The sequence below is a fragment of the Peromyscus leucopus genome, chromosome 10 (genome assembly GCF_004664715.2).
Source record: "Peromyscus leucopus breed LL Stock chromosome 10, UCI_PerLeu_2.1, whole genome shotgun sequence".
In the NCBI taxonomy this organism is placed as follows: domain Eukaryota; kingdom Metazoa; phylum Chordata; class Mammalia; order Rodentia; family Cricetidae; genus Peromyscus; species Peromyscus leucopus.
Window position 1 is genome coordinate 12,126,311 of NC_051071.1, and position 288,358 is coordinate 12,414,668.

Sequence of the window (288,358 nt, forward strand, 5' to 3'; positions counted from 1 at the left end):
GAAGACTTCAGAAGAATCGTTCAATTGAGTTGAGCCTAAATTCCTTTCTGAGTTCCAGGACAGCCTGGGCTATAGCGTCAATTTCTGTCTCAAAAAACAAAAACAAGCTTGAGTAGTGACTAAGAGTATGTGCTGGCCAGGCTGTGGTACCCTTTAATCCCAACACTCAGGAAGCAGATATGGTGATATTTTATTTGTGTATGTTAATAAATAAAGTTGCCTGGGGGTCAGAGCTAAAAGCAAGCCATTTAGCAGAAGTCCTGGTGGTGGTGGCACATGCCCTTAATCTGATCACATGGCAGGCAGAGTCTCTGTGTGTTCAAGGACACAGCCAAGCCATGACTGGAACCTTTAATCTCAGTACAAACCATAGAGACCTGGAGGTCTGTATAGACAGGCAGTAACGAGGAAGTCATGTGGTTGGGTTTAGAGCCAATGAGAAGGCAGAACAGAAAGGCAATAAAAAGACAGGACACAGGAAGAAGGTCTCTCTCTCAGGGGAAGTATGGCAGCGAGGGGTAAGATAAGGTGGTCTTAGCTTTTGGCTCCTGCTTGACCTCTGGGCTTTTAACTCTTTATTTGGCTCTGTGTTTCTTATTTAATAAGACCGTTTAGAATTACATCTACAAGCAGAGGCAGGCAGATCTCTGAGTTTGAGGCCAGCCTGGTGTACAGAGTGAGTTCCAGGACAGCCAGGGCTACACAGAGAAACCCTGTCTCAAAAAAACCAAAACAAACAAACAATCTAGCTTCCCTGGGAGGTTATCATATCTTCACTCACTTGTGAAGAAATAAAGGGAATAAAATGCAAAGGAAGAAAAGGCGTTTTAGAAAGTAGGTCAGCACCGGGGAACATTGCAGCTAAGTCTGGTGGTATCCTCTGAGGAATCCTGTAAGCCTCTCAGAATCGCCCATAAAAGGGCAGCTGGGCTACTTACCCAGGAGCTCCCATGCCATCCCTCACTGGGGGAGGGCTCCTGGGGAAGGGGAGGAGCCAGATCCCAGTACCACCCTGCTGACTGAGTCCCTGGGCCATAGAGAAATCCCCAGGCAGGGTTTTAGAGGAAGCAAGCAGGCTTGAGATAGAGCCGTCGGTGTCTGGGAACTGTTCACTTCGGCTGCAAGTCAACTCAGGAGCCAAGGCCAGCAATAGCCCGTTATTAATTTCCCCAGATCCATCACTTTCCATATCTTCCCCCAGTCAATAATTGACACTCCATCCTCCAGTTTGCTTATACCAGAAACTTGGATTGTGTTCATCTATCCTTCGATGCATTCATTTCTCTGACAAGGCTCATTCAGAGCCTTTAATGTTACCTTTAAAAGGTACCTAGAATCCAAGGATGTCTTGCTGTCTCCCCATTACAGCCCCCACCACCATCACCTCTCACTTGGATAATTCTGTCTGTCTCTTTAATGGTCTCCTAGGTAATAGCCAAGAGTGATCATTCAAAATCCATGGGTCTCCAGGTTTCTCCTTCTCCAGGGCTGCCTATATCACTCAGTCACTCAGAATAGTATAGAAGAAGCTGAGAACATGGCTCACCAGGTCAGCCTTTGCTACACAACTCTAATGCCCTAAGTTCAAAACCTAAACTCACATGAAAAAGTCAGATGTGGCTCATGTCTGTAATCCTGGCCGTGGCACTAGCACAGGAGCTGGAAGGCCTTGAGCTGCTTGGGAGAGTGTTGTGGGATATTCCTTTACACTGTGTGAAGATATGTCACTGTGATTGGTTTAATTAAAAGCTGAATGGCCAATAGCCAGGCAGGAAGAGAGGAAGAAAGGTGGAGTCGCCCGCCAGACACAGAGGAAGCAGGATGGGAGTCAGAGTAAAGGTGACGGAGCCATGCGACAGAACACAGACATAAAAATACGCGTTAAAGTTACGAGAACTAGTTAGGAACAAGCCTAAGCTAGGGTCGAGCTTTTATAATTAATACATCTCTGTTTTGATTTTTTTGTGTGAGCTGGTGGCCCAAAGGAAAGTCTGACTACAGGAGAGAGCAGCGTCACTTAGGAAGCAGGAAGAATGAAGATGTTTGGGACGCATTGCATGTGAGATGTGTTTGTGCTTAAGAGGTAAAGACTTGGAAGTCAGACTGAGCGTTTTCAGTGGTAGATGCTCTGAGTGAAGAGTGGCATCTCCTACAGATGTAGAGCAGGCTGGCACTCTAGAAGCACTTGGGGGGCAAAAGCAGAAAACCAGGAAGATACCCAGAAAAGGAGAAAACACCATGGGAAGAAGGTTGCTCTGACTGTATGAAGATCTACCAAAACAGCAATAAATCCAGAGTGAGCAAGAAGAGAAACAAAGCTTTCTGGAAACAAGTCTAGAGTCTCCCAGAATTAGATGTAAGTGGGAATCAGTAGCAGCTGGAACCAGGAGCAGGTGCAGTCAGGGTTCAAGTGAGCGATACAGGGGCCAGTGAGATGACTCGGAGCAAAGATGCTTGCCGCCAAGTCTAATAACCTGAGTTTGATCCCTGAAATCCACATCGTGGAAGGAGAAAACCAACCCTCTTGAGTTTTCCTCCGACCTCCTTTAGCACCATGGCATAGGTGTGTCCTCATAATGCACATACACAAATAAGCAAGCAAGTATAATTTTTTAATGTGTGAGGGGCTGGAGAGATGACCCAGGGGTTCAGAGCACTGGATGCTCTTGCAGACAACCAGGGTTTGGTTCCCAGCACCCATGTAGGGTGGCTCATAACCACCTGTAACTCCAGCTCCAAGGGATCCGACGCCTCTTCTGGACTCCATGGGTACCAGCATGCACATGAACAGGCACAGAGACACCCATACACACACATAAACATGTGTTAAAAAGTGAGTTGGGAACTCTCCAGCTGAGGCAGAAGGAAGTGTTTGAGGGCCCAAAGTCTAGAAGTCAAAGGATGGGAGGTGGCCTGCTAACGGGTAACAACTCAGAACAAAGGAGACGGCGGCAGGAACATGAACTGATGGTGTAATTTATAGGACATAAGCATAGACCTGTAGATTACATAAGTATGGATTTTACACACTTTGTAATATTACGAGTATTACCCACATAAACTTGCTTTTCATTCCTCCTGCAGTGCTGGGATTGAACCCAGGGACTTGTGTCTATGGGCAAATGCTTTACACCTGGGCTACATCTTGATATATCTCCCATTCGAGGAAGAATACACACTTAGATCTTTAAAAATTCTGGAGCTGGTGAAATGGATCAGGGGTTAAGAGCACTGGCTGCTCTTCCAGAAGACCTGGGTCCCCTTCCCAGTACCCACACAGTGACTCCCAACCACCTGTAACTCCAGTTCCAGATGATCTGATGCCCTCTTCTGGCCTCCATAGGCAGCAGGCATGCAAGCACAGGCAAAACACCCAACACCCACACATATAAAATAAGACAGTATTCAGGTCTTCCTATATTATCTAGATTCCAAACGTGAGCATAGAGGATGCTTGTAAAATGAGAACTTTTTATTAGTTTCTCCTGGTGACTTTCACATCAGGACTGTAGCATTTTTCTCAACTATACACTGCATCTGAGGTCTTTGTTTTTATTTCAAGACAGGGTCTGACATAGTCAAGTCTGGCCTTGAACACCCAGTAAAGCTGGTGACCTTGACCGTCTACCTCCCAGTGTTGGTATTACAGGTCTGCATCATAGTGCCCGGTCTCACGCAGGGCTACAGATCAAACCCGAGCATCATGCATGCTGGGCATGTCTATCACCAGAGCCACATCCCTGGGCCATACTTAGTCAAGAGATTAGTAACCCAGGCTGGCCTCAGACTTGCTATGTGCCAAAGCTAGTCTGAGCTCCCATCCTTCTGTGTCCCCACCCCCCATGTACTGAGATTGGCCACCATATCCAGTGGCGGCCTGGGACTTGTGTTGTTTATTTTTTAAGCATATAGATGTCAAAGGTTTTAAATATAAGAGTTACTATACACATTCAACAGGATTTACTCTAAAGTCTCAAAAATCTGTGTCGTACTTGAACTTTTTAGGTCTGTTGATCACATTATTATCAGAAAGCCAGGCACAGTAGTAGTCTCATTACATTATGGAGAAACGCAATTGTCCATAAAAGGACTTCGTAAAGAAATGAGTGATTCCAGATCTGGGCAGGGAAATACAGGTCGGTCCTCGAAGCTGCTGTTGTGCCTGAAGGAAATCAAGTGGGCCATTTGATGGGGAGCCAGCTTATGGGGCCTCACACTGGCCAAGTTCAGGACAGTTTGAGCATAATGCTAAAAATTTAATGATGGTAATAATTATAACACACTGCATAAATGAATTCATCAGTCATGGTGACATTTCACATAAAAGGAGCAGGGAGCCCTTCAGAGACTGCCTTCCAATACGGAACAGATAAACAATTAGAAAATGGCCATTTTACAGGCCCAGTGTCCCAACACATCCAGGGAATATTCTCAGGTATATTAAAATTACGGGGTGAAAAATCTGTTGGAGGGCAGATATTTATAGTATTAAAGCATTTCTCACACCTCTCCCACCGTGTTGTGTTATCATAAAGAGATAGGGAAGGCTTTTCAGCACAAATGTGACAGTAACAGTGATCAAATTTAGTATCGATAAAAATGGTAGAAACAGACCATCTGTGCCTCCTCACGAAATGTCATCACAAGTGCACACATTATCAGTACATTATTGTCCCAAGATGAGTCCAGAACTGGGAGAAAATTAAGTAAGATATTATTTGGGACAACGGGGTAAACTGAAGATGGACTGTATTTGAGAGAAGTATTGAATCAATATTAGATTTTTTTTAGGCTGTAGATGTAGCTGATAGGGGTCCACTCTTCAGTACCAACAAAAAAAGAGTATATATATTCTTGGTATGTTAGTTTTTTTTAGGCAATATAATGGCAATGTAATTATATAGAAGACAACAGAAGTATTTAGGGATAAAAATGTTATGATTAAGCAAATTACTGTCAAATGATTCAGGAGAAGAAAGGATGGGTGTGGGGGCCGGGGATGTACATCTGAGAGGTATAGCAACTTTTCCCTAGCATAAATAAAGCTCTCACTCAAGCTGAGAAGTGTGTGTGTGTGTGTGTGTGTGTGTGTGTGTGTGTGTGTGTGTGTGTACAGAGTGCAAACTTGGCAAAATGCTGAACAGGCCAATAACTAACAACTCAGGGTGAAGCACATGAATGTGCTCTTTCAAATGTGTAGGTTTGAAATTTCTCAAAATAAAAAGTGAAAGATAAAGCAGTTTTATGTCATTTATGGGAGTTAGCTGTTATTGTGGGGATGCTGAATCCTGTTTACACATTATTTTCCAGAACATGGCATAAACCATATGCATAGTGCATTCCTGCCTGCCTATTATTTATAACTATTAGACTCTATAAACCTTTGGATTTTTATTTCATTCTGTTTGATGATGGAGATCAAACCCAGGGCCTTGGGCATGTCAGGCAAGTGTTCAGCCCCTGAGCTATGCCCTAACACTGAAAATTTTAATAGAGTACTTCTACTCAAGATTATAAATAAACTTCCACGCTGCAGTAACAGAGTGATGCCATGGCGTCTCCCTGGCCTTTGTCCTTCCTGCCTTGCAACATCTGATGTGGGGGCCCAAATTACTCAGGGTCAGAGAGTCTGAGCTTGCTTTACCCAGCAGGGCTGCATAAGGGGTGATTTGACCATGGGCATGGTTACCAGGTGTTTGGAAGGGTCTACACTTGGCTGTGTGGTGTGCTTTGATCTAGCAGGGGGAGGTCTTTTGCCCTGCCCTTGGCATTGTTATAAAAAGACCTTTTGAATAAACGGCCGTTGGGTCTTGACTCAGGTCCTCCTGACGCTATCCTACGTTTCTGTCTTTCATCTCTTCACTGTCTTTCTATCCAATATTCTTATTCCTCTCTCCTCCTCATCCGAGCCCTGGAAAAGGTGGGAGCTGGCTGGATGAGACTCCAGTGACAAAATGGGAGGCCCTGTAAGCACTGAACAATGGGTGAGACAAGCTGCTCCTCTTCTGTGCACTGAAACTCTCTACAATCCTCTTTCCTTAGAAGTCACTCCTTGATGACTCTGAAAGTAAAACAGTCTCAACTGCCCTCCTAGTCAATCCCACTCTCCCAGCTGGACTGAGATAAGAAACCCGAGGGCATCATGACAGGAAAAACTAGACCCAGCAGCAACAGGAAACACTAGTCCACAGCATCCTTGTGAGAAAGGGAAACTGAGGCAGAACACAGTTGATCTCCACAGCCCTGACAGTAAGACAGTTATAAAATATGTCTAAACTGTGGAGGAACAAAGTTCTGAGAATTTGTTATGTGAATAACAAGAAAAATGAATTTCACAGTATTGTATGTGACTGATATCATAAATAAACTGTTTTATCTTGAACTTTTTTGAGATCAGATATAGACAGACAAACCCAGACTGGCCAGAAACTCTGTATGTAGCCTAGAGTGCCTTGAACTCACAGCAATTCTCCTGCCTCTGCCTCTTGAGTGCTGGGATTACAAGATGGAGCTGAGCCATTATGTCTGGAGTGTTGACTTCACTGGGTTCTCTCCTGCCTGCCTCCTGTGAGCTGCCACCATTCCTTGGCCACACATCTCTCAGCACGACTTTCAGAACACAGCTTCTAGGGGTGGCAAATGGAAGCTGTAGTTTCTTCCATCCTATGGCACAATGAGATAGCTTATTTTTGTAGCAAACTATACATGTTCTTTTCCTTTACCTGTTGGGCTGTGCACACATATACGATGTCTATATTCACCAGAGTTACTTCTGAGAGCCTTCCTTTTCCTCCTGACCCCTTCTTTCCAGCCGACCCCCAGTGACAATGGTACCCCCTCCCACAGTGACTTAACAGTCAATAGTCCCCAGGAAGAGGTGGTCATGTGCTCTATTAATAATCAAAAGAGAAGAGAAATATTACTCAAGCAAGGCTCTGGTGTTGTTTTCCAATGTTGACACCCTATTTTCTGGTTCCATCCTCATAAGTGAATGCAGATATTTTTCTTCTTGGAAAAGTAAGCAGTCTTCAAACAGAGTAAATGATGGCCCTGGCTGCATGTTTACATCACAGACAGTGGGAGACAGGAGCTGGCTACATCTCTTGAATCAAGAACACTATTCTGCTGCTTAGAGAAAACTCAATGACTCAAGACGAGAAAAAGAGAAATGGCCAAGGGGCCAAGCTGCTGTCTTTCCTTCAGAGGGCTTCCCAAACCCACTTCTTTCTGTCTAATATGTTATGATATGCCCACCTAGCTGCAAGGAAAGTTCAGACTAGAGGGTTTTCTCTTCCATCTTCACTGAACACAGTGCCAGCCTCAGCAACGTAAAAACACAGTGAGAGGCTCAGCCTTTGAGAACACTAGCTGCTTCAGAGGACCCAGGTTCAATTCCAAACAGCCTCACGGAGGCTCACAACTAACTGTAATTCTAGTTCTAGGAAATCTGACACCCTCATCTGAGAGCACTGTATTGCACATGGTACACAGACAAGATGTACATGCAGGCAGAAACCAACACATAAAATAAAAACAAAATTAAAAAAAAATTGTAAGTAAAAGGAAAATCATTACCAACCAAACCATGGGCCATATTCTTTCCTTGATCTTTTTTGAAGATCATTCCTGAGACCTAATGATGATTTTCCAATTATAGTATCAAGCTGGTGGGATTTGCAGAGCTGGCTCAGTGGTTAAGAGCATTTACTGCTCCTGCAAAGGACACAAGTTTGGTTTCCAGCACCCAACATCAGTTGGCTCAAAACATTTGGAACTCCAGCTCCAAGGAAGCTGACACATTCTTCTGGCCTCCATAGGCACCTGAATTCACATTCACATACCCACATATACATATACACACAGACATGTAATTAAGAATAAAATTTTGGGCTGGAGAGATGGCTCAGAGCTGGCTGCTTTTCTAGGTAGTCCCGAATTCAATTCCCAGCAACCACATGGTGGCTCACAACCATCTGTAATGAGGTCTGTGCCCTCTTCTGGCCTGTATGCATACATCATACATGCAGGCAGGACACTGTACACAAAATAAATAAATCAATCTTAAAAAAAGAATTAAATTACCCGATGGGATGCCACAGGCCTTTAATCCCAGCACTTGGGAGGCAGAGGCAGGTGGATTTCTGAGTTTGAGGTCAGCCTGGTCTACAGAATTAGATTCAAGACAGCCAAGCTCAGCGGGGGGGGCGCACGCTTTAATCCAGCACTCGGAGCAGAGCCAGGTGGATCTCTGTGAGTTCGAGCAGCCTGGACTACAAGTGAGTCCAGAAAGCGCAAAACTACACAGAGAAACCCTGTCTCGAAAAAAAAAAAAAAAGAAAAAGAAAAGAAAAAAAAGAAAAGAAAAAGAAGACAGCCAAGCTCAACCCTGTCTCAAAAAAGAAAAAAAAAAAAACTAGAGAAGGAAGGAAGGAAGGAAGGAAGGGAGGAAGGAGGAAGGAAGGAAGGAAGGAAGGGGAAAAATAATAAAGTCTTTTTTTAAAAGTACAGATCAACCTGGGACAGTGGTGTGCATCTGCAATCCCGCACTCTGGAGCTAAAACAGGATTGCGAATTTGAGGCCAATCTGGGCTGCAAAGCCGGCTCTCAACAAACAAGCCAATGGAGACAGAGGCTGGGGCGGGGCTCCGCGGTAAAGCACACACTTCAGCCGCTGTTGCCCTGGTTTCATCCCCAGCAACAGGAAGGCTGTAACCGATTTCCACAACAAAGAGGTCCTATCCCCATTTCAACAGATAAGAAAACTGCAGACTGGTTCTGATGTCTTTAATGTCCTCAAACCACACTCTCTCTGTGAAATTGAGGGGAGGAGAGCAGAAGTAACATTCTAGATATGACAGTTTGTGGATTGTTGTACAAGTCCTCGGTAAGTCGGAAATGTTTCCAGATCCATTCGTACGCTCTGAAGTAACTGTGACTGGAATTGAGAGCCATCCATCCTCTCATTCAAATCTGCATTAAGCTGTCTACCTTACGCACAACCCTGCATTAACAGCTCATGGGATACAACGTGACTTTTCAAATAGTGCCACCTCTAAAGGACTTAGCAATCTAATCAGAGCAGCAGGAATGTCACATGAGCCCCAGCTGAGAACACATCTTCCTAAGCAAAAGAAGCAGCTGGGAGATGTTGTCGCCCACCTTTATTATGAGTCCTTTGTAGAGCTAATTGTCAGAATGGCAATGTCTTACTTTGTAGCATTTTAAAGATTAGTTTGAATTTTCAAAACAAAAATGTGCTTAAAGAGGGAAAAATGACTCAAGATCAAATTAAGTCTTGAACAGAGACAGTAAGTTTGTAACAGTGTATACAAAGTTAATCACAGTAAGTTAGCAATACAAAAATTAAACTTGAGTTACTTTTAGGATTTTCCTTTGGCAAGTTAGGATCACAATTTCAGCATATTTAGAACAGGGACTTATATATCTCAGTTATGATTACCTCACACGCTGAACAGTGGTGGCACACGCCTTTAATCCCAGCACTCGGGAGGCAGAGGCAGGCGGATCTCTGTGAGTTTGAGGCCAGGCTGGTCTACAGAGTGAGTTCCAGGAAAGCCGGGGCTGTTACATAGAGAAATCGTGTCTCGAAAAACCAAAAACCAAAACAAAGAAACAAAAAGATTACCACACGGAAATGCCATAATTATTCCATGTGCAGTAATACATACATACAGAGTAAGATAAATTATTTTAATACTTTACCTATCAAAAAGGATTTGGGGGGATTAGGGGTACAGCTCAATGGTAGAATTCATGCTAAGTATATGTGAACCCTGGATTTAATCTCCACAAAAAAAAGGGCAAAAAAAGAAAAAGTAGCCATGGTATGGATAATTTAGCAGTAAATTTCTAAGTACTTATTTTTTCTGTATATTATTTGAAAAAATTGAAAAGACTTAGTAAATTTAAAAATAGATCTTCAAAAGCTAATAGTTCTCTCAACACCAAACTCCTTTCCCCACCAAATGTAAATGTCCATTTCCATAACTGACCCATTTGTGACAGCTGCGGTTCTCCAACCCTCAAACACTTTGAAAATAAAATACAATCATAATCACAAACAGCGTACATAGCAATTTCAGAACTGCAGACAGCAGAGCTGTAATCTAGCAATCAAACCGGCCGTTGTGTGGACACAGCCTTTTCCAGACAGGACGCCTTGGTTCAGCGGCTCTGCATGCGTGGGCGCTGTCCGCGCGTGTTCAGGGCAGCCCAGTGCGGGGCTGCGGTCCTGAGGCCGCGTGTGGAAGGAAGGGCCCCGTGAGCGGAAGCCTCGTGACTCAGCTTCACTCTGCAGAATTTTCTTCTCTGCTTTCTTTGACATCTCCCGTGCTGTCCTTGTGAGAATCCTGGCTGTTGGCATCAAGAAAAGAGCTTTCTTCCTCATTCTCTCTTTCTTCTTCATACGAGCTAAAGAAAGAAACGTTATCAATCTATCAAAGGAAAAACGCGCTGTTTCAGAGGCACACAGCCCTGTGTGGCCATGCCTTCATGTAGGTGGTACTCCTGCAGTCTACAGGCTCCGGCAGCTACCAGGAGAACCACGGAAGCACCAACGGGGAAATCAGTATCCCTGACAACCAACGTATCTTGAAACTGGACTCCTTATATGTCTTTCTTTCTTTTACGGTTTCTTGAGATAGGATTTCTCTGTGTAGCCCTGGCTGTCCTGGAACTCGCTCTGTAGACCAGGCTGGCTACAAACTCACAGAGATCCACCTGCCTCTACCTCCCCAGTGCTGAGATTAAAGATGTGCGCCACTAACTGGTGACTCCTTATATTTCAATGGAAAGCAGGCTGTATATGTATATGTACATGCATATGTATATGTCAGAAACATAAGCTTACTGTAAGAACAAAATGCTTTACCACTGTGTAACATTTATATTGTGTCAAACATGGTAAAATATTAGTGTATTTTACAATGGTTCACAGCACTCCCGTAAGGAAAAGGTTTGAAAACAACAGGAAAGGGCAGAGCATGCTTCTTCCCTGTACACGCTACCTTTCTTTATCCGATGTGTGGCTTCTCGGCTCTGGCCTGGTGATGTTCTCAGACACTTTTCCACCTTGGCCTTTCTCTGTAACAAACTCCTCAGACAGGCCTAGTGCTTTTAGGGTGTCAGAATAATGCTTTTCTGCTGCCAATCTTGCATTTCTCTACAGGAGAGACAAACCTTTTTAGATAGGAGCAAAAGCTAGAAATTTCTACTAAGATGTATGGATTTAAAGGCACCAGTGAAAACTAAGATCTACAGTCTCAGTGACTGAAATATGCTTCTTCTATGACTGACATGTTTAGGCAGGGACCAAGAGAGACTCACATACGTGCCCAGAGGACAGGTACAAGATTGCTCAAGGCAGTATTGTCTGTAATAACCGAACACTGCGAGCAGCCCAAAGTCTGTCAACATCTGGATGGGTAAACTATACTACAGTCACAAGTAGAAAAATGAACCAATAACAAGGAATAAAGTAGTTAACAGCCACAACACCGCATGGCAGATAACTTACTAATGTAACACTGAGCAAAAGGAACGCTCAGAAGAACACAAAAGAGTATATCTAGTAGACTCAGTTACCGTAAGTCCAGAAACAGGAAAAACTGAAAACAAGGCAATGCTGATCCCAAGTTAGAGGCGGTGACCTCTAGAAGAGGTGGCTGAGCGTTGACCTGTAATGACTTGTCACACTGTGGTCAACTTTTAAGATTGCATAAAGATACCCCTCAGAAAAGATCAATAAGGAAAGAGAATAATGAGCCACATGCATACAACCCCACTACTCAGGAGGCAAAGGCTGGAAGAGGATTTACACAATTTCAGGCTAGCCTGGGCTACATAATGAGTTCCAGACCAGCCAGCAGGGGTATACAGCAAGACCTGTCTAAACACAAACAAAGTCTTGTGTCTGCCTCAGATCGGAATGCAGGAGCACACGGGAGGGCTGGACAGCTAGTCTGCACCTCGGGTAGTCCTTAGTCTTTATATACCATGACATCAGACCATCCAAGATGAAGTCAACAATACTGTTATCTCTACTTTATGGAAGAAAAAGGAATATTTAGAACTGAGGTCAAGTCTCTTGAATGACACTTCTTGGAGGTTCACAGGAGTTGTAGGGACCCTTTCATAGTTGCAGCTAATTGAGGGATAGGGGGCGCAGCTCAATGGTGGAGCGGTTATAGAGGCATGCTTGGAGCTCCGGCTTAAATCTCTAGTGCCCAGAAAAACCAAACCAGTGAACAAAATACCCAAACCTAAAAAGAAAAGCCTTCAGTCCCAGCACATGGCAGGTGAAGCCACGGCCTGGCCACCAGAGAGGCCTACACAACAAGAGCCTGTCTGGAAAAACCAAGGCTTGGTCTTCACAAGCTGAAAATCAGCCCTGAGCCCACAGGCTTCAAGCAGCTACACGGTGACTAGGTGCTCGGGATGTTGGCTTCAGTCCAATCCTAGTTCCTCCGAGTGGATCTCACAGGAGACAGGGGCCAAGGATTCCCTCTGAACCTCCACCTAAAACGAGGGTCACGAGGAACAGCCCAGTTCCAGTGGACCAATAGCACCCCATATGCAGAGTGTGAGACAGAGCCCATCAACGAACGCCCAAGGAAACAGGACACCACAGCTGCTCAGATAACAGTATTGATGACCTGGTCTCTGATGGTCTGACACAGGACACCACAGCTGCTCAGATAACAGTATTGATGACCTGGTCTCTGATGGTCTGACGTCATAGCACATGAAGACTGAGAACTATGGTTGCTGGGCGGTGGCGACACACACCTTTAACTCCAGCACTTGGGAGACAGAGCCAGGCAGATCTCTGTGAGTGTGAGGCCAGCCTGGGCTACAGAGTGAGTTCTAGGACAGCCAGGACCACACAGAGAAAAAGCAGGTGGTCTCCACTGGTCTGGCAGAGCCACAGGTAAAGGGGACAAAGGGGAAGTGAGAGCTTAGGAGAGTCAGTGGGAAACAGGCTAAAGAGGCTAATGGGGTCTGGGGGCGTAGCTGAGGTGGACTGTTTGCCTTGCCAGCCCCAGGCTCTGATCCCTGGCACCACGTCAGATCAGCTGTGGTGGCACACACCTGTAATTCCAGCACTCAGGAGGCAGAGGCGGGAGTTAGGAGTTCAAGTTCACCTTGGCTTTGCAGGAGTTTGAGGCCTGAGATACGTGGGATCAGTAAAGGCGAGCGAGAAGTGCAGGGGACTTTACCATTGCACTGTGACCTGGAAGTTCATCCTTTGGGAGGAGGGGTTAACGGAAGCAGATCAACTAGGTTCTGACCCTAGTTTACCATTTGCTAACTATAAACCCGATTAGTTACCTTCTTTGGACTTGAGTTACATGATTCCCCCACTTCCAGAGGTAATCTTGGGGAAGTTAATGACAAGACCCCTGAGACCTTCACTGAAAACGGGAATAAACGGGAATGAACGGAATTCACAGGAACAGACAACTGCACTGTTGTCAAGGTGTACTAACTCACACCCATTTTGACAGCGCGGGAAACAGAAAGATCTGTTCTTTGGTTTTTAATGCTTTTAGGCCTGGAGGGATGGCTTAGTGGTAAGAGCACTTATTCTTACAGAGGCCCTGGGTTCAGTTCCCAGCAGTCATATGGTGGCTCACAACTCCAGTTCCAGGGATCTAATGCCCTTTGATCTCTGCAGGCAATGCATGCACATGGTGCACAGACATGCATGCAGGCAAAACACTCACACCCATAAAATGAAATAATTTAAATAAATAAACATCAAATTTAAAATGCCTCTAAGAGACAGGGTCTCACTATATTGCATACACTGGTCTCAAACCAAATGGTTTAATTCATCAAAAATCTCCCACCAATATCTCGAAGCCTCACCAGAAGAGCAGAACCATGCTGATTAAAAAGAACAGGCACTAGCTGGGCACCGTGGCACTCACCTTTAACCCCAGTGGGAGGCGGAGGCAGGAGGATCTCTGTGAGTTTGAGGCCAGCCTGACCTACAGCGTGAGATCCAAGACAGCAAGGGCTACACAGAGAAACCCTGTCTCAAAAAAAAAAAAAAAAAAAAAAAAAAAAAAAAAAAAAAACAAAAGCAAAACAAAACAAAAAAGGCCAGGCACTAGAAGCAGACCGTGGCAGGAATGTCTTGAGGCACACTGGGTCAATGGAATGTTCTTTATTGAGCTATGAGCCTCATCAGATCTTAAGCATAATTACCTCCGTGGTGAACTGGATGAAGCTGCCCCAGAAACAGCATGTCTCAGCGCTAACAGGACACATCAGAAAGACAAGGACAAGCTTGGAAGCCAGAGGCACTGAGAAACAAGGGAAAATGGTTCTAGATGCCAACAAACACAACCTGGGCAACTCTTTCAAACAGCATCGGCCTCTTCTGAAGCTTCTCATCTCGTTCTTCCAGTTCTTTCCGATACTCTTTCATCCTTGCCTTTTCACACTCTCTAGAATCAGATCAAGGGAATGGCATTTTAAAAGGGCAGCTACGGAAGCTGCATTAGGACATTTACTTCAGAAGACAAATCAGAAATTCAGAGCACACAGTTCAGCTTGGTTCCTTTCCTAGACTGGTAAGATTCTCATAAATCCAGGATAAAAATCCTAACTTATGAGAGCACATATTGTACTGCCCCGGGGACAGTCTGGGCATTTCAAAAGTCTTCAAGTCATAAGGTATTAAAAAAACTGGCCCGAAAAGTGTCTTATTTATAAGTATGTAAAACTAAGAATATCTGGTCCAATCAGGCATCTTTAAAAAAAAAAATTCTTTCAAATCAAGACCCTGCTTTTCTTGCCCCTCTAAGTGAGACCACCTAAAGATCAGCAGTGACACTCCACGAATATCACTGTACTTACTTATCCTTTGGACTAGATCCCACAGTGAATTCAACTGCACTGTTTTTCTCTATGTAAGAAGCAACCAAGACAAGAAAGTCTCATGGTACAGAAAATAATTATACTTTACAATAGTTATGTTTACTCATACTTAGCAAATTATTAACTTTTATAGGTAAACACTGTATTCCTACCTAAGGAAATTTTTGCTCAAGTTCATCAAACTAGGATCTATCAGTGGACTAACACTATACTGTAAAGGAATACTCACTGTAACTAAAAGCAAATTATGTATTTGGTTCTTATAAGTCAGATGAAAGGTTAGTAAATCATATTACTTACCCAACTTTGGAGGAGAGATTTTCTTGCTTACACATGACTATTCATATGTGCAGTGATTACAATCTTGGTTTTCAACTCTGCCTAGAGAATTCTAGTATTCTGCAGCTGCTGTTACTTGTCACAGGGAGCAGTGTGTACCTACAATGCACTCACTCTAGCCATTGGATTTTGAACAGACTTAAAACAGAACTCCTTGACTTATTTAATTGAAAAAATACTGTCGGCTGGGATGCAGTTTAGTGCTAGAGATTTTTTCAGTGATGCATTGTACAATCACAGGTAATACAAATAAGGCTAGCTCAGTTGTATAGTCTGTGCTTCGCTGGCATGTATGAGGTCCTGGGTTTGATCCACATACCCCCAGCACCATAGACATATGTATATACATATGTATACCAAATATTTGTGTAATATATAAATAACACACACACACATAAAGAAGAAGGTTTTATGCTGGTATTTAAAGCATAGCTATTAACTATGGCCATAGCAGAAATTATTTGTTCCACACAGTCTCATGGTTCTTGCTACAAAGGTGAGTGTATACCCTGATTCTCATCATGTGTATGTGTGTATATATGTATATAGAAGTTGAGTACAAACAGCCAAAGATTATTTACATCCATAAATTTAAATAATCTTTGATTACTCAAGATGCCACACCATTTTCATATCTAGGCATTTGCTGGTTTAAAAAAAAAAGAAAAGAAAGGAAAGAAAGGAAAAGAACCGAGTTTGGATACCAACATTCGAGTTTCGGGACTCTCCCGTGATACCTGAGATGGTTTACTCTGGATTTAGACATCTGGGCTAAGCCCTGATGTGAGTCATAAGCTTTAACTCGGGTTGCCAAGAGCTTCTGCAATTCTTTCATTCTTTTCTTCTGTTTAGTTAGGATCCGATTTCTCTCTTCTTCCAACATTTTCTTTTCCTCAAGTGATTTCCTGAGGGCAACAAACTAAGGCTTAATTCACTTAAGCCAAGAAGAAAGTTGTCCAGCAAAGATTTAACATGGAAATTCAAAAGCTGAAAAAAAAGGCCATCTTTTGACCAAAATCTGACTTGTGAAACAGGAAATCCAAGTAACGCTGATGGTGTAAGCTCGTCTATTCCAGGGAAAGAGAAATCACATTCCTTTCTGCGAAGAGCATTCCTACCAAACGATTCTCTGCCACATAGTACAATACCTTACCGAGAAGTTAGTAATTTCAGATTTACCAAGCTAAAACCCACAGGGCTGCATGTGCCAGTACAGCGATCACATGTCAGGCAGCGCCCATCCCAGGGCCTTACCTGATGGCTTGTTCCCGCCCTCGGGAAGACACGGTGGGCATCGGAGGGCTCCACAGACAAGGCCTGGGCTTTGCACATGGACTCCTGACCGGGGACATCCGCTTTGGAGACAGATAAGGCCAGCATGTTTCTTTCAGATTTTCTTCGACTGCTCTCATGTCTGCCAAGACTTTCTTCTGTCTTTTAGCAGAGTCACACGGGGATTCCTGAAGACCACACTGTTTATAAAGAGCGGAGGGGTTCAGGAAGCAGTGTTCTGAGGAGGGCTCCTTCCGTCGGTTCTCAGCAAAGTCTCCATCATCAGGGCTCAGGCACCTACACCTGTGTTTACCCCCTGGCTTTCCAGGACTTCTGGGGTCCCTGAGAGGTCTGCCAGCTGGCCTATAGGGCCAGGATGGATTCTGCAGCAGTTCTTGGGCCCTTAGCTGCATCCTGATGTTCCTAAAGAGCTCTTCTTCCTTCGCCTTGTCATTGGAAGCCGACCTGTAAATAGAATGAGGCATGGGTCTGGCTTTAAAGCGCTTCGTTTTCCTCTTAGACTTAAAAAGGTCTCTCAGCTGCTTCTCACGGACCGCCTGCTTCTGCTCCTCCCTGGCAATAAACTTGAACGGCCTCTGGGAGGCTAGGAGTGCGGCTTTGTTCTTCTCCCTGGCCGTCCTCCTTCGCTCTTCTTTCTGCCTGATCAGATCCTCATACAGGGGGAGGAACAGGCAGGGGGGGACAGGATTGGCTCGGAATTTCCTCTTGCACTCCACATCGTCGTCGTCATCGTTGTCCCTTTCCAGATCCGCTCGGGCCCTCAGCGCCTCCTCTCTCCTCTTCTGCTCCCTGAGTGTCATTTGAAAGGGCACAGGCACTGTAACTGTAGGCACCCAGGTTTTGGGTTTCTTCCTTGTTTTCTTAGCTGTTTGGAAGTCAGAGTCGTGCTGAATATAGTCTTCTACAGAAAAGCCAGTCCACATGTTGTTGATGAGCTCCTTGGCATACGCTGTCATCCTGCTGCCCCGGGGAGCCTCTCTCTCCAGGTTGGGCAGCTCCTCCTCAGAAGTGGTGGACAAGGAGGGTGACCGGCCTACCTCAGGCTCTGAGAGCGATGTCACTAGAAGGGCAGGGTGAGGGCAGTCCTTTTCCGATGCAGAACTAAGGAAGAATAATAAGTAGGGCACACTTTCAATTTTATAGGCCAAATTTTAGGATTTAGGTAATCACAGATTTTCTAAGATGAAGAGAGAAGAGAGCGGCTGTACAGGGACAGTGAGAAGTATCCTTTTTATTCAGAGCAGAGCTGAGACTTTGCGGAGAAGGAACCTGGGACGTCGGCTGCTCCTCACGTCTCGTGTTTCTTCCCTCTACCCTCTCAGAGTCACCATCCTGAATACATCTGAGCACGCACGTCCCTCCTACCTGGAACGCTCCTCTTTGCTCTAAAGTCTGGACTAGCAATCAGTCAGGACTCACCTGCGGTCACACACACACACACACACACACACACACACACACACACACACACACACCCGTCACCATCCTTAGAGCCCTCTCACACGGATTTTCCCACACGCCTGTGGACACACGTCTACTGCTGCCCTGAAGCCTACTCCTTGCTTCCTGTCCTGCTATTCCTGTCCCTCCTCCAAGTCTGAACTTATTTGGACATGCTAGTGCACGCTAGTGGAGGCCAAGACCAGAAGGACAAGGAGTTCAAGACCAGCCTCAGCAGCATAGCGAGAGCCTGTCTAACGAGCATTAACAGTTTGATCCCCAGAATTGTCTGGGGGAAAAATTGAACTTAAGTGTGACACTTTTGTTGAAAATACTTTCCTGCCTCCCACCAGCAGCTGAGCATGACCAGCTGCTCCTGTTTCTGAGACACTGGAGTGTCATGTCCTACTGCGACCTCTTTGGGGGTGTCCAGACCCCAGACAGGCCTGGCACACGGGAGATGCACAGACTAGGTCCTTCCTAGTATTAATGATATAAAGAGGTGGGATTTTATTCAAAATGTCTAATGGTTTATCAGTTTACTAAGTTACCTCTTGTTCTGAGGGTCATTTGGTGGCATATGTTTGTTTGTTTGTTTGTATTGTAATTTAACGTGTTTGCCTGCATGCATGTCTAAACCACATGTGTGCTTGGTGCCCATGGAGACTTGTGCGCTGTCATGTGGGTGCCGGGAATTGAACCTGGGTCCTCTGGAAGAGCAGCCGGTGCTCTTAACCGCTGAGCCATCTCTCCTGCTCCTCCATCGTTGTTTTCCTGCTTTACTTACACTTACGGATATGTATCAAAATATTTAGGCTGGGCCATTTTGCTTATACATTCTTTCTTTAATTTTTGAAACATGACCTTATACTATGTAGTTCAGGATGGCTTAGAACTTACCATGTTCCAGGATGACCGCAAACTCTCAGCAGTCCTCCTGCCTCAGCGCTGAGAATCACAAGCCATCGTGCTCCTCTCTCTCCCTCCCTCTCCCTCCCTCCCTCTCTCTCTCCTCCCTCTCCCTCTCTCCCTCTCCCTCTCTCCTCTCCCTCCTCTCTCTCTCTCTCTCCCTCTCTCTCTCCCTCCTTCCCTCTCTCTCTCTCTCCTCCTTCTCTCTCTCTCTCTGAAACAGGGTCTCATATAGCCCAGGCTGGTCTCACACTTGCAGTGTGGCCAAGGGTAACCTTGAACCCCTCCACCTCTCAGATGCTGGAATTACAGTCGTACGCAGTCATGCTTGCTTGAGCTTGGCCGTTTGTTGTTGTTTGAGATACAGGCTCTCCACGTAGCCCTGGCTGTCCTGGAACTCACTCTGTAGACCAGGCTGGCCTCGAACTCTCAGAGATCCACCTGTCTCTGGCCCCCAAGTGCTGGGATTAAAGGCATATTTAAAATCATGAAAATTAAGTTTAATTTAAAAATGGGTTAATATGGGGTCATTAAAGATACAAGTTTTTGGTTCCTGTTTTTTTGTTTGTTTGTTTGTTTTGTTTTTTTAATCAGTCTAGTTCCAAGGCTCATTTCTACTGCGAACTTCCTTTTTTTGAAACTATAAGCTGACCTTTACCTAACTAATCCAGTTGATCAGTTATCTGTGCATCTCCCGTGTGCCAGGCCTGTCTGGGGTCTGGCACCCCCAAAGAGGTCTCAGTTGGACATGACACTCCAGTGTCTCAGAAACAGGAGCAGCTGGTCATGCTCAGCTGCTGGTGGGAGGCAGGAAAGTATTTTCAACAAAAGTGTCACACTTAAGTTCAATTTTTTCCCCCAGACAATTCTGGGGATCAAACCGTTAATACTCGTTAGACAGGCTCTCACTATGCTGCTGAGGACCTGACATTAGGAGCAAATACTCTGTGGTATTTTGTTCCACACTTAGTCTAAGGATTTCTCTTAGGTCAGTCCAAAGATGACACCGGACACAAACTTACCCAGAGGAGACACTAGAAGAATCTTCCCTGATGATCACTGGCCGGATGTCTTTTATGTTTAGCTTGTCCCGGTACATTTTCTCTAATTTTGCCATGGTTTCTGCATGGGCAGCTTTCAGCTCTCTTAGTTTCCTGAAATATTCTTCATTAGAGTGGTAAATATCAGAAAAGTCTATGACGTCCTGGAGTGTCACGCCTTCATCCTCCCTAGGAAAGCTGCCACCACCACCAGCCTGACGGGAGGAGAAGCCCATTATGTGCTATTTGAAATGAAGAAACAAACTGATGCTGATCCAAATGCTGGTTCTTACAGAGGTCCCACTATGTAGCCTACACTGGCCTCACACTCCCTGTGTACACAAGTTAGCTGTGAAATAGTGACCTGACAGCCTGGCCCCTGGGATTAAAGGCATGTTCCACCATGCCCGGCTTCAATCCATTTTATAACGGTTAGATTCCTAGACAACCAACACGTCAGGACACTTAGCAGTGCAGAAGACAGATGTGAACACGGCTACAAGGATTTCCACAAGGAGCTTCTTCTGAGTTGTGCATTTTTGCTGAGAAGAGAGAAGCCGCTGCTTGGACCCAGCCCAGCTCTGGAGGGGCCCGCCTCGTGGCTCCGGGGGCTTGCAGTGGAGAGAGGGCAGGGTGGGCCCAGGGACAGAGTTCTCAGTGCTCACCAAGGACCCAGGGCAAAGCGAATCTCAGAGTCACTGCTGTGGGCAGCAAGAAGAGGATGCCCACGGGTGACAGACACTTTGGGCGCGAGAAGAGAGCGTGGAGGAACGCTGCGTGCGCACCTGTCTGTTGAAGACACTCCACATACAAGTCAGGACTGCAGCTTTCCACCAGACTTCCTCTCACTCCTTTGCCCACCTTTCAGTTCTTTTGAGCCGATTCAATAAGGAGATAAAAGCCACACTTCCTAGAGCTGGAGAAACAGCTCGGGTGGTCAAGTACTTGCCACGAAGGCGTAAGAAGCTGAGTTCAATTCCCCAGGCTTGGTGACATGTGTTTGGAACCCCAGCACTGGGAGGTGGAAACAGGAGGATCCCTCAAGCCTCTTCAGCCCTTCGTTCCAGTGAGAGACCCTGTCTCAAACACCACTGAAGACCACCACTAGAGGCTGGCCCCTGCCTCTGTGCACACACACATCATGTGCACCCGAACACACACACATATAACACAGCCCCAAGCCCCCCACTTCTTCATAAATACAATTTTTAATATTCTCAGTTGAGAAAATTGAGATTATATATGATACTATGCAAAATGGGCTGCTAACCATGGTTTTAAACTTAGCCTACCACCTAGAAAAGGCTCAGAATGAAACAAAATATGTTCCCAAATTAGACTCATAATGATACGATCTCACAAAATAAGTCTGTTTAGTCTTTCCGATGGGAAAATTCAGCAGAGTCTACTATAAATAAGAAGTTTCTCAGCTGGAAAGTATCTACCGAGCATGTACCAGGCTGTGAGTTCGTTCCCAACACAACGGGAACGGAGGCGATGGATGGATAGATGGATGGACAGAGAGATGTACATACTTTTTAAATTATGTGCATAAATGCGTGTATGGGTGAGGGCAGGTGCCCATGGAGTCCAGAAGTGGGTGTTCAATCCCCTGGAGCGGGAGTCACAGGTGGTTGTGAGTTGCCAGGTGTGGGTGGGTGCTGGCAACCCAGTCCCCTGCGAGGGCACCAAGCGCTCTAACCACTGAGCAGCCATCTGTCTAGGCCAGGTTTGTTGCCCCCCCCACCCTTTTTTTTAAGTGTTTGAGAGGCTGGTGTTGTTCCACTTGAGATAACTTCAAGAAAACAAATGAAAGAAAACAATTTTTTTTTCTCAAAAGAACTAATATGTAGAGACTTGTTATCAACTCATAGGACCTATCAACAAAATAGGACTATTAATGTATGTCATACAAGTCACTTGGAGAATTGGTTTGCTGCTTTTGCAGAGGACCCAGGTTCAGTTCCCAGCATATACATGACGGCCCATAACAATTCATAACTCCAGTTCTAGTGGATCAAGCGCCCTCCTCTGGCCTCCCTGGGCACTACACACACGGCATACATTCACATAGACCCACATAGACAACCACCTCACATAAATAAAAATAGACCTAAGGGAGTGGGGATGAGGAGTTGCATTTGCTTCCTCTCTCAAAAATGCTCATGCTCCGGAAGTCTTCACAGCATACACACTCCCTCTCCACTTAACCACCACCTCAGAAGAGTCTTCACTGACTCTCCTCTTTGAAATGACAACTCTCCCGACTCACTGGGAGTCCTCCTTTCTGTTTTATTTTTCCAGAAGTATTTAACCGCCAACCATCTACCTCATCCTGGCTGATCTGTATATCCCTGCCTGCCCCGGCTCGAGAGTCAGCGTCCCAAAGGCAAGGGTTTGTTTGCATTGTTCTTCTGGGTCCCCAGCCTCTAGGAAGGTACCCGGCCAAGAAGAGATGTCCAGGAAATATTTGTGGAAAGAAAGAACATAGAGGTTAAAAACTGTGTAGGTCCCACCAAGGGAAAGCAGCAGGTGTCTCCTTTACGTAAGATGGACCCGTGCCCAGAAGCACAGGCTGCCGACGGACCACACTGATCTTACTTACATGTGTCCATGTTCCGAACACAAATGAAAATCTAAAAATCAGGCTGTGAAACTGCCAGTGTGTTCTATGTATATGTCCTCTAGGACACCAGGGAGCAGCTTTCAGGCAGGACATCCATGGCTCATTCATTCCTCCAGAAAATCTCTTAAAAAGTCCTGTGTCATCGACACTAAAATCAGCAAGGGACTGTGGCCTGGAAGAACTTCGTGAAAGAGAGAAGCAGCAGTGGGAAGCAGAGGCGGCAGGCCCGAGGAGGTGTGCTTGACACTGAGCTCTGCACATGCCCGGTCACTGTTAACACATGTGAAACTTTTCCAATCAACCCTCCTGCTGGTTTGTTTTTAACCCAGGACATGGATGGCTGGGAAGTGACTCCTGACTCGAGTCTCACCTCTCTCCTCTGCCCCAGGACTGTCTAGTGTGCCCAACACCGTACGCAACACTCGGTTCTCTTCCCCCTTCTTCATAGTTAAGCTTCTCGTGTGGTAAGTGCCACTAGGTCGGACGCTAATCCTGAGATTGGCTTGACCCACTTAGGGATGAGCCAACCAGGCGCGGTACCAGTGTCGGCACCATAAGGAGTTATTTGTGCTGTGGTCCAGCGTTTATCTGAAGTTCTGGAATTCTCACTAATTTTTCTTCTTTTCAAGGCTGAGTCTGGTGGTGCTCTGTCTATAATCCCAGCACTCAGAAGGCAGAAACAGAAGTACCCTGAGTGTAAGGTCAGCTTGAGCTACAGAGTGACTTTGAGGCCAGCCTGTTCTACATGGGCGCAAGCATGGTGGCACGTGCCTTTGATCTCAACATTTGGGAGGTAGAAATAGGTGGATCTCTGTGAAGCCCAGCCTGTCTCCATGAGTTCCAGGCCAGCCAGGGCTACACAGTGAGACCCTGACTCCAAAAAAGAAGGAAAGAAGGAAGAGGAAGAGGGAAAGAAGGAGGGAGAAGGAGTCTTACAACACTGAGTGAGATATGCACACCTCAGCCTCCCAAGCACTGAGATTCCAGCTGCCGGCCATTGTACCCAGCTAACGTTTGAGTTTGCTTGTTTGTTTGTTTGTTTGTTTGGGGAACAAGGTCTTGTAACATTGTCCAGGCTGGCCTGGAACTTTCCGTGTAGTCTAGGCTGGTCTCAAACTCACAACTCTGACTCAGTCTTCTAAATGCTCTAACATTAGGTATCTGAAAAGGAGACTGTTCAGTTGGTTATCACCATAAGTAACGTGCAGCTTTCCAAGCAGCAGACACCGTTTTGAAAATGCTAATACCAATTAGACACCGAGCAGTATGTAGCAGATGCCCAGCCTGCCCAACACCCAGGGTCCCTTTGGAAAATGGTTCCCACTAGCCCCACAACTGTGCTTGCCTTTCTCTTGTTACCCATGAATTGCTTTCGTAACCCTTTTATTTCTTTAGGAAAACAAAAACCACCAAAGGGACATTTGCTCTTCTCCCCACCTACAGAACTCCCCTCTGGGGAAACTATTCTCTAGTCTTCATTTTTAGGGATCTGATGCAGCAACTGACATGTCACCTCAACGTTTCTCAGTGAATGTGGATCTTCCCGACCCTTGTCCTAGTCCCCCTACCAGGGTGGTTGATCCTTAATCTTTCTTCTATTATGTCTACCAAATGTTGAGGTTCTCTCTCTCTCTGTGTGTATGTATGTTTCACTCTCCACTTCATTTTTTTAAAGATTTATTTATTTATTATGTATACAGTGTTCTGCCTGCATGTATCCCTTCAGGCCAGAAGAGGGCACCAGATCTCATTACAGATGGTTGTGAGCCACCATGTGGTTGCTGGGAATTGAACTCAGGACTTTTGGAAGAGCAGCCAGTGCTCTTAACCTCTAAGCCATCTCTCCAGCCCCCACTTCATTTTTTTGACAGAGGGCTCTCAGCAAGTCCCAGGGTATAACACAAACCTTAAAATGTCTTATTAATAAAAAAAAAAAAAAAAAACAAGCCGGGCAGTGGTGGTGGCGCAGACCTTTAATCCCAGCATTCGGGAGGCAGAGCCAGGCGGATCTCTGTGAGTTCGAGGCCAGCCTGGGCTACCAAGTGAGCTCCAGGAAAGGCGCAAAGCTACGCAGAGAAACCCTGTCTCGAAAAACCAAAAAAAAAAAAAAAAAAAAAAAAAAAAAAAAAAAAAAAAAAAAAAAAAAAACAAACAAACAAACAAACAAAACCCAGAGCCGGGTATAGGGGTGAAAGCTGAAAGATCAGAGAAACAGAACAAACCATAGCCAACTCCTCAGCTGATCCTCCACGGAATCCTCAGACTGAAGCCTCTGAGTCCTCACCTCTGAGGGTCTCAGTTGAACTGCTGCTCAGTTCCTGTTTCCTCACTCCTTATATATCGTTCTCCACCCAGCCATGTCACTTCTAGGATTAAATGTGTGTGTGTGTGTGTGTGTGTGTGTGTGTGTGTGTGTGTGTGTGTGTGTATGTGTGCTTCCCAAGCAAAGACATGAGATCTCAAGTGCTGGCATTAAAGGTGTGTGCCACCACTGCCTGGCTCTGTTCCCAGTGTGGCCTTGAACTCACAGAGATCCAGACAGATCTCCTTGCTACTCACAAGATCAGACGATCTGCTCAGTGATAGGATTAAAGGCGTGTGCTACCACTGCTGGCCTTATGTCTAATCTAGTGGCTGGCTCTGTCCTCTGATCCCCAGATAAGTTTTATTGGGGTGCACAATATATCACCACACCAGGGATCTGCCTGTCTCTTCCCCCTCCAACACTGGAATTACAGACAAATGCCAACACACCAGATTTTTACTTGGGTCCTGGAAACCCAAACTCAGTTTATAATATAAATCTTCAGTTAACAGGGCACTCTGGAATATAACTACAACTGTACAAAAGATGGATCTTTCTGCCACAGTAAGCCAAAGTATAAATTAATTTCCAAGTGAATTATTCAAACTGTCAGTGTTATAATTACTACTAATTTATGTAAATTACTCTTTAGAAATGACACTCATTCTCTCCTTTGGTTCTTATTAACAACTGAATGAGGTGAAAATAGAGACAAGTATGGTCCTTTTATAAATCAGGAAATAAAGTCACGTCCTAAAATCACCTAGCAAGCAGTAGAGAGTAAATTCCCATGCAGGATCCAAATACTTCCCTCCGACAAACTGTCTGTCTTCTGGAACCTGTCTCAGCTTATGTTGTAATACCTTATCAGGTATTAAACCAGTGCCAGGATTCTGAACCTCACTCACGTCCATCCTCTCCATCTGCACTGCTCTAGATAACCTCAAGCTGTTTGCTCCTGAAAGGTTTGCTACAGGCTAGGCATGGTGCCTCACACTTTTAATCCCAGTATTTGGAAGATGGAGGCAGGAGGATCAGGAGTTTAGGTCATCCTCAGCCATAAACAGCAAGTTTGAGGCCGTCCTAGACCAAATGAGACCCTGGTCTCCCACCCCCAAATCTAAGGATGTAGCTCAGTTGGTACTGCACTCACTCAGCAAGCCCAAAACAAAGCCTTCACCCAGTCCAGCACTGCTAGGAAACCAATGTGGGGCAGGCACAGGCCTGTGGACCTGGTACTTTGTATCAGAAGAGTGCTAGTTCTGGACTTTTAAAGAGAACAGAAGCTGGGCACGGCACACACCTTTAAACCCAGCACTCAAGAGGCAAAGGCAGGCAGAGTTGTGTGAGCTTGAGGCCAGCCTGGCCTACACAGTGAGTCCAGGTCAGCCAGGGTTACACAGAGAGACCCTGTCTCAAAAAACAAACAAAAATAAGGATGCTGAGATGGTTCCGCTGTTAAGAGCACCAACTACTCTTGCAGAGGACCTGGGCTTGAGTCCCAGCACACACGGTGGTTCACAACCATCTGTAACTCCCAGGAACGCACATGGTACACATTCAGACACATAAATTTAAAAGTGAACAAACAAATACAATGAATAGAATAGATGAAGGAAGGCAGTGATTCTGTTCAAAATACACTGTATGAAATTCTCAAAGAATAAAAAAGTGGAGAGAACAGAGGACAGACTGTGCTCTTCTGCTGGAAACAAATCCAGGACGTTATACTGAAAATGGTTTGTGAAAAGACTTCATTGCGCCCTTATGACCCCTTTAGGAAACAGTGGGATCTTGGCGATTTGTTTCTCTGGATCCTTCTCTATATCCGTGGAGCATCTATCCAACTTAACTTCAAGCACGCTCTCCAAAGGACTGTGCTAAAATCCAGTACTAACCAAAACCTTAAAGTAATAAAACACATTTTTTGAAAACTATGGGTACATCAGTTTTCCTCAAGGTAAAAAAATAAAATAAAATAAAAATCAAAGAACTTAAGAATTATTTATTCCTAAGATATGCTGTAGAATAGGAAGTTCTGCTCTTTGCACACTCTAGAAACAGCTACAAAAACGCTCTCCAAGAAAGTTTTGCAGCAACCTTTAGTTGGGGCAGAGAGTAGGGAGGGTCTGCAGGGCGCGCCCCGTTTCCACCGGTCCGCGCCGGTAAGGACCCAGACCCCCCCTCAGCCCCGGCCCGGCTCCCACATTACCGACGCCCGCGCCGGCCGCATCCCTTTCTGTTCCTCCTCCACGGCTGCCGCCAACGCCGCTGCTACCAGGGACTCGAAGGGGTCTTCGTGTTCGTACTGGGCGCCCCTTGCTCCGGTGGTGAGATTTACCGGCAGGTGGAGACTGGCGGCCGCCTGCCTGGCCGCCCGGTGCGGGGAAGCCATCGCCCCGCCTCGAGCCTCAGCGCCCGCGCCGCCCGGGGCGGGTGAGCTGGCGCCGCCCCCGACCTCGCAGATCCTGGCTTGGGGCGGGCGGTTACTAGGGGCTCGGTTACTAGGGACGCTACAGGAGGTGCGAGGGACCAAAAGACACGCAATGTCCTTTTTCTCACTGCCACAAACCGAGCCCTCCATCCTACTAAAGTCTAAGGATGGTTTCTGGTACAAGCCTGCGGTTAACGAACGGGGCATTCTGGACAAGTATCTGAAGCTACCCAGCAAGCCAAAATCAAACGTCTTCCTCAAGCGAGTTGCTCAACGATAGTCTCATCGGCGCCGAGATCATTACAGATTCACGTGAATGACGCCCAGCTCTTCGGCTAGGCACTGAGCCTTTCTCTATTTTATTCTTGCTTTATTTCGGTCTAAACCAGGACTTCTCGCAGCATACTAACTTTAAGCAGATAGAGCGCGTTTTTACTAAATTTTACACATTGGGGCACAGTGTAACAGGAAAGCACTGGGTGTCGTGTGACTGCCCCAGAAAAGGACAGGCTTTGCAGCGCGCTATCCAACATGGCAGAGAACGAGGTTCATCTCCAATTGACAAAAACCCAGCACGAGTTGACCAATCAGAAGGAGAAGACTTAGTTATCCCGCCCTCTTTCTCTCGGCTGACCAGTAAGAGGCCAGACATGGAAAGTGCCTGTAGCTCTAACCAGTGAGTGACAGGGTGGCTTGCCTTGGGTTCTGTAGCCAGCTAGCGGCAGCATTGAGGGGGGCGAGAGCCCACAGGGACCACACCCTCCTGCCTCACCCCCACCAACCTCCGGATCGGCTTTAGGCTTTAGGCCCCTTGGGATGGTCTCTCAGTGGGCACGGTGAAGTCTCAGGCACCTGCGATCTAACACTCTGCTTGCAGAAGCCCAGCTAAGGCCCTTGCCCCGCCATAAGGTTCCGGTAGGTTCCGCATCATGCACCACACCTACAGAACCTGTCCCTGACGCACATGCTACCATGCCTTCCTTGTGCTGGTGTATGCACCAGCACCTGTGAAGTCTCCATCCCCTCACGTTCCTCAGCTCCTCTGGGCTGAGCTTGCTTTCTCCCAACGGAACTGAAAAGCCAGCTGATTCTGAAAAGCCGAAGGTGGGTGGCACCCACAGTCCTCCAACAGACAGGATAGTGACTTCCTGTCAGCCACATGCAACTAGTTCTGGGATGGGATTTGGTGTAAGCCAATTCAAAACCAAGACAGTCCTACAGACTGAAGCCCTGTGAGTAGATGGTTTGAAATAGTAAATCATGGGTAAGAAGGACATTAGTGTGTACATAGAACAGGAAAGTTTCAGTATTCTAAATTTGCAGACATCTAATAACAACTAAAAAGAACATGGAGCTTGAAATGGATAGATCTGCAAGAAAATGGCATCATCGTAGAAGAACTGTTTTTGCACTTTTGTGTTGAAATGTAACTACACAGGACAGTGAAATAATTTTGAATGTATAGTTACATGAATTCTGCAAGAGTGTATACCCATGAAACCGCAGCCATATTAAGATACAAAACTTGCCGGGCGGTGGTGGTGCACGCCTTTAATCCCAGCACTCGGGAGGCAGAGCCAGGTGGATCTCTATGAGTTCGAGGCCAGCCTGGAACAAAAGTTTACAAAGTGGGTTCCAGGAAAGGTGCAAAGCTACACAGAGAAACCCTGTCTCGAAAAAAACAAAACAAAACAAAAAAAAAAAAACAAAAAAAAAAAAAAAAAAAACATACAAAACCTTAGCCAGACATTGGTAGTTGCACACCTTTAGTCCAGCACTTGGGAGGCAGAGGCAGGAAGATCTCTGTGGGTTGACGGCACATAGTATTTTCCAGGTTAGCCAGCGTTACATAGTGAGACCTTATCTCCAAACAAACCATCCCTTGTGCCCCACCCCCAGGTTATTAGCCTTCCATTCCCGGCCCAAATCCTCCCTTTTTTTAAAAGTCAGGATTATTTTCTTTTTCATTTTTTCTTTCTTCTTTGTTGTTGTGCTCCGAGCACACACAACATACACCACCCGCAAGTGCTCTGCCACTGAGGCACATCTGCAGCCACGCTCAGTTTCTTTTGTTCAGCATAACTTTTAAAAAAAAAAGATTCATGCTTGCATTGTGTTCCTTTTAAATTCCTAGATAGTATTTTTTTTTTTTTTTGCTAAAATGGCTTTCTAATATTGGATGACTTTCCCTGAAATTTGTGCTATTCACTACTATGCAAAGGTTTTAATTTTTTTGTTTTTTGTTTTTGAGAAAGGGTTTCTGTGTAGCCTTGGCTGTCCTGGAACTAACTCTGTAGACCAGACTGGCCTTGAACTCGAAGAAATCTATCTGCCTCTGCCCCCCAAGTACTGGAATTAAAGGTGTGTGCCACCCCTGCCCAGCCAATGGTTTTTTTTTTTTTGTGACTTTTTTTTAAAAAAACTATTTATTTCATATATATATATATATATATATAATATATTATATATATATATATTATATTTTACAATACCATTCAGTTCTACATATCAGTCATGGGTTCCTCTATTCTCCCCCCTCCCACCCCCTCCCCTTACCCCAGCCTACCCTCCATTCCCACCTCCTCCAGGACAAGTCTCCCCCGAGGACTGAGATCAACCTGGTAGACTCAGTCCAGGGAGGTCCAGTCCCTTCCTCCCAGACTAAGCCAAGTGTCCCTGCATAAGCTCCAGGTTTCAGACAGCCAACTCATGCAATGAGCACAGGACTTGGTCCCACTGCCTAATTGCCTCCCAAACTGATCAAGCCAATCAACTGTCTCACCTATTCAGAGGCCTGATCCAGCTGGGGGCCCCTCAGCCTTTGGTTCATAGTTCATGTGTTTCCATTCATTTGGCTATTTTTTTCAATAATTGAGTAAAACTGAAATTTATTATAAGCCACAGTCGTCCTAGGGATCTCCATGCTATCTATATATATATAGTCTCTATGGTTCTATGGGTTGTGGTCTGATTGTTCTTTATTTTATATCTAGAATCTACCTATGAGTGAGTACATACCATAACTGTCTTTCTGGGTTTGGGTTACCTCACTCAGGATGATTTTTTCTAGTTCCATCCATTTGCCTGCAAATTTCATGCTTTCATTGTTTTTCTCTGCTGAGTAGTACTCCATTGTGTATATGTACCACATTTTTTTCATCCATTCTTCCGTTGATGGGCATCTAGGTTGTTTCCAGGTTCTGGCTATTACAAATAGTGCTGCTATGAACATAGCTGAGCATATATCTTTATGGTATGAATCAGCATTCCTTGGGTATATGCCCAAGAGTGGCATGGCTGGGTCTTGAGGTAGTTCGATTCCTAATTTTCTGAGAAACCGCCATACTGATTTCCACAGTGGTTGTACAAGTTTACATTCCCACCAACAGTCCAGCCAATGGTTTTAAATTTAATCTGCATCATTAACATTTTATGTCACTTAAAATTTTGAATTTGTGTGTGTGTGTGTGTGTTGTGTGCAGGTGTAATGTGTGTGCAGGTGTAATGTTGTGTGCAGGTGTAATGGTGTATGTGTGTGTGCAGGTGTAATGGTGTATGTGTGTGTAGTGTCAGGTGTAATGTGTGTGCAGGTGGATGGTGTATGTGTGTGTGCAGGTGGTGTAATGTGTGTGCAGGTGTAATGTGTGTGCAGGTGATGGTGTATGTGTGTGTGCAGGTGTAATGTGTGTGCAGGTGTAATGTGTGTGCAGGTTGGTGTATGTGTGTGCAGGTGTAATGTGTGTGCAGGTGTAATGTGTGTGTGCAGGTGGATGGTTATGTGGTGTGTGCAGGTGTAATGTGTGTGCAGGTGGATGGTGTATGTGTGTGTGTGCAGGTGTGTAATGTGTGTGCAGGTGTGATGTGTGTGTAGTGTGTGGTGTGTGTGTGTGCAGGTGTAATGTGTGTGCAGGTGGTGGTGTATGTGTGTGTGCAGGTGTTAATGTGTGTGGCAGGTGTAATGTGTGTGCAGGTGTATGTGTGCAGGTGGATGGTGTATGTGTGTGTGCAGGTGTAATGTGTGTGCAGGTGTAATGTGTGTGCAGGTGTAATGTGTGTGCAGGTGTAATGTGTGTGCAGGTGGATGGTGTATGTGTGTGTGTGCAGGTGTGTAATGTGTGTGTGCAGGTGTAATGTGTGTGCAGGTGTAATGTGTGTGCAGGTGGATGGTGTATGTGTGTGTGCAGGTGTAATGTGTGTGCAGGTGTAATGTGTGTGCAGGTGTATGGTGTAAGTGTGTGTGCAGGTGTATGGTGTGTATGTGTGTGTGCAGGTGTGGTGTGTGTGCAGGTGTGGTGTGTATGTGTATGCAGGTGTGGTGTGTGTGCAGGTGTATAGTGTGTGTGTGTGTGTACTATGGTGGGAATGTGGAGGTCACAGAACAGCTTTCCAGGGGTTTGGTTGTCCTTCCGCATTGCCAAGGCAGGATCTCTATTATTTCTGCTTGCTGTGCCGTGCAATCCAGGCTGGCTTCTGGATTATTCTATTTCTGCCTCCCCTCTCTTTACAGGACTGCTGGTATTACAAGCCCATGACCACATCCAGCTTTTTACATGGGTTCTAGGATTGAACTCGGGTAGTCAGGCTTGTGTAGCTAGCTATTGGTTTACCTGCTGAGCTGTCTCCCTGGCCCATTTTCTTAAATGTATCTGTTTATTAATTTTTATTAGAAAATTGAGCCTTGGCCCAATTTTTTTCTATCAATTTACGTCTTCCAGAAAGCACCTATCTGAAAGTTAAAAGTATAAGAGATTTACTGTGGGAAAAGCTTGGAAAGGTAAAGTAGGACAACCTTCAGGAAAAGACACAATTGGATACTTTAGGAGGAAAAAGAAGAACTGGGTGGAAAGAGGTTCAAAGCACATGCAGCTTAGAGAAAACCTCAGCCAGCCCAGGAGTTCCCTAAGACTGCTACAAAACAGAAACGTACAGACGTACAGTACAGACCGTATTTGCACTGCTCTCCGTCACTGGGTGTGAGTCTCCAAGGACTGGCCTACTCTCAGATGGGGTGCTGTGGAGGATCCTATCGTGCTATGGCTGGAGGCTGTCAGCCAGTCACCTGCTGTGTGTGTTCCTTGTAAGTTTAAATTTTCTGACAAAAGGATTGTAGCACACACCTTATCAATAATGCATACAATCTTTACTGTAAATTCTTCACAATCATCCTTTGAGAATTTTCATTGAGTTTTGCTGATTTTATATTTATAGCCAATCTCTGGTTGCAGTTGATTAACAATGAACATGCAGCTGGGAATGGTGTCATGTCTTTAGTCCCAACACTCGGGAGGCGGAGTTTGAGGCCAGCCTGGTCTACACAGCAAGTTCTGGGACAGCCAGGGCTACACAGAGAACCCATGTCTCCAAAATAAAACAAAACAAAATGCACATGCTATTTGGGTTTATACTTGAATGAGAAAGAAACACCCAAGATGTCAGAATTTTATTTGCTTGTCAATATTGGGAGAGATTCTTGCTAATGCAGATACTATGATACTATGATACTTTGAGTCTCCTAATGAAAGCTTTAACTCCCCATTACATGTAAAGGACACAGAGGACACACATTCTCAAATTTACTGCTTCTCCATCAGTCTTGCATTTGCATTGGCTAACTTCAGTACTTCCCCAATTCAGCTGATTTCAAGGTTTGATCCCTAGTACTGAAAAATAAAGGAGAAAAAAAAAAAAAACTCGAGAAAAACTATCATCTTTGAAAAAGGAAAAGGAGGGCAGTTCTGCCACCCAAGAACTGGAATCTCATTAGATAGTCTGAATGCTGACGTTCCCATTACACCCATATGTTGGACCAAATACACCATATGATGGTGCTAGGAGGCAGGGCCTTCAGGAAGCAAAGTGAAGGGGCTCCACTCCCATACATTAGTGGCCTTGATTCCCTTTGGCAATGCAGAGTAGGTTTCTCTGAAGAGGCTTATAGACTTTACTGTGAGTATTTTGAAAGCGATTGAGACCCTGACATACATTGTTAAATTTATTTTTATATATATGGATGTTTTGGCTGCATGTATGTCTCTGTACCACATTTGTGCCTGGTACCTACGGAGGTCAGAAGAGGGCATTGGATTCCCTGGAACTGGAGTTACAGATGGTGTGAACCACTATCTGGGTCCTGGGAAACAAACCCAGGTCCTCTGCAAGAGCAACAAGTGTGTTCTTAACCACTGAGCCTTCTCTTCAGCCCCATGTTTTTGTTTTTTTATAAGCTGTGATTAACCTGTCTGGTGGATACAACAGGAAGCATCCCCAAAGAGAGCACACAATCAGAAGAGACCACTGACATTCATGGACTAGCCATGCAGATGTTCCACCACTGCAAGGGTGGCAGCTGTGGCCACGCTCTGCTCTTCTTTCCCTTCCATAGTACTTTCTTGCACTGAATAAACCTTCAGGACTCTTGGACAATTAGAGGGGTGAGTGGAGGGATGTGAAGCCTCAAAAGACAACTGACTTCCTCCTTGAAAAGGATTAAGCAATGCATTAATAAACTATGGTTATACTGGAGACTAATGAAAGTCATTTGAGAAGTGGAGCAGCCTAAAGACTGAGAGCTTGTATACTGTAACTTCACTCAGGTGACATCAGGAGCCATTAAAGACTGTGATGTAACCAGATTTAGATTTACTATGACAGCAGTCTGGCTGTGAACTGAAGGCCCATTAATGGTCATCCAGAAGAGGGCCTGAACTGAGCAGCTGCAGTGACGCGGTATGAGATGTTCAGGAAACCTTAGTGCGGCACCAGCATTATCAACATCATCTGGAATTTGTTGGCGTCTCTGGACCCACTGCAGACCAACTAACTCAGAATCTGCATTCTACAAGATCCCCCAGTGATCCGAATGCATGTAAGTATAACTGATTTAGGGCTGGCTAAAGAGGCACACACTTTTAATCCCAGCACTCAGGAGGCAAGACAGGCAGATCTCTGTGAATTTGAGGCCAGCTTGGTCTACACAATGAGTTCCAGAACAGCTAGGGCTATGTAGAGAGACCTTGTCTCAAAGAAGATTTAGAGAGGACTAATCTGTACTTGAGAGGACAATCCACATTTGATCTTCACAAATCCAGTGTGAGGATATAGTATCATCTTAGTTCCTTCTAAAGATACAAAAATAGAAATACCTCATCAAAAGAAATAACATTTCATTTTGAGAGGGTGAGGTGAGGGGCAGGCTTTCTCTTCATAGCCCTGGTGGTTCTGAAACTTATTGTGTAGGCCAGGCTGGCTTCTGCCTCCTGAGTTTTTGAATTAAAGGTCTTTGCACTACACCTGTGCAGAAAAATTATTTCTTATACACTTTGCATATGATTGTCTTTTATATGCTGTTCCAGAGAAATGGCATCTGTGACATGGAGCATCTTTGCTCCTGAGCGCTGTCTTCAGTGGTTATGGGATGCTGCAGTGAGTGTTCAACATGACGTCATACAATCCCCAGGACCCACACACACACTGAAAATATCTCTCGTAAAAAAAACCAAAAACAAACAAAAAAACAAAAAAACCATCTTGATAGCCTTGTGGTGGTTGAACACTCTAATCCCAGCACTGGGGATGCAGAGCAGGTGGATCTCTTGAGTTTGAGGGCAGCCTGGTCTACAGAGGAGCTCTAGGATAGCCAGGGATACAGAGAAACCCTGTCTCAAAAAACAAAACAAACAAACAAACAAAAACAAACAACAAAACCCTCGTTCTTAGAAAGCACTTAGGAAGTTTCAATCTGCAATTTGCTTTCAAATAATTCAGAATGGCTACCTTACACAGTATGTTCCAAACGAAATGATTTGACGTTTTAGTGAATGTGAAAAAAATGTTAATTTCTCCTTTGTCATTTTCTCAGAAGTGAACAGAACACTGCATGTAGTTCAATTAAGCTAAAATACAAAATGCATGTACAAAACGAAAAATATATCTTATAAATACATCAATGCATACCTGGTGTTGCAGAGGTTTCTGCAACTACCACGGTCAGCAGAGTAACATCCAAGGGAGGCAAAAAAGTAGTTTGGTTCAGTATCACTCAGTAGCTCGTGTTGGTTCAAACTTTGGGAGTCTTGACACCAAGTAGTTTATTTTAGGCATATTTAAGCACAGCACAATTTGATGAAAATTTCCTGGAGATAACTTAATCCCATGCACATAATAAAAAGACATGACTTCATAGAAACTGTGTAAAGTACATGTGACATTTTCCATAAAGATGGGCTAAAAAAAAGTAAGATTGACTACACAAGACATCTTGCATTAAGATGGGTTCTACAAATCGATACTCTAGGGGAGGACCCGATGTGGTCTTGGCCACACAGATAGTGCAAAGGTCACCAAGCTATGAAGTATGTCTGCTCCCAGTCTTCTGGGCATAAAACACATACATTGCTCCCTTAGAAGGAACAGGCCTGTGTGTTTCATTCTTAGCTTATCTGTGAGCACAAGAGCTTCCATACTTCCCATATGATTTACTGACACTGCCTAATAAAAACCCCTTTCAAAAATCTAAGCTCATCTCTTCCATAGCTTTAGGTGATTTTCAAGTTTAAGTGCCATATTTTATCTAGTATCTTAGCCATTGTAACATGTGCACAGCTTTTCCACTAGATTCCTTGTGTATTGCTTGCTGATTGTTTGCTAGGTTCTTAACCACATTATCCTTTTGCTGATGGGTTCCTTGCACAAGCTTGACACATGCTTTCCTACTGAGCATACCACCTGAGATCTCTTCTGCCCAATTTTGCATCCTGTGATCACTTCCAAACATGTTTCAGAATTGACTGAAAGGCAAAATGCTAAATCTGCATGGAGGATAGTCTTCACCCATTCCTTAAACTTTCCTCAGCACTTATAAACCTTGTAATGGAGTGAAAGGTGAGGAATAGCACTTAAATGTAAGGGCAAATCTTTGCTGCTTTAGAACTGTTCTAGCCCTCTGCGTTAGTAATTAAGAGCATCCTTTTAAATTTGCAGGCTATCTCTGGATGGGACTTCTGACTTGTTCTAATCCTTCTGATGGCTGGAGTAGAATGCATTGTCTGCTGCTGTGCTGTACACCCCACATCCAATTCTAAGGTTGTGGTTTTCTACCACAGCACACTTCACATAAGCAGTGGTTAGCAAGACTTTCTCTTAGAAGAGTCCTCTAGGAAAACTGTCAAATCAGTTGTTTAGATAAAGACATAAGTAATGGATAATATTCCAGTGTCTACAATATGGGTAAGGATAGTATTTTCCACTTATGCTGTGGTGAAGATGAGTTGCTCTCATTGTTAATAAAAAGCTGATTGGCTGCTAGGCAGGGTTTTCCAGGCAGAGAACACTGGGAGGAAGAAGGGTAGAGTTTAGAGATTCAGAGAGAAGCAAGATGAACATGCTGTGTTCAAAGTGCAGCCACAGCCATGTGGCAGAGGGTAGATAACTAGTCTGAGCTATCAGTCGAGCATTTATGATTAATAATGAATTATTTTATAGCTTGTTAACAATCACTTAAAATGAGAAACTAAATTCTGGGTGATTCAAAGATCCTTATCTCAAGATCATAGACTTTAATCATTTTCCTTAAGTAACTTCTTGGATTCTGTGTATACAGGTGACAGTGAAGCATCAGACTGCAGGGCAGATGTGCTTTACCTTAAAAATCAGGCCTTTATTCAAAGGTGTGAAAGTGTTTGAGAGAAGGAGCTTATCAAGTTTTAAAGGCTCACTCCCTAAAATGAGCACAGACTGGTTAAGTAGCTCAAAAGAAGGTAGATAAGATTCAAGGTGAATTTTACAACAATCATGGTGAGATATGATTGATTATACCTGAAATATAGTGGTGGCAAAGAAGAGTTAGGACCATTTGAATCTGCAAAATGTGCCATATTACACACACTTTTCTAGGAGACTAAACATGAAAACGAATTTCTAAAGATCTCTAGCACTGGGCCATCCCTTAGACAGAATACTCTATAGGAAACCCAATTAGCAATACCATGGAGAAAGACTGATGGTAATGGCAGGTTTCTGTATCTGCACTATTTAAAATCATACATTATGCTTTGATTTCTGTGAGAATGACTTGTGGATTCAATGAGATGTCTCCCACAGTCTCCAATATACAAATACTGAACCCCCAGTCAGTGGCACTGAGTAGGCTTGTAAGGTATGGCTTTCTAATGTTCCTCGGGGGTTGGGAAGGGCAAGCTTTCAGAGTTTAAAGACTGGCACCATTGGTGTTTAGTGTTTTGTACTTGTGGTTCAAATGTAAGCCCTCAGCTTCCACGTCTCCTGTTTTGCAACCATGGACTTACTTTTCCTAAAATTATTATTCATTTCACGTGTTTTGCCTGTATGTATGAATGTGCACCACATGCACACATGGTACCTATGGAGGTCAGAAAGGGAACAGATCTCCTGGAACTCGAACTAGGGATGGTTGTGAACCACCATGTGGTTGCTGGGAACTAAACCCAGGTCCTTTACAAGAGCAGCAGGTGATCTTAACTGTGACACTATCTCTCCAGCCTCACCACTGTGGACCTTTTTTTTTTTTTAAATTTTTCTGTAGATTGGTGTTTTGCCTGCATGTATGTTTGTGTAAGCATGTTGGATCCCCTGGAACTGGAGGTACAGTTGTGAACTGCCATATGAGTGCTGGGAATTGAACCAGGGTCCCCTGAAAAAGCAGCCAGTGCTATTAACTGACGAGGACTCTTTGGCCCTCTGGAATTGTAAACCCATAATAAATTCTTGCAATAAATTGCCTTGGTTATGGCATGTTATCACAGCAACAGAAAAGTAACTAATAGTGAAATTTACAAAAAAAACTTTCACCTAGGGGTCAAGATAGCCTGACAACTTTTGAGTTTGATCCCTGAAACCCACATGGTGAAAACTGATTTGTTCAAGTTGTCCTCCTATATGCACCAAATCATGTACGTTTCTCCTGAAAAGGCGCACAAAATAAATATGAAAAGGAAATTACAAAAACTTTCTACCTGGCTGAGAATAGAGGTTCCCATCTGTAATCAGAGGTTGAGGAGGGAGGATAAGAAGTTGAGATAATTCCCAGTGACACAGAGTTCCTGACCTAGCTACAAGAGACACTGTATCAAAAATAAAACAACAATCCAAAACAGGGTAGGGAAATAGCTCTGGCACCCAATGTGTTGGCAAGAGTTTCCACCTAAAACTTAAGAAAAAAGATTCTAAAATGGAGCTAAAAACAGTTCCTAGTTGTTTCTCTCAAGTTAGTGGCAGCCTGGGTGTTTGAGCTACTATGGTGGGTTTCTGGCGTGTGCGCTCGACCTGAAGTTTGGCGGGAATGAGGCCTCTGCAAGTGGCACATTAAGCTGTGTAGTGGATTTAGCCTTTGCTAGTACAAAACAAAAAGAGGTTTCTGGGCTACTCGCTGCTTGGATAAAAGCATAGACCCAGGATGGCTCCCAGAGCTGGTGGTAAACTTACAAACACCATGTTGGGAAGCTGAAGTGGGCGGAGCCAGCAGCCACAGCGCCAGCGCTGTTTCAGTCTTAGAATGCTGCAGTTTAAAGCAATAGGCTCAAGGTAATATAAAAAATAAGCCAAATAAAGATGGCTACCACACAGAGAATCTGGATTATGTTCTTTCTAATATTCGTAACTGAAGAAAAACATTTGATTGTAAAAGCTGTTGATTTAGGGCTGGAGAGATGGCTCAGAGGTTAAGAGCACTGCTTGTTCTTCCAAAGGTCTTGAGTTCAATTCCCAGCAAACACATGGTGGCTCACAACCATCTGTAGTGAGATCTGGTGCCCTCTTCTGGCCTGCAGGGATATGTGCAGACAGAACACTGTATACATAATAAATAAATAAATCTTAAAAAAAAAAAAAGCTGTTGATTTATGCCAAAATGTATATCTTAAAGGTACCTTGACTTCAAAATTTGGATGTAAGGATATGTTGCTTTGGAAAGGAGGCTCTGCTTTTGTTTCCACAGAAAGCCAGAGGATATGGATTTGTTCCAGATTAAGATACATCAGGTTTGACCAGCCAAGATACCCTGAAAGGTCTCCGATGACACCAAGGCCCAGATGATCCAACATCCAGGACCATTTCAAGGTAACTGGCTCAGACGATAGATACACCCTCACAGACTACTCCATAATCCTAAAATTTTCTTTGTCCCCATAAGATACAGCGCCCACTCCCCTCCAGCAGGAAGTAGTAAGAGAAGCTATGTCCAAATTCCCAAATATACCAAGCTGGCTTTGGAGATATGTAAAAGTTAAAACCTTCCTCTTTAAAAAAAAAAAAAAAAAAAGGAAGAAAAGGCGAAGTGCTGTGGGATGGTCTGTATGTCAAATTGCTCTGATTGGTCAATAAATAAAACACTGATTGGCCAGTGGCTAGGCAGGAAGTATAGGCAGGACTAACAGACAGGAGAAAAGAAAGAACAGGAAGGCAGAAGGAGACATTGCTGGACACCGCCATGACAAGCAGCATGTGAAGACGGCAGTAAGCCACGAGCCCACGTGGCAAAGCATAGATTTATAGAAATGGATTAATTTAAGATGTAAGAACTAGACAGCTAGAAGCCTGAGCCATTAGGCCAAACAGTTTAAATAATATAAGCGTCTGTGTGTTTATTTTATAAGTGGGCTGTCAGACTGCCGGGGCTTGGTGGTGTGTAGCTCTCCAGCTACACAGCTCAAGCTGGTAGAATTCTTCCCTAGTATGCACAAAGCCTTGGGTTTCATCCCAGCATTGCAAACAAAATGAGCATCATAGTACACACCTGTTAATTCTAGCACTTGGACGGTGGAGGCACAAGGTCAAATGTTCAAGGTCATACTGAATAGTAAGTTCTAGGCTGGCCTGGGATGCAACACAACCACAAATGAACAAAACAAGAAAGTTAATAGAATACATAGGATTAAGCCATAAGAAGATTAACATGTAAAGGTTAAAACTTGAGGGGTATAGTTTGGCTTTTCCCCAAGTATAAAAATATATATATATAAATAAATAAAATTTGGGAGTGACAAATTAATATGCAGTTTGAAACCAAATATTTAATATTTTCATTAAATTGTTTCAATATAATTTCAAAGAAATGCCAACTGGGAGACAATGTCCAAAAACTCTGATGAAGCAAGCTTTCAGACAAGGAACACCAAGAGGACCATCTCCATTCTAGCCACAGTACTCTGTCCATATGGTGCCAGTCGGTCAACTTCATCCAGATTATCGAGTATTTACCTGGTAAGAAAAACAAACAACAACAAAAAAAAAACAGGTTTCAAAACTTGTAATGACATAAAATATTAGATGTTTAAGGTAATTATCTAAATTTTGCCCAATTTTTACAGGTAAAACAATTAGTTATGAACTGTTATCATCTTGGTGGTAGCACACTTTTAAGCAGAAAGAAAAACCTCCCAGGGATTTTCAAGCTCTATTTGCTTACCACATCATCTATTTTCAGAATGCTCCGGACGGTTTCAGTTGCTAGGGTCAAAGCACTGACTGACACCAACAGAGGCTGGACAACCATTTCCTCCAAAATGTTGGAAATTCCACCCTGTAGCGGAGCAGACACTTTCAGTATTTGATCACACGAAACAAAACAGGAAGTGCCGTTCTATGGAGTCCTGTACACTCAGAACCAGGACCTAGGCTTATTATTTCCCCATCATGTACTGTCATTAGTAAGGGGACAGCTATCACTCTTCTCTGTTTACCTGACAGGCTAACAGGGGACACTTACAACAGAAGAACCAGTTCACACTCACATGTGTTTAACTAATGTCCTCACAAAAGACCTATCATGTGCTGTGTCTTTACAATTAAGGAAATTAAAGATCAGACTAACTTCCTACAAGTTAGTAAATGGCAGTTAATGAATGCTATTTCCCATGGCAACATATATAGTAACCTTTCCAGGTTTCAATTCAAAATTACACTACTTTTTTGTTTTGTTTTTGAGACAGGGTTTCTTTGCGTACTTGACTATCCTGAACATGCTCCGTAGACCGGGCTAGCCTGGCTCACAGAGATCTACCTGCCTTTGCCACCCGAGTGCTGGCAAAACCACACTACTTTTAACTACAAAACCTTTCAACCAATCAACGACAACTCTATAAACTGCTTCCTCTTACCACCCTCTTCTCCAACAATCCTAAGCAGTAGGCTCTCACCTTTCGGACATTAATGCCTGTAGTTTTTTCTCCTTGGGCATGCCTGTTTCTTAGTTCAGTTACAGTAGAAATGGGATTCAGGCCAGCATTTTCAGCTAGTGTAGATGGAATGACTTCCATGGCATCTGCGAAAGCACGAACACAGTAGGATTCCATACCACTCAGTGTTCGTGAGTACTCAGTCAGTCTCAGGGCCAACTCTATTTCTGGAGCACCACCTCCTGCAATAAGAGCTCTGAAATTCACAAATATTTTTAGCTTATTTTTACCCTGAAGGAAGAAGCTATTTTAAATATCAATTTACTACTTAACTTTAAAAAAGTCAAAATAGGGCAGTTTGGTTGTTTAAGGGTAGGTGGGGTACTGTGTATCTAGGACAGCCTGGAACTTGCATGAATTGGAGGAAGACCCCAAACTTCTGACCCTCCTTCCTTCACCTCCTATGTGGTAGGATTGTAGGTGTGCCCCACCACACCCGGTTTTAGCAGTGCTGGGTGGGGTTGAACCCAGGCCCTTGCACATACTAGGAAGTAGTGTATCAACTATATCCCAGCCCCTCAAACTAGTCTTCAGAATACCAGGGCCAGCAAGATGCTCAGCTGGTAAAATACCCAACAACCAACCCAAGTTTGGTCCCTGGGACTTCCATGATGGAAGAATAGATTTCTCCAACTTGTTCTCTGACCTCCACATGCATGCCATATTGTGCCCATGTCCAGATACATACACACCCAAAATAAGTGTAATAAAAATTTAAAAATCTATTACTTTAGTGATGTTTATATTACCTCTTTTTTACTAGGCAGCGAATAACACAGAGAGCATCATGAATGGAGCGCTCAGCTTCTTCAATCACCAGTTTGTTAGAACCACGCACGACAATTGTAACTGTTTTGCCTGGGCTTGCACAACCTGTTATCTTTAGTGAACAAATTACAAGTTAGGTAATGGGGGGGGGAGGAAGGAAAAATAATAAAGCTTAATTGTAATACTGTTACCTTGAACAGTTTTCCAGAACCATTTAAATTGACTTCCTCTGCTAACTCAGCAGAACCCAGCATGTCAGCAGTGAACTGGTCAATATGAGCAACTGGTTTGGTTCCAATTGTCTGGGAAAAGAAAACAAGACAAATCAAGACAACATTGCTGGAGACATAACTCAATGGTGGAACAAGCACTTGTCTGGTATATTATTCAAAGCATTGGACACAATACCCACCATGCACAAAAGCAAACAAAAACTACCGCTGGGGCTGGAGACCTGGCTCAGTAACCAACTGGCTGTCTTCCAGAGCAGCCACACGGCAGTTCATAGCCCCATGTTAACTTCAGTTCCAGGGGCCTCTGAGGGGACCATGTGGTGCAGACATACGTGCAGCACTCATATACATAAAACAAAAACCTTAAAAAATAAAACACTGCTGAGTGGTGGTGGCGCACAGCTTTAATCCCAGAGGCAGAGGCAGGTGGATCTCTTGAGTTCAAGCCAGCCTGGTCTGCAGATTGAGTTCCAAGACAGCCAGAGCTGTTATACAGAGAAATCTTGTCTCAAAAAGCCAAAACCAGGGCTGGAGAGATGGCTCAGTGGTTAAGAGCAAGTAAATAAGACTGCTCTTCCAGAGGTCCTGAGTTCAATTCCCAGCAACCACATGGTGGCTCACAACCACCTGTAATGAGATCTGGTGCCCTCTTCTGGCCTGCAGAGACACATGCAGACAGAACACTGTATACATAATAAATAAATAAATCTTAAAAAAAAAAAAAAAAAAAAAAAAAGCCAAAACCGACCAACCAACACCCCACAAAACACAATTAACCATAATGTAAAAACCACACACCTACAATACATGCTAACAAACATTTTTACATACATTACCATTTACCTTACAAATGAACTCAATGTCTTCTCTTTCAATGTCCTTAACCACCATAATCTTCATCTTATTCAGAAAATGTAATGCAAGATCACTAAGCGCATCTCTGAAATACAAAGTGTTTGTTATGCTAGATTAAAACATTTTTATTGTTCAGTAGTTAAGATTTTAATTTTACAGTTATTCAAATGGTCAATTATGAAGGAAAGGCTTTTAATATTCATTTAAAAGTTCAAACTTCTCTTTTTCTCTTTCTTTCTGAGACAAAGTCTCCCTATTCAGCCTTATCTGCCTGCCTCTGCCACCTAAGTGCTGGGATCAAAGGCTTGTGTCATTTCCTCAGCAGAGTTCAAAATTCTGAAGGTTTCTAATTTTACTAATATACAAATCTATACAACACAAGTAATCAAGTCATGATTCTTCTTAACAAATGAGCATTTTGCTAAGTGAACACTTAGTGATACTTCATGTATTTAGAAGCATGACTAGTTCCCACAAAATATCAGAAACAATCCTAGTATTAGTAGTCCTATGGTGCTAGCAAGACAGGTATTTCCATCCCTGGTGAAAGCTAAGCAAACATCGAGTTTTGGGAACAATTGACACAAGGTCAGAGCCACTAAATGACTGGGGATTAGAACTGCCTTTCACCTGTTCACGGAGGATCTATAATAAAGTATCCATAGTACCTTTTGGCACAGCTTATCAGGAGTAAATGGGAATGTACCTATTAATTTAAAAAAATGAAACAAAACCCAGAAGTGAAAAAGGGAGGAGCTCAAGTTTGAGAATTCTCTTATCTACGGACTGCTACTGCCAGGATTATAGGGATTTGAGAGCACGCCCAGTTTATGTCGTGCTAGGGATCAAACCCAGGGCTTTGTGCACACTGGCAAACACTAGTGATTAAACTATATCTCTAGCCTCAACCAGTTAGTTTTAGACAAACAGCTTTTAAAAACTGTGTCATGCTCTTTTTACTTTTGTTGTTTTTTTTTTTTTTTTTTTTTTTTTACATTTATGTGTATTGTAGTGGGTAGCCATTCCAGTGTATGGGTGCTCTGCCTATTGTCCATGGCTTTCAGAAGAGGGTGTCATTCCCTAGAACTGGAAGTTCTATGCGAGACCATGGGGATGCTGGGAACCAAACTCAGGTCCCAGAGCAACAAATGATCTAAAAAACTAAGCCACTCTCCAATCCCTTTTTTTTTTTTAAAGGCCTTACTTTATCCCAGACTAGCCTGATTCACAGCAATTCTTCAGCCTCAGCCTTCTGAGTACTGAGATTATAGGCATGAACAACTATGCTCAGCCTTCATTTTCTTAAAATCTAGAGAAAATAGTCCTGTCTTTATTAATGAAAATATGATGCACCAAAATGTTCCTCCAAGATTTGCCATGTATTAGATACTAAGCAACTGTTCATTAAAAAAAAAAGGGGGGGGGTAGGATGTAGGGCAGGGATGGCTCAGTGGTTAACAGTGCTTGTGGAGAACTTGGGCTCAGTTCCTATGTTCTTACACAGCAGCTCCAGCTGCCTTGTAAACCCCAGTTCCAGGTCATCCAATACCTTCTGACCTACAAGGCCTCTTCCTGTACACACATGGTGTACAGAGTCAGGCACACGCATACATCAACTAAACATTGTTTTAAAAAATTATTAGTGGGAATCACAAATCAATTATCAATTTAGGGATAGGAAAATATATAGTCCCAGACCTTAGGATAGACTTCTGTATGAGCAGGACATTGCATCCTGTTTTCTTAATTTGCTTCACCAAATTTAAAATATAAGCTCTCTCTTCTCGGAGCACTCGATCCATCTGGGCATAGTCAGACACTACTATCTGATTATCCATCTGATTGGAACAAGAATACAGTAATTATTTACAACAAGAGATTTTAATGGAATGTAAAAGACCAACCCATACCAAACAGTTAAATAGACAGGCACAGAAAAGGGTCTAAAGTGACACATATAAACAAAGCTGGTCCTATTTATTTATTTATTTTGAGACAGGCTTTCTCAGTGTAGTCCAAGCTGTCCTGGAAATCAAGAGATCCACCTGCCTTTGCTTCCCAAGTGCTGAAATTAAAGGCGTGTCCCACCCCTGCCTGGCTAAAGCTGGTTCTTTTTAAAAATTCAAGCACACCCATTACTGTGTTGTGTGTTTGAAAGACAAGGCCTCCCTATGTAGCTCAGGCTGGCCTTGAATTCACTACCCAGCCACCTCCGAGGGCTGGATTCGAGGTGTGCATGACCACAGCAAGCTCTTCTGCTGTCTGAAACGTTCTGCAAGTACACTTAGATAAATGACAAAGACAAAACGGTTACTGTGCCCCCAATGTGAAGTTTTTCCACCTATCATACGTATTACATTTCAAATGTATCCTTTTACTCTATGACTTGGGACAGAACTGAGCATGGTGGTGCACACCTTTAACACCAGCAGGCAGGAGAGGCAGAGGCAGGTAGATTTTTGTAGGTTTAAGGCCAGCATGGTCTATATAATGAGTTCCAGAAAGGACGGGAATGAGAGGAGAGAGGAAGGGAGAAGAGGAGGGAGGAGAAACAGAGACAGACCAACCCTGTCTCAAACCAACTAACCAATGAAAAACCAACATGACAAATCTTATGATGCCAAGACATTAACCATTAGCCGGGTGGTGGTGGCGCACGCCTTTAATCCCAGCACTATGGAGGCAGAGGCAGGTGGATCTCTGTGAGTTTGAGGCCAGCCTGGTCTACAGAGTTCCAAGACAGCCAGGGCTATTACATTGAGAAATCCTGTCTTGGAAAACAAAACAAAACAAAAAAAAAGGGGGGGGGGAATTAACCATTAATTTTTGTATGGCCTCAAATTTTTTTGAGAAACAAAATACTGAACACCACCATCTATGTATTAGTAAAACAAAACAAATCCGAGGTGGCAAGCACTTCTTTTAGAGAAATACAGGAATATTTTAAGAAACAAGTAACTTTTATAGTCTGACTATCAAGTTAGTCTAAGGCTTCACTTGCACAAATAATAAAACCCCTGTGGGTTCCAGTAAATGTCTCTGCTTTTAGAAAGCTGAACACAATCTGCAAACGCAGGAATGAATATAACACGCAGTTTTTATTTCATGCAAACTCCTATAACCACTGTCTTCACCTGTGATGTTACTTGTAGCTGAAACCATTTTTATTTTTGTCTCAATTTATTAATCCTTTCGAGATCTACATTTTAAAGACATCACTAGTACAGCATTCTCAACCTTTATCTTAAAGAATGGATCTTATTTAAAAGTTAATAAACAGGAACCAACTTGGATTTTACTTACATCTGTTTTAGGAGCAGATAAGCAAAACTGAATGAGCCCTATCTTGGCCTTCTCCACTCTTGAGATGCCAGAATTTGCAACTTTCTGGGTGAGAACGAGCCCTTCTACGAGCTCACAGTCATCTATTGTCCCACTAGAAAAAATAATCACAAGAATGAAAAGTGCTTGGGCCTCACATTCATTCTCAGAACCCATTCCCAGATCTCTTGGATACACTTCCACCCCGCCATAAGGAAACACAGGCAAACCCTCGAGATTGCCATACCAAGAAAGTTCGAGCCAGCAAAGGCCTTCTAACTTTCACTTTCTGGTTAGCCATGTTTCACTTATTATCCTTTAGGGGTTTTTCTGAGATAGACTCTCATTACAGCTCAGATTGACATGACACCCACTATGTAGTCCAGGCTGGCCTGGAACTCAGAGCTATCCCCGTCCTCAGCCTCCCAAGTGCCGGATTCTATGTATAAGCCACCACACTCAGCTTTTTCTTGAAAGTCATCTGGTTTGGATAATATGGAAATTGAAATTAGAGATGCTTACCCAAGCTTCTTCACTATTTTAATATCTCTAAGATCTACACTGGTAGCTGTGGCTGGGTCAATCACTTTCATCACCGCATTGACACTCATTGGAGAGAGTAAACTTGAATACTGAGAGACAACCTAGATTTAAAACAAAAAGTTAATTTCATAGAAACAGTAATTATAAAAAACAAAAACAAAACCCGACAATTCTGGATTTACAAGGGCTTATCACCTATTTAGATATGGCAGATAGAGGACACTCAAAGGAGACACTGCAGTTAAAGATGTTTTTCCCTAGGGCTAAAGAGATGGCTCAGCTGTTAGGAACACTAGCTGCTCTTCCAGAAGACCTGGGTTCAATTCCCAGCACCTACTCACAACTGTCTGTAACTCCTGTTCCAGGAGATCCGATGCCCTCACTTGCACATACAGGCAGGCAAAACACAAATACGAATAATTAAAAAAAAAAATAAAGATTTTTTTCCCACCCAGTTTGCCAGATATAACACGTATATCTCTCTTTTATTATATTACAACAACATTTGGCACTCTCTAGATTGCCAACAGTTTTATAAAAAACAGAAAAAGGCATCTAATTTTAGGTGGAGATTTCCTACCTAAATTGAGTGTGTAATCAAGCTATCAGATCAGGTTATTTATGTACCTAATACCAAGGGCCTGACAGAACAGCAAATGGTTAGTATTCAGATTTCTTCATGTCCTTGGTGGACTAAAACAGAAAGATTAGGTTATTTGCCTCAAGTAACACGCTTGACTAGTGGTAGAACATTAAAAAAAATGACTTGTTTCTAATTCCATCTAGGTTATTTTATTATTATCTTTTAATTTTTTTGAGACAGGGTCTTTCCCTGTAGTCCTTGCTGGTCTCAGAGATCTGCTTGCCTCTGCTGTGATCAAAGGTATATACTACAGCTGGGCGGTAGTGGTGCAAACCATTAATCCCAGCACTCAGGTGGCAGAGGCAGGCAGATCTCAGTGAGTCCGAGGCCAGCCTGGTCTACAATACCGAGTTCTAGGACAGTCAGGACTGTTGCACAGAGAAACCCTGTCTCAAAACAAAGAAAACCATAAAGGTGCTACTGTGCCTTACCCTTTATTACCTAGATTTGTAATTATAAGAAAAGAAAGCAAAGAAAAGGAGCTATACTTGGTGAAATCATAATAGAGCAGATGGTAACATGAAACTTTTCATTATTCTTGTTTTCAAACTTCAAAAAATGTACATGTATGGATATTTTTCTCTTCAGCTCCTACTTTTAAATTTTTATTATTTCACCTGAAATTTCCCAAAAAATTTGTTCCACTATTTTAAATTTTGTAGAAATTTTCTAAGAAAAGTAGTACATATATAAAGAGCTGGATAATACCAGTGTTATATCTTACAAGTATGCTACATAATTATTTACCTTTCAATGTTTATTTTCCCACCTGTAAAATGGGAATGATTACATAAAATCCTGGAAGACAGTAAATTTAAAACTTAGGACAACTCTTGTACAATATTAAATAAAAACTACCCACACTGACAGAAATTCTATAGTAGCCTTTGATTTTGGATATGGGAAAGTTCCCAATAGCCATTTTAAAGCCTTGGACTTAGCTTTACCAAAAAGTATTAAAATGCAGTAAATGAAAAAACTAGAAATGGATATGGCACCTGTAACAAACCCCTCCCTTTTTTTTTGGGGGGGGGGCAGGGTTTAGAGACAGGGTTTTTCTGTGTAGCACTCGCTGCCCTGGAACTCGCTCTGTATAACCTAGACCTCAAAATCACAGAGATCCGCCTGCCTCTGTCTCTGGAGTGCTGGGATCAAAGGCGTGTGCCACCACCACCTAGCAAATCTAGTTCTTTTGTTAGCCTCATTGTTTTTACCTCACTCTTAAAACCAATTCAATTATAGAAAGGATTCTATGACTTAGCTGTTCTTGAGGCAATGTTAGATACAGTATAGCAAACATGTCGACACTCTAATGAATACACCTTTAACTGTAATTTAATTGTCACCCAGTGATAATCTCACCTTTGAATTCAGCGAAGTGGTCGCGCTATTTAACAAGGTTTCTCTGTCGCTCAGTTGCACAGGTCGAGACATGTCATTAAGGATTTCAAGACCCCTTTCCAAAGCTTTTTGGAATGACTCAGAAATGATGGTTGGATGTATACCTGTCATTTATGAACCAAGTTAACTTGTTGTATTTTAAAATGTTTTACTCATGAAAATGTCAAAAGTAATCTAAAACATCCCCTCCCTCCCTCCTTTTCTGTTATGTTCCTGAGGCTGACCCCAGGGCCTCCAGCATGCCAAGCAAATTTAAAAAACTACTAAACTATACTACGAGGCTCCAAACACTTTTCAGACAAACTAATTTACAATTTAGTTGTAAACAGAATAGCTAAATAACTGCTGGTTATGGCTAACAGTTAACTTCTACTCAATTTGAAACAGATCAAAGACATTTTTGTGTAATACTGAAGCTAAAACAAATTTTATGTTTTCTAAAACATCACACGCACTTTTTCAAAGCAGATTGACTCGAGAGTTGCTACACACTACTTATCAAAGCAAGAGCTCTTCTTTTCTCATCTAAGACATCTCTCTAAGCCTTAGATAGTAACACTATTATCACTTACTTTTCAAAAGCAGAATTCTATTTCTACAAAAAGAAGCCTTGCATAACTCAGAAGCAAAATAGAAATTCTTGGTAAAAAAGTAATTACTTCAAATCCAATATTAAATCTCAGATTACTTAATAATAACTTGGCTTTTTATAAGTTTTGCCCTTAAAAAGGCTTCTGTCATTCTTCAGGAAAAGCGTATCACATACCTTTCTGCAGAAGCTTGGTACATGAGTCTAAGAGAGAGCCAGCAATGATGACAACCGACGTGGTCCCATCCCCTGCTTCTATGTCTTGAGCTTTAGACAGCTCCACCAGCTGTGTGAACAGAACATGCCAAGATGCTGGGAAATGGGAGGAACCCAGTAACATCTAACTCACACTACCATACCAATATCACCAACCCAGAATTAGAAAATGTAATGCATCCCTGACATCTGATTTTTTAGTTTAACTTGGGTTTCATTTAAAGATAAAAACCACTGTATTTGTGGTACACAAAATTATTCTTATAATGGATTCTAGTGTAGGTTGTTGATTACACAGAGAAGTTCTCAGAAAACTCTCTTTAAAGTCCTATCCAAAAGCATCAATCCTCAGGGCTGGGAACGTGGCTCAGTTGGGAGAGTGTTTGCCTAGCACCCATGAAGCCCTGGGTTTGAGCCCCAAAGCAGCATGAAGAAGCTGTGGTAGTGCACACTTAATTCCAGGGCCTAGAAGGTGGAGACAGGAGGATCAAGGTCAAGGTTTTCCTTTGCTACACAGCCAGGTCTAGGCTAGCCTAGGCCAAAAACGATACCTCACCTCAAAAAAAAAAAAAAAAAAAAAAAAAAAAAAAAAAAAAAAAACCACTAAGATCTTAGAGGTATCTTATATAGATGGAGAGCCTATGAAGTCATTCCACACGAGACGAGAAACACCTCTGTCCCGTTTTTTCTGAAGTGACCACATCTTACTCATTTATGAAGCTACCTTTAAGGACGGAAAGCAGGGTGGTGCTATGTTGTCTTTAAGAGGCTCCAATGATCTTCTTGTCTCACACCAGAGTACTTAAGATTACAGGAACTCACTGCTGTGCCCAACAGCACATTTTAATAGAAAGCAATTCCTAAAGCAGATCTTTGCCAATACAACTTCTCACTTGCCATAAGACTAATTGTGACTCTTGAATTATTTCTAATAAACATGCAAAAACTAGCACGATTTGATATATGATTAAAATGATTTTGTTTTCTAAGAACTGTGGGTGCTGAGCATGCACAATGTCATGGGTTCAATCCACAGCACAGAACAAGCAAATGAAATTAGTTCTCTTATAGAGAACTCACACTCAAAACACAGTGCATCTTAAATATAGCATAAAGATAACAAGTTCTCCACGCTTAAACAGTATCAAATTGCCAGGCAGTGGTGGTGGTGGTGGCAGCGAATCTCTGTGAGTTCGAGGTCAGCCTGGGCTACAGAGTGAACTCCAGGACAAGTGCAAAGCTACACAGAGAAACTCTGTCTCAAAAAAAAAGGATCAAATTTAACTCTATTAAATATCATACAAATATACTTAAAAACAAACCACTTATCAGTCAGAACATGCCCATGCCTGCAATTGCAGTACTCAGGATGAAGCTGGACTGCTGCCAAGTTCAAGGCTAGCCCGGGCTGTACAGTGAATACAAGGTCACTATGGCTACAGAACAAGATCCTGTCTTACAAAGCACACCACTATGCACACTCACCATTCTGGCTGCTGGGTGCAGTACTTGCATTTGTTTCAGAATGGTGGCACCGTCATTTGTAATGGTCACATCACCTTTTCCATCTTGAATCTAGAACATTTGATTTTAAAAATTTTACTGCAATTTTCTACAAGCTCTATTCCATTTACTATTACATAAAGTTAATTTATGTATGCATATAGCTTATTTTTAAATTCTTTCATTAGTATAACAATATAAGAACATTCAGTTTCAACTTTACAAAAGAATTAACTGGCTTTGTCGGGTTACTTAATTATTACATTTAATTGGGTGTGTGTGTATATGCGCGCGTGTGTGCAGGTGCATTCGTGTGTGTACACATTTGAGTGCAGTGCTCACAGAGACCAGAGGTAACGGATCAACCCAAAGTTATTAGACTGTATCTGTTTTATGCTGCCAGTCAATTAGGAAAACAACAGCTTGAAAAGTTAATGGGGCATGGCAGCTCACACTGGCAATCCTAGCACTCTGAGGCTAAGACAGAATGATTGCGTTCAGGCTTTAAAAGAAATGAATAAATGAACATCCAAACATGGTGACACAAGCCTGTGATCCTGGCACTTGAAGTAGAGGCAGAAGGATCAAGGGACAGCCTCGGCTAGCTGAGACTGACTCAAGTAACACAAGCAACTCAAAAGGCATTAAACTATTTAGTTAAATACTATCAAAGCAATCTCCCCGTTTGAAGAATTCTAACACTTCTGGAGGGATTGAGGAGGAAGACGGGGCAGTATATGTAGCGGCTCCAACTCGGGGCCTCATTCCGTATGGGCAAGCGTACAACAATAGAACTATCTGCCAGCCCCAAACAGCACAGACTTTCATCAGACCTCAGAATGTAAACAGGAGTTCTCAATAAATAATAACTTTTACCATTTTGTCCATTCCTTTGGGTCCAAGGCTTGTCCTAATGGCATCAGCAACCGCTGTTAAATAGAAGAAAAACAGAAACTAAGACTTTAAAAAAAGAGCAAAGTGTGGGAGCTGGAGAGATGGCTCAGTGGTAAAGAAGACCTGGGTTCAATTCCCAGCACCCACATGGCAGCTCACAGCTGTCTGTAACTCCAGTTCCAGGGGATCTGACACCTTCACACCAATGCACATAAAATAAATTAAAAAAGAAAAGAAAAGAACAAAGTGTTTTGTTTCAAATCTGCCCTTATTAGGATATGGTATAAACTAGAATACTTCACATGTACTATACCTATGCAGAACACATTCTGAGGATTCCTGTGAGAATAAAAATGGCACAATCTAGTCTTAAATTCTGAGTGTTTTATTTCCTTTATTCCTTAAAACAGGATAAGCAGCAATGGAACAGTTAGAGATCCTAATGGAGTACTCTACTCATTCACCTGCTTTTTCTCTCTCACAAGAATATAATCTGCTAAGAACACATATGTAGGACCCATAGTCTAATGTTCTATATTACTTAACTAGTATGCTTTTGCCCTTATCAGGTAAAGAGTAAAGAATTTAACAGAATATATCTTGTATGATATATATCGTAAGTATTTCATGACTCTGGTCTAGCTGTTAATATCAGTTTCAGGTGATTTTAGTGAACCTGCTTCAAGATATTCACCATCCAACAAAATACCGTATTTTAGACTCTTTACATCTCTAGAAACAAGCTAGGTACAAGACAGTGACAGTTTAATGATTCATGCTGAGTTACCAGTGTTTTCTGTCTGTGCAATTTTCCTTATCCTTGTCTTTATTTGGGAGAAGGGGATGGTTAACTGTATAATACCAAAATCAGCACCCAGAACTAAACTCAAGCTGTATCTGTCAGAACTCTTTCTCACTTCCTAGGGTTTTTTTTTTTAAAAAAAAAAAAAAAAACCAAAAAACTAGTTTGCCCTTTGCTCTTTTAGTAAGGTTTTAGTTAGGTTCACAGGCAATTTGGGTGACACACCTCCTTCCTGCCTAAGTGCACAGCTCTGTCTGTCCTGTTTTGATTTTTTGTGCCCCTTGCCTTTGAAAGTTAATTGTGCTGGATAGTTTATGTCAACTTGACACAAGCTAAAGTCATCTCAGAGGGAACCTCAATTAAGAAAATGCCAATTAAGACTGGGCTGCAGGCAAGCCCGGAGGAAATGTTCTTAGTGACAGGGGAGAGCCCAGTCCACTGCGGGTGGGGCCATCCCTGGGCTGGCGGTCCTGGGTTCTATAAAAAAAAACAGGCTGAGCAGACCATGAGAAGGCAAGCCAGTAAACAGCACTCTTCCATGGTCTGTCTCTGCATCAGCTCCAGCCTCCAGGTTCCTGCCGTTTGAATTCTAGTCCTGACTTCGTCCAGTGATAAGACTACTGTGGAAGTGTATGCCAAATAAACCTTTTCCTCACCAAGGTGTTGGTGAGGTTGGTGTTTCATCACAGCATTAACAACCTAACAGGACAGCTGCCTGAAGTAATTTCCCATTTTGTAATATAGTGTACACTCTCTTGGTCACTCAGATGGCCCTAGACTTTATTTTTCATCTCAATAATTCCACCACTTATGCAATTAATGAACTCAATTTCCAGGTATTAGGTATTCTCTCCAAACTTCCAATTGCCCATCTTATCAACTTGACTTCTCCAACTCCTTAAGCCCCAAATGGAAACGACTTCCTTCTATCGTCCTGCACTTCTTACAGCATCAACACGTTACCAGCCACTGGGCTGTGACTTCACCCCACTTAAGGCTGTACTGAAAGTGAAGCCAAATGTTTTCCAGGATCCCAGGTCCTTCAAGATATGGACAACCTACCTTTCCAATTTCACTTCTCACATCACACATCTTTTCCTCCAACCCAAATGAAGAACTATATTCCAGACACACCCAGGCAAGGATAGCTAAGGCTTTGTTCGTCATTTTCCTTCCATTTTTCCCCCCATTTCAGTTCAGTTTCTCTAAATCCTCACAATTACAGAAAGCAACTGTTTATCTCCCCCGAATTTACAGCAAGGGCACTTTGGTTCAGAAGTTAAAATACATAAAACAACGCATGCAGAGAATAAAACTCAGGTCTGATTTTCAGCATGTGCTACGCTGCAGTTCTCCACCTGCCAGGTCAGCGGAACGCACCCAATTTGTACTGATTGTCCCGTTAGTGCCACCGGGCCCAACCAAGTTCACGTAAACTGCACCTTTACAGAGTCAGGTTAAAAGGTAAAAACACCACGAGGCCGACCCCTAGGCCCAATCAACAGCCCAGCCTCCGTCCCGACGCGTCGGACCGCAAGGACCCCTGCTCTGGGCGCCGGCATTTCACGCCGCGCCGTCCGCACCGGACACGCTCAGGCCTGCAGGAGAGGGCTGCGGGGCGCCGAGCCCCACGACGGGGCGTGTCCCAAGGCCTCCCCGCTCGCGCCCTCCACGGGACGGGGCACCCGCGGAGGAACCCGGCGGGCCGGCCCGGGGCGGTACCTTTGGCGGCGGAAATGTTGCTGAAGCGGATCTGGGCCGGCTTGTCGCGGTCCTGGTAGGCGCCCTTCCCGCGGCTGCCCTGCCCCGCGGCGGGCGCCCCGCTTCTGGGAGCTACGTTCTCGGGCATGGCCACCTTGGCGACGTCTGCGCGGGCTCAGGAGGACCGATGGACACGGATGCCGGCCCGGTGCGGAGTAACGGTCTCTGGCCGCCGCCGCCGCCGCCTCCTCCTCCACGAACCTTCCAGAAAGCGACGCCGGCAGAGGAGGCGGAAGCCGAGCACGGGGCCTGCGGCAGGCCCGGCGCAGGCGTGACGTCAGAGGCTGTCCGCGGCGCGCCGGGCGCGGGGCTTGCGCGCGGAGATCCGGCCTGCGGACCGTCCGGCTGGCCTTGTGCCTGGCGCTGCCGTGGAGCGCGGGGTTTTATAGGCGTGGTTGGGGCCTTGCCGTCTCCTCGTTCCACCCTCCGGGGATGTGAGGGCCATCAGCTCACGCTAGCGGTGTTGACGAAGCCGTGACAGCCCTGCCTTTGTTCCCGAGTGGGTGTGGCGCCGCCTGCTTCTTCTGGGCGTCTAAATCTAAATTTTATTCCTAGTTGATTCGCTTTGTAAAGGTGTCGGAGGCGAGATTTGCCATGGATAGATTCTCCCCTTTGTATTCATTTTGGCTACCTAGGGGTTTACGTACACTTGTTAAATGGCCAGAATCTTATTAGTTGTGGAGTGGTGACTGGCTGCCAGACCCGATCCGCATTCTAGTTAAAACGACCTCTTCCGTCAACATAGCCACTGACTCTAACATAAACACCTAGTAACCGATTAGCAGTTAACTGCCAAACAAAGTGTGAAGTCTTTACAACCTTTACCTTAGCTAACCCTCATCATAACCTCATGAAATGGGTGCCATCGTCTTGACTGCCTGGATGATGAAGCTGAAACCCAAGTTCAACCAGTAAGACTATAGAAGCCAGTACGGAGCCAGGACTCTTGTCTTTAGGTAAGCTGTCAGGTTTCTATAACCACTGTCATTGACCAGGGCAGTAAGTGTAGGTGATACCCATTCACTATTAGCTCACAATTAATCATTAAGAGCCGGTAAGGTGCCAGATGCCTGCAGTAGGTTAAGGAACAATTGTTTCATGGACTTAGTCCTGCGTCCACGATACATGCATTCAGGCTATTAGGACTAAGAGATGAAGTTTTCAAGCTTGCCCCTGCGGGGGAGACATCGTTTCCAAAGACCAGTTTACTCCTTGCAGCACACAAATATTCTTTGGTTGTAGAAACAACTGCTGTAATACATGTAACACATGTACCGATTCTGTGGTGGTTTGCATGAGATGTCTCTCATAGTTTCAGACGTTTGAATGCTTGGTCCCCAGTTGGTAGCCCTGACTGGAGAAGCTTAGGAAGTGTAGCCTTGCTGGAGTAAGTATGTCACTAGGGGCTGAGTTTGTTTCAAAAGCTACCAACCATTCCGAGTTTGCTCTTTGCTTCCGGTTTTCAGTTTGAGATGTGAGCTCTCAGCTGTTCCTGCCTCCATGCCTGACTATTGCCAAGCTTCCCTGCTGTGCCAGTGATGGACTCTCATCCCTCTGGAACCATTACCCACCCCACCCCACCCCGGGTGGGGCAACCTTCCCTTGCCTTGGTCATGGTGTTTTATCACAGCAACACTAACTAACTAACTAACTAACACAAGCACTCTGATTTCTCCTGGCCGCACTATATGAAAGGGGCCTTCACTCTGCCTTCAGGAAGACATGTTTAGCACCAGAGACAGGGAAGCAGGGAAGCCCAGTGAGGTCTGCAAAGCAAACCTTGTTGAAGTGATCCTTGTCTTCTTCAGTGCTACACTAGCTCAAGCCCCTCTGTCATACCACGTTTCCAGAATTTACTACCTGCCTAATCAGCATATGATGGTCTAGCGCAAGTTTTATTTTTTGTTCTTCATTTCCTCCTGAAATCTTCTGTCATGTAAAACTTAAATTTATGTTTTTCTTTCATAAAGACTTATCTGTCTTTGTTACGAAGTTGTATCCAAAGCCGGGCTGTGGTGGCACACTCGGGAGGCAGAAGCAGGCGGATCTCTGAGTTTGAAGCTATCTTGGTCTATAGAGTGAGTTCCAGGCCAGCCAGGGATACACAGAGAAACCCTGTCTTAAAAAAACCAAATGAAAAAACAAACAAAAACAAAAAACCAAATTCTATCCAAGAACCCAAGATTACCAGTGTTGGTTAAGCCGCAGCGCTGCCCCTCGTGGCTGGTCGCTGCCCACAGCGGCCATGCCGGCGGGGAGCGTGCTGATTAAAAGAATCATAGCCATGGTTACCTTTTTAGAGCTTTATTGGGGGGGGAGAAAGAGAGAGACAGAAAAACAGAGACAGAGAGACCAAAAAGGGGGAGGGAGAGAGAGGGGCTGACAGGAGGAAGGAGCGGAGAGGAGAGGGACAGAGAGCCCACAGAGGGCCCACTCGAGTTTTAGGCTGGGACACCAGCGGAGGCTGATGATGTAATTAAGGACTGAATCCTTACAACCAGAGGAAAGATTTTTTTTCCTTCTCCTTATTGGCTAAGTTATAACAATTGCCATTACATAGAAATCTGAATGTAAACATAACCTGGTGCTTGTCCGTCTTTCAGATGATTCCCCTTGATTACTATTTCCTCTCATGCTATGCTCCTTACAAAAGCCTCAATGCTGCTCTGTCTCACAGCTCCATATGGAGACAGAGCATTTCACCAGAGTCCATAACCTACTCAAGCTACGTTCATAATCTCTTCTAGTGCCTAACTTGATGCTACTTCTAGGTACTAATTAGTAAAGAGCCTAAGCCAGTTGTAGTCTAATTATTTCTTTGCATGTAATTTTTTCTTATAAGAATATATGCTTTTAAGACAGAGACTGCCATTTATCTCTGTGTCCTCTGAAGTAGAATGGCTAGCACAAACTGTCACCTAACGTCTGTTGAGTGGCTGGCTGAGTGAAGAATAAATGGTAATAAAGAGAGAATTGGAAAGGTAGAGATGAGACCAGGCAGGGAGAGTTTATCGCAAAGCCACAGGGTCCTTGCACGTGCACTCTCTCAGCTCACATTAGAAGTGCTGGTATTTCGTGTGCATATGCACATGATGTGGAGGAGGGAGGCCTGCATCACCTCGTGTGTGCGTGCGGAGGTCAGAAAGCAGCGCTGTGAAGCCAGTGTTCTTCTTTCACCCTCAAGTGCTTCCCAGGGATTGAACTCGGATTGTACGGTTTGTCGGCAAACACCTCACCAGCCCCAATCAGTGTACATTAAAAACATATTTTATGTGTGAGCGTTTTTCCTTCCTGCATGTATGTGCGCCATGTCCATGCTCAGTGCCCATGGCGGTCAGAAGAGGGCATCGGGTTCCCTCTGGAACTGGAGTTACAGATGGCTGTGAACCACCATGAAGGTGCTGGGAATTGAACCTGGGTCTTCTGCAAGAACAGCAAATGCTCTAAACCACGGAGCCACGCCCCTCTCCCCCCGCCCAGTTTACATTTTAAAAGGATTTATTTTTATTTTATGTGTGTGAATGTTTTGCCTGCATGCATGCATACGCAACACATATGTGGAGGGCAGAAGAGGGCCTTGGGACCTGTGGAGCTGGGTTATAGGTGGTTGGGATCCATCTGCGTGGATGCTGGGAATCAAACCTGGGCTCTAAACTGCTGAGCCATCTCTCCAGCTCCAAGTTTACGTTTTCAATGTTTATAAAAACATGATTTGCCTGCCCGGAACCATTTGCTCGCTGGGTCTTTAATGGCATATTTGGCCCTGACAAAAGGGAAATGTTCGCAGGAGGGTTGTTTGTTAGGGTTGGAAGTTTCCCTTGGAGTTGGGCTTCTGAGTCTTTTCCTTGCTGTTGTTGCATTTGAAAAGTCCCTAAACAGCCTCGTGTCCAGATTTGCTATCTATAAAACCTGTGATTTGACATTTAATAAAAGATAACTGTAATTTGAGCCTTTTGTTTGAAAAGCATTCTAAAAACGCAGCTGGTGCCAACCTGCAGCAGCAGCTGTGACAATAGCAGCCCCTGGTGGCAGAAGAAGGAATGTCTTCTATCGATCATTTGTGGTTTGCAACTAGGGTAGGCCGGGCTGAAAAGGTTCTCTGTCCAGTGGTATGTGGCAGAATATGGACTTGGCATAAGGACTATTTTGTGTTTAAAGCAATTAAGAAAGAGTGGGTGCCAAAAGGCTATCAGATGGTACTATTTTACTTTATTAAAGCAGGAAATAAAACCTTCGGTTGGAAATGGTCTCTATACCGGAAAGGTTCTATTTATTTATTGATTGATTGAGTCATTCATTCATTATTTGTTTGTTTTTGAAACAGCATGTCTTTGTGTTGCCCTGGCCATATTGGAACTTACTCTATAGACCAGGCTGGTCTCGAACTCACAAAGATCTGCCTGTCTCTGCCTCCCGAGTGCTGGGATTAAAGGCATAGGCTACTACGCCTGACTAAGAAAGGTTCTTTTCAATGTCGAAAAGTTGAGACTGAGAAAATTCTGTACAAACAGACCTTGATAAAAAATGACCATTTTTTCCCTTAAGTTCCTCTGCCTGCCCCCCACAGAGAAAGAGAGAGAGAGGAAAAAAAGAGGGAAAGAGAGAGAGTTTGGTTTCTTTTTCATAATCTCTTTGTTCAATTTAATATGAAAGCATTTAGGGGTTACCAATTTGTGGGTCCTTATGAGGACTCCCACACCATTAAATAAATGTTTACATTTTCCCCTGTTGAATTGCATATCCTATACTAGCTGTGTGTGGTGGCTCATAGCTGTAATCCCAGTATTTAGGAGGCAGAGGCAGGAGAGTGTGAGGCCATCTTAGGCTACATGGTGAGTTTCATGCTATCCTGGGCTGCAGCCTAAGTACAGACCCAGTTTCAAAGAAACCAAAGCAAAGCAGACAAGGAGAAGTGGTGACTTGAAGTTCTCAGGGTTTGTGGAGAGGCTTCAGACGGGGGTAGACTCCACATGAAGGACGTTTACAGTTTGCAGAGAAGGTAATCTGAAGCTTTAGCAAAGGACGGAAGCATCCTATAACATAAAAATGTTCGAAATTAAAAACAAAAGTTTGCAATTATCATGTGCTTGTGCTGGTTGCTTTTTGCTGTGATAAAGTGACAAAAGTCACCTAAGGAAGGGAGGGTTTGTTTTGGCTCACAGGGGAGGGGGCAGCCGTCTTGGCTGGGAATTCTTGGGAACAGGAGCAAGAGGCAGCCAGCCGGTCACTGTGCAGCCACTGCCAGGAAGCAGAGTGGTGAGTGCTAGTATTCAGTTCATCTTCTCCTTTCTATTAGTTCAGAGTTCCAGCTCAATGACTGGTGCCGCTCACCTCAGTTAACCTCATCCACACAGCCTCTCACAGAGATGCCCATAGACTTGTCTCCTGGGTCCTTTCTACTTGATAATCAATGTTAAATTAACCACCATAGGAGGCCCACAGCTTTCCTCCATAATGTAGACTACATACTGAAAACCCTTGAGACACTTCCTCCTCCTCCTCTTCTTTCTTCTTTTCTTCATCTGCTCCTCCTCCCCTTCCTTCTCCTCCTCTTCCCCCTTCCTCTTCTTTCTTCTTTGTCTGCTCCTCCTCCCCTTCCTTTTCCTCCTCTTCCCCCTCCTCTTCTTTCTTCTTTTCTTCTTCTTTGCTCCTTCTCCTCCTTGTCTTTCACCTCCTCCTCCTCCTCCTCCTTGGTGGCAATGCTGGGGAACTGAACCCAGAGTCTCATGCATGCTAAACAAGACACTGGTTTACATCCTGAACCAAGTCTTCAGTGGAGCTGTCTTCAGGCTGAGTGTGAAGTTCCCAGGATGCTCTTTGGAGCTGTCTCTTCAGCCATGATGGGCTTTTCAATGATGCAGCTGCTCTGCCCTCTCATGTGGTGTATGCTCCTGTAGATAAGAGCCCTGCACCCATGCTTGGGCTTCATAAAGAGCCATGTAGCAAGTCTCTCAAAAATAGACAAAATAAAAACAAGCCAAGGGCTGGGATGTAGCCCAGCTGTAGATTATGTTAGCCTATGCAAAGCCTTGGGTTCAGTCCCAAGTACTCAAAAGGAAGAAAGAAAAATAATTTTGATTTTAGGAATACTACATTACAATAAAAAATATTTATTTGTATGTGTTCATATGTGTCTGTGTATGGGCATGTGTGTGTGGAAGCTGTGTGCACACTCTCAGGCCAGAAGAGGGCATCTGGTGTCCTCTTACATTTCTGCCCTTTCCTTTTGAGGCGGGTCTCTTCCTTAACCTGGAGTTTGCATCCCCCCACCCCCAGCCCGCTGGAAGCCAGCAAGCCCCGACTGTCGCCGGAAGAGCTGGGGTTACAGGCATGGGCAGGTTGCCTGGCTGGTTGCCTGGGCGTTGGGATGTGAACTCTTGTCCTTGAGCTTGTGCACAAGCGCTATTAACTGCAGAGCCATCATCTCTCCGGCTCCCCAAGTGACAGCATTATTTGTATACTGGACATTCTTCTGAAAGCAAAATGTAAAAATAATCTTCAGCTTCTGAGAAATATACACAATCATCATGTTGGTAAAACCTACCAGACTTTCTATGTAGGTTAATAGATTCAAATATAGAAACTTGAGGGATATATTTTAATATAGATGAGCAGCATTAATATTTTTAATATATGAAGAACTCTCGGACCCACTGGTGGTTCAGTAGGCAAGGGCATTTGCTGCTAGGCCTGATGACCTGAGTTTGATGGTGGACCCCACATAGTGGAAGGAGAGCACTAAATTCCCAGTCCTGTTGTCCTCTGACCTCTACACACATATGGTGGCAGCTGCTCATACACATATATACACACGTGCAGTAAATACATGCTAAAAACCAGCTCTTAGCAATCAGTGAAGTGACAGGAACCTTAGAGAAAACGGGCAAGTAGGAATGTAAGCAGTCAAAATGTGTCCGGTGGGTCACAGTCTCCTGTAACGTCATTTCCAGGAGACCCACAGCCCTCTTCTGACTTCCCTAGGCACCTGCCTGCAGGTGGGGCACATGCATACACTAGGGAACATGCACATAAAATGAATAAACAAATCTTCAATGAAAAGGAAAGAAATGGAGCCAGAGAGATGGCTCAGGGGTTAAAGGCACTTGCCACCAAGTTTGACCACCAGAGCTCAGTCTCTGGGGTCCACGTGGTAGAAGAGAACCCATTCTTGTAATTTGTTTTCAACCTCCACACGGATTCTGTGGCATGTGGGGACACACACACACACACACACACACACACACACACCACACGAAGTAGATGTAATGAAAACTTGAGAAAACAAAACACGGCAAGATAATCTTTTCTATGTGTCAGTGGCAAACACCACAGAGAATACTTTGGTCATGGCCTTTAGGTGAAGATTTGGAAGTTACGTGCTTAGGTGTGCTGTTCTGTCCAGCTCGCTACCTTTTTGCACCCTTTTCTATCCATTCTTTGCAACCTTTTTTGTTTGTTGTTTTGTTTAAGATAGTATTTCTCCATATAGCCCTGGCTTTCCCGGAACTCACTATGTAGAACAGGCTGGCCTTGCCTCTGCCTCCTGGGTGTGGGGACTAAGAGGTGTTCGCCACCACACTTGGCTTTTGCAATCTCTATAGGAACATTTAACACAAAAGTATAGTTTGTCTTTAGGATTGTTTTTCTTGGATCCACAAAAACATTTCTGAAGTTGCCTTTTAGGAAATCATGGATAATGTACACTTCGTTCAGGACTTAACAGTGCACAAACAATGGCAATAGGATTTCTTAGATTAGGTCTGAAATGTCGATATAAAAACCGATTTGAGCCAGACATGGTAGCACATGCCTTTATCCCAGCACTCAGGAGGTAGAGATAGGCAGATAGATATTTGTGAGTTGGAGGACAGGCTGGTCTACATAGTGAGTTCCAGGCCAGTCAGGGGTCTATAGTAAGTTTCTATTTCAAAAACAAAACAACAAATATACAACAAACAAACAACAACAACAACAAAAAACCACCTTTGTGTGAGGTCTCTGCAAACATCAAGGCAAGCTCTAGAATGAGATACAGCCACCCGAGTTACAGAGTTAGAGCTCATACATCTCATCAAGCGATCTTTGAACGCCTTTCGGGGTGAAAAAGGACACAGTGAAAGCCCGGTGACCCTAAGGGAAACTCAACGGATTGGCTGTGGTCGAAGCAGTGGACGCGTGTGGCAGAGCAAGAGCGAGGACTGCTTATGCTGGCTAGTGGAGGAACTCGGCTTCGCGCTCCGCGGGTGCCTTGGCCAGCTTTTCCGGCCCGTCTCGGCCGCCGTAGCGGAGGCGCGATCCGCCGCTGGGCGGAGGGCGCTCCCTGGCCATGGCGGGCGAGCTGGAGGGCTGCAAGCCCCTGAGCGGGCTGCTGAGCGGCCTGGCGCAGGGCGCCTTCCACGGACACGCGGGGGTCACCGAGGAGCTGCTGCACAGCCAGCTCTACCCGGAAGTGCCCCTGGAGGAGTTCCGCCCCTTCCTGGCGAAGATGAGGGGCATTCTTAAGGTACCGCTGTCGGACCGAGCCGCCCTGCCCTCCCTGCAGCCTCAGGCCCGCCCCCCGCCTCGGTGCCGCTGGGTAGCGGCTCTGCGGCTCCCCCAGAGCTGGCTTCGCTGTAGGGACACACACCGGTGAAGACCTTGCGTTTTTAAATCCCTCAAGACGCCTCCGTGTCTGTAGTTAGAGAAGTTTCGAGTTTCCTCCGTCCCTACTTTTCTAAGATTGGTTGCAGCAGGGCGTGGTAGTGCACGCCCTTAATCTCTGGTGGCAGAGAGCTGCGTGAGTTCGAGGCCAGCCTGGCCTACATAGCGAATTCCAGCACAGCCAAGCCAGGCAGGGCTACCACAGAGACCCTTGTTTGAAGAGAGTGAGAGCGCGCTTGACAGCTTTCCTGCGTTGTGGAAGTTGGGGAGCGTTAGAATGTTAGATAAAGGATAGATTAGCTGGAGTAAACGCCAATAAAGAATCGACTTTATGGTGAAGAGTATATTTACCAAATGGAACGAAGTTATACATCAGACTGTCTCATGAAAACTGTCAGGTGGAAACGTAACAGGTGAAAGTAATTTAAAAAGATTTATTTTTGTTTAATGTGTATGAGTGTGGTGCCTGGTGCTTGCGGAGGCCAGAATAGGGTGCCAGATCACTTGGAATGGTTGTAGGTCACCATGTGAGTACTGGGAACTCAGGACCTCTGAAAGAGCATTAAGTGCTCCTAACCGATGAGCCATCTCTCTAACCTCCACCCCGGTTTTGGTAGAGGATCTCTGGTAGTCCACACTGGCCTTGAACTCACTGTGTACCTGAGGATGATCTTGAGTTTCTGATCCTTCTGCTTCCACTTACCAAATGCTAGAATTACAATCATCTGCGACCACACCCTGCTGTGGTGTGTGTGTGTGTGTGATGCATATGAAGGCTAGGGGTCTATGCTGGTGCCTTGCACTATTACTCTCCACCTCTTTCCAGATAGGGGCTCTCACTGAACCTGGAGCTCACTGATTGGCTAGGAACTCCAGAGATGCTGGCCTTTGCCCTGCCAGTGCGGGGGCGGGGGGGGGGGCGGGGGGGGCGTGCCCAGCCTTTTCATGAGTGCTGGAGATCCGAACCAAGCTATCTGCCCAGCTGGTTTCTGCGATTTTTCTTTTTTCAGTAAGATGTTATAATTATCTAACTAGTATATTCAAAGTATTACCATCCATGTAACGACTGTACAGTGTATTTTCACAAAGTCTTTAAAATATGTGTATTTTACATTTAAAACATTTTTAGCTGCAGCTAGTCACATTTCAAATGATTAAAGTGGTCACATGTGGCTAATGACCATATTAATTTAGTCTGATTTAAACCCAGAATTAGTCATAGGAATGCTTCTAGTGCCAAAGTGTAAAGAAAAGAAAAACTAAAAATAATGTATTTTTTAAACCATAGTGAGCACCTACCTATTTTGAAGATTAGAGCATGGGGCTGAGGAGACGGCTCAGTTGGTCCAGTGCTTGCCATGCAGGCCTGAGGACCTGAGTCCATCCCCAGAACCCATGTAAACGCCGGGTGCCTGGAATCCAGACCTTGGGGAATCAGAGCCAGGAGCATCTCTGGGCCTTCCTGACTAGCCATTCGAACCCAGTCTGTTTACTGCAGGTTCACTGAGAGACCCTGCCTTAAAAAATAGAGTGGAGGGGTGTTGGGGAGACGGCTCAGTGGTTAAGAGCACTTGCTGCTCTTGTGGAGAAGCTGGGTTTGGTTCCTAGCACTCATGTGGCAGCTTACTACAGTCTGTCACTCCAGTTCTAGGAGATCCAGCATCCTCTTCTGGTTTTCACCAGCACCTGACACTCACACACTATACTTACATGCAGGCAAAGACACTCATACGCATAAAATAAAAATTATCTTAAACAAAATGAAGTGGTTGGACTGGGGAGATGGTTCATCATGGAAAACACTTGCTGTGCAAGTGGGAAGGCCTGAGTTTGGATCCTAGCACCCAGGAAAAGCCAGGCATGTTTGTAACCCAGCAGTTGTGAGGTGTAGAAAGGCGGAGGCCCAGGCCTCACTGACCAGCTGGCCAGCCCAGCCAATTAGTGAGCTCTGGGTTCAGTGAGAGACCTGGGGCTAGACTAGCAAATGAGGCCAGGGAGATAGCTTAGCAGGTGAAGGCCCTGGCTCTCAAGGCTGACAACCTACGTTCAATGCGTGGAATCCACATGGTAGAAAGAGAATTGTGACAAGTTGTTCCCTGGCCTGGGTATGCACGCTCGCACGCGAGCACACACACACACACACACACACACACACACACACACACACACACACACTTACCCCGCCACACACACACACTTACCCACAAAGTGGAGAGCCACTGAGGAAGAGAGCTGATGTGGGCCTCTTGCCCCCATATACACACAGATAAGGACATAAGGTGTCTTAACAGCCTAAAAACACACCATTTAAAATTATTGTTAAAATTTAATTTGCCGGATGGTGGTGGTGCACATCTTTAATCCCAGCACTCAGGAGGCAGAGGCAGACAGATCTCTGTGAGGTCAAGGCCAACCTGGGCTACAGAGTGAGTTCCAGGAAAGGCATAAAGCTACACAGAGAAACCCAGACTCAAAAAATTTTTTTTAACTTACTATTAAAAATATTTATGCTTTTATTTATTACATTCCTTTGTCTGTTTTTCAAGACAGGGTTTCTTTGTGTAGTCCTGGCTGTCTTGGAATTTACTCTGTAGACCAGGTAGACGAAGCTGGCCTTGAACTCAGAGATCCACCTGCCTGTGGCTCCTGAGTACTGGGATCAAAGGCGTGTGCCACCACCTAATAATTTTTCTTGAACTATTTGAATACAAGAACACATGCAGTTACTTCACAGGAATGGACTGGAACGGCTCACGCAACGGGAGGAGTGACGTCTCGGTCACTTGTGGTGGTAAAGTGTGTCAGAGTGGTGCAGGCCTGATATGCCAACACCCTGGGGGGACAGGACCTGGACTGAAGGCCAGCTTAGGTTTTGTGCATATGTAGCTCAACAAGCCAAAGGCTGGGGATGTAAAGCACTTGCCTAGCCTGTTTAATCAAGGCTCTAGTTTTGAGCCAGCACCATCAAAATATAATTTGAAAAGTCTCAGTATGATTGTGGTCATCTAAGCAATTTTATTGGTATCATATGCCATGACTAGATGCCTTCTATTTTATTAAATCTTCAAGTAATCTGGGAAGATTTTCTGGGGAATTTGGTATCTGGTTTGGTGTTTCCTTGGTCCACAAGGATGAGGATAAGGGATTGTAGGCCAGGAAGAAATGCACATATTACAGGCAGTATCTTAGGATCTAATGTCGACCCTACTGCTTATCTCTAGATGATTCTTTGATTTATTATATAGTGATAAAATTTGCCAAATAATGCAGAGAAGAGATTGTTTGCAAGCTGTCTCTTTTATTTCATTTGAAATATGTTGCTAAGTAAGATGCAGATACTCAGGTTTCCCGAGAGGGTCTGGGTTGTAAAGCCAGCGTGACTTTCGGCACCTCAGTGGGCAGTGCTTCCACGAGTGGCATAGGGCAGCACAGGCTCTGCAGTGATTGGTCGGAGTGCCAGGAGAGAAGCCTTGTCAGTGAGACTGGAACGTGTGCTCAGGGTGACTTCTGTTTCAAATCACTTTTTTATTGTATGTATTTATGTGCGCCTGTGCAGGTGAATGCAGGTGCCTGGAGAGGCTAGGGATGTTGGATCCCCTGGAACTGGAGCTACAGCTAGTTGTGAGCTGCCTGATGGGGGTTGCCAGGATCGGAACTCAGGTCCCCTGAAAGAGCAGTGCCACGCTCTTGACCACTGAGACAGCTCTCCAGCCCCAAATGTCTGATTCTTATGAAAACATAGAGTGCAAATATGATTTACTTATTTATTTTTGTTTTTTGTTTTTTTTTTTTTGAGACAGGGTTTGGTTTCTCTGTGTAGCTTTAGAGCCTGTCCTGGAACTTGCTCTGTAGATCAGGCTGGCCTCGAACTCACAAAGATCTACCTGCTTCTGCCTCCTGAGTGCTGGGATTAAAGGCGTGTGCCACCACCACCTGGGCAAATATGATTTTTAAGTAGAGAATGTCTACTCTTTAAATTTTATATTCATATATCTGTTTATTATGTGTGCATAGGTCAGAAGATCACTTATTGAATGAGTCGGCTCTCTTCTTCCACCATGTGGAGTTGCTTTTGTTTTTGAGATGGGTCTCATTATATAGTCTTGGCTGGCCTGGAACTCACAGGATCCATCTGCATCTGCCTCCTGAGTGCTGAGTAAAGGTGTGTGCCACCGGATGGGTTCTGGGGGTCTAATCCAGATGGTCAGGCTTGGCAGCAGGTGTCCCTACCTGCTGAGCCATCTCACCAGCCCATCCATCTTTAATAAAAGGGAACATATCATAGATATGTATGATGTAAGGACGTTATATTTACAAACAGAAGTGAGTAAGCCACTGTGGACAGAAAGGCGACATCCTTTCTGCCAGTTTTTTCTTTTTTTCTTTTTTTAACTAAAAGAGCTAACATTTTTATTCTCACAGTTCATGATACAAATGAAACTACTTGCCGGGCAGTGGTGGCGCACGCCTTTAATCCCAGCATTCGGGAGGCAGAGGCAGGTGGATCTCTGTGAGTTCGAGGCCAGCCTGGTCTACAGAGTGAGATCCAGGAAAGGTGCAAAGCTACACAGAGAAACCTTGTCTCGAAAAATCCCTCTTCTCCCCTCCAAAACTGTTCCCTATGCTAGACAGGGGGGAGAGGTTTTCCTTGTCATGCCACTATGAAACACCCAGGTGCACCCCATATCTCCTAGTGAAACAAACAGCCCTGATAACCCCCTGCCCTTATCTGAGTCATGCCATGCCAGGTGAGCACCATCTCATCATTGGAGGCCTGGGCGGCAGGGGCATGTGGTCTTCCAGGGTGGCCTCATTGTAGGAGCAGGTCCCACAGGCGTCATCCCAGGAGGAAGGGGGGCCATGTTGGGTGCTTGCATTATACCAGAGTAAGGAGGACCTGGGAGGCTGGGGGCAGGTAGGATCGTGGCTCCTTCAGGAGGAGGAACAGAGAATGGAGCGGGTGGGTCTCTTTCCTTGTTGAAATGCGGCCACTGTTTTATTACCAGGCTTTGGGCCTGCTCTTCCATCCATTGGGGATGGGATGTCTTTCACGTTCCTTTTGTTTCCTACTGCTGCAGTGTCTTCCTCACAGACTAAGAGTCATGGTGAGATATGTGTTGCAGTAATCATAATAAACCACTGCTACCCTGCCAGATTCCAGCCCCCCACCCCTTTTTTTAGACAGGGTCTCATTGTGTAGACCAGACTGGCCTTGAACTCACAGAGATCTGCTTGTTTCTGCCTCCTGAGTGCTGGGATTAAAAGCATGCACCACCACTCCCAGCCTCTGGCAGGCTTCTTAAGATGCTATTTTGCTGCTTTTGAACAAAGTGATTATTCTAGACTTAGATAAAGGGCAGCTTGATGGTATATTCAAAGTTAATAGCAGATGTGGGGTAGGAAAAATGTAGAGCATGTGCAAGGGATGATCAGTAGGCTGGGGATAGCGTGGTGGGTAAAAGTGACTGTTGCACAAGTGTGAGGAGCTGGGTTTGAATCCCGAAAACCCACATAAACACTGGCTGTGTGGGGGCTGGATAGGTAGTTCAGCAGTTAAGAGCACTTGTTCTTATAGGATCTGGGTTTGGCTCCCAGCATCCAAAGGAGGGCTCACAACCATCTGTAATTCGAGTTCCAGGGAATCTAATATCCTCTTCTGGCTTCCTTGGGCACCAGGCACACTTGAGGTGCACAGGCATACATGCAGGCAGAATACTCATACACATCAAATAAATCTTTTTAAAATAAATCTTTTTAAAAAGTCTTAAAATAAAAACTGGTCATGTAGTGTAGTGTCCGCAATTTGAGGAGATGGGAGGTGGAGACAGCAAAATCCTGGAAGCTTAGGGCCAGTTAGCCTGGTCCACACGGTGGAAAGACAACAAAGAAACTCATCTCAAACCAAGTAGAAGGTGGGGACAAACACCTGAGGTTGGCCTCTGACTTCTGTACGTACACTGTGGCACACATGCGCCTGCAGTCACGTATGTGAATGTGTATGCACACATACATCACACACACACACACATCCTACACACACTAACATGGTGAGCAGTTCAATCTGATCATAATATGAGGGTATGTAGTAAGGAATATTTGGTGGATTAGGCAAGAAAAAGTGAAGCACTTACTCCTTTAATCCTGCTGTCATTGCTGCTTTGAAGCAGGCTCCACACCTAACACAGACGGTAGTAGACCTGGTGTCTTACACACCTAACACAGACGGTAGTAGACCTCGTGCTTTCACCTAGAAAATCATGTTCTGCATAGAAACGGAGACCCAGAGGACAGAACAGAGGAAATGTGGAATTCCTAGAGAACAGTGGGCACTCGTTAGCTATCTCTTTTGATATGCTGAGGATCAAACCCAGGATCTTGTACTTGCTAGGTAAACTTGTAATGCTGAGCTAAACCCAAGCCTGACCCCAGGTAACAGTTTCCTTATTGCCAACTACCTGGCAATGTGTTGTGCACCATGTTTCTGATTCCTAATTTTCACATTGTTTCTAAATGTTATGTACTACTTTCCTGACATTTGTGCTGTAGAATGGAACAACAATTTCCTCGTTTGGAACATTAGCACTCTAGCTTTACCTGTTAATCACAAAGGGGCAAACATATGTGAAGCAGACCATTCATTCAGGCTATGGTGTGTGTGTGTGTGTGTGTGTGTGTGTGTGTGTGTGTGTGTACACTATGGTGCACATGTGGAGGCCAGAAGACAACTCTTAGGAGGAGGAGTCAGTTTTCTCCTTCCACCACATAGGTTCCAGGGATCAAATTTCCATCTTTAGGTTTGGCTGCACGCACATTTAACCAGTGAACTATCTTGCTGGCCCCACACTATATTTGATTTCTGGATAGCGCCCAAAGAATTGTGAAATTAATAAAGTAGTCATGGTATGTGGGTTAGTGCTCGTAACCAGTGAGCCATCTCTCCAGCCTGTATTTATTGGTTTTTTGAAACAGGGTGTCACTGTGTGCCTGGAACTCACTATGTAGATCAAACTGGCCTCGGATCTACAGAGAGTTCTGGGATTAAAGGTGTGTACCACCAGTCACAGCACATTGTCTAATTTTTTCCGCTCACATTTATAATTTGGTATGAAGAATTAATAATACTATCTGAGTTTTTATAATATCCTTACTAGTGTGTACATGTGTAAAGAAGGCAGAACTTTATTATCTTCCCTCTTTAATACTTATTTCTTCAGGCATGTGATAGGTACTTAGTAGACATTTGTAGAACATCTGAATGAATGGATAGTGCTTAAATGTGCCAGCTGCATTGAGAAGGTAACCAGAGTTGGGCACAGTGGCATATGCCTGTAGTCCTAACTCCTGAGAGGCTGAGACAGGAGACTCGTGAGTTTAGTTTAGAGCTAGCTTGGGCAATGTGAAAGTACAATTTCTGTGTGGGGAGAACAGAAAATATAACACTAAGTCAGGGGTGGCAGACTATGGCTGTAGGACTAATCTGGCCTGATGCCCCCATGCTCCTCACCACATGCCCATTCCTATTGTTCTTACTGCTTTGTTTGGTAGTACCATGAGTTATTAAACCCATGGTCATGGCCATGCTAGGCAAGTGTGCTGCAACTCAGTTACATTCTCCATTGTTCTTGTTTTGACAAATAAAGCTTTGCTATAACATGGCCACTGCTCATTCATTTGCTTATCTGTAGCAGCTGTTGCCAATATAATAACAGTGGCTGTGACAGATACTATTTGGCATTAAAAGCCTAAAGTATTTAACATCTGAACATTTACATAAAGATGCTAACCCTTACCTTAAATAATGCAAACAATAGGTCCAGCCTATATTGTTTGCTCCCAGAGTCCGTGGAAGAGTCTATCAACCAGCTGAGGATTCTAATCTGAGGGACATTCAGTGAATCTAAGAACATTGAGTTCTTTAGTCCATTCACTTTATTCTTCTCAGTCAATTCTATCTACACAGTTTCTTTTCTGCTCTCCTACTTAGCTCTCTCAGTCCCTCCTGCTCTCAGTCCCTCCTGCTGTTCTCTCATCTCTATCCAGTTCTTTCCATCTCTGTCCTCATCTTGTTCTTCTAAATTAATTCCCCAAGTGCTGTTGGGAAACCAGTATATACACACACATGCAGTAGTTCTTTGGCAATGCAATGTGAGGCTTGAAGTTTTCAGGGTCGCAGAGAGAGGTGATAAGGAGCCACACATAAAGCAAAAAATGTCAGCTTCCAATTACAACCCCAAAGGTGAGTGACTGAAGGGGAGTTCTCTGGTAGGGTCAACTGAAGGCTAAGATCAATTAGGGAATTTATGTGCTCAAACTATAATCTAGAAATGGCTAGATAGAATGTTAGTGGTCAGTAAGTCACAAGAAAGTAAACTGTCTTTGTGCACTGCTTTTCCGCTCATCCCGGCTGCAGCTGCTTTCTGATAGGGAGGGGACATACGCTAGGTGGCTAAGCAACCGATGTCAGAGCATGTAGTATTTGGTTAGTATAGGAATAGCACCTGGCTGAGGAGGAATAAGAACTTAATTTGCACAAGAAAGAAGCTTGGCACCTATCGCCTGCCTGGCCTTGTAGGCAGTCTCCTGGGGTCAGTGGGAAGCAACTGCCTTAACTCAGTAACTAGCAAGGGGCTAAAACATCATCCCAGGAATGTGAGCAGTAAATCTCTTAAGTTAGGGTCTTGTGTAAATAACCCAGGGTGAAGGTAAGGAGTTGAGGATTTAATTGTTAGTGGTTCTTTTCTCTATCTGTAGGTGAGATGAGCTAATGTTTACCTGTGTGCAGTTTTGTCCTTGGAAAAAGGTATCTTTGCTGAAATACTTTTGTCTGGAGAATGGCCCTGGCCAGATTTGTTAATGAAAAATAAACGCAGCTGGGGACAGTTGTCCAATTACCTAAATGTATAGGGAAAGTTGTGCCCAAGACTGAGATGCAATCGTGAGATTACATGTACATGCAACATGGAGATGCATGGTAAATGGGGAAACTCATAGCTGTTATTGCACAAGAAGTTTACAACAAGAGACAGCCAGTTCATTCAAAAGGCAGTAATTCCATAACACCTTGTGTGATGGTTTCCTCTAACAGAACCCTTAGTTCTGATAGGCTGACCTTCTGAACGCTAGTTGTCACTGCTGTATACTCTCATGGACTTTCGCTACCAGCAGCTCTCAATACTTAAACATCTGTTCTTAAATTTACCATGTTAGTATTTGGAAATAATATGTGTAAATTATGTTTAGAAGTTGGTTACTTGGTAGATACCTAAAAATTTCACTAACTTGTTCTCAAGACTTGAGATTGGATTAAAAAAGAAGATCATTATGAGCTGGAAAGATGGCTCACAGGTTAAAGCACTCAAACAAGCACACACAGACACACAGACATACACAGACACACACACACCCCTAAGCCTCCAAACAAAGAAAAATGAAGAAAAAAGACACATGCCTTTAATCCCAGCACTCTGGAGGCAGAGGGAGGTGGATCTCTGTGAGTTTGAGGCCAGCCTGGGCTACATTGTGAGTTCCAGGACATCTAAATCTACACAGAGAAACCTAGTTTCAAAAAAAAAAAAAAAAAAAAAATTACTATTAGATGAGGTGGTGGTACATTCCTGTGACCCCAGCAGCAGCTGACAGGCAGAGGCAGGCAGATCTTTGGTAGTTCAAAGCCAGTCTAGTTTACATAGCAAGTTCCAGGCCAGCCAGGGTTACATAGTGAGAACCTGTCTAAAAACAAGGGACGTTAGTGTTCTGTACTCCTATGTGCTCTTTCTTAGTACAACATATTCAAAGGCTATAAAAATAATGTGAATATACTAGTAAGTATAATAAAACACCACAGTTTAATGTAATCTTGATTATCACAAGAAAACTCAACATATGAATGCTAGTTTAAACTGTATGGGAAATAACATCAATAACATTAAACTAAGAATTATAACAGCAAAAGACTAAGGAACAATGAATACCTGGTTCTGTTAAAGCCACAAGATTGTCACTTGGTTGGGAATTAGATCGAGTCACCATGCCTTTCCTTTGTAATCAGTTTTGTTTTGAATATCTTGGGGTGTCTGAAAGAGACTGGGTTAGGTTTTTAATTCTGTAGTGGAGTTTTGTTGTTGCCTGGTCCCAGGTTCTTGGGCCCAAGTGATGTTGTCTCAGCCTGGCTCAGGATCTGTGGCTCTGGCTTTGTGGGCCTGGACTGTCGTCCTCTTCTCTTCCTCTTCTTGAACTGTGCCTCTCGTGACCCCTTGTTTCCTGTTTGTGAGATTTCTTCCTGTGAGTACTCTTCCTCTCTGACTCCCTGTTTCTCTTGGAGGAGTGGTGTGGACTAGAGTGGGCAGTCCTTGGCTTGCCATAGTATTCCTCATGGTGGTCCTTCCTCTCCCTCTTGTCTGAGTTTTTACCAGAGAAGCCAGTCCAAGCTGGAGACAGGTGGATGTCTCTGTTAGCTTCTCTAAATTCATTGTTGGGATTTCTGAACACATGAAGAAAGTTGCAGTGCTTTCCTTTTGGACACTTTTGCATTTCAAATAACCCACAAATTGCAATTTTCCACCGGGTCACTGGGCAGAATTCACACTGAAGCTGTCGTCCCGCGTACCATCTTCCATTAAAGAGAGAGAGGGCTGCCTGGCATTCTTCTTCCGACTGGTACTGAACATACACATTGCCCCGCAGATGAGGCTCCAAGTTGCAGCTCACCTTGAACTGAATCACCTTCCCCACGTTCTTGAACTCGGGCAGCACATCATGGTAGAAGTCCAGGAACTGCTGGTAGGTCTCCTCCTCGCTGTACTCCAGGCTGGCGTCGGAGTCATAGTCGTCCCTCCTGCACTGCTCCATCCCAAATGTTGTAAACATGCTCTTCACCAGAAGGGTGGGGCTGGATGTGGGGAAGTCATGTTTCCGTGAGCACCTGTTTCCAAAGCGGCACGCTCCCGTTTTACTGTAGAAGGGGCAGCTGGCTCGGGATTTCTCCAGTCGTAGTTCCCGGGGCGGCTCTGGGTTCTGCCAGGTGCCATCGTTTTCAGCCTGGTCCAGCATTTTCTGCACCGCTTCCTCTCGTTCCCTCTTCTCCTGGAGCTTCTGCTCCTCCTCCTCTCTCTGTTTTTTCTGTTGTTCTTCCCATTCCAACTTTATCCGTCTCTCCTGTTCTTCCCTCTGTTTTCTAGCGGCTTCCTCTTTTTTCTTCTTTATTCTGAATTCTTCTTGTGCCTTCTCCTCCCTCAGCAGCCACTCTTCGTGGAGTTTTTGTCGCTCCAGCTCCAATAATTTCTCTTTCAGTTGTTCGTCAGTAGAAACCTCCTCCTCCTCTTCCGGTGGGGCTGCGAGGTCTCTCAGCCGAGCCATATTCTGCCGACGTTTCTTGCGTTTCTCCTTCCTCAGGGCAGCCCTGTATTTTTTGTGGCTCAGTTTTTCAGGAATCACAGTCTCTGGTGTTGCCATCTTACCGCAGAGCGTGGATGCCTTCCCAGATATCGCGATAATTTTTCTTTGGCGCGCTGTGGATTGAAAAATCTCACCCACTGCTAAGTTGTTCTGCTTTTTAAAGTTGCCTCCCTGAACAGCGATTACAACCTGGCACCGACAGGCTCAGCTGTCTTTTTTTCTCACCACCCTAGAGGGTTGAACTGGCTGAGTCACGGTTGTGTGAGCGCAGTGCGCCAGTAGGAGTGTGTGCGCATGCGCACGCAGGGAGTCAAAGGCCGGCTTGGAAGTCGGCTTTGAAGTCCGCCAGCTGCTTGAGCCCGCACTTCCGGCTCCCTGTGCCGCACCCCCCCCCCCCCCCCGGACTGCGCCCCTACGGCCCTGAGCCTGGTGCTCTAGCACCCCTCGGCGCTGGGTACCGGTAGCCCCAATTCCAGGGCGCTTTTATGTGGGCGCTGGTGATAGAAATGAGGTTCTCACGCTCATTTGGCAAGGCTTTACCAACTTAGCCCTCTCTCTGGCCCTGGTTCCTCTCTAGAATGTGTTTTTTTTTTTTTTTTTTTTTTTTTTTTTTTTTTTTAACATTAAATGCGTTTTGTTATTTGCAAAAAGAGTTTGCATTTGATGTGTAATGCAGTGTTGTGAGGGTATTCACCGGAGAAGAATGGGTTTCCTGGGTAGCCTTATGGGTTTAAGCCAATAGAAAGTTATTTCGTTTTTAAGACAGGGTTTCTCTGTGTAGCCCTGGCTGTCTTGGAACTCATTCTGTAGACCAGACTGGCCTCAAACTCACAGAGATCTGCCTGCTTCTATGTTGCAAGCAAGAAGTTCTTGTAGTTAGTATAACAAAAGTTATATTTTATTATGCAGAGTCTCATTACATAAGGTTCACATTCTAAATTCCTAACTACATCCTAAGCTTATCTCCCCTAAAACACAAAAGCCATGTCCTGGATTAATATACTTCAGTTAACAAGAACACTTAGCCAGAACTACAGAAGCCAAAAAGCAAGGTTAGTACATTTAGATACTTGCCCAGAACTATGGACTGTGATGGATTAGGTCTATGTTTTCATTTTTTGGTGGGTGGTGCTGCTATGTGCTGAGTTTTACAGCCTGAATGACACTTCCATCATGGAGTCAGTTGTGCTAAGGTCTGGGGCCCTGTTACAGTAGAAAGATTTTTACTGTTACTGTATGGTTTGGATAATAAAACATCAATAAAAAAATGTGTGAGATGGCTCGGCAGTTAAGAGCACTGACTGTTCTTCCAGAGGATCTGGGTTCAGTTCTTAGCATCCACATGGCAGCTTACAACTTTCTGTAACTTCAGTTCTAGGGGACCTGACACCCTCACACAGACATACATGCAAACAAAACACCAATGCATATAAAATAAAAATAAATTTTAAAAATGTGTGAGTACATTATTTGAGATAGGGTCTCTGTTTTTTGTTTTGTTTTTGAGACAGAGTTTCTCTGTGTAATAGCTCTGGCTGTCCTGGAACTCTCTTTGTAGACGAGGCTGGCCTCAAACTTAGAGATTGGTCTGCTTCTGCCTCCCGAGTGCTGGGATTAAAGGTATGTGCCACCATCATCCAGTGGGTTTCATTCTTTTTAAAGCAAGCTATCCTGGGACTCACTGGGTAGCCCAGGCAGGCCTTGAACTTGCAGTGATTCTCTTGCGTCTGTCTCTTGAGGGTTGGCATAACACAACATCCTGAGCTAAATATGGGCTCATAAATAGAAGAGAGCATACTTTTAGGTTTTAGCTATAAGCTGTAGTTTTATTTTTCTACTGTAGGTGGCAGTGGAATGTTGGTTTGCTAATATGCTGCAGAAATCCACAATGTTTAAATGTTTTCTTTTTCTGGAATGTTCTAGTTGGAAAAATGCTTTTGCTGGCTATTCAACAGTAAGAATTTTGTGTACAAAAAGAAATATAAACATTTGGCTTGGTATTTTGAAATTAGAAATGATTTTTTTAATAAAAATGTTTCAGTGGGACTATAGAGATGACTCATTGATTAAGAGCTCTTATTGTGATCTGAGTGGTGGTAGTGCATGCCTTCACAAGTACATGGGTGGCAAGTACATGCCCACATACAGATGGATAAATTAATGTAGTAGAATTAATGTAGTAGAATTTAATTAAAATGGGGAGCTGGGTGGTGGTAGCACACGACTTTAATCCCAGCTTTCAGGAGGCTGAGGCAAATGCATCTCTGTGAGTTTGAGGCCAGCCTGGTCTACAGAGTGAGTTCTAGAACAGCTAGGGCTACCCAGGAAACCCTGTCTTGAAAAATAAAAAGAAACAAACAAACAAAGAGCTCTTGTTGCTCTTCAAGAAGATTCAAGTTTGATTCCCAGCACTCAAATGGTGACGCACAACCATCTGTAACTGAAGTTTTAGGGGTCAGAGGTTCTTCTGTCCTCCAGGACACCAAGTGGTACACATGCATACACCCAGGCAAAACATTCATACACATGAACTAGACAAATCCAAAAATTAAACAGCAATTGTTTCAACGAATTCCTTTATTTAACAAAAAGAATTACGGACAATTTTGTATAGCCAGGCATAGTGCTTGTACATGTCTGTAGTCCTAGAACTGGGGAGGTAGGAGGGGGATTGGGAGATGAAGGTTATCCTTGACTACAGCCTGGCTTCTATGATACTTGTTTCTGGAACAGGAAAAAAAAATACCACCACCAAAACAACAACAACAAAATCCAAGGAATTTTTGAGAAGTAGCTGAGAGTTCTGCATCAGGATCCATAGGCAGCAGGAAGATAGAGACTTTGGGCCCAGAATGGGCTTTCTTTTCTTTTCTTTTCTTTTTTTTTAAACCTCGAAGTCCACTCCAAGTGACACATCCCCTCTAACATGGTCATCCTTCCAGGTAGTGCCACTCCCTCATGACCAAGTATTTAAATTTGTGAGCCTGTGAAGGCCATTTCCATTCTAACCACCATATCCCCTAAGACCATGTTCTAAAGGCTTGCACCTTCGTCTGATGGCCTGCCCAGAGGCGGTGGGAACGCTTGATAATTTGGGGCCTAGTTGGAAGAAGTATGTTACCAGGGATGCTTTTGAAAGATATATTTTTTCAGTCTTTGTCATGCTCTCTCTTCCTCTCCCTCCCTCTTTCTCTCCCCCTCTCTCTCTTTCTTCCCATCCTCCCTTCCTTGCTTGGCTATCTTTCCTGATTTTCTATAGTTTTTTTCCCCTGGTGTTTTCAAGACAGGGATTCTCTGTGTAGGTCTGGCTGTGTAGGTCTGGCTGTGTAGGTCTGGCTTGTTCTGTAGACCAGGCTGCCCTCAAACTCACAAATCCTCCTGCCTCTGCCTCCTTAGTGCTGGGATTAAAGGCCTACGCCACCACACCTGGCAACATTTACTTACATGTTTGAATGTTTTGCCTGATTGTATGTATGTGTGCCACATGTGTGCCCTCAGAAGCCAGGAGATGGCGCCATATCCCCTAAAACTGGAGTTACAGATGGATGTGAGCCACCGGTGGGTACAGGAATCAAACTCATAACCTCTAGAAGAGCAAGTTCTCTTAACCACTGAGCCATCCTGCCAGATCTCTAATAATATTTTTAGGTCTCTTAAAGTCAGTAATAGGGTTAGAGAGATGATTTTCTATATTTTTAATGTTTACAAACTGTGACCCATAAAAAACAGTATGAACATCAGACGTCAGTGTGATAAATTGTCTCATTTTTGCCCTCCCAGGGCAGAATTGGGTACTTAGAACAGAGACTGGATGGCAAAGTCTAAAATATTCATGTCTGGCCTTTTGTGGAAAAAAAATGCCTAGAGCCTGCTGAGAATCTTAGTGTTTGAAAATGCCTCACCACGTTACCCGTTCTGCTGTTAATGGGAATCCTGCTTTGCCTGTTCCGAGTAGAAGACCCTGCTTTTTTCTTGAGGCAGGACTTCGTTGTGTCCCAGGCCGGCCCTGCACCTGCGGTCTCCTGGTGTGACCCACGGGGCACGCACCAGCTTGAGGGCCGGGTTCTCACCGTGCTGCCGCGCCTGCTGTTCTCTCCTGTTTCTCTTACTGAGCACAGACCCAGTTTGGTCTGCCCGTAGGATGGTTTTACACGTCTCTGTACAGTGGAATTTGGCTCTGTTCTGTCATTACATAGACTGTAAGGTAGTCCCTGTGCCTGCAGTTCTGTTTCTTTTAGATTTTTTTCACAATGAAGAAGCAGCTTTCTTAGCAGCTGCAAGGAAGAAAATTAGATACATGTATCTAATGCTCTAACCCCAGGGTCTCCTGCATGTGCGGTGGGCATGCTCCACTACTGAGCATACCCTCAGAACTCCCAGGTTGTATGTTTTCCTATCCTTGTCAAACTTTTGAGGCTTTTTAGTTTATTTTTTTGTAGTGTTGGAGGATGTACTCTGACCCAAGGCCTATAAACACCTCTAGTGCCTGCCCTGCTTGTCACTGAATTAGTAGTATAGAAATTAGTAATTCCTCTTAGTCCCATCCTGTGTCGTGCTCTTCCACCCTGTGCACACACAGGTTTCTCTGTAGCCCTGTCTGCCTGTCCTGGAACTCACTCTGTAGACCAGGCTGGCCTTGAACTCAGAATCTGCCTGCCTCTGCCTCCTGAGTGTTAGATTAAAGGTGTGTGCTACCACTGCCTGGTAGTTGTTATTATTATTATTATTACTATTATTTTATTATTGTTTTAAGATAAGACCTTAAAACTAGTCTCAAAATTGCAACCTTCCTGACCCAGGCCCTAGAAGGCACGAGCCACCAGGCCCAGCTCTTCCTAGTTCTTTAATGATCTTTTTAATTCAGCCAGTACACTCAGACACACACATACACATAAAATGAAATAAACATAAAAAGACACAAGTACTAACTTACGTTCTTGAGTTATACACAGCACAAATCAAGTATTCTCTCTCCCAAAGAAGCCCAGAGGCTGTTGACAGTACTGTAGTAGTTCTGAAAATGAAGGGGGAAGGAAGATTCTTTTATTTTGTAATTATTTTTGGAGACTTCTTACCCTTAAATGTCCTAGTTGGCAGAAATGTTCATTTGGAGCTTAGAGCTTGCTCAGTGGCTCACACTATAATTCCAGCATCATAGTACTTGGGAGGAGGTAGCAGGTGAAGTTCAAGGTCATCTTTGGCTACATAGTAAGTCCAAAGCCATCCTGGATACATGCAACCCTCTATCAAAGAACAATGTCAGGCAGGTCAAGTAAAGGCATTTGCTGCAAAGCCTGTTGACCAGAATTAATCTGTAGAACCCATTCCTGTAAATTGTCCTCTGGCTTCCACATGTGTGCACATGAATGTAGGTGGAAGTTTCTGTCCTGCCAGCAGCTCCCAAATAAACACACTGAAGCTTATATTAATTACAAATGCTTGGCTGATAGCTCAGGCTTATTACTAACTAGCTTTTACAACTTGTTAACCCATTTTTATCAGTCTGTGTATTGCCATGTGGTTCGTGGCTTTACCTGTCCTCCAGCATGTCTTGCTTTCTCTGTCTCTCCTGATGACTCCTCTGACTCTGCCCTTCTCCATCCCAGCATCCTTATTAGGTTGTCCTGCCTGTACTTCCTGCCTGGCTACTGCTTTTTTTTTTTTTTTTTTTTTGGTTTTTTCGAGACAGGGTTTCTCTGTGTAGCTTTGCGCCTTTCCTGGAACTCACTTGGTAGCCCAGGCTGGCCTCGAACTCACAGAGATCCGCCTGCCTCTGCCTCCCAAGTGCTGGGATTAAAGGCGTGCGCCACCACCGCCCAGCCTGGCTACTGCTTTCTATTAACAACACATATCCATAGTGTATTGTTCCATAGCACATGCACAAACAAAATTAAATGTGAGTGAAGAAGAAGAAAACTATCTTATAGTGAATATGGTTGCTTACAGCTATAATTCTAACAACTGGGAGATGGAGACACAGAGTTACCCTCAGCTACGTAGCTAATTCAGGGCTAGCTTGGGCTATATGAGACCTTGATTCAAGGAAGAAAACAAAAACAAATCACCTTAGCTGCTGGCCAGAGATATGATATCACCTTTAGGAGAGATCACCTGAGTACAGATACCTGTCTGGAGGAAAAAAGTTAGAATCAAATTCATAGAATTACAGTTGGCTTTATTTTTCATGATATCTAGGTTAACTGTGAATTAGTTTTAGAATGACTAAAATTATAAATCATTTTGTTGAATAACAGTGTAATTTAATATAATCCTAATGCAATGTTCCGTAATTAGACTTGGGTAATGTGGAAGACAGCAATTGCTTTCAAGATATCTAGCCTTGGGATTTTGCTGAAGCAGATATTAAGCTTTTTCTATTAAGCTGTTCTTTTTTTAAAGTTTTACTTTATGTCCATTAGTGTTTTGCCTGCGTGTTCGTCTGTGTGAGGGTTTCTGATCCTCTGGAACTGGAGTTACAGCAGGTGTGAGCTGCCATGTGGGTGCTAGGAATTGAACTGAGGACCTTTGGAAGAGCACTCAGTGGTCTTAACCTCTGAGCCACCTCTCCAACCCCTAAGCTGTTATTTTTGATATTCAGAGTAGTAAGATTAGAAAGCTGGTCTGACTAGTGGAATTGAAGACAGAAGATACCACTTTTTTTTCATTATTAAAGTGAAAATTCCTTCAACATTCTGTTTGATTAGATGTAGTTATTAATTTTCTTGGATGTGAGATTCATAAACTGAATGGTGTATGGTTCAGAATTGGAGTATTCCTTTTAATCATGTGACAGAACAAAATATGGGGTATCTCATTCATTCTTTTTGTAGGTTTTTCGAGACAGGGTTTCCCCGTGTAGCTTTGCACCTGTCCTGGATCTCACTCTGTAGACCAGGCTGGCCTCGAACTCACAGAGATCCACCTGGCTCTGCCTCCCGAGTGCTGGAAGTGTTCCACCACTGCCCAGGTTCATTCATTCTTGTATGCAAAATATTGTGCTAAGTGTGTTAGTAAATCTCTGTCACTGTGTGGAATAGTTTTTTTGTACACTCTGAAGAAGTGTCACTCTGTTTGGGTTAATAAAAAGCTGAACGGCCAATAGCTAGGCAGGATTTCTAGGCATAGAGGACTCTGAGAAGAAGGAGGATGGAGACGGGAGGAGACACAGAGGAAGCAGGAAGGCAGGGTGGACAACATATAGATGAGGTAAACAAGCCTCAGGGTTGTTTCTAATCTAAGCACATAGATTAATATAAATGGGTTAATTTAAGTTGTAAGAGCTGGTTAGGAACAAGCCTAAGCTGTCGGCCGAGCTTTCATACTCAATAATAAGTCTCCATGTGATTTGGGAACTGGCTGGTGGGACAGAGAAAGACTCACTACGTCACTGTGATGAAATACCTGAGACAAACAAGGAAAGACAGTTTGTTTGGGCAGAGAGTTTCAGAGTTTTCAGCTTGGTTGCTTTCAGGTTTGATACAAGACCGAATGTCACAGTGACGGGAACATATAGTATAGCATAATTGCTCATCGTGTATTGGACAGGAGGCTGAGAGTGAGGACAAGATACACTCTGCAGAGGCATGGCTCAAGTGACCTACTCCTTTAACCCTGTCTCACATCTTTTTTTTTTTTTTTAAATTTATTTTATGTGCATTCGTGTTTTGCCTGTATGTATGTGTGTATAAGGGGTCAGATCCCTTGGAACTGGAGATGCAGATAATTACATGTGGGTTTTGGGAATTGAACCCAGGTCTTCTGAAAGAACAGCCAGTTTTCTTAACAGCTGAGCCATCTCTCCAGTCCCCTGTCTCATGTCTTAATAGCCCATTTAGCTATGAACTCAGGAAATACTTGATGAGATTAGTGTCCTTAGGATTTACTCCCTTTTAAAATAATTTATTTTATATTTAATTATATGTATATGTGTGTCTATGTGTGTATGGGTATGTGCACATGTGTGCAGGTGCCCACAGATGCTAGATACATCGGGTCACCCTGGAGCTGGAGTTATAGTGGTTGTTAGCTGACTGACATGGATTGGGAACTGAACTCTGGTTCTCTGGAAGAGCAGTACATGTTCTTAATGATCTAACCATCTTTCTAGCACCCTTTCCCTTCTTAATAGTGCCCACAGTTGGGAAAAAAGCCTTTTGTTGGGACACTTCATATATAATCTATAATAGTGTATGTTGGGGGTATATAAAGACCAGTATAATACCATGTATTTAACAAAGAGTCCATAGTGTACTAGAAGACATGAAAGTGTATGCAAATGATAAGAATTGAAAGCAAAATAAAAAGCCTAATAAATTAGTTTTAGATTATAGCAACATTTAGGTTGGACTTTTGTGCTAGTGAGATGGTTCAGTAGGTAATGGTGCTTGTCACCAAGCCTGATAACCTGAGTTTGATCCTTGAGACCCACATAGTGTAAGGAGAGAACTAAATTCCTGCAAGTTACTCTCTGACCTCCACACATGCATGAGTGAGTGTACATACACTAAATATAAAACAATTCTTATAATTATCTTTTTGAGGCTGGGAGGTGGTGGCACACGCCTTTAATCCCAGCACTCAGGAGGCAGAGGCAGGTGGATCTCTGTGAGTTCGAGGCCAGCCTGGTCTACAAAGTGAATTCCAGGACAGCCAGGGCTACATAAAGAAACCTTGTCTCAAAAAAAAATTTTTTTGGGGGTGTACATGGTATGGGTTTTACCCACTGAACTATCTTGTTGGTTCTAAATTTTTAAATTTTATCTTCATTTGTGTTTAAATCGTGTGTGTGTGTGTGTGTGTGTGTGTGTGTGTGTGTGTGAGAGAGAGTGTGTGAATATCATGGCACATGTATGGAGGTTTGAGAACAATCTCTGGTGTTGGTCCTGGCCTTCTACCTTGTTTGAGACAGGGTCTCTCACTGCTGTGAGCTCCCAAGAATTCTCAGGCCTTTGCTCCTACTCACCACACTTTACTGGGTTCTGTTGATTTGAACCTGGTTTACACCTGTGTGGCAAGCACTTTGCCTACCATCTCTCTGTCCTTGAAGATGAAATTTGGGGACACTTGCCAGGTGTGGTGGTGCATGCCTTTAATCCCAGCACTCCGGAGGCAGAGGCAGGTGGATCTCTGTGAATTCGAGGCCAGCCTCGTCTACAGAGCAAATTCCAGGACAGCCAGGGCTATGACACAGAGAAACCTTGTCTTGAAAAACCAAAAGAAAAAAAATTGGGGGGATACTTGTATCAAATGGTGACTGAGTAGAGGTCCATTGTTTTTCACTAAGTTTTTAAAGTCATCTGGGAAGAGGATCTTCAGTTGAGAACGTGCCTCAATTACATTGGCCTACGGCAAGTCTGTGGGTATTTTCCTGATTAATGATTGATGTGGAAGGGCCCAGACCAGTGTGGGCAGTGCCGACCCTGGGCAGATGGGTCTGGGATATAAAAGGAAGTAGGCTGAGCAGGCCATGGGGGAGCAAGCGAGTAAGCAGTGTTCTTCCGTGGTCTCTGCTTCAGCTCCTGCCTCAGCTAACCTTAGTGAGGAAGAGCTGCAAGCTGAAGTCTCCTCCCAACACTGCTTTTGGTTGTGGTGTGTATCCCAGCGTAGATGCCATTCAGTCAGCAATATAAGAGGTCCTGCTACAAGATAAAGAGATCCCAGATTAGAATTTGAAATGGAAACTTTGGGTATCCAGAGGTGAGGTTTGCTACTCACTCTTCTGAGGGCATCAGAATCCTGCCGTTCAAAAGCCAGGTGTCACATGCCTGGAAGGGAGAGGTGGGAAGATCAGGAGGTGAAACTTACCCTCAACTAAATAACAAATTCAAGACCAGCTTGGGCTACGTGAAACGTTGTCTCAGAGAGAGAAAGAGATAGATAGATAGATAGATAGATAGATAGATAGATAGATAGATAGGTAGAGAGATAGATAGAGAGATAGAGAGATAGAGAGATAGAGAGATAGAGAGATAGAGAGATAGAGAGATAGATAGATAGAGATAGATAGAGAAGGATCTTTCCTTGTACAGGAGAACTTTCGTGTGGGTGATAGAAGAGGGGGTGGATTGTCTCATTATCAATAAAAAGTGTGGTTCTCCTTATTCTGGTAGCTCAGATAGTCACCTTTGGAGAAGGGGCAATGATGTCAGCAAACATCAAAAAGTATTTTTAGGATGCTTACAGCAAACTCTTCCTAGGGAACATTGTATTTATCCCAGTAAATCATGATGGATTTGTTTATTAAAAATTTTTCAGATTTATTTTACTATATATCTATGAGTATTTTTCCTGCATGCCTCTATGTGTACTATGCACCTGGTATCCTTGGAAGTCAAGGAAGTGTTGGAGCCCCTGGAACTGGAATTACAGATGGCTGTTGTTAGAATTCTGCCACTCCTCCAGCTGCATGACTGCACATGCGTGGTTCAGTAGCCAAGCAAGGGGGTCTTACATCTTATGTTATCCATGCGCAGTGCGGTCATGCAGTCTGTGCATGTGTGGCATATCTCCATAAGCCCACATGTGCATGTGTGGGGAAATCTTAAAAAGCTGGTCACAGACTCTTCCCTTCTCTGCTGCTGTCTCCTCCCCCCTCTCTCCCTTATCCTCCTCATGTGTCTCTCCAACAGGCCTGGCCATGCTCTCTTCTGTCCCCCGCTCCTCCCAGTAAAGCTCTGATGCTGGGTTTGGTCGTGCCTCGTGACCTTTATCACACGATAACAGCACTGCTTATTACTTAAACCAACAGCTGTGAGCTAACATGTGGGTGCTGGGCTCTTTGAAAGAGCAATATGTGCTCCTGACTGACGAGCTGTCTGTCCTCATTATGGGTTTTTTGTTTGTTTCTTGAGACAGCCTTGCTATATAAACTAGGCTGCCCTCACACTCTTGTTAGAGATCCACCTCTCTGCCTTTTGAGTTCTGGGACTAGAGGTGTGTGTGCACCACCATGCCTGGCTCATTATGGATTTTTAATGCTTTTTCTCACCACTGAACTGTTATGTCTTGCTAAGGATCTAATTACTTAGACACATCTATTGTTATTTTTTTAAATCTGTCTTATTGTTTTTAATTATACGTACTCGTGTACAGTTATGTACATGTGAGTGCAGGTGCCAGAGGACATCTGATGGGGGCATTTTCTCAACTGAGCTTTCTCTTATCAGGCCATTGTAGCTTGTATCAAGTTGACAAAACAAAACAAATCAACAACAACAATGACAACAACACCAAACAGACCTGTGACAGCTCTAGTGGGACAGATGACAAAAGAACCTGGCTTTGTGTGCGGATCCTGCTGGCTTCCTGTTCTCAGGGCCCTGTTGATATTGGCAGTGCATCTGAGGGGTACGAAAACAAGTGGGCAGTGACTTTTACAGCTAAGTACAGTAAAGCAGCGTCAACTAAACTGCGTGTGCATACAGAAGGAATTTGAGGGGGTGTGAGAACGACAGTGAGAAGTAGTGTATGCTGAGCAGTAGTCGCAGTCAATTGTAGGATATCCCCTGGGTAGCACAGGTGAGCTAGCTACCTTGGAGGGGCCCTGTAGGCGTACACTGTGCAGAAAGCCAGGGCTTCTGCGTCTGTTGTTGTTTGTTCTTTGGTTCTTTTGGGGGACCCGCCACCCAGCTCCCAAATAAATCTCACACAGAGGCTTATTGTTAATTATGAACGCCTGGCCTTAGCTTGGCTTAGTTTCTAGCCGGCTTCCCTTAACTTTAATTTATCCCTTCTACCTTTTGCCTCTGGGATTTTCCCATTCTCTTACTTCTGTAAATCTTACTCTTACTCTGTGACTTGCTGTGAGGCTGGGTGGGTGGCCCCTGGAGTCCTCCTCCTTCCCCTTTCATTCCTAGATCTCTCCTCCCAGATTTCTCCCTCTGTATATTCTCTCTGCCTGCCAGCTCCTCCTAACCTTTTTGTGTCTTGCTATTGACTGTTCAGCTTTTTATTAGACCATCAGGTGTTTTAGACAGGCACAGTAATACAGTTTCACAGAGTTAAACAAATGCAACATAAACAAAAATAACACACCTAAAAATAATATTCTACAACATGCATCCACACATTCTAAACCAGTTTTGTCTTAGGAAACAAAACTTACTTTCCTCTTTCATAACGCTTAACAAGTTTATGTTATAGATTGAGATTTTCAACTAAGTGAGGAGGCCATGGATATGAAATTGAGAAATAAACAGCAAAGAAAAAAAGTGCTATGTAGAATAGCAGTCATTGCTTTTCTGTGTTGGAGAGGAAATATCCATTTCTTGTGAGTTCTGTAGTAGGAATGGACCCCTATAACAAGATGGATTACCACAGGAAAAGCAAGCAGATGTTTATGCTTTGTGCATTCACATATATGTGAGAGAAACAAGTAGTTCTCAGAGAGGTCACTTTGAATTCCAGCAAAGAACTGTGCATGTTTGATTAGTGAGAAGATAAAGGACTCAATGGTTTTGAGTACTGGAGATGGCAATTTGTGGGAAGGCCAATAAATGAAAGGTGGAGGTTGGCAGTAAAGCCTGGTAGTACAGATTCCTCTGGTAGCATACTCAGACATGAGGGTCATCTTAAAGTTGTGTTGTGGTTAACCTTTGTTTTCCATGGTCAAAAAGTAGGTTAGGGGAGTCTCTTTTGTATTTGTAAATTTATGCCTTGCAAACAGAAGTAAAGAACTCTCTGCCTTTAGCTCATTTATCTTTATGCTAAAATGGTGTCTTCTGGGCTGGCGTATTCTAGTCTTCTCTATGTATTCTTTACAAATTTGTGCATCTGAATGGGTCTTACATTTCTTTCTTCTGAAACTTTCTTATTAGTTTTATAAACAATATTTTCAGATTTATCTCTAGGCTTATTTTTTAACCCATATGTAATTGTAAAATGTTTAATTTCCATATATTGAGGGAGAATTATTTTGGTATTTTGAATGTAATTGGCCCCCATAATCTCACAGGGAGTGGTACTATTAGGAGGTGTGGCTTTGTTGGAGTGGGTATGGCCTTGTTGGAGGAAGTGTGTCACTGTGGGGCAGGCTTTGAGGTTTCCTGTGCTCAGGATCCTGCCCAGCATCCTAACTGACTTCCTGTTGCCTGCAGGATGTAGGGCTCTCAGCTATTTCAGCACCACATCTGCCTGCATGCTACCATGCTCCCCATCACGATGATAATGGACTGAATCTCTAAAACTCTAAGTGAGACACTCCAATGAAATATTTATAAGAGTTGCTGTGGTCATGGTGTCCTTTCACAGCAATAAAAACCCTAACTAAGACAATTGTGCTAGCAATTTTTCTGTTACTGACTTCTAGTTTAATTTCACTGTGAACTGAAGGCATACTTTGTATGATTTTTTTTTTAAAGATTTATTTATTTATTATGTATCCAGAATGTATGACTGCAGGCCAGAAGAGGGCACCAGATCTCATTACAGATGGTTATGAGCCACCATGTGGTTGCTGGGAATTGAACTCAGGACCTTTGGAGGAGCAGTCAGTGCTCTTAACCTCTGAACCATCTCTCCAGCCCACTTTGTATGATTTTTATTCCTTCACATTCATTATGTTTTTGTCCCAGAATGTAACCTCTCTTGGTCAAATGTTCAGCGTGTACTTGAGTAGACTGTATTCTGCATTTAGATTAATATCCTGGAAGAGTCAGTTAGATCCAGTTGATTAACAGTGTTGTTCATTTCAGCTGTGTTCTTCCTACTGGATCTATCAATTACTGATAAGAGATGTTGAATTTTTCAGCTATAAAGTGTATAGTGTATTAATCTATTTCTCCTTGTAATTCTCAGAATTTGTGATGTGCATGTTTTACAACATTTAAAGGACAGACCACAAGAGTAGATCACAGTAGAAGACCCAACTAACTATACATTGTCTATAAGAAACTCACTTTAGGGCTGGAGAGTTGGCTCAGCAGTTAAAAGCACTGGCTGTTTTTTCAGAGGACCCAGGTTCAGTTCCCAGCACCCACATGGTGGCTCACAGCTGTCTGTAACTCTAGTTCCAGGGGACCTAGCACCCTCCTCTGGCCTCTGCAGGCACTGCATGCACATGGTACACTTAGAGACGTGCAGCCAAACATCCTTATTAGAGGAAATACAAATGAAATAAATGAACCTTTTAACAAGACCAGAGCAGTGGAAGTTGTCAGGTATCTAGAAAGACATTTCAGAATATAAGAGGGTAAGACAGGTAAAGTTTCCTCTGTTTTGTATTCTTGCTAAGGTCATTTCATATTTGACTAGAATTTGGTCTCCTTGATGGAGAATCCCATGGAAAATTACCCAACTCTGTTCTAAGAACCTAAGGTGCCCCAGCTAACTTATCTCAGCTTCTGTTAAACTGCTTGCTTCTGCTGAGCAAGATGCCAGGACGTGGTTTCTACCTTCAAAAACCCCAAGTTCTGGACACTTGGGGCTAAACCTAGGCCCCTAAATACTTAGGTGCAGTCCCAGCTGGTTGGAGTAAAGACTCTTATTCTGCTTTCAGTTGGCTATAAACTGTGTCTGAGTAGTGATCTCTGATGGGGTATCTGTAGCAAAACGATGATAAATGGAGTCATTTCTCTAGGAGAACACCACATCTCTTAATATTTGTGTGCTGAAAACAGAGCAGTAAAATAATACCTGAAAAAAATGCAAGTCATAGATGAATTCACTTTTTTCTTTCTTTCATCTATTTATTTAATTTATTTATTTATATTTGTGTGTGTGTGTGTGTGTGTGTGTGTGTGTGTGTGTGTGTGTGTGGTTTTTCAATACCTGGAACTTGCTTTGTAGACTGGGCTGGCCTTGAACTCAGAGATTCACCTGCTGCCTCTACCTCCCAAGTGCTAGGATTAAAGGCATGCGGCACCACATCTGGCAATGAATTCATTTTTTAAAATTGGAGATTCAGTACTTCTATTTGGAAGGAGCAGATCTATGAGACAGAAAATCAGTAAGGATATTTGTGGGAAGCCAGCTGGGAGACCGGCTCCCACGTTTTACCTCAGGGTACTCTTGAGGAGTGAGGGATAAGAGATTTAGATAGAAGGACAGAGGGGAGAGAGACAGATAGAAACACAGGATAGCCTCGGGAGGGCCTGGATCCTAATCCACCGGCCCTTCTGTCTCTTCTAAAGGGCTGTTTATAGGAATGCCAAGGGGTGGAGCAAAAGACCTCCCCTAGCTCAGCCGAGAGCAGACCCTTTCAAACACCTGGTAATCATGCACATGGTCAGTCCATCCTCTTACACAGCCCTGCTGGGTAAAGCAAGCTCAGATCTCACTAGGAAACCTTTGTGGGTCTCCACAGATATTGTTGAATCAAACAGTATGACTAATCAACCACAGCAAACTGATTATTAGAGAAACTTTGGAAGTGGGTGGAGAGACAAAGACATGAAACAGTGCGGTGAAACTTAATTGGTGCTGTAATGGAAGATACTGTACACCAAGAGTAACTCATGTGCAAACTAGAAACTCAGGTAATGATGGCAGTATTGGTTCCTACTCTGTAGTAAATGCAGTGCATGGTTTCAGATGTTGATGGGAAAGCTGTGTGCTAGAGCAGAAGGCAGTCTATTGGAACTTTAAACTCTTCTCATGAACCTCAAACTGCTTAAATTAACCTAATCAAAAATGCCTTTGGAACTCAGTGGTTTCTGAGGGTGTTCTATACAGTAAAAGCTTACTGCAAAGCTATGTTTTAGCCAGGCGGTGGTGGCGCACGCCTTTAATCCCAGCACTCGGGAGACAGAGCCAGGTGGATCTCTGTGAGTTCGAGGCCAGCCTGGTCTACAGAGTGAGATTCAGGAAAGGTACAAAGCTACACAGAGAAACCCTGTCTCGAAAAACCAAAAAAAAAAAAAAAGCTATGTTTTGTCCACTAGAGCGGTACAGGAGCTGAGTTTGGATTGCTTTTCAGCACTGACTTCAAGTACTATTCTCCTCAAGGAGCTAGAGGTTGTTACTTATTATATATAAGTGTGAATTGGTAGGAGACTGATTTGGTTACTTATGAAGACAGGTCATACACTTGCTACTTAAATAGTTTACTGAAAAAAAAAGGTATCATTACCTGAGTTTATGCTTATGTACTCATTTATTTAAAAAATGGACAGTCCTTTGTTTACCTCCTGAATTTGAATTTTAGCAGAACTCAGACAGGAAGGTTCTCTCTATAAGATGTCTGTTCATCTGGGGCCTGGGAGATCCTCTTCCAGAAACACCCCCTCCAGATGGCCAGCAGTTTGGTTCTGGTTGTTGACTGAGAGTGACCCTCCATTGAGCTGTGTATTGTCAGTGCCTCCATGAGCAAGCCTCTTGAGAAACGTTGAGTTTCCAAAAATGTGAGCCAGAAGTTGCTCAGAGCATCACTTCTGCTTTTTTTTTTTTTTTTTTTTTTTTTTTTTTTGCAGTGCTGTGGACTGAACTCAGTGTCTGTGTGTATGCCATGCATATGTTATATTACTGAGGCACAACTCCAGTTGCCAATTCACTTAAAAGTTTAAGACGTGTTTCTTTATTTTTATGTGTATGAGTATCTGCATGTATGTGTGTATATGTACATGTGCATGCCTTGTGCCCAAGGAAGTCGGAAAAGGGCGTTAGACCCCTGGAAATGGAGTTATGGATAACTGAGCTGCTATGTGGTTCTTTGTAGAGGAACCAAAGCCAAGTTGTCTTCAAAGAACCCCAGTGCTCTTAACGGCCGAGCCATCTCCAGTCCTCACTTTTGAAAATGGACTTTGTTAGAGCTGGTTTGGATTCACAGCAGAATTAAGAAGAAGATGAAAGTCCACAAATGCCTCCTGACCTCTACCCCCCCACCCCCCACCCCCACCGGGTTTCTGCTTTAACATCCTGAACCACAGTGCTGTTTCTAACAGTGGATGAACCAACAGTCACATGCCACTAAGTCTACAGCCTAGGGTCATTCTGTGGTTTTGTTTCTTTGTTTCTTCTTTAGTTTTGTTTTCTTTGAGACAATGTGGCCTTGACTTGCTTTGTAGAACAAGCTGCCTCAAACTCAGAGATCCACCTGCCTCTGCCTCCTAAGTGCTGGGTGGGATTAAAGGCGTGTGCCACCACTCTAGATTATTCTATGGGTTTTGGTAGGCATAACGATATGTAGCGTTAAAATTTTTCAAAACTAGTTTTATTGCCCTAAAAATCATCTGTTCATCACTCCTGACCTCTTTCATAGCTCACAGGCACCTACTGTGTGTGCATCAGCCATCGTACTGGACCACAGGGTTAAGTGGTAGAAATTGGAATATAAGAGTCCTTATACTCTTTTGTTTTGTCTTTTTCCAAATGGGGCTGCTCTGTGTAGCTCTGACTGTCCTGGAACTCACTCTGTAGACCTGGCTTCAAACTCAGAGATCTGCCAGCCTGTGCCTCCCTAGTGCTGGGATTAATTCAGGGCTTTCACACAGATCTTATTTTAGCTTAGTATAATGTACAGGCCTACAATTCCAGCACCTGGGATGTTAAGGCAGGGGGATTAGGAGTTCAAGGCCAGCCTGGGCTATATGAGACTCTGTCCTAATAAAACAAAACAAAACAAATATAGATCTTACTTTATATAGGATACCTTCTCTGAACCTTCAAACCTGGGACAGGGTTATCTTTCTAGACTTTACAATAAATTAGTGATATTTATCATTAGTATAGGATAACTGCCAGGCCTACCTACATCTTGCTGAAAATGTAAATGCCAAAGTGTAGGGAATCAGTCAGGCACAGTGGTGCACACCATTAATCCCAGCACTAGGGGTTGTGGGTTGTTTTTCTTTTCTAGACAAGGTTTCTCTGTGTAGCCCTGGCTGTCCTGGAGCTCACTCTGTAGACTAGGCTGGCCTTGAACTCAGAGATCCACTTGGCTCTGCCTCCTGAGTGCTGGGATTAAAGGTGTGTGCTGCCACTGCCCAGCTTTGATTATGTTTTTAATGTTGAGTTTGGAAAGCTTTTACATATTAGATACTAGTCCTTTGTTGTGTCTTCACAGTTCATCCTTTTTCCAAGTTTTGTATATGTACTGCATATATTATAGTACACATTAGATATTCTATACTATTGCATATTAGATACTAGTCCTTTGTTGTGTCTTCACAGTTCATCCTTTTTCCAAGTTTTGTATATGTACTGCATATATTATAGTACACATTAGATATTCTATACTATTGTATATTAGATACTAGTCCTTTGTTGTGTCTTCACAGTTCATCCTTTTTTCCAATGTTTGTATATGTGCTGCAGAAGCAAGCTTGCTTCTTCCTCCCTCCCTCCCTCCCTCCCTCCCTCCCTCCCTCCCTCCCTCCCTCCCTCCCTTCCTTCCTTTCTCCTTTCTCTCCTTTCTTCCTTCCTCAGAGAAAATGCTAATTTTGATAAGTACAAATATATCAGTTTTTCTTTTTGAATTGTGTCTTTTGGTTGTCCCGTCATGGGACACTTTGCATAGTCTTAGAGCCCAAAGGTTTTCTTTTCTAAGAATCACAGTCATACATTTGTATGAGTTTGTGTGCTTCGTTTTAAATTTAATAAAAGCTGTGAGATTTACAGTTTGAGAGGCTTTCTTGCTCTGGTACCTAGGCGCCTTTTAGAATTTGAATCCTTTGTCAGAGAACTGTAGTAGATGCTGTATGTGTAGACCATCTCAAAGGTTAGAATCAGTGGGTGAAAGAGACTTGGAGACAGCTCATTTCGTTCTACTGAGGTAAGGACAGTGATGGGGATAATAGGACATTTGGAGAGTTGCAAGGGGCAGTCACCGTGTTAGGGAAGAGAACAGTGGGGAAGACATGTTGGACAGAAAGAAGCTAATGCAGTGGGGTGGTGACAGAGGATGTTACAGGAGCCGCAGCATCACTGAGGCACCCAGAAGAAACTGTCTGGAGCATGCAGCTATGGGGATGGTGAACAGGTCTGCTATGTCAGCTGCAGTGTGGGAGGCAGGACATTGTCAAATCAGAACTGGAAGATAGGCCAGGACCTGGTTTGCTGAGCTTGGGTCTGATGCTTGGTAGTTCTCACATTCACACATGTACATCCACACATCCATTGTTAGTTTATTCATTCAAAAATGTATTGTCACTATTTCTTTTATGTATATGAGTGTTTTGTCTGCATGTCATGTCTGTGCACCATTTGCATGCCTGGTGCCCAGGGAGGCCAGCAGAGGGTGTTGGACCCCCGAGACTGGAGTTGCAGACAGATGTGAACTGCCGTGTGGGTGCTGGGAATTGAACCCCGGGTTCTCTGGAAGAGCAGCCAGTGCTCTTTACCTCTGAGTCATCTCTCTGGTCCTCTGTTTACTTTTTATAGTAAACATTTTCCTAAGACTCCTTTCATATCCTTACAGCAAGTTCCTATGTAAGTTTGTGGGGCTGGAAGATGGCTGGGTTGATAAAGTGCCTGATACTCAAACATGAAGAGCTAAGCTTGGTGTTCCAGCCCCCATGTGAACAGCCAGGCACAGCAGCGTGCGTCTGTGACGACAGTGTCTACGTGGTGGTCGTGCCGGCACCAAGGCTCCTGCAGCCCGTGGCCAGCCGAGCTCAGTCAGTGAGGCTGAGGGTTAGTGAGAGGCCTTGCCTCACAAAGTAAGGTGGAAACTTTACTTTAAACATCTGTCTATAAAGTGAAAACCTACAAGCTGTTTTTGTTATATCCCTGAAAAATTTAGTGTTTATTAAACTGCTCAGAAAGCACTTTCTCATATAAACAAAGTTAATTTTTAGGCTCTAGTGATTGTAAACAGGTTTCCTCAGTGTCATGTGGGGCGTTGCAATCATGTGACACGGGTCAGTTTGTTCTGTGGCATGTTCTTAAGCAGGGGTTGGCCCTACTTCCTGTCCTTGGATAGTCCATAAGCTGAGAGTGCTTTTTATATTTTCAGTTGTTCAAAAATGAGAAGAAAACTGAAACAAAGCTTACTAAGACTTTTCTTGAATTAAATGAAAACATATTAAATGAGAATTCATGACTTTGAATTCAGTTCAAAGTCAATTCCTTATTTTCCAATTGTGTTAAAATTTGGATGAATTGACTGTTTTTCAGGATGTTGATTGAAATCCAACCAAAATAACTTTTATGTCATAAGGCACAGTTATATCAGATAGGTTTTGTTTTTTAAAGACATGTTGTCCTGGAATTCACTATGTAGCTGCTAATCCATGGGACTGTTTTTACAGGTGTGCGTCACCACACGTATCTCAGAATAGATATCTCTTGGTATCATGAGGAAAATGATACAGACCATCTATGTTGTAAAGTAAGATGCCAATAGAAATATTTAACTTAATTGTAGTATATATACCAAGTAACTCCCCCCTCCACTGGGGGACTTGTCATGGTGTCCTAGAAGTTGTTGTACAAACAGGCCAGACTTACTTTTGACTATTTACCTGCCTCTACCTCCTGAGTGCTGGGATTATAGCCATGAGCCACCAAGGCTAGGCTTTAAAGTAATACTCCTGTTTCGAGTCACAGCTAGAGATTTTGGATCTGTTGTCTGGTAAATAGGTGGTAAATGGGTTGAATTGTAACGTGAAACATAACCTGTCAGAAAGTTTTGATGTTTGCCACACAGTTTTTATATTAATAGAGAAATGAAAAGCAGCACGCCTCTAGCTGTCCTGCCCGACAGCACCCTTTGCTCTTACTGCTGGTGTCCTATTTGGTGACAACTTGAGGGTCCAACTGGTAGGACTATGGTATAAATTATTTGAATAGTTGTGGTTTGGATAAGAAATGCCCTCCAAAGGCTCAGGTATTTGAACCCCAGTTGGTGGACTGTTTGGGGAGGCATAAGCTGTCACTGGAGGTAGGCTGGGAGAGTATACCGCTTTGCCTTACTTCCAGTTCACTCTCTCTGTCTTGTCCATGTAGATGAGAGGCTGTCTTTCAGCCTCCTGCTCCTGCTATATGTCTTCCTGGCATGACAGACTGCTCCTCCTCTAGATCTATAAGATGAAATAAATTCGCCCTTCTGTAAGTTGCTTTTGGTTCTGGTGTTTTATCAAAGCAACAGGAAAGTAATGGAATGTTTTGGCGTGTGCAGTTGGAAGGTTGCTGAGATAGCATGCACAACTGAAAGAAGACCTGCAAGAACCGGAATCCTGGGCGCCATCAGATACAGAGCCACAAGACAGAGTACCTTTCATCTCTGCTGAACCTACCTCACCATCTTTCCTACCCCTTCTCTTCTTTCCGTTCAGCTCCGCCCCTCCTCCTCTTCTTTTCAACTTTGTGCTAAAAAGTTCAAGAAACTGGATGTGCACAATCCCAGTCTCACATCCTTCTGGCACTAAATCCCCAGGGCAAGGCCATTTGTGTGTGTGTGTGTGTGTGTGTGTATGTGTGTGTGTGTGTGTGTCCCGTTGTGAGTGGGAAACTGACCTAGACTCCCGTGCACAGAGAAGAGGGCACTGATCTGGTCTGATGCCCCCGCCAGCAGCCTCGTGGCCAAGGGAGAATAGCAACATAGGAAAGGAAAGCGCTGTGATTTCCCGCTTCGCCTCAGCTGTGCGTGTCCTCAGACCTGGCTTCCTAGTGTTCAGATTCAGCCTTGCACCACAAATACCCATGCGCCCAGCCTTTGTGGCTCCTTATTGCATATGTATAACCATGTCTTGAGTTTTGGCACACTATCTACACTGTCTTCTCATTTTTTTCCTCCCAATTTTCCTGTATGTTGTTAAACTGAACTAGTTGGATAAATTCTAATAAAACACTTTTCTCACTTGAAACAGCTAAATCTTAAAAAGAAATGATCGTGATAATTAGTCTCTGAAGGATAGTGAACTAAGCATGTAGCTAATCCTTAGGTGGTGACATTTTTGTATCATTGTTGGTAGAATGTGCCGGTTTGACTTACTATTATTATTATTATTGATAGTGATGCCAGTATCTACCTGAGTAGTCTGTTATGACAGCTAACCAGGTGTCTTTGTTAGGGTTTCTGTTGCTGCAACGAAACACCATGACCAAAAAGCAGTTGGGGAGGAAAGGGTTTATTAGGCTTACACTTCCACATTGCAGTCCATCACTGAAGGAAGCTGGGACAGAAACTCGAACAGGGCAGGATCCTGGAGGCAGGAGCTGATGCAGAGGCCAGGGAGGATGCTACTTACTGGCTTGCTTCCCATGGCTTGCTCAGCCCACCTTCTTTTAGAACCCAGACCACCAGCCCAGGGATGGCACCATCCACCATGGGCCAAACACTCCCCCATCAATCACTAACTGAGAAAATGCCTAAGAGCTGGATCTCATTTAGGCATTTCCTCAGCTGAGGCTCCTTCCTCTGATGTCTCTAGCTTGTGTCAAGTTGACACACAAAACCAGCCAATACACCAGAGAACTATGGCTTAACAGTTAGGACTCTGGTTCATTGAACTTTATGGAAAGTCAGTGGCTTCTCTATGATCAATACTTCTCAGTGCTTCTGTCTACCATGTTGTCTTTGAAAATGGAATATGAGTTTCAATAGAATAGATGTGAAAACTCTTTGAAAGTAGAGTACCGTGCAAACTAAAGATACTTTATTTTACATTTAATATACATATATTTAGTGTCTTAGTTTGGCTTCTGTTGCTGTTATAAACACTATGACCAAAAGTAACTTAGGGAGGACAGGGTTTATTTGGCTTACAGGTTCCAGTCCATCGTCAATGGACTGAAGCCAAAGCAGGAACCTGGAGGCAGGAACTGAAAGCAGAGACATGGAGGAATGCCACTTCGGGCTTCTCCTCCTGACTTGTTCAATTTGCTTTCTTAAACAACCTGGGACCACCTGCCTACAGTAGGTTGAACTGCCCACAGTAGGCCAGGCACACTTCACCCCAATCTATCATCATTTAAGAAGCTAATCCATCATGGCTCATGCCTTTAATCTCAGCACTCAGGAGGCAGAGGCAGATAGATCTCTGTGAGTTCGAGGCCAGTCTGGTCTACAAAGAGAGTTACAGGGCTACACACAGAGAAACCCTGTCTCAGGAGGAAAAAGATAAAGAAAAAGGAAAAGAATTGGTCCCACAGGCTAATCTGATGGAGGCATTTTCTCAACTGAAGTTCCTTCTTCTCTAATGACTCTAGATTGTGTCAACATTGACAAAATATCCAACCACACATCTAGTTACTGTGTTTTCTTGAATGCTAGAGTGGAGAACCTAGCTTCAGTGGCAGTTAAGGTTTGAAAATATAAGTACAGCATAAGGTTGCATACTTTATGCATAAGTAGAGTTACTGAGCTTTTTGATTGAGATAGGCTGCAAAGTTCAATTAACATACTCATTTAATGACATTTAGTTGTCTAATGGACAACTCATGGTAGCACTGTAGCATGTCAAACCAGGTCTGTTGACAATAAATTATGTAAGATTTTATCAGAGAACCAGTTAGTTTGACTTTTTTGTTTCATATTTAGAATAATTTTTATTTCCCCACTATGAAGCTGGATATGAAAAAAATTACAATTATTTCTTTTATATGCATGAGTATTTTGCCTGAGTGCATGTATTTACATCATGTTCATGCTTGGTGCCTGTAGAGGTCAGAAGAGGGCATCAGATCCCGTGGAACTGGAGTTATGGACAGTTGTGAGCTGCCGTGTGTGTGTACTGGGAACTGAACCCGAGCCCTTGGCAAGAGCAGCAAGTGCTCTTAACCTACTGAGCCATCTCTCCAGCCCTCTGAAACCGGACATTTAAAGTTACATTCTTGTCTTGGTATTTGAAAAGGGAGTATTTTTGCATTTGTACTATAATTGTCACTCATTCTCAGTCTTGTCACTTGATGGCCTTTTTGAAACATAGTCAATGATTAAGATCAACCAGAACATGCTCTGTAGTTAGACAGCTGTGTCTAGTTATCTACCAAGTTCAAATGTATATTGCTTTTTCCGTTGTCTTTGTAGTCTATTGCATCTGCTGACATGGATTTCAACCAGTTAGAGGCCTTCTTGACTGCTCAGACCAAAAAGCAAGGTGGCATCACCTGTGAGCAAGCTGCAGTCATTTCCAAGTTTTGGAAGAGCCATAAGTCAAGAATCCGAGAGAGCCTCCTGAACCAGAGCCGCTGGGACAACGGACTGCGGGGCCTGAGCTGGAGAGTCGATGGCAAGTCGCAGTCAAGACACTCGGCTCAAATACACACCCCTGCTGCCATTGTAGAGCTGGAATTCGGGAAAAGTGGACAGGTGAGCTCAACTTCAGTTCCCTTTGTAAAGGTTGCATTTCCATTACTCAGTAGTCCATACATTTATTTTACTTTTGTTTACAGTGTTTGCACATACACTAATCCTAAGGTCATTTTCAGGGGTAGAATCATGTGAAAATTTGGATATTCTCAGTTACAGACAGTCTAAAAAGCGGCCCAGTGCTCTTGCAGCTGACTCAGAGAGCAGCACTGGGCGGGCACGGAGGCTGACAGTGCACAGACTCTCCTGTTAGCTGTGTGCTCATCTGCTATGGGGGTAGTGTCCTTCATACCTCAGCCATGGCAGTGTTTGTTCCTAAAGACTCAGCATGCCGTCTCTGACCTTAGCTCACAATAATTTTCAATGTGATCTTATTGTGACCAGTGCTGCTTTTCTTTGAATTTCTAGTCATTTCAACAGGTGACTTTAGTGTTCGTGGTTTTTCTTAAAGCTACTCAGTCTCTGCTCCAGATGCTGGATTAGACTCCCAGTGACCTGGCTCATACTTTCTGAGGGGGGAAGAGTGGAAAGAAACTGGTAATTAGAGACTGTCCAGACCACTGAGTTAATTATATTTATTTTCCGATAAATAATCCAATAAGTGCTTTCATTATATCCTCTACTAGAAATGTGTTTCTTTTCTTAATGATAAACATAGTCCCTTTAGCTGGCAGTTTTCTTTACATCACTGTTCGTTAGATTTTTTTCAATGTAATTCCATACTGACTTTAATTTTAAAACTTTTTGTTAATTAAAAAAATTAGAATGATGCTGAGTGGTAGTGGCATATGCCTTTAATCCCAGCACTTGGGAGGCAGAGGCAGAAGGATCTCTGTGAGTTTGAGGCCAGCCTGGTCTACAAAGTGAATTCTAGGAGAGCCGGAGCTACACAGAGAAACCCTGTTTCAAAAAACAAAAACAGAGCAAAACAAAAATTAAAATGTCTTTTATTCAGTTAGTATAAAATAGTACTAATTGCAGCAGTGGACTTGGTTTATTTCATTCTGAAGTCTATTCAGTTAATCATTACGCTATATAGTGCATATGCACACAGATCCAGACACACACACACACACACACACACACACACACACACACAATTATATGCTTCCTAAATCAAACATGTGACAGATTAGGAAGGTACGATAGGGTCTGGTGAAATAATTCAGTAGGTAAAGCTAAGGTGTTGGCTGCCACACCTGATAACCTGAATTTGATCTCTGGGACTCACCGATGGAGGAGAAAAGTTGACCTCTGACCTTCACACAGGTGCCAAGGATATGCATGCTCTGCCCCAATACAAAATAAGTAAAAATGTAATTAAAAAATTAAAGAGAGGTATAACAATTAGACTTGGATATCTGAGTCTTTCTGGTATCTGTATATACTGTTTACTTTTTTTTTTCTGAGACAGGGTTTCTCTGTGTGTGGCCATGGCTGTCCTGGAACTACCTTTGTAGATCAGGCTGGCCTAGAACTCAGAGATCCGCCTTAGGCTGTTTACTTTTTATTCTGACAATATACACATCCTTCAGTGTCACTAAGAGGATTAATTTTAGGATACCATGTCCCTGCACAGATACCAAATCCCATGCTCAGTTCCTTTATATAAAATTATAATATTTGCATATAACCTACATATATCCCCATTTATTTTTAAATAATTCTAGATTACTTATAATTCCTAAAACATGTAAATTCTATATAAATTATTGTTATACTGAATTGTTAGGGAATAATAATGAAATAAAGCCTGAACATGTTAAATATATTTTGTCTGAGTATTTTTAATTTGTGGTAGGTTTTAATCTTTAGATGTGGAACCTGCCAGTAGGAGAACTTGGTTGTATTTCATGTTGTCTTTAAGTACTTAATACGTGGTCAGAGATATGTGAATATACATTTCTATTTCAGGAATCTTAGGAAATTATTATGATATTTCTTTAACTTAGTGTTTTCCTAATACTTCTTGAGCTAAGATTATAATATGCATTTTTAATTTTAGTATAATAGTTTGCAAACCGTGCAGTAAAAAGAAAGAAGCTTTGATACACAGAACAAAATAGCTGAATCTGAAAATTATTTACTAGGTAGAAACACAAAAATGATATATGACTCTGTTTACATAAAATTCTAGAGAATGCCAGTGATATAAAATGATAGAAGCAAAGCAATGACTTTTTAAAAAGATTTATTTTTATAGTTTTTACTTGTGTCTTTGTGTATATAAGCCAGGTGTGTGTGGGTGCCTAAGGAGGCCAGAGAGGTTTTCAGATCCTCTGGACCTGGTGGTTCTGAGCTGCTGATGTGGTTGCTAGGAATCAAACTCAGGTCCTCTAGAAGAGTAGCCAGTGCTCTTAACCCCTGAGCCACCTCTCCAGCCCCAAAACAATGATTTTATATATATATATTTTATTTTACAATACTATTCAGTTCTACATATCAGCCATGGGTTCCCCTATTCTCCCCCCTCCCACCCTCTCCCCTTACCCCCAGCACACCCCCCATTCCCACCTCCTCCAGGACAAGTCCTCCCCCGAGGACTGCGATCAACCTGGTAGACTCAGTCCAGGCAGGTCCAGTCCCTTCCTCCCAGACTGAGCCAAGTGTCCCTGCATAAGTTCCAGGTTTCAAACAGCCAACTCATGCAATGAGCACAGGACTTGGTCCCACTGCCTAATTGTTTACCAAACTGATCAAGCCAATCAACTGTCTCACCTATTCAGAGGCCTGATCCAGCTGGGAGCCCCTCAACCTTTGGTTCATAGTTCATGTGTTTCCATTCATTTGGCTATTTTTTTTTTTCAATAATTGAGTAAAACTGAAACTTATTATAAGCCACAGTTGTCCTAGGGACCTCCATGCTATATATATAGCCTCTATGGTTCTATGGGTTGTGGTCTGATTGTTCTTATTTTATATCTAGAATCCACCTATGAGTGAGTACATACCATAACTGTCTTTCTGGGTTTGGGTTACCTCACTCAGGATGATTTTTTCTAGTTCCATCCATTTGCCTGCAAATTTCATGCTTTCATTGTTTTTCTCTGCTGAGTAGTACTCCATTGTGTATATGTACCACATTTTTTTCATCCATTCTTCCGTTGGTGGACATCTAGGTTGTTTCCAGGTTCTGGCTATTACAAATAGTGCTGCTATGAACATAGCTGAGCATGTATCTTTATGGTATGAATCAGCATTCTTGGGTATATGCCCAAGAGTGGGATGGCTGGGTCTTGAGGTATCGAATGAGGTTCGATTCCTAATTTTCTGAGAAGCCGCCATACTGATTTCCACAGTGGTTGTACAAGTTTACATTCCCACCAACAGTGGAGGAGTGTTCTCTTTGCTCCACATCCTCTCCAACACTGACTGTCATTGGTGTTTTTGATCGTAGCCATTCTGTCAGGTGTAAGGTGGTATTTCAGAGTCGCAAAACAATGATTTTTAAGATGTAGACTTAAAAGCAGTCCCTTAGGACTGCTTAGGTTCTGTGTTTTAGTATGTTGTATTTTCATTTGATTTTAGGAATTTTTTTAACATATTATAAAATATTTAATAAAAATTTTGTAGAACATTGTATACATAATATCATGTAGTTTAAAAAAGTAATTTTGTAATTTAACAGAACTTAATAAAAAGTACAACAAATTGTTTTCACTTCTTTGCAAACCTTTATACAGTACAACTAACATGCCGGGTCCAGAATTCTATAAATACGGCCATGTGGTGAGATGCAAACACATGGTTTTGTTTAAATAGGTAAATAAAAAGGATGAGACTGGGTGCTATGAACTTTGAATTCAATTCCAGGGAAATGTTGCTTTGGTAATGTGAACAATTTGATTGTACTGCAATGCATGCTATTTTAAAAAATAATAAATCCCTCAAATACAGCGCCTTCCTTGTTTCTGACTAACCAGTTCCCCGTAGAGCAACAGGGTGATGCTTTTGTTCTTGATGGCAACTGAGTAAAGAAAGCTCCCACCCAAATGGACCATGTAGATTTGGTCCAGGCTTGGGTTTGCCTTGTGTTTGCCACCCTTTCCCACAGTGTGGCACTGGGCACACTTGTGAGAAAAGTCTTCTTGCTTTTCTCAACAGCATCCATTTATTTTTTTATATTTTTTGGTTTTTTGAGGTAGGGTTTCATTGGGTAGCCTTGGTTGCCCTAGAACTCACTCTTGTAGACCAGGCTGGCCTTGAGCTCACAGAGATCCACCTGCCTCTGTCTCCTGAGTGCTGGGATTAAAGGTGTGCGGCACCACCGCCCGGCTTACCAGCCTCCGTTTTTAATTTGCTCTCCCAGCACTAACACAGTGTGTTACTGTCAGAAGCTGGCCATTCTGCTTGCTAGCCTAGAACTGCAATGTCCTTTTTTAAAAATTTATTTATTATGTTATATATGTATGCCTGTAGACCAGAAGAGGGCGCCAGATCTCATTGCAGATGGTTGTGAGCCACCATGTGGTTGCTGGGAATGGTTGTGGGTCCTGGGTTGAACTCAGGACCTTTGGAAGAGCAGCCAGGGCTCTTAACCTCTGAGCCATCTCTCCAGCCCCCATTTTGTTGTTTTTATAATGCTTGATATTTTCCTCCTATCTCCTTGCTTCCTTACTGTGTAGTGTAGTTCATTGGTCCCCATGTCTTGTGGATGTTTTTATTCTCTTCAGTGTGTAGGATTCCTTCCAGTAGCCTCTGTGGTTCTGGATTAGTTTGTGTTTATCACAGAGACTTTTTCTCTCTCCAGTTGTGAAGAGAAAGAGAGCCATCTGTCGGATGAAGTAGCTGGCAGTTGTTTTTCAGAGTTTGAAACACCGTTCCGCCCTCCCGACTTGTAGATTTCCTGTGGGGAAATGGGCTGCTATTCTGATGGCTTCGCCTTTGCAGGTGATTTGGTGCCTTTCTCTTACGATTTTCAATATTCTTTGTTCTATGTGATGTTTAACTGTAGTATGGCATGATATTGTTTGTTTGGCATTCTAAATGCCTCCTCTATCTGGGTGACCATCTCTTCCCCTATATTTGGGAAATGTCTGCTATAATTTTGTCAAATGTATTTTCTCTACCTTTGACTTAAATAACTTCTCCCTCTATCTTTTCGTCATGCTTCATAAATCTCATACATTCTCTGTCGTTTCTTGCTTTTGTGGTATAGGAATTTGAACCCAGGACATACATGCTCAGTAAGCACTCAACCACCCAGCCATATCCCAGCCTTCTCCTCTTTTGTATGTTCTGTTTTTGAGGTAGGATTTCAGAAAGTTGCCTTGGCTTGCCTTAAGTTTCTGTGAGCCCAGATAGGTTTTGAACTTGTGATCCCCTTCCTCTGCCTCCCGAATAGCCGATATTACAGCCAATCAGATATGCCACTATGAAGTGCAGTGTGAGCCAATTAAGAAGAACGGTCACCTCTTCAATTGCAGTGACTGTTGAAGGAGCAAAGAAACAAAGGTAGAATGGCGTGGGCACATCATCTCTCACTGTTTCTCTACAGGCCCTCCTGTGGGGTTGGAGTGCTGGGCATCTCTCTGCTTGGCCCGCTTCAGGCTACAGTTCAGGCGAGATTCAGACCTTCTGTAAGACTGCTTGGTTCTCATGAGATTTCGTCTCTAGTTAGAGGTATTCTGCAGGTTAGGACTCTGACACTTGCTATGGATTTCCAGAGTGAACTATGTAGGGAGGGATGTTTGCCTCTATATTTCACCACTGCTGACTTAGCAGGGGTCTTTTAAGAACGACTTTGTAGAGCTGGAGAGATGGGTCAGCGGTTAAGGGCACTCACTACCTGCTCTTCCAGAGCACCCAAGTTTGATTTCCAACACCTAGATGGTGGCTCACAACTATTGGTTAACTCCAGTTCGAGGGGATCCATTGCCCTCTTCTGGCCTCTGAGCACCAGGCCTGCACGTGGTGCACAGACATGCCTGAAGGCAAAACACCCATCACATAAAATCAAAAAGAAAGAAGGAATGGCTTCGTACCTGGACATGCCTATAATCCCAGCGTTTCAGTAGCCGAAGTTTGAGGTCAGGTTGAAGAAATGGCTCTTTACTCAGGACATTGAGGAAAGTGGTTATGAATAACACTGGGTAAAACCTTGAGGAGCTTTGTAGTTTCGGTTGGTTGTGGTCACTTTAAAAATCATTAATGTAGCTGGGCCGGGGGGTGGGGTGGGGTGCATGCCTACTATCCTAGTACTTGGAGGCAGGGACAGGCAGCTCTGAGTGATTTCCAGGTCAGAATGGTTTAGAGAATTCCAGAACAGCAAGAGTTATATAGAGAGACCCTGTCTAAAAAATACCTCCTGTCCCCAGTGCTCATCTGGAAGGCTGTACAAGTGAGCAGTGTAATGGCAGTCTCTATTAGCTGTGCTGTACCCTGTACTTCTGACATATGAGACAAGATGAGTGTGTTGCCTAGCTAATTTTTCAGTGACTGCTTTTGTCTAAACCAAAGCCTTTCTACTTGGGCCTGTGTGGGTTTTTTTTTTTAAAGTCAGAGGCCAAAATCTCCACCCTCAGCCCAAGCAAGCACTCTGTGTACTGAGCATCCATCTAAGGAGGAGCTAGGAACATTGACCACTGGTTGTTTCACTTCAGTCACCGTATCCACTTCCATACTCCACAGTCATTCCATCCTTGGAGAGGAAAAGTCGTAGGGCCCTGTCTCCTCCCACTTGGCTGCCTGCTGATTAAACTCTTCATTTGAGTGACTTGCACACTACACTGTGGGTAAAACCTGCTCCAAAACTCTGGGAGCTAACATTTGCATCTGATTTCTTCCTGAGAACTGCAGTTTTCTGATCCAGAGCTGAAACTTATGAAATTAAGAAGTTGCCACAGACAGAACCAGTTCTCTGAGTTTATAAATATACCCTGCACTTAACATGGTTGTCACCTTGGGCAGTGACTTAGTAAAGGTTTCTGGTGATTGTTGTTGTTTTCTACTCTTTCTCTTTTGGGGGCCCGCTACTCAGCTCCCAAATAAATATACACGAAGACTTATTCTTAATTATGAATGCCTGGCCTTAGCTTGGCTTGTTTCTTGCCAGCTTTCCTTAACTTAAATTAACCTGTCTACCTTTTGTCTCTGAGCTTTTCCTATTCTCTTACTTCTGTAAATCTTACTCTTACTCCGTGGCTTGCTGTGTAGCTGGGTGGCTGGCTCTGGGTCCTCCTCCTCTGGCTACTTCTTGATCCTCTCCTACCAGATTTCTCCTGTTATTTATCCTCTCTGCCTGCCAGCCCCACCTATTTCTCTCTCCTACCTCACTATTGGCCGTTCAGCTCTTTATTAGACCATCAGGTGTTTTAGACAGGCAAAGCAACACAGCTTCACAGAGTTAAACAAATGCAACCTAAACAAAAGTAACACACCTTAAAATAACATTCTACAACAGGTGATTGCCATTTTGTTTTCACCTATATGTTATTCTCCCATTTTTAACCCCCAGGCAGTAAGAAGTAGTTAAGTTGGTAGAAGAGCCAACACAAGCCAAAGCAAGATGCTGTGACTCTCATGGCCACTGAATCAGGCTCACTGAGGGCGCTAACGCTTACAGCTGCTGGACTCCATCCCAGATGAGGGCTGCTGCTGCAGGCTGAGTAGGAAAGGCTTCTCTGAGGAGGTAGCTGAATGTTGAATAGCAGGAAGGAGCCAATCTCAGGAAGATTTGGGGGGCAAAACTTACAGTCAGAGGTACAGCCAAGCTGAGAAGTCAACCTTGGTAAGAAATCTGAATTGTTTTCCGAGTGTGACTGGAAACCATCAGAGAGCTTCATACAGGGACTGGTGTGAGTGATGCTGTGGTAGGATCATTTTGTTCCTTTGTAGGAGTGGATTGAGTCAAGACTGAAGTCGGGGGCTGAGATTTGGAGGGCGGGGTGGGGGTGGGGCAAAGAGGTCTACTGATTTCAGTTGTTTCTTTGCATATTAAAAGCATTCTCATTTGCCTCCACACGGTCACATGAGGTCACATGATAGAATCTGTTTTAGTTGCTTTTCTGTTGCTGTGACAATACACCACAACCAAGGCAGCCTATAGAAAGAGTTTACTGGAGCTCACAGTTCCAGGGGTTTGAGTCCATAATCATGGTGGCTGTGGAGCAGGGCAGCAGGTCAGCAGGCATGGCTCCAGAGCAGTAGCTGAGAGCTACATCTTTATAGGAAACCTTCTGAATTCTCAAAACCCACCCCCAATGACACACCTCCTACAACAAGGCCACACCTCCTAATCTCTCCTAACAATTCCACCAACTAGGGAACTAAACATTCAAATATATGCCAGGTGGTGGTGGTGCACGCCTTTAATCCGAGCATTTGGGAGGCAGAGGCAGGCAGATGTCTGTGAGTTCAAGGCCAACCTGGTCTACAGAGTGAGTTCCAGGACAGTAAGGACTACACTGTTAACCCTGTCTCAAAAAAAACCCAGGGGACTGGACCTGCCTGGACTGAGTCTACCAGGTTGATCTCAGTCCTCGGGGAGGCTTTGCCCTGGAGGAGGTGGGAATGGGGGGTGGGCTGGAGGGGAGGGGGTGGGAGGGGGGAGAACAAGGGAATCCGTGGCTGATATGTAGAACTGAATTGTATTGTAAAATTAAATTAAATTAAATTAAAAAAAACCTGAAACAATCAAACAAACAACAGCAACAATAACAACAAAATATTCAACTATATGAGCCCTTGGGAGTCATTCTCATTCACACCACCACAGGTCCCCAACATCAAAAATAAAATACTGAAGAACTTCATCTTTCTGTTAACAAGATGTAGATGTTCAGAAACAGATGCATCCAGTATTCTACTTTAAAAAAAGAAAATGAATTGCATGTGAAAGGATGATAATCGGCGCTGGTTGCGGTGCTGGTTTTAGCGTGGAAAGGTCACGGTCGCGACAGAACCCAGTGTTAGTTTTTAGAGCTTTATTGGGAGGGGGAGAGGGGACCAGGCCTGGTGAGAGAGAAAGATGGTGGGGTGGGGGAAGAGGGGAAGCAGAGCAGAGAGAGAGGATGGGGGTCTGCGTCTGACTTTTTAAGGCGTAGTCACTAGCTCACACTGATGACACAAGATGCAAGACCCCCCACTCAACTCCTGAACTGCCCATGTGCGGCCACCCAGCTGGAGCAAGGGCAGAATCCCAACAGCATGGATTTCTGAAATTTCTGTCTTTGCTTAGGATAACCCCCTTTTAAAATTTTATTATTGTATCTTCCAAAATTTGTTTGGTAGGCCCAAGCCTAACCAATGAAAATTGATTGATACTGTGGGAGGAGTCGGGATAAAGCTGAGAGACCACTTACAAAGGCATCTGCAGGGCTGGAGAGATGGCTCAGAGGTCAGGACTTGCTGCTCTTCCAGAGGACCCAGTTTCAGGTTCTCAGTGGCTCACAACTGTTGGTAGCTTTGGTTCCCAGGGATCCGACATCCTCCTCTGCTTCCACAGACACACATGCAGGCAAAACTCCTTTATACATAACATAAAACCATTTTCTTTAAAAAGGCTTTCGCCGTGTACCAAGTTAGGCACTACTGTCTTGATAAAGCAGAGAAGAATTGGCTGTGTCTGCAGTGTTGAGGAGTTGCCTTGGATGTTGGCTGGCTGCTTGCTTTCTACTTTGTATGTTCCAGGAATTGCGCTCGCTCAGCTGCTGCAGCCTTCACCAGGACCTCACAGGCCCCTTCCCCATGTGTGTTACACTTAAGTAGGAAGATTTAAAAGGGAAAGGAAGGTAGGCGAGTGTCTGTGAACTTACTGACCCCGTGAGAACAGTTGGGCACTGCTGAAGTCCATGCCTCTGGCCTGTAGCACGTCAGTAGCCCCGGTATTGGGCTCTTTGAGATGGTTGGTTGCTAGGCTGATAAGGTGCATGAGAGGAAGCCGGAAGCCGGAAGCCCAGCCTGAAGGGTTCTTGGACACACCTTTTGGACTTAAGTCCTTTGCTAAGCTTGGGCGTCACTGAGCATCCCCAGTCCTGTGGAAACTGCTTGTGCTAATGTTTTTTGTACTGACTGGTTGCTGTGGGCTTCATTCCATTTGTACTACTGAACAGCTGCCAAGGCAGACACGGCCCTCAGGTCTGTGCTCACTCTGGAGCTACTTTAAAACCTATTTTAAAATGTAATTAGCCATACAATCTAGTGATGACAGATATATTCATAATGTCATGTGATCATCAACAGTATTTATACCTAGAAAATTTTCATGACCCCAAACACAAATTCAGAATTTATTAAACAGTAGTGCCGGATTCTCACTAACCCTGCTGACATCTATTACAGTTTCTGTCTGTATGCATTTGCCTATTCTAGGTGCCTCAGATAAATAGAATCATACAAGATTTATCTTTCTATGTGTATTAGAGTTCTCTAGAGTCATAGAACTTATGGAATGAATCTCTCTCTCATACACATACACACACACACACACACAAGCACACACACATACATACATATATACACACATACATATATACATACATACATATATGTGGAATTTATTGGAATGACTTACAGGCTACAGTCCAACTAATCCAGCAATGGCTAGCTGTGAATGGAAAGTCCAAGAATGCTGTCCTGTAGCCGAATTTCTATGTTTTTTATTTCTATTAAATAAAAAACATGGAGCCAAAGCAAAAGCCTTAGAGATCAGAGAAGTAGTGAGAGCCACCAACCAACCTTACCTCACCAGCTCTGCAGCTTCCAAAATGCCCCAACTTCCAGTCTACCCAGGCTTTTAATGCCTTGCTGTTCTGCCCTCTCATTGGCTCTTAGCCCAGCTACCTCACTTCCTTGTCACTGCCTATCTGTACAGACCTCCAGGTCTCTATGGTTGGTACTGGGATTAAAGGCGTGTGTCACCATGCTTGCCTCTGTTCCCTAGTGTGTCCTTGAACACACAGAGACCCTGCCTGCCTGGTGATCGGATTAAGGGCATGTGCTATCACTGCCTGACTTTTGTGTTAATGGTTTGCTATTTCCTCTGATATCCAGGCAAACTTTATTTATTGACATACAGATAAAATATCACCACATTTCAGCACAAATAAAGTATCACCACACTGTCCCATGAGGCTGAGTGTCTCAGCTGCTCTTCTGGAGTCCTGGAGAAGAAAGCTCCAGTGAGGGAATGGATGTCCGGCCAAGTCGAGGGCAAGCAGGCAAACCTTCCTCCATTATCCTTATATAGGCTTTCAGCAGAAGGTGTGGCCCAGATTAAAGGTGTGCTTTCCAACTCAAGATCTGGATTAAAGGCACATTGTCTCTCTGTCTCAAGATCTGGATCACAGGTGTGCTCTTCATTTCTGGATTGTAGTTCATTCTAGATGTAGTCACGTTGACAACCAAGAACAGCCATCACACCGTGTCTCATTTATTACTGAGGACAGTATTTTCTGGATTTAGCTATGTTGTAGCATGCATAGAATTTAATTCCTTTTTCATTAATAGGTTGATGCTCTATTGCTTGTGTATGCCATATTTTGTTTACTGTCTATTGAGGGACAATAAACAGCTTGGGTTGTTTCTACTTTTTGGCTACTCTGAATAATGAGCACAGTAATTCAGCACCCATTAAACATGCATCTAGCCACGCAGTGGTGATGCATGCCTTTAATCCCAGCGCTTGGGAGGCACCCTAGTCTAGAGTTCCAGTACAGCCAGGGCCTCATAGACAAACCTTGTCTCAAAAAACAAAACAAGGGGCTAGAGAGATGGCTCAGTGGTTAAGAGCACTGACTGGTCTTCCAGAGGTCCTGAGTTCGTTTCCCAGCAACCACATGGTGGCTCACAACTACTTGTAATGAGATCTGGTGCCCTCTTCTGGCCTGCAGGGACACATGCAGGCAGAACACTGTATACATAATAAATTAATCTTAAAAAACAAACAAACAAACACACACACACAAACAAACAAAACAAAAAGCCAAAACCAAAAAAAAAAAAAAAGAAGAAGAAGAAAAGAAAAGAAAACCATATCTGAGTCTCCACCTTTAATTTGCTTGGGTATATACTTAGGAGTAGACTTTGGGTCATGCAACAGTTCTGTTCTTAAGTTTTTGAGGAACTGCCAAACTATTTTCCACAGTCGACTGTACAATGTTATGTTTTCTTCCACAATGCATAAGGGTTCCAATTCCTGAATTTCTTCACAAATACTTATTGTCTGGCTAGTTGTGGTGGCTAACACCTATGTCAGCATTCAGAAGGCTGAGGCAAGAAAATCACCCAGGAGTTTGAAGCTAGCCTAGGTTACATAATGAATTCCAAGCAGCTTGGGCTACAAAGTGAGACCTTGTCTCAACAAAAACCAGAATCTCCCCAAACCACCCACAATTTACACACTTGGTCTGGAGAGAAGATTCAATGGTTAAGATCACTTGGTGTTCATGAGAACCAGAGTGCAGACTCCCAATACCCAAATATGGCAGTTCATAAATGTCTGTTACTCCAGTTCTTAAGGTATCCCATATCCTATGTGGGTCCATGGAGACACATACTCACTTGCTTTCTGTGGAACAAAGTATTAAACAGTCTTATTAATAAAAAAAACCAAAAAACAAAAACCCAGAGCCAGATATTGGGGTTAAAACATGAGAGATCAGAGGAATAGGAAAAGCCACAGGTAACCTCATCTCACTGATTAGAGTTTTTGCACCCTGATAGGCCTCTCCAAATCAGACCAAATTAGGAAAAGGCCTGATTTAATGGGTAAAGCGTTCCTGGGTGATTCCCCAGCCCTGCAGAGAGGAGACAGAGACGAGAGGGAGAGGAGGGGGGGAGTTGAGGTGGATCTTCCACCAGAACATTCCAGACTCTTTAGGTATGGGGCACCAGGGTGCCAGGGGCTGAGGTGGAGCTCCCACCCAAACATTCCAGACTCTTTGGGTATAGGGGCACCAGTTCAAGTCTGGCTACTTCCTGTGGGCATGGGGCGACATGGGGAAGAGGAGTTGGGAGTTCGTGGGTTCACATTCAGCTGGAGGTGTGAGGGGAGGAGCATCTGTTTAATTGTCATCCTGGAGACCTCAGGCATCTGTTTCTTGAGGAAGCAGAGAAGGCAAGTTTTAGGAAAAAACAGCGTATTAACATCTGTCCTAGCTGTACTGAAAAGATGAATCCATAGAGCAGAGGAGCAGATAGGTCTTTCATTGGGACATCTTGGAAAACCCAAGAGTGGAGGGTCCCAGCTGCTTGACAGAATGTCCACAGAATAGTGTTCAGTGTAGGCAAAGCAAAGATGTACAATTGCCTACAGATAATATAATCCAAATTAAAAATTTTTATGTTGACAAAAGACACATAACATGGGGCTGGAGAGATGGCTCAGTAGTTAAGAGCAGTGGCTTTCTTCCAGAGGACCTGGGTTTGATTTCTAGCACCGACACAGCCACTCACAACTGTCTGTAACTCTAACACCCGATTCTGGCCTCTTCAGGCATGCATGCACATGATGCATGGACATACAGTGAGGCAAACACCCATACACATAAAATAAAAATAAATAATAAGATCGCATAAGAAGACATATAACCTAAAACAACCAATGCCATTTTATCACATTCAAAACGATGCTCAAACATCATAATTCAAATTTTATAAATGGATGTGTGCTTGAATAGGAAGACAGCATCAACAACAAAGAAAATACATAAAAGAGGCACTTGAGAATTGGTAGCTTAGTTGGTAGGATGCTTGCCTAGCATGCATGAAGCCCTGGGTTTGGTTCTTAGCACCATATAAACTAGGCATGGTGACACGGGCCTGTGATCCCAGCACTTGAGAGGTGGAGGGAGGAGGGTGAGCAGCTCACCTTTGGCTACCTAGTAAGTTTAGGCCAGCCTGGGAGTGGGTGTGGGGCAGGGAAAGGAGGAGGCGGCAGCATGAACGACATTCATGTGGTCATCTCTGTGGAGTGGGGCTCTCGTTCCTCTCTCTGGACTTTTCAAAACCATTTCTGCAGTGAAAGTTTCTCATCTGTTTGCCTTAGTTACTAAAAAAGTAATTAAGACCTTAAAAACAGCAGTAGATGAGCCCAGGTGCCACAGAACAGGTGTCAGCCCCCGGAGCTGGAGCTGTGGCAACTGTGAGCTACCTCACGTGGGTTAGGGTTGAGCTCAGGCCTTCTGGAAGAGTAAGTAGTGCATGCTCTTGACCACTGAGCCCTTTCTCCCTCCCCTAGAGTGTTTGTTTATTGTGCATGTATGGTGGCGGGTGACAGGTGTGTGGAGGTCAGAGGGCAAATTTTAGGAGTCAGTGCTCTTTTTCTACCATGTGGTCCTGGCAATCAAGCTCAGGTCATCAGACTTGGCAGCAAGTCTGCTGAGCCATCTTGCTGGTCTGTGATAAACTTTATACTGTATTTGAACTTATATCTGTTGCGGCACTATTTTAATTTCCTTGTGTTCAACTAAAAGTGAAGCTAGACCCAAGATCTTTCTCAACTAAACAAAATGCCTACAAGATTGACAGAGTATTAATTATAACCCTAATGGGTTTTTATAACACATATGATTATAGTCTAGGGATAAATGTACTAGACACATGAACTTGGCTGTATTTGTTATGTTTCATTTGCAGTACTGGGGATTAAACGATTGATTGATAGCCCCAGCCCCTGGCTGTCGTCGTGTGTCCGTCCATCCGTGTGTGTCCGTCCCCCCCCCCCCCCCCCCCCCCCCCCCCCCCCCCCCCCCCCCCCCCCCCCCCCCCGTCATTCACACAGTCCTGCCCCAAGGAAGCTAAACAGGTATCTTGTATTGGTTCAGTCAGGAAGAACTTCTGGGCTTTTCATAAAATCTTCTGGAGATCTTGCTTCCCTGGAGCCCATGTGAATTCAAAGCTGAGACATTCCCCTTCCTGTCTTGGCTCCTTAAGAGAGCTCTTTGTTCACAAGCTCCTGTGAGCGTTAATGTTACCTTACATAATCGTTGCAAATAGACTGTGTGCCACAATAAGGTTCTTCCCCCCCCCCACATTATCCAAGGCCACCACACCAACATGTATTGCTTCTGTGAACCTCCTGCTGTGTTCTGAGTCTGACCAGCACATCCTAATGCTCTATAGCCCATTAGGATTTACATGTCCTTCCCCATAAAGCCTCTTATTTCTCTACTTAACATTTCTGAGTGCATTTTACACTGAGCATACAGAAAAGACTCAGAATATGCCTGTGATAGATAGATTGTTATGTAAGGATTGACAGCGTATATGGATCTTATTCATTTGTTCAGAGTAAAAGCATGTATCTGCTGTTCAAAGCCTCTGGTGTGTTCTTTGAAGTTGAGCACCCAAGGTGCTCATCTGTACTTCCCGAGCTGCTCTTTGAAACTTTTCTTAAATTTTAAAATTGTGTTTATGTATTCACTGGGGTAGGATGTGTGGCATGGCTCGAATGTGAAGGTCAGAGGACAGCTTGCTGAGAGTCACTTCTCTTTCCTCCCTGTGGGCCCCAGGGATGGAATTCAGGTCACCAGTCTTGGTGGCACTTGCCTTCTCTGGCTGAGTTATCTTGCCGCCATCTTGGCAGCTTTTCATATTGACTTAGCTTCTTTAAAACAGGATGTAAGTAAACACGTTACCTTAAGTCTTGTGTTTAGATTTCTGGCCATTTATGACTACTGTGTTTGTATATTTTATTAACTTAAAGAGTGAGTGAGTGTGTGTATGTGTGTGTGTGTGTGTGTGCGCGCGTGCGCGTGTGTGTGTGTGTGTGTGTGTGTGTGTGTGTGTGTGTATGTGTGTAAATCAAAGGCTAATGTATTATTGATGTATTTCTTTGGATTCTGTAAACTTGTTTTTTTTTTTTTTTCTAAATAGAAGCTCTTATTGGCCTGCATCTCACCAAGTAGGATAGGCTGCCTCTGCAGTGCTGAGATGGCGTGTGCTGCCCTGTGTCAGTCATCTTATGTGGGTTCTGGGGGATGAACTGAAGGTCTTACGCTTGCACAGCATCTGATCTGTCTTTTCAGTCACAGATAGGAGTTTTACAGGATCAGAGAGCCCTCCTCTTCTCTTTGAAAACAAGACTATCCAGTATAAGGGCTACTGTCCTACAGAGATGAACAAGGACACAAAGTTGTGGTTCCCACTGATAAGGTGTGTGGTCGTCATGCTTCCATCCCACTTTCCCTCAGTTCGTGGACAATGGCACACACTTTTGGAAATGCATTGAATTAATAAGCAAGCTTGGAGAAGGAAAACCAGGAGAGAGCTCCCTTAGAATTACTCCTAAGCACTGTCTCACGCAATGTAGGAATTGAAGTATTTATTCGAATTTCTGTGTCCATTGTTTACATGCTAGCTTTTCAGTTAGTGAATGTGTTAGCACGTTGTAGTGCATAAAACCCAAAAAGAATGCGATTGTCTGCTTTGTGCTCTATGTTTGTGATGAAAAGCGAGACTAGAAAATGTATCCAAGGGGCTGGAGAATGGCTCAGTGGTTAAGAGCATTGACTGCTCTTCCAGAGGACCCGGGTTCAATTCCCAGCACCCACACGACAGCTTATAGATGTCCGTAACTCCTGTTCCAGGGGATCCAGTGCCCTCATACAGACATACATGCAAAAAAAACGTCAATGTACATAAAATAAAAATAAAATAAATTAGCCGGGCGTTGGTGGCGCACGCCTAATCCAGCATCGGAGGCAGAGCCAGGGATCTCTGTGAGTTCGAGGCAGCCTGATACAAGTGATCCAGGAAAGGCAAAGCTACAAGAGAAACTGTCGAAAAAAAAAAAAAAAAAATAAATAAAAAAATAAAAAAATAAAATAAAATAAAATAAATTATTTAAAAAAAAGAAAAAGAAAAAGAAAAGTATCCAAAGCAGCTGAATTAGAGATTTAGCTTGTTGGGGTGGAAGTGACAGATTGGAGACTTTTCACTTCTGGTAAGACTCACATTCTGATTGTGTTGGGAATGGGGGACAGTAAAAGGATGTGGAACTGAGCCTCGGCCTTGCTTTGACCCTCAGCTTTCTGACTCTTGCTGTCCCCCCTTTCTGTGGTCCCTTTGAACGTCTCTGCACACTGCCTTCCCTGGGGACCGACTTTCCCACCTCTCTCTCCGTCACAGTGGTGTGCTTTAACTTCTCACCGACCACGAACAAACTCACCAGTGTTCGCCGAATGCTGCTCATCGTTCAGGGCTCAGCTCGTCACTTTATAACGGGTCCCTGTCTTTGACCAAGAAGTTAGTAGAATATCAGATATGTGGTGGTGGCCATGGACCAGTCTATGCCTGTGCCTCACAGGTGCTGCTGGCAAGGTGACACCGAGAGTCCCACCCTCAGCAGGTCAGCGCTTTGTTTACTCTCCCACTAGACGAGAAACCAGCGGGCCGTTGAGGCTGTTAGCAACCTGGGGCCCACGTCACAGGCACCGCCATCGCTCTTCCGTACGTCGCCCCAAACGATCCTGAGAACAGTTGGCCTTCTGGTTCTCCGGTTTCCTCCAGTCAGGCATGCAGAGTCTGGAGCGTGACTTCAGTGTTTGCCTGAAGTTAAACTGTTGTGCTGGATTGCTTCTAGGTGCAAACCAGCACAGCACAAACCTCTGCCCCTGGGGCACAGTGGGACAGCAGTTCACGTTTACTCTAGGTGTGCCATTTTGTATGTTGTTACATTTAAAAAAAGATGGCCTCTCTCATTAAAAACTCTGCCTTGTTTGCACAGTGTACCCCACTTCTCTCAGTACGTGTCCCCGACAGTGACCTGGGATGGATGAGGGTTCTCAGTTCTTGTTTGCACAGTGTACCCCACTTCTCTCAGTACGTGTCCCCGACAGTGACCTGGGATGGATGAGGGTTCTCAGTTCTTGTTTGCACAGTGTACCCCACTTCTCTCAGTACGTGTCCGACAGTGACCTGGGATGGATGAGGGTTATCAGTTCTTGTTTGCACAGTGTACCCCACTTCTCAGTTCTCCACCTCTGATGTTAAAAGAGCCAGAGTTCATGTACACTGTGTAACTATCCAGATAGGATGGTTTCTTAGCATAAAATGGTATAGGAATTTTTCTCTTGCATCAACATTGGTACGTATGGAATCTTTGAGTTCTGTTAGCTGCACCAATCAAACTTAATTACTATGATTAGTTGGTAGAATGGATCTTGGATAGTGTTGCATCATAAGTTGCATGATATTTAGTACTGTACTTAATCCTGCTTTATGTACATTATTTTATTGTGTCCCTACAACAGTGTTATGGAAAAGGTAGGCACTAGAATTTCTTTTTAATAAATGAGGATTAAAAAATTACTTGTTCTGTAGATCACATGAGTAATTTTTTTGCTCAAGCTAGAGGAAAATAAATGTTTCATTTCACTGTCTTTCTGTGAAGGTCACATTATCTTAAATTTGTGTATAACAACTTCAAGGCAAACTTTCGGGTACAAAAGCTAATTTAGTGGGTGGATTGTGTTTAGTAGTGAGAAGGGAGCAGAGGGAGATGGAGAGATGGCTGAGTAATCGAGAGCACTAGCTGCTCTTCCACTAAAGAACCCAGTTTAGTTCTAGCACCCAGGTGAACAGGTGGCTCACAGCCACCTGTAGCTCCAGCCTCAGGGGCTCCCGTGGGTACCTGTACACACCTGTGCATACTCAAGCATGGACACAGACACATAAATAACAATAAAAAGTAATCTTCCCTTTTAAGTGGAGCTGATGTTAGGTCTTTGTGGCAGATGCTTCCTTGTCCTATGTGAGTTAAACTTTGACATCAATTCTAATTTTTCCTGGTGCTCTTTGAAGATGTAGTGTAGTATCTCTCGTTGTATATGGTTTTATATGCAGATTGTCAATCATCTCCACTTACCTTTTGAATTTAAAGTTTATTTGCAAAATACTTTAAGTTTGAGATTTGCTTCTAATTGGCACCTGGGATTAATAAACTCAGTCTTCTGGTGGTTGATGTTTAAATTCTGGAGTTTTAGAATAATCCCTTATTTTTATGAGCTGTGTGTGAAATGGTGATGTATAACTCGTTGCTCTTGTGGTGTGGACAGGAAATTTACGTGTGCTTTGCATTTGAGCCCATTTGCTTGGCACATGGATCCACATTGCCTGTTTGTCTGCTTCTGACGCTAGCCTGTTAGCATCATGTGCTATTCGCCATTTGCATTTCAAGACTAAACTTACATTTGCCAGCTGTGTTCCCAGTCCAGTGTTTCAGAGTGTTGGGCTTCGGAAGGGTGTTTCAGTCACTGTTCTGTTGCTGTGAAGAGACACCATGACCATGGTGAAAGAAAGCATTTACTTGGGGCTGGTTTACAGTTCAGAGGTTTAGTCCATTGTCATCATGGCGGCATGCAGGCAGATGTGGTGCTGGAGAGGTAGCAGGGAGCATTACATCCGGAACCTCAGGCAGCAGAAGAGAGAACCACTGGACCTGGCTTGGGCCTTGAGGTTTCAAAGTCCACCCCCACTTCCTCTAACAAGGCTACACCTGCCTGTTGTTTGAATTTTAAAAGGTCTTGTAATAAAATCCTGGTACCAGATATTGGCGTAAAAGCTGAAAGATCAGAGAAGCAGAACAGCCACAGCCACCACCCATTACCTCACCAGCTCCACGAATCCTCTGACTGAAATCCTCCGAGTCCTCACCCAAAAGGGTCTCAGCTGAACTGCTTTCGTCTCAGTGTTTGGATTGGGATTTCATGGATTTCCTTTGGGAAATGAGCCAGGGGTAACCTTTGATGATGTTTCCCCAGCTTGGACCAGTGAGCTTCTGTAGGCAGCCATTCCTGTCTTGGGTATTTTTTTCAATCTCACAGCTTGTAAACTCACAACAAAGGTATTATTCAGAAAAATCTAAGTAACTCTTATGGCTTTCAAGAGCACAGGCCTGTGCTGTTCCTTTTTACCCGAGGGAGTATCAAAGTGGCCTTTCTTAGAGAAGTTGACTCTCTCAGTAGCTGCAGGGTCATTCGAAACTTTGCTCATTCTCCATGTCGGTACTTGCCGGGACATAGTAATTCATTTAACGTCAGTAAATGCCATTCCCTAACGTACTATAGGATTGACCTAAAAACTTCTTTTATTCATGATCACAGTCTATTTTAAATGAATCTGTTGATAATCTGTGGCCAAAATTCCAGGTCTTTTTAAAATTTAATTTAATTTTTAATTATATTTCATATATATGTTTGTGTGTGTGTGTGTGTGTGTGACTGATGTCTGCAGAGTCCAGATGAGGGTCTGGAGTCCCTGAGCTGAGTTAACAGGCATTGTGATTGCCTGCCTTGGGGATGGGAACCACGCTCTAGTGAGCTGTAAGAGCAGTAACACTCTTCACCAGTTTTCTTTGCTTGAAATGTTACATTTGTAGAGTTGTAGAGTTGACAGGTTCTATTTTGTCAGATTACATACTTACTGAGGTTTTTTTGTTTGTTTGTTTTTTTGTTTTTTGTTTTGTTTTTTTCAAGACAGGTTTTCCCTGGCTATTCTGGAACTTGTTTGTAGACCAGCCTGGCCTCAAACTCACAGAGATTCACCTGCCTCTGCCTCCCAAGTGCTAGGATTAAAGGCATGTGCTACCACACCTGACTCTAACTTCATTTTTAAAAAGATTTATTTATTATGTATTTCGTGTTCTGCCTATATGTATGCCTGCATGCCATAAGAGAGCACCAGATCTCATTCTAGATGGTTGTGAGCCACCATGTGGTTGCTGGGAATTGAACTCAGGACCTCTGGAAGAGCAGCCAGTGCTCTTACCCTCTGAGCCATCTCTCCAGCCCCTCTCTAACCCTCTTATTGAGTCTTTAAATGTGTGTTGTATGCTAGTACTGGGATGATGGTGACCCTGGTTGAAAATAGGCCTTTGACATAGGCTAACTAATAGGCTAATAGAAGCCCTGTCTCCAAAGGTATTCATAGGAAGTGGAAATAATTATTTCTAGGTCAAGCATTTTCCCAAACTTATTTTTTTGAGATGTCAAGGATCTTCCAGTTTTGGAGTAAGGAGTGAATATGCAGACTTCCATCTGCTTAATGTGCATTGTTCCTTTTCAATATGCCAAGCTTCGTCATCATGTTGCAATTGGCTGTGAGTCAGGCCTTTGGAAATGGCAGCTTAGCTGGTGACAGTGGAGGTAGCTTTGGACAAAGAGAATAGTTTCTATTTGGCCAGTTAAAGATTAAGAATCGCAGTTACAGCTGGGCGGTGGTGGCGCACGCCTTTAATCCCAGCACTCGGGAGGCAGAGGCAGGCAGATCTCTGCGAGTTCGAGGCCAGCCTGGGCTACCAAGTGAGTTCCAGGAAAGGCACAAAGCTACACAGAGAAACCCTGTCTCGGGGGGAAAAAAAAAGAATTGCAGTTGCTATTCACTGAAGAAGCCTTTCTACTTTCTTTTTTCTTTTTTTTTTTAAGATTGGTTTATTTATTAGTTTTGTCTGCATTACTGCAGAGAGGGCACAGATTCACTAAGATGGTTGTAGCACATGTGTTGCTAACTTTCTACTTTCTTATGGCAAGGTCTTGGAGTGTCTTTTTTTAAAAGGTTTGCCAGTTCATGTCTGTGGAGTGTTTACCCACCAACCCCACAGCTCCCCAGAGTTTTCTTGAGTACGAGCAACAGGAAATATTAGATAGAAGGATTTATTGCGGAGAATATTGTGGAGATAAACAGATAGAAAATAAAGGATAGCTTTGAGAGAACCTAGAACCTATTCCAACGGGCCCTGACTGTCTCTGCCCCAGGGTTTTTATAGAGATGCCAAGGGATGGAGCAAAAGACCTCCTCCCCCAGCACAGCCAAGTGCAGACCATCTCAGACACCTGCACTCAGGCCTGTGGTCCTGATCATCCTCTATGCCGACCTGCTGGGTAAAGCCACGAGGAACCCAAGAACGGGCTCCCACACATGTCCACACCTCATATTGTTTTATTAGCTGTCCCCCCCCCTTTAATTTTGAGATAGGGTCTCTCTATGTAGCCCTAGCTGTCCTGTCTCTATACAGACCAGGGTGGCCTCAAGCCCACAGAAAACTGCCTGCCTGTGCTTGCTGAATGCTGAGATTAAAGGCATGTGTCACCTACCTGGATTTCCCTTCATTTCTTTATATTTTTACTTTTTATAACCAAATATGTTTGGAATAATTTTTAATGTAATTAGAAAGAATTTTAAAATGTTTTGTGTTCACAGTAATACCCCATATGTTTGCTCTGTCCTCACTTCAAATTTGAATTAATTTGATTTTTCCTTTTGGAAGTTAAGTATAACTAAATTTACTGACAAAATGTTTGGCCCTGTGGCAGAAGATAGACCCTGCTGTCGTTTTCTCTTGCTTGCCCAGATGCAAGCTGTTAAAATTCAGAATATGCTAAGGTTTGAAGTGCAGCGAATTAAAGGTGGCAAACAGGTATAAGCGAATGTGAAGGAGTGCTAATATTCATTTTATCAATATTAGGCCCAGAACTCAAGCTCCTCTTGCCTTTGCCTCTTAAGTGTTGAGACAGAGGCATGAACCTTATCACAGCTTCCTGTCTCATACTCTATCAGAATGCCTCTTCATTGTGGTGGATGATAGAAACTAGAACCCTTCTCCTTCCAAGGAAGCCATAAAGTCTAGAAGGGGTTCTTCCTTTCCTTCTCTGCTTCATTCTAGAGGAATCCTGCCCTGTACCTCAAGAAAGAATGCCGTACAGAGAAGGGCCAGAGGCATCCAGCAGACAGGCAGTTCAGTCTCCCTTCTGTGTGTGACTGTCCATTCTTCATCAGAGAATGTTTAGTTGTACAAGTTTAGCCTGGGTCTTTGGTTCTTCATTTCTGAAGGACTGTGTGTCGTGTAAAATTTGATTTAATCGATGCTACAATTTTCCCTGTCTTTTGCATTGACTGTGACCCTTATGAAGGTGAGAAAAGTGTTTGACTCCTTTCTCTCCCTGTAGATCCTTTAAGTCATGATTTATAATCTGAAGTATTATTATAATGATGGTCCTGTATCACTGACTGTGACATTGAGAAATATTTGTTACATCTAATATATTTTTGTTTCTCAGTGAGCAATAGGGAAATTCCAAACATTTCAGAAAGAAAACCCTAAGCCGGGCAGTGGTGGCGCATGCCTTTAATCTCAGCACTCAGGGGCCAGTTGCAGGCGGATCTCTGAGTTGGAGGCCTGGTCTACAGAGTGAGTTTCAGGACAGCCAATGATACACAGAGAAAGCCTGCCTTGGGGGAAAGAAGAAAAAAAAAAAAGAAAGAAAAGAAAGAGACTCCTGTTTCGTTGCTGTTCTTACGGCTTTCCTGCTGCTAGTCTCCAGGTGTTACCTTTAGCCTATTGGCTTCTTATGTTAAATATATCAGTAATGAAATTCTAAAACCCTTGTAAATTTTGTCAGTGAATTTGAAGGCTTTTGTGTACTCTTTTCCATAATTTTGATTAACCAAAACCAGATTTTTATTTTGACTTGGTTCTTTGAAAGTGGGTCTCACCATTGTACCCAATTGGCCTCAAACTTGTGACCTTCCTGCCTCAGCCTCCTGGGTGCTAGAATTACAGGTGTATGCCACCACACCCAGCTCTAACTAGATTTTAATGTACAGATTTACATGAACCTCTAGTTCGAATGGCAGATGTTCCTTCTGTTCAGTAGCAGTTTCTTAGGATAGAGCTGCCGTTTTGAAGGAGAGGACTTTATGTCCGACGGCTTTCTCATCTGTTTCCTACTCATTCATTCACATTCTCCTCCCCCACACTCTGCAGTGAACTTGGGGCTGTGTGCCAGGCTAGTGCTCCAGGCAGAAGCCCTGGCTGACTTCTTACTTTTGCCTTATGTTAATTTTGGCTTTTAGCTTTAATTCTTTTCACTGCCTGGATCCTCCAAATATTGTTCATTTTCCCTCCACTGATTTTCTCTTCTTTATAATGAATTTTGACAACATAATCCAAGGAACCAGCAGATTCTCAACCTAATAAAACAGTGGCTTTCTTTTTCCTTCCTCCAATTCATGATTTACGAGCAATTGGCTTTAGCCGTTTATCCCTTTATAAGAGCTACAGTACTGGAGTAGCTGAGGGAGGGGATGACAGACTGTTAAAGTGGGGGCTAAGCAAGTGGGGTTCTGATGGGAGAAGAAACCCAACCTCTGCTGCCTTTGCACACAGTGAGAAGTGGCTACTACCCCACCACGACCTCAACTGCAGAAACAAGCTGCAGTCCCCTCTTTGAAATGGATAGTAGGAAATATCGGTTCAGCTTTGCTGGACACCAAAAATATTAGGAGAATTGTAATACAAGATTTCATATAACTTAAGTATATATTGGTTGTGCTTTATAGTTTACAAATGCTTATAAAATATTCTGTTTCAAGAGCATCTCAGAATCACCATGCAAATTGCCAGTTGACAGAATAAAACCACATGACTTTTAAGTTGATATGAGTGAGAAACTAAATTCTAAAAATTAATTACTGAATTTTATGTTATAGATAGTAAAATGTAAATTATTATGCAAAAATGAGCAAGACCACTATTATGATACAGCATGTGGGAGGCCCTAGTGTGTGGAGCCAAGGTGCCTCACGGCGGGTGAAAGACAGAGATGCTATGCAGACAGCGCTCAGTGAAGAGTTTTATTTGGTGAGGGAAAGAGAGAGGGGAGAGAGAAAGAAGGAAAGAGGGAAAGAGAGGGTGCACACCTCATGGGAATAGAGATGGGAGGAGGAGGAGTTTTCTCTTTTAAAGGGGACTTTATGTCAGGATGCTGGGTGGATCTCTAAGGGGTGGGTCAGAATACTAACATTCCTCTGTTTTGATTATTGTAAAAAGGTGAGTTATTGATAGCAATGGGAGAATGAGAACACTGAATCCCTGAGACTGCTTCACGCTGACAAGGGGCAGAGTGGGGAGTCGGGTCATGTGAGATCTCAGGCATCTATCTGTTCCTTGAGGAGCTGAGGAGGCGGTTGCAGCAGTGATGCTCCAGGAGCTTGGGGGAGATGGCACACCAAATCAGGAGTACAGAAGCCATGGCGTCTGCTGTCTCTCTGGAGGTCAGGCGGGAACAGTGAATCTGCAAAATATGCTTGAAAATGGTTGGGTTAAAAAAAAAAATGGGCTCTGGAGATTGTTAGTTTTCATCAGACCAGATTTCTTGATACAATAGCACAACTTTCCTAAGGAACCTGCAGGTATCTGTAAGACAGCTGGAATAGATTTAGCAAACGACTTATGGCTTTGGGTTAAAAGGTATGAACATTTTCTGGTTTCAGCCCAATGAACGTACCTTTAAATCTATAACCAGAGGAAATTCACTGAATGGAAGTGGTTGAGTAAGTGAAGGAGGAAGGAGGCTTCCCTAAACATCATCAGATCTGAGAAGGATATGTAAGTGAACAGAAGTGAGACAGCTTACCTATACTCTTATAAACCAACCTTAAAGTTTTTTTTTTTTTTTTTTAAATATAATTCTCCAGGAGACTACTAAGAGCAGTCAATAGTAAAAAGTTACATTGAAATCTGTTATGTGAGTTTATCTGATCTGGTAACAAGGTAAATTGTGTCTAGATCTATTGGTAGCCCTAGGAGAGGAAGACCTGTGTATTTTATATACAGAACTGAGAAGGCAGCTGAAGCAAAGCCTGGTCGTCAAATGGAATCAGAGATCCGAGAAGGATAAATCATATCTGAGTGCAGACCAAGCAGCTTTCGAATCTGTTAAAAATGGCAGGGACGAGCCCATACCCAGTTAGCCATACCCAGGTCTCCACATGGCTGTAGGCAGAAGTATCAGAACAATATCAATCTTTAGCCATCAGGCCCATAAGGGGGGAGTTTTTCCTGTGGAAGAGGGCCATAAGAAAGACCGACCTTACTTTGTCTAGGCAAAAGTGAATTCCCCAATGTCCTACTGTTTGCCCACAGGGCCAGGTCCTGGAGGCAGGTGTCACATTGGGGCATCTTGCCCAGAGGTCAGTGTTGCCACCGTCGAGATGGAGACATCATGGTGCCTTGTACTCTTCTTTGGAGACCTTGGGTCACTGTTAGGATCTGGGAGTCTCTGTCTGATATAATAAGCTTTTTGATCAACATTTTAAATGCCATATTCTACAGATTTCTGAGCATTTGAGGACTGCCTTTCTATTAGGTATGAATGGCTGACTATCAGCTAGTATTCCCTAAGTCTCCCATATGGTAGCAGCTTCCATAAGCTAGGACTTGTTTCCTGAGAAGGCAAAGAAGAGTGACAGGGAAAGATGCCCAGGCTGAGTGGGAACAGGAGAAAAAGGGCTTGTGAGTCAGGGTGCAGCCCAACTCTGAGAAAAGGAAAAGGACCTTCTTGGTGGACCAGAAACTCCTCCTGAATGATTTATATAGAAATAATAATTTCTGAAGGTTATAAAATATTTCTTTGGTTCTGCATAAATCAATGGGCATTAGGTAGACATATGGTCCCCTATGTCAGGGGTTTACCTTTAACTTAGCCTTTTAGCTGTTTGGGGAGCAGGGAGCAGAGGGCGATGCATCCTCCTCCGTAACTGCTTCAAGCTGAAATGGGGTGCAGGTGGTCAGGGCCCTGGCTAGTCAAAGGTAAGGAGGGAATTTGGGCAATGGGGCATTTATCAGAAGCATCTGGTCATCTGACCTAGCTGACAGGGAACAGTTATGTTTGGCTAGATTGGCCCACATCATATAGACAAGAGTCTCTGCTGGCATCCGTAGCTGGGGAACCCAGTGTCCCACGCTGCAGGTTGTGGTCCACAACTGCTCTTCGATGTGTCTGCCAGTTAAGTGGAAAACCTGTTGAAGCAGATAGACTAGAGACAAAAGTTAAATTTATGAACTTATTCAGAATCTTTAGGCCCACAGTCTTAGTAACTGGGAAGGGAAGGAGTTTAAAAACTCAAGCTGGCCGGGGCGGTGGTGGTGCATGCCTTTAATCCCAGCACTCCGGAGGCAGAGCCAGGCGGATCTCTGTGAGTTCGAGGCCAGCCTGGGCTACCAAGTGAGCTCCAGGAAAGGCGCAAAGCTACACAGAGAAACCCTGTCTCGGGAAAAAAACAAAACAAAACAAAACAAAAAAACTCAAGCTGTACTATTATACTTATCTGGAGTCCTTTAGACTTCTGTGAAGTGGATCCAATGGCTTCTTTTGGTCCTCTGAGGCATATATGAATTCTTATTTTATAAAAGGACATAAAAGTTTTAGATATACTCAGTATTATCGATCATTATTTAAATCTAAATTGTAGAAAAGCAGGTAATAAGTATCTAGGCTCTTACCTTTGAGTCCTAGCAAAAATTACAGATTTGGGTTAAAAAGTATGTATAGTTTTTATGTAGAGAGAGCCAGGTACAGATTGGACAGAGATGTCTTTGGCCTGATGAGAAGTTTAAGTTTATATTTAGAAGACAACCAAGGAAAATTTAAAATCCCGAGCTTGTAACCCAAACAGTATCAGAATTCTATTTAGTGTTAAAATTTGAAATTTTAAATCTTAAAGGGAGAACCAGTGTGTGCTGATAGGATGCAGCTGGCCTCCTCATCTCAGACTCGCATGTTGTAGCAAACTGAAAACCTGTTGGTGAGCAAGAAGGCAAATTTGTTGTAAGTGTAAGAGGTTGAATCTGAAAGCAGACTTGGTATGGGGGGGGCAGATCTGCTGCAGGTGAGTGAGACCCTGGTGTGAAGTGGGCAACCCCAACAGACTAGACAAACGTGCCACGGGCAACCGAGTTCACACAAGCAGTTTGACAGTGAATGAGTCAATGAGTGAAAGACCATATTAGGGCAGGGATTTGGGAGAGCCAGACCCCGACCACATCAAAGATGGTGATGAAGCCAAATGACCCACCTTTGACCTTAGTAAAGATGGCGTCTCACCACATGATTTATTTCCCTTATCAAATATGGTGATGGACCTGTCTGTTTTGACCTTAGTAAAGATGGTGTCTGCCTGACCATGTGATGGCCCTCTGGTGCTGACCACATGTTCACATGTTCTGTTTTGTTTTGTTTTTTTGTAAACATATGGAATAAATATGGGACACATAAACTCAAGCATTCAAAAGTCAGTCAGGTGACCATTTCAACCATACATTTCCATCTGCACATACAAAATAAATCCTCTTAGCAGAAGGACAGGCAAAACTCCAGGAAACTGTCAGCTGACCGACTTTTAAAAAGCCAGAGATAAGAACGTACAGTATAAGAACGAGCTGTAGGACTGCAGGCTGAGAGGCGGCAGGGTGGGAGAAAGCAGGAAGAAGCAGAAGTTAAGGGAGGCATCCTGGGTCCTCTGAGCTGCGGCAGTGGGGGCAGAGGCTCCGTCCCGCTGCCCGCCCCAAGACCACGAGTGGTGGCCCCCACGCATGGCGGCGGCTGCAGGCAGGAGGGAGGAAGGGATGGAAGTGTATAGCCCAGGAATCCTTGAATCTGGCTAATTCCCCGTAAGTGAGGCAGAGGATGCTGGCTGCTGAGCAATTCGTCAGTCACAGAGCAGGGGGGCAAAGGACACTGAGGTCTGAAGGAGAAGGCACAGACTGTTGCAGTGAAACAGAGAGCAGGGGCCCGAGGGCAGAAGCCCGAAGGACAGGTGATTGCTCAGTACTGAGACTTATGAACGGGGCCAAAAGGCGAGAGACCACGGTTGAGAAGATGAATCCTCAGTCATGGGAAATGGCCGGAAGGGGGCCTTACAGATTATGGCAGTGTTGGATAAAGTTGAGTGTTGAAGGTTCCCAGGCCCTAGTGTGTCTCAGACTGATGGCAGTCAGGAGAAATGCGCCAGGAGGGCCTCTGCTGAGTCACCAGCACCAGAGTTATGATTCAGCGCGGGAGGCCCTGGCGGGTGAGAGACAGAGATGCCATGCAGACAGCGCTCAGAGAGAGGGGAGAGAGAAAGAGGGAGAGAGGCAGGAAGAGAGAGAGAGAGAGAGAAGGAGAAAGGGCGTGCCTCATGGGAATAGAGAGAAAGAAGGGGGAGGAGTTTTCTCTACTAAAGGGGACTTTACATCAGGATGCTAGGCCCCTGTTCGCACACTCAGGAATCCCATAAAAACACTAAACTAGAAGCTATAATATATACTCAAAGGACCTGCTGCAGCCTGAGCAGGTCCTGTGCGGGCATCCTCAGTCCTGTGAGTTCACATGAGCTTTGTTCATGTTGATTTAGGGGCCTTGTTTTGTTGGTGTCCTCCATCCCTCTGGCTCTTAGACTTTTTCTGCCTCCTTTTCTGCTGGGTTCTCTCAGCCCTGAGGAGGGATTTGATGGAGACTTCCCATTCAGGGCTGAGTGTTCCAAGGTCTCTCACTCTCTGTGTTATGTCTGGCTGTGGGTCTCTGCGTCCCATAGCCCATTGATAGTGTGTTCTCCACTTATTGGGCACAGCTATTTCTGTGAATTAACAGAAGGATGACTTCTTATACTGTGTAATTTTGGTGAATAAAATAAGCCTTCATAGTTAAACCTTTATTCCACAAAATGGTGAGAAACTTAGAAGTTTGTTTTACATCATTAGCTAGCTGATAAGACAGTTACATACAATTAGCTGATTTAAAACTGCAGAACAAACTCAAACTAGACTGAATGTCTCTATGAATGGATCGTAAGTTAGACCTTCACAGATAATGCACAAGGACAGAGTTGCAAATGTCTGATCTATTGAACCAAGGTTTTTAGACAAAAAGTGACCTCAATTACTATACCTGTCTCTCTTGCCAGGTCTGGCTGATAACACAGACCAGTGGCTACTCCCTACATGAATTCCTTAGCAATTAACTTGCAGCACAAACTTCTAACCTCAGTTTATGATACAAGACTCAAGGCTCAGCTAACGAACTGTTTATTGTTTAGGTCCTGAAGTTTATATGGATGACAGGAAAAAGCAATTAACCAGTTAACCAAGTCCAGAGAGAAACAGCTTAGCATCCAGCTAACCATGGGAAAAGTTTCACAATCAGCTAGGACTGCAGAGGATGATCTAACTTTGAGGCCTTGAATAAAGAGTTACAAGTTTTGTTCCTTGTGACCTGGGGTTGCACAGAGGATAGAGAGTAGGATATTTTTAGGTTTGGGATGCTTCCAGTGCCAGTGCTTGTCAGGAAATGCCGAAGCACTCAGAGCCGTGCACCCCACCTCTGCTTTACAGCCCGGGCAGCCGCATGACGCATGGTTACTCATTCCCAGCTGCCTCCCGGCATGAGAGAAATGGACACTTTTACACTTTGTCCATGTTAGTTACACTTCAGAAATGCAGACTGGTACATGGCTTCCTTGCTTCTCAATAGTTTAACTTTTTCTTTGTAGCCCTTTGCAGGCTATCTCCTCAGGAGACAGCAGTCGAGGCTGCCGCTGTGCCACTGATCAAGAAGCTGAACAATTTATTTCATGTGTGTTATCATATCAGAACGCTCTGCTCCTTATTGTCTGCTCACATTTAACTGAGGTGTAAAAAATTACAGTTTCAGACTATTATCTTCATGGTGGGCAGCATGGCAGCTGGGAGTATGGCCATGTGCAGGCAGACGTGGTGCTGGAGAAGGAGCTGAGATCCTACATCTTGATCTCACAGGCAACAGGAAGTGGTCTGACTCACTGGGTCAGACCATATATGAGACCTCAAAGTCCACCTCCACAGTGACACACTTCTTCCAGCAAGGCCACACCTCCTAATAGTGACACTCCCTTTGGGGTTCATTTTCTTTCAAACTACCACAGACACATTCCCTGATAGGCTTTTAGACTGACAAGCAATTCACTTCAATTCTACAGGATTTTTTTGTTTAATCATTTTATTAATCTAAAATGACATAATAAACTTACTTGTCTTTGGCACATTTCAGAACTCTGGTATAGTGCATGTTTTGTATGCATGGGGTCCTGGATTTTCTTTTCAGCAACACATATGCACATGCATGCATACACATAAACACATGCATACACAGGCATGTACATACATACACATACATGCACACATACATACAAATTTTCTGAAAGTGATCATATCATGTGTTTAGTATTATTGCATATGGAAAGGATTTTTTTTAATTGTTTTGCCTAGGAGTGACTGCTCTATACTGTCCAGAGAATGATCTACAATAGTCATATTTTGGTTCTTGAATATGTGAATTTATTAAGTATGTAGCAAGCCCAAATAAAGGACTAAGTATCAGAGATGGAGGGAGGGAGGAATATGTAGATAACAGAACATCGTAAATTGGGTTCTCAGAGTCTGTAGCAGAAACCAATTGAGGAAACACAGTTGAGGCAGTCAGCTGGAGTTTCCAGTGGAGGTCCCGGGCCGGCCAGTGTGATCCGTGGGTCAGGCTTCCAAGTAGAAGAACAAATAGCAGGAGATAAAGATAACACCATCAAACCTGGCACTCATAGCACCCACAGAAAGTGACTGGGGAAGCTGAGGCAGTCAGCTGAGGTTCCTGACTGACTGTTCTCTCCATGGATGAACTTCCCATGGCTTCTCTTTCCCACCATAGGTACTTTTACATCATGGGATGAATAATTCATCATGGATGAATAGCAGCACCTGCTGGAAATGGCTTACCTTCTTGCTGTATTCAAAGACATTTTTTATTCTTGGACTGTTTTATCCCCCCATCATAGAGTTAGGGGGCCACCCATCTCTAAACAATGGGTCTTTAAGGACAGGAGACAGACTTACTTGGATTTGGGTTGGGAGTAGCACAGCCTCCCTCCCAGAACCAGCTTCTTTGTGAGTGCAGACAGTACTCAGTAACTTAACAGCCATTAATTAAGCTTTGTGTTGCTGGGGTTGAGCCCAGGGCTTTTTTACAGCCAGACTTTGGTTCCATTTAGCCTCCTGCAACTGACTGAAAGGAGTACTGTAAGGAGATCCAAGATTGAAGAGTGAGTGAGCGAGTGAGTGAGTGAGCGAGTGAGTGAGAGTGAGCGAGTGAGAGTGAGTGAGCAAGTGAGTGAGTGAGCGAGTGAGTGAGTGAGCGAGTGAGTGAGTGAGCAAGTGAGTGAGTGAGCGAGTGAGTGAGCGAGCGAGTGAGTGAGAGTGAGCGAGTGAGAGTGAGTGAGTGAGCGAGTGAGTGAGTGAGCAAGTGAGCGAGCGAGTAAGAGTGAGTGAGCGAGTGAGTGAGCGAGTGAGCGAGCGAGTAAGAGTGAGCGAGCGAGTAAGAGTGAGTGAGCGAGTGAGCGGCTGTCTGGGCTTTTGCCTGCACTGCTTGTGTGCCTGATGTCTGCAGAGGCCGAAGAGGGCATCAGGTCTCGTGGAGTTACAGACAGGTGTGAGCTGCCACGTGTGTGCTGGGAATGAACCCGGGTCCTCTGGAGAGCAGCCAGTGTTCTTAATCATTGAGCCATCTCTCCAACCCCTTGTCTTGAGTTTTTAAATAAAGGGAATTCCCACACCATATTTTCTTACGAAAAATTTCCAATACAAGGAAGTTCAAAGGATTCTGCTGTAACTAATGTATTCCTGGCATATAGAATGATAGTTGTTGAACTTTTTATCACTCTCTCCCCATCTGTCTGTTCACCTGCCAACACTTCTTACCGTTGTCTTATATTTCAAGAGTAATTTGCAGACACCGTTACACTTCTCCTCTGAAGTCTTCCTCCCCTCCTGGTCCTCCTCAATCTGTTTTGTTGTTTTCTCTACTGAATGAGTGATTGACTTTCTTCCTCCTTCTGTGGTGCTGCAGGTACAAGGCCTTTCTCGTGGTAGGCAAGCAAAACCAGATAGAGGAGGACTTGATAATCATCGTTTGTAAAGTTACTGTGTACCCCATTATAGGAATGCACTGCAGCTCAGTAGTCCATTCTCTGGACGACTAAATTAGTGCATAGGTCGCATACCCTGCTCTCACGTATACCAATCCTGGCATGTTGGTGTACACCCATAACCCCAGCACTTGGGAGCTAGAGATGGGGGGTCAAGAGCTTGAGACCAAGGGCTGGAGAGATGGTGTCTTAGTTAAGGCTTCTATTGCTGTGAAGAGACACCATGACCATGGCAACTCTTTAAGGAAAACGTTTGAGGTGGTGGCTTACATTGTCAGAGGTTCAGTCCCTTTTCATCATGGCAGTGAGCATGGTGGCATGCGGGCAGACATGGTGCTGGAGTCGCAGCTGAGAGTCCTACATCTTGCAGGCAACAGGAAGTGGACTAAGACACTGGGCAGTATCCTGAGCATAGGAAACCTCAAAGCCTGTCCCCATAGTGACACACTTCCTCCAAAAAGGCCATACCCAATCCAGCAAAGCCACACCTCTTAATAGTGCCACTCCCTACGAGATTATGGGGGCCAGTTACATTCAAACTACCACAGATGGCTCAAGCAGTTTAAAGAACTGTTCCTCTTGCTGAGGTTCTGAGTTTGAGTCCCAGCATGTTTGCCTAGTGACTGCAGAGGCCAGAAGAGGGCATCGGATCCCCTGGAACTGTATTTACAAATGGTTGTGAATTGCTACATGGGTGCAATAAAAATCCAAACTAAGACAGAAGTTGGTACCAGGAGTGGGGTAGATAGATTTTGTGGACTTGTGGGGCTAGTATTTTACAAATGTCAATTAGATTAAGTTGGTTAATAGATTCAGTCCATACTGAATCTGTAATTTTTATAGCTCTCCTTTGTGGAAGATAAGTTGAATATATATCATGCCACTGTTTCCTTTGGTTAAATCTAAACACAGATAATATTGTTATTTACGTCCATCTTTAAAAGTAGAGTTAGATGTCATCATAATCTAGAGAACCTGGACATAAGTCTGGAAAGATCTAAACTATTGTCATTTCTTACACCAACTAATTATTTTTCATAATTTCTAGGTTAAATTAACTTTTTATTTTCATCTAAAACCCCAGAAATGTGCCTTAACTGCAAGTTTTCACAGTATCATCATTTGGCCTTACCTCCATGCCTTCTAGTATTATGGTATTTCTTTGAAATGTGAGATTGCATTAATGTTAATTAGTTTTCACTTGTTGGTTTTGTGCTGCTGGGGACTGAATTGCTGAGCCTCTTGTGGCCTTTGTGTTAATGTTGAAACACCCTTGGATACCTTTATAGAATGTTAGTTAGAACGATAGAAAAAACAAATAGCTCAGTGAAAAATGAGAAGTAGGAACTACTTCCTGAAAGAAGAAACCACATAGCATTGTAGGTGCTTACAGTCTCACTGGTCCAGAGTGTGTGTACACCTAATCACTTGGACATTGCTAACATCAGTGAAGTTTGTTTCCGTATAGTCAAGTCAGTTTTTAGGCCTAACCAAAAAATTACAGCTTGTTCCAGAGTGAGGGTGGGGAGGGGCGATAGAGCCTATGAATTTATGAGATCTGGTAATGTTGTTTTGGCCAGTGTTGCTCCTAATACAGCTGCTTCTGGTACTGTTGTGCCACCGTTACCTACTAGTACGGTAAAGCATTGGCCACCACCTGCACTCACATTGCAAGGCAGCAATAGACCGTAAAACAGACACATCTGTTTAGCCAGCTGTTGAGTCAAGATGAAACACATCACAGCTGGACTGCCTGTCCCTGGATGATAGGCTTCCTCTAATTGAGAACTGCACTGAGTCATGTTTCCATCAGGGAAAGCACACCTGTCGATCTCTGGATTCTAGTTTATGGTCCTATGTGTTTGTGAGGATGAATCTACATACTCAGATGTTTCAGAACCTGGCAGGTTTTATTTGTACCATACTGTTGTTTTCTTCTCTGTTGTCACAACTCATTTTATAAACTTAAATCTGAGGTTTAATTTTTGTGGTTTTTTTTTTTTTTTTTTTTTTTTTTTTTTTTTTTTTTTTTTATGTTGGCTGCAGAGTTGAACTTGACTGGACTCTCAAGTAGATACATAGGAGAGTTGGGGCCCCAGTGGAGACCATCCAGAAGCAAAATAAAATGAGTGACTTTAGCCAGGTGTGGTGGTGCAGCCTTTAATCCCAGCACTTGGGAAGCAGAGGCAGGCGGATCTCAGTGAGTTCAAGGACAGCCTGGTCTACAGAGCAAGTTCCAGGACAGCCAGGACCACGCAGAGAAACCTGTCTCAAGAAAACAAAAAGTGAATTGATCAGTTGTAGCAGCAGCTATGGCATTGGCATCTGCATCTTTGGGCTGAGCCCCACTTGGGCTAGAGTGATACAGAGGTCTAGCGCCCAGTTGGTGTTACAGGAGAAGGAACCCTGAGCCCTGGCAGGGACAGCATTGTGGCCAACAGTAGGTAGATCTGACCTCTGCTCTGAAGGTTGGCACCTCTGTCCCCAAAGCTGTCCACTGTACTGATGTCTCAGAAAGTGGTTCACGCTTCTGCTCACAAGCACTGCAGAAACACAGCACACCTGTGCAAACTTAGCTCTCAGTGCTGGTGTGCAGTATGTCCTTTTAAACACAATTTTACATAGCCAGCAGGTCCAGCCCAGAGCACATGGACATGGTTTGCTTTGGTTTGGTTTATGTTTGTGTTCTGTTTTCTTTTAATAATGTTATTTGGACAATTCCTTATATCTCCCTAGCACATTTAAATTCATGTTTTGTTTTGGTGTTACTCTCATAATTCTTATGAAGTGAAGAGAGCCAGGGGTGTTACAATTTAACAAGTCAGAAATTGAGACATGGCTCCTTCGCTACATAAATTTCCACTTAGCTTTTTGTAGAACTAAGAAAGTTTTCATATTTTCTTATGTTTTGTGGTCATTTGATCTATTTTAAGCCTGACCCCCCCAAAACTGAACTATTATTTTCAACCAAGTATTACCAACTCAATTTAATATTGACAGATGATAAAAAGATACCTGCCTAGAGCATCGTAGGCAGAGAGTGGATTATTCCTAAACTATTGAAGCTGTGGACAAGATGGCTCTTCTTAGAGTCAGACCATCAAGTCCGGGAGCTCAGCCTGGGAGCAGGGTTGCTGCGCAGCGCCGTCTCGTGAAATATTCGAGCTGCATGCTGGTTTGGATTTTCTATCCACAGATTGAACGAAGAGTTTCTTTGGTATAAACTCCCACTTCAGTGGGGGCATTGTAGCGTTTTTCTTTGAGATTAGAACAGCCACTTGAATTTCCTGATTGTATTTTGTTTCTTAGAATTGTATTTGGATCTGTCAAAACCTATCTCAACTAGCTGGCTGTTCTTCCGTGTTTGCCTGAAGGTCCCTTTGGTGGAGCGTGGAGGTCTAGTTCCTCCTTGACCTCACTCATAGCGGCTCCTGTGCGTCTTCGCTTTTAATTTGGATTGAGTGCTGGTGCGATCTCTGTTACTTCTCTGTGGGCTGCAGGGGTCTCCACCCCATCCCGTGGGCCTCAGGCTTTGTCTTCTGCCGGCTGATCAGGAACTCTGTCGATTTCTCTCTCTCGTTTCTCTCAGCCCCTCCTTCTAGACTTGCTTTTTTGTGGCTTCTCCGTTTATTCAAAAGCACATGCGTTTTAATTATCCAACATTTCTAAGAGGTATGTTTCAGGAGATGTTGATAATTATGATTTCAGAAACTTACGACTGTAGTTACTTCAACAAAGATAATGTTATTAAAGCTGTTCTGCATGGGTGGCTACACGTATATGAAATGAAGACCATCCTTTTTTTGTATACTTTCATGCTAGGATTACAGGCCTGTGCCACCACACCTGGCTCCTTTATTGATTTTCTTATTTTTAAAGTACTCACCATTGCAAAAGTATTTACTGGTTTGTTTTTGTTGTTGTGTTTTGGTTTTTTGAGACAGAGTTTCTCTGTGTAACAGCCCTGGCTATCCTGGAACTCACTCTGTAGACCAGGCTGGCCTCGAACTCACAGAGATCCGACTGCCTCTGCCTCTTGAGTGCTGGGGTATTTACTGTTTACCTGGCAAGTGTATAATGAAACTCGATTTAATTAATAGAACGCCAAGATTTGAAATATATGAATCAAAACTAATTACCCTCCAGTCACTGTGCCCTATTCTGAATGTGTTGACGTAAAAGGGAACCTGGAACTTGTTACTTTTTATTCCAGATGTCTTTTGGGGAACAACATTTAAGTGACGGAATAATATTTGGTCTAATTGCTAATTTTTTTTTTTTAAATAAAAGTCTTCTGGGTAAAGCTTGTGATAGATTTTTGCTTTTAAATACATGGTGTTGTTACCGTGTGAGAAAGGTCACAAGGCACAACAAAACCCAGTATCAGAGCTTTATTGGGGCGGGGGGGGGGCGACGACGACAGAAGAAAGCATGGCCAGGTCCGTGGAAGAGGCCTGAGGAGGAAAGAGCAGAAGAGAGGGGAGGAGATTCCCCTGCACATACGCATGTGGGCTTACGGAGCTGTGCCACGCATGCGCAGATTGTGTAATCACGCAGTGCACAGATGACATATGACGTAAGGCCCCTTGCTTGGCTACTGAACTGCACATGCGCCGCCATGCAGCTGGAGGAGTGGCAGAATCCTAACATTAGAGAAGAACTCAAGGCAACCATTAACCTACTGTCCCAGAATAATTAGGAGAAGAGCAGCCATTTGACTAAACAACTCTGTGATGGTTTGGATTCTGCTATACACTTCAATTACTAAAGTAGAATATAAAAGCTGCAAAAGAAAATAAGAGAAAAAGAGAGAAATGAAACCAGGAACTAGCTGCAATATAAGGGGTCTCTGACATGCCCAGGTGTGTGCATTGGATCTTCCCACTGGCCACCCACAGAAGGACAGCAGACTGTCCCACTCAGTGTGGCTGATTACAGGCGACAGAACTGACGTTACTTAGGCTTAATTTGAATTGACTAAGGGTACTTGTCCTCATTTCTTTTGAAAGATAAAATTGGAGAGAAGACCGTAGATTCTTGAATTATTTATCATTTCTGATCTCAGTTATTTCCTAAAATGACTTACTTGTAAGAGCCCTCCCCAGGCTCTGCCCGGTGTTCTTTGCAGTGCTCTAACACTTAGTAAGAGCTTTGTTTAGCATTTCAATATCTATGCAGTAGGTTGAGGAAGAAGGAAAGGGCGATTATGAAAATGCCTGCGCCCCCGGGGACGGCAGGGAAATTTGACTACAGCTGCCTTACTTACGTAATGACTCATCAGGGATGCAAATCAAGATGAAATCTCTACAGATTTCATTGGGGGTTTGTTATTGCTGCAGTCCCAGGTTCAAGCTTCAACACTAGACGTGGAGAAGGAGGTTGAACTTAGTCATTTAAAATCAGCCTGCTGGGCAGGCGCCTCCTCTGTTCCTGCCATGCCACTGTTCTCTGAGCAATGAACTAAACAACAATACTAATTTTATCAGTTGGTTTCCTAAATATAAAGGTCAGCATGAATGAGTTAATTTCTGTAGCTCATTCAAAACCTGTTTTTTCTATTTCACCTTCGGCAGTCTTCATTAGGTTCCATCTCCCAAGGCCCTTGGGAAGGATGTGATTTCTGAGTAGAAAAAGTGGAAAGTTTTTCTCATCCACTGCAAGGTTCATTTCTGGTACTCCAGTGAAATAAAAGACAAATTAGCAACAGAAAACCCTAAGAATGTATTTCAGACCTAAAAGGGAGAGAAAACTGCATGTTTCTAGTTGTAACTGGTGAGGAGAGGGGATTCACAGCAGCACACTTAGACAGAGGTGGGGGTAAGAAGTTCTGTAACCAGCGAGGTCGACCCCTCTCCTCCCCGCAGGACACCTGCCGTCCTGCCGCCTGAGGGCTTCACCCAGAAAAGGTGAGAGAGGGCTCTGCTGGGGAGCTGTCCTCAACCTCCTCCAGCATAAAGTGCTGGATGTGCTAGGCTGATGCTGGGCTTGGAGAGACCCCATCTCAGAGAGAGACAGAGAGAGACATGGAATCAGATTGACTATCAGGGAAAAGGTTTATTAGAGTTGGCAGAACAAACAGCAGAGTCTCCAGGAAAGCTTAGCTTGCCCAGGGAGAGCAGAATTTGTTCTTTTAAGACCCCTTGTGAGGGAGCGAGGGAGAGGCCAGAAGGACATGGGTCCAAGGTCATCTGATCTCACCCATGTAGACTTAGAGACATGATGTTTTCTTATGTTTCTGACTAACATAGGTGTTTAAAGGCCCAAGAACATTCCTGGGTCAGGAGTGAGGTGGGGTTCGTGGGGAGAACATTCCTGGGTCAGGAGTGAGGTGGGGTTCATGGGGAGAACAGTTCCTGGGTCAGGGGTAAGGTAGGATTTATAGGGGAGACAGTGGTCACTGTAGCACTTTTTTGTTTGGAGCTCTGCTGCCTGTAAGGACCTGGTCATAGTGGCCGTCAGGAAGACTTGGCTCTTGGAGAGCTGTGAGAAGAGAAAAGCTGCATCTGGGTGTGGCCTATTTTCTCTTCCTTGGTACCTGGAGGAGAGAGGAACCAAGGGATAGTGTGGTCAAGTCTGTGGGGCCCTTTGGAGCAGTGTCTGGAAGATCTAGGATCTGATAGTAATATGTAATACATAACAGCACTTGATACACACACAGACTCTGTATCATGTGGGGAGAGAGAGAGAATAATAGATTGTTGATTCTTTCCTCAAATCCTAGTTAGTGAAGAAATAGATCAGCGTCATCATGATCAGTAATTGAGACAGGATAAACACATAGGTCAATAGACTAGGACATAACGCCAAACATGGTGTCCCAGACCTATACTCTCAGTACTTGAAGGCTGAGACACAGTTGTTGTGAGTGTCAGGCAAGCCTAGACTACATAGTAAACTCAAGGCCAGCCTGGAACCATGTTTCAAAACCAAAAGAGGGCCATCAAGATGTCTCAGCAGGTAAAGGCACCTGCTCCAAGGCTGAGGACCCGAGTTCCCAGGGCCCCACACACGGATAATAAATGTAAATTAAAAATTAAAAGGAAAAAGAAGGGAGGGAGGGAGGGAGGAAAGAAGAGGGAGGGAGGAAAGAAGAGGGAGGGAGGGAGGAAAGAAGAGGGAGGGAGGGAGGAAAGAAGAGGGAGGGAGGGAGGCAGAGAGAGTGAGTGTCCAAAATTGAACTCCACAGATGCGTGGTCAATTGATTTTCCACAAAGGTGATTCAATGGAAAAATGGTTTTTCTTTTTAAGAAATGAGGAGTGAGACAATTTGATATCCATTTGTGTGATGGCAAAAAAATGAACCTTTAACCACGTAAAACAACCAGTTCAAAAGGGTCATAAACTATGGAGCCTCTCCTAAATGTTTACCCCAGTTTCTGGCTTGTCCTTTCATTCTCTTAATGGTGTCTTTGGCAGAGTGAAAGAAGAAACAGGAGTGTGTGTGTGTGTGTGTGTGTGTGTGTGTGTGTGCGCGTGCGCGCTTTTACACAAAGAAAACTAAGATATCAAAAAAAACCAAAAACCCCATGAGCCATAAAAGAAGAAATGTAGAGTTTTTTTTTTTTTTTTTTTTTTTTTTTTTTTTTTTTTATGGTCATAAACATGGTGATTGTATTTTTTGCAGTGAAAAGATGTGCCTTCCTAGACCTTCCTAGATCAGTAACGTGGAAGGGGAGGGGGACCAGTCATGGGGCCATCAAAGTGAGACATCTATTAGAAAAAAAAATCAGGGATAGGGAGAAAGTATTTGAAGAGGACATATACAATAAATTACTTATATTTAGACTGCGTAAGGAGTTGTCAAAATTCAGTAGAGCAAGCAGAGGGAGAAATGGGTAAAGAAAATTACCAAAGAAGATGCATGAAAGACGAACCAACACACACAGAGATCCTCAGCATCGTCAGGCATGAGGAAGTGGCACCATCTGCCCTTTAGCATGGCTGAACCAGTAAAGTTGATTCTCCCAGTGTCGACCGTGTGCTGGACCGCGGGAGCTCTCCTACGTTCTTGGTCCAACTGGAAAATGCTATAGTAATGGTTTGAAAATGATTCGAAGCCTCCTCTTTGCTCTTCTTAGGCAGTCTTTTGTAGCCCAGGCTGGCCTTGAACTCATGATCCTCCTGCCTCCACCTCCCAAGTATCTCTAGTGAGAGAATTGTAGGTGTGGGCCACCAAGCCTGAAGGACAAACCCTCATTGGTTGAATTTCTTAGCCTACAGGCTGTGACGGTGAGCTTATGTAGCTGAATAGATACTTCATGACTCAACAGTTCTCTTCGATATTTATTTACTAATTGAAAATGAAGATTATTGTCACTTACAACCTGCTGTAGAAGTCAGAACCAATAGATGGATAGTTGCAAAAGGAGATCTGTTAGCTTGGGTTCCACATGCAGGGGCCAGATAATCCAACAGTGCACACCTACACATTAGAGAGCTGCAGGACCAATAGCTACTTAGAGGCTGAAAGTTCATAGTGCATCTCTCTTCTGAGGGTGAGGACTGGGCAGTGTCCTAGAGGGGTACCAGTGAGAGTCCACATCCAAAGGCTGAAGAAACCGGAGCTCAGAGTTCACAGATGATGGCAGCAACAGAGCATTCAAAAGGAACCAAGCCTGCATGGACTTAAAGCTGGGTGAGGGTAAATAGCAATACATCCTACAAGGGCCTGGAGGATGGAGCCTTACTGATTGTATTCCTTACCTACAGGCTAAGCTTTCGGGGGGCATAAGTGTTTTCTGTTCTACCTTAAAAGAGATAATTCTACATTCTAACATCAGCAATATAGAGCTGTTGAAATATGTTAATAGGGCTGTGTCTTAGTTAGGGTTTACTATTGCTGTGAAGAGACACTATGACCATGGTAACTCCTCTCTCTCTCTCTCTCTCTCTCTCTCTCTCTCTCTCTCTCTCTCTCTCTCTCTCTCTCTCTCACACACACACACACACACACACACACACACACTCACTCACTCACACACTCACTCACTCACTCACTCACTCACACACTCACTCACTCACTCACTCACTCACTCACTCACTCACTCACCTAAATAAAACCCAAACAAACAAGAACAATCCCCTCCAAAACAAAACAAAAACAGAACCAACATTTAGAGTCTGGGTGGGGGTGGGTAAGCCTTGGTCCATTCTTATGTAATCATATGAAGTAAGAGTACTCTTAACTACTCTTTCATTTTGAACTTGAAGAAAATGAAACCTTATAAATGAGTTTCCCAAGTGGATTTTCCAAAGCTTTGTAATATATGCAGGAACTATAATTACTGCCTCTTTATTGCTTTTAGTCAGCGTCTCCCTGTGTACGGTCTAGCCTGCTACTCACTCTCTGTGCACTCTGTATGGGAGCCCAGGGTGGCCTCAGACCCCCTGTCTTTTTGCTGTTGCTGCCCTGGCACACGGATTCTGGCATGCACCATCATGGTGGTGTCGCCTCCTTTTCCCTGGCTATAGCTCTGTTCACCTCTCCTGAACTTCGTCCAGGCCCAGTCTGCGAGCTGAATTCTCCCATACTGAGAATGCGTGTTTTGGTGTCTAGTGTAACTTCTTCCTCAGTGAGTGCATTAGCACAATTAAAGTCTGCTGAAATGAAAACTGAGTAGTGAGGTTATGGTTCTCTGAGTGACATGAACCATGCGCATCATGTGTGATGATTTGGAAGTTCTGAGCCCTAGATAGTCTCAGTCTGACAGTATTCTTGCTACAAATTCCTTTCCAGTTCTGCAAGGAAAAGCTATTATAAGGGGAGTGCAAAGGATCCTTGTGATGATCAGTATTGATTGTTGATTGGATTGGATTAAGAAACATCAGGGGAAAAAAAAAAAAAAGAAACATCAGGGGGTTAGAGGTATAACAGTTGGTAGAGGGTTTGCCCACCTAGCTTACACAAACCCTGGGTTGCTGTCTAGCATACCTGACTGGGGCTGTGAGGGAACAGAGAAAGACAGACAGATGGACACACAGACAAAAGGCTGTGTGTCTGTGCTGAAGAAGCCTCTGCACCTAGGAAGCTCACCATGTTTATTACATGTTGAACAGAGGGGCGAGGTTATTACATCTAGATAAACACAGAGGCAGGGTTTATGGCGCACAGCTGCATGAAGGAGACAGGTTTAGCTAATTAGCAGGAGCAGTCTCTGTAAAGGAGCGGTCTTCAGGCTACCAGTATCCTAGGGTGGGGGGAGGAAGGAAGCTATGGTGGACATTTTCTGCACACACTATCAACATCCACACATGGGCCAGAAGGAAAGGCTTTTCCACTTTCTTCCTGAACTTCGTGTGTGTGTGTGTGTGTGTGTGTGTGTGTGTGTGTGTGTGTGTGCGCGCGCGCGCCATTTTCCCATGGGTTGTGCCCATATCAACAGCACACATTTACTCAGGACTTCACTCAGTCAGGACTGCCTCCTCTCCCTACGCGGGCTTTAGTCTCCAGCACCACATACACTGCGTGATGATGAATACTTGTAATGCTAACACTCAAGAGGTGAAGACAGGAGGATCAGAAGTTCAAAGTCACCCTTGCCTACATGGTGAGTTCAAAGCCAGCTTGAGCTATATGTGATCCTGTCTTAAAAAAAAAAAAAAAGGAAAGAGAGAAGAAAGAAATGCCTTAGGGTGTTAGTGAACACACCTTCAGGTGAGAGTGTGAGGATGTTTCCAGAGAGAATGAATTATGGGGCGTAGGGTGGGAATTCCAGCCCTGGACAAAGGTCCCAGACTGAATCAATGGGAAAAGAGGAAACCAACTGAACACCGGCATTCCTCTGTCTCTGCTTCCTGACCTGGGAGAGCTGAGCAAGCAGAGCTGGCCCTGCTCCTGCTTCCTCCGCCTGTATCTCCTGCACTGTGCGCCAGAATCGACTTCTCGCAGTTGCTCTTTCAGACACCCAGTCCCAGCACTGAGACAAGTAACTGTCACAGTCCTGCAGTTGTCCAGCATCTGAGTTGCTGGGGCTACACTTCCACACTGTGTCGTGGATTCGACTCCACTCATTCTCTCTGACTCGCTTCGAACAGACATCTTTTTGTCTGGGTCAGTGCCTTGGGAAACCATTACTGCATTCACAATGATGCATCAGACACTTACGGAGCAGAGAGGTGTGATGCCCGTAAGTATGGCCTTTGTTAGGAAAGGACAGTTTCCACAAGGATGGGCAGATGGGACACTGGTGGAGACCAAGCTGAGGAGGAGAGGGTGGGTTGGCACCCGAGGGGATTGTATAATGAGGATGTCTTTGACTAAGCATTGCAGAATGCATGCGTGTGGGGTATGCGAGTCAGAAGTGGAAGTATTGAGAGAAAAAGAAAGGATCCAGAGAGCAGGGCACATACAAGAAAGTGAAGTTTTGTGTTGATAGATATTTGAAGGGAATGTGAGGTTCCTTAACAGTTAGATGGAAGTTAAAAAGTTGCTGGCTGAAATTAGATGAGGTAGTACATGCCTGTAATCCCAGCACTTCAAAAGAGGAGGCAGCAGATTAGGAAATCAAGACCAACCTGGGCCTGGCCTACATGGCAAGTGCCTGTCTCAAAACAAAACAAAAGTTGGTTAGACCTTATCTGAAAGGAAGTGAAATAATTATGGCCAGTATGTTCATAGCAGATAACTTGTACACATTTATATTTGAATGAAAAGAAATGAGTGGCAAGAGCCTCTAAAAGAAAATTAACATTTAGTCCAAGTGGTAAAAAGTGTAGACCTGACATCAGGCAGTGGCCATCACAGCAGAGAAAAATAGGTCGTAGGACGTTGGTGTTTGAAGATAAATACACTGACATTTTTTGGTTTTGTTTTGTTTTTTTCCAGTTCTGGGGATTGAACTCAGAAGCTTGGCTTGTAAGACAAGCATTCCACCACTGATGTTCATCCTTAGTCCTTATTCCTCACTATGTAGTTCAGGTTAGACTAAGTTTGCTTTATAATTGCAGACTAGTTTCAAACTCAAGAACTTTCTGCATTTGCCTCCCAAATGCTGGGATTACAGGTATGTGACAGGCCTGGCCAACTGTAACCTTGGAAGACAGAGTGTGTGTGTGTGTGTGTGTGTGTGTGTGTGTGTGTGTGTGTGTGTGTGTGTTAATTGTTCTTTCTATTCCATATGCTTGAGTGCAGTGCCTATGAACAGAGTGTGTGCTTCATAAGTGCTTGCAGTTGGACTTGGGAAAAGAGACTTGATATCTAACTGAACGTTAGCCACAGTGAAAAGGAAGGTGTCAAAGGAACCGTGAAGCTGAGATTGGTGACTGGAAAGATAGTAATTTCTTTGGAGAAATAAGGAATGAATCATGACCTAGATAGGGTTTCTGTTGCTGCATTGGAACACCATAACTAAAAAGCAAGTTGGGGGAGGAAAGGGTTTTTTCGGTTTATACTTCCATATTGTTGTTTATTATTGAAGGAAGTCAGGACAGGAACTCAAGCAGGGCAGGAACCTGGAGGCAGGAGCTGATGCAGAGGCCGTGGAGGTGAGCTGCTTACTGACTTGCTCCCCATGGCTTGCTCAACCTGCTTTCTTATAGAACCCAGGACCACCAGTCCAGGGATAGCCCCACCCGCCATGGGCTGGGCCCTCAATAATTAAGAAAATGCCTTACAGTTGGATCTTATGGAGGCATTTTCTTAATTGAGGCTCCCTCCTTCAGATAACTCTAGCTTGTGTCAAGTTGACATAAGACTAGCCAGCACAAATAATGAACAAGCTTAGCAGGAAGACAGCTGATATAGTGTGAATATTTCTTTTGTGCCAAGCATTGTGTTTACAGCTGTATGAATTATCTTATTTAGACATCTCAACAAGCCGTTGTTGAGGAAACTGCTCTTATCTACATCTTAACAGAGAGTGAAAGAGGTTCAGAGAGTTTAAGTCATTTCCTTGTTCCCATGGGTGACAGCAGTAGAACCGGGATTTCAGCCCAGGCTGCTGGTGTCACAGTTCATGTTTTTAGATAGGATGGGAGGATACTAGGACGTGCTTTACATCGATGCTGAGTGCAGCTACAATACGGGAACCATGGTTAGCAATCTGAAAGCAGTCTCCAGAGAATCATCAGAGCAGTGTGCTGGTTCACATTAGCGCAAGCTGGAGTGAGGAAGACGAGATCCAAGGCCAGAAAACTGAGGAGCTGAACGAAAGGAAGAAGTGAAGAGTCTTTGTACCTTTGAAAACTGAAGTAGTCTGGGGGAGCTGGTGAGGTCCCACCCTTCCCCAGAAGCTGTGGGCAGCTGAGGGTTGCTGGGGAGCAGAAATGTCATTTTCTTCAGTGGTGTGGTCACTGGTCAGTTGCCCATGCTCCAGTAAACGGCTCCACAGCTATGCTCATGCAGACAGCCCACCTCACACTCAGTGGAGTGGACACATAGTTCTGCATGCACGCACCCTCACCCAGAGATGTGAGCGTAGGGAAAGCTTGTTGGGAAGAAGACAGTGTTAAGAGGGAATGGGAGGGGATAAGGAGCAGGATGCAGTAAATAGACAAAATTCACTATGCACTTGAGTTAAATTGTCAGGATAAATTTAAATTTGTATTATTATTAAGAATTTTTTAGCCAACTTCAGTACCATGTTTAAATACTAACAGTACATACTTAATTTGGCTTAAGATAAGGAAGAGACATTCATCTGTAATAAGATTGTAAATTTTATTATGTATATTTGTTTGAATAAATAGTGAATTTTAAACAGAAAAATAATGGGTTAATCAAATCAGTCCCTCCTTCTTATCCCAGGAAGTGAATAGTTAAAGATAAAAACTACCCAGCTGAAGGCATGTTTATCTCTAAAGCAGGGATCTCCTAGAATCTGCCTGCCGGGAAAAGTTGACTGTGTTATGCAAGTCACAATTTGCATAGCCTCTGACACTAATTCCATTCTCCTAAGGCTTCATTTTATGAACAGAATCAATCTCTCGAGTCTCTGGCATCTAGAGTGTTGCAGATTCTAGGTCAGAAGCCTGGTCTGTCTTCTTTTGTGTTCCTGGCATGTTGAATGCACAGGTAGTCAGAAACAAGCCATTTCCTTTGAAATTTTATTCTTGGAGATACCATTTCAAAAGAGTCCTTCCCCTGAAAGCTTTAAAATGTTCAGACCATAGAGAGATACTTGTTTTAGTTTTGTGTGTCTGTATTATTTGCAGATGGTTTCAAATTTGTATTGGAAGAAAAAGTCGGAAGTTAGACCGAGCTGCATGTGGCTGGCTCCACGGTGGCATGTCTCCTTTCCTATCGTTGATCTGTTGTCTGGATACACTCAGGGTGGTGCTGCAGCCTTGTACAGCTCCCAGGATTGGACCTGACAAGATGGGGGCAAGGAAATAAAGAAAAGACAGACATGCAGACAAGCTTGGACGGGGTGAACTGAGCTCTCTGATGGCGAGAGAATCGGCAGTGTCTGAGCAGCTCCTTGTTATATAGAGTTGAAGAGGGAGGTGGGTCATTGCATCCAGATAAACAAGGAGACAGGTATGGCTGATCTTGGTAGGAGCAGTCTTTGTAGGAAAGGATTCTTCTGGCCATAAATATGGGGTTAGGGAACTATTGGTGGGCATTTTCTACAGAAATTATCAGTATCCATACTCAGACCCCTCCAGAAGGCTTTGCCATTTTTCTGAGCTGGGGCGAGGTAGGGCTTGTGGATCTGAGGCTAGGATCCTTGACATGACCTTGCCCATGTCAGCAGCACACATTCAGTCAATCAGGGCTTCCTACAGGGAACAAGGAGGCTCATGAGAAGAGGTGACCCAAAGGAGCCATATGCTTACAAATTGTGCTATTTCTCCAAAATCCAACTTTTTCAGTGCACTGCATGGTATTGTGTATCAGTTGAGAAAAATACTGCTTCCAGTATCAGGGGTAGACTGTCAAGTCAAGCTTCCATTTCTTAGCACTGAGTCTCCCCAGTGTGTCGTCACAGCCCTGTTGCTGTGACAGGATTCCTGATAGAAGGAACCGAAGGAAGGAAGGGTTTCTCGTGGCTCTCGGTCCACCACTGCAAGGCATCAGTTGTGCTGGGGTCTCATTGCATCCACACCCAGACGCCAAGGGCAGTAGGTTTCTGCTGGTGAGGTAAACATTATGGCCAAAAGAACCTGAGGAGCAGAGGGCTTATTTGATTTCTCACGTCCTGATCACAGTCCTGATCACAGTCCATCCTGAAAGAAGTCAGGGCAGGAACATGGAGCCAAGAGCTAACACAGAGGCCATGGAGGGGAGCTGCTTATTGGCTTCTCTCCCCATTGGCCTGCTCAGCCTGCTTCTGTATAGTACATAGGGCCACCAGCCCAGGCCTGGCCCCACCCACAATGCCCCCCCCAATCAGTAATTAAGAAAATGTCCTACAAGTCTTCCCCATAGGTCAATCTTATTTGATTGACATTTTTATTTTTCAACTGAGAGTTCCTCTCTCAAATGACTCTAGCTTGTGTAAAGTTGACATAAAACCAGCCGGCACGCATTGTTAGTTCACTTTTCAAAATTCAGCCTGTTCCTCCCACTCCTCTTGAAACAGTACTGGCCATGATTAGGGTGGCTCCTCCACCTTATAAACGTAATCTAGAAACTCCCTCAGTCATGCCCAGAGGTTGTTTCCATGGCGATTCTAAATCCAATCTAGTTGTCAGTCAAGGTACACCATCACATGACCCTGACAAGCTGCTGCTTTGTTGGTGTCTTAGTGGGTGTTTTCTGTGTCAAGGAGAACCTGCAACAGACTTCAGGGGTTTGGTTTTGAGGGGAAGCTGACATCCTTTGTACAACCCTTAAGTTGATGGTGCAAATGCTTGTTTGTTTTTTAAATTTTCCTCATCGGTGGTCAATCTATGTAGGAAGTTAGCTGAAGAGGACAAAGAGGAAGAGGGGCAGCTGCCTCCATGCAGCCAGGTTCATCACTGTGGGTTATAACTGGTTCCTGTTGCGCAGCCCCACATTTTTTTGTGTGTGTTCCAGGGTTGATTGCTGTTTTTCAAAGTTGAACAAAGCTCTATAAGCTCCAATCTTACTATACTAAAAGGTACAATCAGTAAGAACAAATTGACTTTAGAATCCCAAATGAAATTTCTTGCTTTGAGCAAGAATGATTCACTACTGTAAATGTTAAGGCATCAAAATTGCCTTACCAGTAATGGAGAACTTGTTCTAACATTTTGTTTTGTTTTTCTTCCCTCCTCTACTTTTTTTTTTTTTTTAGTGAAGGGAACAGGGTCTCATATGGCTCACACTGGTCTCAAACTCCCAGTGAGCCAAGAATGATGAACTTTTGATTTTCTTCTTTTCACCTCTGAAGTTTTGGGATTATAGGCATGAGCTGCACGCATGGTTTATGTGGTGCTGAAGCCCCGGGTAAGCACCCTACAAACTGCACCACATCCCCAGCCCTGTTTCAGCATTGTAAACAGTTGGTGTGACAAACTTTCCTGGGGGAGAATGTGAGCAAATGTCTGTTCACCCCAGATAGGGAGCTCCCCAACTAAGTGTGGAGCATGGATACCACCACAGTCCAACTTGGGGAACTAATGAGTTTTATTGGGGTCACATACAGAAACATAGGTGAGGAGTTGCTTATAAGAGCAGAAATGAATCAGAGACAGATGCTTCACCAAAGCCCACCCCTGTGAGTGACAGCTCATGACACAGTTAGAAACCAGGTGGCTCAGTCGGTACAAGTCTCTCCAGCCTGCCCTGCTGGTCTTTGTTTCTTGTAGACAGTTTGGCTAGTCTGCTTCTTCCAGGCTACTTGGCTGGTTTCTGCTTTGGCTGAATTTGACTGATTCTTCTGGACAGCTGGGCTCCTCTGAGAGTGTGCAGTCTTTACTATTTGTATACTCTTAGGGAGGGAGGGGCCTAGTGAAGCCAGTCAGTTTCAGGGACTTCCTGAAGCTATGACTTCTTCAGGAGCTTCCCTGAAGTATTTAACCTCAGCTTTCTGTTAGATCCAAAATGGGCCACCAAATGGCAGTGCTCGTGACAATGTCCTAACAGCAGTCTAAATTCGGCATTCCTCAGGAATCTCCAAAGGTGGGTTTCTGTTTACCAGGAACCACCTTTAACCCCTCCCCAATGGTCACTCCAAACAGCCTGTGTCTGCCCAGAGACCCCACCCTGCTGACTGTCATACCAAATCTACTTGCTTTCCACCATGTTGCTTCTCTCCGCCTCCCTAAAGACAGCCTGAGCAGTTTGATCTCCAATAAACCTTTCATTCTACCCACAGAGTGGTCCTGTTTGGTGATTTCACTGTGCCCTAGCTTACACTTAGAACATAGTGCTGTTTCACCTTCCTGAAAATATCCAATCTTCCACGATGGAAGGAAGCTGCTGCACAGTATACTGAAGCTCATGTGTATTTTCTCCCATCTTGGTCACTGCTCTGGAGTTCAGTTAAAGCATCATACATCTTACATGATACAGTCTTTCCAAAAGGCCTTGAGAAAGCACCCCAAAGAATTCTACTTCCCAGGGCAGAAGAGATGGCTCAGTGCTTAAGACCACTGACCTAAGTTTGGTTCTCAGTACCCACATTGTGGTTCACGTAGTCTGTACCTCCAGATCCAGGGGCTCCAAGGACCTCTTCTGACTTCTACAGGCACCAGCCACAAACATGGTGCACATATATACATGTAGGCAAAACACTGATACACATAAATAAAAAAGTCTTAAGAATTCTGTTTCCTGGGAAATGTAAATAGTTATGCCCATCAGATCTCCTTCTGTAGAAATGACTGGAATTCTGTGTGATTTGCTCTGCTAACTATCTGTGTCTGCCATATAACTCATATAAAGATAGGCACATAGCAAGACATGACTCAGATGTACCTTCTCCCCACAGCTCAGAGCAGCATAGCCAAGGACCCACAGAAGAAGAGTGAAAAATCAGGACATACAATACTCTCTCAATACTCCATTGAAACCTGAGATTCTTTTTCTCATTAAGGAACTGTAATTCTTTAGAATTAGTGTCATAACTGACACAATCTAATCAAAAGTCTTATTTTCTCTTGGTTAATGGCAATTCTTTATGACAGAATCAGAAATCATCTACGAAATAAGAGTGGTCAGGAGAAGCTCACAGCTTTGGTATTGGAGAGCACCCTCCGCTTCAGGAAGCCAGCCTGTGGGAGTGGCTAAGCAGTGAGAAGTAGCTGGAGCTGACCGGGAAAGAAGTAATACGGTTTCTCCCCCGTCTATGGGCGGAAGAATGCCGCCATGTTTTTACATTTATGGTTTTTTGTGTATGCACATGTTTCATGGGCATGAATGAGGAGTCCCTATAATGCTCTGCAAGGCCAATGAGTACTCTTACTCCATAGTAAATGTTTGTCTAAAAACCAAGGATGCCATTTCAGAAAAGAAAAGCAATACGGGAAATGAATTAAGGAAAGCATCCATTTGTCTTGTTTGTCTATCCTTCCTTCCTTCCTTTCTTTCTTTCCATCATTTTTCCAGACTGGGTTTCATTATGTAGCCCAGGCTAGTTTTGAACACTTGGTTTTGTCTTTCTGTTGTTATTTTGTCTATTTGTTTTGAAAAAGCATCTCCTTACCCAAACCACACAAAGATGCAACAAAGAAAGAGAATTACAGACCAATCTACCTCATGAACATTGATGCGAAAATACTCAACAAATATTGGCAAACCGAATCCAAGAACACATCAAAAAAATTATCCACCATGACCAAGTAGGATTCATCCCAGGGATGCAAGGATGGTTCAACATACGAAAATCAGTCAATGTAATACACCATATAAACAAACTGAAAGAAAAAAACCACATGATCATCTCATTAGATGCTGAAAAAGCCTTTGACAAAATCCAATATCCCTTCATGATAAAGGTCTTAGAGAGATCAGGAATACAAGGAACATTCCTAAACATAATAAAGGCAATTTACGGCAAGCCAATAGCCAACATCAAATTAAACGGAGAGAAACTCAAAGCGATACCACTAAAATCAGGAACAAGACAAGGCTGTCCACTCTCCCCATATTTATTCAATATAGTACTTGAAGTTCTAGCTAGAGCAATAAGACAACAAAAGGAGATCAAGGGGATACAAATTAGAAAGGAAGAAGTCAAACTTTCACTATTTGCAGATGATATGATAGTATACATAAGTGACCCCAAAAACTCTACCAGGGAACTCCTACAGCTGATAAACTCCTTCAGTAAAGTGGCAGGATACAAGATCAACTCAAAAAAATCAGTAGCCCTCCTATATGCAAATGATAAAAGGGATGAGAAAGAAGTCAGAGAAACATCACCCTTTATAATAGCCACAAATAATGTAAAATACCTTGGGATAACACTAACTAAACAAGTGAAGGACTTGTTTGATAAGAACTTTAAGTCTCTAAAGAAAGAAATTGAAGAAGAATATCAGAAAATGAAAGAATCTCCTATACTCATGGATAGGTAGGATTAACATAGTAAAAATGGCAATCTTACCAAAAGCAATCTACAGATTCAATGCAATCCTTGTCAAAATCCCAACACAATTCTTCACAGACTTGGAAAGAACAATACTCAACTTCATATGGAAAAACAGAAGACTCAGGATAGCTAAAAGCAACCTTTGGAGGCATCACCACCCCTGACCTTGAGCTTTACTATAGGGCTATAGTAATAAAAGCAGTTTGGTACTGGCATAAAAACTGACATACAGACCAATGGAATTGAATTGAAGACCCAGACATTAATCCATGCACATATGAACACCTGATTTTTGACAAAGAAGCCAAAACTATACAATGGAAAAAAAGAAAGTATCTTCAACAAATGGTGCTGGCATAACTGGATCTCAATATGTAAAAGATTACAAATAGATCCATATCTGTCACCATGCACAAAACTCAAGTCTAAGTGGATCAAAGACCTCAACATAAATCCAGTTTCACTGAACTTGATAGAAGAGAAAGTAGGAAGTACCCTTGAGCACATTGACACAGGAGATCACTTTCTAAATATAACACTAGTAGCACAGACACTGAGCACAACAATTAATAAATGGGACCTCTTGAGACTGAGAAGCTTTTGTAGGGCAAAAGACATGGTCAATAAGACAAAAAGACAGCCTACAGAATGGAGAAAGACCTTCACCAACCCCACATCGGACAGAGGACTGATCTCCAAAGTATATGAAGAACTCCAGAAACTAGACATCAAAATACTGAACAATCCAATTAAAAAATGGGCTAAAGAGCTAAACAGAGAATTCTCAAAAGAAGAATCTCAAATGGCTGAAAGACATTTAAAGAAATGCACAACATCCTTAATCATCAGAGAAATGCAAATCAAAACAACTCTGAGTTACTACCTTACACCTATCAGAATGGCTATGATCAAAAACACTAATGACAGTCTATGTTGGAGAGGATGTGGAGCAAAGGGAACACTCCTCCACTGTTGGTGGGAGTGCAAACTTGTACAACCACTGTGGAAATCAGTATGGCGGTTTCTCAGAAAATTGGGAATCGATCTACCTGAAAAAGCATCTCCTTTTGTAGCCCCTGTTAGTCAAGAACTTGCTATATACACAGACGAGCTTTGAACTCTCAGATGTCTGCCTGCCTCTGCCTTCTGAGTGCTGGGATTACAGGCGTGTGCCAGCAAACCCACCCCTAGTTTTGAACTCTTAGGTTAGTCGGTCCTGTTGTCTTAGCCTCTCCAGTAAGTAGTACAGGCACACGACTACACCTAGTTTTCCTTTTCTTTGTAAACTGTCAGGGAATAAGAAAATATTCAAATTAGCGAAAAGAATAACACATTTTAAGAATGTTTATACTTGCTGTTTGTTATCATGGCTTACTTGCTTTACCTGGAATTTTAGATTTGTAAGCAAGGACACTGTGAAACCACCAAACTAGACCACTCTGTGGGTAGAAAGGTCTTTTGGGGGATTCAAATTGTCAAGCTGTTTCTCGGGGAGCAGAGAAGAGCAAAAAAGCAGGAGAAACCTGGGCAGTGTTAAGGGGACAGGTAGCATTGTAGGGGGAAGGTAGGGCAGGGGGACATGTGACCCAGAACAGCCTGGGAACCAGCATGGGGACTTTGATCAGTTACAGGCTGTGTGCTGGAGGTAATTGCTGTGAGGGGCGGAGAAGGAAAGTAATGGCCTTTTCTGACAAGCAGAAACCTGCTTCACAAGATTTGTGAGGAATTCTGAGTTTAGGTTTTGTTTGTACACTAGCAGTCTTTACGTTTACCAGAGTCCAGCCCGAGCAGAGCCTAGACTGTCATTGAGGACATTGTCTGCAGCACTGCCATTTTGGGGCCCTCTGGACCTAACAGTATTCAAACTTAGATCTAGGACCAACTGAGATTAGATTTAATACATAAGCAATATCTTTTTCTCCTCAATGGATGTATTGTAGCAAAATAATGTATTTAATTGAAATGGCATTTGGAGGAATCATACTACAGATGCTCTTAATGTGTTAATTGAATAATGAATCTTTAAATAGTAGTAATATACTTCCAAAGACTGTCTAACAAGGATGCTAGGATAAGGTTCAGAAGGTAGCTGTGACTGTTAGTGTTAATTGTCAGCTTGGCAGAATCAAGACTCACTTGGGAGCTGGGCCTCTGGGATTAGCTTGATTTAGTTAATTGGGATGGGAGGCCCATCCATTATGGGTCCCACCATTCCCTGGCTGGAATATTGGACTGCACATGGAGAAAGAGCCAAGCAGCAGCACGCGTTACTCTCTTTCTTGGTTGCAGGTGTAATGGGACCTGCTGCTTTACTTCTGCCCCCTTGACTTGTGTGATGGCCACTCTTGGTTGCCAACTGGACATCCTAGGGACAGGGACCCTCCATTGAAGAATTGCATCTGTCAGATTGGCCTGTGAACATGTCTGCATTTTCTTAATTGCTAGTTGATGTTAGTAAATACCCAGTCCATGTGGGTAGCTCTACCCCTGGGCAGATAGTCTTGGGTTGTTTAAGAAAGCTGGTTGAGTATAAGCCAGAGGGAGCAAACCAGTGAGCAGTGTGTTCCTCTGTGGTTTGCACTTAAAGCTCCTGCTTTGAGTCCCTGCCCTGCCCTTCCCCCAGTGATGGATGGTGACCTGCAAGTATAAGTTGAAATAAACTACTTTGATCATGGCATTTATCACAACAGGAGGGTATACTGGGACAACTTCCCTGCTGTGATGGACTCTGTCTTAGTTAGGGTTTCTACTGCTGTGAAGAGACACCATGACCAACCACAGCAACTCTTTAAAGGAAAACATCTAATTGTGGCTAGATTACAGTTCAGAGTTTTAGTCCATTACCATCATGGCAGGAAGCATGGTGGCATGTAGGCAGATGTGGTGTGGAGAGGTAACTGAGAGCTCTACATCTGGGTCTGGAGGCACCCAGGACAGAGAGTGAGCTACTAGGTCTGTCTTGAGCTTCTGAATCTTCCCTCCTCTCAGTGACACACTTCCTCCCACAAGGCCATACCTCCAATAATGCCACTCCCTATGAGTCTAGGGAGGCCATTTTCATTCAGACCACCATAGCTCTGTACCCTTAAATTGTGAGCATAAATAAGCCCTTGTCCCTTAAGAGGTTAGTCAGGGTATTTTATCACTGCAGCAGGACGGTGGCTTAGTGGTGGTGTGTATTTATCAGGAACTAGGTCTTGGACTCACTCTAGCACCAAACAGATAAAAACACCAAGAATTCCAGGATGAAGAGTAGCATGGGACCTACTTTATGTCACTGTTCCGTCCCTAGTGATGAGCAGAGCTGGCTGGCAGTGCATGTGTTTGGAGTGCATAGATAACTTGAACACTTGATGTTTGTTCACTGGGGTCTGAGGCGTGTGTTCCTCTAGTTGTGGTGCCAGGAGAAATTGGTGAAAATGGGTATATGGAGCTGACTTCCGGCAGGAATAGTGGTTATTACCTTGGTTCTCTTTACACACCCATTAAGTGCGTTGAAGAACTCCCATCTCAAGTATATGTTATTTATTAAGCTCATTTTCAAAGATTACAAAAGAACTCATACTGTGTTTTTTAAAAGAAAGAATGAAAACTATAAAAAACATACAAAGTGTTAGTAAGATCTCTGAGTCCTACCACTGATAGTGATTTTTTTCAAATCATTTGCTTGCATATACAAACAGAACTCACAAGGTGTGGTATCTGGTTGGGTGTCTGCAGCAACATTTTGTGTGTCGCTTGTGTGTGCTGCTTTGCCACTGCACTAGACCCTGGGCAACTCCACAGCTCATTAGATACAGACGTGACTAATATTTCCAGCAGCCACATTACATATATTGTGTTCCTAGCCAGTTGTTCTTGCATTAATGACACTAACACGTCTCTTCTTTGTTTGCACCACTGCAAACATTCCAGAAAAACATTCTGTACTTATGTGTGTATTCTTATACGCTGATGCTTTTGTTCTTGTTAGCCCCCAAAGCAAAAGTTTATTGCAAAGAGTATGCATATTTTATCTGGGGGCTTTGGAGTAAATTCAGGACCTTGCTCACACAGAACATGAGCTCTACCCCAGGCTGCACTCCCAACCCTGTATTTTAATTTTTAATTAGCAATTGTTGAGTCACTTTTCAGAAGGTTGTAGTCATTCACTTTGACTAACAATGCATGATGCTTCTTTGCCTACATCCTTGCCATCCCTGGATATTAACAGTCTTTAATTTTCCTCAACCTGATTTTAAAAAGGATTTCTATTATTATTTTGCTCTGTGTTTTTTTGTCTGTAAGGTTGAGTGTAGCTGGAGTTTTCTCCAGTCCTGCCCAGCCCCACAGACCCCACAAAATAATCACTCAGAAGCTTATATTAATTAAACTGCTTGGCCATTAGCTCAGGCCTACCATTGACTAGCTCTTACACTTAAACTCAGCCCATTTCTGTTAATCTATATGTTGCCATGTGTTCCGTGGCTTTACCTGTTGCCATTACATGCTGCTCCCTAGACGGCAGGCTGGCATCTCCTCACTCAGCCTTCCTGTTTCCAGCATTCTCTTCTCTGCTTGTCCCATCTATCCTATACTTCCTGCCTGGCTACTGACCAATCAGCATTTTATTTATACAGAACAATATCCACAGCACTTCCCCTTTTCTTTCTTTTTTTTCAAAAAGAAAGGTTTTAACTTTAACATAGTAAAGTTACATAGAACAATTATCAAGTAAGAATTATAGTAACAATATCTAGTATATTTATAATATCTAGTCTATTTATATTTGGCAAAGTTAAAGAAGATATTCTATCCTATATTTGTGAGTCTAAGTTTTCATATCTAACTTATCTTTTATCAGGACTAAGGAAATTATAACTATCTAGTCCTCAACCACATCAAAGACCTCAGTAGGATATAATACTACCTGGGAAATGGGAGAAGGATGCAAGCAAGTTTCGGGAGTCTTGTGAGAGTAGACAGAGACAGCCGACAGCCTGGACAGTTATCCAAAGTTCTTCTGTAAAGTTGGGCATCTGTCTTCAGCCCACAGGCCTAGATTCTCTCAGTCATTTCTCCCTGTGTCCTGTAGAATGTCTGGCAGTTTCCTCTGTGAAGCAGGAACCTGAAAGACCATTTTGCCAAGCAAAGTTCAGTGGTCACCTTCCTATGGGTCCTGCATGTCCAGATGATACATTTTTTCAAGTAGTCCAGGCAAGAACAGTTTCTTGCCCAAATAACTATATTTGCTAAGAAGAAGATAAACTCCATACAAAGTGTCTTTGATGCCCATCCTCCTCTCTGAAGTAAGTCGGTGGTGCTGCCAGGAGCAGACATGTCTCACCGTCCAGAAAGTCTAAATTTTTAAAACATTTTAAATGCCATATTCTGTAGGTCTTTGAAATGTTTGAAGATTACCTATCTATCTGAAATATATCTGTATATACCTAGAAAACTTAACTAACATGGCTACAAGTTCGACTATCATAGAAGACTAATTATTAATCTGTATTTTTTAATTATCCATTACAATTTAAATGAGTTACATAAACATAATACATTAAACAAGAGTAGGAATATATAGTAGAACAAAATCAACTCTAAATTTATATCAATAAACTAAAATCTATACCAATGTAAAACATTTTAAACAAGTTGCTTTTTAAAAGTAGGTTCAATAATTTACTCTTTCATCCTATCATATCTAAACTATCCCCTTTTCTTCTTTAGAAAGAGAGTGCATTTATAATCAACCTGCTTTTAAATAAAAATATTGCTTTTGCTCTATCACCAGAGGGCTCTTCTGATACGGGACAGAAAAATCTCCTAACTTTTTGTTTTAGCAATATGTCTGGGTTTAGAGAAGGGGTGAACCAATTCCATCTCCAAAGCCAGCTTGGTATATTTGGGAATTTGGGTGTAGCTTCTCATACTACTTCCTGCTGGATGGGGCGCTGTATCTTATGGGGACACAAGAAAATTTTAGGCTTATGGGGTAGTCCATGAGGCTGTATTTTCTGAGCCAGTTGCCTTGAAACCATTCTGGGTATTGGATCATATGGGCCATGGTGTCATTGGAGACCTTTCAGGGGGTCTTGGCTGATCAAACCTGATGTATCTTAATCTGGAACAAATTCATAACCTCTTGCTTTCTGTGGAAACAAAAGCAGAGCCTCTTTTCCAAAGCAACATATCCTTAGATCCAAATTTTGAAGTCAAAATACCTTTAAAATATACATATTTGTTTACCTGAACAGTCTTTACAATCAAATGTCTTTCTGCAGTTAAAAATCCCAAAGACAACACAATCCAGATTCTCTGTGTGATAATCCATCTTTACATGGCTTATTTTTTATATTACTTTTACTTTCTCTTTAAAGACTTTATTTTTTAAAACTGTTTCTTTATATAACTGTATATATTACTTTTTTTCTCTCCCAAGCCTATGTACATTTTTACACACATTGTAAACCATTTAAAGTCTTATTCCATCTGAATCTGCCTTATTGTGAATCTATTGCTTTAAACTGAAGCATTACTAGGACTGAAATGGCAGCTTTGGCTGCTGGCTCCACCCACCTCAGTTTTCCAACATGGCGGTGGTCTGTTTATCACCAGCTCTGGCTCTGGGAAGTCATGTACACCACCAACTCTCGGAAGCAGTGGGTCTATGCCTCCATTAAAGCAGTGTGTAGCCCAGAAACCTCTCTTTTTTTTTTTTTTTTTTTTTTTTTTTTAAAGTAGCAAAAGCTATATCTACCATGCACCATGTTGTGCGGCTTGTAGAAACCTCTGTGTACTCGGCGGGAGTGTGCCATGCTGTAGCTCCAGCCTGCATGCTGCAAACCCACCATAGAATAGCTCAAGCCTGCATGTTAAGGTGTTGTCTCGCAGGCCCCTATGAGACATGAAGCAGGAACCTGGTTTTGGCTCCGTTTAGAATTGCTTATTAGCTGGGCGGTGGTGGCGCACGCCTTTAATCCCAGCACTGGGGAGGCAGAGCCAGGAGGATCTCTGTGAGTTCGAGGCCAGCCTGGGCTACCAAGTGAGTTCCAGGAAAGGCGCAAAGCTACATAGAGAAACCCTGTCTCGAAAAACCAAAAAAAAAAAAAAAAAAAAAAAAAAAAAAAAAAAAGAATTGCTTATTAAGTATTCTCAGGTGGAAACTTGGGCCATTGGGTGCCATTTGTAGCTGGAGTTTTCTCCAGTCCTGCCCAGCCCCACAGACCCCACAATCACTTATAAAATATTCACTCAGAAGCTTATATTAATTTAACTGCTTGGCCATTAGCTCAGGCCTACCATTGACTAGCTCTTACACTTAAGCTCAGCCCATTTTTGTTAATCTATATGTTGCCATGTTTTCCATGGCTTTACCTGTGTGCCATTACATGCTGCTCCCTGGACAGCAGGCTGGCGTCTCCTCACTCAGCCTTCCTGTTTCCAGAATTCTTTTCTCTGCTTGTCCCGCCTATACTTCCTGCCTGGCTACTGGCATGTCTGTGGGGCATTTCCTTGATTGCTAACTGAGGTAGGACAACCCGCTCCACTGTGAGAGGTTCCATCCCTGCAGGTGGGGCATATGCTGTAGAAAAGCCAGCTGAGGGGTCTGAGGGAGCAGGCCAGCAAGCATTGCTCCTCCTTGGTCTCTGCCCCAGTCATCTACCTGCAGGCTCCTGCCCGGGCTTCCCCATAGACTGAAATGATCCTCTCTGAAGTTGCTTTTGGTCAGTGCTTTATCACACCAACGTACAGCAAACCAGTACAGTCATTTAACTTGTTCTTTTTGTAATGGCCTGTGAAGTGAAGCAATCGTGAACATTTTGTTAATGAATGTTTTAAACAGAAGCTTTGCTCCAGGAGAGGAAAAGAAATGTCTAGTCTGTGATTACTACATGGGCTTTTAGAGAATGTAGCCCCTGAGAGGAGGGGACCAAGATCTGGGTATAACGAGAAATATTCCAAATTAGGGGATTAACACTTTAGTTTTTCACAGATCACATGGCACAGTCTGATTAGCTACTAAAGTATGTCAGTTTTAAAAATTTTTAGTTAGTGTCTTTCTATTTTCGTGTAAGTATAGCAAAATTTAAAACTTTGGCTTCTGGGCTGGAGAGATGGCTCAGAGGTTAAGAGCACTGGCTGTTCTTGCAGAGGACCCATGTTCGATTCCCAGCACCCAGTAGTGCCGTACAGCCGCCTGTAACTCCTGTTCCAGGTGATCTGATGCCCTCTTCTGACCTCCACAGGGACCATGCATACGTGGTGAACAGAGCATTCATACAATAAAAATAAATTAAGATACAAATTTTAAAGTAAATAAATAAATAAAACTTGGGCTTCTAGGTTATTTTGATAATTTTTTTCCTTGATAACCACATTTCCATTGTCATAAATCGGGAAAGTAGAAGGCTTGCACAATAATGTCTCAATTCATTTAAACTATTCGGGGGCTGGAGAGACAGCTCGACAGTGGAGAGCACTGCTGCTCTTCCAGAGGACCCGGGTTCGGTTCCCAGCACCCACATGCTGTCTCCTAATAAATAATCATCTATAATTTCAACTCCAGGGGGTGCAAAGCCCCCTTCTGGCCTCCATCTGTGGCCTAACCAGGCCACACAAGTGATACACTGATACATATTGAGGCAAAATACTCATATAACATAATATAAAATAAAAATAATTGAAAAAGAATCATTCATTTCTTTTTTTTTTTTGTTTTTGTTTTTGTTTTTCTTGGTTTTTCAGGACAAAGTTTCACTGTGTAGCTTTGCACCTGTCCTGGAACTCACTCTGTAGCCCAGGCCGGCCTTGAACTCACAGAGATCTGCCTGCCTCTGCCTCCTGAGTGCTGGGATTAAAGGTGTGCACACCACTACCACCCGGCTCATTCATTTCTTTTGACCTCTGAAAAGGCTCTTTTTTGGCTGGGAAAGGTGGTGAACACTTTTAATGTCAGCCCTTGGGAAGCAGATCTCTGAGTTCAAGGCCAGCCTGGGCTACAGAGTGAGTTTCAGGACAGCCAGTGCTACCTGGAGAAACCCTGTCTCAACCATCACCCTTTCTCTCCAAAAAGGCTCTTTCACCAGGCATGACGGCTCACACCAGCACCTGTGATCCCAGCACTTAGGAGGCTGAGGCAGAAGAATGACTGTAAGCTTGAGACTTTGCCTCAGAACAGAGCAGAAGGACTCATTGGCTTCTTGAAAAATAATTTGATGAGATTTTGCCATCTTCAGTGGTTTCCTATTGTTCACTGGTGTTTTCCAGTGCTCTGTAACTGTTGTAACTGGCCGATTTATATTTTAATTTTGTGTTTGTTTTGGTTGCCATTTCCAAGCATAGACTTTAGAAAGCTCTAAGTAGGAAAATGATGTCAGAGTAATTGCACTGATCAGTGATAATGAAGCCTTTCATCTGTACCTCTCAGAGAGCTGAGAACATTGTTTCATAATTCCCAGATTGCCTCTGAAGTGGCGAGGCAAGTGCCATTACCCCAATTACAGAGGTAGTTGTGGTCTCTGCGAGGAGCGTTGAGCTTCACACAGATAAAAGCAAAGGTGGGGACGGATTTAGGAAAAGCGTGTCTGTTGTCGTTCTGGATCTTTCCACATCTGTGGTGTTATTAATAGAACCATGAGGATTATTACACTGTAGTCAGACCTTTTCTCAAGTCAGAAGCTTAGAAACATGAAACTTTCTTTCCTGTTGGGAAGATTTTTTAATTAGCAATAGCTGTGTCTGGGTGAACTTCAGTGGCTATGATGCTGCCACTGCACAGAGCTTGAAAATTTCTAAGTGAAATTCTGTGCATTTCGTGCCAACTAAACATTTCTAGTAGGTTCAGTGACGGTGCTTAATCAAACCATTTAAGACTTCACAGGGACACTGGACACCTGCCGTGAGTTGTCACTCAGTGCCCTCCTGTGAGTGGCGCCTGCTTGGTAACATCTCCTCCCTGTTCTGGTGCACCTGGTCACCAAACCTCAGTGAGGTGCCGGTTATCTATGTTGTTAACTTGGATAGAGAGATTTCTGCATGTAAACCAACAATCTCATGTGTGTGTGTGTGTGGGGGGGTTCTTAAGTCACATTCTACAAATAGCAAAATGTATTGTCTGCCTCAATCTTACTGGAGAGTGCTGTTGTTGTGTTCCTGTCCCTCTGAAGGAATCTAGTCTTTCAGCAAGCTAGGCTCTACCCTGCTTCCTCCCCACAACTGCCAGGCATATTTCTACCCCAGGTCTTTGCTCATCGAGTTTATTCAACCTAATACATCCCGTTTCCCGTCTCTAGAGAGCAAGGCCCAGCTTAATGCTTCTGCATTATCAGACATGCGTCTATGTCAATAAGTTTTCTTTAAAATAAATGATTCAGCCTTTTAATTTTATGTGTATTAGGATTTTGCCTGCATGTGTGTGTGTATCAGGTGTGTGCAATGCCCATGGAGGCTGGAGGAGAGCACTGTATTCCCCCTGAAACTGGTGTTAACACACAATTGTTAGCTGCTGTGAGGGTTCTGAGGACCAACCCAGGTATTCTGCAAGAGTCCCAAGTGCTCTAACCACTGAGCTTTCTCTCTAGCCCCCTTCGGCAAATTTGTAATCTCATTAATAAAAGCTGTTTTGTTTTGTTTTGTTTTGTTTTGTTTTTTAAAGGAAACTCCAGGGCAGTTTTATTGGGTTTTGAGAAAACATAACAGGCCAGATAAACTGAGGTTCTTAGCAGCAGCCAGGAACAGTGAGAAAGAGCAAGTTCCCATTTCTGAGTTAGAGCTGGAAAAAGCAGGCAGGCTCAGCAGTGGCTGCCGGCAGCTGGATGGGGTGGAAGCATTTCAGTGAGACAGTCATGGGCCCGGGAGTGTCAGAGTGAACGACTTGGGACACTGGCGTGTTCTGCCCGGAAAAGGCAGATGGGAAGGACAGAAGAGGGAGAGGTGCTTTCTGACGGGTGAGAGCTCTCGGGAGCATCTAAGCTCATCTCGTTAAAGGGTGAGCTTTAAACTTCCCCCCATTCCTACCTGTCTTCGGGTGCAGGTGTGTGTCTTCCTTCCTTCCTTCTGGCTTCCGGCAAAGTTTGGTTTCAAAACCCAAGAAGGTTTGGGACTTGCTCGTGCAAGGTGTACTCCTTCTGCCTGCATCAAAGGTGTTGTCAGCTCCTGACCAAGCAGTTTGTGAGGGTCACAGACCATCAGCTGCACAGCTTATGTCCGAGAATGCATCCCAAAGGGGTCTGTGACATGAGAGCCGCCCACAGTCTGACTTGGAAGGGATGTATTCTTGTGTCCTAGGTGGTCATGGGAAAGAGCTAGCCACAAATAGCCCTATCTCCCTGCCTAGCATTTTTCAGGCTCGCTTTCCTGTAAACAGTAGGATAAAGTAGACGTAGCATCCCTTTAGACACGTCTGCTCACCACTTGCCTGACTCCTCCGACAGTGCTTCCTGCCTGCACTGCCTGACTGCAGCTTCCGGGCCTTCCTGCCCCCAGGTGCTGGAATTAAAGGTGATGGCCGGAGATACCAACACAACCCAAGGCAGACTGCCTAGAAGAGGCCGTCTAAGTGCTCAGTGGTCAGTGTCGCAATAGTTAAGAAAGGCGTCTTCAACTGACTTCTCCCTCCCAGTTATAATAATCAAGAGAAACTTGTAAATGAGGATATTTAATTATGGAGTGGAATGCCAAGAAATGAAATCATTTTATTTTTAAGATGAAAGATTTTTAAAACAAAACAAAGAGGCACAAAGTGGATAGGGACTTGGTGCGGGAGGGGCCAGAGTGGAGGGGATTATGGAGGCCAGGAGGGTGAGTGTGGCCAGTTTATCACACACGTGTACGAAACTGTCATAGGATATATTTTTAAACAAGAGAAAGGATTCTTACTTGTTTTTAAGTTATATGTATGTGTATACTTGTGTGTATAGAGGCAGACACCACACCTGGCTTTTACGTGGCTGCTGGGGACCAAAGGTCTTCACGTCTGAGCACTGAGCGCTTCTGCTGGCTGAGCAATCTTTCCAATCCCAATAACAAACGTGTCAGCAAGGAAGAGGGTAACCCCTGAAAGGGGCTCTTTGGAGGGTTCATTTCCTCCAAGAGGTAGGCTTTGGGAGATGGGGTATGTACGTGGTGACTTATTCTGGTCAAGAAAACATAGTTACTCTGTGACTTTGCTCATTTGAGTCTTCCCATCCACATTTGACTAGGGAATTATAGTTACCTTTGTTCAGTGTTTTAAATATTTTCATGTTCTTTTATGGTATCATTAAAACTGTCCAAAAATCTTTGAAACGTGATAGATGAAGAATGCCAGGCTCTGAACAGTGTAAGTGAGCCATTGCAGTTCCCAGGAATATTAAGTAACAGAACTGGATGCAGAGCCCAGGTCTTCTGTTTCTCTTCTTGTGTTCCGTAATTTTATACGGAGTCTTCATTATCTCCCAACAAATGATGTCATCTTGCTTTTGTTGATGCTGACTGCAGAAGAGAGACAATAATGTGAGAATTGAGTTTTGTGTCTGGGTCAGCTTCTGTTTATAATTCTATCTCTTTCACTCCCTGAATAAACTACTGGAGAGTAGTTTTCTAAGAGTAGTAGTAGCTAACAGTTTTCTCATGAGATAAAAGTGTTCTACTTGTCTACTGTAGATGAACAATTTTGAACATGATGCATTCAAATTGCTTTTTAAGTCATTTTAATTTGTTGTCTTTTCCCCATGAAATGGGAAAAGGATAGAGACATTGTGCTTAAAACTGACTCTCCAGTGTCTGGAACTGTACACGGTACATCATGCCTTCTTTACTGACTTGGGGTTTTGTGATCTTACATTAGAAATGACTGCCCTAGATTAAACATCAGTGGCCTTTCTGAGGTCTGCTTTCTCCTTTGGGTCTGTAGGAATAATTAGCCTTGAAGGGCCTAGGATAGTGACTCTGAGCTGCGTGGAGCTGGAACATTGACGTGACAGAAGCCCCTGTATTGTGTGGCTCATGGCTCGCCTTCTGAGGACCCGCCTGGACTTGTGTAGCAGCGCCTGCCCTTTTCAGGGAGATGCTTCCCTCGCTTGCCCTTCTGCAAAGCTGTTTTCCTTTCTGGTCTGTCCTATGACCTCCTCTTGGCCCCCTAGTCCTGTGTTCTCTGCCAGGTGAGTTCAGAGGAGACACAGTGTACAGTGTAGAAGACAGAATAAAACCTGAGACACTCTCAAGGGTGAGTGTGAGCAATGACCAAAGAGACCATTGGGCTGAGTTACATTTTTTTTTAAAGGCATGTTACTACTTCTTAAAGTTTCTAGGACAGCTTCCTGTGGATCAGTTTCCTGTCCAGGTAATTGACAGGCCCATTGGGTTAACTTAATGGGGAGGAGTAGTAATATGTCTTGGTGATCTCACAATTTGGGGGGCAGTTTGGAATACCTTGTCTCCACTGACATCCAGAAATATTTATAACCAAAAAAAAAAAAATTCATCTAACAGAACAGTTTAGAGATAAGTAAAAAGGGGCTAAGGAGATGGTTTAGGAGCTAAGTTCTGTTTCTGTTCTTGCGGAGGACCTGGGTTCAGTTGCCTGCACACATATGACAGCATACAACCCTCTGTAACTCCAGTTCCAGGGGATCTGACACCCTTTTCTGACTTCCATCAGCACCAAGCACACACACAGCACACACATGCAGAACACTTAAAATATTTTCAAAGAATTAAAGAAAAATATGAAAAGAAACAATATATAAAACATTCAAGCTTGGGCCAGGAATGTAGCTTAGCAGGTAGAGTGCTTGACCAGCATGTGCAAAACGGTTGCACAAATTCCTAAAGGTCTGATAGTAAAAACCAGGAGCCAGATATTGGGGTAAATGCTGGAAGGTCAGAGAGACAAAGGTACAAGCCACTGAAGAAACTTCCCACCACTACCGAATCCTCAGGCCGAATGGAAGGTGAGATCCTATCTCCACGAATCCTCAGACTGAAAGCCTCTGAGTCCTCAGCTGAAAGACCTCAGTTCCTGTCTCCTCACACCTCATATACCTTTCTCCACCCAGCCATATCACTTCCTTCCTAGTGCTGGGATTAAAGGTGTGTGTGCTTCCCAAATACTGGTAGCAAAGGCTTGAGATCTCAAGTGCTGGATTAAAGGCATGTGATTCCCAAGTACTGGGATTAAAGGTGTGTGCCACCACTGCCTGGGTCTGTTTCTCTCCTAGACTGAATCAGTCTCATGTAGTCCAGGGTGGCTTTGAACTCACAGAGATACAAATGGATCTCTGCTCCTGAGTGCTAGGATTAAAGGTGTGTGCCACCACTGCCTGACCTCTATGTTTAATCTAGTGTCTGGCTCTGTCTTCTGATCCTCAGGCAAGCTTTATTTGATACATAATGTATCACCACATTTCCCCTTTTTTGTCTAAAATAATAAAAGAAGTTATAACCAATATAAGAAAAACTATATACAATAAGTATATAAAATATATACAGTCAAGAATAACATTAACAATGTCTAGTCCATTAACATTTGGCATATTCAGAGAAAATACTTCCATTATTTATCCTATTTTGGTGAGTCCAAAGTGTTGTACCTAATTCACTTTCTATCCTCGTGGGAGCCCATTTTCAGGTTCCTCGTGGCTTACCCAGCAGGTCTGCATAGAGAGGATGATTAGGAAGGACCACAGGCCTGAGTGCAGGTATCTGAGATGGTCTGCACTTAGCTGTTCTGGGGGGAGGTCTTTTGCTCCACCCCTTGGCGTTTCTATAAAAGCCTTAGGGCAGAGACAGTCAGGGCTGGTTGGAATAGGTTCCAGGCCCTCTCGAGGATATCCTGTATTTTCTATTTGTTTATCTCCACAATCTAAATCTTTCTATCTCATATTTCCTGCTGCTCGCACTCAAGAAAACTCTGGGGAACTGTGAGGTTATCTAGTCTTCAACTCCCTCAGAGACCCAAGAAGGAAATAATATTACCTAAGTAAGCAGGAAATGCAAGCAACTGACTTCCAAAAAATGTGAGAAATGACAGAAACAGCTGGCTGCCTGGATAGTCACCCAAGGTTCCTCTGCAATGTTGGGGCATTCAATCTTCGGCCCACAGGGCTAGCATGTCTGACAGACTCAATTGTGAAGCAGGATTTTCTGAAGGGCTGTCATACCTTGTCTTGGCAAAGTTTGGCAGTCCTTTTTTTTGTGTCCTGCTTGTCCCATTTGGACAGCACACTGTCAGCAGTTGAGGCAAGGACACTTTCTTGCCAAGTGGCTAACTTTTGCCACAAAGAAAGTAAACTCTGTAAGGAGTTTCTTCAATGCCCATCATCTTCTCTGAAGTAGATTGGTGCTGCCAGGAGCAGACATGTCTCATAGTCATAAAAAAAGAATCTATGTTATTAAAACATCTTAAATGCCATAATTCTATAGGTCTCTGAAGTGTTTGAAGATGACCTGTCTATCTAAAATATATATCTCTGCTTGACCTTGAAAACATACCTAACATGACTACAAGTTTGATTGTAATGTCTAACTACCAACTTGTATTTCTTTATATCCTAATTAGTTGGTAATAATAACTTTCAAGGACTAGCAATTGGCATTACATTGTTAAATGTAATGAACTGTGTAGATACAATACCTTGAACAAGATTAGAAGTGTATGTACAATATTTTCTAACAAAATTAATCTCAAATTTGTATCAATATACACAATTTGTATACAATATATAAAAATCCAATCCAATGTAAAATATTTAAAACTAGTAGTTGCTTTTTAAAAGTAGATTCAATAATCTACCATTATCTTATCGTAGCTATATCCTCCCTTTTTTCTTTCTAGAGTATATTTAATAATCTACCATTTTATCCTATCATTTCTGTATCTTGTTTTTTCAGAGTATATTTAATAATCTACCTTTTATCTTATCATATCTATATCTTCTTTTTTCTTTTTCTTTTTTTCAAACAATAACCCTGAATCTAATCTCCTTTATTTAGCTTTTTTCCTGATCATTAACAATAACAACTTGTAAACAACCATCCTAAACAATGACAATTATCCATAACTCATTGAACAACCAAAAACCACCCACCCCTTGGGAATGTGGGTGTCATGTTCTTAAAATTATTTCCTGCTGTCTGGGGGCAAAGGCATCTTTAGGGCATCCTGAAAAGAAAAAAATTTTGGTTAATTTTTTGCTTGTAATAAGCAAAAAACTGCTTCATTTTAACAGAGACATAGGCTGGAACATTGTCAGTTTTGATTTGTGCAGGTATACCCATGATGCCCATAACTTCTAGCAAATGTGTGATTACAGAACTCAAAGCAGTTGACCATTGAAATCCTGAATAGGTATCAGTGGTGTGGTGTACATATTTCAGTATTCCAAATTCTACAAAATGAAACACGTCCATCTGCCAGATTTCATTCCTCTGAGTACCCTTTGGATTACTTCCTGCAGGTAGTGGAGTTTGATTGTGTAAAGAACAAGTAGCATATTTCCTTATAATTTCTTTGGCTTGTTGCCAGGTTATAGAAAACCCCCTACTATTGACATGAGGTTTTTTATGAAATTCTGAGGCCTCCAGCACATTTCTTATCAGTAGTCGATCAATCTTGTCATTACCTTGTGCTAGAGGGCCTGGCAGACCCATATGGGATCGGATGTGTGTTGTATATAAGGGATGATTCCTATTCCTGATTATTTCTTGTAACTGAATAAATAATGAAGTTAATTCTGACTTATCAGGGATAAATTCAGCAGTTTCAACGTGTAAGACAACTCTTTCTGCATATTGAAAGTCAGTAACTATGTTGAGAAGTTCTGTAAATTCCATTAATACCATCAGAATGGCATATAATTCCAATTTTTTGATGTGTCTGGAGTCTTGCAAGCTTGACTACCCTATGTGCTCCTTCAAATGGATCTTGAGAACTTGTTTGGAGGTTCTTTTATATTTTAGACAAAAAAGGGGAAATGTGGTGATACATTATGTATCAAATAAAGCTTGCCTGAGGATCAGAGGACAGAGCCAGACACTAGATTAAACATAGAGGTCAGGCAGTGGTGGCACACACCTTTAATCCTAGCACTCAGGAGCAGAGATCCATTTGTATCTCTGTGAGTTCAAAGCCACCCTGGACTACATGAGACTGATTCAGTCTAGGAGAGAAACAGACCCAGGCAGTGGTGGCACACACCTTTAATCCCAGTACTTGGGAATCACATGCCTTTAATCCAGCACTTGAAATCTCAAGCCTTTGCTACCAGTATTTGGGAAGCACACACACCTTTAATCCCAGCACTAGGAAGGAAGTGATATGGCTGGGTGGAGAAAGGTATATGAGGTGTGAGGAGACAGGAACTGAGGTCTTTCAGCTGAGGACTCAGAGGCTTTCAGTCTGGGGATTCATGGAGATAGGATCTCACCTTCCATTCAGCCTGAGGATTCAGTAGTGGTGGGAAGTTTCTCTAGTGCCTTGTTCCTTTGTCTCTCTGATCTTCCAGCATTTACCCCAATATCTGGCTCCTGGTTTTTACTATCAGACCTTTAGATTTCGCACAATACAAAACCATGGGCTTGCTCCTCAACACCACATAAAAACAGGCATAGTGTACATGCCTCTAATCGTAGCCCTTTGGAGTGCTAAGTGGAGGCAGAAGTTTATGAGTCCAAGGCCATCTTTGTCTATATAGTTAAAGCCAGCCTCTACAAATGAAACTCTGTCTCAAAAACAAAACACACACACACACACACACACACACACACACACACACACACACTACCACCACCAACACCAACACCAATAACAACAACAATAACACAGGAGGTAGAGTCTAAAGCTGGTGAAGAGAAATGGGGATGTCCATCCCCAGGGAGCTCCAAGCCTGCTTATGTTTGACTACCTTTTGGGAAGGGTTACATCCCATCTTGTGGGCATTCTGTATTCTAGGAAGCAAGCCCAGCCTGAACGGTTAAGGGACTAACTGTTAAGCCATCTGGAATGAAACATCTGGTTACCTTTCTAAACCCTCCCTGCTTAGTTACAAAGTTGTAACTTTCAAAATATCTCTTAAGAAAGCATAGGAAATAACCCCGAGTTTCTAACATTCTAATGATCCATCAGGGGAGAAACCATGCCTTGATTTCCTGCTCCCATGGACCCTTCCTGCCCATTGAACCTTTCCCCTCTCCTTATATAAAAGCCCTTGGCATCCAGAGCTCAGCCAGATGGAGTTTTTGAAAATGATAGTATCTGTTGTTGCTCTCCCAACGCTGCCCCCCCCCCGACGTACTCTTGAATAAACTGTGTGCCTTCCCACTACTCTCCTTGAGTATTAGTGAACTGCTGAGACTTTAATCCAGTAACACTTTAACCCTTTGTGTGCAAAGGAAGAAAAACAATTTTCTTTTTCTTTCTTTAAGGGTTCTTACCTTGTATGGGATGCCCCACTAAGAAAAAATAATTAACAGGAGATGAAGTTCAATAATTTCCTGCATGCATGGGAGATGACCAGAAAGATGAATAAATCTCTCGAGTGTCAAAGAGATAATTTAAACTTTAAGCTTGTTATGAACATGCTGTGTAATAAAGGTAGATGAACATATTTGTGTCTTTCTAGCATGTCTGTCTATTGCATAACAATAATTTCATGAGATACAGTGATTTTGGTGATAGCGGTTTGCCAAAGAGTCTGGCTTTCCTTGATAGTAGCCAAAACAAGCACACATTCTTTTATTCCTAATCACTGTTGAATTACTAATATTAACTCTCAAATCACGCTCCACACAGTGGATATGTATGTGTGTTGTGTACATAGATTGTGGAAGGTTGAAGAGGTCATGACAGAGTTCATGGGCTTGAAAGGGACCTGGCGGGGGGAAGTTGGGAAACAGTAGGGTTGTGAGAAGCACTTCTGCAGGAATAAGGAAACAAACCACTGCTGCTGTGGCCGCCACTGCTGTTACCACCTCAGAAACAGGGCAGGGCTGGCCGGATTCAAACAGGTCCCTGGAGGATGGACGGACAGCATTGAAGTAGGCCACATCATCAGTGAGGACCAAGCCACTGAAGCGGAGGTCACTGCCTGGCAGTCGTTTGATACGTGCACTGGGCAGTCACATGACAGGTCTGTGGGGACACTGCATTGCAGTATTTATTAGGTGTCCTTTTCTTTATGGGGTGCTAATGAGGGAGCTGCACTCTTTCCTCGCTCTGTTGTGTCCAGTACATTCTCAGGCCTAGCCTCTTCATGGGATTTCATAAGCCCTGTGCTCCCGTTGTCCCAATTTACATCAATAAATCTATACAGTAGCATCCTTTCTACTATTAAGAATGAGTTATTTGTCAGTCAGGCCTCTTGGGTGGTCCTGGACACCTGTTCATCAAGTTGCTTCTGCATCAGAATGGATTAAGATACTACTTGTAAAATGGAGTCTCTAGAGGCAAGGCACAACTTAAAAACAAAACAAAACAAAACGAAACAGTTTTATAGAATATGGGCAGTTTTATAGTAACTCAGGGCAGGGCACAGCCTGATGTCAGCAAAGCCAAAAAACCATTATTTTCTGAAACAAGAAGGAAGTAGGAAAAGGTCTGTCTAAAACAGCCAAGGAAAGTACATAAAACAAATGTAAGATTTATTATGCAGATTTAAATGTGAATCTGTAGTGATTTGATCGCCTTGCTCTTTATCCTTACAAAAAAAGATTTCCTTTGTAAATGTAAAGCAAGATAACTTAGCAGGTAAAGGCGCCAGCCACCAAGCCTGGCAGCCTGCATTTCAGTCCCAGGATCTGCACGGAGCTGACTACCACAGATTGTTCTCTGACTTCTGCACATGCCATGGTATAGATACATATGCAAATTAATTAATTAGGAGCCTCCTGTATGCTTTTCAGGGCTTCTGTGTTTAGAGTTTCTCCCAATAGTTCTTAGGTGAAAGAGGCATATTTTAAAATGGTATCCACTGGGTCTCGTCATTCATCCTGGGGTGGCATCGTCCATGCCCACCAATAGTGCCTTTGCTTTTGAGTCCCGTTAGCTTGGAGCTTTACAGAGGTGCCAGGGGTCTAACTACACGGAGCGATTGGGAGCACTACTTTAGTAGCTTGTAGTTATAGTCTGAGACTATAGACTTCTGTTATTGTCTTCTACATGGTAAGAATTCTTTTCTTAAGCAGGAAAATATGTTTTAAATAGAAACTCTGCTACTTTTGAAAATATAGGTTCTCAGGAGCAAGGAGATCTAACTGTTCAGTCCTGAGACCTTTTCCTTATGGTTGAACCTGGTCTGTTCTAGTTCTTCATATTTTAATCCAGTGAGTGGTCTTGTTAAGTAAAGACCTATTAAGAAGGGAAAAAGAGTAAACAGTATGTCTGATCCTTGCAAAGAGAGAAACTCCCAGAGGCTCACACAGCTCCTGGAAGTTAAGTCAGTAAAAACAAGCAAAGCGGGATTTACTGTTGGGGTTTGTTGTTGCCAGAAGCAGTTGGTGCCTTTCCCCAGTGTGAGAACAATCTTCTGTTTGTCTTTATCCCGCACAGCATTAGGCTCCAGGAGTCTTTCACGTGACCATTTTCCACTATTAGGAGCAAAGTGCCTGTGTTAGAGAAGAGAGCCTGGTGAAGTGTGTAGCGGGACCGAGGTAGAGGCAGAATAGAGAGGGAACTGAGACACTTGCACACAGAGGGCAGTACTGATGCTTGGGTATTTGCTAATTAGTGTTTGTAACAGGCACATAGAATAGACACTATTTTTCCATTCTTTTCATTTGGAAACCTTAAGCAGATTAATTTCTCCACCAGGATTGCACACCAGTAATGCTGAAGCTACATCTGAATTCAAGTAGTAGAACCGCAAAATAGCCACCCCCACCCCCATTTGGGTTCCATGGATACCTGAGTAGAAAATGATGGAGAAGGTCACTTCCTGACTTCTCTGTAGAGGGAAAGTGGGTATAAAACAGAATTTGGAGTTGGGGAGGTGGCTCAGTAGATAACGGGAGCCCGAGAGCTGCTTGGATCTCTGGACCCCGCAGGAAGGCTGGGCAGTCATGGCAGCAGCCTGTATCCCAGCATTTAAAAAGTCATAGACAATGGATTGCCCCTGTGGGGTGGGGATGGGGATGGGGTGTGTGACTAGACTAGGTCAAACCAGTGAGCTCCAGACTCATCTAGAAATGCTGCCTACGTGAATCAAGTGGCGAGAAATTGAGGAAGACACCCAACAGCAACTTCTGCTTCCCACACGTATGAACATACATACATTCATGCACGCAACACACATGCACACACACAAAAGTAGCATGTATAGATTCCTTTTTAACTCTACCTTTCAAAATGCTTCAACTGTGTTTTGACTTTATAGTTGTTGTAGGAGCTAAAGGAACTTCTCTGCCCTCGGAAGGTCTGACGCTGGATCTGCAAAACCAGCAAGATGGAAGGAAACCACAGAAGAAAGGGCCTGCACACTTCCTACCATGCAGGCCATGGCCTCAGAGAGGGTGAAACTCAGGGACGACCAGATGGCTGAGGCTCAAGACATTTTCACAAGGGCCAGGGAAGACAGAGGTGGAGGCAGCTGTAGAGGAAGAAGAAATTAGGAGGGCGTGTGGTAAATGAGCCAGGAGAACAGACAGTCTCCGGAGCCAGATTTCACCAAGACTTTGGGTGTGGTAGCAACTCTAGTTTTCTTCCCTGGGAGTTCATCTTCTGGAACATGGATCCTTGGGGTAGATAGAACTTCAGAGAAGTGTTTCTTCTTGTGCTCTGGGAAAACAGAAAGACGGGACTGCAGGGGCAGGTGTCAGCATGTCAAAATGTAGTATTTAAGTCCCAGCGTAGCACAGACGGCTGAGGAGAGTGTGTCTGCAAAAGTAGGTGTGTATTTCTCGTCACTTCCGGTGAGCCGTTATCGTCTAAGGAACAAGGCTAGTAATGCCGCTCGGTACCGCAGCGTCATGATCATATGTTTAGACTTAACCTCTGGTGGATGAGAAATTAAACACATCCCAGCTATTGTAATGTATCACTCAGAATCAGTCTCAGTCCTGGTCTCCTGCCCTGTAAGTGACATAATGATAGAAATTCTTGTTAAAATGTTTTGTTAAAGTTATTATTTTATTTTTTGTGTTTGAGTGTTTTGCCTGCTTGTGTGTCTGTATACCACGTGTGTGCCTGGTGTCCACAGTTTAAAAGAGGGTATTGGGTCCTCTGAAACTGGTGTTATGGATGCTTGTGAGCCACCACGTGGTGCTTGGAACAGACCCTGGGTCCTCTGCAAGAACAGCAAGTGCTGCTGTTAGCACCGAGTGTTCCTAACCACCGAGCCACCCTCCCACCCTACGGGTCCCCTTGTAATGTGCATACTTAGTATTTTTGTCTTCACTGATGAAGGTGAAAGAAAGACTTTGCCTTTGAATTTTTCTCTTTTCAGATTTACAGATATAAACCGGAAATAGCTTTGCTTGAGACCCTTCCTCACAGCTTGAAATAGGGATACAAGAGGTTTTTTGTTTCTTTTTATTTCTTAACCCCCCAGGGAATATTTGACTTTCATTTGAAGATGGGGGAAAAGACAAATGATGGACTATTTGAGTTAATAATATGAAAATAAATAAATCTGACCCCAAGCCTCCAGGGTGGTATCTCCACACTGAGGAATGCTGCAGCTGCCCATCCTGACTTTGTTCCCTCCAGTCTCTGACACAGGATCAATCCAACAGGAACTGAATAACTTCACTGGTGTTTTCTATGGAGTGGAGAGATGAGATTATCATATCAAAGCAATGGGTTGGAAATGCTCTGTATACCAGCTCAGGTGAAGAAGTTGATTGGCATCTAAACTGTCAGTTCCTGACTTTGCTGTGTGATTGTTGAATATTAGGATTATTTCTCAATTTGATTATAAGAAAAATGCTTGGATTGGGTATTCCTCTCTTTCTAAGGATTGACAGTGATGGCAGACGAGAAGACAGAGTTGGGACCTGAGCCCCATAAGCAGGTCATTGGCAGCTCTAGCCTGGAGCCTTGTTTGTGTTTCTGCCTTGTCAGACCGTCCCAGCCAGCTGCCACACCCTGTTGCAGCCATCATCACAGCCAGCTGCCGAACCTCTGCTGTTCTTCGCTAGCTGATGGCTGTGTGCTTCCTGGGTTGATGCTGGCAGCCCCAGAAGTACTGGAGACAGCCTTAGCCACATGCAGGCAGGCAAACAGGCTGACTTCAGGTGCACCAAAGTACCTTGGCTCGACTATATTGTAGAGGCCTAGTGTGTGTCAGAATGAAGTACTTACTTAGCTTTTTCCTTTGGAAAACAGAAGTAGTGTGTAATATTGTATAATTTTTATGTTGTTGAGTATGAGATACAAGTAAAATAAGATGGGGATGCGTAGGCTTACTTCTCAGAGAACTGCTGAGTTGCTTTAGATGCATTGTGAAATCCTCAGAGACCTCAGCAGTGAAAACTATTCAAGATCATGACTTTATGAATTCAGAAACTACAATCCAGTTACCCTTGAGTCAGCTGTAAAGTGGTGGAGTCTCGGTTTAGATTTAATGGAGATTTGTGTGGCTTCAAAGCCTGTGTTCACTAGTAAATAGACAGGAAAGCATAGAGTCGCACATTGTCAGGATCTGGTAGTTGCCTCCTTACAAGATCTCTAAGTTTTCTAGACATTCCAAGGAGGGACAGCTTGTTTGTGAGGTAGGACAGGAAATTTCTTAAAGCTACAAAAGTTGGGCTGGTGATAGAGCTCAGAACTAGAGTGCTAACCACAGGAATGAGGACCTGTTTGCTTCCTAGCATTCAAATAAGTAAACAAATCAATAAATGGAAGAGAACTGTTTATTTTTATTGATAATGGTATATGTGCTGCCTGTTCTGTGTTTCACATATCAGTCAAGCCTTGACACTGTGATCAAGACATTATCGAGTGTGCTCTTTGCCCCTTATCCCACCCAATCTTCTTATGCCTGGCTTAGCTGGAGGATGGATGTGGGTCAGAGATGAAGGCTACTAAAAGTTTAAGTTCAGAATTTAATGTATTTGTATTCTCACGTTCTAGAAGTACCTGATCTGGTTTTTATTGAATAATCTGATTTTCTTAGATGAAAGACAGACTAGGTGATTCCTTGTGACTACTGATGGAAAGAACCCCAGGGTCAAACAGTGTTCTGGTTCTGCTGACTTACAAGTAGGTGATGGAGAAGGAATCTCATTCTGAGAGTTTGAAACTTTGCTTCTAGCTCTCCTGCTGATGATAACAGGCATCTATCCGTGAATCCTCCCTACCCCTCCTACCTCCTTATACCTGTAGAAGGAGTCAGAATAAAAAGCTGTAGGAACTGAGTTTATGTATAACTTTGCAGCCTGGGTCCCATGCCCTCCTTAACTCTGCTGTGCCTTCTTGCCTCAAACAACTGCTCTCATGCCCAGTTCTCCAGACGCAGCCAGGACGTGCTCACTGCCCACCTACAGCCTCCTCCTCTTCTGTCTTTTTCTTTTTCTTTCTCTCCCCATATCCCTTTCTTCTCTCCTCTTCTATGCTAGGGACCAAACCCAGGGCCTTATACTTGCTAGGCATGTACTCTACCACTGAGCGGAATCCTCAGCTCCCTATAAAGTGATTGGTGGAAGGTGAGGACGACATTGTTGATGGACTTTAGGTATCATACTAACAACACTGAGCTTCCCTTTGAGTCGTTATTAAAGTTAACTGAATCTGAGACTAACATTCAGGTATGGATTCATTAGTAACTATCAATAGTGGAATTTATATTATATGTAAGTGTATAAATATAAGCTGAGATTGTGAAATGACAAGTGTCCCGGTTCTGAAGCCAGCCAGCCAGAATTGGGGCTGCTTGTTTGGTTGTTTGGTTTTGAGACCAGGTCTTTCTCAGTAGCCCAGGCTGGTCTTGAACTCATTATGCAGCAGAGGTTGGCCTCTAATACATGGTGACTCTCTCAGCCTCTTTATTGCTGGGATCAAAGGCATGAGCAACTATGCCTGGCCAGATATGTATTTTAAAATGGCTTTTAAAATTACTTCTATGGCTTTACACAAATTACTCATTATCTTTCTATAAAATGGGATAAAATTATCCTCATCAATGTGAAATAAAGTATGTACAAAGGCTTGGCATTTTGTTGCTTATTCTTATCATTTTGTGTTATTTTAAATATAAGCTTGTCTTCCTCTGAACTTCAAATTCACTAGCATTTTCCCACAAGCCTTCCTACTGCTATATCTTTTTTAGAGGGCAGTGGAAACACAGGATCTTGTGTAGCCCAGACTAGCCTTGAACTTACTGTGTAGTGGAGGATGACCTTGAACTCCCGATCTTCCGGCCCCCAGTCCTCAGTGCTGGGGTGTGGGCATGTGTTACCATGCCTAGTTCCTGTGTCACTAGCCGTGAAAACCAGGGCCCCATGCTCCCGGGCCAGCACTCTACAGCTGCCCAGCATCCTCAGCCATTGTCTTCTGTCGTAGTTTTTCCTTTTGCCAGCAGTGAATCCCCACGTCCCACCCCTCCTTCCAAAGCTTTCAAAGCCTACTACTGCATGAATGACGGTGACCAGAAAGGGTCTTAGTTCCTCCCTAGTTAGGAGCTGGCTACCTTTGTCCTTCACAAAGATTTGAATTTTGAAATTCTAGTTTGTGGAATTGTGGACAGTTTTAAGTAAATAAGATCTCAATTTTTCTATCAGTGGGATTAGAATATACCAAAGCCCATAAAATCCATTGTATTTTCTGTCAACACTTTCCAGATTTGGTTCAGACAGTCTGCTTTGGGTCAGCTGGGCAAATTCTGCCCATTCTACAATTGTTCAGAGTAGCTTTGTTTCTTGTGAGTTTATAGGGACTGTTAAGGGATCAAATGAGACCATGCATGTGAAAGGCTTTCCAGCCTATGAAACACCACATGAATGTGAGTGCTGATCTTTGTATTTGACCAAAGGCCCGGAACTCACTGATGTCAGAACATACACCCTCAAAATAGAGGTCGTTTCCTCTCCACCACCTTCTGCCCATTGCCTCCAAACGCTTGCAGCAAGCTGTCTGAGCGAGAGAGCCCAGGCCGACTTCAGCCGCGTGGCCACCCTGGCCTTCCCTCGGACTCACAGTTTCTTTCAGAGAATGGTATGCCAGAACAAGAGTTTAGACTTAGGGACACAACATGCGTGCAAGACATTTATGAGATCTAAGAGTAGGCAATAGAGAACTCTTCTGTGCCATTTTCTAATCCTCTTCCTGACAGCTTTTATTCTGGAAATACTCACAGATTAAATAACATTTCAAAATAAAGGACAGTAAGAATGTGGTAGCCCTGACCAATCACAGAATGTGTGTGTGTGTGTGTGTGTGTGTGTGTGTGAGAGAGAGAGAGAGAGAGAGAGAGAGAGACAGAGAGACAGAGAGACAGAGAGAGACAGAGAGAGAGAGTGTGTTTGGTTTGGGGGGCAGGGCGTTGCTTTGTTTTGAGTTTGTTTTCTTCTTTTGGATTAGCTATTAGAAATTCTTATTTGCATAATATGTTCAGGAAACTAGGAATTAAGTATGAGGTTGTTGACTTTATCATCATATCATCCACAAATACCAGATCATTGATAAACATAGAACCTCTAAGTGCTAGGGATTGTTATTAACTAAATTGTGTCCACTCCAAATTCTGTCTATACTAAAGTCCATTTTGTACCTCAAAAAATAACTATGTTTTGAAGAAAGATGTTAAAAGCAAGCTGATAGGCAGGGCTGGAAGCCAAAGTGTCTGTTGTCCATGTGAGAAGATAGAAACACCAGGGATGCTTTTCACAGAGAAAGGATCAGTGAGAAGATGCCAAATGCAAGTTAAGAATGGTGTTAGGAGAAACCAGACCTTCCAGCCAATTGATCTTGGATTTTTAGCCTCCACAAGCTGCAAGAAATGAACCTGGTCTGATGTAGTGGGGGCCTCTAGCAGACTAGCACAGGGGTGCAAACATGAAGAGCTTTAATCACTGGGACCCCACAAAGTCAGTCCCCTGTGCCCCACCCCTGCCCCAGTCATCTAGAACTTCATCTCCCCAAATCAGCACTTTCTGAAAACCATCTTCCTCTTGGTCACTTCATTCCCCATCTGTCTCCTCCAGAGAGAGGGAGAGGCTTCTCAGCCTGTTTCCACTGAGTTCTAAGTGACGCACGCAGCCACACGAGATGCTGGGGACTGGCAGGGGCTGCGTTGGCAGAGCAAATTGGCAATCCCTGTAGTTGAAGAAAGTCTGCTATCCCAGAATTAGTTCAGTTAATACCATTCTGCCTTCCTCTCCTGCCAAGGAGTTTGTCATTTCGTGCTCCTTTCCTGGATTTTATTCGATGTATTGTGTGATGTTTCCTGATCTCGATCTGTACATTACCAAGCACTAGAAATTAGTGCCGTTTCATAATGGTTCCCCTTACTAATGATGGTCAAGCTATGCCGAATGGCTTTGATTTGGGGCAGAGGAAACAATCTCAATTCCTTTTATGTAAATATTACAGTTTGTCAAAGTTATTTGCAGACAAGTTTGACCTAAAATGTACCTCATCAGGAATGATGGTACACCCCAATTTGAACTTCTAAATAAAGCAGCAACGTTCATGAGTGTGTTAAGAGTTTGTCCTTTAGTTTCTCACAAGCTTCAGAGAAATGATGACTTTAAACTGTTGGGCAGTTTTTCTTTGGGTACTCTGTCCATTGTTCTGTGAAGACTAGTTCTGCTTTACCCAGATTAACAAAATGTCCTGCAGGTTACACATGAGCACCAAGCCAAGCATGGTGACACAAGCCCATAATCGCAGCACCTCGGAGGCTGAGACAGGAGGATCAAGACGTCATGACCAATGAGGCCACATACACGATATTACCTTAAGAAGTCTGAACAATGGCTGAGCAGTTAAGAGCAGCCAGCGGTTGCTCTCCCAGACAAGATGAATTTAGTTCCCAGCACCCACATGGCAGCTCACAACTGTCCTAACTCCAGTTCCAGGGGATCTGATGCCCTCTTCTGACCTCCACAGGCTCTGGGCATGCTCATGGTGCACATACATACATGCAGACAACACACACAAAAAAAATAAAAATGATCTAGGAAAAAAAGTAAGTAGATCTACCGTATGATCCTGCAGTTGGGCATATGTCCAAAGGAGATGAAATCACTGTGTTAAAGAAACATCTGTACTCCTGTGTTTATTACAGTATTATTCACAATAACCAAGAGATGGAAATAACCTAAGTGTCTGTTGACAGATGAACGGATAAGGGAAGTATACATATCAATTACAGAATATAAGTCAGCCATAAAGGAAAAAAAGCAAAAGCCTGCCATTTGCAGTATCACTGGAACGAGGTTACACAGCGTTAAGTGAAACAAGTCAGGCATGGAAGAAAAGTGCTGCCTGTCACTCAGAAGTGGCATATAAAAGCATTCGTCTCGCCAGGCAGTGGTGGCGCGCACCTTTAATCCCAGCACTCAGAAGACAGAGGGACAGGCGGATCTCTGAGTTCCAGGATAGCCTGGGCTACACAGAGAAACAAAAAACAAAAACAAAAACATTCATCTCAGGCTGGGGAGATAGTTCAGTGGGTAAAAGTGCATGTCATGCAAGTGTAAGGGCCTGAGTTCAAATCCCCAGAACCCATGTATGTAACATGAGCATCTCTACTCCCCACACTCCCACTGGGAGTCGGTAAACACAGAAGAATCCCTGGAAGCCAAACAACAACAAAAACAACAGAGACTGTGTGAAAACAAGATGGAAGGCTGGGGCTACGAGGCCCTAGGTTCAGTCCCCAGTACCTACTTCTTAAAAAACGCTAATGCTCAGGATATGGAGGTGGCTTGGTGGGTAAACACACTTGCTCCAAGTCTGATGGCTTGAGTTTGAGACCCAGGATCTACGTAGTAGAAAGACAGAAGCAACTCCTGCAAGCTGTCCCCTGGCCTCCGCAGAGGTGGTATAGCATGTGCCCCGCCCTCAAAAATATGTAAAGCATATTGAAAACAAGATGGAGGGTGAGGACAGACACACCTGCACACACACATTGATCCCACTGTCCGTGTGGGTGAGTAGTAGGATGTGCTCGTGGCTTGCATAAGGTCCTGCATTCAGTCCCTAGCACCAAAGTCAGTTTCACAGAAGGCGAGAGTAGGATGGTGGTGAACCAGAGGCTGGGGAGACAGGAAGAGGAGAAGGTGGAGAGTTTAACTGGGGTAAGATGTTCCACAGCTGAATAACTATAGTTTTCTAAACTTTATATGGCTGCATTTTCAAAAGACTAGAAGAAAGGTGATGTCTCACCATTAAAGAAATGAGATGGGCGGGGTGGGCACGCTTAATCCAGATCGGAGGCAGAGCAGGCGGATCTCTGTGAGTTTGAGGCACTGTCTACAGAGAGTTAAAAGCGTAAAGCTACACAGAGAAACCCTGTCTCGAAAAAAAAAAAAAAAAAAAAAGAAATGAGATAGATATGCTTGACTTGGTTTAAACATTACAAATATGTGCAAGTTTCAAAATATCCCATGGTACTCTATAAATATGAATGTTTTTTATGTTTTCATTATCAGTTAAAAATAGATTTAAAGGCCAGATATGGTAGTGCACACCTTTAACCCCATCATTTAGGAACAAGGCAGACAGATAGCCTGGTCTACATAACAAGTTCCAGACCAGCCAGGGCTACATAGTGAGACTCTGCCTGAAAAAAAAAAAAAAATCATTATGGGATTGGGGGACAGTTTAATCCGTAAAGTGCAGGGAAGACCTGAGTTCAGTCCCTAGAACCGCTGGAAGAAAGCTCAGTGTGGTGGCCTGTGCTCGGCTTGCTGCCGGCCCGCCTGCTCAGTGAGCTCCAGGGCAGTGAGAGGTGAATGGCTGAGGAACAGCCCCAGGGCTGACCTCTGGCTGAGGAACAGCCCCAGGAGCTGACCTCTGGCTTCCACATGCATGTGCACATGTGCACACATACACCTAAGTGCACACTCACATGCAAAAATCCTTCAGTTATTAAAGCAAATTACATAACAGAGCTTCACTGATAGATATAGGTCCAAAGATGGATCCCTTAGTGCCTAATCTCCTCACCTATAAATACAAACCTAGGCGATTTAGTACCGCAGCTGGCTCACTGGAGTAAAACATGGGCCATAATCTCTTTCACCAATTTCCTAACTATATATTTATTCATTAATAATTATTAGTTTCCGGACTGTTATTTCCAAGGCCAAACATTAAATAAACACATTTGAAACTCTAACGATCTCATAAAAGGCTTTCAAATCTGAGACCTATTCATTAATTTTACCAACTGAACTGCCCAATTTTTCATAAATTTGCCCTTGTTTACAAAAAACTATAATTCCTTCTTCAGTTTGAAACATGGGGAGTTTCATTATTAATATTTTTTTGTTTTGTATTGTTTGTGAGTATAGGCACATACCTGCATATAGGTGTGCACACACAGAGGCCGGAAGAGGGTACTGAGTGTCCCCTGTCACTGTCCCTGAGGCTCACTCTCATCTAAGCTGGCAGCAGTAAGCCTTAGCAGTCCTCCTGTGACCCCTGACCCCGGCCCTATGCCAGCAGGAGACAGCTGCCGGCACCTGCTGGGAACCCAGCTTATTATGTAGCTGCTGGGATCCAAACCCCCGGTCTTCATGATTGCCGAGCAAGTGCTCGTAACTCTCGAGTCCTCTCTCTGGCCTCTGTCTGTTTATTATGTATTCATTCATTTGTTTGTTTATTTTGAGAGGGTCTCCTGTTGCACAGGCTGGCCTCGAACTTGCTGTGTAGTTAAGGTGATATTGAACTTTAATCCTGGGATTACGGATATGTTCCACCATGCTGGGTTTTAAACATGCTGGGGGTGGAACTCCAGGCTTTGTGCATGCTAGGCAAGCATCGTACCAACCAAGTTACGTTCTTAGCCCTGTATTCTTGTTTAAACTTATTTTTTTAGACTAAATGAGAATTTGATAGAATTTCCAAGCTCCTTTTCTGTCCAAATACAAGTTTGAGGAAAGGATTCTAGTAGTCAAACTGCTTTTCTCTGGTGGAGTTTTTTTTTTTTTTATCTGGAGGCCCTTCTGCCCTCTGCTTATTCCTCCCGGGTCAGTGCCATCAGTATGGAGTTAGTGCAGTAGTGTAGCCACAACAAAGTCGATTTTCTCCATCAGCTCTGGACAGTCTCGACAGGGAGCAGAGTGACTCCCTGTGAAGATGCTTGGGACATCCTTTTCCTGCTGATTTGGATCAGGGCTGGAAAGTGTCATCATGGTCCCTAAGAGAAATAAATCCTCTACCCACATAGGAAGTTCTTTTCGGACTCCTATGTGTTAAACTGAGAAAATATTAATGGGAAAAAGATGTTTACAAATAGTATTGACATTGATATTTTAAATATTATGTTCAGAAGGGCTACACACACACATATACACATACAACCTGAAAACTTGCAGAAGCCATTTGACCTGGAAAATGTATGTACTTTATTAATGAAAGCTGATAAATGAAGTCACTGCGAACAGTAAATTGTAGGAAGAAAAACAATTATAGACATAGGTTAATTTAGAAAGTTTGTACAGTTTATGTCAACTTTTATTTTCACCACCATAAAATTCCCCTGGTCTTCATTTCTCAGAAGATTTTTGCTTTAATTGGATAGAAGAAATTCCAAGAAGGAAACCGTTGAGTCTCAGTTACCTTCAATTCAAATAATGCCAAAGTAGATTCTTGGGGTAGGATGTTCTGATCTCCTTCAATATTTAGAGAGGAAAATGTACAGGTAAGAGTCTTAATCCCACGATCTGCCCTTAACAGACAAAGGCCATTACTCATGTCACTTGACATACCTGGAACCTTAATTTCAAACTTACTAAATTCATTCTAGAAAGCAAGGCAGTTAGAGCATATAACCTCTCAGTGTTTATACTAGAGTTACTCAGTCACTGTTCTTGAGGATAGAAAAGATTGACACTCTTGGATACCCATATCTGCCCATCTCTTCAAGACAGTTCAGAGTCAGAGTTTATTGGGGTGTGTGAGATTTCTGCCACATACTTCAGAGGCCTTAGATTTGATATTTATCTAACCTAAGATTGGCTCATCAATCCTGAGTGATTGAAGGGGATGTGTTGGAAGGAGATCTATGAGGGAGGTCTTCCAGCATGGAGAAGGACCTGAGAAATAGCTGTTGCTTTTCAAGATCTGGTCATTTTTTAGATGTCTAGCTAATGGAGTCACAGTTGGCCCAGGCTAACTTGGGACAAATCACAGTTCTTTCATTATTATATAAGGTGGGCAGCACTGACTCTGAAGTCAGCCAGAGCCGGGGGTTGCGTATCTGACTGTGCCATTTAAAATTCTTCAGATGGACGTTAACCTTTCCTGCCCTCAGTTTTCATCCACAAAGGAGCAATACCTAAGCACTTACCTTAAAGTTGTACCAGCATCAATTGAGCTGCCAGACAGAACCTCTCCTAATGGGAACTGTAGATGAATTCCTAAATGGTCTTATTAAATAAAAATCATGCAGCCGAATATAGGGGTGAAAGCCTTAGAGAGATCAGGGAAATAGGGAAAGCCACCAGCCAGCCTTACCTCACCAACTCTGCAGCTTCCAAATGTGAGTTACTTCCTGTCTACACACACCTTTATTGCCTTGCTGTTCTGCCCTCTCATTGGTTATCTTAGCCCAGCTGCCTCACTTCCTCTTCCTACACAGCTCTGTCACTTTCTGTCTGTCTGTACAGACCTCCAGGCCTCTATGGTTGGTACTGGGATTAAATGCGTGTGTCACCACACTTGGCTCTGTTCCCTAGGGTGTGGCCGTGAACACACAGAGATCCTGCCTGCTAAGTGATAGGATTAAGGGCATGTGCTACCACTGCCCAACTTCTTTGTTTACTTAAAATGGCTTGCTATTTCCTCTGATCTCCAAGCAAACTTCATTTATTAAAGTACAAATAAAATATCACATTTCCCCTTTTTTGTCTAATAAAAATAGAAAAGTTATAACTAATACAAGAAAAACTATATACAATAAGTACAATAACTGTATACAATATATACAAGCAATAAATACATCAACAATGTCTAATCTATTTGCATTTGGCAAATTCAGAGAAAATATTCCATTATCTGTTATATTTTGGTGAGTCCAAAATATACCTAATTCACTTTCTATCCTAACTTATATTACCAACAGAAAATATCTTATGATGTCTTTCAAACTTACATACTTAACATCTCTTAGTTTCTTTTCTGAATTTCTTAACAAAGAAGACTGTAACTATAACTATCTAATCTTCAACTCCTCAGAGACCAGAGAAGGAAATAATATTACCTAGTAAAACAGGAAGTGCAAACAAGTGACTTCCAAAAAATGAGTTATGATGGAAACAGTCAGCATCCTGGACAGTCACCTGAGGTTTCTCTGCATGTTGGGGCATCATCCTCGGACTACAGGTTTAGCATATCTGACAGACTCATTTGTGAAGTAGGATGTACACAAGACCTACAGCTCGACCTCACATTCGGTGCAAGTATTCCATGTACCAGATAAACTTGAATTCCACCAGTGACCTGCCATGATTCAGGATTTTAAATTCTGGAAATTGCTGGTGTTTTTGGAATTCAGCTGTCCATTCTTCTTGACTTGTGGATGGCTTCATCTCGGCATCCCATTCTTCTCCGCATCCCATTCTTCTTGGCTTGTGGGTGGCTTCATCTCTTTTATTAAATGCCAGTCTATCATTGAGAGGTTAGACTCTATCAGCCTAGTTACTCTTTCAAGAATAACTTTTTCAGCTACTGTTCCACTGCACACCAGAAGCCATTGCCTGTTCAGCTGCCTTTGAAGAAAGGGGTACTGTACCTCTTCCAGATTGCAAAGCCACTTCAGCGATGGTGCCATATTGTCCTGGCCTCGGAGGACACCTGTTGCCAAAGCCACAACCACACTTGTCTTGGCAAAGATCAGTAGTCCTTTGTTTTGTGTCCTGTCTGTCCATTTTGGATAGCATACTGTTGGCAGTCAATGCAAGGACATTTTGTGGCCCAGTCACTAACTTTTGCCACAATGAAAGTTAAGTCCATATGCATTTTCTTCAATGCCCATATCTTCTCTGAAGTAGATTGGTGCTGCCAGGAGCAGAAATGTCTCATAGTCATAAAAAAAAAAAAAAAAAGAAAAAAAATCTTTGTTATTGAAACATCTAAATGCAATATTCTGTAGATCTCTGAAGGGTCTGAAGATGACCTGTCTATCTAAAATATATCTCTGCTTGACCTTGAAAACATTCCTGATATGACTACAAGTTTTATTGTAATATCTAACTACTGATTTTCATTTCTTTATATCCTAATCATTGATAATAATAACATTCAAGGATTAGCAAATTGCATTACATTGTTAAATGAACTGTATAGGTACAATATCGTGAACAAGATTATCTGTATCGTGTCTATATCATCTCTTTTTTCTTTTCAGAGTAGATTCAATCTACCCTTTATTCTATCATTTCTATATTTTTTTCAGAGTAGATTCAATAATCTACCTCTTATCTATATCCCCTTTTTTCTTTTCTTTCTTTTTTTTTCAAACAAGAACCTTAAATCTAATCTAATCTTTGTTTAGCCTCTTTCCTGACCATTAACAATAACAACTTGTAACCAACTATCCTAAACAATTATCCCAAACCCAAAACCCATTGAAAAACCATAAACCTCTTAGAAATGTGGGTGTCATGTTCTTAAAATTGCTTCCTGCTGTTTGTGGGTGAAGGCATCTTTAGGGGATCCTAAAAAGAAAATTTTGGGGTTAATTGTCAAGTTCTGGGAGAGGTAGCTTTATCATTTGTTGTCCAGTCTCTGCATAATGCCAAAGTGCAGGGCTTGTCTCAAGTCCTCGCTCAAATAGTCTGTAAGGCTGGATCATCTCAGCTAGCCATCTCGAAATTGTCCTGAGCAGTTTGTAGTTCAAAGCTGATCCTTGGGTGATGCTTGTCAGCTTAGTGGTATTATTATTGTCCACGTGGAATCATTGTGGGGCTCCATCATCTTTCTGGAGATTTCAAAGTTGCAGTTAGGTCTGGTCATGATTTCCTGCAGAAAACTGATAGAAATTCCAACACAAAAACATCTACAGGCAGCTAAATGAAGCCTTTTTTCCCCCTAGAATTAGTTAGTACTCTATATGACTATTAATATCATAACAAAAGTTTAATATATATATAAATGTTATAAATTATGATATAAAATTCATACCTTAAGAAGCGTTTAAAGAATCAAAATAGAACCAAAGAATTAAGATCCGTGGCAATAGAATAGTCCCTTAATTTTGGTTTTCTTCTGTCCCATATTAGATGGCTCTTTCTTTTGACATGATACAGAGATTTTGCATTTTTCTTTTAACAAACATGCTTGGGTTTAGAGAAGGAGAGAGCCATTCTCCAACTCTAAAGTCAGCTTTAATTTTTAATTGAACTGGGACTACATAAAGAACATTTGTGTTAAGTGTCTGTAGAGAAGAGCAGAAACAAACATTTAGGAAGACTTATGAAATTTTATGTGATATACCAATAGACCAATTTACTCCTTTTCTTGGGACATTTTTTCCTAGATGATTTGTCCTTTTTCTTCAGATGTCTCATTTGTCCAGTGTTCTTCAGATTCCTTAGCCTTTATCTCCTGAAAGACAAAAACAAAAGCCCTTCCCCAAGCCTAACTTTGGGGAGGTTCCTTTTTGGCAAGTTATATCTGATTAAATGAAAAGCATTTGTTAGTGGTATAATTTAATTTAAACTGGATGATCATGCTGGGAAGAGGAAAGGCTGAGTCAGGAGTTGCCAGCCAGACACAGAGGAAGCAAGATGACAAGGCTGGACATAGATAAGAATTATGGGTTAATTTAAGTGTAAGAGCTAGTCAGTAATAAGCCTGAACAAATGGCCAAGCAGTTATAATTAATATTAAGCCTCTGTGCGATTATTTTATAATTTTATAAAAGGCTTTGAGACTGTGGGTGAGAGATTTGTCCTGACTGCAGGCCAGGCAGGACACAGAAAGTGAGGGAGATTTGACCTGACCACGGGCCAAGCAAGCGGGACAGGAAAACTTCCAACCACAGAGAACGGTGGCACCTGTCTGTGCTTACCCTTGGTGTCACTGAGGACACTGTGGGTTTGCTTTACATGGTAAAATATCGCATAGGTTTAAAGGCCCGAGTCTGGCTCGCTGCACAGGGACCCTGGACCTCTGCAGCTTGCTCATGCCAGGTGAAGAGCCGTAGCTATAGACTCGCTTTCTGTTCTCCACTTTGAGGAGACGCCATGACCAAGGCAGCTTATAAAAGAAAGCATTTAATTTGGGGACTCTGTTACAGTTTTAGAGGTTAGTCCATGATCATCATGGCAGACAGCAGACAGTTGTGGCACTGGAGCAGTAGGTGAGAGAGAGTGGTCTTGGTGTGAGCTTTCGACACCGTAAAGCCCATCCCCAGTGGCAGCTCCTCAGCAGTGCCACACTTCCTAAGTCTTTCCAAACGTTCTTCAGCTGGGGACTGAGCTTGTTGACTGTACGAACGACCTGTGGAGGCCGTTCTCTTCCAAACCACTGCAGCTCTCCTGCAGGTTTCTTCTGACACAACCTTCTATGTTTTACAGGAATCTGAATTTCTGTGTCTGGAATTTGATGAGGTTAAAGTCAAGCAAGTCCTGACGAGGCTGTCAGAGGTAGAAGACAGCATCGGCACGCTGATGCAAGCAGCCTGACGGAGTCCAGCAGGAAGGAGCGTTGAAACGAAGGAGTTGGAGAACCTCGCCACCGACCTTACTTCTAACTCCTGGTTCCATCGGTGTCACCAGGCCACACTGCACACATGTACAAAAGTCTCCAAGAACAAATAAAACGTCTATTTTAAAAGGTGGCTAAAGAAGAAGAAAGCCTCCAGTTCAAATCTTGCCTGTCTCCGCTTGCTGGTTTCTTTGACTTTCACATCTGTTCCGTTGGAGAGGTTCCCAAAATTTAGCATGCATAAAGATTATGAGGGGCATTTATAGAAAATACCGAAATTAAAAAGGAGGCTGCTTGGGCCAGAGCTCCAAGGTAAAGCGCTCGTTTAACGTGAGAGGAGGTGGGCGGGGTTCTCGGCTCTCACCTTGGAGCCCAGCTTGAGCCTAGTGAGATTCTTCTGGGACTGACTGATGTAGTTGAATTGGTGTTTTGTAAATCCAGAGGTTGGATTTGATCTGAGTAGGGATACTCAATTTTTCAAAATTACATTATATTCTATGTGTGTGGTTATGTGGAGGGGGACACATGTGCCACAGGATACCTGTGGAGGGCGGAGGACAAGGAGATTTAGTTCTCTCCTTCTATAATGTAGGTTCTAGGGCTTGACTTCTGCTTGTCAGGAATGTTAGCAAGCCCCGTATCTCACAGGGGAGGACACACACACACACACACACACACACACACACACACACACACACACACACACACACACACGAGAAAGACACCTGACATCAGCCTCTGGCCTCCACATGTACGTGTTTACGTGTGTACATGTACCAGGCCTCGGATGCGCCATGGAGATGCAAACATGCATGGACACACAGAGAAAGAGAGGAACTCTTACACAGAACACTGTTGTAGTAGTGAAGTATGTTAGTGGACTTTCCATAACGGAGGTAAAGGCGTGGGGCAGTCATCAACTCAAAAGGAGGAGGGTTTATTTTAGCTCAGATTTGGAGGCTTCAGTCCATGATCACTTGGCTTCCTCGTACCGGGCCTGAGGTGAGGCAGAGTCATGGCAAAAAGCACGTGATGAAGCCAGACCGCTCACCTCCTGCAGCCAGGGAGCCGGGAGAGTGGGAGGAAGCAGGGTTCCAGCCTCCTTCAGGGTGTATCCCTGGTGACCTAAGCCCCCCTCCTCCTTCAGGGTGTATCCCTGGTGACCTAAGCCCCCCTCCTTCAGGTGTATCCCTGGTGACCTAAGCCCCTCCTCCTTCAGGGTGTATCCCTAGTGACCTAAGCCCCTCCTCCTCCTTCAGGGTGTATCCCTAGTGACCTAAGCCCCTCCTCCTTCAGGGTGTATCCCTGGTGACCTAAGCCCTCCTCCTTCAGGGTGTATCCCTAGTGACCTAAGCCCTCCTCCTTCAGGGTGTATCCCTAGTGACCTAAGCCCCTCCTCCTTCAGGGTGTATCCCTAGTGACCTAAGCCCCTCCTCCTTCAGGGTGTATCCCTGGTGACCTAAGCCCCTCCTCCTTCAGGGTGTATCCCTGGTGACCTAAGCCCCTCCTCCTCCTCCAGGGTGTATCCCTAGTGACCTAAGCCCCCCCTCCTCCAGGGTGTATCCCTGGTGACCTAAGCCCCTCCTCCTTCAGGGTGTATCCCTAGTGACCTAAGTCCCTCCTCCAGGTGTATCCCTGGTGACCTAAGCCCCCCTCCTTCAGGGTGTATCCCTAGTGACCTAAGCCCCCCCTCCTTCAGGGTGTATCCCTAGTGACCTAAGTCCCTCCTCCAGGGTGTATCCCTAGTGACCTAAGCCCCCCCTCCTCCAGGGTGTATCCCTAGTGACCTAAGCCCTCCTCCAGGGTGTATCCCTGGTGACCTAAGCCCCTTTCGCTGGGTCCCTCCTCCTAACGTTCTTCCTTTTCCCAGTAGCAACCCAGGCAGATGATCAAACCTTCCACTCGGCCTCTTGGGGAAGATCCGGGGCCTCCACAGCAAGCAGTTAACAAACACCACCGAGAACGGTCAACAGAAGGAGCTTTAATCCTTGCTGAAGGTGTTTGTCATCTGATGGTGACACTTGGAAATCCCAGTTCTTTTGGGTTATGCACTTAAAATGCTGCTCTCTTGCCCGTGGTGACAGCATTTCGGCTCTAACGAGCTTACTTCAGATCTTCTGTAAGCTCTTCTGTAAATCACTTTCAAAGCTTCTGATACCCCTGCGAAGTACTGCGCCTTCCCTTATGGAAGGGACTGGGTTAGGGAACGATGGCCAGAAGGCTTTAGATGTAGCCCCGGCTCCCGAGAGCCCTTCAGAAAGCACCGTGAAATGACACTTCGTGTAGATCTAGAAAAAGTATGTGGTTTGGGCCAGAAAGCTATAAAAGCGACTTCTATTCCCAGGGTACTCCCCCGTGACCTAGAATTTCGCTCACGTGCCCTGCTGTAAAATGGAGAAAAGGAGTATTTCATCAGATAACGGGATTCCAGGCAGCGTGGAAGGCAGGCCCAGGGCTTTAGTGCTGACTCACAGGCCATGGCGGTCTGCGGAGTGAGAAAGGACGTCCACGGCGGCTTCCGGTTCTGCTGAGTCATGGCCCATAAGCAATTGCTGTGCACGTGATGTGGGCTTTTTAAAAATGAAGTCTCCAAACCCTGGGTCATTAGAAAACTACTGTTAAGGTATATGGAGTTTTCGAAAATACTTTTTTTAGAAAACAAAACTGGTTCCTGAAGATGGTCTCCCTACATTTCATATTACACACTTCTGAATAAAAGTTGTTTTGGACAAGGTATATTTTATATTTACTGTTTTTAAAAAATTTTTACTGAAGACAAGGAATAATAAATGATATCTATTGTAATATATTATAAAAATACAGAAACATACTAAGAAAACAGTTAAATGACCTATCAACCAAACATAAAAGACAGCAAGAAGAATCCAGAAAAATGTGACACCCCCCCACCCCCGTTTTTAGAAGCAGAGTAGGTGGTTTTAGGGCTTGTGAAATCCTGACTAGAGGGCTTTTCCAAAGTACAGGCTGCCACTTCTCCCTAGACAGTATGAAGGATCCATTCCCTTCTGGACAACTGGAGAGTATCATTTCTGTGTATGTTCTAGAACGGTTGTTTTTGTAAAGTTTTCTAAGGGACACTCGTTCTCAGTGAAGGACAGGCTAAGAACATGGGTAGGAAGGTCTCAGCCCACAAGGTTTTCTATGTCTGTAATCCTAGAACCACCTTGAGTTTAGGAATCGGGATAAAATACAATGCCTGTCAGCCTGAGTCGGGCCTCAGGGAATCACTCCTGCTTTGGAGGCGATCATCCTAGCACCTGTCTGCAGAACGGCCCAGCCAAACCGAAAGCCAGCTTTCAAGTCAGGAGGGTCTTAGGTAGCTTCATATCAGTATCAGTGAAGACCCTGGCCTTACTCTCAGGTCTGGCTGTTCTTGGATGCTCTGGCTGATCTCAGCTTTGTCAGCTAAGGACCAAATTCCACCACTGTAGCCTTCCCTTTATGTAATCTCTCTTCAAAGAATCGCAGCATTTAAAAAACTGTAGCTTAACTCTTCTCCCCAAGTGCAAGCCGGCACCAGAGAGCAGAGGCTGATGTGAGCACCTGAAGTCTTAAATAGCTGACATGGTGTCACACTACTCGTCACTGAAGTTCTTTCTTTAGAACAGGCTGAAACTTTGGAGAGCAGAATATAAATAGAAATTAAAGGAAAATGAATGTTGACAGATAGAAACTGTCGTGTGGCATGCACAGTTAACACCCAGACCAGGGGTAAAGATACAGATGGGATCCGTGGGTTAGCTGAGAAATTAAGTCTTACTTCCCGCCTCTACAGATAAGATGTTTTAGATGGGATTTTGCCACAGTAGTGTGACCCTAAACAGAACCTAACTAGCTTAAGCTGGACTCTAGTTAACCCCCAAATTGGAGTTTGATCGGTGCCCCCTCCTATGGAGGGGGCTGTTATTATCTCTTGTTGCATCACAGCTGTATGGAAGGCCAAGCTAGGCTTTGTTGAAAGGAACCGCCACAGTCTGCTTCCTGTATGATTAGGGTACCAAGTGACACCGTTTACATGCTCAGTACAGAAGTATCAGAATAAATTACAAAGCTGTACATGAGCAGATGATTAAATATGAAAATTAATATCAGTTTTCGCCAAGGACTATAATTAGGTCTTGTTCTTTCTCTGTTTCTCCTCACCTGCTCGAAACTGGTTCTGTTTCCTGTGGGTTCTAAGGACTCAGATTCCGCTGATTTACAATTGTGTGTGGGGAGGACTGGAGGAGGGAAGTAAGTCTGCGTGATTGCTCAGACAGAACAAAGTGAAACATTTTAACAGGTTCTGAGGGCAGTTTTAAAAAACTGAACTTTTAAAATGCCACTTGACTGGTTCGGTTTGGTTTTTCCAGACAAGGTTTCTCTGTAGCCCTGACTGTCTTGGAACTCACTCCATACACCAAGCTAGCCTTGAACTCAGAGATGCCCCTGCCTCTGCCTGGCTTTGAACTCAAGACATCCCCCTGCCTCTGGGATTAAAGGTTTTGCCACCACCGCCTGGCAACTGTTTCTATATTAAAGATATTTGAAGGTCTTATATTATTTATATTCTATCCAGAACCATGGCTACGAATTGGCACAGATCTCCGAATGACTGATGTTGAAACCGGCAGAAGCTATTTTAGAAACCTGTCAAAAATGAAACATCTGGATAGATTGGCAGCAGACTTCACAGGGCATGGTCAGGATGGCCAGCAAGACATTTCAGGGCTGTTGTCTTCCATCTTAGGTCTACCTGTCAGGGCCTTCACAAAAACGTGTAATTATAAAAAATAAATGACACATATAATCACTGCTCATTGTGTCTAGATATGCCCTGCAGTGAGGATGTTGGTTGACACATGAGGCCCTGGCATGGGCCCACAGTCATTTGCATTCTGTGTCCTTATCAGATCTGCCTGTGCTTGAGGCGGCTATCGATTTTTATACAGCCAGTTTATGACCCCCTTGGTCTCACTTCCCGCTCAGTGTCACTCATCTCTGAGGGCAGTAGACACCATGAATGGGGCTTCCTGGCTGTCCACGGTACCCAGGCAGGTGGCTGTCCTTATCTTCCCCAGGCAGCCAGGCTTCCTGGATACAGTTTAATGAGTTCCTGCTGTCAGTGATGAACCCCATAGCAGCTGGACTCTTACCTCCCCACAAGGCTTCCTGTGCTGTAGTAGAAAGGTGATCGAGTTTTCTGAAGCTTCAGTTATCAAGTTGCACATGCCCATGAAACAAGGATTTAAATTTTAAGTCAGCACAGATTGTATGGAGCAAAAAGCAAGTTTCCTTTTCCTCCTTTGCAAGCAAAAACATGGGGGGAGGGGAGGCTAAGAGCACTTGATGCTCTTCCAGAGGACTTAGGTTCAGTTTCCAGCACCCACATGGCAGTGCACAACTGTTAGTAACAGCAGTTCCAGGGGATCCAACACCCTCTTCTGGCCTCAGCAGGCACCAGGCATGTACATAGTACACATACATACACATAAAATAAAGACAAAAGTTTTGTAGGTTAAAAAAACAGGCACCAAACCAAAACACCATCTCTCCCCTAGTAGTTGTTCTTAACAATTAGTTAAGAGGCTTCCAGATGCTTCTGTGCATATATATGAGAGTGTGTGTTCATATGTGCATATAAGTGTGTGTGTGTGTGTGTGTGTGTGTATGTGTGTGTGTGTGTGTGTACATTTTGGTTTACAGGTGCATTTATATAATTATATGTGTGGATACACCTCCAAAGCATTATTTTAGTGGTTCTTAAGATGCAATTTCAATCTAAGAATCCATGGAGATGGCTCAACTTGCTGCTAAGCCTGATGACTTCAGTTTCATCCCCAGGACCCACAGGATGGATGGAAAGTATCAACTCCCAAAAGTTGTCCTCCAACTTCTGCATACACACAGTAAATAAATAATAAATAAAATTTTAAATTTGTAAAAAAAAAAAAAATGGTGAAAGCTACAAATTCTCTTCCATGGAAAAACTCCACACATTGACATTCAGACTCTTTTGTTGAGTACCAGCAGTTTTCAGAGAGCAAGGACATCTGTGACCACCTGTCCCCCAAGGTTTCATGACAACCTAGACAGATAACAACCATTTATAACAAACTTGGAAAGTACTCTTAACCCAAAGAGCCAAAATACTCAGGATGGTCTTAGCTTAATTTTCCGGCAGACTTTTTCAAACATACCCTTATCACAAAGTCATTGATTAAGAACTTTACAGAGTGAGCGCTGGTATGGTGATATCTTATTTGTGCTGGAGGTCTGTATAGACAGGCAGTGACGAGGAAGTCATGTGGTTGGGTTGAGAGCCAATGAGAAGGCAGAACAGAAAGGCAATAAAAAGACAGGACACAGGAAGAAGGTCTCTCTCAGGGGAAGGATGGCAGCGAGTGGTAAGATAAGATGGTCTTAGCTCTTGGCTACTGCCCTGGTCTCTGTGCTTTTAACTCTGCATTTGGCTCTGTTTCTTATTTAATAAGACTGTTTAGAATGTATCTACACACTGGAGAACGGCTTGGTGGGTAAGGGCGCTTGCAGCATGGGGACCTGACTTTGGTTCTCAGCAACTGCATAAAAAGCCGGGTGTGGCCATGGATGCTGGGAAGGAAGAGACAAGAGGGTCAACGGAACTTGTTGGCTACCCACCTAACTCCAGGTTCAGTGAGAAACCCTGACTCAAAGAAATGAGGGGAAGGGGGAGAGTAATAGACCAGAACACTGAGTTTCTGGTCTATGTGTACATGCACAGGTGTGCACACCTACACACATGTACCCATACACTACAAACACAAAACACCAAACTAAATTTATAAAATATTTCTTCACTTTAACTATGTGCATATGTGTTTATCTGTGTGTGGGTATGTTTATGTATGTGCAGGTTCCTGAGGAGGCCAGAGGCATTGGGTCCCCCTGGAGCTGGAATTACAAGTGGTTGTGAACCACCTGGCAGGGTGTTGGTTCCTGAAGATCAGGACACACTCCTAACTGCTGAACTTTGAGTCTACATATGAATTTCATGTGTGGGCCATGTAAAGCACTTTGAGTCTACATATATGAATTTCATGTGTGGACTCTGTGAAGCATTTTGAAGCATACCAACCTCATCTCTGTGCTTGCTGAACTTGCCCAACATCGATACACTTCTTTTCTGTCATGTGTCTTCCCTAGGGCTATCTTAAGGGCAGGGACCATTTATTACATCTCTGTGTACCTTCTCCCCATGCACTGAGCACCGAAATTCCCTTTACACATCCACGTATTCCTGAGGGGACCTGTAAACATCGAGAGGTAAGATGACTGAGCTGAGCATTAACTAAGTCCGTGGTTCCCATTTGATGAGGCGAAGGCGGCACCCAAGTCTTGGTCTGCGTCACAACACCGCTCAGGCTCCTCAGGCCAGCTCAGCTTGTCCATCTGAAGATGGGGGTGACAAGTCTAATTCACAGGGTTAGGCAATGTGGCATGAGTGGGATTTATGAGACCCTGCTCAAAAAAGGGAAACAGCAACAACTGAAAAGACACATCATGTAGAGACTTAAGGCTAATGAACTGGGTCAAATTCTGGCCTATTACTTACTACAACAGGACTTTGGTCAGCTGAACAGCTCTGTGACGCCTTTTCTATTTGTTAAAACAACAAACAAACAAGGTGTTAACCCAGAAGTGTCCACCTTGGGTCCCCGGGGTCTACAGGGTCTACGCGAGGGAACTCACTTCCATTCTCATTCTCAGCAGGTCTCTCACTTGGAGTCAGTATGTGTTTGCTTTGGTCTTCGGGGAGCTGAGTCCAGCACCATGAAGCGTTCACAGATAACAAGTCAGGAGCCACAGAAGCTGAGCTGAGTCAGGACTACAGTTGCTGTGAGAACTTCAGCAAAGAAGAGTTGGGGACCTAGATGCAGGAGGGCTTTAGTTTATTTTTTTTAAAGGGTCTCATTCTTTAACCCAGGTCTTGAGCTAGCAATCTGCCCCCCAGGTCTGGGACTGCAAGCGTGTGTCACTATGTTTGATTTAGAAGCTAGGAAGGTAGGTTGATTGATGATTAATTGAGGGTTTGATTGGTTTTCTGTCCTGGGAATCAGTACTAGGTCCTTGTACATCCTAAGTGAGGTGCTCGAGCAGAGAGCTATTAATACACTAGGCCCAGACCTTCAAGAAGGGCTTTTAGCCAGGGTTTTAAAAACAGTTTTAAAAATCTGAACATAGCTGGGTAAAAAACCAAGTAGCAATTAAAATAGAAATAATGTCTCTGGGTCTTCAGCTAAGAAAGGAATAGACTCCCAGGAATGAGTGGGGTCACCATCATCATGGAAGAGACTTCTTCCCTGGTGAGTATTTATGAATCTGTGCACATCATATCCAGCGCATCATTCGAAGCTCAGGTTCTGAGCGGCAAGTTGTTATAAGCAGAGAACTGAGAAAAGGAAAGGTCGTGTTCCCATGGAAGCCAAACATAGCCAAACATTACCGGCTAAGAGAACATGCAGCTGCTATCCGAGCGGAGCTACGCAGTGAAGTGAACCCCAGGGCTTGAATCCTCCCAGGGGAGGAGACCAGAGGCAACTGTGTGGCAGTCTTCACGGAGCTGTGTGGCCTTTTCAGCCCAACTGGCAAGGAAGGTGTTCTTTAGTCATCTCTTAGCTACTTGAAGAGAACTGCCAAGGCCCATCCACAAAAGAAGGACTCATATGAAATAGAACCAATGCTAGCTGGTGAGATCCATGTCTATAACTACCAAGCAAATTTCTGGAAGGACTAAAAGTTCTTAAAAAAAAAAAAAAATGCTGCTGGGCAGTGGTGGTGCACGCCTTTAATCCCAACACTCCGGGAGGCAGAGGTCAGCCTGGTCTACAGAGTGAGTTCTGGAACAGATAGGGCTACACAGAGAAACTCTGTCTTGAAAAACCAAACAACAACAACAACCCCAACCCAACCCAACCCAACCCAAACCAAACAAAAATGTGAACTTTGCTCAGTGGGGTTGACATTTGCCTATCAACCAATAGCAGCTAGTTATTGCACAAAAGGCAAGCCAGCTGTGAAACATTGCTTCCTTCCCTACAGCCAGACTGATCCAGGCTGTTGAGCCAGAGGAGGCTCCAAATATACCCCAGAACAGGTGGCCCACACAGACCCAGAAGGTACCTGTGGTGATTGGAGATCTAGCTCAGCAGCTATGGAGGGGTAGGCAGTGAGAGCCTTCATGAATACTCCTTGGCCCCTTATGAACCATCTATGATCAATTTAAACTATAGATCAGGTGGCTTCTGCACATTGTACAATCACCTGAAATGATGAGGAAATTCAGGGAGAAATCACCCCAGTGTCAGGAATTAACCAGATAATTTGGGGGAGTCAAGGAAGAGAGCTATTAGGACCACTCAGCTCCCTTTCAGAGACAGAATGCTGCGCTTTCAGCAATGCTTATGGGTATCATTTCGAAATAAAGAAAAACAATGCAAGCGTTAACGAACGGCACCCTTCTTTCCCTGTATACACCGAGAACTGGGCACAAAGCTAAGGGATTTAGTTCTGAAGCTCCCTCAAGAGCTGGAGAAATCTGCTCATCCCTATCCTTGGAGAATCAACTTTCAAGCCCTCTGGGCAAAGCACAGGAACCTGTGGATGGGCAAGACCCAGCACGTCCCTGTTGCCTTGAGTAAGCCCTCAGAGAGAAGTGGTTACCACGCTAACTAAGGCTGCGCTGTTCTTTGTGGCTCAAATGCCACACCTACTTTGCACCTGGAAGTCTAGCCAATTAACTGTGTGTGGCTCTTCAAGTGCCACTTGGGGAGGCTAGTAGTGAAAGAAAGTTAGGATATTAGAACACTCCTGTGAAGAGGATAGTGGACCCTGGCTGGCCCCTTCCTCTCTTTCTTCTCCTCTGTTTCATCTTTTTTCCTCACAACAGAACCAGGCAGCCATCAACTCCTGGAACCGTAAGCATTGATGAGCTCCTGCGTTGATTGTGCTGGGTATTTTGTCACAGTGACAGGAAGCTGACCAATGCACTGGGGCCCACGGTCCCCTTTAGGAGCACTTTTCCTGTGTCCCCATCTCCTCCCACTAGGCTTGAGTCCTCCCGGTGATGCCCACGCAGCTGTGGACCACATTTGAACACATGAAACTTTGGAGACTATTTCAGAGCCAAACTACAGCATGGATTACATGATTTTTTGGCACTGGGGTGTTGATAAATGTTTATCAATTGTCTTCCCAAAATCGTTGTATCGGTGTGAATTCTTTCACCGTGGCTGACTGCAAGCTACTCATGTGATATTAGTGCACAGTCAGCCCTCAGAAACTAGTGTGCGGGGCCCTGTAGCCTTGGGTGCAGGTAGGTACCGCAGAAAGCCCTATAAAGCAATCCAGTCAATTTATACTTTCACAAGTGGCTTATAGGGGTTTTCTCTTGACAATATTTGATAATACACACTTTTGCCAATTTGAGGCACAAGTTTCTTTTTGTTTTTCCAATCAGTGATGTTGAACATCTTTTCATTATTTTTTTTTATTTTTTCTTTGCAAAACCACCCTCTCCTTTTTTCCTTTTTTTTTTATGTCTTTTATTAATCTGTAGTAGCTTTTGATGTAGCCTGGAAACAATTGCTCATCAGTAAGTCTTCAGCCTAGGACTGCAGAGATGGCTCAGTGGTTAACAGCCCTGGTTGCCCTTCCAGAGGACCCTGATTCAATTCCCAGCATCCACAGATAACTTCATTTTCAGGGCATCTGAAGCCTCTTCTGGCCTCTGCAAGTATCAGGCATGTTTCTGGTGCATAAAGATAAATTCAGACAAAACACCCATACTCATAAGGTAAGAAATTAAAAAAATTATTTTGTTTTGTTGTTTGTTTTTGAGACAGTGTTTCTCTCTGTAGTCCTGGCTATCCTGGAACTTGACCTATAGACTAGGGTGGCCTTAAACTCAAAGATCTGCCTGCCTCTGCCTCCTGAGTGGTGGGACTGAAGGTGTGCACCACCATGCCTGTCTAAAAAAAAAAAAAAAAAAAAAGGTAAGGCAAATCATTAATCTGAAAAAGTGAGGAGAGGTGTAGCCGGACATTTTCTCCAGTCCCACTCAACCCCACGGCCGCTTATAAAATAATCATTCAGAGGCTTATATTAATTACCAATTGTATGGCCTATGGCATGCTTCTTGCTAGCTAGCTCTTATAACAACCCATTTCTATTCTATAAGTTGCCACATGTTCTGTGGCTTTAATTTTGCTAAATACAAATAGACTAAATATTATAACTATAATTCCTGCTTGATAACTATTCTATTATATGTAATTTTACTAAAATTAAAGTTAAAACCTTCCTTTTGATTAGACAGAAAAGAGGAAGTGCTATGGGATATCTTTTTGTATGCTGTGAATGTGTGTTGCTCTGACTGGTTGATAAATAAAGCTGCATTGGCCTATGGCAAGGCAGCTTAGAGGCAGGTAGGAGATCTAAGCAGATATATGGAGAGAAGAAAGGAGAGGAGGGAGAGACACCAGCCACCACTGAAGGAACAGCAAGATGCCAGCAGATCGGTAATGCCACAGCCAGGTGGCAACTTATGGATGAATAGAAATGGGTTAAGTTATAAGAGCTAGCTGGCAAGAAGCCTGCCATAAGCCATACAGTTTGTAAATAACATAAAGCCTCTGAGTGATTGTTTTATAAGTGGCGGCAGGACCTCAGGGCCGGGTGGGACCTGAGAAAACTTTTGACTACAGAGAGGAAGGGGTCAGGGAAGAAATTTGGAGCAGCTATGTGGCACAGGCTTGTCATCTTAGAGAGTCTTAAATTTAACTCACCCTCTGCTACACAGAGTTTGAGGTGGCCGGAGCCACATAAGACCCATCTCAAAACAAAACAAACAATAAAAAAAACCTGGTGGAGGAAGAGAAAAGGACAGACAGGTGCATGAAGCTAATTTAACATGATAGTTGAGCACGTGCAGTGGTGATATCAATAAAAAAGGAATTAATGAGAGCAATGAAGAGAACAAAGTGTATTTTGGATCAGACAGTCTATTTGTCTTTCCCCGCCCCCACCAGTCACCTGCTGATCTGTTGGGGTGACTCAGGTCACCTGGTATTTTTTTTTTCTTGGGGGACATGTCAGGGCTTCTTGTTCTTACTGAGGTCGGTAGGTCTGCTGGGCAACTATTGTCTCTAGCTCACTTCCCTGAGATCGTCAGCGAATGTTACCTTGTGATGCTGGCCCTGGTCTGAAATGGTGGACTGCTTCTCCTCCCCAAGCCGTTCCTTCCTGAACATGACCAGCTGCTGAGCCCACTCATCTTTTAAGATGATTTATGGACCTTTTATTCCCAGAACCTTTCCAGACATTAATATATATATAATCTTATCACACTCATTTGTATGTTAGTGTGTGCAGTTATGTGCATGTGTGGAAGTCAGAGGATGACTTGCAGGAGTGTGTTCTTGGATTCCACTATGTGGGTCCTAAGGATGCAACTCAGGTCAGGTTAGACCCTGATGCCTTTACCCGCTAAGACAACATCTTATGGCCTCACACATCAGAAACTTTAAGCTGAAAAGATATTGAAATAGTACCAGGTAATAATGCAGAGGTTAGGGAGGATTACTTCAAAATCCCCAAATTCCTTAGCATTCTTGCCCCAACCTCCCAGTTCCTAACCTTGTTCACCACTGGCTTTAAGGAAGCCCTTGCTTCTTTTACACCAAGATGGAAACAACTTTGGAAATGTGTTGGAGCAATGCATGGTTCTTTTTAAAAATTTTAATTATATGTGCATGTGTCTAAGTGTCTGCATGAATGGGTACATGAATGAGTGTCCACAGAGTCCAGAGGTGCCAGATCCCTTTGAATCTGGATCACAGGCAGTTGGGAGCTGCCCAGGGTGTGCAGGGACCCACATGTTCTTAACTGCTGAGCCATCTCTTCAGTACACAGTGAGCAGTTCTTAACTATGGATGGACATCAGAATCCCGTGAGGAGTGTCTACTGGACATGCCAATCCTGCTGAATCATCTGGTGTAAAAGCAGGCACATATGTTTGGGGGGAAATTGTGGAAATGAGTCATATGTATCTTCCTGCCTAGGATGTCAGTTCCAGTGCTGAATATGAGATTCGTACAAGCATCCATGTTTAGAAACATTACCACACAGTCTGTTGAATAACTTATGTTAACTTTTATTTCTGTGTCTTTTATTTCATTTTGTACTTTAGGAAGTTATTGATCTGTGATGAAGTGGAAATTTAAAAAAAAAAAAAAAAATCTGCCGGCCGGTGGTGGTCCACGCCTTTAATCCCTGCACTCAGGAGGCAGAGGCAGGCGGAACTCTGTGAGTTTGAGGCCAGCCTGGGCTACAGAGTGAGATCCAGGAAAGGCGCAAAGCTACACAGAGAAACCCTGTCTCGAAAAAACCAAATATATATACATATCTATCTCCTTCCTCACAGTGAGTTTGACAAGCTCTGCTGTTGACTTAGTTGTATGAGAATCACAGAGTACAACTGAAAACTCTGCTTCTAAAATAACCGGAAGGTGGTTTGACTGAGACGGAATGGAAGACACCTCACTCTTCAAAGTCTACAAAAACAAAACTTAAAACTCAGTAGCTGATCCTATCTAGAGATTCACCAACCAGAAACTTCCAGCTAACCCCTAACTGGGGATGTTCCACTTCCACCAGCCAAATCTTTTGTCTTGCTTCTGTGAACATTATATTAAGCTTTCCCTCTGTGGTTTGGCACTGTGTGGTCCACGAATCACTGCTCACACAAACCCTTTACAATTTCAGTGTACCTAAGTTTATTTTGAGCCTTGGTTTCTTAGCTCTGGGATCCTCGTGAATCCCTCCCTAGGCTTCAGAGACCTCATTCTGTGGGTTGTGGAGAGGATTACGGATTATCTAGAGCGGGTAGACCCATGCTCGCCTTTCACAGAGGGCACTGGAAGCCCCAGGGATGGTTCCTAACCCCACTATCTTCCAGTTGGCTATTGAGAGTCCGAATCTTGGAAGGTGATAGATGACACCGGCTTTCTAATCTCATTCTGACTGCCCCAGAGGGCATGGAAAAGACAGAAATCTAAGAACCCTCTAAAGTCTTCGGCTTGAAGGTCTGGTGCAGCCCAGCTGGAGACCATGCATTATAGCCAGTCCCCGGTCAGCAACACCCCCAAACATCTGCCTCCTCGAAAGTTCCCTGTCCTACAGGCCCCTTCTCTTTTGCACCCCAAGGTGCCTTCTCCCACAGGCTCTACATGGTTTGGTTCTTGCCTCTAGCATAACTGTTTTCCTGATGGAAGGTGAGAAAGATGGAGAGGAAATGTTCTGGCCACAAAGGCCTCCTTCAAGTATCTAAAAATAACCAGACGATTCATGCTGGGTCCATTAACCTCCTGCTGACATCTCTCCTGCTCCTTAGAGTGGAGAGTGTTCTGTTCTTCCATTGACTTAGTTACCAAACGCCTTCTCTTACTGTGCTGTGCAGAGCGCCACTGTGACTACTGGGTGGCACTGTGCCCTGCTGGGCAGTGCAGACAGGTACTCCTGAGTCAGAAACTCTGCCTCTTAAGGCTTAGGGGAAGGTTTTTGTTGTTGTTTTGGTTTTTCGAGACAGGGTTTCTCTGTAGCTTTGGAGCCTGTCCTGGATCTCGCTCTGTAGACCAGGCTGGCCTCGAACTCACAGAGATTCACCTGCCTCTGCCTCCTGAGTGCTGGGATTACAGGCGTGCGCCACCACCGTCTGGCTGATGTTGTTGTGTTTTGTTTTTTAATTCTAATAATTACTCTTAGAAGCTGTTCATGTTAGTGGACACTTAGTCTAAGTTGAATACTTGGGAAAGTGGAATGAAATAACTTTCTTTTCTTAAGGACTCATAGTTCTTTTGGGTGGTGGGCATCAAGACAGGTGTCATATGCAGTCCTGGCTATCCTGGAACTTGTTGTATAGACCAGACTGGCCTTGAACTCACAGAGATCGGCGTGCCTCTGCCTCCAGGTGCTGATATTAAAGGCGTGCGCCACCACCGCCCGGCAGGATCTGTAGTTCCTTTCATCTGGTTTTATCAGATGATAATTCTCTAAGTAAATTTCTCTAGTTAGAACTTGTGCATGTGTGCCATGCCCAGGGCCTTGTACAAGCTAGGCAGGTATTCTCCCCTTGAGCTATGTATTGTGAGCCTGTGGCAACAGTTTTTCATCAAATCACTGTGATTTAAAATTCCTCTATCCTCAGTAAACCAGAAGTTAGATGTGAGATTAAACCAAAAACAACTTGGGGAGGAAAGGATTTGTTTGGCTTATAAATCCTGAATCATGGCTCCCTGAGGGAGGTCAGGGCAAGAGCTTAAACCAAGCAGAAACCTGGAAACAGGAGCTGATGCAGGGGTCATGAGGGAGCTGATGCAGAGGCCATGGAGGGAGCTGATGCAGAGGCCATGGAGGGGAGCTGATGCAGAGGTCATGGAGGGGAGCTGATGCAGAGGTCATGGAGGGAGCTGATGCAGAGGTCATGGAGGGAGCTGATGCAGAGGATGGAGGAGCTGATGCAGAGGTCATGGAGGGAGCTGATGCAGAGGCCATGGAGGGAGCTGATGCAGAGGTCATGGAGGGAGCTGATGCAGAGGTCATGGAGGGAGCTGATGCAGAGGTCATGGAGGGAGCTGATGCAGAGGGAGAGGTCATGGAGGGAGCTGATGCAGAGGTCATGGAGGGAGCTGATGCAGAGGTCATGGAGGGAGCTGATGCAGAGGTCATGGAGGAGCTGATAGAGAGGTCATGGAGGGAGCTGATGCAGAGGTCATGGAGGGAGCTGATGCAGAGGTCATGGAGGGAGCTGATGCAGAGGTCATGGAGGGAGCAGAGGTCATGGAGGGAGCTGATGCAGAGGTCATGGAGGGGAGCTGATTTCTGGCTTGCTCTCATGACTTACTCAGTCTGCTTTCTTATAGCAACCAGAATCATGGGTTTCCCCACCCACAATAGGCTGAGTCTTTCTATATTAATTACTAATTAAGAAAATGTCCTACAGGCTTGTTATAGCTGGGTCATACTGAGGCAATTTCTTAATTGAGGTTTGTTGCTCGAATCTTAAATCGGTCTTATAATAAAAACAAACAAACAAAAAAAAAAAAAAAGTACCAGATATTGGGGTGAAAGCTGAAAGATCAGAGAAGCAGAGCAAGCCACAGCCACCACCTCTTACCTCACCAACTCCTCAGCCTGAAAGGCCTCAGCCGAAAATCCTCCTAGCTGAAAGGGACGCTTCTGCCGAAAAGCCTTAGTTCCGGTCTCCTATACCTTTCTCTGCCCTGCCTATCACTTCCTGGATTAAAGGCGTGTGTGCTTCCCAAGCAAAGGCGTGAGATCCCAAGTGCTGTGATTAAAGGTGTGTGCCACCACTGCCTGACCTCTGTGTTTAATCTAGTGGCTTGTTCTGTTCTCTGATCTTCAGGCCAATTTTATTAGGGCACACAATATACCACCACAGAGGCTCCCTCCTCTCAGATGACTCTAGCTTGTATCAGACTAGCCAGGGCAACATATTACAGGCTACTTCTAGGTTTTCTGATTTTTAATGAATGTCTGTCTAAATTCACTGGAGGCAAAGACCATGGTTCTCTTGATTGATTCCTTATAGCAGGTACTAAATACTTACTGGATGACAAAGGGTGCTATTTCATCCACTCATCCTCTCTAGGACAGGAACTATCGTACTGATGCTGTGGCCTCCATCTCTAGCTGATATACCAGGCTGTCTGCCAGGTTGATCTGCACAGATACACGGGGCTTTATGCAATGAGAGAGGAAAGGGTGGGAAAACGGTCTTTAGGAAGACAAAAATATAATAACAATAATAGTAAGGTGACGCAGAAGTCTCTAGTACTTGTGATTATTTGTTGACCAAAGTGTTTACCTTGAATCTAATCAAACCTTCAGTCCTAACACCTATCTTATGGGGACCCCAAGGGTAGAGGAAAACATTTGACAACACCATGAAGAACTTCAGACAAATGCAGACTGCTGGGCATTAAGACAACTGTTTTAGACCAATGATGATGAAAAAAAGTTACAAAAATCATTTAGCTCAGCAATTCTCAACCTGTGGGTTGAGACCCCTTCAGGTCAAATAATCCTTTCACAGAGATTGCCCAAGACCATCAGAAAGCACAGATATTTACATTATGATTCATAACAGCAGCAAAATTACAGTTATGAAGTAGCAATGAGAATAATCTTATGATTGGGGGTCACCACAGCATGAGGAACTGTATTAAAGGGCCGCAGCATTAGGAAGGCTGAGAATCACTGTTCTAGACTAAGAGATTGAAGAGACATAACAACCAAATATATTTTTTGTTTGCTTTTGGGTTTTTGAGATGGTGTCCCCTACACAGCCCCACTGGTTCTGCGCTCATAATTCTGACACATCCACCTTTCCTGTGCTGGGCCTGCAGTCATGCATCACCCCCCTCTTCAGATGCATCTTATGATCCTTGATTGAAACCCGGTTAGAAAGAGGAAACAAACCAAACAAAAAACCCAAACATTCGGAGTTTAATTGAGAAGGCTGGACTCTGGAATTCAGTAATTGTTGCTTTTCTTAGATATTAAGAAAAAAATTATTCTTAAGAGATGTATATTGAAATGTTTAGTGATAAAGTACCTGATGTCTGCAACTCATTTCAAATGACTCAGCCATGATCACTTACATGTAATGTATGTAATGCAGACAGTGAGGAGTCAGCGGCCATGGCATCAGGATGTAAAGGAAAAGAGTGTCTCTTTGGTTCTGGTGTTTGGATCTGGAGAAGGGGTCAAATTTATTGAAGTATAATCTATATAGAATAAAAATCCACCTCTTGTAAGTTTAGCGATTTATTTACTTATTTTTGCTATGGTTAGGGCTTAAACCCAGGGCCTCCCTGGTGTGAGTGCCAGCCCTGCTCTGGTTTTCTGGTGGCCATCACAGGCAGCGGCTTCCCCACAGCCCAGCCCGGAGCACGCCGTCATGACCCGAGTCTTTCCCCTCGTGAGTCTTTCCCCTCGCGGTCCTTCCCTCCTGCAGACACCAGTGGCCGTTCTCCACCCCTTCTTTGCCGTCCCGTCCTCTCGCAGAGGTGGCACTCACAGGCCACTGCTCTGCTGCCTGGCATCTTTCATTCACTGTCCCAGCTCACTTGGGCTGTTGTAACAAAATACCACAAACTGGACACTTCCAAACAATAGACAGTTGTTGTCTCCCAGTTATCCGACTATGGGGAGGACCACACTATCTCCGAGGTTTCGGGGAGAAGCTGTTCCATTCTTTTCTCTGAGCTTCTAGTGTCTCTGAGAACCTTGGCATTCCTTAGCACACAGTGGTGAAATTCTGAAACTTGCCCCCCTCGTTGCTCAGTATTCTCCCCGGCTGTCTTTTTATGCACCGATTCTCAACCTGTGGGTTGTGACCCCTTCAGGGGTCAAACAACCCTTTCACAGGGGTCACATATCAGATATTTACATCACGATTCATAACAGTAGCACAATTACAGTTATGAACAACAAGAATAATTTTATGGTTGGGGGTCACCACAACATGAGGAACTGTATTAAAGGGTTGAGAATCACCGCTTTATAAGGACACCAGACACCACTTTATTCCCATATGACTTTGTATTATAATTTGAACTTGAAATGACCTCCATAGGCTCAGGCTCCTCAGCTGACGGTGCTTCTGGAAGGCAGCAGAAGCTTCATGAGACAGACCTACTTAGAGGCCACTGGCCTTTAAGGCATATTTTGACCTCTGTTCTGTGCCCAGTCACCAGGAAGTGAGCAGCTTTCTTCAGGAGATCCTGCCTCTATGCCTTGCCATAGGCCTAACAGCAACCCATAAGCCAAAATGAACCTTACTTCTTTAAAGAGAATCTCTAAGGTACTCTGTCACATTAACAGACAGCTGTGTTCCTTAGGCTTGTTCCTAACTAGCTCTTACAACTTAAATGGTATCAATCTATGTTCTATCCCATGGCATTCCTCCTCTTCCGACTTGTACCTCATTTCCTCTCTGGGTCTCCTAGCATTTCCCACGTGCCTAGACTCCTCCCCCTCTTCCTTTCTCTACCCAAACTCCCACCTGTACCTCCTGCCTAGCTATTGGCCACTCAGCTTTTTATCACACCAATCACAGCAATGCACCTTCACAGAGCGCACAGATATCCCACAACATGTGTGCTAGCAAAGACGAGGGCAAGCAGACAAAGAGCAGAAGCTTCCTTCTTCCATGTCCTCATATAGGCTTCCCGGAGAAGGTGGGGTCCAGATGAAAGGTGTGTCTTCCTGCCTCAAAGGTTCAGACTGGAAGTGGATTCACCCACTTCTAACCAAGCAAAAATAATCTCTCACAGGCGTGCCCTCCATTTCTGGATTGTAGTTTGTTCCAGACGTAGCCAAGTTGACAACCAAGAATAGTCGTCACACGCTATCAGAGAGTTACACTTCCTGGTGAATAAGCATTCAAATATATGAACCTATGGAGGCCATTCTCATTCAAAACACCACATTCCACTCCCTGGCTCCATAGACTTGTAGCCATATCATGATGCAAAAATTCACTTAGTCCAATGGCAAAAGTCCCTTTAGTCTACCACAGTCAAAAGTCCAAAGTTCAAAGTCTCTGAGGCTCATGGCTTAACTGTAACCTCTGTAAAATCAAAAAGCAGTTCACATATTTCCTACATACAATGGTACAAGATATACATTACTGTTCCAAAGGGGAGGAAAGGGAGCACAGTGAGGAAATACTGGGCCAAAGCAAGACCAAAAATCAGTTGGGCAAACTCCAAACTCTGCATCTCCATGTTTGATGTCAAAGTGTTCTTCAGATCTCCAACTCCATTCAGTTTTGTTGACTGCAACACACTTCTCTCTCTAGGGCTGGTTCCACTGCCTGTTAGCAGCTCTCCTCAGCAGGTATCCCACTCTGGCATCTCCAACATCTTGGGGTCTCCCAGGCAATCCAGACTTCTCCTTCACAGCTTCATACAATGGCTTCTCTAGGTATCCATTCAGGGATACCTGCTGTGAAATATTAGTTGAAGATGTGTTATATTTGTTTATTCTGTGTAATAATTGTTTAATGATGCAAAGTTGTGTTGCATTTCTTTATGTTGCATTTATTTAACTCTGTAAAGATGTGTTAAAACTGTGTAAAGCTTTGTCTGTCTAAAACACCTGTCTGGTCTAATAAGAGCTGAATGGCCAATAGCTATGGAGGAGAGAGAAATAGGCAGGGCTGCCAGGCAGAGAGAATAAATAGGAGAAGAAATCTAGGCTTGAGAGAACAGTGAAGAAAGAGAGGGGAGTGAGAAAGAGGACACCAGGGCCTAGCCACCCAGCCACACAACCAGCAGCAGAGTAAGAAGGGAAGAAAGACATATAGAATTAAAAAAGGTTAAAAAAAAACCCAGAGGCAAAACCCAGTTAAAGAGAAACAGGGAAATTTAAGTTAACTTAGAAAAGCTGGCAAGAAACAAGCCAAGTTAAGGTCAGGCATTTGTAAGTAAGAATAAGTCTCTGTGTATTTATTTGGGACATGGGTAGTGGGCCCCCAAGACTAAAAAAACAAAAACAAAAACAACAACAACAACAAAAAACAACTACAGACACACACACCTGGCCTCAGAGGTGTTCCTTAGCTGTGGAGGGAGATTCCACAATTCCCTTTCTTTATTGTTGACTCTAAAGCCAGAACCACAAGGCTGAAGCTGCCAAATTCTGCTGCTTGATGGGGCTAGAACTCAACCTCTTCTTTAATTTATATTTGCATCATCTTTCTGTTGTTGATGATTTCCTTCAGTGCTTAAACTTTTCTTTAATTCCTTTTCACAAGATGGAAGTTTTTCTGGGTGGGATCTTGCCCTGAGGTTACCACTCTCTTTATTCCATTTAGCATCAGGCTTTTCTTTAAACTTTTTATCTCCTTGAGCATGAGGAATTACACTTTCCGGTGCTCCTTTTCTCCTCAAGCTACACACATTGTATTTCTCTTTGTCCAGCTCTCTCCTTTTCATTATAGATCTACATAAGGGTGATTACCAGGCTAGCAGGTGAAGGTGATTGCCACTAAGCCTATAACAATGAATTCAATCCCCAGGACCCACTTGGTGGAAAGAAAGAAACAACTCCCACAGGAGTTGGTCCCACTCTGGTCCCACTCTGACCTCCACAGGACTGCCATTGCACATGTGTCCCCACCCCCAAAAATAAGTAAAACACAAATCTGTTTTTACTAAGAGAGTGATTACTAATAATCATATGAACAATCAACACTAGGATGTCTTGAAATCTCCTCTGCCAATACCATTAATCCAAAAATTCCTCAGTTTAGCTTCAGGCATATTTTTCAGACAAAGGTAGAAAGCAGCCACAATCTTTACCAAAATATCCTAACGTTCTCTAGGCCATTAATGTTCTTCCCCTCTGAAACCTCTTAAGCAAGGCAGTCATAGTCTACATCGCTCTCAGCACCACGGTCTTCCATACTTCTTCTAGGATGGTCCATCAAGCCCTGCTTAAAGCACTCAACTGCTTTTCTAGTCCAAAGTCCCAAAATATACATTCTGCCAACAAGCAGCATGGTCAGGCCTGTCACAGCAATACTCCACTCCTGGTACCAACTTCTGTCTTGCTCACTGCTCTGTTGCTGTGAGGAGACACCATGACCAAGGCAATTCTTATTAAAAAACAACAGCAACAACATTTATTTGGGGGTTTGCTTACAGTTTCAGAGGTCAGCCCATTATCATCATGGAGAAGACCGTGGCAGCATGCATGGTGCTGGAACAGTAGCTAAGAGCTACATCCTGATCTGCAGGCCAAAAGGGAGGATGGGAGGGAATGAGAAAAAGAGAGGAGACAGACAGAACCCAGACCTGACATGGGCTTTGAGACCTCAGAGCCCACCCCCAGTGACACACTTCCTCCAACAAGGCCACACCTCCTAATCCTTCTAATCCTATCTGCTGTTGAATAATCCTTATGTATATTGTATGGATATATGCTGCTATGATTGGTTTAATAAACAAGCTGACTGGCCAATAGCTGAACAGGATAAAGTTAGGTGGAAATGTCAAACTGAGAATGAAGGGATGAGGAAGGGCAGAGTCAGAGGAGCTGCCAACCAGAGGCAGAGGAGCAGGAGATAACCTGCCATGCTAATAAAGGTACTGCCATGTGGCAGAGCATAAATAAGGAATATGGGTTAACTTAAAATGTAAGAGTTAGTAACAAGCCTGAGCTATTGGCTGAGCATTTGTGATTAATGTTAAGCCTCTGAGTGATTATTTGGGAGCAGGCAGTCAGGACAGGAAACATTCACACTACACCTATCATAGAGTTCCACTGCCTGATGACTAAAGCATTCAAATCCATGAGCCTATGGGGCCGTTCTTATTTATAGCACCGCAGCACTCAACAAATTTAGGTCAATATTCAGTCTCTACTACCCGCCAGACACAGTGCACCAGGGAAACAAGGCCCTCAGAGAGCACTTGCTAGTTAGTAAGAGTGCTTCAATTCATATTTATGCCTTGCTTGGTTCTTCCATTTTAGCTGTGGATGCTATAACAATGTGCCATAAGCTATTAGCTCCCACCATACATACTACTTCTCAAAGTTTTGATGTCTAGGAAGTACCAGCCTTTCAATTCCTTGAGAAAGCTCTTCCTGGTGTGCAGGTGGAGTTTTTTCACAGCCATCACTCAGGAGGAGGGGTTCCTCATGTGCTATCTCATCCTCTTCTCACCTTTACATCCCATGGGCCCCACCTTCAAACACGATGGAAACTGTAACTTCACCTTAGATTTTTGATAAAGCCCAGCCCACATGGAGCCAGATGACTGGAAAATCCCTTTTCAAATGTTTGTTAAGCAGATAAGCCAGCAAGAGCTCAGTAATTGGAAAACAAGATAGTGAAATGGAAACGTGGGAGTATACCCTGATCTTTGACGGCATCACAGGGAAAAATCAGATGCTCTCTGCAAAGTGTTGTCTTTCTGATTGGATGGTAGAAGTGCTCCTTAAGGCAAAGGCTTGTTTAGTCCCATCTACTTTTCTGTTCCTTTTAGCTGCTTTTCGATTTTGTTGTCCTGCTTAATGAGGGAAATATTTTAGCTTTTAAATTTCTTCAAAGCTTTTTCAAAGTAGGGTGCGGTATAAATACTTTTTAAAAATCCACTGGAGTGAGAACAATAGCTTTCCCCTGGGATGAAGAGCAGGAAGGGCTGGGTGGAGAAGGACATTTGGAGGACAGAGTTCCCTGAGAGCGTGATTGCTCCGTGGGGTCCTGAGCATAGAGTTCTGTGCTGCTCTAGACAAAACTGACCTTTGTAGAAAGAGTTGCTTTTCTTCGTTTTTGTTTTTGAATTCTTTTGATATAAGCCCCCCTGCTCCTTAGAGATGGAAACCCATTCCCATTAACTGTACAGAAAGAAAAGGTGGCACACGCCTTTAATCCCAGCACTCAGGCAGGCAGATCTCTGAGTTTGAGGCCAGCCTGATCTACAGAGCTAGTTCCAGGGCAACACAGAGAAACCCTGTCTCAAAAAACAAAACAAAACAAAACCAAAAATAAAATAAACAGACCAACATCAAGAAATATAACACCAGAATTGAACTTGGGCAGTAACTCAGTTGTCTTTGTTAGCAGAATCCGCTGATTTGGAAGGGGTTCCAGATCTGTCTGGCTTTGAGCATGTGGGCAGAAGTCCTCCGGCCTCATCCTACTTCCTTGTGAGGCACAGGTGAAATCTGAACTCCTTATTGGAGACAGTCAATAAATGTCACTCCTTTTTCCTCCAAAGAGCCTCCGCAGATCCAGGCAGTGGTTCCTTCTTTGCCCTTTCAAGGGTTATTCCCTGCCCCCCTGAGATGGGTGGTCCATGCCAAAGCTGTGCCTAACTAAACTAAGCACTTGTTAGGGGTTCAGGGCTCATCCAACATACATCATTGCTCATGCGTTGGTAGAGTCCTGGGGTTGACACTGGAGGAACTGACTTCCTGTCTCATGCTTGTCTTCCCAGTCCTTCACAAGCAGGAGAGGGGGCTCCCCCACATTCTAAGAGTATAGCTTGGAGCCGAGTGTATAGTAAGTAGACGCCAGTAGTTGGTTTTCTGTAGTTTGGACTTTAAATGTATTTCCCAACCCCAACTCCCCGAAGGCCCGCGCACTGGAGGTGCACCTCAGAAGGTGTGAGCAGGGTGTGGGAATGATAAGCAGCAGAGCATGGTGGGAAGTCTTTAGATCACTGGGGTGGACCCCTCTTCCTCTCTTGATTCCTAGCCTCAAGGTGAGTGGCTTTACCTTGGCACCGACTCCTGCTTTGGTGTATAGGGCCAACAGAAGATGGGGTGACCCTCTAAACCTGTGAGTAAAATAACCCTCTGCTCTTTCAAGGATCTTTATTTTTGGCAGGTGCCTGACATGATGAAGCAGATTTACTCAAACAAAACTCAGATTCACTTAACAGGTCGCCATTGCTTTTAAAATGTATATAGCTTTCCAAAATGAAGTGAAAACAGAACTGGTGAAAAATCCCAAGTACTAGCCACGATGAAGAAAAACTACCACTTCAGCTGAGTGTAACACATGTTATGGCTGCTCTGAAAAGCAAACCGTAATTTCTTACAAACCCCAACATTCACTACCATATATGTCCAAGCAATTACACTCCTAATAAAAGCCTGTATTTACACAAAAACCTGCATATGAATTTTATAGCAGCTCTCCTTCCCATAGTTGCTAAAATATAGAAACAACCCAAATGTCTTTCCCTAAGAGAATGGATATGTAAATTCTGGCACTCACACATCATAGATTTCTGTAACAAGAAGAAAACGAACAATGCAGAAAATGACTCAACCAGACCTCAAGGAAACGTACTGTACAGGAAGGAGAAAGAAAAGAAAGGGGGATGAAGGCAGCAGCCCAGAGCTGGTGTCCTCACTGCTTCTTGTGCTGGGAACCCGTGTTCTCGGGTGCTTGTTTGTGCCTGGTGTCTGGTGCCCAGGCCTCGAGGGACAGCACACACGTTGGACGGGCACCACACAGTTCCTGTTGCCGGTTGAGCCGCCGCCGAGTTCTGCTGAAGATCATCACAGCCACAGTGGTGGTGAACTTTCACACGCAGAGAGACCGAGGCAGCGCTGGTGACAGGAGAGACCTGCCGAGTAAGAGTTGTGCTCTGTGGTTGCTGGAGGCCTCCAGAGTTGCCATTCATAAAGCACAGTGCCAAGCCTGGAGGCAAGACCAGACTCATCGTCATGAAGAGGAAACATTTCCGAGGCTGCAAACCAGCTTGTCAACATGTTGGCTGAAGGTGTAACTAGCATGACCACCGCTTCTGTCCAACTCACCCACTGGGGTGTGACATGGTCCACTGCAAACACTAGTTCTCACATTCGTGCTGTTTGCCTTTCTTATTGAAGCACTGTGGCACGTATTTCCTTAAACAAAACAGGGATAAACCAACCTCATAGCTTGTAGGTTCTTTTGGTCTTACAAGGATTTGTTTCCTTGAATGTAAAAATAATAATACTAGAATATAGTTTTAATCTTGAGGTGAACATATTAAATTATTCTCAAAGTCATATGTATATTCAGATTGTGCTCTGTAAGTTTCTGAGAGAAACCACTGCCCTTTAGGTTAGTTTGCCTAGGAACTAAGTGGAGGGTGGCTGAGCTGTAAGCTTAGCCACTTCTTCCTGTAGCTGAGGAAAACCTACTGAGACCTCCATGCTCCTGACAATGGTAAGAACACCGGAAAGATAAGGTTTCCATGTTTCCTATCAAATTAGTTGTGAATGGTGTTCTGCTGAATTAGAAGCCGGACAGGTCAGTAAGAAGGAGGTGGCAACTTTTGTGTTTGTCTTAGGAATATTTAATCAACCATAAAAGAAACTGATAGTAGAAATTACCAAGAGAGAGAGCGAGAGAGCGAGAGAGAGAGAGAGAGAGAGAGAGAGAGAGAGAGAGAGAGAGAGAGCTGATCAACATGTAGATGAGTATTAAATTCATACTGCTAAGTGAGGGAAGACAGTGTGCAAAAAGCCAGCTTCTGTATGAAGCCAGGAAGACAAAGTCTGCAGAGGTGTGTGAAGAACCCTAACACAGCAGTAACTCCCAGAGGCTGGGGGGGGAGGCTGGAATAGGTCAATGAGGCATGTTTTCAGGGCAGGCCGACTAGCTTGTATGACACTATGATAGTCAATATGAGACACTGAACATTTTCCTTGACTCATGGAACTTCATATCACAAGGAAACTCTTTTTTAAAAGTACCTTTTCAAAAGGTGTGGTGTGGTGGTGGTGTTGTGTGTGTGTGTGTGTGTGTGTGTGTGTGTGTGTGTGTGTTCACACAGGTGTACATGTGGAGGTCAGAGGTCAGCGTCCAGTGTTGGTCTCACCTTTTATCTTGTTGGAGGCAGAGACTCTTCTCTTGTTCGCCACAGCGTATGCCCACTCCCAGGCTAGCTGGTCCGTGCGTGAGCTTCTGGGTGGATCTCCTGCCTCTTCTTCCCATCTTGCTGCAGAAGTGCTGGGATTGCAGATGCACCCGGCTCCATCCAGGATCTAAAATGAGGTCCCTATGCCCTATGCTTTGCAGCAAGTGCTCTGCCCACTGAGCCGTCTCTCCAACCCTAAGAAAACCTTTTTTAAACAAACAAAGGTCTCTTTATGCAGTCCTGGCGTAGTCTATGTCCAGAGATCCGCCTGCCTCTGCCTCCTGAGTGCTGGGATTGAAGGCATGGACCATCATGCCTGGCTAAGAAAACTTAATATATGCAAATTTAAGGCCTTTGGGGAAGTTGAAGGATTCCAGGATGGAATGCAGAATGTGACCAAACAAACTTTTGTTTGTAATTAGGTGTGCATGTATGATTATTTTCAAATAAAATCTAAGAAAAAAGCATGTACCAGAGGAGCCATATATGGTGATAATGAGCCTCCAGGGGCTGAATCGAAAGGAGAGAACTGAGAGGAGGAAACGCTGGCTGCCGAAGAGCCTGGAGGAGGGCAGGCCGAACAACGACGACGAGCAGGAAGGCGCACCCAGGCTGCTTTGAAGAGCGATGCTTTTATCAGCACCGTTCTACACTCAGAGTCTGTTCCCTGGGGAGGCTGTCATTTATTTCTTCTGTCATCTTTAGGAATCAGAGCTGAAGCCATGCGGGACAGGGACAGAGCCACACTCTGATTAAGGCTAATGTTCTTAGCCCAAGGCTTTTTCTGTAACTCATAATGTTCATCTACCAAATCACTCAAAATGTTCAAAACAGCCAACCGACTTCCTTTGCCAAGAATGGCAGGGAATTTGTACAAAATATGTTTGGGTTGCTAATACTGAAGATACCTTTTCTTAACTTTTAATGTTAAAATAATGCACATATGCACACACACCACCACCACTATAAAGGTGAGACTAGTACAAAGAACTGTCCCCAGTGTGCCTTTCCGGTGACCTTTATAACCCCCAATGTTAAAAACTTGCATTGGCTTGCAAACATTTTTATGTTTATTTTTAAAGGATTTTTGTTTGTTTCAAGACAGGGTTTTAAAGTTTTTATATTAAGTAACATTTTTATTGGATTAAAAGCACAACAATATTAAAAAGAACAGGTGAAAATTCTGGTAGCTTCTGCCAGTCCTTTTTTATTGTTGTTTTGTTTTTTGAGACAGGCTTTCTCTGGGTAGTCCTGGCTGTCCTGGAGCTGCTCTGCAGACCAGGCTGATTAAGGGTGTATGCCACCATACCCAGCTGCTTCTGCCCTTCTTCTTTTTTATAATGTAATTATTGATTCTTTGGGAATTTCACATCATGCACCCCAACCCCACTCACCTCCCAGTCCCTACATGTCCTCTCCTCACCCCTGCAGTGCCCCCTCCAGAAGAGCCCCCCCAAAGTCAATTAAAACAAAACAAAACAAAACAAACAAATAAATAAAAAACACCTTGTTCCTGTCTCCCCAACACCTCTTCATTCATCCTAGCGGCATCCAGAGCTGCGGTGTGTCATGAAGTATACTTTTTTGTCCAATCAGCCCCACCCACAAAATGCTCATTGCAACGAGTCATCCATCGGTCTGGTTCAAGGCCTCTGACACTCCATCACCTCTGGACGCTCACCGGAACTCCTCTAGGTATCCTGCTGTTACTCCGAGTCATGACCTCGGCCCTTCTTTATACACCACTTGACCTCACATTCACGGGTGACCACTGATGCGTTCCTTTATGCAAACATAAACAAAATGTTTTTGTCTTATTTTTTAAAATATTTTAAAAGTTTTTACTTGTATGTGTAGAAATGTTTTGTCTGCATGTATGTATGTACAATATATGTGTGCCCAGTGCCCTCTAAGTTTAGCAGAGGGCATCAGATCCCCTGGAACTGGCGTTAGAGATGGTTGTGAGCCCCATGTGGGTGCTGAGAATTGGACCCGGGCTCTCTGCCAGGACAAGTGCCCTGAACTGATCTCGCCAGCCTCAGGGTCTCACTACATCGCATAGCCCAGACTTTGCTTACACTCCCAGAGATCTGCCTTTGTCTGACTCCTGAGTGTTGTGATTAAAGGCACGCACCACCACATCCAGTAAAAATGTTTTAATTCACTTTCTGCACACACTCAGAAACCAGTGTCCTGTGCATACTGGACCTCTGTTGATTATTTAGAAGTACATCCTGCTGGGGACATAACAGAGCACTCGCTTCAAGTACTTTCAAATAAGAATGTAGTAATGTATTTTATTTTACTTTAATTTTATTCCATCTAAGCCCCATTTTCCTCAGCATTACCTCGGGCTCTCTCTTCCCTATCTAACCTGAACTGCACACATTCCAGATTCTCCGGGCCCAGTTCCTTCTCTGTACTGACACAGCCAGTTCTTGCCCAGCCCTCAGCCAGCATGACTGAAGCAGAGAGTCCGATGCCCTGGACTAGCCTAGCACTGGGGTAGGCATTCAAAAGCAGCAACAATAGGGTGATGGTTGCCTTAGCTTGAGTGACACCCCAAAGAGATCACGCCAGGCCAAGAAGAGATGGTCTGGAACAAGGCCTTGTTGCCAAGCAACCCCAGAGGGATGAAATTAACACAGTCTGTTTTCATGTAACTGCATCTCAAATGAAAACTGAGCTGATCCCATGCAAAATTAATAATTGCTGTATGACTCTTTCTTTTAAATGGTTGCTGTCAGAAGCCAGGACTGAAGAAACAAATAGAGTCTTTATTTAAATGTTATCAGGGAAGGGGAGAAAGGCAAGCACAAGTGAATCTAGGTCTTGTGTTTTCCCATTTGCTTCTTAGGTAGGAAATCTGATGTTTCTATCACAGACTGCTATTGAGTCTGCCTGACAGATTCTCAGGCACAATATGCCCCAACTTGCTGAGAAAAGATTTTACCCCTAGAGGCAAGAGAAAGCTTGGGATCATTTGAGACCACTTAGTGCCCTTCTCAGTAGATCTGAAATGTACTTCTTCCCATTAGTATGTTCAGAGAAGGCAAATTATTGTAAAAATAAAAATAATCCTGCCGCTTCCATTTACTCCTTCACCTCACCCCAAGGCTGCAAGAGCACAGCTTGATGTGCCAGCAGCCTCAAGTCTGAGAGCTCATCAGCTACAAAGGTAAAACGGAATGGGAGAGAAGTCTTCAGCCCACCCTGCGGAGGCCACATTAATTCCAGGAAACTGCTGAGTGAGAGCAGACCAAGGACTTCTTACCCTGAAAACCCTTCAGATCATTATTCTGTGACCATGTAATAATAAGACATGGAAAACAAAGCATTTTTATCCCAAGAAACTAATTTTATTTCAGATGGAAAACTTTCTTGTCTAAAGCAGTTGGAGCCAGACTTAGTTCTGAGGAAGGAAGCCCCCAGGTCAAGGCTTCTCTCTCTTGGTGCTCACACAGCTTATTTATTGGTTTTTGATGTGTGCCCGTGTGTGTGTGTGTGTGTGTGTGTGTGTGTGTGTGTGTGTGTGTGCAGGAACAGGCTGGAACTGGCTAGGTAGCCCCGGTTGACCTTGAACTTGTACTCCTTCTGAGTCAGGGTGTGGACCACAATGCTGGCTTTATCCTAACTTTGAGGAAATTATTCCCTTCCCTCCTACACCCCATCACCCTCAACTCCTACTGGGCCAGTTTGAGGAAGTGTCCTTCTGGCCAACTTGCCTCTGTGAAGTGATGAGTATTTGATGATTGTGTTGAGCAGAAGGTATTAAAACATAGAGAAGAACAGATAGTCACGGTCTAGACGTCGGGGATATGAGCCATGGCAGAACCAATGGCCAACATGCCTGGGCTCTGGTCTAATAGTATAGTGATAATAGCTAGTAGTGTATGGCACCACTGCATACAAGCCAGCCACTCAGGGAATACTCACTGAATGAGACTGGATGAAATAACTCCTAAATTACAAGTAGATACCTCTGCACAGCTGTTCACACAGGTCTTTAAAAATACAAAGCACTTTGACATTTGTTGAGGATGTTGTTGATCTGCACACAGGTCAAGGAAGCAACCTGTGTTTGGGCTGGCGAGACAGGTTAGCAAGGTGTGCATCCTGTTGGGCACAATGGCTCCTTTTTCCCTAACTGCCTGGCAGCGGTTGGTGGCTGGACCAGGGCTGGGCTCAATTCCATGAACAAGGGAAGATCCTGCAATGGCAAGACAGCAGGAGGACGGCGGTCACAGTGCTGTGGCGACCGTGACTCTGCCAGGGACATGAGTGTCCTGACGCTGGATGCAGGGAATGCCATGCCGTGGAGTCTGCGTGGAGCAATGCCTGCCTTCCTGACCGTGAACTGCGTCTTCCTTGCTGTGTGCCGCAGAGACGCTTTCTGCCTGCGTGGATTTGGGGGATATAAACTGGAGCTATGGCCTAAAGGAAAAGCTTCTGGAAGAAATGCCTCTGGGCGTCCTACACGTGTGGCTTACAGTTTCTGAAACAGAAAGTGATCACCTCCCTTGTAGGACTATGGCTGGCACTTTCTACCTGACAGTTTTCCAAGTCAAATTCTTAAATGCTTGGAAGACTCGCTCACCAAGAGATTAAGGTGATGTCTAGATGAAGTTTCTCCCAGAACATTAGGCGTTTGCCCTTGCAGGAGGGAGGGTTTGAATTAACACCCGAGACACTTCCAAGGCCTTTTATTTTAGCTACTGGGAAGTTTGTTATAAACTGTAGGCATTGTAAGTTCCTTTTGGAGACCTAAAAGTGCCTTTGGGGAGCAAATGATAATCGTTCTCCTCGTCTGATATAAGCCAGCAGCTAGGCTCTTGCCACTAAATAAGGGAGAAATTGTACCCAGGGCCCCTTTACGCACAGGCTAGCATGTTTAACGTTAGGCCTGAGGACTTCATGGTCTTGAGGCAGATTGCCTGCTCCATTGTTAACTACGAGGGTCTGATCTTCTCACAGTGCCTGGCCGTCTGAAGGACAGGCATTTATGTAAGGGCCAGCTGGGCAGCATTGGCTATAGGGAAGGGGGAATGGTGGCTTTCCAATGCCATGGGTTGTGACATCTTGGAATGCAGGACACTATTGAGACTAACATATGTAAAAATGTCTGAGGAAGGGATGTGAGGGAAGCTTTCCAAATGAAAAGGATGCGCTGGATCCCAGAAGACCGGACATGCCACTGTCCCACTGTTGCCGGGACGGCACGTCTACTTGGAAGACTTAGAGCGCAGTCAAACGACGCCGTGTGAAGCGCTCGGCCGGCTCCACTCTTCTTTGTCTTGTTCATAGTACACAGGTGCTATTCCATCGATGGTTACCCCAAAGTAATGCAGCTTCTTCCCCTTCTCCAATGTTTCTCTCTCTTTTTCAGACAGCGTCTTTCTCTGGATAGCAATCTGCCTCATGCTCACCATGTGGCCCAGGCTGTCCTCAGTCTTGGTTCCCCTGCCTCAGCCTCCTGAATGCTGGGATTACAGATGTGGACCTCCATGCCCATCTTCTGCTGTCTAATTTTTATGTATTATTATTTTTTAATTAAAAAATATTTTTTTGAGACTTTGCAACGGTCCTGGAATTCACTTTGTATACCAGGCTAGCCTTGAACTCACAGAGATTCATCTGCTTTTGCTGGGATTAAAGGTGTGCACCACTACCACCTGGCTTAATTTTTCTTTTTTGTAAATGCAGTGTCTTTCCTAGCCAAGTTGTGGCCATACATAGAAATTTACCTTGAAACCAAACCAAGCCTAAAGGAAGTGGAAGTTGATTTCTCATAGAGCCTGCCTAATTTTTCAGTGGCACATCCTGCTGATTTCTGGTCACACTGACGGAGCTTGTTTTTCTTTAGTCGTTATTTCCAATTGCCCGTGCTGTCATTTAAAAACAACAATGAATGCTGATTGTGAAAATAGTAAGTACTGTTTGGAAAACAGAGCACACTGTCCTCTCTACTAGCACACTTAAAAAGTGTGCCGTGGCCTTGGCCTTTCCCTCTCGGGGTGTACGGAAACCCTCATCTCTGACCCCATCTCCTTCAGGCACCATAGGCCACCAAGAAAGAGCTTTGGTCACCGCGTCTGGGACTTCACAAGCATGGCAACAGCCCGCAGCTATTGTTAGCCAGATCTCATTTACATAGAGTGAAGGAGATGGACAGGCCAATAGTGAACTTTATATTTATAGTGGAAACAGCACCGGACCGGGGCCTGACTGGAGGTGTGAGCCCCGGCTTTCCCAGACCGGGGCCTGACTGTCGGTGTGAACCCCGACTTTCCCAGACTGGGGCCTGACTGTCAGTGTGAGCCCTGGCTTTGACAGTTCTGAGCTGTTCTCTGCAGAGTCTCTTGTTGCCCTCACCCCCAATTTCTTCTTTCATTTGTGAAATAGTACAATTGATTTGACTTCTCTCAGGTTCTATAAATTGCTCCAATCTATAAAGCTGGGATAAGTGTTTATTACATTAATAATTACACTTATTACACCTTGACTCTTCCTCCTTTCAGCTCAGCGTACTGGCTTCCCTATTTCCCATTGCTCAGCTCTACTGCTCTTCCATTTGGCAAGAAGTAACGTGTTCCTTACAGCTTGTCACGGCAGCGAGCAGCCCTCCCACTTCCCATTTCTGTGTTCGCTCTGCTTTTTCCCAGCCCCCTGTCCCACACCGAGGCCTCCTGCAAGCAAATCTGCCCCTGACCTGTGGCCTTTTCGATACATCGAATGAAAATGCCTTTATTGGGAACCTACAATGAATACCTCCTTTTCAGTGTTGTTCTAAAAAAGATAAAATGGGCTGCAGCCATGTCCTCAGCCTTCTGTGAGACAAGTCTTTGGGGCTCCTTCCTGGCCACCCATTTCCATGAGGTGAGCCAGCTCTGAGCCAAAGGGGCTGCTGGCGCCACATGCTGAGGTTTCTTCCTACTTCTTCCATCTTCCTTTTGCTAGATTTGCCCTATTGAATCTTCATTCACGAGGCTCTATTCTGTCATCATAAACACACATGTATACATGCATGTGTATATGTATTATGTATATGGACATACAGACACATAACAGAAATAAGTGCTTCTGGCCATCAAAAGATATGGCAGGCTGGGGTCCTAATTATTTATTTTGAATTATTTTTGTAGACCCAATATACAGGTGGCTGGGTGTGGGGTGGTTCCCATTAGACATTCCTTGTGCCCAGAGCAGGAAGTACACAGTATTTTTTCCCTCCCTGCCAACACAAGCCTTCAAACTAAACCTTGATTCTCGAGGACCCACTACTCTGACCTCAACTGGGATTATCTTTTTTGTCAGATTCTAATACCAGCCCATAATCCTCATTCAAGAGTTAGAATTTTCCAAGTTTTAGAGATGCCATATACTATCTAATGCCCTCAGGTTTTACTGCATCCAGATTAATGTATTTCAGCCAACACCTTTGATCAAACACATATGTAATGGGGACATGGTGTAAGTAAAATGGGGTTGATAAACCATAGCTACCATCCCACAGATTACTGTCTAATTTTGTAGTAAATCTGATTTTGGTGCCATCTTGTGAAAACACTTCAATATTCCAATGCTCTGGGGGCTTTAGAACCCCAAAATGGACTTTAGTGTAGCTCAATGCTAGAGCAGGTGCACAGGGCATGTGCAAGCCCCCCCCCCCCATTTGATCTGCAACAACAAGAACATTCACATAGAAATAAAGAGAATTGTATAGAAGGTCTAGTTTATGGTGGCACATACCTGTAAGTCCAGCACTCTGCAGGCTGAGGCAGGAGGATCATGAGCTTGAGGTCAGCCTAGGCTTCACAGCAAGACAAAACCAAAATAAACAAACAAGAAAGAATTGCTGAGAAGAATTTAGGCCTGCAGGGTGTAGGGAGCGGCCTTTGTCAGCCAGAGATGGAAGAAAGAAAGGGGAGGGGGAGGCAGGGAGGGGGAGGGGAAACACCGTCCTCCATTCCCCTTTTCCTGGAACAGCAAACGGTTCCTCTACATAAGCAGTGGCTTCTGGTGCTCCTGTCCAAGGGGCTCGTGTGTCACTGTGCTAGACCAAGGGGTCGAAGCAGCCTTCCTTCCCTATTACAACAGAGTTGGGGCTCAAACTGTGGTTCAGGGGGGTCCAATACTTGCCCAAATATACCCGAGGCCCAGGTTCCATCCCCTGCGCCAGGAAGAAGCAAGTAAAGAGAGAGAAGAATGAAGATCTAGAGCCGGGTTCTCAACCTCCCTGACGCTGCGACCCTCTAACACAGTGCTCCTGCTGTGATGACCCCGACCATAGGATTATTTTTGTTGCTACTTCATAACTGTAATTCTGCTACCGTTATGCACCATAATGTAAGTCTCTGTGTTTCCCAATGGTCTTAGGCGACTCCTGAGAAAGGGTCACTTGACCCCCAGGTTGAGAACCACAGCTCCGGCTCCACAGCAGCTGGCAATATTAAAGCTCCTCAAGCTACCTAGTCACGTGTGTTGCTAAAGTTCCTTCCCTGGGAAGACACAAATAACACCTTCCTGCTTCTGTAAGGTTCCCAACGACAAACCAAGATACCATGCCACCAAAGTTCACACTGGGCACCAGTGAGTTTATTGGGCTTGCTGACAGCATTGGTGAAGGATTACTTACGGGAATGTGCATGCTTCCCGCCCCAAAAGGCCATGCTGGAAGCAGGTTTCCTGTAGCCTAATAGATGGGAGTCCCCTCTACCTCACCGGTGTACTCTTGCACTTAGGGCAGACAACAGGGAGTACAGAGTGACTTGATGCTCTGGTGAGGATCCTGGCTCCTCCCACCTTCCCTTCTATGAGGATGTCAGCAGAACAAGCCCAGCAGGGCTGCATGTCCTTTCGCACGCGGCCACAGCTGAGCTCCCAAGGATGGTGGTTGTTTGGTTTGAATGAGTCCTGTACAATAACACGGTGAGATGTTTGAGCTAAAAAAGAAAAGAGCAAAATAAACCCCTAGAAGAAAAATGTGAGGTTTCTGTAACATAATCTCTGTGTTTCCTGTGCACGCACACAATGCTTGTGCCACGCTCAGGTACGTGATGTTAATTCTTGGGTATCCAATGAGGTGAATAATAGCGTACAGAGTAATTTCCCCAGCTCCTTTCAATGACAACTGCTTTCACACCCTCGCACAACACTGCTGTGAGCTGGCCCTGCAGGCAGTATTTGTAATGGAGCTGGGGAGAGTTCAGGGGCTGGAAAATTAGTAGGAGATGGGGACAGGGACCAGGGCAGCCTAGAGAGGCTGGGTAACATGTTATTTTAGTATTTTCAGTGACACAGAAGAAATTCCACATAAACATCTTTCCTGCCCCTTTCCTTCTGTTTTGCGGATTCCTTGTCCACCGTGAAGTTCCAGTAAACCCCAGGTAAGGCTCCTTTGACCTGTATATCTCTAATCACTCCACCTCCTTTGACTCTCCTCTTGTGTCAGCTGAGCTGGGAAGCTTGGCAGGAAGCACGCTCGGGAGATGTGGAACTGAGCAGTCTTCTGGGTGTGATTTGGGAGATACAGCAGATGCCAGGGCTTAGCAAGCTCTCAACTTGCTCAAGACTAATCCTGGGGATTTTCATTCTTGTGGGCATCATGCTCCTATGTCTTAGGGTTTGGGTACTGTTCCAAACTCAATGACACAGCCATCTTCTCTCTGTCCTTTAAAAACCAGTGTAGTAGCTGACATTTGGAGGTACCTGTTTTCTAAGGAAGTGTAGGGGTAGGAGATAATGGGGCTCAATCCCCCCACCATTCCTCAGTGTTGATGGCAGCAACTATCAGCTGAGCCCCTCTCGGAGACAAATGTCCTTTGTTGAAGAGAGCCAGCTTCCTGAGGTCATGCTCACATTACCACAGGCAGCCATAGCTAATGGCTGGTTGATGTAAGATTAAAAAGGCCACATTCTTTCATCCAACTTGGACCGACTCTGAGCTATTCCAGGCCCAGAGCTCTCTGAAAGATCAGCTAAGACCATGTCTGTGACTGCACTGAAGTTCAGTTTCTCTCTGCCGTTTTCAGTGTACTTCGTCTCCCTGAGGTTTTTATGCTGGACGGTCCCCAGCAGACTTCCTCTCTGTAAACTCCTGTGTGCCAGAGACCTACCTGCAAGGCTCCTTTCTCTGGTCAGTTGAGCTCTGGCCGTGTTTGGCACAAGGTAGACTCTTCCTTCACTTTTGCCAGTGGTAGTCTTAAGGAGAGTCATGTGACTCCAACGCCAGCCAAAGACATGGGAAGAAATGTGTGATAGAGAACTTATATAGGTTTCCTAGGTTATAAAAGAGGTAAGGAAGAAAGACACCCTGTTCTGCTAGGTGTTGGCTCTGAATGAGATGCCTGAAAGAGCCATAGAAAGCAAGCAGTGTGGGAAGAAACAAAGCCAAGAGAACAGCAGAGAACGCTGAGCTAGAGTCACCATACGCCAGGCCAGGGCCTACCCTGTTGTGGAATATTAGTTCAAGATGTGTTATATTTGTTTATTTTGTGGGACATTTGTTTAATGGTGCAAAGATGTGTTGTATTCTTTTATACTGCATTTGTTTAACTCTGTGAAGCTGTGTTACTTTGCCTGTCTAAAACACCCGATTGGTCTGAAAAAGAGTTGAATGGCCAGTATCAAGGCAGAAGAGGGACAGGTGGGGCTGCCAGGCAGAGGGAATAAACAGGGGGAGAAATCTAAGCTTTAGAGGAGAGGAGTGAGAAAAGGAGGAGAGGAGGACATTAGGGGCCAGCCACCCAGCCACATAGGCAGCCACGAAGTTAAGAAGGAAAGAGATGTATATAGAATAGAGAAAGGTAAAAGCCCCGAGGTAAAAGGTAGGTGGGATGATTTAAGTTCAGAAAAGCTGGCTAGAAACAAGCCAAGCTAAGGCAGGGAACTTATAAGTAAGATTAGGTCTCCTTATGTTTATTTGGGAGCGGGGTGGTGGGCCCCCAAAAGTAACCAACTGCACTACCCTGCCTCGAGCTACTGTCCTGTGAGATAATCCCCACTTGACAGCACAGAACGGATTTGCCATGCAAATCCTTCCAGACAGAGCTGCTTCTACCGTTTGCAACTTGTGTCCCAGCTCCGGCAGCCGGCCCTGTTGCTGCCCTTTGAAAGGCTTGGTCGTCAGCACCCATTTTCTGTGTTTCCTCAAGACCCACACTCCCCTTTCCTGACTTTTGATGATCAGCTCCGTGTCTTTTGTGTTTAGCAAAACCATGCTTCCTTTTTTCTGTAGAGCTATGGTATGAGGTCTGGAGACCCAAGCTTGCACAATGACGTGTGTGCTGACTAGCTGGGGGGGACACTGACCCTGAAAAGCCGCTTCCTAGGATGACCTTAGGCAGAAAGGAAGGAAATGGTGACGAAAGGCTCTCTACACATAGAAGAATGGGGCCTCAAGTGCAAACATTTAGCCCAGAGAGGACACAATCTACGCCCTCCAGCCCACAGCTGATTTGGAATGTTAGTTCATAGCTGCCCTGGATTTGGCACGAGCTAAATTGCCTAAACTGACGGTGGGTGGGGTCAGTGGGTGAGGACCACCCCCTTCCCTGGCTAGATACCGCTTTCTTCCCTGTTCTTATTCCAAAGTATAATTTACAAACACCAAAATGTACTTGTTATGCACACAGGTAACTAATTTAAAGGACGCTTGTTTTTAACGGGGAAAGAAAAACCACAACTAGGAAGCGTACGTGTGAGTATTGTGACAAATGTGTGTTCCCACGCAGTGGAGAAATCGTTGCCCTCCACCCAGGACACCCCCCACCCACCCTTTGCTTCTCTCCAGTTAATTCTGTCCTGTTCCAGTGGCGACTAGTGTTCTGACGTCTACCGACAGAGGGACTGCACCTGCTCTGGAACTTCACGTGTGAGTTTCGTGTGTGACTTCTTTCACTTGGTGACTTGCACACCTTGTACATTATCCCACTTCCCCTGGGAGAGGGGTCCACTGCTCTCCCCTCCCCCTGACTACTGTCCAGTTGGAGAAATCTCTGTCCTGTCTCCCCATGATGGTTTGGCTGTGAGACAAGTTTGCCCCGTGAGTTTCAAAAGTCGTGGGATCCTAATGACTCATAGAGGTGGTTCCTCCTGGGGACAGCCTATTGGTTTCCATTCAACATGATCCTGAGACTGCCGGAATGATGCTTCCCCCTGTGGGTCCAGGGCAAACGCTGAGACGGTCTACCGTTTGATTCGAAGATACCTCCTTTATCTTATCCTTGTGAGGATGGTCCCGTGGCCAAGGCAATGGAAACACTAAACACCACGCGGTGCTTAGTCACAAATAATGTCATTTCTTTTTCCTGGACCTTTCTGAGATAGGTGTTACCATTCCCATGAGAAACATACTGAACTTTGCAAAGTGGGATTTGAGCCGGAATACTTCACTAGTAGCAGCCAAGATCTGGGCCACCGCATCTGAGTTGGCTCATGCCTATGGTAGTTAGACCTCACAACTATATCCACAAATGGATGGCTCTCCTGCTCCCCAGGACTTGCAGCCACACACACTTTCTCCAAAAGGGCCGATTAGAGTTGTTGACCAGTTTTTATTCTCCAGAAATTTCTCTTTCCTTTTAGCCAGGCAGCTTTGGCCTTTGGTAAAGGTTAGCAGAGTTTTGCTATCCGCCTTGGAAATGGCTGTTTTGTAACAGTTGTGTTTACAATTGAGATGGTTTCTAGACCCTGGGAGCTTTGTGAGGGGTGAGGGGTGATGCCAGCAATCAGGAATTAGCTCTCTAGCAGGCTTATGCTCCGATAATCATATAACAGTGCCGTCTCAGGCTGCACGCTGCGGTTTTAGGCCTCTCCTCTTGAACATAATGTTTCAGCTTGATGATAATTAAGACTCTGATTTTGCATTTCTCCTTACTGAGTGCTCCATTTCTCAAATATGATGACCCTAATAGGAACAGCCAGTTGGCCACACCCCTTCAAATGGCTGACCTCGTGCACCATGGCAGTGTCATGTGGAGGTCAGACTTCCCAGAGCTGGGGACTTTGAGTTGTTCAAGCATCAGGCTGTGTGTTATGGAGTCCCCAGGGAATCATGACATTTGGTTTCTAGCATCTGCATCTGGCAACAAGGCTTTCTGTTTTCCTCTGTTGCAAGTCACCCTGGGAGCAAATCGTCTGGTTTAGGGCCTGGTGATTTTAGCCTGTGACTTGCTTGTCCACCATTCAAGATAGCATCTGTGGTATGTAGCCTCTGGAAGTCATGTTAGGGCCTTTTCTCCCTCAGCTGCCAATTTCAAAGGATTCAAAATAGAATTCTTAGAATTCCAGTGCCAAGATTCTACACTTTCAATCAATAATTACTACTTCACCCAATGACAGGTGTCTTTCTAGTCCCACTGAGAGTAACAGACTAGCAAAACTGCTATCCATCCTCAACAGTGGTTCTCAACCTTCCTAATGCTGTGACACATTAATACAGTTCCTCACGTTATGGTGACCCCCAACCATAGAAGTATTTTCATTGCTACTTCATAACTGTAATTTTCCTACTGTTATGAATCATAATGTAAGTATCTGTGTTTTCCTATGGCTTTAGGTTGACCCCTTTGGGTTGCGACCCACAGGTTAAGAACCACCAGTCTAGGAGCACCTAAATTCACAATATATATGAATTTAGGGAGTTTTGCTGTGGATACCTGCTGTGTTGTGCCCCTTAGCCACGCTAGGCCTTTTCCTAGGCCTGCGGGTGAAAGGCAGAGTGAACTCCAAGGACTGACGAGGCCACAGGACTAAGAGGCTCACCACTGAGGAAGGAGGTCTTCGTCCTCAGAGTCACATGAGCTGGATCTGACAGAACTGAGGAGGCAGACGCCAGCTTTGGGCTGGTAGATTGGTGCAGGGTCCTGGCTAGTGAGGCAAAGGCAGTCAGGAGCAGAGGGGATAGTGTGGCCCGGGGCTTTGGTTCTGTAGGCAGGCAGGAGCTGTAGGCTGGCCAGGGGCACTGAGAGACTGTGGAGCTCAAACACATCCAGATCTGCTTGCTCAGAAGTTTGCGGTCTGTGTAGGCAACAACACTAAATGGGCACTATGGTGTTCAGGAAATGCGTGCAGAATTATTCTGGTGGACAGGAAGTGTGTGCAGAGTCATCTTAGGTTTCTTCAGCAAAAAAAGTGACCGGAGAGCCAAATATGAGAGGCACAGTGTAAAATGCACTGATTCACCCTGTGGCCCCAGCTCTGAGTCCTGAGAGGCGGCAGGGACCCACAAGTAGCAATATTCTGAGAGAAAAGGGTATAGTGAAACCCATGACCTAAGATCGTTTCCTAGACCCATGTCACACTGTGGCCACAAAGGAGCGGGCCTATCTACAAATGTCCTCTTCAGGCTGGGTGAGCAATCTGGGCAGCTTCCACATTATCCTCTCCAGGAACCCTCCCAGGCTTCCCCAACCCTGGCTAATTGTTCCTTTTCTCATCTCAGAGCTGCTATTGTAGGCACCTAACAATTTAGCACTTAATCGGGCCCAGCTGTGCATTCCTCTCTAATTGTTTTGGATGTGTTTGTCTGTCTCCGAAGCAAAATTATAGCCTCTTCTGGGGCAGAGACTCACAATCCTTTGAAGGCTATGAGAGAGCTGTGGGTGTACCTGGAGGCACTCTGGGGGTTATGAACAAGGTACATTCACACACGGTCTCACAACGTGGAGAGCACTTGTGTGCAAGCCGCCCTTCCTTGCAGCGAGAGATAGGTGCGTTTTAACAGTCCCATTTTATAGACAGTGAAACTAAGGCTAAGGAGTTAACACGTGTCTGGAAGAGGTGGCAGACAGAGTTGGGCAAGCTTAGTATCTGAGATTCAGAGCTCACAGGGCCTGCAGGGGCTTATTTGGAGGAGGCTGGAGGCTTGGCTACCTTGCCCTGATGGAAATCCTGGGATGGGAAGAAAGCAATGGGGATGTGGCCCTGGTTTGCAGATTCAGAAAGAAACAATTGAGGCAGACTCCACTGCGCCTCTCATTCTTCTCGTCTTCGTTCCTTAGGGTTGATTCTCACTCCAGCACGCCATTAAGCGCTCTGCTCTTCCTGCAGCTGACTTAGCTACTCTCGAGAAGCTGAGCGCAAACCCTCCTCTTCCACAAGGTCCAGGGAAACTGCAGATTCCAGCAAGCAGAGCAAATCAAAGGCTGGTTCACCAGGCGAGCGCCGGTCTGTCCGAGTCTGTGCACCCAGTCCAAGCGCCGGTCTGTCCGGGCGAGCGCCGGTCTGTCCGAATCTCTGCACCCATCGCCCAACAGCAACTGCTGCTCAGAATTCAGTTCCTGCTTTGCTCTCCCTGAGGGGCTGTGAGGTGAGGCTGCTGACTCTCACCCATGTTCTCCAGGGGCCCAGAGGCAGGGATAAACCTTCCTTCTATCTCTGCCCCCTCACATACTCCTTTGAGAAGACCGACATCCAGCCATACTCCCTTCCCTTTTCTGGTCTTCACAATGCTGCATCCCCAGTTCCTGGATGGCTTCACTCACAGCAATGGCCCATCCATTAACCTTGCCACTACTCGTCGGGTGTTCACTTCTACTCTCCTCCACCACTCTCAGGCTTACCCATGGCTCCAGAGTTCACCTCTGAGCATCCAGATCTCAGACCCAACCTCCTTTTTTTAAGTGACCGGTCTCTTGTCCTCTCTCTCTGATCATGCATCACTTGGACCCGGCTCTCCACTCCTCTGCTCTTCTCTTCTAACAGTTCCCTCACCCGAGCCTGGACCACAGCGGGCAGCAGAGCTGCTGGAGGAAACCCCAAAGGAGGGCCGCAGCCACCAGCCTCAAATGGATTGTCATGCTGACCTGCTTGTCTTGCTGTTTGTCTGATCACTCCAACCCTTCCAAACCTTCTGAGACCTTTCCCCCACTCCTCAAGTCTCACGTCAGTCCTCGTCCTCCCTGTCACTGGTGTAAAGGCTCTGCACCAAGCCTCTTTCTTCCTCACAGGAGCTCAGCCTTGCCTCCGAAACCCTGGTTCCACCTTCAGCCTTGGGTACAGACCTTTGCCATGCATCGTCTTTTCCTTGTTCTACCTTCCTCTTCTCTGTGGGCTCCTTCCCGTGTGCACTTACAAACTCTCAAATTATGTTACCTTATAAACAAGGAAAGCACATAAATCACAGCCCGTGGCTGACATAACATTCCTCTCTGGCATATTTTTTAAAAAGATTTATTTAGTATGAGTGTTTTGCTTGAATGTTTGTCTATGTACCACATGTGTGCCTGGTATCTGTGGAGGTCGGAAGAGGGCGTTGGATATTCTCAAACTGGAGTTAGGGATAATTGTGAACCACCGTGTGGATGCTGGGAATTGGCCCTGGGTCCTCCACAAGAGCAACACATGTTCTTTAACAGCCGAGCCATCTCTCTGGGCCTCTGGCTACTTCTGACTTTTCACAGTCAAACTTTTTTAGAGTTGCCTACTCTCAGTACCTGTCTCTAAAAAAAAAAATATTTATTTTTTGGGGGTAAGTGCTCTTATTTGTGTGTGACTTTTTTCAATTTTTAAAAACTAAAATATAATTACATTATCTCTCCCCCTTCCATTAGTGCCTTTCTTCATCTCATTTACTCCTTAGGCCATTCTTTTCTCCACCAGCTATGACCAAGCACACAACACTCTTCATCTTGCTTGAGTTTCTCTGCCATTTTAGAGCTGCTAACTCCTGTTAACACGGTCTCTACTGACTGTGACTCCCCCTCCCCACCTTTCTCCCTGCCTCACTACAGCTCTTCCTTCCCCACCACGAGCTAGCTCACTCTGTCCATGCCTTAGTTAAGAGATGTCGGGGGGAAGCCTCTGGCCCCCTCTGGATCTAACTCTACATTCTTTTAGTCTACCTTATGAATTTCATTGCTACAGCAACACCAGCTACTCCAGTGCACAACCTGCTCAACAGGACATCTCCCAGGCACCCCACACCTGCCCTGCCCAGCTAGAACCTTGACCTTTGGTCAGGGTCAAGCAGCACCACTTAGGAGTTTTCCCTGATCCCTCCCCTTCTAAGCAGTGACCTAAGCCTGTGTGATGCTCTCTGTTCTCTACTGCTGTCTACACCAACACCCTCCTGGCTGTGCTCTGCCCCCTTCACATGGCAGAGAATAACTTACGTTTAGTGCCAATTTTAGAATAAAATTTCTACCTCAAATGTCTCATTGAATAAAATCCAAACTCTGCTTATTTCTACAGCTTCCCCCTTAGAGCTAGAAACTTCTTGTTCTGGTTGTTTTCTTTTTGTTTATTTGTCAACTTGACACAAGCTAGAGGAATCTGGGGGCAGGCAGGCCCCCCCAAAGAGCAAAAATAACCAACAACATTTTGGCGTACCAAGGTGGGCTGAATTTCCATGTAGGTTCTGAGAAAGCTAAAAAAGAAAAAGAAAAAAGGAGGCAAAGCAAAAGGACGTGGCTCCTTTAAGAGGCGCTGCACTAATCAGCAGCACTAAGTAGAAATGGCAAGATAAGAAAAAACATGCTTGTGACTGTGCAGATACCAGCTTCCTACAGCTAGGAGAGTTTAAGGCATTTCTCGGTCACAAGCCTCCGACTGGGTGCAAGCTTTAGGTTTGGCTTTCAAGAACAGAGAAGCAGACAGAGCCAGCTGAGAGCCACGTGGAGGATCCAGGTATAGGTTAGAGTTAAGGTTTTCTCACATGGTCAAAAAGGGCTAAAAGACAGGCCGTGAAAGAGTTCTAGACAGAAAAAAACTCTAAACAGGTTACAGTGTGTATAACAATGTTAACAGGCTTAAGGAAAGAAAAAGGGTGTAGTCATAGAAAAAAGGAATAGTTTAAAAATGAAGTCTTTAAAGAGAGAAGTAAAGTAATAAAAAATAAGCCACATAGAGATGGGAAATACACAGGGAATTTGGCTCTTGTGTATTATTATGTTGATTTTGAATTTTTTGAATGTTGATAAGCAAACAACAGCTGCTGAGAGACATGGGATTGAAAGAGGGACTGATGAGCTGGGTGGTGGTGACAGCAGCACACGCCTTTAATCCCAGCACTCAGGAGGCAGAGCCAGACGGATTTCTGTGAGTTCGAGGCCAGCCTGGTCTACAGGACAGGAACCGAAACTACACAGAGAAACCCTGTCTCCAACAATAAAAAATAAAATAAAACAAACAAACAAACAACAAAAAAGAGGGACTGATAAAATATCCAGCCTAGATATTTTAAGAATGCCTTAATTTTAAAATGGAAATAAAAAATGTATTTGTCAAATGGAATTGTAAAAATGCTTTGGAGAAGAGGTTTTGCTTTTGTTTCCATGGGAAATAAGAGGCTGTGAATTCATTCCAGATTAATATGGATCAAGTTTGATCAAGGGAGACTTCCTGAACCTTGACAGGTGAAATGTATCAACAAAGGTGTGGGAGTCTGTGGGAGACCAGCTCTGACCTGCTCCCACCTTTTGAAGAGTTCTTGGGTGGAGAGGAGAGGAATGAGGAAATATTAGGTAGAAAGAGAGACCTAGATGGTGAGAAGAAAGACAGAGACACAGGATAGCTTTGCGAAGGCCTGGGTCAATACCCAACAGCCCAGAACTTTATTCAAAAGCGCCTTTTATAACAATGCCAAGGGGAGAGGCAAAAGACCTCCCCCTTGCAAGATCAAAGTATACCATACAGCCAAGTATAGACCCTTCCAAACACCTGGTAACCATGCCTGAGGTCAAATCATCTCCTTCTGCAGCCCTGCTGGGTAAAGCAAGCTCAGATTCTCAGACTGAGTAATTTGGGCCCCCACACAAAGGTTATAGATGGTCTGTCCAGGACTTGGCCATTATTATCTCAAATTTTCTCAGGGAACTTAAAGATGCTTTATCCACGGACAACAAGAAGCACTTTGGAGAACACGGCACCCACATTCCCAAAAGGGGTGTGAGAGGCTTTTGGTTAATTTGTTGGTCATGGATATTTGTTATATTTAGGGGAATATAGGAATATAGGATAAAAAGACAACTATTAATCTCAGATATTTTGCATGGCATGGATTTTGGTAAATTGATACAAATTTAAAGTTAATTTTGTTATACTGTATATATTATGTTTCTACTCTTGTTTGGGGTATTGTGTTTATGCAGTTCATTTAAAAATGCAATTTGTAAATAAGAAATGAGATTAGTAGTTAATCCATAATAATCAAACTTGCAGTCACATTAGGTATGTTTTCTAGGTTAAATAGATATATTTTAGATAGAGAAATGGTTTTCAGACACTTCAAAGATGTACAGAATATGGCATTTAAATGTTTTGTTAACCTAAGGTTTTTCATGATAATGAGACACATCTGCTCCTGGCAGCACCAATTTACTTCATAAAAAGAATGATGGACACTGAAGAAACTCCTTATGGGGTTTGCTTTCCTTGCGGCAAGGTTAGCCACTGGGCAAAGAAACTGCTCTTGCATTTGACTAATGACAATGTGCTGTGTAGACTGGACTTGCAGGACACACAGGAAAAAGACTGTTGAACTTTGCCAAACAAGGCAGGACAGTTCTTCAAAATTCATGCTTCACAGAAGTCTACTAGATATTCTGCAGGACCCAGAGAAAAGCAACTGATGAACTTTGCCAACACAAGGCAGGACAGTTCTTCAAATTTCCTGCTTCACTGTAGCTGGAAGGTTTCTCTGGTCTCACCTGGCCGTGTGGTCCTGTGGCTGCTTATAAAATAATCATTCAGAGGCTTATACTAATTACTAACTATATGGCCTATGGCAGGCTTCTTCCTAGCTAGCTATTATAACTTAACCCATTTCTATTAATCTATAAGTTGCCACATGGCTGTGGCATTACCAGTCTTGTTCTATTGGTGGTGGCTGGTGTCTCTCTCTTCTGTCCATATATCTGCTTGGATTTCCCACCTGCCTCTAAGCTGCCTTGCCATAGGCCAAAGCAGCTTTATTTATCAACCAATGGGAACAATATATATTCACAGCATACAGAAAGATATCCCCCAGCACTTCCTCTTTTCTACCTAATCAAAAAGGAAGGCTTTAACTTTAACATAGTAAAATTACATATAATAAACAGTTATCAAGCAAGAATTACAGTTACAATATCTAGTCTATTTGTATTTGGCAAAATTAAAGAAAATATTTTACCATCTATTCTATATTCATGCATCTAAAGTTTCATATCTAATTTATCTTTTATCATAACCAAAGAAAATGATAACTATTTAGTCTTCAACTACATCAAAGACCCCAGAAGGATACACTATTACCTAAGTAAACAGGGAGTGCATTGTAAGCAACTTCCAAAAATCTAGAATGACAGAGACAGCTCGCTGACTGGACAGTCACCCAAAGTTCCTCTGAAATGTTGGGGCATCCATCTTCAGCCCATAGGTCTAGAGTCTCACAGTCATTTCTCCCTGTGTCCTGCAGAATGTCTGGAAGTTTCCTCTATGAAGCAGGAACCTGAAGGACCATCTTGCCTTGTTTTGGCAAAATTTAGTGGTCATTTTTCCATGGGTCCTGCATGTCCAGGTGATACAACATTTTGTCAAGCAGTCCAGGCAAGAACAGTTTCTTGCCCAAATGGCTAACTTTTGCCATAAGGAAAGCAACTCCATATGGAGTTTTTTGATGCCCATCATCTTCTTTGAAGTAACTGGTGCTGCCAGGAGCAGACACGTCTCATTGTCCAGAAAGTCTAAGTTTTTAAAACATTTTAAATGCCATATTCTATATGTTTTTGAAGTGTTTGAAGATTACCTTCCTAATTGAAATATATCTTTGTATACCTAAAAAACTTAACATGACTATAAATTTGACTATTAATTTGTATTTCTTAACTATACATTACAATTTCAAATGAGCTGCACAAACATAATACCCTAAACAGGAGTAGAAATATATACAGTATAACAAAATCAACTTTAAATTTGAATCAATAAATCATAATGCATAATAATATAAAACATTTTAAACAAGTTGTTGCTCTTTAAAAGTAGATTCAATAATCTACCCTTTCATGCAATAATATCTGTAATATCCCCCTTTCTTCTTTAGAAAGAGATTGCATTTATAATCAACCCCCTTCAAATAAAAATAAACATTTATAAACAATATTTTGGGAATTTGGGCATAGCTTCTCATATTACTTTCTGATGGTTGTGGCTGCTGTTATTCTTATGGGGATCTTGAGAAAATTTGAGATAATGGTCAAGTCCTGGAAAGACTGGCCAAAATTTTTATTGATAGGTACCCTCTGTTAAAGTTCAGGAGGTCTCGATTGATCAAATCTGATCCATCTTAACCTGGAACAAATTCATAGCCTCTTGCTTCCTATGGAAACAAAATCAGAGCCTCCTTTCCAAAGCAATATATCTATATCCCTAGACCCAAATTTTGAAGTCAAGATACCTTTAAAATATATCTATATATATATTGGTTTAACTCAGCAACCTTTACAATCAAATGTCTCTCCAGTTAAAATCCCAAAGACAGCACAATTCAGACTCTGTGTAATTTTCATTATGTGTGGCTTAACTTTAATATTACTTTACTATCTCTTTAAAGACTTTATTTTTAAAATTATTTCTTTATATAACTGCATATATTCCTTTTCCCTCTCTTTCAAGCCTAAGTACATTTTTACACACATTGTAAACAGTTTAGAGTTTTATTCCATCTGAATCTCTCTTATTGTGAATCTATAATTCTTCTCTGACCAGGAGAGGTCCCCCTGCCCCACCAGACAGGGTTTCTCTGTGTAGCTTTTGTGCCTTTCCTGGAACTCACTCTGTAGCCCAGGCTGGCCTTGAAATCACAGAGATAACCTGCCTCTGCCTCCCAAGTGCTGGGATTAAAGGTGTGCGCCACCACTGCCTGGCCCAGGAGAGATTTTAAACTGTTATTCTGCATGGCTAGGCCAGATATTCTGGGCCTGTAGGCTGAAGATGGATGCCCCAACATTGCAGAGGAACGACTGTCTAGGCAGCCAAATGTCTTTGTTGTTAGATAATATTACATCCTCTGGGTCTTTGATGGAGTTGAAGACTAGATAGTTATATTTGCACTTTTCCTTAGTTATGTTAGAAAGTAAGTTAGGTGTAAGACTTTGGACTCACTAAGATAGGATAGATAATGTGTTATTTTATCTGAATATGAAAACTACAAATGGACATAATATTCTAAATGTAAGTCTTACTTGATAACTGCTTTTGTTGTATATAGTTTTACTATATTAAAATTAAATATTTCATTTTTACTTAGACAAAAGGGGGGAACGTAGAATATTATTTTAAGATACGTTACATTTGTTTATGCTGTGGAACATTTGTTTTAATGATGCAAAGATGTGTTGCAATCTTTTATGTTGTATTTGTTTAACTCGGTGAAGCTGTGTTACTGTACCTGTGTAAAACACCTGATGGGCTAAAAGAACTGGCCAATAGCAAGAGAGGAGAAAGATAGGCAGGGCTGGCAGGCAGAGAGAATATATAGGAGAAATCTGGGAGAAAGAAGGAGCAAGGAGCAAGAGAACAAGGAGAGGACAGCAGGGGCCAGCAACCCAGCCACCCGGCCACCTGCCACCGCCAGCCAGCCACCTGCCACCCGGCCACCCGCCACCCCGCCACAGAGTAAGAGTGAAAGTAAGTATAGAAAGAATTAAGAAAAGGTAAAAGCCCTGAGGCAAAAGGTAGATTGGATAATTTAAAGGAAAGCTGGCAAAAAACAAGCCAAGCTAAGGCCGGGCATTTATATATAAGAATAAGCCTCCGTGTGTGGTTTATTTGGGAGCTGGGTAGCAGGCCCCCAAAAGAGCAAAACAACAATCTCAGAAGAGGAACCTCAGTTGAGAAATGCCTTCACCAGATGGCCTGTAAGCAAGTCTCTAGCACATGATTAATGCCTGATATGAAAGGGCCCAGCCTGTCTGGGGTGGTGCCCCAGACAGGCTGTATCAGTTTCTGCCTCAGTTTCCCTTGTTGATGAATTGTAAGTCAAATCGCCTCTTTCTTCTCAAGCTGCTTTTGGTCATGGTGTTATCATAGCAAAAACAAAAACAAAAACAAACCCGTTTAAAGACACTTTACTTGGACTCCCAAATGATTCTGTGCTTACACATCTTTTGGTCCATATCAAAATTGCAATTAAATAGTTTTAGTACATTGAATTATTAAGCACCTCTCCAGGGGGGCTGTGAGCTCCAAGAGAAAGTGCCATGTTTAATGCCCTAGTCTGCGCCCTGTGCTTGCACCTATGTTGGGCAGCGTACTTGACGAATGTCTCTCTCTACCTACGGATGCTGAACCCCAATCCTAACTGTAAGAGCAAGCACAAGAGCGAAGTGGGCGTGGAATGCAGCGCTGAGCTATCTCCCCAGTCACACTGTGGACGGCGCACTGTGGACGGCGCACGGCACACTTCCAGCTGTCCTCAGTGGCACCCCGGAGAGAATGCTTTCCATCTCTTTTTGAACTTCAGGGCCAGGCAGCTTTTGGCGGCTGTGGAAGGCGCAAGCTTTCCTTCCCTGGTCCTGCCAGCTGACTTTACTCAAAACTCTGGCTAGCAATCCTTGAAAGCATGTCTGTGGCTACTGAAAGCACATTTAAGGGAAAACAGTAACATCTGATGGTGGGAAATAATCCAGCTTTGTCTCCTCACAGCATTTAAATATCAAAACAGCGGCCTTCAGCTAATCAAATACATAGACCTAACTTCTAATTTAGTTCTTTTAAAATGTTTTATTAGCTTTCCAAATTATGAATAAAATCGTGTGGGGGGAGGGACGCTCAAAAAGAAAAACCCCGGGAAGGTATACAATTTCCCTTCCTTTCTTGCCCCGGGTGACAGTGGTTGACAGTGGTTAACAGTTTGTGTGAGGAGACAAAAATCCAACTTGTTGCCTGGACTTCACGTCGCTCTTCAGAGAATCGTGACCAACATAAAAGCAGTTTGGTCTGGAGACTGCCAATCTTAACATTTCCAGAGCCACCGACTCAGAATTCCTTCTTTTTGGTGACCCCATTCACGTGGCTCGACGCATCCCAAACAACTCGCACTTCTTTAGGCTGCTGAGTTTCGCTCAGCGTACGCGCTCGGTGGTCCAGCGGGCTGAAATCCAACCCCCAGCGCTTCGAAATTCAATGGCTTCCCTTTGGCTAACTCCGCCTGACAGCCTTCTGCAAAGAATCAAACAGGTGTGGAGTGTTAATTTCTCAGCGGGATTAACTCCAGAGGGTCGTTCTGAGGGCTCGGCGATAAGGACGGAAGGGGCGCTGCCAGGAGGGCCCCGAGCGGAGCGGGGCGGGGCGGGACTCGGTGCTCTGGGCATACCGGCCAGGCAGGCCCACCCCAGCCTTGTAAACTAGAGCAACTTCACCATCCGGTCTCGCCGGCTTCCCCGGGGCCTCACCTAGGCATGCAGCGCTTTGGGGAGCCTGCGGAGGCGCTGGGTCAGGGGCGAGCACCGTGGGTGCAGTGCGCTCTGCGCGTGGGTGTGGCTAGTGCCCACCCCGGTAGCGTTACGGGAGGCGGGGTGTCGGCGTTGAGATGGCAGGCTGCACCCAGCTCTTGGCGTCACGGTGCGGGCGCCCCCCCATCTTACATTCCTGGCTTTCTGACGCACGAGTGGAACCACGTGGAAAACCCATGTTTTTGACCCGAAGGCGCCGAACAGGCACCGACCTTAGGCTTTGAGCAGCTAGGTGACTGCAGGTACCGGGTGCGCTGAGAGCAAAGGTCAGGTCCACGGGGGTCCAGCTTTCCCACTCCTCACCTCCCAAGGTGGAACCCTCTCACCAACCACACGGAGCCGTCTAGGCCTAGCCACACGCCGGCCCTGGCCGGAAAAGGCCCTGAAAACTCTCACCGAGCGCCCCGCCGACAGCACCGAGAGGCCCCGGTAGCGGAGGAGTTTGGACTAGACCCTGAGTTGGAGACTCTGTCGCTGCTGTTTTTCTGGGGCAGGCTACTTCTTGGGGCAGGGGAGCGCGTCTTTGGAGCTGCGGCTCCCCAGTGGCGCCTAGGGTTTTCTAGGTGCACCGAGGGGCGGAGAGCCCGGCGGGGACGGGGCGCCGACTGGCGGGAGGGTAGGGGTTCGGCCTTTGCCAAACTTGGGCCAGGGGGCGGGAACGCGGCCGTCCCGGCGGTGACGCGCGCGGGTAGCGCGGCGTCTGATTGGCGCGCTGGGCGGGGGCGGGGCCGAAGGGACGCTGTAGGCGGCGGCGGGGCCGGGAGCCGCGGCGGGGAGTGAGGCGCAGCGGTAGCGGCAGCGGCGGCAACAAGTGCTGGAGCTGAGGCGAGCCGGAGCCGCCCCGACCCCGCCGGGCTGCCCGTCCGCGCCCTGCGCATGGAGCCGGAGCGGCGGCGGTCGCGGGGCTGAGCCGCAGGCGCGGCTGGGACGTGGATGCGGCCGCGGTCTCCCGCCCCGCCCCGCCGAGCTGGAGCTGCCCCTGGACAAGGTAGGGCCGGCTGGGTGGGCACGGGCCCTGCGTCCCGGCCCGCGCCAGTTCCGGCCGGTGCGGGCACCCTGCGCTCCCGCCGCTCCTCCGTGGCGGCGGCGCCTCCGCGCCTTCGGGTCCTCCTCGCCTCCCCCAGGCTCCTCGCCTCCCCGGCCTCCTCGCCTCCCGGTCCGTCTCCGCTCCTTCACATCCTCCTCACCTCCTCCCCACTCTCCGAGTCTCCACCTCCTTCCCGACCCTCTCACCTGCTCGCTCTCCCCCCGCCCTGCACCCGCAGGGAGAGGGCAGTGACCCCTGGGCCGCGCTGCACCCCGCGCGGGGCGGGAGGTGCGGGCCTGGGCGGTGGGGGAGCGTCGCGTGCGGTGTGCTGCCCCGCCCGCCCGCCCGCCCGCGCTGCGCCGGCCTCGGGTGCCGCAGGGGCAGATCAGGTGTTTGTGAGCCGCTGACGGCTGCCCCCCCCCCCCCCAGCCGCTGGCACTGTTACCTCCGGGTCCCCAAAGACTGGTTCCTGTGAAACTTCGGGAGAACCTTTGGCTTTGACCTCTAAAAAAAAAAAATATTCCACGCCGCCCGCGTTGAATGATTAACCCGACTCAGGACTCACGAGCTGGCCCTGCGGCTGGCAGGTGGGCGCTCCTGCGGGGCGGGACCCTTCTGGGGACGTGACACCCAGCACCTGGTTAATTGCGCTCGCCTGGGGTCCTCTGAGCTCCGGGGTCTTGGGTGGAGAGGAAGCTCAGTGGAGACGACTCTTGAGTGTCACGGTGTGCGAGGTCATCTTGGAAAGTATTGCACACGTTTTGTAACCTGGGCTGGCTGCAGGGTGGCTGGTCTTTGCTCCCCTCCCTGAGGTGGTCCCAACTTGGTAGACTAATGGGAACGATTAAACCTGTTCTTCTGCCACGCACCCACCCCCACTCCCCGCAAGCCGTGCTTTTCGGGTTTCGAAGCCAGTGGGTGAAAATGGGGTTCCTGTTATAACAGATTCTTTCAGGGTTTTGCATGTATTTGGGGGAGCGTGTGTGTGTGTGTGTGTGTGTGTGTGTGTTCATGAGGAGGCCACTGGACCTTGAGTGGAACTAGGCGATTGGGACCAGGACCCAGCCCAGAGCGCGCTCCAGTGGGGTTCAGACCTCGCACCGAGAGGGACCCGCCCGAGGGCCCCAGTGACTTTTCCCACCGGACCCAGTCTGACTTCTGTTTTTTGTCTTTTTTTTCTAATAAAGATTATGAAACTGGTGGAATTTTTTACGCACAGTCCGAGAGCTCTTCATATTTGATTAGGTTTTAAGACCAAAGAAGTGTGCTGGAGCCCTGTAGAACTTGCCGGAGTAATTTCCCCCTTTCCAGCGCGGTGGTCTTTTTTTTATCTGCTCGGAACTTCTTTCCCAGCGTGGAATACTGCTTTCTCCCCGGGACTCTGCCTGCCGCTCTTAATTTAGTGTTTTGTGCAGATAGCAAATACAGTAAACTGCCCAACTCCCCGTTAAACTCAACTGAGTGCCTTCACCAGTCTCGTTTCTCTGCCACGTGCTGTTAAAAGACTAGTTTTCCTGTATGAGCCGTGGTTCCCCTACTTAGTTTCGGAACGGGATACTTGCTTTGTAAGATTGTTTTTGAACACAAATAGGATGCTTTAAGTACTTAAAGAGATCACAACGAAGTTCGCGCTGGTTCAGCTTCCGCTTGCCAAAAACAGGGATCTGTTGTTGGAACGGTTCAGATATGTCTAGCCTGAAATCACCCAAGCTTGACAGATGGAGATAGCCGCTTTTTAAGACCTAAGGAATGAGGTAGTCTTTGAGAAAAACAAACATAATTTGCTTATGAATTGCTTTCACCCAGCCCACGTGCTTTTGAAGGCCTGGGCATAGAGATGGCTTAGGGTTTTAAAGATACCATTCAAAGCTGGACATGGTGGTACATGCCTCTGATCCCAGCACTCAGGTAGAGGCTAGCGAGTCCCCGAGTTCCAGGCCAGCCTGGGCTATAAAGAGAAACCTCGAAAAACCAAAATAATAATTTTTTTTTTTTAGATTTATACTAACAGTTATGCTAAAAATGGGGAAGGGGAAATGGATAATTTGCTGTCTCCACTAACTGCACTGTTTGTTCAAATGTGTGCATATGCATAAGGGTTATATTAGGAAACAAGATCCAAATATTGCCCATCTTAAAATGATGCTGGTTGGTTTAAAAGTTGGGATATGCTATATTAGAAATTTGTGGGGCTTTTTTCAAATGATGGAGAGAAAGGATGAGTCTTTGTTCTCAAACTTTGAAACGGCTACTGTTATGTTTTTAAACCACAATTTAGGGTCAGGTGTGGGGCCTATATCTTTAATCACAGCACTTGGGAGGCAACTGGCAAGCCGATTTTTAAGTTCTAGGAGAGCCAGAGGACTCTATCTCAAGAACGATCAATCAATAATCCATAATTTCAGATCTCTATCAGACCTGTTTTCACGTTGGGTGGGTGCTGTTAATTAGCCCTAACTCATTTAATGAGTGTAATATTTGACTCTTTGGGCATTTTTAAAAAGCTTTATTGGACAGTCTGTTCATACTTCAAAACTTAAGTATAGTTCATAAATACGAGATTTTGCAACCGGGCTAGTATTTGGTAATACAACCTATTATAGCACCCAAATAGTGGTATATAAATTACCAAAACTCAGAAATTATCATAGCAGTCTTTTGTCTTCTGTAATTGCTCTGGGATCAAAAAACGTGATCAGTCGTCTGGCATTTTTTGGTGTGTGAGGTGAAAGAATGAATTGAGTGAGGCTGAACTCTATCCAAAGCGGTATTTCCTAATTGCTGAACAGAAGTCACCCAGTGAAGGAGATAACCCCAGCCCAGCTCACCCTCCCTACCCCAGATGTGGTTCCAGCTGCCTTCTCCCTTCTGGAGTGGGTGTTTGATGGCTATATTAAAATGGTAGGATGAATATATGCCTCTCTGGAGAGGCAATTACTGTTTGGATAAGAGGCGTGTGCATGTGTGGGGTGAGGCTTTTTGAGAATTGATGTAATGATTTCATCATCATCCACTGGTAGAGGCTTTGCCAGTCTGAACAAAGCCTGAGAACCATTTATGGTTTGATAGAGGACTTGTCCCTGGGCATCCTGGTACGGTTACTACTGGAAAAAGTTACTGCTCCTGAGCCTCATACTCGTTTCAACTGTATGTTGCCCCTATTTTGAGTTTCTTTTGCTGCCAGCTTTGTTTGCTTGGCATGGCTTCATATTGTAACAAGACCCAATGTTTTTGACAGCCAGCATTGTATCTGATTAAATAGATGCATATTTTAACATTTATGCACTTCAGGTGTCTACATTTTATGTAAATGTAATAAATTATTACAAAATGTAAATGTAATAATTAGAAATTGTTTTCTGTTTTTCTGTAGACAGTCCCTTCAGATTTTTTTTTTTTAAATTCTGAGGGGAAATTCCCAGTAGTCAGGAAATCGATACTTTCTACTTTCATTCTGTGACATTTTAAACTAGGTTTATTTAGGTTCTTCACTTTTTTTTTTTTAAAACAAACAAACAAAAAAATCCTTATTAACCAAGGTAATTGGTTTTAAGAATGTAGGCTTTCTGAGCTGTGAAAAGGTGGTTTGGTTAGTTAGGAACAGGAACTTGGAGTCAGTTGTCTGAGGTTTTTCTTTTTGTTAATGACACAGTGGTGAGTGTGAGCTCCAGTTTATGAAGAAATGGGAATTTCAGCTGCTCCGTGAGGCTCCTGTGCCCACCCCTACAGGGCGACGTCATTGCAGATGTCACTCACAGCACTGTAGGTCGTCTTTACCTGCCCCTAGTTAATTGGAGTCAGTCATAGCATATGTAGTGTTTTCTGAACAGTGGGGTGTGACTCTGGTTTTACCACTGCTTTGTGATTATGGTGAGTTGCTTGGCCTCCCTGAACCATGAGATGATGCTAGGAAAATGAAAGCAAATGATAGAACTAAGATACCTGGGTGGGTGAGATACCTTAGTGAGTGTGGGGTCCCTGCCATCAAACCCGACCGGCGGAGTTCAATCCCTGGACCTCGTGGGCATGGTGGAAGGAGAGAAACAACCCCCCCCCCAGGTTGTCCTCTGACCTCTACCTGTGTGCCATGGCTGATGCTCACATGCGTGTGCTCATACATGCAAATTTAATAAAACACTAGCACTACACCTGAGACGGTGATAGCTAAAGGAATTACATATTCTCTGTTTAAATAAGCTATATTATAACATCGAATTAAGTCTTGTTTTGAGGCTTGGGACTCAATGTGTAGCTCAGGCAGATCTTTAAACTCTGATCTACCTGACTCTGCCACCCACCCCAGCACTGGTATTAAAAGTGTGCAGCCCCACCCCGGCTAACATAGGGCTTTTATTGGAAGTTAGAAATAAAATCTGTTGATGAATACCTTGCTGTGGCATTTAGTTTAAATAAGATGTGTTCTTAAAGTTGATGACCTCCTGTTTTTCATTTATCTCTGATAGTCCACATTGAGATGTCCCTCCCAGAGCTGTTTGGGCACCTGCATGGTATGAGTGAGCTTGTAAAAGGTGAGGTGATGAGTGCTCCTGAAGGGCCCTGACGAAGCGCCCTAAGTGCTCAGACAGCATTTACCACTCCATGTTTTGTGAGGGAATTATTTCAGAAGTGAGAGCACATTGCCAGTGGTTTTAATTGCATGCTTCATGCTGGCCATTTAAATCACTCGGTGCATTCCAGTCCTGTGCGTGTTAATGGGTACTTCTCATTCTTTAATTGCAACATCAATGATACTTTGCTGTTTTTTTTTTTCTAAAAGGATCTTTTACTTACATTTATTTAGAAATGATATCCAAGCTATCTTAAAGGGAATTGCCTCTGGTTGCCCTGCGAGTTAAGGATAACTCCTGTCACCAGCTTCCTGTGTACCCCCTAGGAGCTCACCTCTGCATCTCGGCATTTCTGGAATGGCCAGGAAAAGCATATTGCTGGATGAGGTGACACTGACCCCTGTGGGTCTGCCTTACAGGGTGCCTGACAGACACACCCCGGCCTCTCCTGGGATCGACTCCTTTGCCCACAAAAGCTGGCACAGTGCTGCTGGCCGTGTTTGAGAGGGAACGACGGATCGTGGCAGCTGTGTTTGCAGGTAGATGGCTGTCGTTCTCGGTCCTGTTTGCTGCCATTGGGTCTGGAGAGCGCTCGGCCAATAGAGGGTGACAGGATCCGATGGGAGCAGGCTGAGAGAGGGAGGACCCAGGAGCAGGCTCAGCACCCTCCTACCTCGGCTTTGGAGAGCAGGAAAGGTGGGAAAGGCCGTGCAGAGACAGAAGTTCTTGCAGTTGTTGATGAAGATGAGCTTGCGTAGAGAGGTGGCTCAGAGGCCTGTTACAGTTTGTGTCCCTGCAGGACTGTCAGCTTCCTGTTACACGGCCTGATGGGTTCTCACAAGCTGAGGATCCTGTAAAAATCGAAATGTCTGGAGGTCATTCTGTGCTGACCCCTCCTGTCTCTGTTGGAATATCGGAAGTTCTGGTGTCTCCTACGGGAATGTTCCACCTTTGATCCTCTCCCCCTTTCCCATCCTGGCCTTTGGCTCTTGTGCCCACCGCTCCCCTTAGTGGCCTCAGTCCTCCCCTTCCCTGGCCATCGTTCCTCTTTGTTCAGCATACTTAGCAGCCTCTTCAGTGAGCCTGCAGCCTTATTTTTATTGTCTATTTTAGGCACTGCATGTTGGTATTGGTTCACTTCTCTCATTACTCTTGGAGGGAAAATCTGAGGGCCTCAGAATTGGTCCAGGGATAAAGTGTACGTTGCATTTGACAGAGGAGAGAGGTGAAAAAACCAACTCATAGGGGATGGGGTGGCATTTGGAAACATTAAGGAAGGTGTGGAGGAGGGTGTGAACCCCCAGGCAGGTCTGATTGGGTGGAGTCTGGGGTAGTATCTAAGAGGGTCCCAGCCCAGCAACAGACTTGGCCCAGCTCTACCGAGGTGGGGCGAATTTTGAGGACTCTGGCCAGGATCCAAAGCTGCCAAGAGTCAGGAGAAAGAGGGAGGGGAGGGCTGAGGTCATGACCAGTAGCGTTGGGCCTGGAAGTCAGCAGAACTCAAGAACTGTGACAATCCCGAAGGGAGGGAGACTGGGAAGGTCCAAGCAGGGCTAGGAGCAGAACAAGGACAGTATGCCTGTGACCACCACAGCGTGCAGACATTGGGGATTTGCTGTTTGACCCTGGCTCTAAGGGAGCAGTGTCTGATGTTAGCAGCATGGGAGGCGAGGACAGTGGCCTCGGGGCAGGCAGCATGACAGCCCACTGCAGAGTTTGCTGAAGCTGTTTTCACTTTGTGGCTGACAACCAGAATTCTGGCAGCCATGGCAAAGTTTAAGGGGCTGTTTCCTACCCCTTTGCAAAGACAGGATAAAACTTTAGGGTTGGCTGGTAAACACAGCTTTAATCCAGCACGGGGAAGCAGAAGCAGGCTAGTCTCTGAGTTTTAAATCCAGACTGGTCTACATAGGGAGTTCCAGGCCAGCCCAAGGCTACCTAGTGAGACCCTGACTTCAGACGTCTCAGGGCCACATTCACACACAGGTGGGTAGAATGAATGCTCTAAGTCTTGAAGTTAACATTCTAGCCAGATTCTGTGACCCTTGAACCCCACACTTGAAATTCATGTTCAGGTTTTTAAGAAATTGTTTACGTTCTTTGAAATGCACTTTGAGGGGTGTGTGTGTGTGAGAGAGGGAGAGAGGGGGAGGGAAGAGAGGGAGGAAGAGAGGGAGGGAGAGAGGGAGGGAGGGAGGGAGGGAGAGAGGAGGGAGGGAGGGAGGGAGAGAGGAGGGAGGGAGGGAGGGAGAGAGGAGGGAGAGAGGAGGGAGGGGGGGGGAGAGGAGGGAGAGAGGAGGGAGGAGAGAGAGGAGGAGGGAGGGAGGGAGAGAAAGAGAAATGAACCCTTTAGGTCTGGCCTTAGATTGTCAAGGGGAAACTCAGTGATATTAAAAACTAAATTATTTAAATTACTTGTCTAACACTAGAAAGGATCCAGGTGGGTTTATTAACCGATGGCACCTCTGAATCTCTGAGCTTGGCAGTAGAGAGTTCAACCAAAGATGGAAAATATTTAGGGAGGGGAACCCAATAGAAAATGATACAATAGAAAGTAACGCTGCAGCAATAGAAGTAACACAAGTTAAAGGTACACCCGTCAGCTACTCCTGTAGCTCCTGAATTGTATTAGTCTACCCGGCTCTGTGGGGCATGCTGGGTGCTGAGCCCTCTTATGTGAAGGCTCATGGGGGACTTTGAGAGTCTTGAGGTCCTGGGCCTACTCCCTGATGGGCACCAGATGTACCCTGGTTGCTTTGATTGTTGAAGTGGGAGACAACCATTTTACTTTTCCTTGCCACATAAGGAATTATTCCCTTCAACGGAACTTAAAATATCTCCCACAAATACTACTATTTTTAACTGAATGTTTTCTTTTGAGTTTTTGTTCTCAAGGTTCTGGTGGGTCGGCTTTAAAAAAAAAAAAAAAAACAACCCTCTTTATAATGGAAATTTTCAAATCGGTAGAGGTGGTGAAGCCTCTGGGGCAATCCTGCTGTTCTTGCCCCACCCTGCCCATATCCTGTCTGCCTCAGGCACTGAGCAGGAGGGAGAAGGAAGGGCCCCTAGGTGGGGTGGGGCCAGCCAGCCAGCCAGCCAGCCCGCCCGCCCTGGCGATGGCTGCAGCTCTGTGTTCCCTCCAGCACGTGCTGGGGTGTAACACTGAGGTGACTGGAATCTCTTGTAAAGAGGCTGGGGCTGGGTTTCCAGGCTGCTCTGCCTTGTGCCCGTATACTGAATGAACACTAATTTTTCTTGGCAAGTGGCCAGAGAAAGATACATTACTGTTTCACCTCTTGAAATATGTAGCCATTAGTCTTGGTTGAATTACTGAATGATTTCTCCATCCACCTTTAACAGGACTTTTAGATGAAAGGCCAAAATGTCATTATTTTTGAGGATGTGTATTTTAAATCTATATGCTTTGTTTTTATGTTTAAAAAACTTAGCTGAAACAGTCCGAAGATATCTCTCAGTAAGTGGTTGAAGTCCAAGCAGCCTCCAAGAGGCTGGAGGAATCAGATGGGGGTTGAGAGGAAGGATGGCTTGTTTGTGTCACCCCAGGGTCACATGTCACTAGGAACATAGTCTTCTGGGAGAGGATGGTCCCTTAGCCTAGAGAAGAGCTGGCATTGCAGAGGCTGCTGCATGCGTAGGATGACGAGTGATGCCTGACTTTTATTAGCGGAGTGCTGGGGGAGCATCCATCTTGTAGGGAGGGCTCTTGGGGGGTACTGTACAGTACAGCCTCTCTCTGGGCTCAGAGCCAGTTCAGCTTTCCTGGAGCCATTCTGTTTGGGAAGCAGGCCTGGCAGGGAAGGTACATCCAGGGACTAGATCGTCTCTTCCTTAGTGGGATGGACTCCTCGTGATTATACAGGGTCCACAGAGGAAGGTGGGGATTGAGCCTGACCCTTCAGGGGTTGGGTAGAGCTGAGAAGCAAGAGATCGCCCAGCAGCTTTGAGAGGATGGACAGGGGCCAGACCCTGTGAGAATGCTCAGCAAGGATTGGGGGATGGCCATCTCCTCTCCATCCCGCTCTTCCATGCTGTCCTAGGGGCACAGGGTGGAGGGCATTTGGGTTTCTAGTTCCTGCTGCCTCCTGCTTCTCTCGCGGAACCTCAGGCAGGTTTCTGATCCTAGGGGCCAGCTTCTCCCTAAAGTGAAGAGACTTAGTGACTGCTTTCCTGGCTTAAGCATTCTGTGGGCCTTTGGTATTCTTACGGCTAGGAGGAACACTCAGTCAGTGCCTGAGGACTTAAGTGTGCAGTTTGTTATTTAAAATTTTCTATTTAAAGGAAACCTGGACCAAAGTTATATACAAAGTAATGAGCGTCATTATTCTATTTTATTTTGCCTTGCTAAGAATGGAACCCAAGGTCTGGAGCATGCTGGACAAGCGCTCTGCTACTGCGCTGTATCACAGGCTCCATTATGGTTTTCATGCTCGGGATTTTGTTTGAGCCAGACCTATGTATTCCAGACTGACCTTGCATTTACTATGTGGTGGAGAACTTCTGATCTTCCAGTTTCCATTCCTACTGATCTTCCAGGCATGCACCACTACCCCTAGTTTGTGTGGTGCTGAGGATCGAATCCAGGGCTGCTGGCGTCCAGGGAAGCGCTCATCCAGCTGAGCCACATCCTCAGTTCTCAGGCCTGTTTTCAGAAGAGTCAGACTGCCGCCCTCTAAGAGACTCTAAAGCTGTAAATCAAGGAGCCCTGGAGTCTCAGACTGCCACCTCTTATTTTCCTTGGTGTCGTCTTCACAGTAACCCAGGACATGGTCTCTTTTAGGGGAAATGTGTCACCAGAATGAGAAGTTGAGACTTCCCACAGCAATTTATTAAGTTACTTAAAATAAACACAATGAATGTCATTGGTATAAGTTTAAATATTTATTGAAGTTACAAAAGAAGATAATTATTAATGTGCTCAGTGCAGTCCCCACGCGCCGAGTGGGAAGAAAGGGGAAAGAGAGAGAGGGACATTTGCCCCTGGCCCCCCCTTTTGGCGGGGGCTAGAAGAGGGTGCAGACCCCTTGGAGCGCAAGATGATTGTGACCATTCTAACAGTTACTTAGGTTTGTTTCCTAATTGCTTTTTCTGGCTTTTGAGTGTATGAGTCTATAGAAATGGGGAGCCAACTCCCAGCCCATCTCTACACTAAGACAACCAAGTCAAGACCAGTGGCCTGCTTATTTCCAGAAGCAATTACACAGTTTATATAATGGGATTCTGTTTCTAGTCCAGTGCTATAATCTATGCTTGTGCATTTTTATTAATTTTTAATTGCCTTCTTCTTCCCTTTCCCTACCCCTTGGGTCTGTGTGTGTTTATAGACCTACTTAATTGTGACTATTTCCTGAGAGGTATTTCCAGGTAGCTCTTCTGTCTTGAGGATGGTACTGGGTAATGTCCTAGTAATATTAGTAAGTGAAGTATTAAAGGGAGGAGGCTTATGGCAAGGATTGGCAAGTAGCCAGCCAAGGACTAGAGAGGGAAACTTATGGCCCTTGTATGAAATTAACCAAGAATGATCGTGTCAGGCAGTGTTAGATGCTTGGTTGAAAAGAGTAAGCTTCCCTTTAAGCCATGAGTGGCCCCGAATACTTGTTAACTCTGCTAACCTGGGAGGTGAAGTCTGGAGGACCAGGCGCTCAGGTCATTCCTTGTTCGGGAATTCAAGGCCAGCCTGGTTAGACACCCAGTCTGGAGACAACAAAACAGTTTTCCTTTAGGCCCTCCTGTTTCCTCCCCTGCCCCTGGACCCGGGTGTGTTCTCATCCTCACATTTGTTGTCTGTGGAGTGGCAGATAAGAGTCCTGGTGTCCTGTCAGTCTTGTAATAAGTCCGATAAATGTGGAGGAGATGTCGGAGGGAGAAGCAATAAAAGCCATGGGGTGGGGAGTGAGAGGTAAGACAATGGACGTTTTGTTTTGTTGTGTTAATGAACCAGAATTTGTTTACTGTGCAAAAGGACTTTGTGACCAGTACTTCCCACTGCAGACTGACAGTGACGTGTCGCCTCTCCCTGTGGGTGACTTCAGCACAGCAAGGTTCTTGTCTCTGGGGGCTTTGATCCTCTTCTGTAAATGAGGTGAAGGGTCTGTAACCCTGGTCTAGGAGTTATTTTTCTCTGCACTTGGTCTGGGCTCTGGGAAATGCATGTGTGTTGTTGGGAAAACATGTGAGTGCAGTTGTACACAGGACTGTTTCCAGTTACCCTTTCTGTCACAGGCTGGTTATTTTCGGGGCAGGTGAGACTAGGTTGTGGCCATACTGGTTCCCTCCAGTCAGGCTCTGCTGCTGGAGGGCAGCTGAAAGCTAAAAATTCTAACAGAAGGTTTGCACGGACATGTTTGTGGCTGGGCTAGTTTAAGCCTTTGCCAGTCTTTCATTCTTTAGTGTGAATGAGTAACTAATCAAGAGAACTCATGAGTCATAAAACCCATGGCATGAATGATGCCTCTTAGCAGGCCAGCATGCCTCAGTCCAGAGATTGCTACCTAATTGGCCATTTGCAATATGTTATTATTATTATTGTTAACAAAAGTCTCATTCCTTGGTTTTTCTTAGAATTGTTTATGCCCCTTCAAGTATCAACAAATGCTGTGATTTCAGTTTCTCCATTATTTAAGAACTGCTCTTCACTAGAGAATCCTGTCCTTTTTGATGCTGTTGATGGAGTAGACTGTACAGGAGCACAGCCTCTGGGGTGGGTTCAAAGGTCAAAGCTCACCTCCACGGGGATTAGCTCTCTGTTCTCAACCTAATTGCTTCACTTTTGGGAGCTTTAGTGAAAACTAAATGACATGAGAACATCCAGACAGAATAATGGGCAAAGGACAGAGTAGGAAACTTAGGAAGGAAGTTCATGAGAAGATGATAAATGAAAACCAGGACATGTTCTTTTCTGGTGAAGTTAAGGGCACTGTCCTAGGGTGACCTTGTGTTCCTGTGTGTACTGTGACAAAAGACGGTCTGGCTTCTCCCTCTTCTGGGTGTGGCCACAGAACCTCCACTAGCTGCTAAACGACTTCAGAATTGTGTGTTCTCTCTGCCATTTTCCTGAAATGCTCAGAAGATGGGAAAAGATGGGTGGCCTGGTTATCACTTTTTTTTTTTTTTTTTTTTTTGGTTTTTCGAGACAGGGTTTCTCTGTGTAGTTTTGCGCCTTTCCTGGAGCTCACTTGGTAGCCCAGGCTGGCCTCGAACTCACAGAGATCCGCCTGGCTCTGCCTCCCGAGTGCTGGGATTAAAGGCGTGCGCCACCAACGCCCGGCTGGTTATCACTTTTTATCATAGTTGGGGGTTGGTCACAAGGGCCATGCTGTTAGTTGGCAGGAGTGGTCCTCTGTGGTAGGTGGGTGCAGAGCAGGGGAGACAGACTGCTTTATGGAAGACCTGCCATTTCATGTCTGTGTGACACAGCTGATCGGTTTTCACTTTTAGGCAGAGCTGTGAAAGATTGGCAGCCCCGCCCAGCATCTGTCTGGTTAGTGTTAGCGGCAGGTTTCTCTGAGGAGGAGAACCCCTGGGTCCACCAGCTCCTGCCCACCCTGCCTTAGAGGCTCCACAGCCCATCTGCCTGTAGTTGCTTTGTGCTCCACCCACTCTTGTGCACCTGCTGCTCCCATGCTTCTGAAATTAGCCCTGCTGTGCAGCCCCCTCAAGGCCTGTCTCATCCCTCGCTGTCAGTTAAAGCTGTGCCGTTTATTGCCTCTGCTAATCCACTGAGCGGGACTCTGTTTGGTGGTCTCCTCCTTAACTCCAGAGTTACAGGAACAGCAGCATTATGCAGAGATGACCCTGGGTTGATGGTGTAGAGACTGTCAGCTTGCACTGGTTCATTGGTCACGTACCGCCTCTGCTGCAGGTGCCTGACCTCTGAAAGTAGATCTGGCCCTTTAGCTGTTCCCTTTACTCTCTTTGTAAGTTGGCGGTTCTTGCGTTGCTGGTAGGATGAAGAGATTTCCTTTCCTGGGTTCTTGTCTATAAATGATGAATATGTGGTTCTCTTTGGAATGTTGGTTGCTTTTCTTACCCTCCCTGGTGCCAGGGCACAGCTTTCCCCAGTACCTGGCAGTGCCGTGTTCTCACTCTGGCAGCATAGTGAAGTTGCGTGGCTGAGACAGTGGTCTGTACCCAGCCCTCGCCCTCATGTGCACCTACCCGGGCCCCTGGGGCTGGCTGTGTAGTGAGCTAGCCACCTAAGCTGTGTCCTGAGCTGCACTGAGCTGCTCTGGTTGCCTGTAGTGACTTATAGCTCCAGGAGCACTGGGACATTTCTTGAGATTTCCTCTCAAGTCTGACACTGACCACTATTTCTGAAGCTCAGGTCCCCTTAGTCCAGAAAGTCTATGCTTCCTGTTGCTCTTCAGTACTTAGGAGAATGAGGTGGATTTATGTAATATACATATTTCATGTAATTCACTAGCCCACATGTAAGTGGCTTTTCTGATATCTTTTTGAGAAAAGGTTGTATGTATTTAATTGGTCCAATTCCTGCTTTATATTCACTGTTTTCAGTGACCTTGTCAGATGCTGAATGAATGCTTTGGAGGCACTGTGTCTTGGTGTGTAATAGTGCATCAGAGACCTTGCCTGGAGCAGATGCCTATGTTTGGGCCACCCTGACCAGGAGAGGAAAGTGAGCTGGTGTGTGTGTGTGTGTGTGTGTGTGTGTGTGTGTGTGTGTTGGGGGCGCAGGGGAGGGGGGGGGTTCCAGCTCCAGGAGCAGGGAGGATGTGAAGTGAGGCTGTGTTCAGTAATGCCTTGACTTCACTGGGGAGCTGCATGGTCAGGGAGGTCACGTGTAGGCTGATCAGCTCGGGAGTAGGGCATTGTAGTGAGCATGAACTTCGGGTTCTCAGGGTGGGTATGGGCTCAAGGCTTGATGAATGAATGCAGAGGAAGCTAGGAGGAGATGTGAATGACAAGATGGAGGTAGGAGCCCAGGATGTGACTGCTGGGTAAATGTAGGGAGCAGGAAGAATCAGGGAAAGAAATTCTGGGGTTTCCCCATGCCCAGAACCTGACCTTCTGCAGAGAAGCAGTCAGTGTCTGTTAGACATTCTGAAACCGTTCAAAGCTAGTTTCAGGAGTTAGAAGTGTTAAACATGTGCCCTCCTTTTGGAGGTTCAGTGGGTGGATGAAAATGTCTTAGTGAAGGACAGAACTGAAGAAATGTGCTGTATTTAGAATTGGATGGCAGAAGCAGGAGCCCCAGAGGAGAGCTGTTGAATGACTTGGTATGTAGTGTCTCATTCCCACTTTACACAGGAGGAAGCAGCCTAGCACTGATTAGCCCAATGGAAGATGTCAGACCGGCTTTCAGCCTGAACACGGGTCTAGGTTATCTCCATCTGCTACCCCTATTTTTAAATTACATAATCTTTCTACTGAGGGACGTACAATTCTTTTCAGCTCTATTAAAGACAGGGCAAGGTGACCTGTTTATTTTCCCCTCCTTTTCTAAATGTTCTGCATGTATTTGTTTGAAGGATAAATAGAGGTAGATTTAGTTTTTTGTTTTGTTTGTGGTGCTGAAGATGGAATTTAGGGTCTCTTGCATGCTGGACAGGTGCTCTGCCACGAGATTAAACTCTAGCCCTGTGATTAATTTTTTTTTTTAAACGATAAATTCCATTTGAGCAAATTGGCCATAATGGGTTGTAGAGGAGTAGGTGAGGATGAGAACATGTCCTGCCAGGCACTGGTCTGCACTTCTGCCTCTGGAGACATATGGCTAAATAGACTCCTTGGAAGTACTTTTCCCTTGTAATTTTGGACATGGAGAGGAAAACTAGCAACTGGGAACCAGTTCCTTAGACGCTGCCTGTTCTGTGGCTTGCAGATAGAAAACACTGGCAGGCACACTTTCCTAGCCTGGTGCCATGGGGGACTCCTGAGGCTCCCCTGCCCAGCCCTGGCAAGAACCTGGGCCAGGCCTCTAGTACCCATTAGGGCAGAACTCTAGGAAAGGCCCAGGCTTTCTGGCCCTGCTGATCACTCTCTGGTAACCTGCCATCTGCCATTTTGCTGGAAGCTTTTCTCCCCACGAACCACTTAGCTGCAAACTGTGTCTGCCTCCGTTTGCTTGAACAGGGCCCAGAAAAGGCTGGCAAGGAGCAGCCACAGATGGGAGGTGAAGGTGTCAGAGAGATGACCTCATTGACAGCAGCAGGGCACAGGAACGAACAGTGATGAGGCAGTGTGCTTGGGCTGGCTTCTCTCTCCTCTGTTCTGACATTGGTCGGATTTGAACAGCAGTGAGCAAAGCTCCGTTTAGAGGCCCCTGACTCATTCTCCTGTGTACAATCATAAGTTGGACTTCTAGCCTTGTCTTAGCCTGATTGGGTTGAGGTGACTGATCACTTCTACTTTATTAGAAAGGTCCTGCCTTTTTTTCACTCCTAACATTGTGTGTTGGCAAGATTTCTGTGCTAAGTAGACTTCAAAGCAGGAAAGTTTATTTGGCCTGTGCCAAAAAAAGAGGTTTATTTAGTCCATGCTCACTTTGTCACGTTGCGTTTGGGCCTTGGTGGCCCCATGCATCATGGTGGGAGCATGTAGTGAGGGAGCCTAATGACAATCGGGAATGAGTTGAAGAAAGAGGAATAGATTGGGTCTCACTTTCCCAACCCTCTTCCACTAGAGCATACCTCCGAAAGGTTCCACCAGCACCGAGGAGTGGCCAGGCAGGGGACCAGGCCTTCGGAGGACATTTGGGGTCCAAGCCCCCCACAGCACCTTGGTACTGTGGCACTGCAAGGCACTTGGTGCAGGCGTTAGGTCTGGCTTGATGCGTGGCTGGCGTTGTCCCTGGTTGGCTGTGGTTGCCTGAGACCCTTGAAATGGGGTCATGGCTCAGTGAGAACCGGTTGTCAGGGCTACCCTGGTCATCGTCAGGTGTTTGCTGACCAGTAGCTGCATAAGTGTTTACATATCTTTTAGAACTGGGAGGAACCTCTTGGCACCTTGAAGGAAGGAGGCTGTGGCCTGCGTAGGTAGAGTTACACCAACTGGGCGTGGCAGTGCGATGGTCTCCTGCAAGTGTGTAGGCAATAGGCCAGGACACAGCTGCTGCTTAGTACAACAGGGAAATCTTAAAATCGGTGCCGTTTGACAACCGTGTTTTATGTGGGGAAGAAGAAACTAAGACACAAAGTCTCAGGCCCCAGCATCTGGCTTGGTTCCTGCTCTGTCCTGATGGTATGGTAAACCTTTCTGGGTTCCAGGGCAAGTCTGCCCTGGCTCAAATCTTGACTCTCACCACTGGCCAGGAACTGGGGAAACTTCCCTCGTTTATGAGAGGGCCAGAGTGGGATAATTCTTCCCTGCCTCTTGCATCTGATTTGTAACTTATGGTACTTCTGTGGGTTGAAATGTATAAATATAAAATTTTAATAATTCAGTAATTTTAAATAAAATAATTAAAAATTATCTAAGATTAGTCACTGAAAATGTGACTAGTATTCCTGAGTTCTTTTCATCATGGTCCTGCATCACTTGCGTTGAATCCCAGCCTAGCCATTAAGCAGCTGTGTGATCTGGGGCAGGTCCAGTCACTTGGTGCTCAGTGTCTCCATGGGTCAGTGAGGGGAAGAGCATTTAGAATAGCTGCTTGGGAGTATTGCTGGTTCCAGGTGCCAGCAGATGCATTTCACACGTTCCTTCTGTGTCTGAGAGCCTTTCTAAAAAGTGGCATGGCCCTCTGAGCGAGGTGTAAGCAACCTAGGTGGGATTCGGACAGAGCCATGGGAGGGTGGAGGCAGGCTTGGAGGGTGGAGCCAAGCGCTGGGGCTTTATGCGGTGGCTCCGTCCAAGGTCCCATGGGTATGAGAATGGCAGTGTGGGCAGCATTGAGGAACCTTCTGCTTCCGTTACGGTTGGTGTTACTGCCCTAGCGGCCGCTAGTGTGTTGTACTTTCTCTGGGCGTTCGTGTAGCTTGGGCACGGCAATTATGTTCGACAACTTTCTTCTCTGTTTGGTAATCCCTTTCTTGCCCCAGCATCGCCTTTCTGAACAGTTTAGTTGCAAAATAAGAAAGGAAGTTCCTTTTTTGTTAAATTCAGTTACAGTGTTGTAGAAGTCTGTTCCTAGCTGGGTGTGGTGGTGCACGCCTTTAGTCCCAGTACTCAGATCTGCCTGCCTCTGCTTTCTGAGTTCGAGGCCAGTTTGGTCTACAGATTGAGTTCCAGGATGGCCAGGTTGACACAGAGAAACCTGTGGAGGTGGGGTGGGGTGGGTGGGTCGTCTCTGAAAAGTCTCCATCCCTGTTGGAAAAAAATGCAAAAAGTTTTTCCTTAAATTCTGGGTCTCATAGGTGGTGGTGGTGATGGTAGTGGTAGTGGTGGAGGAGGGGAGTAGTTATGCCATTTCTCCAGCATTGGTGTAAGTATTTCTTAAATTCTTTTAAAGCAATGTAACTTCTGGGGGGGGGGGAAACGCCAAAAACCACAAAATGGGCTTTATGTCTGCAGTGGGAATTACTTAACTACCTGAGAGCTTTTCCCATGTGTTTTTTTTTTCTTCTTTCTTCTTCTTCTTCTTTTAAATGGGATCTTTGCCTTATTATCTTCCCTTCTATGAACTCCACTTGTCAGAGTCTAAAAGCAAAGTTCTCTTACAAGAGTCAGTGTCTAGGTCACAAGTAAGAGATACCATCTAATGCTGGGGGGATATGCAGTCGAGAATCTGGGTTGTTTTTCATCCCTCTCCTCAGGTAAGTTTGAAGAATACCTGTTTGAAATTGGTGGAAAGGGTTCCTTCAAACGTTTGGGGACTCTGAGTCTTCTAAGAAAGGCTGGCATTTCCTGAAGGGCCCAGGAGCTTTCCTGCTCTCCTCTTTTCCTTTCTTCGAAGGCTCTAGGCCACAGATGTGTATAATCTGGACCCAAGGTCTCTAACCTTTTCATTCTTGAGCCAACCCCCAGACTTCACCAGTTACCTGGAGCAGAATGAGGTTGTACCAAATTGAGAAAAGAATGTGTGCAAAGAGCCCACTCCAGGATCCAGCTCACCCTTGAGTCTTAGGTGATATTCAACCCATCCCTATTTTCTTTACTCATAAAGTGGCATCCTGTGAACTTGGCAGGGGGTAGGGTGGGGTTTTAACAGCCAATGGGGTAATAGGTAGATGCTCCATATATGACCTTGAGCAAGTACAGTTGAAAGGATGGTATCCCTTTAAGTGCATTTACATGTCCTCAAGAAGGATTAGTGGACTGGAGAGTTGGATTGTCTCAGTGGTTAAATACACTGGCTGTTCTTTCAGAGGACCTAGGTTTTGTTCTGAGCACTCACATGGTGGCCAGCAACAGTCTGTAATTCCTGTTCCAGGGGATCTCAGCCTCTTTCTGGCTTCTGTAATGTGTACAGATATACATGCAGGTAAAACACTCATATATATATATATATATATACATACATATACACACATACATATATACACACATACATATATACATACACACACATATATACACATGCATACACACATATGCATATATACACACAGTTGTACATGTATGTATATGTAGATATGTATGTATGTATATGTATGTATATAATCAATAATTTTTAAGAAGGATTGATGGACTTAGGAGAATGTCTGACTAGATTTCAGTAATTCCTGGCCCCAGCACCTAGACATGTGACTTGTTGGTTTACCTGCAGTCTTTTCCTCTTGCTTATGCTGCATCTTCGGAGAATTCACTGTAGAATTTCACAGACTGCTATGTTAAAGTAGCGTGTGTGCTTCACTGTCTTCTTCTGCAAGCTGTTGTCTTTTATTTATTGATTTTTCAATTTTTTTACTAAATTGAAAATATGTCTAAGTGTTCAGCTTTTGCCTATAATTACAGTGTGTACAGTTTTCTGTTGTTTTGTTTTTGGCTTTTGGTTTTATCGAGACAGGGTTTCTCTGTGTAACAGCCCTGGCTGTCCTGGAACTCACTCTGTAGACGAGGCTGGCCTCAAATTCATAGAGATCTGCCTGCCTCTGCCTCCTGAGTGCTGGGATTAAAGGCGTATGTAACCACTACCTGGCTTGTGTCTACTGTTTTTGTTGTTTTTTCCTGAGTACCTTCCCAAATGTTTTCCTCACGATAGTTCTCTCTGTTCAATCCCATACTTTTCCTTGTTGCCTCTTTCAGAGGAGAAAGAGCCCACAAGAAGGAGACTAGGAGTTCTGAGGGAAGAGCCCCTCTTTGTGTGCAAAGGTGCTTGTGGACATGAACATTTACCTGCCACAGCACAGTGTAGAGGCCGAGACTAACTGCTTGCGCTGGTCCTCATCTTCTGCGATGTGTGATGTGGGCTCTCTTTTGTGGTGGTGGTGCTGAACCCAGAGGTTCTGTAACCAGTACCTGTCCTCCTCTAGGAACGCAGGGACTACAGGTGTCCTGCATGTGCCCAGCTTCGTGTGGGTTTTAGGTGTTCAAGCTCAGGTCTTCTCCTTACATAGCAAGTGCTGCACCCTCAGCCCAGAACATCCAGTTTAAAGAGAACCATTTTCGGAGCCTGGAGAGATGGATCAGTGATTAAGAGCACTTGCAGAGGGCCAGATTTGGTTCCTAGCACCCACGTGGCAGCTCCTAACCATCTGTACCTCCAGTTCCAGGGGAATCTGATGCCATTTTCCAGCCTCCATGGGCACCAGGCATGCACGTGGCACACATGAATGCATGCAGATAAACACTCAAAACACATAAAGTAAAATAATTTTTTTAAAACATTTATTTATTTATTATGTATACAGTATTCTGCCTACATGCATGCTTGCAGGCCAGAAGAGGGCACCAGATCTCATTACGGATGATTGTGAGCCACCATGTGGTTGCTGGGAATTGAACTCAGGACCTCTGGAAGAACAGCCAGTGCTCTTAACCTCTGAGCCATCTCTCCAGCCCCCGTAAAATAATTTTTAAAAAGAGAATGGGAACCTTTTATTTTTGAATTGTGTCTTTTGAAAAGTCTATATTGGGTGTGGTGGCACATCCCTGTAATCCCAGTCCTTGGGAAATGGAGACAGGAAGATCAGATATTAAAAGATGGTGTGGTTACACAGTAAGTTTGAGGTCAGCCGAGTTACGTGTGACCCTGTTTCCAAAAGCAGTCAAGCTTAAAGGTGCCTGTGACTTTTCTAAATTAAACTATTAATTATTTATCAGCATCAGATACTAACAAGATTTTGTAAGATGTACTCACATAGTCGGCCTGAGAAGGATGGAGCAGTTAGCTAATATTCACCCCTGTGTGGCCAGGGCTGCTTTAAAACTATGATTAAAAAGGCACGCGTGTTTTGTGGTTTTCATCTTGTAGCTCCTCTGAGCAGCTTTCCTTTCTGCTGCTCAGAGGTGGGATCCTGGGGAGCTGGGGTGGGGGAGTGGCCTGTTTGAGTGTGTCACTTTCTCATGTGCAGTGGCCTGGGGAGTGGTGGTTTATGTTTTTGTGGAGCTGTTTTAGAACAAAATGAAAACATTGAGACATTGGGAGAGACCCCGTGCATTTGGGCCCAAACAATATAGCAAGACTCTGCCTCCCACAACAAACTACCCAAGAAAGACCCTTTAATTGACTGAGTTGCTCTTTGTATTTGTGGAGGTTTGGTTCCTGGATTCCCTCAGACATAGAATTTGTGGGTGCTTAAGTCTTATGAAATGGCAATTTATATATAACCTGGCCCACTCTCCTGGGGTACATTTAGTTTCTTGTTGTTGTATGAGAGTCTGGTGTAGCTGATGCTGGCTTTGAACTCCTGGTCTCCTGCCTTACCCTCATAAGTCAGTACCGGGAATAGAGCTGTACACCACCACTCAAGGCTCCCTCTTGTGTGCTTTAACAATCTCTCCTTTACTTACGATGCTTGCTTACTACAGTGTAGACACTGTGTAAATAGTTGTTATACTATATTGTTTAAGAAAGAATAGCAAAAGGAAGTCTGCAGTGTTTGTTAGGCACAGGCAAGTTTGGTTTCCTTTTTTAACATTTTTCATTATTTTATTTTGTGTGTGTGTGTGTGTGTGTGTGTGTGTGTGTGTGTGTGTGTGTGTGATCTGTGTGTTTATCTGCATGTATTCCTATCAAATGTGTGCCTAGTGTCTGAGAAGATGGGAAGAGAGCGTTAGATACGCTAGAACTGGAGTTACAGATGATTGTAGGTTGACATGGGTGCTAGGAACTAAACCTGGACCCTCTGCAAGGGCAGGAAGTGCTCTTAACTGCAGAGCTCTCTCTCCAGCCCCTTTGTGTACTTGCTCTGCAGTTACAGAGGCCTTAACTAGGAGCTGTCTGTGGTAGAGCCGTTTGACAGTCCTCAGCACAGACTACTAGATACATTACAAGAGACAAAGCAGCCTTGAATTTCTATGATCTGAGCTGTCTGTGATGGAAGAGTTTCTCAGTGTTCTCAGAAGAACAAATCCTTTTCACCTTGGAACTTGTGGTTAGGAGCCAGTGAACCTAAAACAACCCACTAATTTGGATTTTATTTACGTTAGTAGGTTAGGAAATAATTCAGTGTTGGGTCTGTGTTTTTAAAGAAATGACAAATTCAGAGTAAATGATGTGACATTGTATGTAGTGTAATGTAATATATAGTAATGTGTGCACATGTGCATATTGGATCACAATAAAAATTATGAATTATTGGCAAGTTTGCAAAGCACTGATTTGTATGTACCCTTTTAAGCAGTTGAACAACCATGAAGTTATTTATTTAGTGATGCTTGCCTCTACCCACTGAGTGTCTAAAATAACGTTGATAATTAGCCATTACTTACTTAGTGATTGCAGTGGGCCAGGCATGATTTCAAAAGCCTTGATACAAAAATCACATAGTTTCTACAACCAGCCCACTTTACAGGTGGAAAATTGATATTTAATTTCAACCAGAGCTGGTGAATCTGGAGTTCCTATTCTAAAACATTTCTTTTTGGGAAGACTTTTAAAAAATAAAAAAGAATGGGTCTCACTGTGTAGCCCTGGCTGGCCTGGAACTCAGTGATTCATTTCCCTCTTGAGTTATTGGAAGTAAAGGCATATGTCACCATGCTAAGGAGCTTTCATGAAGCTCCTTAAAAAAGTAAGAGACCTAAAGTGTACATGGAATTCAAATTCAGAGTTAACTAATGTTCTTCCTTAACCTTTATTCCAGATATGAGAAATGAGTGTTGGACGTCGAAGAATAAAGTTGTTGGGTATCCTGATGATGGCAAATGTCTTCATTTATTTGATTGTGGAAGTCTCCAAAAACAGTAGCCAAGAAAAAAATGGAAAGGGGGGAGTAATAATACCCAAAGAAAAGTTCTGGAAGATATCCAGCCCTCCCCGGGCGTACTGGAACCGAGAACAAGAGCAACTGAACAAGTGGTACAATCCCATTCTGAACAGGCTGGCTAACCAGACAGGGGACTTGTACATGTCTCCTAACACAAGTCATCTGGGCTACTGTGAACCTGACCCAAGGGTCATGACAGCTGTGACAGATTTTAATAATCTGCCGGACAGATTTAAAGACTTCCTCTTGTATTTGAGATGCCGAAATTACTCACTGCTTATAGATCAACCGAAGAAATGTGCAAAGAAACCTTTCTTACTGCTGGCAATTAAGTCCCTCATTCCACATTTCGCCAGAAGGCAAGCAATTCGGGAGTCTTGGGGCAGAGAAACCAACGTGGGGAACCAGACCGTAGTGAGAGTCTTCTTGTTGGGCAAGACACCCCCAGAGGACAACCACCCTGACCTTTCAGACATGCTGAAGTTTGAGAGTGAGAAGCACCAGGACATTCTCATGTGGAACTACAGAGACACATTCTTCAACCTGTCCCTGAAGGAAGTGCTGTTTCTCAGGTGGGTGAGCACTTCTTGTCCAGACGCAGAGTTTGTTTTCAAAGGCGATGATGATGTGTTTGTGAACACTCATCACATCCTGAATTACTTGAATAGCTTATCCAAGAACAAAGCCAAAGATTTGTTTATAGGTGACGTGATCCACAATGCTGGACCTCATCGGGATAAGAAACTGAAAGTACTACATCCCAGAAGTCTTCTACACTGGGGTCTACCCACCGTATGCAGGGGGAGGTGGATTCCTGTACTCTGGCCCCCTGGCCCTGAGACTGTACAATATAACTGACCGGGTCCACCTCTACCCCATAGATGATGTTTATACTGGAATGTGCCTTCAGAAATTGGGCCTTGTTCCAGAGAAGCACAAAGGCTTCAGGACATTTGATATTGAAGAGAAAAATAAGAAAAATATTTGTGCATATATAGATCTAATGTTAGTACATAGCAGAAAACCTCAAGAGATGATTGATATTTGGTCTCAGTTGCAAAGTCCTAATTTAAAATGCTAATGTACATCTGTGCTACCTACATTTCACACAGAGGCCTATCCTGTCTAGTTCCCACATTGTGCTTTCACAGTAGGGCGACTTCTGTGTGAAGCCATCAGCCTTGATGAGTAGCATCCGGGCCTTCAAGCCCTTCAGTTCCACACCTTTGTGGCCAGAGAAAAGCTGAAGACAATTCATCATGGCAGGATGGTTAGTTCTGACCCTTCTTCTGGCTGCCGGTCCTCAGTTTCTAATTTTTCCTTCTCCAAAATCAAGTTTAGAATTTGACCATGAAGATCTTTTTTTTGTCCTTATAATGGTATACTCCTGTTTCCATTATAACCGATTGGCTAATTTTGATTTTGTAGGGCATGATCTGGTGTTTTTGTGAAATGGAATTATGTTTATTTTCATAAGGTTTTGATGGATTTTTAAAATTGTCTAGAAAGTAGACTGATGTTAAAATTCCTGTCACCCCAACAGTATTCTCCTTGTTATTAGAACCTGTCACTTTCTTGACAAAGGAAAGTCACTGTGCAGCATGCGCAGTTCACCTCCTCTGGCCTTAGGCCATGAGAAGGGCAGAGGATTTTCTTTTACTTGTGTTTGGTTTGCTGGGTGGCATCATGATAGCTAGCCCAGTTTTAGTATTTTGGAAATCCTGAGTGTGATTCCCTAATGGCCAACTGAAGACTGAGTAGCCCGACAGCCATATGGGTTTGTGAATGTTCACTGTGAGTCAGGGAAGCATTTGTGACTTTTGAACTTGAAATGAAAAGATAGAATTTGAAGGCATTTGCTTAAGTGGCTTGTCAGTTTAAAACTCCAGGATTCTTCTTGCCATGTTCCACACATTGCTTAGATGAAGCTCTCCGGGTAGTGATGCTTCCCTCTCTCAGTGTAGAAGTGCCTGTGTTTTTATTTATTGTTCAGATCAAAGACCAAAACATTTTCTTAAAAAATATTTTGTGTAATATTTTATTTGTATACAGTGTTTGTGAAATATTTAACTAGAGCATGATATTTTATTTTATTTTTCTCATTTTTTAATTAGTTTTTTGAGAATTTCATACAACGTGTTTTGATCACATTCACTTCCCCCCACTCCTCCCAGATCCAGCCCCCAGCATGATGTTTTCAATGTTAAGCTGTAACATATGTTGAATAAAGTTAACTCTTACTTTTGAATTTTAAAATTTGGATTGGGGGGTATGAACTGCTAAAGTTGATACGGTTCTGCCAAATCACTGCTTACACCTTGTATCTTGTAACATGCTTTCTTGAAATATTTTTGTGTTTTAGAGGGTTCTCATCTGTGCTACTGGGGACTGGGGAAAAAGGGGAAATAAAGTGACTGTATTTTTTAATCATCATGTGTAATAATTATCTTTCTGTTCTTGTTTTCTTGTGTTTTATTACATCATCCCCAAGCCCTCTCTCCCAGAAACTGTTATATTAACTGTCTATCTCTGGGTTAACCACTGCGGTATCTCTAGTCTCAGAATGCTTCCCGATTGAGTCATGGAAAGGCACTGTTTGTGGATTCCTGGCAGCTGTCCATCCCAGCCATGCTTACTCTCTGAGAACTGCTCTGGCTGTCCTGGGGCTCACTATGTTGGCCAGAGCTCCTCCTCCCTCTGCCTCCAGAGTGGTTGAGTTAAAGGCATGCACTCAGCTGTAACCCACCTGGAGCCCTTGCATCCTAAGTGTCTGTCAGAAGGACCCAGACCCTCCCATTCGGTGACCTGCACTGTTTTTCCCAACTTTTGTCCAACTACTGCACACCTCCATGCCCTTCAGAGGCCTCCTTGATACTGACTAAACCATTTTACTGACTTGAGTAACCCAGATCTGGACTTCTGTCACTTCTTTCTTTAAAAACGTGAGGGGTATAGAAAACGCATGCCCTCTCCTTGACTTGGGACCTTTCAGAAGCACACTCTAAGGTGAGGCTTCTAGTGTGTGTAGTTTTGGACCTGGGAAGGGAAGGCAACTGCCTTCTAGGACTGGAGATCTATTGAGAACCCTGGAGGGAGTGCAGAATGTATGCTCACAGTATCTGAAGCCAAGGAAGCTGGGCTGTTGTCTAAAACAGCTTTGTCGATGGTGTAATTTTTCACAAAGTGTGTACACTAACTTAAAAAAAAAAAAGGGCTGCAGGGTTACACAGCCACTCTTACTATAATGTACTCCAAAAGAAATTTGGTTGAACTTTGACAAATGTTAGGATTTCTGTTTATTTGATAGTCTTACTATGTGGCTTTAAGGTGCCCTTAAGCTATTCCTGTCTCAGTTTCTCAAATGCTGAGGTTACAAGGTTGAGGTACCATGCCTGGCTGTAGGCATTTTTCTCTTGCTGTTTTTGCTTTATAAAACACTTTCTGGGAGCTGGGGTATAGCTCACTCAGTAGAGAGCTTGCCCATTATTCAGAGCCCTGGAATAAAACCCTGGGGCCAAATAAACCTGGGATGGGGTGTGGTGGCACATTCCTGTGTCCCAGCACTCTCCAGAGGTGGAGGCAGGAATATCAGAATTCAAGGACATCCATCCTTTGGCTATATAGGAAGTTGGAAGCCAGTCTGTGGTACATGAGACACTGTCCCATTCACTTGCACTCCACAAAAAACCCAGCAATGTCTTGTTTTCTGAATGCTTGTTCCACAGGAACCTGTTGTTATGAGTTGATGCCAAAAATGAATTTGACTTGAAAGTATTTAATAGTTACCTCACATCGTGTTGCTAATATTTTCACGGAGAGAATACTAAGTGATCTTGGCATTTTTTATGAACTCAGTTGATATGTAAAAATTCATAAGAAGTCTTTAAAACATTATTTGACATGTATGATGTGTATGTGCACACATGTGTCATGCCACCAGAAGACAACTTTGTGGAGTCATTTCTCTTCTGCACCTTTATGTGGGTTCCAGGATCAAATTTAGGTGGCTAGGCTTGCTTGGCAAGAACCTTTACTCAGCATAAGCGATCCTGTTGGCCCCTCAGGAAATGTTTTGTTTTCAAGTATGTGTACCCCAGGTTTGGCTTCCATGCCCAAAAAGGCTGCAGGTGGGTCTCATTGAGTGTGTCTTCCTTTACTTTCATGGATTAAGCATGGTTTCATCTGACGTGCAGTAAGGACTCTGAGGAGTCCCGCATGTCTCATGGGCTTTCTGGTGACACTGCCAGCCTAGCAGTGGCCTCTGGTCCTATCTCCATCCTGGCCATCAGTCTCTTCCCACGCTGGGTAACCGAGGAGGAGACTTAGTATGAAAATGGAATTTAAATAACTTGTCTGACTTTCTCCCTTTTTTCTTTTTGTAAACCTGGGGATCCTCATGGGTGCCAGGCAGGCATTCTACCATGAAAGCATCTACTTGCCCCCCACCCCATTCTTAACTGGAGGAGAGTTCCTACCCAGTGGGTAGGCAGGGAGTGGGGCACACACCTTAGCTCTCCGTGGACTCTAGCTGTGGGTCATCCCCTCAGATCAAGGCAAGAATGACCCTTGGATCAGATCATTCTTCCTTGACATGTTGGCACCTGTCTGGTCAGGGTCAGCCTCCTCCGTCCTCTACAGTGGAGGAACTGCCTCTCCTCCGACTGTCTCGGAGTGATGTCTGCTTGTTGTTACCCTGTTGAGGACTGCTGGAATTGACCCGGAAGGACCAGCAGCCGAGCTCTCCCCTGTCTCCTCCACACTGCCACAGAGACCAATAGCTGGAGGTGACTGAGAAGGAGGCTCCAGGATTCATTCAATTACCCAAGCCTGCCCAACAGCTCCTTCCTGGGGTGGGTGGGAGTGGCCAGGCTCCCCAAGTCTTGTCTGATTTTACTCAAGATCTCTTTGGACCCTGGAGAAAACCCCAGGTCTTGCCTCCCTTGAAGTTAGTGATCCTCTGTAGCTCTCCCCCTCATCCAAGGGCTCAGGGCAGTTAGGGTCAGGGTGCCTTCTTTCCCACTGTAGAACATGGCACAGGGTTGAGATGAGAATGACCACGCGTACACTCTGCTGGACGGAGAAGGGAGGCTGCAGTGTAGACCTGTGCTGGCAGAGCGTAACATCAGCAAAGGGAAAGTTGCAAGAAACACCTGGACAGAGACCAGCGCGGGACAAGCCACAGACCTGCCTTGTTTTGGCTCTTGTAATCCTGCATTCCAAGCTGCCCCTGAGGCTAGAGCTCAGACTCTCTGGCTGCAGAATTGTCCTCCTGGCTGCTGAGATGGAGGAGCCCAGGCACACAGGAAAAAAAAAAGACAGTAATCAAATGTGGGCACACGTGAGCTGCTCACATAGCAACAGTCTCACATTCTTGTTTTTGTCTTGTGGGAAATGAGAAATGAGTAGTGCGCATTGGCAGACACATCACTGGGCTAAAACTTGGTGGGGAATGCCCTTATTTATCTGATTGCAAAAGCTTCAAGTGAGTCAGCATGGAAGGAATGAAGGGGTGACTGGTGTGCTGTCTAGAAGGCTAGAGAACTGTTCTTTACTAACAGACCCGCTGGATCCAAGACTAAGACGAGATATAAAGCAGCCCGTTGGGGAGCCTGCTGACTCTCAGCGGGGAGGGAGGGCTGCTTCATGCTTGAAGGCAGGCCTCTACTGCTCCTGCCTTCAGAAGTGGGCGAGGTACTTAGGGAAGTGCTTAGTCCCTGTAGCTGAGTACAAGCCTAGCTAACAGATCAGAGCTATGAAACAGAACAGCTACAAACAGGCAAGGTGGACGTGCTGGTGTGTGCCGGTAAGGCCAGCCTGAGCTACCTAGTGAGACCCTGTTCCAACAAAACAACGGTAAAAATCCTACTCCCTGTGTCATAGTTGAAATAAGTCAGAAAATTTAAAAGTACGCTCTTTTTTATCCCAGGACACTTTTCATTGCCAATAGACTAATCCAGTGAGCTTAAATGTCTTCAGTGACTTACTAAGTGACTCATTTGGAAAACCTTAATTTAAAATGTAAAATTTTATTTTTATTTATATGTGTGTGCCTCTGTATGTGTTGTGTATGTATGCCGTGTATGAGTGTGTGTGTGTACGTACCCACAGGGCCAGAAAAGGGTGTCAGATCCTCTAGAGCTGGAGTTACAAGCAGTTGTGAGCAACCCACCATAGGTGCTGGCAACCAGACTGGTCCTCTGAAATAAGTACCAGTGCTCTGAAAAAAAAAAAATTAAGATTTACTTATCTTATTTAATGTATGTAAGTGTCTTGGCTTCATGTATGTTTGCACACCATGTGCATGTCTCGAGTCCACAGAGGTCAGAAGAGGGAATGTGTTGATAGAGAGTTGTGAGGTACCATGTGGATGCTGGGCTTGAACCCAGGTCCTCTGTAAGATCGCAAACGTTCTTAACCTCTGAGTTACCTCTCCAGCCGCAGTGTATGCTCTTAACAGATGAGCCGTCTCTTTAGCCCTCCAGTTTTTTTAAAACGTGTGTGTGTGTGTGTGTGTGTGTGTGTGTGTGTGTGTGTGTGTGTCTGTTGCCTGAATGAATGTATGCGTACCATGTGCTCTAGGAGCCCAAGTCGGTCAGAGAGGGGTCAGATCCTCTGGAACTGGAGTTACAGTTGTGAGCTGACATGAAGATGCTTGGAATCGAACCCAGGTCCTCTGCAAGAGCACTAAGTGCTCTTCACTGCCAAACCATCTCTCCAGCTGCCCCTAATTTTTTTTAAATTTTAAATTAATTTTTTTGACACAGAAAAGTTGTAAAAACTGTTCAGAGCATCCGTGTACCGCTGTCCAGCTCTCCTTAACTTTAACTGTGAGCTAATGGTCAAAATCAACGGTAGGCCAACCAGCAACGGAATCAACGTAGCGCCATTGCTCGCCCTGCAGACTTGGTTGCCTTTGACAGTGTTTCTCACCAAGGTCCTTTGGTGGTTGCCTCAGGCCTCACATTACACACAATTCTGTTTTCTCCTTGGTCTCCCATCTGTTTCCCAGTCTTTCCTCGTCTTTCATGACTGATTTTTTGGCCAGTACTAGTTATTCACAGAACATTCTTCAGTGTGGGCTTGTCTGTTGTCTTCTCATGACTAGAGTGGGTTAGGTGCTGTGGACAAGAATACCACAGAGCCATGCCAGTGTGTACCACGTCGGGATTCATGATTTTGTATGTCCCCATTACCAATAGTGCGTGCTGAGTTTCTCCATGGTAAGATACTGTCTTCCTCTTTGTAGTTAAGAAATATGAGGGATGTTTGTGCATTTGAAATGTCCAGGTAAAGGAAGGCATCGGTGTGTGGGGGGCGCAGAGCCTGGCATTGTAACCACTGCTCAGCAGTGGACCAGCTCTTGCTCCCATCTGGACATTACCTCTGCTGGCTTCTGCCCCTCTGCAGTCTCACACTTGGACTGCCCATTGTCCTGTCCTCACACTGACCCACCCCCGCGGTCACTGGCTGTCTCTGTGTATCTGTGGATATGAAGGCTAGAAGCCTAAGAAGGGCACAGAAAGGCAGGACGTGGTGGTACGCGCCTGTGTCCCAGCACTCGGGAGGCAGAGGCAGGAGGATCGCTGCCCGGTCAAGACCAGCCAGGTGTGACTGTATAGCAAGACTCCATTTCAGGAAACAACAAAACGAGCTCAAAGTAAGGGGGAGGGGGGTGGTGCCGGCCCACATCCCTGGAGGCCTGAACAAGACGCTGCTGGACAGGATGGAGAGAAAACCCACCTAACAGAGCCTCCGAGGCAGGAGTGAGCCCCAGCTACAGGAGTAGTAACCTTTAGGAGGAGGGCCGAGTGGGGTGCAGATAGCCTCAAAACCTGTGGGGAACAAACCCTTCCTGAGAGAGGCAGGCGTGCCTCGCTCTCAGAGCCTCGGTTCCTAGGAGGCGCCTTCCCGCCAGCATGCCACTTTTTCTGCAGGAGGAAGGCTGTTCTTGTCAGCTCCTCTCCCCCCCCCCCCCCTCCCCAGACTCTTCCCTGACTTTGGAGCATTTGGCTCTGTTTTTACCCAGAGATGGGATGATTCTCATCTTTGAAAATAGCTGCCATGGAGAGCACTGTTGTGGCTGCTGCTTTGGCCTGCCAGGCGGCCGCCTTCATCCTTCTCCAGGAGACAGATGTGCCTAGGGCCGTGGTGGTGGAGGGGGTGCCCCCTGCCTGCCTTGCCCGGGACCTGTGACAGGAAATCTATTCTTTTGCGGGATTAACTGGGGATAATGGAGATAGATATTGGCCACCTCTCTGAGGACCTTAAGGAAACTTAGGAGGGCAAGAATAAAGGTTGTGAGTCTGTGCAGGAGGGAAGAGAGGGGGCAGGAAAACACAGGTGAGCCTTTGAGGCCCTGTGAGCTTCTGTGGTGGTTTGAAAGAAAATGGCCCCCATCGGCTCAAAGGGAGTGGCACTATTAGGAGGTGTGGCCTTGTTGGAGGAGGTGTGGCCTTGTTGGAGGAAGTGCGTCACTGAGGGTGGACTTTGAGGTCTCAGATGCTCAAGCAGGGCCAGTGCATCTCAGTCTCTTCCTGCTGCCTGCAGATGCAGATGTAGGACTCTCAGCTCCTTCTCCAGCACCATGTCTGCCTACATGCCACCATGCTTCCCACCATGATGATAATGGACTGAACCTCTGAACTGTAGGCCAGCCACAATTAAATGTTTTCCTTTTTAGGTGTGGCCATAGTCATGGTGTCTCTTCACAGCAATAGAAACCCTAAGACAGCTTTCTTCCCCCTTTTTGGGTTAAGCTAATTGGAAGTGGATGGGTTTTGGTTATGACTGAGACTGTGAGAGCCCAATTCCTTTCCTGAGATCTAAGTTGAATCTAGCTGCAGGTGCTTAAGATTCCTACCCTGAGATGCCCAAACTCAGGTCAGCTCTGTGACCCTGCTTCTAGTAGACATCTGGAAAGGGGCATGAATGTACTTGTCTTGAAGCAGAGAACATAAGTGGCAAAATGTAGGAAGCCATGGGGATGTCCATCTGTTTTCTCCAAGTGTGTCCAGGGCAGGTCTGGAGACTCCTGGATGAGAAGATCCAGCCTCACCAGGTTTTAGATGCTCTGACCTCCATATGATGCTGGCTTTACAGTTTGTGGGATGCGAGTTACATGGCCACAGAGATTTTCATTGGATTTCAGAGGGAAACCTGAGAGCATGCAGCAGGTTGCAGTCCCCTGTGGGGATTCCCTGAGAGGATGATGTGGGAATCTGTGAGAGCAAAGGGAGTTCCAGATGCCAGGATTGTGGAACATCTGCCAAGAAAAACCACAGACTACAAGTGGAGCCAGACACGTAGTGTACAAATGGTGAAGCTGTAAGAGTTGGAGTTACCCGTGTGCCCTGAAGGCTCAACACAGTTACAGGGCATAGTCTTTGCCCCTTATGAGTTTGTGTTGCTTTGGTCTGGGACTTCCTTGGTATTCTAATCTCCATTTTGGAGTGGGAATGTTTATACTGTTTTATCTTTTTTAAATTATCTCATACATTATATCTTTGTAGATAGTTTTCTTGTCCTGGGAACTGCTTCCAAATTACTACACAGAGACTTATATTAATTGTAAATGCTCCATCAATAGCTCAGATTTATTACTAACTAGCTCTTATATTTTAAATTAACCCATATTCCTTATTTACGCTCTGCAACATGGTGGTACCTTTATTAGCATGGCATGTTCATCTTCTGCTTCCTCCGCGTCTGGCTGGTGACTCCTCTGACTCCGCCCTTCTCCTTCCCAGCATTCTCAGTTTGGCTCTCCTGCCTAACTCTATCCTGCTCAGCTATTGGCCAGTCAGCTTCTTTATTAAACCAACCACAGCAACAGATCTTCACAGTGTACAGAAGATTATTCCACAGCACGTCCTGACTGCAGTTTCTCATCTCTTCCCTCCCCCAGTCTGTCTCCCCCATTCCTGCCCCCCTTTCCCTCAGATCTCCCTCCATCTCCCCCAGGAAAGAGCAGGCCTCCTGTTTTTTTTTTCTCTTTGTTCTTTTTTGGGGGGGGGGGCTGCCACCCAGCTCCCAAATAAATCACACATGGAGGCTTACTCTTACTTATGAATGCCCGGCCTTAGCTTGGCTTGTTTCTTGCCATCCTTTCTTTACTTGAATTATCCATCTACCTTTTGCCTCTGAGCTTTTACTCTTCTCTATTTCTGTATACCTTTTCTTTCCTTCTTACTCCATTGCTGGCTGTGTAGCCGGGTGGCTACTTCTTTCTCCTCCCAGATTTCTCCTTCTATTTATTCTCTCTGCCTGCCAGCCCTGCCTATCCTTCCTATTGGCCGTTCAGTTCTTTATTAGACCATCAGATGTTTTAGATAGGCACAGTAACATAGCTTCACAGAGTTAAACAAATGCGACATAAAAAAAGTAACACACCTTATAATATTCTTACAACACTTCCCAGGGATATCACCCAAACACAGCATAACAAGCCATAATAAGGTCAAGTACATACCATTACATTAAGGCTGGATGAGGCAACCCAGTAGGAAGAAGTGCTGTGGGTATTTGTACACTATGAAGGGGTATTGCTAGGATTGGTATAATAAAAAGCTGAATGGCCAATAGCTAGGCAGGAGAAATAAGTATGACTTCTGGGCAGAGAGAGGAAGAGAATAATCGAGGCACCCAGGGATGCTATGGAGATGCAGAAAGAGCTGGACACACAGAATGGGAGAGAGGTAAAAGCCATGTGGTAGAAAGTAGATAAATAAAAATTATGGGTTAATTTAAGTTATAAGAGCTAGTAGGACAAGCTTAAGCTAAGGCTGAGCTTTTATAGTTAATAAGTCATCTTCATGTTGTTGTTTGTGGACTGGCAGTCCCAATGAAAAAGCTTGCTACATTTGGTGTGGTGCATGTACACAGAGCCCACTGCTCATGGTGTACAGAGGTGCAGCACAGCTCGTTTAAGAGGCCCTGCTATGAACAGCCAACGCGCTACTCTGCAGTGGGAGACTAGACAGAAACACCTGTCGCAGCATGGACACAGCAGCTTCCCAGAGTTAGCATGGTTAGGCAGACCTGAAGTGGGCAGAGCCAGCCATCAGCACCATAAGCCGAAGCCATATGGCAGAGATCCTAGCTGCCACCAAACAATTTAAGATCTGTCTCGTGCCGTCAGAGAACACTGCAGGTGCTGAGTAAATCCAAGTCCAGGCACAGACATCCTCTAAAAATGTGTTTAGATGCTGAAGAAAGAAAAGAAAATGGGTATAGACAGTCATAGAAAAAATAGTTTAAAAATAATAAAGTCTTTAAAGAAAGAATAAAGTAATATAAAAAGAATAAGACATGTAAGGATGGAAAATACACAGGGCATCTGTTGACTTTGAATTTTTTAAATGCTGATGTACAAAAACAATAGCTATTGAGAGACATTGGATTATGGAAACTACTAAATTAAGCTAACCTATATATTTTAGGAGTATCTTAACTTTAAAATGGAAGTCAGAAAATATGTTGCATTGGGGGAGAGGTTATGCCTTTGTTTCCACAGAAAACAAAAAGTTATGATTCTCTTCAAAATTAATGAAAATCAGATTTGATTGGAGGAAACCTTCTGAAAATCTTGGCTACAGACATGAAGAAAGAAACCAAGAAAGGCTACAGGGCAGGTAATGCATAAGCTTATCCCTCTATTATGGGAACAGCTCTGAGACTGGATGAGACATAATAAATCTTGTTGACCCCAGAGTCCTCATGACATTATTATATGCCATCCTTGCATATGGGCATGGATAGAGGTCTGATTATACAGTCCAAACAAACATAAAATTAACAGACACCTTTTACCTGCTCAAATATAAAACAAAGAATTATCTTTAACTGACTTGTGCACACTGCACATTCCATACTGTGTTAATGCAGATATATATGTTACCTTTAAAAGTTTATGTGTTTTCAGAAATATTCTCAAAATTTGTTTCCTCAAAATTCTTCACCTGGAACAACTTCAAAGCTGCTACCAGAGAAGGTCCAGCCTCACAGACTATCCAGCTGAGACTTCAGATAAGACTTCTATACTTTCCTATCACACAGAGACCAAACAAAAAATAAACAGCTAGCTCTCCTAGAACTTAACCATGATCCCAATTTTCTCAGGGTCCCCTACAAATGCCATCACCCCCACACAACAGGAAGCAATGTAGAGAACATGACACCCACATTCCCAAAATGTGGGGTGGGTGGTTTCTAGTAATTTGGTGGGATATGGATGTTTGTCATTGTTTAGGGGATTGGTTACAAGTTGTTATTGGCTGTGGTCAGGAAAAAAACTGAACAAAGGAGATTAGATTCAGGGATCTCTTTCTGAAGGAAAAAAAGGGGGATATAGTACAGAAATGATAGGATAAAAGGGTAGATTGTTGAGTCTACTTTTAAACTAAAAAAGCAACTACTAGCCTTATAATTTACATTGGTTTGGATTTTTGTATATTGACACAAATTTTAGGTTGTCTTTGTTACACTGTGTATATGTTTCTACTCTTGTTTAAGGTATTATACCTATGCACCTCATTTAACAAAGTAATGTAAATTTCTAGTCTTTGAAAGTTATTATAACAAACTATTTAGGATAATAAAGAAATGTGAGTTAGTAGTTAGTCACCTATAACTATCAAACTTGTAGTCATGTTAGGTATGTTTTCAAGGTCAAACAGATATTTTTGGTAGACAGATGGTCTTCAAATACTTCAGAGACCTACAGAATATGGCATTTAAGATGTTTTAATAACATAAGGCTTTTCATGACATTGAGACATGTCTGCTCCTGGCAGCACAATCTACTTCAAATAAGATGATGAGCATTGAAGAACCTCAATATGGAATTTGCTTTCTTTGTGGCAAAAGCCACTGTGCAAGAAACTGCCTTTGCCTCAACTGCTGACAGTGTGCTGTCCAAAGTAGACAAGCAGGTCACAAAAGAAGACAACTAGCAAACTTTGCTCAAACAAGTAGGGCAGTCCTTCAAAATCCTGCTTCACAGAAAAGTCTGTCAGTTATTCTAGGCCTGCGGGCCGAAGATAGATGCCCCAATGTTGCAGAGTACCCTTGAGCGACTGTCCAGGCAGCCCACCGTCTCTGTCATTTCTACAGTTTTGGAAGTTGTCTGCTCTGCACTTCCTGTTTACTCAGGTAATATTATTTCCTTCTTGGGTCTCTGATGGGGTTAAAGATTAGATAGTTATAGTTACAGTTTTCCTTTGTCATGGTAAAAAATAAATCAGGTACAAAACTTTGGAGTCACCAAGATAGGATAGATAATGGAGTATTTTCTTTGAATTTGCCAAATACTAGTGGACTGGACACTGTGAATGTAATTCTTACTTGATAATTGTTCTTACTGTATATAGTTTTTATTTTAAACATATTTTAAACAAAAAGAAAAATGTTTTGAGATATCTGTACACTGTAAAGAGGTATTGCTGTGAATGGTATAATAAAAAGCTACACAGCCAATAGCTAGGCAGGTAGAAATAGGCAGGACTTCTGGGCAGAGAGAGGAAGATAATAATCGACATGCACAGGGATGCTATGGAGATGCAGAAAGAGTTGGACACAGAATAGGAGAGAGATAAAAGCCACGTGGTAGAAAGTAGATTAATTAAAAAAAATATGACTTAATTTAAGTTATAAGAGCTAGTGGGACAAGCCTAAGCTAAGGCTGAACTTTCATAATTAATAAGTCTTCATGTTGTTATTTGGGGCTGGCAGTCCCGACGAAAAGCTTGCTACAGAAAAGGGTTCCTCAAGTACACAAGAGTCAGAGACCACCCCCTCCATTCCCACTAAGAACACCAAGCTACTCAGCCATAACATATATGCAGAGGACTAGGTCAGACCCCCACAGGCTCCCTGATCTCTGTGAGTGCTCATGAGTCTCGGTCAGTGGATTCTGTGGGCCATGTTCTAGTGGTGCCCCAGCCCCTCTGGTTCCTGCGATCCTTCCTCCCCCTCCTCGCGCAGGACTCCCTGAGCTCTGCCCAATGTTTGACTGTGAGACTTTGCATTTGTGCTTTGCATCAGTTGCTGGAAGAAGTCTCTCTGATGACTTAGGCTCCAGTCCCAGAACACTCTGCAGGCAGGACAAATTGTAGGTTGAAGGTTTTGTGGCTGGGTTGGTGTCCCAAGCCCTCCACTTGAGGCCTTACCTGGTTACAGAAGGCTGGTTCAGGCTCCATGTCCCCCATTACTAGGAGTCTTTGTTAGGGTTACTCTCATGGGTTCCATGGAGTTTCCACTGCAGTAGGTTTCCACCTCACCCCTGACTTGCCCCCCCCAATCCCAGTCATCTCTCCCAGTATTCACCCACCCTGATCCATCCTATTCTTAACCCCACCCTTGAAATCTATTCTATTCTCCCTTCCCAAGGAGATCCTTGCATTTCCCCCTGGGCCTTCATTGTTACTTAGACTCTCTGGCATGGTTATCCTTTACTTTATAGCTAATATCCACATGTAAGTGAGTATATACCATGTTTGTCTTTCTGGGTCTGGGCTACAATTTTTTTCTAGTTCCATCCATATTCCTGCAAATTTCATGATGTCATTGTTTTTAACAGCTGATTAATACTCCATTGTGTAAATGTACCACATTTTCTTTATCCATCCTTTGGTTGAGGGACATCTATGTTGCTTCCAATTTCTGGTTATTATGAATAAAGCAGCTATGAACATAGTTGAGTAAGTGTCCTTGAGGTAGGATGGAGTGTCCTTTGGGTCTATTCCCAGGAGTGGTATAGCTGGGTCTTGAGGTAGAATGATACCAATTTTCTGATAAACTGCCAAGTTGATTTCTAAAATGGCTATGCAAGTTTGCACTCCCACCACCAATGGAGAAGTGTTCCCCTTGCTCCACATCCTTGCCAGCATGAACTGCCGCTTGTGTTTTGGATCTTAGCCATTCTGATAGGTGTAAGATGGAATCTCAAAGTCGTTTTGTACAGTGTTTATCTTGAAAGTATGTTAAGTGGCCTTTGATTTCTACAGAAGTTTGGGTAAGAGTCTGCTTTGAGTCTCAGAGGTCACTTTGATTTTGGACTTTTGAACAATGCTGGGACTTTTAAAACTATGGAAAGTGAATGACTTTTTCAGTGTGAAACAGATATGGGCTTTGGGGTGTCCAGGGGCAGAACATTATAGTTCAAGGAGATGTATTTGCTTGTCAAGTTGACAAGGAGTGGCTTTTGGATGGTTAATCTCCATTACCAAATCAATTGGGGTGAGAAGGGCCTTGGAGGTTAATAAAGCAGATGTGCTGGGTGTGTCTATGAGGGCGTTTCCAGAGATTACTTACAGAGTGGGGGCTGGATGTGGACGGTGCCATTTTGTAGGTTGGGATCACAGACAAACTAAAAGGGAAAAATAGAAAACTAGCTAATAGGGCAGGAGAGATGGCTCAGTGGTTAAGGCTCATTGTTCCTGCGGAGGATCTGGGTTCAAGTCCCAGCACCCACACACCAGATCACAACTGCCTATAACTCTAGTTCCAGGAGATCTGATGCTGCCTTCTGGCCCCTGTGGGCATCTGCACACAGAAACCCATGCAGTACACACATATACATGTAAATAAAAATAAATATTAGAGATGGAGAGGCTCACCAAGACAGCATGCCCCTTTGGGTCTCAGCTGCCATTCTCTCCCTTACATCGTTTCTGTTACGTATTTTGTCAGAGCAATAAAAAAACTAACAAGTTAAATCTTAGTGAATTGTGGGAGTCTGTCAAGACTCCAGCTCCCATCTTTCGAAGGGTTCTTGAGGGGAGAAGAGAGAAATGAGGAAGTATTAGATAGAAATATAGAAGGAGACGACGAGAAAGACAGACACAGGATAGCTTTGGGAGGACCAATACCCAGTTGCCTTGAGATTTATTCCACAGGGCTTTTTATACACTAGTAAGGGGAGAGGCAAGAGACCTCACCCTTTCAAGATCAAAGCACAATGTACAGCCAAGTGTAGACCCTTCAAACACCCGGTAACCACACCCATGGCCAAATCATCCATTATGCCAGCTCCGATTCTCTGACCCTGAGTAAGGTCTTACTTACTAGGAAGCCTCTGTGGGCCTCCGCAGTGAATTTGTATTAAAATAAAATTCCATTGAACCTAAAGAAATAAAATGTACATGGGTCCCAATTCCAAGTCCCAAATCCATTCTTAATTCCAAGAGTTAAGGTTATCACAGTGATTAAGTCAGATGGTTTCTCTTATACCAGGATGCTCCGATGGGCTCCTGGACGTCAGAAATATTGCTCCCAGGATGGGATGAACTTTCCCTGACCTTCCTAGGTCCAGGGTCTCTCTGATTCTAAAACTGCAGCATTCTGGTCCCGTGGCATCGTGAGCCCTCTGCGTGCTCGTTAGATGGTTGTTTGGGGCCAGGAGTGCTGTTTGGGGTGGAAGACAGTAGTTTACCGGGCGTAGCAGCTTCCTGTTCCAACCGTTTAGTGTTCTCAAGGTGTTTTTCATAATATTGCATAACAACTCGATAGACTGATTTTAATTTGAGTTTAGTTTGTTCTTTCCCAGGTTTCATGTGAAAGTGGGTAGGAAGTTCCACAAGGGCAGAGAAGTAGTCTCTTGCTAGATCAGTCTGTAATCAGCTGAGTTGGCGGCTGCAGAATGAACAAAGAGTATTATTGACTGAAGAAAGGTGTGAGTTGAATAGATGATGGGTTAAAACTCCCACAGTGTTTCACAAGACGTTTCACTTAACAACACAGACTGATTTAATTTGAATCTAGTATTTGTTCTTGCTTTTTCTTGAGAAAGTAAATGAAAAGTCCCACAAGGGCGGGGATGCCACCTCTTGAGGTTGGCTCCACCTGTACCTTGTCAGTTATGAGTGATCCAGGGTGATCATCTGTACCTTTGTCAGTTATGAGTGATCCAGGGGTGATCATCTGTACCTTGTCAGTTATGAGAGATCCAGGGTGATCATCTGTACCTTGTCAGTTATGAGTGATCCAGGGTGATCATCTGCACCTTGTCAGTTATGAGTGATCCAGGGTGATCATCTGCACCTTGTCAGTTATGCAGTGATCATTTTTGTCAGTTATGAGGATCCAGGGTGATCATCTGTACCTTGTCAGTTATGAGTGATCCAGGGGTGATCATCTGTACCTTGTCAGTTATGCAGGGTGATCATCTGCACCTTGTCAGTTATGAGAGATCCAGGGTGATCATCTGCACCTTGTCAGTTATGCAGGGTGATCATCTGTACCTTGTCAGTTATGAGAGATCCAGGGTGATCATCTGCACCTTGTCAGTTATGCAGGGTGATCATCTGTACCTTGTCAGTTATGAGAGATCCAGGGTGATCATCTGTGACAGAGGCCTCCCGAGAGGAAAGGAAGAGAAAGGAGGGTGCGTTTGTTCCACAGTTGCTCACTATTGTGTCCTCCTGTCTGTCCTGTCCCATTGCCTTGTGTGAGGCACTTGCCAGTGCGGGGAAGCCTGATGATTAGCTGTGGATACTGGCCCCTTACCTCAGGAGCTTCAGGCAGTTTTTCTCCTGGATTCCAACCTCAAGCTGCTTGGGTAAGCACTTTGCTTTGGCGCTGATCCTGTATTTCATGACTCTCCTCACGAACTACGGGATTACCGTCTGGAGTTTGTTCTTCTGCCAAGTGAAGGGAGTTGAAATTATTGTACAACCAGCTTGCTTCTGGAGCTTGCTGGGACTGCTCTGTGTCAGGAGCATAGGTGAACACCATTGTCTTCCCACGGTATCCGAATTATAAATTCACAAGGTTTGTTACTAGCCATTGCCAGCTAGTCCTTGTCTTGGTAACCCTGGCCAAGGTGCACATAGGCTCTCTATTCCACTATTAACTACTGATGATAACATACATCATACAGTAAATGTATCTCAATGTATGTGTACATGTAGGTTACAGAGCCTGCAGCAGAGTTCCAGGAGTTTCTAGCAATATCTAACCTTTTAGACTCTGGCAATTGAAACTAAGGTTTGCTATTAAGTGCTCATTTTCTCATCTAACACAAATGGATTTCTCTTCATTCCAGGTGACTCCTTGGACTGTCACATGACTTCCTGGATAGATAAAGAGGTTACTGACAGACAGAACAGGACTCTGTCCAGCTTGGCAAACCAGTGAGTTTATCGGAATTAATTACAGGGCAAGGATGCTTCAGGAGCAGCTGTGCCGTCAGCAAGTCAGCCCAGGGTGGCTGACTCAGAGTGTGTCATGCCCCCACCCTGTCAATCTTCCACCTCCTGTGTGCTCTGGCATGCCAAGGACCACATGCACCTGGGCAGGGAGAGTCGTGACTGGAGGACCTTCTCCTCCTTCCAGGAATGTCAGCAGCCGCATTATCGCAGACTCAGTTGTCAGCTGTAGTGCCCTGTTTCCGTCCCTGCCCAGACTGTGCCAGGAGCTTCCTTCGGTCACTACAGCAGCTCTGCTGGGTGAACCTGGGGGGACAGCTTCTTAGAGGACCTGGATAAGGTGAGCAGAAAGCGTAGGGCCGTCGTGGGGTGTTAGCGTTGCGAAGGGCAGTAGTTCCGCTTCCCACCGTCACCTACAGCAGCCCGAGTGCTCCCAGTCTTTTAGGGACTTCCACTTGGACCTGAGGTTTGTGGCTTTGGTTCAGAAAAGATTTCAGGACTAGCCGTAATGAGGGAGAGTCAGGGTTTAGCAAAGGTACAAAAGTGTAGAAAGAGAAGCACTCAGAAAGAAAACATGGGTGTGAGCTGAGCCGAGGGGTACTTCATTGTTTCTACAATAGTCATCTATAGGATTTTGAGAGTTTGAAGCTTCTGTCGTCAAAGGGTGGCCAAGGAACCGAATGGGATGACAGGGTGGTTCTTGAGGGGCCACCCAGTTGGTTTCTCTTTGTAGCTCTGGCAGTTCTGGAACTCACTTTGTAGACCAGTCTCGAACTCACAAAGATCTGCCTGCCTCTGCCTGTAGATCTTTACTGTAAACAAAGTCAACATTTTGGTTTCTATTCCAAGAAAACGTCTGGTAGAAAAATGAGGCCTGCTGGGCGGTGGTGGCGCACACCTTTAATCCCAGCACTCGGGAGACAGAGCCAGGCAGATCTCTACGAGTTTGAGTCCAGCCTGATCTACAGATGGAGATCCAGGACAGGCTCCAAAGCTACACAGAGAAACCCTGTCTCGAAAAAACAAACAAACAAACAAACAAAACAAAACAAAACAAAGGAAAATGAGGCCCTATTTAAGGTTAAATACATTTCGACTTACATGTAACATAAAAGTTGTGTATGTGAAAGGAGTATTATCTCTAGCAGATGCTAATCATGCTGGAATTCCTGCTTCTCGAGTGACTTCACCCAGACTCTGGGTGAGGGGTTTCTTCCCCTTCTCATGACCTCTGAATGTTCCTGTCCTTCTGTCTTACCTCAGAGGGAGTAGAGTTCATGGAGCCCCAGCCCACAGCTCTTCTGAGACTCCTTGGTCTCAAATGACCGTGGAACCAGAAGTGAGTTCAAGATAAGTCTTTTAGGGAATTGAGGGATGGCTCAGAGGACCCAAGTTCGACTCCCAGCACCCCCTACTGCCTGTAACTCCAGCTCCAGGTGATCCCACACTCTCTTCTGGCCTCTGAGGGCACTGCACGCACATGTACTAACATCCACTCCCTGTCTCTCCTCTGTCTCTGTCTCTGTCTCTCCCCCCTACACACATAATTAAAACTACAATTTAAAAAAATAAGCCTTACACTTGTGTGGTAGTCAGACATCAGGCTTAACAATATGATGTCCCTCTCTACTCCAGAAGCCCATTCCTCAAAGCTGTCTACAGATCTCCACTGCTGTCCTTCTGAAAAACCACTTTATTATTATTACTCTGTGTGTATGGCAAGTATGTCAGGGAAGGCATGTAGGTGAAGGTCAGAGACCAACTTTGTGGAATCAGTTCCCTCTCTCCCCCTTTATGTGGGTTCTAGCAACTGAACTCAGGCCTGCACTGCACTGTTCCATTAATTAGGAAAAGTGTATCCTGCAAATATAGCATGTTACTGAAGGGGAAACTGAATACAGTATGAGAACTTTGTGTTGTTTTCATAGTAATTCAAGACTGTTTTATAAAAACAGGAGAGAGAGATGGCCCTCAGTTAAGAACACTTGCTGTGCTTGCAGAAGATGGGTTCTCAGCACCCATGAAGGGGGCATTCACAGCTGCCTTCTCCAGTTCCAGGGGAGCCCACACCCTCTACTGGCCTCCACAGGCAACTGCACCCATGTGGGCATACACACACATACATAAGTAAAAAATAAGTCTTAAGTTAGTGTGAGTACATGATTTTAGTGACATGGTGTGCAACCCTGATTTTAATTTCACATTGCTACACAGTCTTTAATCTGTTTTGGTCACATGACTATTGAATGTGGAAGCTCCCCGTGAGCTCTGTACATTGTGCTCATGGATCAAGATGTGAGCTCTCAGCCGCTGCTTTAAACACCTTCCTTCTGGACATAAGCTCAGCTGAACTCTGTCTTTTATAAGTTGCCTTGATCATGTTTTATCACAGCAATAGAAAAGAAACTATATAGGCTACTACATCCAGCTTTTCGCTTTTTTTTTGAGACAGTGTCTCATGCTGTATTTCAGCCTGAACTCACTACATAGCCAAGGCTGACCTTGAACTTGCAGTGATCCTTCTGCCTCAGCCTACTGTGTGCTAGGATTTCCGAGGTGAGCCATCATGCCTGACTCAGGAGGACATCTCCTCAATGCCAGAGTCCCACAGCCTAGATTTTAATCCTGGTTCTATTACTACCTAGGGACAGGCTTCTGGTCTATTGACTGGTCCCACCCCACAAACAGAAAAAACAAAAACAAAACCAAGCAGAAAGCACAGCGGATGGTGAGCTCACCTCTTTGGTTTACACTGGTCACTCTTGTACCCCCAAGATAGATGTAGGCATGAGCACAATGCTTAGAGTCTGGACTCAGGTCATGGACCCCCTTCCATGCCGAGCTGTTCCCTCTTCTTTATTCTTGCTGAGACCAGCTAGGGGTCAGAAGGAGGTTACCGGCCTCCAGCAGCATGGGGTCTGGGATGGTCCTGGGGACCCCAAGGCTAATTGATGACTTGCTTTCTGGTCAGTTGAAAGACAGAGCCAACCTCGCTCTGTCTCAGAGGTAGAAAGGGACAGGGGCATGGATGTGGCTCAGCAGGAAACATGCTTGCTGTGCAAGAACAGGGACCTGAGTTTTCATACCCAGCACACAAGCGAACACACAGCCAGGCACTGCAGACCTGTAATCCCAGTGTTGGGGAATAATCTTTTTGTATGCTGTGAAGATGTGCCACTCTGATTGGTTTCATCAAAAGCTGAGTGGCAAATAGCTAGGCAGGACTTCCAGGCACAGGGAGAGCTGGGGAGAAGAAGGGCAGAGACATCAGGAGATACAGAGCAGGCAGCATGGCATTACAGAGTAAAAGAGGCCGAGCCACATAAAAGAATGCAGATTAAAAGATAAGGGTTAATTTAAGTTATAAGAACTAGTTAGGAACAAGCCTAAGCTATCAACCAAACTTTCATAATTAATAATAAGTCTCCGTGTTGTTATTGGGGAGCCAATGGTCCCAATGAAAAAGCCTGACTACATCCCAGTGCCGGAGGGTGGAGACAGGTGGATCCCTGGGGCTTGTTGGCCAGCTGGCCTAGCCAAATCGGTGGGACCAGGATCAGAGAGGTGCTGGTTATTTGTTTGTTTTTTTAATGGACAGGGATACTGGACTTACAGACTTGTATTCACACCCTTGGTCACCTTCACAGGCCTCACCTGTCAGATTGGAATACTGTCCGAGGACTACAGGAGACAGTTCCTGGGAGAGTGCCTATCAAGGGACCTGGCATGTAGCATGCTTCAGTATGAAGATACACTTGAATCTGAGATGCCTGATATTTGTTTTTAACTGCTTGCTCTCCTGCCTATAAGGGGTGGTCTATCAGTACCGGGTTCAGTGTGAGGTACCGGGGAAGGAACTCTCCGGAGAATACAGGCGTCGTGATTGCTGCATACTTACCCATTTTCATCCCTGTGCCCTCTGACCCTCAGATCAAGGACCTTTCAAACTAATCATAGGTCCGTTCCTGCTGTGGATGATTGATTGATAAATAAAACACTGATTGGTGAGTAGCTAGGCAGGAAGTACAGGTGGGACTAGCAGAGAGGAGAATGAGAGAACAGGAAGGTGGAGGGGAGGAGACGCCAGCCTGCCATCCAGGGAGCATCATGTAAAGGCAACAGGTAAAGCCACAGAACACGTGGCGACATATAGATTAACAGAAATGGGTTAATTTAAGATAGAAGAACTAGATAACAAGAAGCCTGCCACGGCCATACAGTTTGTAAGTAATATAAGTCTCTGTGTTTACTTGGTTGGGTCTGAGCAGCTGTGGGACTGGCGGGTGAGAGAGATTTGTCCTGACTGAGGGCCAGGCAGGACCAGGAAAACTCCAGCTACACGTTCCCTTGAACTACATACCTGGTAACTGTAACCTACCCTCCCTAGTTTCCTGGATGCCACAGATCAAGGGTTTTCTCACCACCCTCCCTTCTGGTCAGGCCCCTTCGTGGCCACTCCTTGGGCGCAGGCCTCAGGCAGCTGCAAGGCTAGGCCTGCCTTCTTCCCATCATGCCTCACTGACAAAGCGGCCCAGTCCAATGCCTCCTCTTTTTTAGACCGCCCCTAGGTAAGCATGTAGGCCATTTTTGTTGTTCTGTCATTCATAACCAGGACAAGAATCATGGGATGGTCCACATAGCAAATGTGATGAACTATCAGAGACGACTCAGGCTGGTCCTAACGCTCTGGGAGTGCAGGTGTTATTCTGGAAGACTAGGGCAACTCCTAGAACTTCTTTGATATTGAAGACCAAGGCTGGGGCTACCAGGGGAGAAATCTCAGCTTAATCCCTTTCTTGAGGGCAGGATAGACATGGCCTCTACTTTTCTTTCTTTTTTTCTTTATTAAGAAATTTTCTACTCACTCTACATACCACCCACAGATTCCCCCCTCCTCAGACCTCCCTCCCAAGACACCCCACATCCCCACATCCCCCAAATCGAGGTCTCCCATGGTGAGTCAGCAGAGCCCGGCACACTGAGCCTAGGCAGGTCCAAGCCCCTTCCCACTGCACCAAGGCTGTGCAAGGTGTCACACCGCAGGCACCGGGCTTCCAAAAGCCTGCCCATAGACCAGGGACAGATCCCGATCCCCCTGCCTGGGTGCCCCCAAACAGTTTGAGTCAAACAACCGTCTTCCGTATCCAGAGGGCCTAGTCCAGTCCCATGGGGGCTCCACGGCCACTAGGCTACAGTTTATGGGCTTCCACCAGTGTGGCACGTCATCTCTGCACATCTTCCCATCATCATCTCGATGTCCCTGCCTGCAGAATCTCTCCTCTCTCTCATCAATTGGATTCAGCCTGGTGCCTGGCCTCTACTTTTCATAGGGGACAGCAGACAATGAGGCCACTACTCAAGAGGTCCAAACCTATCCCCCAAGTTCTGAGGGGACAGGACAGGCATCTGGTGATCTCAGGTTCGCTGGCCTTGTTATCCCTGAGGAAGAGTGGGCTAGGCAGAGAAAGAAGGGTCATCAGCTTGGCAGAGAGAAGATCACTGAATCAAGAGGTCTCCATGCGCTTTCCTGAAACATTCATCAAAATGAATCATAAGGAGAGAGCAGAAAACCAGTGAGATGTGTGACTAATGTTCTCTTCTCTCAACCACAAAGCAGGGAGAATGGCAGGCAAAGCGTGGGTGTGCTGCAGAGGGTCCCTGATTGAGAAAAGAGAAACTTACAGCTGTGCAGGTGGCCAGGTTCCTGCAGGAACTATGGGTGCAGGTTCCCAAGACAACCAGCAGCAACTTGTAGAATATTGTTTTAAGGCATGTTACATTTGTTTATGCTCTGGAATATTTGTTTAATGATGCAAAGATGTGTTGCATTCTTTTACGTTGCACTTGTTTAACTCTGTGAAGCTTTGTTACTTTGCCTGTCTAAAATATCTAATGGTCTAATAAAGAGCTGAACGGCCAATAGCAAGTCAGGAGAAAGGATGGGTGGGGCTGGCGGGCAGAAAGAATAAATAGAAGGAGAAATCTGGGAGAGAAAGGAGGAGGAGCAAGAAAAGAAGAGAGGACTCCAGGGGCTAGCCACACAGCCAGCCATGGAGTAAGAGAAAAAAGGTATACAGAAGTAAGAAAAGGAAAAATCCCAGAAGCAAAAGGTAGATGGGATAATTAAAAGTTAAGAAAAACTGGCTAGAAACAAGCCAAGCTAAGGCCAGCTTTTATAATTTAAGATAAGCCTCTGTGTGTGATTTATTTGGGAGCTGGGTTGTGGGACCCTCAAAAGAGTAAAAACCACCAACAACAGCTACTTTCTTCCCTTGGAAGAGGACAGGCTTGTGGAAGGCCTGGTGTACTTGGGGCTGTTAGTCCAAATAAGAGGCCTTTAACTTAGACGTGCTGGGATTAAACCCAGGTCCTCTGGAAGAGCAGACAGTGCTCTTAACCACTGAGCCATCTCTCCAGCCCCGAGCCCAGAATCTTTAACACCAAGTCCAGTGTACATTTCCTCTACATCCCATCACCAAATCAATGGCATAGGCTTCTAAGTGTTCTCACACTAGGTGTGTTATCCTTACCTGTAACTTGGGAGGATGGAGCAGGAGGATTGCAGATTTGAGGCCAGCCTGGGGTGCAGAGTTTGACTCTATCTCTGAAAGTTTTTTTTCTTAAATTCTGTGCAATCTTACACTTAGAGTGCATGCATACTCTGTGTAAAACGCCAGGCCTGGACACTACCCGTCTCGCTGCCCCCCCCCCCCTCACAGATGAGAAGGTTCATCGAGGAGGCAGGACCACCAGCAACTGCAGTCTGGGGGACTTGCCGGCCTCTGACTGACAGTTGAGTCCAGGACTTTCCCCGTGATACCAGCTGGTTGCTTCCCTCTCGCCACATCTGGAAAAAATGATTCAGGAGGCAGTGGGCTAGCCATGCCGTTCTTGGTGTGCTGAAGCATTTCAAAGTGGGAACCTGTGCTCTGGCTTTCCCCGGGCTCTGTTAGGTAAAGGTCACGGTGTTTGTGAAAATGTGAGTGAACAGCAGCTGGCTCATGGGAACGGGTTCAAAGGCTGTGTCTGAGAGAAGGTTGGCTCTGGGCGCTGCTCTGAGGAAGCCCAGGCCACCCCTGCTCCTCGCTGAATGAGTGGATCTGGAAACTCTGGTCCTTCCCCTCCTGTCTGGGCCGATGAGCTCTGCCTCTGACTGAAGCCCCTTTCCTCATTTACCTGAGGTGACCTGCTCTCACCGTGCGCCCCAACCACACAAGAAAGGCGAGAACAAAGGTCTGGGCCCCAAGGCAGTTTCAGGTCTCTCTCTGTGATGGCAGTTTTTCTGACCACATGGGGATGTTTCCAGTCCTGACTCCGCAGAGGTTGCCACAACTTTCTCTCAGTCTCTGTGGCCCTTGTTCAGGGTTCTGAGGTATTCCGCACTGACACTCTGGCCTTCTCAGCCCTGCACGGAGGTCAGTAAAGCCTTTCCCAGGCAGGAACAGGAAGTCCTTCCCCTGTGGTCCTTGTTCTGACTTTGCATGAGTGGGGAACCCCCAGTTGGCCAGGTCAGGGTACCCCACACGTGAGGGAAAACATGCTGGGCAGATGCAGTGGGGGCGCTACATGGAAAGTCATTCGTGTGCAGGCGCTGCATCCGCGTGGAGAGTTTATTACAATAGAGAGATGAAGAGACAGATAGGAACGGAGGAGACAGGAAGAGAGAGAAGGGAGGGAAAGCGGAGGTGTGCCCACCTCGTGGGAATGGCGAGAGGGGGGGGGCAAGGGGAGGGTTTTCCTTACAATGAGGCTTTTACGTCAGGAGACAGGGCGGCCCCATGTCCTTCCCGCCCATTCCAGTCCAGCAAGTGATGTCTAGAGAGGGACTCCTGGACGGCCCGGCGCTAGACTGAGGTCTGTTTGCCTGTGTAATTAGGACTTCTGTAAGCACAAAGGACCAGTTCACAAGGAAGGCTGCAGTCCAGTTTGAGGCAGAGCTCACCCATGGGGCATGGGAAGGAGAGGCCTGGGGCTCCTGGCTTCCCTGTCAACCAGTGGGTGGAAGCGAGGGGTCCTCTCTGCAGTGGGCCCCGGACGCCAGCCTTGTCTCAGTGCCCTGGAGACCCGTTCCTGTGAGCCACTCACTCATCAGCGCCAGCCAGATGTGAGGCACGCGACCACTGCTCTTCTCAGGAAGCCCAGGAAGGGAGGTTCTCCAGAGATGGTGCAGCTCACAGACATGAACCTGTGTCTGAGCAGAACCACCACCGACACAGCGGACATGTCCTAA

General features: G+C 44.5%; 4 protein-coding genes and 1 long non-coding RNA gene across 11 annotated transcripts; 2 read left to right on the plus strand and 3 right to left on the minus strand.

Annotated features, from left to right (window-relative positions):
- Positions 1-9,697: 9,697 nt before the first annotated feature.
- On the minus strand, positions 9,698-27,899 carry Fam161a (FAM161 centrosomal protein A). 4 transcript variants are annotated; one of them, XM_028876357.2, is made up of 7 exons: positions 27,072-27,882; positions 19,911-20,143; positions 16,501-17,640; positions 15,984-16,151; positions 14,375-14,474; positions 11,028-11,182; positions 9,698-10,431 (listed from the first exon to the last, which is right to left on the minus strand). In XM_028876357.2, exons 1-7 carry the CDS (start codon positions 27,498-27,500, stop codon positions 10,308-10,310), a joined length of 2,349 nt encoding a protein of 782 aa, XP_028732190.1. In that variant the 5' UTR covers positions 27,501-27,882; the 3' UTR covers positions 9,698-10,307. The 4 variants fall into 4 exon arrangements, 3 of the variants coding, with proteins under 3 accessions (XP_028732190.1, XP_028732191.1, XP_037064843.1); XM_028876358.2 differs by lacking the exon at positions 15,984-16,151 and having other exon boundaries at positions 27,072-27,849; XM_037208948.1 differs by lacking the exon at positions 11,028-11,182 and having other exon boundaries at positions 10,346-10,431; positions 27,072-27,899.
- Positions 27,900-40,316: 12,417 nt separating this feature from the next.
- Cct4 (chaperonin containing TCP1 subunit 4) lies at positions 40,317-55,282 on the minus strand. Its single transcript, XM_028876356.1, has 14 exons — positions 54,991-55,282; positions 52,449-52,501; positions 51,555-51,644; positions 50,031-50,139; positions 49,226-49,368; positions 47,200-47,321; positions 46,660-46,792; positions 45,055-45,194; positions 43,345-43,441; positions 42,460-42,570; positions 42,250-42,380; positions 41,462-41,696; positions 40,732-40,845; positions 40,317-40,523 (listed from the first exon to the last, which is right to left on the minus strand). Exons 1-14 carry the CDS (start codon positions 55,115-55,117, stop codon positions 40,509-40,511), a joined length of 1,620 nt encoding a protein of 539 aa, XP_028732189.1. The 5' UTR covers positions 55,118-55,282; the 3' UTR covers positions 40,317-40,508.
- Positions 55,283-63,310: 8,028 nt separating this feature from the next.
- Commd1 (copper metabolism domain containing 1) lies at positions 63,311-188,340 on the plus strand. 3 transcript variants are annotated; one of them, XM_037208949.1, is made up of 4 exons: positions 63,311-63,532; positions 74,353-74,448; positions 98,969-99,250; positions 188,044-188,340. In XM_037208949.1, exons 1-4 carry the CDS (start codon positions 63,356-63,358, stop codon positions 188,149-188,151), a joined length of 663 nt encoding a protein of 220 aa, XP_037064844.1. In that variant the 5' UTR covers positions 63,311-63,355; the 3' UTR covers positions 188,152-188,340. The 3 variants fall into 3 exon arrangements, with proteins under 3 accessions (XP_037064844.1, XP_028732187.1, XP_037064845.1); XM_037208950.1 differs by lacking the exons at positions 63,311-63,532; positions 74,353-74,448 and adding exons at positions 91,986-91,991; positions 94,657-94,660; XM_028876354.2 differs by lacking the exon at positions 74,353-74,448 and having other exon boundaries at positions 63,315-63,532.
- A 50,011-nt stretch (positions 188,341-238,351) lies between these two features.
- LOC119088625 lies at positions 238,352-239,724 on the minus strand. Of its 2 annotated transcripts, none has more exons than XR_005092297.1 (2): positions 239,406-239,724; positions 238,352-238,809 (listed from the first exon to the last, which is right to left on the minus strand). It is a non-coding gene; the product is annotated as an uncharacterized LOC119088625 (long non-coding RNA). The 2 variants fall into 2 exon arrangements; XR_005092296.1 differs by having other exon boundaries at positions 239,043-239,724.
- Positions 239,725-239,860: 136 nt separating this feature from the next.
- B3gnt2 (UDP-GlcNAc:betaGal beta-1,3-N-acetylglucosaminyltransferase 2) lies at positions 239,861-264,029 on the plus strand. Its single transcript, XM_028876351.2, is given in 3 exon segments — positions 239,861-240,090; positions 261,863-262,732; positions 262,734-264,029. Coding segments are annotated over 2 exon segments (1,194 nt in total). The 5' UTR covers positions 239,861-240,090; positions 261,863-261,871; the 3' UTR covers positions 263,067-264,029.
- Positions 264,030-288,358: the final 24,329 nt, after the last annotated feature.

Coding starts and splice junctions, on each gene's coding strand:
- Fam161a (XM_028876357.2), bottom strand. CDS start 27,500: ATGCCCCGTTCGTTAACCGCAGGCTTGTACCAGAAACCATCCTTAGAC. Junction 11,183..14,374: donor TGTTTGAAAGAGTTGCCCAG/GTTGTGTTTGTT, acceptor TCTCTCCTGTAG/AGAAATGCAAGATTGGCAGC. Junction 10,432..11,027: donor CACACATCGGATAAAGAAAG/GTAGCGTGTACA, acceptor TTCTTTCTTTAG/CTCGTATGAAGAAGAAAGAG.
- Cct4 (XM_028876356.1), bottom strand. CDS start 55,117: ATGCCCGAGAACGTAGCTCCCAGAAGCGGGGCGCCCGCCGCGGGGCAG. Junction 50,140..51,554: donor TGCACCCAGCAGCCAGAATG/GTGAGTGTGCAT, acceptor CTGTTCACACAG/CTGGTGGAGCTGTCTAAAGC. Junction 47,322..49,225: donor CCACTTCGCTGAATTCAAAG/GTGAGATTATCA, acceptor TTTTAAATCTAG/GTTGTCTCTCAGTATTCAAG.
- Commd1 (XM_037208949.1), top strand. CDS start 63,356: ATGGCGGGCGAGCTGGAGGGCTGCAAGCCCCTGAGCGGGCTGCTGAGC. Junction 74,449..98,968: donor TAGAAGTCCAGGAACTGCTG/GTAGGTCTCCTC, acceptor TTGTCTTTGTAG/TCTATTGCATCTGCTGACAT. Junction 99,251..188,043: donor AATTCGGGAAAAGTGGACAG/GTGAGCTCAACT, acceptor TATGTTTTACAG/GAATCTGAATTTCTGTGTCT.